This window comes from Ranitomeya variabilis, chromosome 1 (genome assembly GCF_051348905.1).
Source record: "Ranitomeya variabilis isolate aRanVar5 chromosome 1, aRanVar5.hap1, whole genome shotgun sequence".
NCBI lineage: Eukaryota > Metazoa > Chordata > Amphibia > Anura > Dendrobatidae > Ranitomeya > Ranitomeya variabilis.
This window is the reverse complement of record NC_135232.1, coordinates 710,730,216-710,991,993: the sequence shown is the minus strand read 5'-3', so window position 1 is coordinate 710,991,993 and position 261,778 is coordinate 710,730,216. Positions and strand designations below refer to the sequence as shown.

The window sequence follows — 261,778 nt, the reverse complement described above, 5'->3', positions numbered from 1 at the left end:
ATACAATATAATGCACCCTCCATACAATATAATGCACCATCTATGATCCTCCATACAATATAATGCACCTTCCATGGTCCTCCATTCAATATAATGCACCTTCCATGGTCCTACATTCAATATAATGCACCTTCCATGGTCCTCCATACAATATAATGCACCATCCATACAATATAATGCACCATCAATGGTCCTCCATACAATATAATGCACCCTCCATGGTCCTCCATACAATATAATGCACCCTCCATACAATATAATGCACCATCCATGGTCCTCCATACAATATAATGCACCCTCCATGGTCCTCCATACAATATAATGCACATTCCATGGTCCTCCATACAATATAATGCACCATCCATGGTCCTCCATACAATATAATGCACCTTCCATGGTCCTCCATTCAATGTAATGCACCTTCCATGGTCCTCCATACAATATAATGCACCATCCATGGTCCTCCATACAATATAATGCACCATCCATGGTCCTCCAAACTATATAATGCACCCTCCATGGTCCTCCATACAATATAATGCACCATCCATAGTCCTCCATTCAATATAATGCACCATCCATAGTCCTCCATTCAATATAATTCACCTTCCATGGTCTTCCATACAATATAACGCACCCTCCATAGTTCTCAATACAATATAATGCACCCTCCATACAATATAATGCACCATCAATGGTCCTCCATACAATATAATGCACCATCCATAGTCCTCCATTCAATATAATGCACCATCAATGGTCCTCCATACAATATAATGCACCATCCATGGTCCTCCAAACAATATAATGCACCCTCCATGGTCCTCCATACAATATAATGCACCCTCCATACAATATAATGCACCATCCATGGTCCTCCATACAATATAATGCACCCTCCATGGCCCTCCATACAATATAATGCACCCTCCATACAAAATAATGCACCATCTATGATCCTTCATACAATATAATGCTCCTTCCATGGTCCTCCATTCAATATAATGCACCTTCCATGGTCCTCCATTCAATATAATGCACCTTCCATGGTCCTCCATTCAATATAATGCACCATCCATGGTCCTCCATACAATATAATGCACCATCCATAGTCCTCCATTCAATATAATGCACCTTCCATGGTCCTCCATTCAATATAATGCACCTTCCATGGTCCTCCATACAATATAATGCACCCTCCATGGTCCTCCATACAATATAATGCACCCTCCATACAATATAATGCACCATCTATGATCCTCCATACAATATAATGCACCTTCCATGGTCCTCCATTCAATATAATGCACCTTCCATGGTCCTACATTCAATATAATGCACCTTCCATGGTCCTCCATACAATATAATGCACCCTCCATACAATATAATGCACCATCTATGATCTTCCATACAATATAATGCACCTTCCATGGTCCTCCATACAATATAATGCACCATCCATGGTCCTCCATACAATATAATGCACCATCTATGATCCTCCATACAATATAATGCACCTTCCATGGTCCTCCATACAATATAATGCACCATCCATGGTCCTCCATACAATATAATGCACCTTCCATGGTCCTCCATTCAATATAATGCACCTTCCATGGTCCTCCATACAATATAATGCACCCTCCATACAATATAATGCACCATCTATGATCTTCCATACAATATAATGCACCTTCCATGGTCCTCCATACAATATAATGCACCATCCATGGTCCTCCATACAATATAATGCACCATCTATGATATTCCATACAATATAATGCACCCTCCATGGTCCTCCATACAATATAATGCACCCTCCATACAATATAATGCACCATCTATGATCTTCCATACAATATAATGCACCATCTATGATCCTCCATACAATATAATGCACCGTCCATAGTCCTCCATTCAATATAATGCACCATCAATGGTCCTCCATACAATATAATGCACCATCAATGGTCCTCCATACAATATAATGCACCATCCATGGTCCTCCAAACAATATAATGCACCCTCCATGGTCCTCCATACAATATAATGCACCCTCCATACAATATAATGCACCATCCATAGTCCTCCATACAATATAATGCACCCTCCATGGCCCTCCATACAATATAATGCACCCTCCATACAAAATAATGCACCATCTATGATCCTTCATACAATATAATGCTCCTTCCATGGTCCTCCATTCAATATAATGCACCTTCCATGGTCCTCCATTCAATATAATGCACCTTCCATGGTCCTCCATTCAATATAATGCACCTTCCATGGTCCTCCATTCAATATAATGCACCATCCATGGTCCTCCATACAATATAATGCACCATCCATAGTCCTCCATTCAATATAATGCACCTTCCATGGTCCTCCATTCAATATAATGCACCTTCCATGGTCCTCCATACAATATAATGCACCCTCCATGGTCCTCCATACAATATAATGCACCCTCCATACAATATAATGCACCATCTATGATCCTCCATACAATATAATGCACCTTCCATGGTCCTCCATTCAATATAATGCACCTTCCATGGTCCTACATTCAATATAATGCACCTTCCATGGTCCTCCATACAATATAATGCACCCTCCATACAATATAATGCACCATCTATGATCTTCCATACAATATAATGCACCTTCCATGGTCCTCCATACAATATAATGCACCATCCATGGTCCTCCATACAATATAATGCACCATCTATGATCCTCCATACAATATAATGCACCTTCCATGGTCCTCCATACAATATAATGCACCATCCATGGTCCTCCATACAATATAATGCACCTTCCATGGTCCTCCATTCAATATAATGCACCTTCCATGGTCCTCCATACAATATAATGCACCCTCCATACAATATAATGCACCATCTATGATCTTCCATACAATATAATGCACCTTCCATGGTCCTCCATACAATATAATGCACCATCCATGGTCCTCCATACAATATAATGCACCATCTATGATATTCCATACAATATAATGCACCCTCCATGGTCCTCCATACAATATAATGCACCCTCCATACAATATAATGCACCATCTATGATCTTCCATACAATATAATGCACCATCTATGATCCTCCATACAATATAATGCACCGTCCATAGTCCTCCATTCAATATAATGCACCATCAATGGTCCTCCATACAATATAATGCACCATCAATGGTCCTCCATACAATATAATGCACCATCCATGGTCCTCCAAACAATATAATGCACCCTCCATGGTCCTCCATACAATATAATGCACCCTCCATACAATATAATGCACCATCCATGGTCCTCCATACAATATAATGCACCCTCCATGGCCCTCCATACAATATAATGCACCCTCCATACAAAATAATGCACCATCTATGATCCTTCATACAATATAATGCTCCTTCCATGGTCCTCCATTCAATATAATGCACCTTCCATGGTCCTCCATTCAATATAATGCACCTTCCATGGTCCTCCATTCAATATAATGCACCTTCCATGGTCCTCCATTCAATATAATGCACCATCCATGGTCCTCCATACAATATAATGCACCATCCATAGTCCTCCATTCAATATAATGCACCTTCCATGGTCCTCCATTCAATATAATGCACCTTCCATGGTCCTCCATACAATATAATGCACCCTCCATGGTCCTCCATACAATATAATGCACCCTCCATACAATATAATGCACCATCTATGATCCTCCATACAATATAATGCACCTTCCATGGTCCTCCATTCAATATAATGCACCTTCCATGGTCCTACATTCAATATAATGCACCTTCCATGGTCCTCCATACAATATAATGCACCCTCCATACAATATAATGCACCATCTATGATCTTCCATACAATATAATGCACCTTCCATGGTCCTCCATACAATATAATGCACCATCCATGGTCCTCCATACAATATAATGCACCATCTATGATCCTCCATACAATATAATGCACCTTCCATGGTCCTCCATACAATATAATGCACCATCCATGGTCCTCCATACAATATAATGCACCTTCCATGGTCCTCCATTCAATATAATGCACCTTCCATGGTCCTCCATACAATATAATGCACCCTTCATACAATATAATGCACCATCTATGATCTTCCATACAATATAATGCACCTTCCATGGTCCTCCATACAATATAATGCACCATCCATGGTCCTCCATACAATATAATGCACCATCTATGATATTCCATACAATATAATGCACCCTCCATGGTCCTCCATACAATATAATGCACCCTCCATACAATATAATGCACCATCTATGATCTTCCATACAATATAATGCACCATCTATGATCCTCCATACAATATAATGCACCATCAATGGTCCTCCATACAATATAATGCACCTTCCATGGTCCTCCATACAATATAATGCACCTTCCATGGTCCTCCATACAATATAATGCACCATCTATGATCCTCCATACAATATAATGCACCGTCCATGGTCCTCCATACAATATAATTCACCATCCATGGTCTTCCATACAATATAATGCACCATCCATAGTCCTAACACTTCTGTGTCTTGCTCAGTGGTGGTCGGGCTCAGCCTCCTCACCTCAGCCATGTCTCTGAGCACTGAACTCCTAGCACTTCTGTTTCTTTCTCAGTGGTGGTCGGGCTCAGCCTCCTCACCTCGGCCATGTCTCTGAGCAGCTCTGGAATATGACGGCACTATAGGATAATGTTTTTTGGTCGCTTTACGTCTTAGGCCCCTTTCACACTTCCGTCTTTCACCTCCCGTCACAATCCGTCATTTTTTGAGAATGCAGGATCCGGCATTTTCTCATAGACTTGTATTAGTGACGGATTGTGACGGACGGCCATCCGTTTCATCGGTCTTTCACTGGATCCTGCATAAAAAAAAACGGTCCGTCGGGCAGAGAAAACATTCAGAGGAACGTTTTTTCTGCACATCGGAAAATCGGTCAGCGACGCATCCTGCCCGTCACTGGCTACAATGGAAGCCTATGGGCGCAGGATGCGTCGCTGACTGTGAAAAGCAGGAATCCAGCGACGGGTCCCGTCTTTTCAAACTGAGCATGCGTGGAAGAATTTCCCATCAGGGAAATTCTCGCTCGCTCTCTTTCTGTTTTTACTATTGATGCTGCCTATGCAGCATCAATAGTAACAAGACATAATGTGAAAAATAATAAAAAAAAAAAAATCGCAATATTCTCACCTACCGGCGTCTCGCGCAGCGTCACCGATGCTCCCGGCAGCTAGCATTCCTAGTAATACATTGCGAAATCTCGCGACTTCTCGCAATGTATTACTAGGAATGCTAGCTGCCGGGAGCATCGCTGCGCGGGACGCCGGTAGGTGAGAATACTGCGATTTTTATTTTTTTTTTAACCTGGCTTGTGTTGTGTATGCGTTTTCGCAGCGTAAAACCACTGCGAACACACATACACAACAGGTGCACATAGCATCGACGGGTCCATCAGAAAGACGGGCCCAGTGCACACATTTTCCACAATCTGCACAGGATCCGTCATTTCAACGTCTTGACGGATCCTGTGCAGATTTGGAAGACGGAAGTGTGAAAGAAGCCTTATTCTTCCCGTATCAATTGCAGGAAATTTTCCTTTTTGTTTTTTCTCAGCACATTTTTTGCTTCTTTCTTATTACTTGCATCAAAACTTTTGCTGTTCTGTGATGGCCCCAATATCTGACACTCAGGAGCTGCATCCTCTGTAAGACTTGGAACAATCTGTGACTTTTCAGAGTCGAGTAGTCTCTTTTTTGGCCATTTTACCTGAGGAAAACAAGCTCCTAATAATTCTGCACCCTGAGTCCTCACCCGCCTCACTACACAAATCACCTGATCTGCTTCATCTAATAAACATTCAGATTTATACAACTCGGAAATGAAAAGTCTGCAGAAAAATGATCACATGGCGAAATATCATGGTCAAAAATTATATGGTGAAAATACTCACAGATTGCATACAGATACAAGTGTCTAAAACAAAACGTCCAAGTTGTCTATGGCAACCAATCACAGCACAGCTTTAATTTCATATTCTGCTCTGGAAAAATATAAGCTGCACTGTGATTGGTTGCTATGGGCAACAAGGTCTGTGTTTTGAATGAAGGCCTGTGTTTTAAATGAAGACCATTTTTACCTCATTTTTTTTTATTTAACAGATGCCATATGAGCGTCAATATAAAATTCTACATGCAAAACACTGCATTTGTGCTGTTTCTGGCTTATTTTTGTTCTCTAGATATGGCAGTTTGTGCTGTTTTTCTCCCGCTAACCTCTTTTTTAGTTATCGTAGTCTGTATTATTTGGTGGTGGTGGTGGGGGGGTTTACATTAAAAATGATGTATGTGAATTGCATCGCTTGTATAAAAAAAAATAAAAAACATACCGGTACTAAAAAGCATTGTTTAAAAAAAAAAACGTACTAGAGAACCTAAGAAATATAAAATGGCAATAAAATACATGTGAAAAGGGTTATGTGTAAGTATCGGCCATAGATAAATCACAGACCAGGACCTGAGGCGATGGCCCCGGCATACGCCATAGACATGTACATAATGTAAATAATAATGTCGCCATCTACTATGGTTTCAGCCGAGTTACCAGCGAAGGCGGGAAAAACACAGACGTGAACAGATGGAAACCATTTTATTATTGGCCACTGTTGGCCCTTATTTATTATCTTGCTAATCCATAATCGCAGCTGCTGGAAGGCGAGGAGCGAACTTGCAGAACAGGATTTATGGCAAATTGTAAAGTCCCGACATAATACAGATCTCCTGTAACGTCTTGCTGTGCTCTGATATACAGCGACAATGCGCTGCACCGTAACACATATATATATTGCGCTGCAGTCAAGCGTAACCACCACCATCCATTGTTCTGGTGACATTTTTATGAAATATGCATAATACATGGCGTCTCCCAGCGTTAAATTATTATGTAGTATACTCTGTAATCCGTAGGTCAGTAAAGGAAATGTTACAAACCCAAATTAAACGAGAGATGTTTGGCTGGGGCTTACCACACTCTCTGATAAGAAAACACATGCATGCTCAGGAAGACTGAGTGTGCATGTGTATGAAGAAGTCAATAATGATAGCAGTCAGCCAAATGCTCCATTACCTAAGGTGTAAAGGCATGCCAGCATAGCATATTTCCATTCACTCACATGAAGCAGGGATCTTGAAGCTTAAAAAATAATCATTACGCTTTATTGACACAAGATTTGACAAACCCTTTGATATCAAGAAGCAATATTTGCCGCAAGAAATCCGAACTACAATGGGATTGTTTAATCTAATGGCCCTGCCCGATTAACATGCCCAGCAAAGTACACAGGAGGGTTCAGCCTGGTGGAAATTGAAGCTTGTGTGTTAGAATGCAGGAGAGACGCTGTGTCGTATTAATGGTGTCTGATCAGACCATTCTGAAGATTAATGTGCCTGTCATGTTCACTTAGATTCAGTCTCACTTTCACCGTGAAAATTCCAGTGTTGGATACTTCCATCATGTTTACATTTGTCATAGACTTTGCATGATGTTACACAGGATAAGTGAGATGCCTGGTAAATCAACCAAAACTAATAGACATTCAAAATAATATACTATAATACTGCTCCCTATGTACAAGAATAGAACTACTATAACACTGCTCCTTATGTACAAGAATATAACTGCTATAATACTGACCTCTATGTATAAGAATACAACTACTATAATACTGCCCCTATGTACAAGAATATAACTACTATAATACTGCTCCTATGTACAAGAATAAAACTACTATAATACTGCCCTTATGTACAATATTATAACTACTATAATACTGCCCTTATGTACAAGAATATAACTACTATAATACTGCCCCTATGTACAAGAATATAACTACTATAGTACTGTCCCCTATATACAAGAATATAACTACTATAATACTGCTCCTATGTACAAGAATAAAACTGCTATAATACTGCCCCTATGTACAAGATTATAACTACTACTAGATGGTAGCCCGATTCTAACGCATCGGGTATTCTAGAATATGTATGTAGGTTATTTATGAAGATTTTAGAATAATAAATTGAATACACAGGATTCGGCCAACAGCGACCAATTAGCGAAGCGTGGTTCAAATCCCGCGCCAATTCGCGGCCGGACTGCGCCAGTCGCTGATTGTTCGCGGCCGACCACGTAGTATATAGCACAGCCACATAGTATATAACAGCCCACATAGTAAATAGCACAGCGACGTAGTACATAGCACAGCCACGTAGTATATTGCACAGCCACGTAGTATATACCACAGCCACATAGTATATAGCACAGCCCACGGAGTATATAGCACAGCCACATAGTATATAACACAGCCCACGGAGTATATAGCACAGCCCACGGAGTGTATAACAGCCCACATAGCATATAACACAGCCACGTAGTTTATAACAGCCCACGTAGCATATAACACAGCTCACGTAGTATAGAACAGCCCACGCACGCGGTATATAATACAGCCCACGTAGTGTATAACACAGCCCACGTAGGGTATAACACAGCCCACGTAGTATATAACAGCCCACGTAGTGTATAACACAGCCCACGTAGTATATAGCACAGCCCACATAGTATATAGCACAGCCCACATAGTATATAACAGCCCATGTAGTGTATAACACAGCCACGTAGTATATAGTACAGCCCACGTAGTGTATAGCACAGCCACATAGTATATTGCACAGCCACGTAGTATATTGCACAGCCCACGTAGTATATTGCACAGCCCACATAGTATATTGCACAGCCCACGTAGTATATTGCACAGCCCACGTAGTATATTGCACAGCCCACGTAGTATATTGCACAGCCCACGTAGTATATTGCACAACCCACGTAGTATATAGCAAAGTGGGCATCATATCCCTGTTAAAAAAAAAACAATTAAAATAACAAATAGTCATCAGATCGCAATGCATGGAGCGGTCACCGGAATGTCGTGAGGAGCGGGAAAGGCCTGTTCTGGATCTGAGGGGCCGACGGACGGTGAGTATATAACTATTTTTTATTTTTTTTATTATTTTTAACATTAGATCTTTTTACTATTGATGCTGCATAGGCAGCATCAATAGTAAAAAGTTGGTCACACAGGGTTAATAGCAGCGTTAACGGAGTGCGTTACACCGCGGCATAACACGGTCCGTTAACGCTGCCATTAACCCTGTGTGAGTGGTGACTGGAGGGGAGTATGGAGCGGGCGCCGGGCACTGACTGTGGGGAGTAAGGAGCGGCCATTTTGCCGCCGGACTGTGCCCGTCGCTGATTGGTCGTGGCTGTTTTGCCGTGACCAATCAGTGACTTGGGATTTCTGTTACAGACAGACAGAAAGACAGACAGAAAGACAGACAGACAGAAAGACGGAAGTGACCCTTAGACAATTATATAGTAGATAATACTGCCCCTATGTACAAGAATATAACTACTATAATACTGCTCCTATGTACAAGAATATAACTACTATAATACTGTCCCCTATATACAAGAATATAACTACTATAATACTGCCCCTATATACAAGAATGTAACTACTATAATACTGCCCTTATGTACAAGAATATAACTACTATAATACTACCCCTATGTACAAGAATATAACTACTATAATACTGCCCCTATGTACAAGAATATAACTACTATAATACTGCTCCTATGTACAAGAATAAAACTACTATAATACTGCATCTACTGTATGTACAAGAATATAACTACTATAATACTGCTCCTATGTTCAAGAATGTAACTACTATAATACTGCTATGTACTAGAATGTAACTACTATAATACTGCCCCTATGTACAAGAATATAACTACTATAATACTTCTCCTATGTACAAGAATATAACTACTATAATACTTCTCCTATGTACAAGAATATAACTACTGCCAGAGTCCGTGCAGGACGATTGGCTTTTGCCACAGAACACCAGGATTGGCAAATTCGCCACTGGCACCCAGTGCTCTTCACAGATGAAAGCAGGTTCACACTGAGCACATGTGACAGACGTGACAGAGTCTGGAGACGCAGTGGAGAGCGATCTGCTGCCTGCAACATTCTTCAGCATGACCAGTTTGGCAGTGGGTCAGTAATGGTGTGGGGTGGCTTTTCTTTGGAGGGCCACTTTTTATGATCCCAAGTGGCTGAGGATCACAAATAGATCAGCAAGTGATTAAACTAAGGACGAGCTCTAGGGAGATGGTAACTGGACTGATCGCAAATCTGAACCTATCCAAAACAACTAGAGGTAGCCGGTGAACGTGCCTAAAAAATTCTTAGACGTCTCGAGCCAGCCTGAGGAACTAGCTACCCCTAAAGAGAAAGAAAGACCTCGCTTGCCTCCAGAGAAATAATCCCCAAAGATATAGAAGCCCCCAACAAATATTAACGGTGAAGTAAGAAGAAGGCACATACATAGGGATGAAATCAGATTCAGCAAAAGAGGCCCACTAGTACTAGAAAGCAGAAAATAGAGCAGGGGTCTATGCGATCAATAAAAAACCCTTACAAAATATCCATCCTGAGATTTCAAGAACCCACACACCAACTAACGGTGTGTGGGGAGAAACTCAGCCCACTAGAGCAACCAGCAAGCGAGGGAATTACATTTTAGCAAGCTGGAACAGAAAACATGATAAACACTGCTGATCAAAAAATGAGCAAACAAAACTTAGCTTATCCTGGATGGACTGGGAGCAAGGTAGTCAGAAGGAATCTGAGTAGCACTGATTACATCGACAGCCGGACACAAGTGGAAGTAAAACAGAGCTATATAGGAACCTCCCAGAGGATAACGAACCAGCTGATAGCCAGAGACCAGCAGGATAACAAACAAAGCCACCAGGGGGAGCCCAAAGCAAAAGTCACACCATACCACCAGTGACCACAAGAGGGAGCCCGAAAACAGAGTTCACAACAGTACCCCCCCCCCTTAAGGAGGGGTCACCGAACCCTCATGAAAAACCCCAGGGTGATCAGGATGAGCCACATGGAAGGCACGAACCAAATCGGCCGCATGAACATCAGAGGCGACAACCCAAGAATTATCCTCCTGACCATAGCCCTTCCACTTGACCAAATACTGGAGCCTCCGTCTAGAAACACGAGAATCCAAGATCTTCTCCACCACGTATTCCAATTCTCCCTCAACCAGCACCGGGGCAGGAGGCTCAACCGGAGGAACCACAGGTACCACATACCTCCGCAACAACGAGCGATGGAACACATTATGAATAGCAAATGATGCGGGGAGGTCCAGACGGAATGACACAGGGCCAAGGACTTCCAGAATCTTATAAGGACCGATAAACCGAGGCTTGAACTTAGGAGAGGAGACCTTCATAGGAACGAAGCGAGAAGACAACCACACCAAGTCCCCAACGCGTAGTCGGGGACCCACACAGCGACGGCGGTTGGCAAAGAGCTGAGCCTTCTCTTGTGACAACTTCAAATTGTCCACTGTTATGATCCCAAGTGGCGGAGGATCACAAATAGATCAGCAAGTGATTAAACTAAGGACGAGCTCTAGGGCGATGGTAACTGGACTGATCGCAAATCTGAACCTATCCAAAACAACTAGAGGTAGCCGGTGAACGTGCCTAAAAAATTCTTAGACGTCTCGAGCCAGCCTGAGGAACTAGCTACCCCTAAAGAGAAAGAAAGACCTCGCTTGCCTCCAGAGAAATTATCCCCAAAGATATAGAAGCCCCCAACAAATATTAACGGTGAAGTAAGAAGAAGGCACATACATAGGGATGAAATCAGATTCAGCAAAAGAGGCCCACTAGTACTAGAAAGCAGAAAATAGAGCAGGGGTCTATGCGATCAATAAAAAACCCTTACAAAATATCCATCCTGAGATTTCAAGAACCCACACACCAACTAACGGTGTGTGGGGAGAAACTCAGCCCACTAGAGCAACCAGCAAGCGAGGGAATTACATTTTAGCAAGCTGGAACAGAAAACATGATAAACACTGCTGATCAAAAAATGAGCAAACAAAACTTAGCTTATCCTGGATGGACTGGGAGCAAGGTAGTCAGAAGGAATCTGAGTAGCACTGATTACATCGACAGCCGGCCACAAGTGGAAGTAAAACAGAGCTATATAGGAACCTCCCAGAGGATAACGAACCAGCTGATAGCCAGAGACCAGCAGGTTAACAAACAAAGCCACCAGGGGGAGCCCAAAGCAAAAGTCACACCATACCACCAGTGACCACAAGAGGGAGCCCGAAAACAGAGTTCACAACAGGCCACACAGCCCTCCATGTGCTCGCCAGAGGTAGCCTGACTGCCATTAGGTACCGAGATGAGATCCTCAGACTCCTTGTGAAACCAAATGCTGGTGCGATTGGCCCTGGGTTCCTCCTAATGCAGGACAATGCCAGACCTCATGTGGCTGGAGTGTGTCAGCAGTTCCTGCAAGATGAAGGCATTGAAGCTATGGACTGGCCAGCCCGTTCCCCAGACCTGAATCCGATTGAACACATCTGGAACATCATGTCTCGTACCATCCACCAACATCAAGTTGCACCACAGACTGTCCAGGAGTTGGCGGATGCTTTAGTCCAGGTCTGGGAGGAGATCCCTCAGGAAACTATCCGCTGCCTCATCAGGAGCATGCCCAGGCATTGTAGGGAGGTCATACAGGCACGTGGAGGCCACACACACTACTGAGCATCATTTCCTTGTCTTGAGGCATTCCACTGAAGTTGGATCAGTCTGTAACTTCATTTTCCACTTTGATTTTGAGCATCATTCCAACTCCTGACCTCCGTTGGATATTAGTTGTGATTTACGTTGATCATTTTTAGGTTTTATTGTTCTCAATACATTCCACTATGTAATGAATAAAGATTTACAACTGGAATATTTCATTCAGTGATATCTAGGATGTGGGATTTTAGTGTTCCCTTTATTTTTTGAGCAGCTTATAATACTGCTATGTGCAAGTATATAACTACTATACTACTGCATCTATGTACAAGAATATAACTACTATAATACTGCTCCTATGTACAAGAATATAACCACTGTGATACTGTTTGTGGAAATAGAAAAATATCCAGCGTGTTGAATAAAATTTAGAAGTCTTTATTGAAGAATTAAAAAGTCTCACCAGTGTACATGGGCAGAAAAAAATGTGCAAATCTAGCATACGCGTTTTGGAATTTAATCCTTTTTCACTGCAATGAATAAGGATTAAATTCTGAAATGCGTATGCTAGAAGTGCACATTTTTTCTGCCCATGTGAACTACAGGATGGTAGTGGGGCAGTTTACTTCCTCCAGCCCAGACTTTCAAGTGGTCTATGGCCACTGATCCCATTTAAAATCCTACAGCAAAGGGTTGGGTGTGTCAGTGTTGGTTTGCAAGCTGCAGAGCAGCAGATGAAGTCAACACAGAGCCAAGGGAAGCGAATGCCTGGCACCCCCCCAGCATGACACGGTGGTACAGTCGCCCACAGCAACAGGTCTCGGATGCGGACTGTTTTGACCCCCCCATCTGCGATCCGGAGGATACCGTTTACTTTTCTTTTTTTAACTCAAATAGGTTTTTATTAAGTACAAAATTACAAGCATTTGACATCAATACAGGTATTTTCGATTTTCCCCAACAACCCCAGCATTACCAACCCCCCCCCCCCCTTCCCCAATTAGACTGCCCACGCTCTTCCCCTAACATATCGTGTAACGGTATATACATTAGCATTATATAATGTCTTCTGTTATGTCAATATAGACCATTATCCCCACAGGAACCCCCCCCGCCCCAGGCCTATCTTCACTTATCCACCTCCTAACCCAATTCCAGCCAAGGTGTCCACAGTTTGTCATACAAGACCATTTTCCCTTTTTTCTGGTTTCCAGGGTGATAACATGCTTCACAAATTTAATGTATTCTCCTCTCGAAGGTGGCCCCTGTGTAAGATAAAAATGAATGGCCTCCTACCAAGTATATTCAAGGTCTCCACAATTAAAGTGAAAAAAACTAAATAAAAACTTAATTCAAGACAATAATTCAGATGTTAAATCTCATTAATTAGTGTAAAAAGGAGAGAAAAAAATCCCAGCAAAACTCAAAAGTGCATCAGTGTCACAATACTGTATAAGCCGCTAAACCTCCGTGTGGTATTCAAAGTGCATTGTGCATAGTGCAAAAATTAATAATGGAGATCAATACCTTAAGGCTCCACCAGGTCCTAAAGACGCGCACACCCCTGTCTGTCATTAGGCCTGCCACACTGCAACCCAGGCCTATGGACAAGATGGAGAAAATCCTGAGGCAGCTGGTCCTCACACAGCAACAACAGCAACAGACAAATAACCTGTTGCTGCAGCAGATTGCGACCCTGCGTGAGGCCCCTCCATCACCGACCCCTGAACGTCAGGAGGCCAGGGATAAGGTCCATTCTGCTTTGAGGAAGCTGAGTCCAAAAGACGACGTGGAAGCTTTACTCATCGTCTATGAGTGCACCGCCGAGCGGGAGAATCTGCCAATGTCCAAGTGGACCGAAGTGGTGGTTCCTGAGGGGTGACGCGTTAAAAGCCTACTTTGACTTCAGTCGGGAGGATGTCCAGGACTATGAGAAGCTAAAAGGTGAGATACTTGCCCGACTGGGGGTTAATATCTATGTGAGAGCCCAACAGGTGTTTTCATGCACTTTTGTGGAGGCCCAGCCCACCAGGTCTCAGGTTTATGACTTACTGCACCTAGTGAAAAGGTGGCTCCAACCTGAGACCTTGACTCTGGCCCAGGTGGTGGTTGACCGGCTGGTGAGAGCTCTGTCAGCAGCCATGCAGCGTTGGGTGGGGCAAGGGGACCCAGGCACTCTAGACCAAGTGGTTGGCCTGATTGAGCAGTACACAGCCACAGGACTTTACATGGGACTCTGTTTCATTGCGGCTGTCATGCCGGACCCTGCCAGCCCAGGAGCTGGGGAAAGGGTTGCGTTCCCTTGCTGGGGACAGTCAGCCCCGAGTCCATACTGAGGGGGTACCCTGGTGTGAAAATGGCAGGAGACCAGTTTCCCCTAAAACGGTCTCAAAGACTAACTGTACCTCCATTATCAGGTGCTGGTGATGCCAAGGGCCTGGACGTGTGGCTGCCAACTGCCTCCTGACAGCTGAACTTATGGACTGCGGGTTTATGCGCAGTCTCGATGCATTCTCAGTCAGTCTGCACCGCAACTGCAGGCACTGCATGCAGCAAACCCCAACTGTGCCAGGTACTCGTCAACGGGTACCAGACGGAGGCTCTCTTGGACTCAGGGAGCTTAGTGTCTCTGGACCATGGTTCACTAGTTGCCTGGGACAACCCCAATGGGCGGAAAATGGGGGTTGTATGTATATATGGGGACCTCCGAGAATACCCGACAGCGGAGGTTGTTTTTTTCCACTCTGTGTGGAGAGACAAAGGTGAAGACCAAAGCTTATGGGACTGTGTTGCGAAGAGACTTGCTCCTGTTTTGAAGATGAACATGAAGATCCCGAGTCAGGAAAACCTGCAGTAAGGGTTGCCAACCTAGGGACAGAGTGTAACCCCGATAGGTTTTCCCTAGAGGTAATGGCAGATCCCAGAGCTGGAAGTGTCCCCTGGTATGTTTGGGACAGTTGAGCTACATGATCTCACTCTGGCCCAGGCATGAGAAATGGTGGTAGAAATATATGGCGTGCCTCAGCAACCGGGTGCAGAGGCGTTTTTTCCCCGCATGGCTGTCCACCAGGATTTATTATATAGGGTTGATAAAATCTGGGACGAAGTTGTGGAACAGCTGCTGGTAACTTAGTCATACCATTGGGCAGTGCTAGAGATGGCACACACACATTTGCTGGGATGACACTCAGGGGTAAAGAAAACCCAAGAATGTATACTGCAGCGGGTCTTTTGGCCTGGGATTTACGCTAAGGTGCAGAGGTATTGTGAGTAAGTGTCATCTTACCACACCCACTGCAAATTTCCGGAGTCCATTGGTGCCTCTACCCATTATAGAGGTACCATTTGAGCGAATTGCGATGGATCTAGTGAGGCCTACAGTATAAATCCGCCCGTGGCAATCAACATATTATGGTCATAGTGGACTATGCCACATCCCTCCTCCCTCTCACAGATATAAGTTCCTTACAATGCGGATGACGCTGCCGCTCTATATAACACCACAATAGCTGTAGCTTTGGAGTCTGCTGCCCCACTTACACATACCAAAGCTCGCAAAATCAACAGACAGCCCTGGCACACCAGCCTGACCAAAGAACTGAGGCTAGCTTCCAGGGCTGCTGAGCGCAGATGGAAAAGATCCCACTCCAACGAGCACTTCATCGCATTCAAACAGTCCCTCACTACTCTCAAGAGCACACACGCCACAGCTAAACAAACCTACTTCTCATCTCTCATATCCTCCCTGTCTCACAACCCTAAACAGTTATTCAACACCTTCAATTCTCTCCTCCGTCCCCCAGCACCTCCTCCCTCCCCACTTATCTCAGCTGAAGACTTTGCCTCATTTTTCGAGCAGGAGATTGATAACATCAGAGACAGTTTTGGTCAACAACCCCCAGAGCCCTTCCTCCCGACTTCCCAGCCCTCCACCTCCAAAACCAACTACAGAAGATCAACTCTCCACTCTACTCTCAAGATCGCATCTCACCACCTGTGCACTTGACCCGCTCCCATCCCACTTCATCCCAAACCTCACCACAGTCTTCATCCCAACCCTAACCTATCTCTTCAACCCATCACTAACAACTGGTGTTTTCCCCTCAAGCTTTAAACATGCCTCCATCACACCTATCCTCAAAAAGCCTTCTCTTGACCCATCCTCTGTATCTAGCTATCGCCCTATATCACTTCTCCCCTATGCCTCCAAACTACTGGAACAACATGTCTACCTTGAACTGTCCACCCATCTCTCTTCTTGCTCCCTCTTTGACCGCTTACAATCTGGCTTCCGGTCACACCACTGCACTGAAACTGCCCTAACTAAGGTCACCAATGACCTCTTAACCACCAAGAGCAAGCGACACTACTCTGTCCTCCTCCTCCTCGACCTGTCGGCTGCCTTTGACACAGTGGACCATTCCCTATTATTACAGACCCTCTCATCCCTTGGCATCACAGACTTGGCCCTATCCTGGATCTCATCATACCTAACAGACCGGACATTCAGCGTCTCCCACTCACACACCACCTCCTCACCTCGCCCCCTATCTGTCGGAGTCCCACAAGGTTCAGTCCTAGGGCCCCTGCTCTTCTCCATTTACACCTTTGGCCTGGGACAGCTCATAGAACCTCATGGCTTTCAGTATCACCTCTATGCTGATGACACACAGATCTACATCTCTGGACCAGATATCACCTCCCTACTAACCAGAATCCCTCAATGTCTGTCCACTATTTCATCCTTCTCCGCTAGATTTCTGAAACTTAACATGGACAAAACAGAATTCATAATCTTTCCCCCATCTCACGCTACCCCCCCAACGAACCTATCCATTACAGTAAATGGCTGCCCACTCTCCCCAGTCCCACAAGCTCGCTGCCTCGGGGTAATCCCTGATCTCTCCTTCAAACCACATATCCAAGCCTTTTCCACTTCCTGCCAACTTCAACTCAAAAATATTTCACGAATCCGTACATTCCTCAACCAAGAATCTGCAAAAACCCTATTCCATGCCCTCATCATCTCTCGCCTTGACTACTGCAACCTCCTGCTCTGTGGCCCCCCCTCTAACACTCTCGCACCCCTCCAATCTATTCTAAACTCTGCTGCCCGACTAATCCACCTGTCCCCCCGCTATTCCCCGGCCTCTCCCCTCTTTCAATCCCCTCACTGGCTCCCCATTGCCCAGAGACTCCAGTACAAAACCCTAACCATGACGTACAAAGTCATCCACAACTAGTGTTGAGCGATACCGTCCGATACTTGAAAGTATCGGTATCGGAAAGTATCGGCCGATACCGGCAAAGTATCGGATCTAATCCGATACCGATACCCGATACCAATACAAGTCAATGGGACTCAAGTATCGGACGGTATCCCTGATGGTTCCCAGGGTCTGAAGGAGAGGAAACTCTCCTTCAGGCCCTGGGATCCATATTAATGTGTAAAAGAAAGAATTAAAATAAAAAATATTGCTATACTCACCTCTCCGACGCAGCCTGGACCTCACCGAGGGAACCGGCAACGTTCTTTGCTTAAAATGCGCGCGTTTACTTCCTTCCGCGACGCGACCAATCACAGCAAGCCGTGACGTAATTTTCAGGTCCTGAATGCCTAGTTCTAGGCATTCAGGATTTTAAAATTACATTCCGGCTTGTGATTGGTCGCGTCGCGGTCACATGGGCGACGCGACCAATCACAAGCCGTGACGTTACGGGAGGCAGGAAACGCGCGCATTTTAAAATTACGTCACGGCTTGTGATTGGTTGCGTGCCGCCCATGTGACCGCGACGCGACCAATCACAGCAAGCCGTGACGTAATTTTCAGGTCCTGAATGCAGAATTAGGCATTCAGGACCTGAAATTACGTCACGGCTTACTGTGATTGGTCGCGTCGCGGTCACATGGGCGGCACGCAACCAATCACAAGCCGTGACGTAATTTTAAAATGCGCGCGTTTCCTGCCTCCCGTGACGTCACGGCTTGTGATTGGTCGCGTCGCCCATGTGACCGCGACGCGACCAATCACAAGCCGGAACGTAATTTTAAAATCCTGAATGCCTAGAATTAGGCATTCAGGACCTGAAAATTACGTCACGGCTTGCTGTGATTGGTCGCGTCGCGGCCACATGGGCGGCACGCGACCAATCACAAGCCGTGACGTCACGGAAGGAAGTAAACGCGCGCATTTTAAGCAAAGAACGCTGCCGGTTCCCTCGGTGAGGTCCAGGCTGCGTCGGAGAGGTGAGTATAGCAATATTTTTTATTTTAATTCTTTCTTTTACACATTAATGTTGTTTCGATACCGATACCCGATACCACAAAAGTATCGGATCTCGGTATCGGAATTCCGATACCCGCAAGTATCGGCCGATACCCGATACTTGCGGTATCGGAATGCTCAACACTATCCACAACCTGTCTCCTCCATACATCTGTGACCTCGTCTCCTGGTACTTACCTACACGCAACCTCCGATCCTCACAAGATCTCCTTCTCGACTCCCCTCTTATCTCCTCTTCCCACAATCGTATACAAGATTTCTCTCACATATCACCCCTACTATGGAACCCTCTACCACAACACATCAGACTCTCGCCTGCCATCGAAACCTTCAAAAAGAGCCTGAAGACCCACCTCTTCCGACAAGCCTACAACCTGCAGTAACTACCGATCGACCAAACTGTGCATGACCAGCTGTGACAATTCTGCAAGAGAAAGGATTAGTGGACCCTCTGGACCGTGACGACGATCCCTCCACGGACGAGCTGACCAGATGGACCGCCCCCTATACAGGGAGTGTTAGGGGCAGGCCCGTGAAGGACTATTGCCACGGAAGCTGGAGGACCAAGACAGACACGGAGACAAAAATGGAAACGGGGAACCAGAGGAAACGGAGGAGACACCAGAGTGGAGAGAGGGGCAGAGACTAAAGGTACCTTCACACTGAACATCTTAACAACGATAACGATAGCGATCCGTGACGTTGCAGCGTCCTGGATAGCGATATTGTTGTGTTTGACACGCAGCAGCGATCAGGATCCTGCTGTGACATCGTTGGTCGGAGCTAGAAGGCCAGCACCTTATTTCGTTGCTGGATCACCCGCTGACATCGCTGAGTCGGCGTGTGTGAAGCCGATGCAGCGATGTCTTCACTGGTAACCAGGGTAAACATCGGGTTACTAAGCGCAGGGCCGCGCTTAGTAACCCGATATTTACCCTGGTTACCATTGTAAATGTAAAAAAAACCAAACACTACATACTTACATTCCGGTGTCTGTCGCGTCCCCCGGCGTCCGCTTCCCTGCACTGTGTCAGCGCCGGCCGGCCGTAAAGCAGAGCACAGCGGTGACGTCACCGCTCTGCTTTACGGCCAGTGCTTACACAGTGCAGGGAAGCGGACGCCGGGGAACGCGACAAACACCGGAATGTAAGTATGTAGTGTTTTTTTTTTTTTACATTTACAATGGTAACCAGGGTAAACATCGCGTTACTAATCGCGGCCCTGCACTTAGTAACCCGATGTTTACCCTGGTTACCCGGGGACTTCGGCATCGTTGGTCGCTGGAGAGCTGTCTGTGTGACAGCTCTCCAGCGACCACACAACGACTTACCAACGATCACGGCCAGGTCGTATCGCTGGTCATGATCGTTGGTAAATCGTTTAGTGTAACGGTACCCTAAGTACTGCAGAGACGCAGAGACTGCGGAGGCACTGATAGGCGGAGACACAGAGCTGAAAGGATACTGAGAGCGCAGAGGCACGTGAAGACAGAGACCCTGGACTGCAGAGAAAAAGGGGCTGCAGGATCCCGAGAGGGCTGCGGTACGAAGCTGCAAGGATACAGAAACTGCGGAGCCACGGAAGGAGTGAGACTCAGGGCTGCAGAGGTGCCGGGACCGCAGGGTGAAGAGGAGATACGGCACTGCAGAAAACACAGGAACGGAAGCTGGAAGAAATCAAAAACGAAGCGAGATAAATCAAAACAGAACACTAGACAAGCGTTGGGCCAAGAGCATTCGCAGAACCAAATGATCACCAGGCAAGGAAGGAAGGACGGAACCTGACTAATATACCTGTACTATGCAGCACTTCCGGGTGAGAGTCCTCCAGGGTGAGAGAGAGGAAGCAGACAGCGCTGGCAGGTGAGTTTAGTAGTGCGCACGCGCAGAGCAGAACCTGGGATGCGCGTGCGCCCGACGGACAGCAGAGGGCGGCGGCGAGCGCTGAGAGGAAGACGCAGCAGAGGAGACGCGCCGGGACGCCGAGGACAGGTAAGTATGACAGGGCGCGGAGTGCGGACACGACAGCGACGTGACACCAGCTCTATCCTCGCCTACTGTATTCTCACCCATCCCTTGTAGATTGTGAGCCTTCGCGGGTAGGATCCTCTCTCCTCCTGTACCAGTTATTATGACTTGTATTGTTTAAGATTATTGTACTTGTTTTTATTATGTATACCCCTCCTTACATGTAAAGCGCCATGGAATAAATGGCGCTATAACAATAAATGGAGCGCCCCCACACCGCCGCAGGGCCGAGGGGTACCCGGAGCCGGGCCTCTAGGTCTCAGTCCTGGGGTTGTCACGGTGGCTAGACCCGGTCCGTGGCCCTGTCTGTCAGTGGGGGACGTCCGGTGCAATAAGTGATGTTGTAGCGGTGCAGTTGTGGGGTGCAGGTCGCGGTAAATAACGAGGACACCAGGTTGCAGTCTCTTTACCTCTTTACTGAAGCTCTCTGGGTCCTCAGTCCGGAATACGGCTCACCAGGCTGCGCAAGTCCGGCCGGTCCAATGGCACTTCCAGAGCTCTCCTTGCAGGTGGAAATCGGTGCCTTCCTTCTAGCGCTATGTGTTGCAGTCCTTCCCTGCTGTGCTTACGGAAAGTACCCCACAACTGTTGTGTCTGTTTCTCGTGTTCCCTCACAACAACTTAATTCGCAATGATCTTCCTCGTCCCTCCAGATACTATGGTAGGAACGCACCCGTATGACGGGGAGGCTCGGAGATCTTCCGGGACTCTATCTGCGCCCCTCTCCTGTTGGTACCCCCCTTTGCCTTCCTGGGTGATGCGTGAGACAGTCCGCCTCAAGCTAACTGCCCTGCCGTAGGTCTGAGGTATGGCTTGAAACTCTTTACCTCCTCGGCGTTCCGGCCACCGGTAGTGCGCCTCAGTAAGGTGTTGCCTCTTTCAGCACAACCCTCACTGGTATCTCCTTTCGCTTGATTTCGTTTCTCACTCAGCACAATCTATCTCGCTTCTTAGTCCTTCCTTGGGCACCGCCGCTATGCTGAGCAGGCACGGTCCCTTTACGTTCTTTCCATGCCAAGCCTCTGCCAGGATCCCACCCCTGGCAGAGACCCTACAGTCTCTCCCTTCACAACACCCTCTGCCACCAGGTGTTGCTCCGTTCAATCCCGTCAGCGTTCTCTCTAACTTCCTGCCTGACCCCCAGTTTACCCACTATGGTGGGGAGTGGCCTAATGAATAGCACCCTTAGCTCCCCCCGGAGGCCCAGCTGTGAAATGTATTGGTGACTGTGATACCTGCTCAGAGAACTCCTTCCGTGCCATCGAACGCAGCATGGCCCCCCTTAGTGGCTGAACCATGCTACTGCAACGACCAGGACTCTGGGGCGCTGCACTCCCCCCTGGTTAAACACAGTACTCCGGGACTGGGAAGAAAAACAACAATACAGGTTAGCAAAAAGACATACAATTTTGTTGAGTGCAAATAACAATAAGTATACTTCCAATAAGTATACTTAAGTAGGCTTCCCTTTATGGGAGGTGAGGACACTTGTAACGTTACAAACATAATTAACCTTATAATTTACAGAGTATAAATAACTTCTGTTACCCAACCGGGTATTCTATTTAGTGCAATTTTTGAAATAATAACTTAACATTGCCTTTAAGAAACTCACACTCTTAGTCTATCAAAGGCCTTCCTATAATCACATTATAAGGCATTTCAACTTTACATTCTCCTTCTTGTGAACCTGCAGGACCGCCTGTCCCTACGGCACCAGACCTACTGCCTCTCCTTTCTTCTACAGGACCGCCCTGTTCAGCCAGGGCCTACTGCCTTTCGCTACTATACACAGTATAGACATAACATTCCTTTCGGTTGAAGAACTCTGAGCCAGCTCTACTCGGCCCCTTTAAGGACTCACTCTCTAACCCCTACGGGTTCACTCTCTGTCCTTAGCAATAAAGTAACTTTTCAATGGGGATGCAGGGTTTACCTTCTATCCTCACCCTCATTATTACTTCTCTTACTTTCAACTATGCAGACCTCTACTTCTACCCCTACGGGCTCTCTGCATCTTTCCTGTCTTCAAAACATTATTCAAATTTCACATTTTAACAAATTCAACACATATAACTTAGCATGTAAAACAGTTACATTTTCTTTTCAAGGCATCATTACCACATTACTGTTCTGTAACAGTATCGCTTTCAAGTACAATTCTTCACATCCCCTTTAAGAGGGGACCAGGTCTCTCTGAGGTAGCTCGTCTTCTCAGCCTACCAGTCTCATGCATAGTTCCGGTCCGGTATCTTCACAAAGTGTCTTTAACTAGGACCAGTAGGAACGGTTTCTTCGCAAAGTGTCTTTTGACTAAAACCAGTAGGGAGCACCTTTAAGAAAGTGCAAACTATTTACAAGGGAAAGTTTGAATCATGCGCAGTTCATGATTTCTGCAGTTCTCTTTTTTAAAACTGTATAAACTTCAGGAAAACAACAGTGACCCCGGATCAACAAAGGGGTCACCTTTAACCCTAGACGGGTTTAGCAGCAAACAGGAACAGTTAAAGGAATGAACAGTTAACTATTTACATTTTCATGGTATCGAGGTTTATTCTCCTTCCGGTGGCTTTGGTTCCTGGACCCCGGTCACTACAGCGCCAGTGGCCTCGGTTCGAACATGCAGATGGACTCGACTGGCCAACTCCGGGGCTGCCACTAGGCGTACCGTCGCGATAGTGACAAGTTCAGGCGCTCCCGGGACCAGATCTGGGGCTGCAGGTGCCGCAGGCCCAGACATACACCGCCGAACATTTCGTGCATACCACCCGAGTGGGTTCAAGTGGCGGCTGTAGGTCACTGGATCCCCCTTTTGTAACGGTTCTCCACTTCGGCCACAACAGGGAGCCCTCACGTTACAGTGCGCAACGAAAACATCAGTATCCAGTCCCGGCTCGTGTATGAGGCCCCACCCCCTTTTTACATGGTAGGCCAACACAGTGCCCCGCCTTACCGCGTCTCTGTCATCCCATGCCGGGGGGGGTTGTTGTACTTTCGTTGGGCCCATCGACTCAGCTCCTTTCCGTCCTTTCCACTGCAGAATCAAGCACTGTCTATATTGTTCCCATGTAAGCACCGCAAGAGTGGACCCGTTCTCCCGGGATCCATCTGCTCTAAACCAGGGGGTGTCCCACCGAAGAACTACTCCATCTAAGCTCACATCCACAGGCTCCCCCACTCCAGTCGACAGCGGTGGCACCATCCTCCCCAGGTCATCGGGGGATAGCACCATTAGCCCTGCCGAGATAAGTCGCTCCCTACTGCGATAGAGGTGGGTCATGGAAGTGGGCTCGCGGAGGGGAGCAGGGACGTCGGCCATACCTGCGCCTAATATGGTTCCATCGGTGTCGCTCCGGTCCGTTAACAAGGACGCTGGAATTTGCTGCAGCCCGAACCGGGGCTCCTCCAATGGGATGCTCGGATTCGGCCCCGCTGGCCATGGTTCCCCCTCCTCTAACTCCGAGGTCGGGATTGGTGGACGTAGCTCTGCTGTCGGGTCCGCGGCCTTCCGGTCCATCTCCGGTGAAGAAAGGCAGGCCTGAACCGCTTCTTCCTCGCTCAGGCACTCGCCGTTCATCATCGCCGCCTGATAGTCGCTGGCAGTGCATGCACCTAACTCCGCCATTTCTCCGAGGTCGGGCTTCTCCGTCGCCAGCTTCCCGCCGTTGCATCTCAGGGGGTTGTCTTCTGTTTTGGGGCAGGTCATCTCTTTGCAGCCAGAAGTGCAGGGGGCGGTAGCCATTTCTCGCGCCACACTGGGAGTCTCCGCCCATAACACACCCTCCTTCTCCTGGGGTGTAGCAATGGCGGCGCCTTTTGGCGGGAACTTCTGGCGGCCAATGGCGCAGCACAATCTTGCAATAAAGTACAGTAAATCACAGTCTCTAGGCACACATGACCTGATTCTTCAGGCTTAAGTAGATCCTGTTCGTGACGCCAAGTTGGAGCGCCCCCACACCGCCGCAGGGCCGAGGGGTACCCGGAGCCGGGCCTCTAGGTCTCAGTCCTGGGGTTGTCACGGTGGCTAGACCCGGTCCGTGGCCCTGTCTGTCAGTGGGGGACGTCCGGTGCAATAAGTGATGTTGTAGCGGTGCAGTTGTGGGGTGCAGGTCGCGGTAAATAACGAGGACACCAGGTTGCAGTCTCTTTACCTCTTTACTGAAGCTCTCTGGGTCCTCAGTCCGGAATACGGCTCACCAGGCTGCGCAAGTCCGGCCGGTCCAATGGCACTTCCAGAGCTCTCCTTGCAGGTGGAAATCGGTGCCTTCCTTCTAGCGCTATGTGTTGCAGTCCTTCCCTGCTGTGCTTACGGAAAGTACCCCACAACTGTTGTGTCTGTTTCTCGTGTTCCCTCACAACAACTTAATTCGCAATGATCTTCCTCGTCCCTCCAGATACTATGGTAGGAACGCACCCGTATGACGGGGAGGCTCGGAGATCTTCCGGGACTCTATCTGCGCCCCTCTCCTGTTGGTACCCCCCTTTGCCTTCCTGGGTGATGCGTGAGACAGTCCGCCTCAAGCTAACTGCCCTGCCGTAGGTCTGAGGTATGGCTTGAAACTCTTTACCTCCTCGGCGTTCCGGCCACCGGTAGTGCGCCTCAGTAAGGTGTTGCCTCTTTCAGCACAACCCTCACTGGTATCTCCTTTCGCTTGATTTCGTTTCTCACTCAGCACAATCTATCTCGCTTCTTAGTCCTTCCTTGGGCACCGCCGCTATGCTGAGCAGGCACGGTCCCTTTACGTTCTTTCCATGCCAAGCCTCTGCCAGGATCCCACCCCTGGCAGAGACCCTACAGTCTCTCCCTTCACAACACCCTCTGCCACCAGGTGTTGCTCCGTTCAATCCCGTCAGCGTTCTCTCTAACTTCCTGCCTGACCCCCAGTTTACCCACTATGGTGGGGAGTGGCCTAATGAATAGCACCCTTAGCTCCCCCCGGAGGCCCAGCTGTGAAATGTATTGGTGACTGTGATACCTGCTCAGAGAACTCCTTCCGTGCCATCGAACGCAGCATGGCCCCCCTTAGTGGCTGAACCATGCTACTGCAACGACCAGGACTCTGGGGCGCTGCATAAATAATAAATAATAATATGCCACCCGTTACCCAGAGGCGATATCACTTTGTCACACCTCAGCAAAACTTATCACCCGTGAGCTGTTTGCAATGTTTCGTCTCCTTGTGCTACCAAAGGAGATCCTTACAAATCAGGGGACTTCATTTGTGTCCAAGGTTACAAGGAGCTAGGTAAGCTGTTCCGGATTAAACACCTGTGCACAACGGTGTACCACCCACAGATCAATAGGTTGGTGGAGAAATTTAATAAGATCTTCAAATTTATGCTGAGAAAAGTGGTCTCCAAGGACAGGAGGAATTGGGACATTTTACTGCCCTATTTGATGTTCGCTGTGCGCGAGGTACCACAGGCTTCTCCTCCTTTGAGCTATTGTATGGCAGGCATCCTAGGGGGGTTGCTGGGCGTGACCATGGAGATGTGGGAACAGGAGCCAACTCCGCATCGGAGTGTAATCGAGCCCATGGCAAGTATGCAGGACCGGATTGCGGCAGTCATGCCCATAGTAAAAGAGCATCTAATGGATGCCCAGGCAGCGCAGAGTCACAAGTATAACAAAAGAGCCATGGTCAAGTCCTTTAAAGAAGGGGATCTGGTGTTAGTGCTAGTGCCCAAAGCAGAGAGTAAACTCATGGCCAAGTGGAAAGGGCCACATGAGATACCGGAAATGTGGGGGAAGTGAATTACATAGTGTACCAACCTGGAAAGAGAAAACTGACACAACTGTATCATGTGAACCTGATAAAGCCTGGAAGGACAGTGAATATTTGGTTACGGAGACGACTCCCGTCGTACCATTAGAGAGCCCTCTGTCACCGGCCAAGGATGCGGCCGGGGGTGAGGTTAAGATAAATTATACTGTCACAAAACAGCAGCGATAAGAGGCTCGGGTTCTGGTGCAACAGAATATGGACGTATTCTCAGAACTGTCGGGTCGGACCTTGGTGAATGGCGATCCAGTATGACATTGTCACCGAGCCCCAGGTAAGGGTACAGATGAAACCATACTGAGTGCCAGAAGCCCGTATGCAAGCCATCGCGGCCTAAGTGAAGCAAATGTTCTAGTTAGGAGTCATCAAGGAATCCCGGAGTGAGTGGCCTAGCCCCATTATACAGCTTCCGAAGCCAGACGGGTCATTATGATTCCGTAATGACTTCAGAAAATTAAATGAGTTGTCAAAGTTTGACCTTTATCAAAATCCCCGGGTGGACAAGCTAATTGAGAGAATGGGGGAGGTCCAGTACTTCACCACGCTCGATCTGACCAAGGGTTACTGGCAGGTACCACAGAATCGGCAAAAGAAAAGACTGTCTTTATAACGCCAGAGGGTCTCTATCACTATATCGTCTTGCCTTTTGGATTACATGGGGCTCCGGCCACATTCCAGAGGCTTATGGACATAGTGCTAGAGCCTCATCAGAAGTACGCATCGTCATATCTAGATGATATCATAATCTTTAGTACCGACTGGCATACAAACCTGTCCCAGGTACAAGCAGTGCTGGATTCGCTCAGAATCGCGGGGTTAACAGCGAACCCAAGAAACTGTATGATAGGACTCACTGAAGCCCGGAACATAGGATACATGACTGACTGCAGGGTTATCAAACCCCAAATAAATAAGATTGTGGCCATCCAATACTGGCCCAAGCCTTTAAGTACAAAACAGGTGAGGGCCTTCCTCGGAATCATTGGGTACTACCGCCGGTTTATACCCAATTTTGCTGAGAGATCAGCACCCCTACCCAATCTGTTAATGGGTAATAAGTCGGTTATGATCCGGTGGAATCCTCAAGTGGAGGAAGCATTTCAGTCCCTGAAGTCGTCGTTGTGTGGATAGCTGGTCATCATCAGCCCCGACTTCAGGAAAACCTTTATCGTTCAAACAGATGCATCAGAGATAGGCCTAGGAGTGGTACTGTCGCAAGAGGTGAACGGGGATGAACATCCAGTCACCAACTTGAACAGGAAATTTACCCCACCAGAGAAAAAATTATAGTGTAGTGGAGAAGGAGTGCTTGGAGATTAAGTGGGAATTGGAGTCCCTAAGCTACTATTTGCTTGGGCGTTAGTTTCGTTTGATAACGGACCATTAATCCCTCGTCTGGATGAGCAATGCAAAGGAGAGGATTGCTCGGGTTACGAGATGGTTCCTGTCAGTGGTTTTTCAGTCTAACATCGGGCGGTGAAGTCACAGAGAAATGCGGATGCCCTGTCACAGGAACCATGTATGGTGACAAATGTTGAACCCCACAAGAGAGGGGGATATGTGAGGCAGTGAAGGGAATTATTTGCGAGGGTCGGTATGTATCCCCCAGGATGCGCATAGAATCATATTGAGGACGTTGGAGTCCATTGCGGTCAAAGATATAGCTGTGGTTGCAGTGCAGAATAAAAGTAAGTGTAGACTTGGACAAGCTATTTGGCAAGGCAGATTTAAGAAAACCCGGCATTGGCTTTTATTTTCGGGGTGAACTACAGGATGGTAGTGGTGCGGTTCACTCCCTCCAGCCGGGTCTTACAAGTGGCCCATGGCCACAGCTCTCATTTAAAGGGACACTGTCACCCCCTCCAGCCGTTATAAACTAAAAGAGCCACCTTGTGCAGCAGTAATGCTGCAGTCTAACAAGGTGACTCTTTTAGTTTTTGTTGCTGATATTCCCACAATAAAGGTATTTATAATTTTGCTCAAATACCTATCTTTGTACCTGGAGGCAGGTCTGAAGCCTCCTCTTTGAAGCGCCCAACTGCCGTCAGTCATCTCTTCTGGGGCGATTGTCGCCGCCCCCTCAGCGCTGTTTTCGTCCTAAATCCGGTGCCTGCGCTCTGCTCTTCTGCCTGGAGCAGGCGCATAGAGCATTAGCCGTCCTAGCTCTGATGCCGGGTTCCGGTCTGCACCTGTGTGGGCAGTGCTGCCACCCTGTTACTGAATCCCCGCCCCGCACTGTGTTATGCATTATGCACAGTGCGGGGCGGGGATTCAGTAACAGGGTGGCCGCACTGCCCCCACAGGCGCAGACCGGTACCCGGCATCAGAGCTAGGACGGCCAATGCTCTATGCGCCTGCTCCAGGCAGAAGAGCAGAGCGCAGGAGCCGGATTTCGGACGAAAACAGCGCTGAGGGGGCGGCGACAATCGCCCCAGAATAGATGACTGACGGCAGTTGGGCGCTTCAAAGAGGAGGCTTCAGACCTGCCTCCAGGTACAAAGATAGGTATTTGAGCAAAATTATAAATACCTTTATTGTGGGAATATCAGCAACAAAAACTAAAAGAGTCACCTTGTTAGACTGCAGCATTACTGCTGCACAACGTGGCTCTTTTAGTTTATAACGGCTGGAGGGGGTGACAGTGTCCCTTTAAGACCCTGCAGCAAAGGGTTGGGTGTGTCAGTATTGGTTTGCAAGCAGCAAAGCAAGTGGCTCTGCAACATCTGGCTCTTGTGTGAAGTCAACACAGGGTGCAGTCACCCACGGCAATTGGCCTCAGATACAGACTGTTTTGACGCCCCGGCTGCATACCAGAGGATACCGTTTACTTTTCGTTTGTGAGTTTTGAACAATAAAGACATTTGAGTTGAACTTTACTGGGTCACTGCCTCATTACCGCATGGTGTGAACACCACCCCACTACAAAGAATATAACTATAAAACTACCCCCTATGTGCAAGAATATAACTACTATAATACTGCTACTATGTACAAGAATATAACTACTAGAATACTGCCCCTATGTACATGAATATAACTACTATAATACTGCCCCTATGTACAAGAATATAACTACTATAATACTACCCCTATGTACAAGAATATAACTACTTTCATACTGCCCCTATGTACAAGAATATAACTACTATAATACTGCCCCCTATATACAAGAATATAACTACTATAATACTGCCCCTATGTACAAGCATATAACTACTATAATACTGCCCCCTATGTACAAGAATATAACTACTATAATACTGCCCCTATGTACAAAAATATAACTACTATAGTACTGCCCCCTATGTACAAGAATATAACTACTATAATACTGCCCCCTATGTCCAAGAATATAACTACTATAATACTGCCCCTATGTACAAGAATATAACTACTATAATACTGCCCCCTATATACAAGAATATAACTACTATAATACTGCCCCTATGTACAAGCATATAACTACTATAATACTGCCCCCTATGTACAAGAATATAACTACTATAATACTGCCCCTATGTACAAAAATATAACTACTATAGTACTGCCCCCTATGTACAAGAATATAACTACTATAATACTGCCCCCTATATACAAGAATATAACTACTATAATACTGCCCCTATGTACAAGCATATAACTACTATAATACTGCCCCTATGTACAAAAATATAACTACTATAGTACTGCCCCCTATGTACAAGAATATAACTACTATAATACTGCCCCCATGTCCAAGAATATAACTACTATAATACTGCTCCTATGTACAAGAATATAACTACTACAATACTGAGAGGGAGCGGATAAAGATCACGGACAGTGATCGTATTGAGTTTGCGGAAATCTAGGCAACGGCATAACCCCCGTCTTTCTTCATTACAAAAAAGAACCTCGCGGCAGCGGGGGATTAGGATAGTCTGATATGACCTTTAGCCAGGCTTTTCGTGATGTAGTTCTTCATGGCCTGTCCCTTTGGACTAGAGATATTATAGAGTCTGCTTTTAGGCAGCTTGGCACCAGGGACAAGATTTATGGCACAATCATAAGGACGATGGGGTGGGAGTTCTTGGCACCTCTGCTCCGAGAATACAGCCACAAAAGTCGACAGGTAACTCAGCACAGACTGTGTATCCACCCTAGAAAACCGGGTACCCCAGGAGTGTTCTTGACAATACACAATCCATTTTACTACCTCCTGAGTCTGCCAATCTATCACAGGATTGTGCAGAGTGAGCCAAGGAAGTCCCAGTATCACAGGTCAGGGCAGACCCTCTAGCACATTACAGTCTAACACCTCAGAGTGCATAGCCCCCACCTGAAGCCATAAGTCCTTGACGAGCTGAGTAAAATTCACATGTCTCAACAGGGCGGAGCCGATGGCAATTATGGGTACGAGTCTGGCCAGAGTATGTGGGATAAGGTATCGGATTTGGACGAACTTAGCGTCGATCAAATTAAACCCCACCCCACTGTCCACAAATGCCGACACGTGCACCTTAAACCCACCCAGATGGATTACAGCTGGTAGGCAAAATTGTGTCCTACCCACGGAGGTGATGAGGACACCTTGGTTGCTAACCTCCCCCAACCCTAGTTTTCCTGGCAGTTGTTCACTATGTGATCGTGAGGGACGCCCGCCCATGAAATTACCCTTTTTACCACAATAGAAACACACTCCCCCATACACCGAACAACAGGCAGTTTACCAGAGTGAGGCACCACTCCCTCCTGCATGAGTTCCTCAGTAGGCTCAGTACTGACCTCCCTTGACCTCGGACCTCCCTCACACAGAGATGACTCCCTATGTCTCTGGCGAAGACGGCGATCAACCCGGATCTCCAGAGACATGTCTGCCTACAGGGAGACTAGAGTCTCATACAGTTAGCCCCTCACAGAACAGGCTACAGAGTGCAGAGTCATTCCACTTAGTGTCCGTGGCCCACCTCCAAAACTCAAGAGCAATATTCACCGGCCGGTCTCCGTGCTGAAGTTGGTGCAGTGTGTACTCAGCTAAGGAGATGCGATCGGGGTTATCATATTTAAGGCCCAGTGCCAGAAAAAATTCCTCCACCGACTGAAGTAACTGAGAGTCAGAAAATGCCCATGCTTGGGGGTCCCCCTAGAGGAGCGAGATTACTATCCCCAAATGTTGCTCCTCTGTACCTGAGGAAACTAGACGTAACCTAAAGTACAGTTTACAGGCCTCCCAGAACACAGCAAACTTGTCACGCCCCCCAGAGAACCTGTCAGGGAAAGCGATCTTAAGCTCCACTTGTTGCATAGTTTGGTCGCAGAAGAAACTTGTGAGAGTAGATTATATGGGGTAATTCAACTTTTATCTTCACAGAACATGAGGTATATGCATCAGCTTCTTAGTACAGCATAACAGGAAGTCTGAAGGACTTTTTACCAGATAGAAAGTGAAACCAAAGTACAAGTATATGCATTACATTCAATTAAGTATATAACAGTAACAATATCACCATCTACTGTCAGAAAAGTGTAAACTCCTCCCACACACAAATAAGTCTGTATCTCTTACGTATCTGCAAACACCGCTATGGTTTGCCTGGGAGATGAGTCCCACACCAGAAGTATTAGGCTGCTGCGAAACCACCATGTGTAAATCTGCCAACTCCAGACTGAGCTGCCGCAGTTGCCCTTTCAGAGCAGTGATTGGATCCATAATGGATCAAAGAAAATGGTTATGGTCAGAGCTAATGTCACAACATAGTTGTCTGGTGACCCAGGACCAGGGGCTCCTTCCTGTCCCTAACACTAGATGGGCGCCCTAGCTCCCCCTATTCCGCGGGATACTTGTGAAGGTGAAGATGCCAGTGCCTCCACCCTTGCTTTATCTTCTGAGTCATCCCTCCATCTATTCTCTTCCCCCACCCATGGAAGAGGGGCGATACTGTGCACCGTAGTACACCAACACGACAAACAAGGCAACACAAACAAGGGTTAAAAGAAAACTCCAGGAATACAAAATATTCACTCACATATAACAGAGGAATGCACTGGGGCATGGAGGTAGGGGAATAAACCAAAATAGAGAAGTATAGGGAATTACCACACATACAGACCAAAAAACAGCAACAGATAACTCCTCCTACTCTCTTTCTCATATGAACTCCTCTCCCTCCGGACGCCGTAGAGCAAATGCTAGCTCTGACAAGGATTTTCAACAGAGCCCAGATTATAAAGAGGAAAGGAGTGGCTAACCAAGTTCAGCTGTGAGCTCAGAGATTTTCAACATGGCCGATTGACCCCTTTTCTGACAGAAGGAATAAACACCATAAAAATTAAGAAGTGCTTTTTCTCAGCGCCAATGTAGGAGCAATCAGACACTGCGGTCTTCTAGCTCCACACTGTCACGGTAACCCGGTGACAGATATAGTACAAAACTCACCAAACATATAATTGTATCTGTGACACCCATGTACAGTAGGTGTTACCTACTTTGGCAGTGTACCAGTGTGACAGTTATTTCCTCAAATGGAAACACCACACCTGTGGGAGAAAGTATAAGCACCAGGATGTGAACATACCAAATTGACTTATGTGATAATGGGGAATGTCTTGGCATATTAGGGCACTGTAGAATTGGCACGTGGCACTACTCCTGCCATTGGAAGGCAAAACTAACAAAAAGACTGAACTTGTGGTATCATGCCCTACTCTGTTTGCAGTATGTATATTGTATAACTTTCTCAAAACTGTACAGCGCGATATTTTTTAATTTGCATCCCTCCTCCCCACCCCACCTTGGGAACTCGCCAAATTTGTATGAAAGTGTACACTGACAGTAAAAAACAAACAAAAAAACTTTACAGGACTTGGATAATAGTGCCACACACAAATAGCTATATAAGTAGAACATGCATTCAGATATCATACTAGAAAATAAATGTAAACGCCCAATTCATTTAGACTGCAGTGTAGACTTTAAAATTAATTTAGACCTTAGATTAGACTTAAAAATTAACTTAGACCTCAGACCAACCAGACCAGACCCCAACATTAATTTATTCTTAAGCCTAGACCCTAACAGTAATTTAGACCCCCAGATCAGACCCTAAAGTAAATCCAGACTTCACCATTAATTTAGACCTCCGACCAGGATCTTAAATTGATTTAGATTGTGGACTGGACCCTAAAATTAATTTCTAACTCTAATTAGAATTCAAAATGAATTTAGACCCCAGAAAAAAACAAACTAGGCGCCAAAATTAATTTATATTCCAGAATAGACTGTAAAGTTAGCGTAGAGCCCAGACAAACAAGACTGGACCCCAAAATTAATTTGGTCTTCAGGTTAGACAAAAATTATTATAAACCCAAGATCAGAACCTTAAATTAACTCAAACACCAAAAACAATTCAGACCCCATATCAGCCACGTAAATAAATTTAGTCTCTAGATCAGTCTTCAAGAATGCAACGCACCACTACTTTCCAATATCCTGTTTGCCAGGAGGTGTGCTCTGAAATACTGAGATTTTGGGCCAGTGGCATGGTTGAAAAGTGCAGGGTCACTGAAACTGCCTGGATAACAGCAATCTGACAAGCTTCAGAGCAGAACTTAAAAGCTCTATAATAAACAGCTTGAAAGCGCTGCACTGCTTGCCTGGGAAAACAACCTAAACAACCTTATGCTGATGAAACAACCCTTTAATTACCATAATCAGATCCTAAACTAGACCTTCAGATCACAGATCACACTCTTAAATTCGTCCTAAATTAGACCACTAATCAGATCCAGGGGCACAACTACTGAGATACCAGAAGTCATGATCACGACTGGGCCCATGCAGGTTTGGGGGCGAGTTGATGTTAGCACAAACTTCAACTGGATGTGCACCCTCGACCCGTTGGGTCCGTGCATGGTAATACAGGCTGCCGGCCAATCAGAGGCCAGGAGCATAACACCGGGGCGCATGGCAGCGTAATTCGTTCTTGTCGCCTGCACGCTGAAGTCAGCTGCCGGTTTGAGAAGAACACACCTCGAGGCGGCAGAGAGGATGGGAGGTGAGTATAATTGTTTACATTTTTTTTTATACATTAACAGCGGCAAAATGGGGGTACATATACCAGGATGGGGACCCCGGATAGGGGATATATTACCAGGATGGGGGATATATACCAGGGTGGGTCCCAGGACAAGGGACATATATACCAGGATGGGGGATATATACCAGGATGGGGCCCAAAATAAGGGATATATTACCATTATGAGGGATATACAGCTCTGGCAAAAATTAAGAGACCACTGCAAAATGTTCAGTTTGTCTGATTTTTCTCTTTATAGGTATATTTTTTACTAAAATGTAAATTGTTCTTTTATTCTATAAACTTCTGACAACATGTCTCCGAATTTTCGAGCAATAATTTTTTTTTTTTTTTTCTGAAAAGGAGAAATCGTCCAAATTAAAAATAAAAAGCAGTGCTTTCAGACATCAAATAATGCAAAGAAAACAAGTTCATAATCATTTAGAAACAACAATACTAACATTTTAACTCGGGAACAGTTCAGAAATCAATATTTTGTGGAATAACCATGATTTTTAGTCACAGCTTTCATGCGTCTTGGCATGCTTTCCACCAGTCTTTCACACTGTTTCTGCAGCAAAAATTTAGGAAAGTTCTTTGTTTGATGGCTTGTGACTATCCATCATCCTCTTCTTGATTACATTCCAGAGGTTTTCAATGGGGTTCAGGTCTGGAGATTGGGCTGCCCATGACAGGGTTTTGATGTGGTGGTCTCTTAATTTTTGCCAAACCTGTATATATATTGTAGCGTTTAACCCACTACAGGTCTTGGGGAACACTCGCTTGGCAGCGGATTAACGTACTCAGGCACGGTACCTCACACAAATCTGTCCATATGGTTTATTTAAACTCTGCATAAACTAGATAGGGTACAGTCCGTTTCATTACAGCCACGAAACATTAGGACATCAGACAGTTCATGTAGCAGATAGGCTTCTCTGCCGTATATTATAATCCCCTTGTCCGGGGTTACCTCTCAGGAGTTCCACTCCTCACGCTGACTTCACATCAGTCCCAGGTCCTCAACACAGACCGTCCAGGTCTACGGTCTCTAAGTGTCTCCAGGACGACTCCACTCCCAGGAGCCTCCAACACTGACCGTCCAGGACCTTGCACAGGAACAAACGGATCCATACACAGGAACCTCACAGGACCATGTGATCCATACCCTGGTCACATTATCTACCTGTAACCACTCCCCTGGGTGGGAGTGTGGGTGTGTGTGGCTAGTTTGACCCTCCCATCTCTCATAACTAGCCCTGCCAATCTCCCATTAGAACTACACAATTACTTGTGGGACTACAGGTCCCAGAACACAACATAACTTTAGACTGACAGCGCAGAGTGTCCTCCTCTGCGACACACATATCGGCCATTTATAATTCTGCCGGACTTTCTCTCACCACCACAGTTATAAATCCAAGTGCATCCTGCAGCGCACACACAGCGCCCCCTGGCTGTAACATTGGTCACTGCACCACAATATTTCTGAGATGTGATATTGAAATCATCAGTGGTGTAAGGTTTAAGGGTTGCAGTCCTACCTGAGCCGGGAGACTTTGGGGGGAGGACACCAAAAGGTCCCTTTGCATCAACTAAAAAGATTATTACTATTAAAGACCTCTTAGGCTAAGTTCACATTAAGGTCTCTGTGCGCAGCGTATCATCTGCATGCGCAAACGCATGCCAAAATGCATGCAAACACATGGTTATGCTGCATTTTTTATCTGCATCAGCTTACGCATGATGCAAAAAAACCCGCTGTGCATGCGTTAGTATGAGTTTTGCATGCGTTTGCGTTTTTTCAGCGCATGTGTTCGAAGTTTCAAAGAATTTTGTTATGCGGCAAATGCTGTTCCAGGAGAATTTCCTTGACAAAAGCCACCCCCAATGGGTGTGTCTCATGACGATTCTGTATATATAGACCCTACACAGGTGAAATCCTCACCTTTTGCCGCTGTATCCAGCTACCAGATGGATCTTGGCATGGAGAGCTTCTATCATAATCTGGATTTGGAATTAAAATTGGCTTTTGCCTTTGCTGTCGCTTGCAAAGAAGAAGAGCAAGATGGAGAAGACGTCGTCGTCGCTACTGGCAACACCCCATCGTTGAAGTCCGAGAGAGCCGTGGAGCCTACCACTCGTTGTATATCGAGCTACGTGAAAACCCTGAGAAGTTTTTCGAATACACGAGAATGTCTGAACAGAGATTCGATGAATTGCTGCAATGTGTGCAAGGATCCATCACCAGGCGGGACACGCAACTACGTATAGCAATTCTTGCTGAGGAACGTCTGTTGGTGACCCTGAGGTACATAACTTTGAAAAATAAACACGTTGTTTGTATTATTGTTAGAAAAGCCATGTACTGATTCTTTTTTCCCAGTTTTCTGTTCGTCAGATTCCTGACTATAGGAGAGACTAGGGTTGAGCGACTTTTATTTTTATAGGATCGGGTCGGGTTTCACGAAACCTGACTTTCTTAAAAGTCGGGTCGAGTGAAATCAGCCGATCCTTTAAAAAAGTCGGGGTCGGGGTCGGCCGAAACACGAAACCCAATGCAGTGCAATGGGATACTATGGTTCCCAGGGTCTGAAGGAGAGGAAACTCTCCTTCAGGCCCTGGGATCCATATTTAAGTGTAAAATAAAGAATCAAGATAAAAAATATTGATATACTCACCCTCGGACGCACCCTGGTACTAACTGGCAGCCTTCCTTCCTAAGAATGAGCGCGTGAATGACCTGTGGTGACGTCACGGCTTGTGATTGGTCGCGTGAGCGGTCACATGGGCGTCCGCGACCAATCACAAGCCGTGACGTCATCTAAGGCCCTTCACGCGCTCATTCTTAGGAAGGAAGGCTGCCGGAAAGAAGCCGAGGATGAGTATATTCCTATTAGGTATATACTCACCCTCGGACGCGCCCTGCTTCTTTCCGGCAGCCTTCCTTCTTAAGAATGAGCGCGTGAAGGGCCTTAGATGACGTCACGGCTTGTGATTGGTCGCGTGAGCGATCACATGGGTGGCCGCGACCAATCACAAGCCGTGACGTCATCTAAGGCCCTTCACGCGCTCATTCTTAAGAAGGAAGGCTGCCGGAAAGAAGCAGGGCGCGTCCGAGGGTGAGTATATACCTAATACGAATATACTCACCCTTGGCTTCTTTCCGGCAGCCTTCCTTCCTAAGATTCAGAAGATCGCTGACCTCATGGCCGACCCCACACAGGGGTTGGGTCGGGTTTCATGAAACCCGACTTTGCCAAAAGTCGGCGACTTCTGAAAATGGCCGACCCGTTTCGCTCAACCCTAGGAGAGACCTTAAGTTCTCTGCATTTCCAATTCCGGATTGGAGTGTCCACCCTTTTTGGGATTGTTAGAGAAACATGCCGTGCTTTATGTGATGTTCTGCGTGCAGAATTCCTCCCCCAACCCACAACTGAACTCTGTCTGAAAAATGCAGAAAAATGCAGTGAAATTTGTAATTTTCCTAACTGTGTGAGGGCTGTGGATGGCAAACATATTCGGATTCTGAAACCTGCTGGAAGTGGATCCAAGTATTTCAATTACAAAAATACTTTTAGATTGTTCTCATGGCGATTGCAGATGCTGATTGTCGATTTGTCGCCGTTGACGTAGGGACATTTGGATGAGGAAATGGTTCACAGACTTTCAAAAACTCTGACATGGGACAAAGTTTGTATGGTAATAATTTTATTTTCCACAGCCACAACCTCTTCTGAACACTGAAGGACCGCCAATGCCACTTGTTGTAGTTGGGGATGAGGCATTTCAAATGTGTGCCAACCTCATAAAACCGTACTCGAGTCGGGACTTGAATCACACCAAAAGGGTTTTCAACTACCGACTGACAAGGGAACGAAGAAGTGTGGAGTGTGCCTTTGGTTTGCTGGCATCAAAATGGCGCGTTTTGGGAACACCAATCAATCTAAAAACTGAGACAATTGATGATGTGGTCAAAGCATGTGTTGTTATACACAATTACATCCTGGCAAAAGAACGACTACAATTAGAACTTGAAGAACCTGTTGATACCACTTTGCAGGATTACTGTGATCACCCTCTGAGGACTACAGTGGAAGTTGCCCACATAAGGGACAAGTTTGCTGCTTACTTTGTTTCGGATATTGGATATCTGGCATGGCAACACAATATGGTTTAATACACTTTAAGTAAATGTTATATGTTTGCTGACTTTATTACATACGTTTGCTGATTTTACTACTAATAAAATACCTCCAGTTAAAAACCCGTTACAAACTTGACTCAACAATACAATACACTCATACAGGTGCATCTCACTAAATTAGAATATCATCAAAAAGTTGATTTATTTCAGTTGTTCAATACAAAAAGTGAAACTCATATATTATATAGAGTCATTACAAAGAGTGATGTATATCAAGTGTTTATTTCTGTTAATGTTGATGCTTATGGCTTACAGCCAATGAAAACCCAAAAGTCATTATCTAAGAAAATTAGAATACTTTATAACACCAGCATGAAAAAAAGTGAATTTAAAATCCGAAATGTTGGCCTACTGAAATGTATATTCAGTAAATACACTCAATACTTCGTCGGGGCTCCTTTGGCATCAATTACTGCATCAGTGTGGCGTGGCATAGATGTGATCAGCCTGTGGCACTGCTGAGGTGTTATGGAAGCCCAGGTTGCTTTGATAGCAGCCTTCAGTTCATCTGCATCGTGGGGTTTGGTGTCTCTCATCTTCCTCTTTACAAGGTTAAGGTCAGGCGAGTTTGCTGGCCAATCAAGCACAGTGATACTGTTGTTTTTAAACCAGGTATTGGTACTTTTGGCAGTGTAGACAGGTGCCAAGTCCTGCAGGAGAATGAAATTTCCATCTCCAAAAAGCTTATCTGCAGAGGGAAGCATGAAGTGCTCTAAAATTTCCTGTTAGACGGCTGTGCTGCCTTTGGTCTTGATAAAGCACAGTGTACCTATACCAGCAGATGATATAGCTCCCCAAACCATCACTGATTGTGGATACTTCACAATAGACCTCAAGCAGTTTGGATTGTCTGTCTCTCCATTCTTCCTCCAGACTCTGGGATTTTGATTTCCAAGGTCTAGTGTGAAGTTTCCACAATCAGTGATGGTTTGGGGAGCCATGTCATCTGCTGGTGTAGGTTCACTGTGTTTTATCAAGACCAAAGTCAGCGCAGCCGTCTACCAGGACATTTTAGAGCACTTAATGCTTCCCTCTGCCGACAAGCTTTTTGGAGATGGAAATGTCATTCTCCAGCAGGACTTGGTACCTGTCCACACTGCCAAAAGTACCAATACCTGGCTTACAAACAACAGTATCACTGTGCTTGATTGGCCAGCAAACTCACCTGACCTTAACCCCATAGAGAATCTATGGGGTATTGTCAAGAGGAAGATGAGAGACACCAAACCCAACAATGCAGATGAGCTGAAGGCTGCTATCAAAGCAACCTGGGCTTCCATAACACGTCAGCAGTGCCACAGACTGATTGCCTCCATGCCACGCCACATTGATGCAGTAATTGATGCAAAAGGATCCCCAACCAAGTATTCAGTGCATTTACTGAACATACATTTCAGTAGGCCAACATTTTGGATTTTAAAATCATTTTTCGAGCTGGTGTTATAAAGTATTCTAATTTACTAAGATAATGACTTTTGGGTTTTCATTGGTTGTAAGCCATAATCATCAACATTAACAGAAAAAAACACTTGAATAACATCACTATGTTTGTAATGACTCTATAATATACGAGTTTCTCTTTTTGCATTGAAGAACAGAAATAAATTTAATTTTTGATCATATTCTAACTTTGTGAGATGCACCTGTATGTGTGTTTTTGTATAAAGGGACAAAGAAAACAGGGATTGTACAAACAAAATAAAATTTTTATTTAACAACAAACAAACAATGGGTTTTATGTTCGGGGTCTGAATGACGATGATATATTGTGGACCTTGGGGGTGTTGAGCTGAGATGATTGGATAACATTTGATGATGAAGGGGTTACAGGGGAAGGGCAATTAATTGAAGGATTGGCTACTGGATGGGACTGGACACATTGGGAGTAGATGACACATTAGAAGTTGAACTGTAGGAAGGGATAAACAAATTAAAAGGGAGACAACCAAGGAAGTTAGTGACATAATAGACAACAGAGACACATTGGGAGGTGGGGTGGAGGTGGTAGGACCATTTTTGGCTGGCATTTTTTGCTCCTGGTCTTACGGTATGGCGCCAAGTTAATAGTTGGCGTCCTTCTGAGTTTCTTTGTTTTGGCCGCTGTAGCAGCGCGTGGTGCTGGACTGTGCAGCCTGGTGGATGCTGCTTGCTGCAGGGGTGCTGCACTCTGGAGCATGGTGAATGCTGCTTGCAGCAGGGCTGCTGCAGTCTGAAGAATGGTGTAGCTGTGAACTGGGGCAACAGACCAGTGATGCTGTGCTTGTTGATGCTGGTAAAACCCGGCCTGCAGCTGATAGCTTCGGGACTGATGCTGCTGTAATGCCTGGCTGTAAGCAGCCTGGCAGGCCTGCATGACGTTCAGCTGGAGTTCAGGTGTAAGGTTTTCCGACACGCCCCGCTATATAGCTGAAAAAAAAAGTCTCACCTGTCTCTGAAGGTCAGCTTCCAGGCGGTCAAGGAGTCTGCGGACATCCTGGAAAAGTGTCTTCACCTGAGTGAACCCACTGTCCAGTCTATTTCCAATCACCTTCATCCCATCCTGGAAGACCGAGCTTAAGTGAATAAACTCAGGCATGACTGACCTCTCCCAGGCCCTCAGCCGCTGACAAGACGTCCCAACAAAAGCAGTGGCAGAGGGCTGGGCAGGGGGAAACCTGATGGATCGGCTGCCTGTTCACCAGCCTGTGAAGCCTGCCCGGTTGCTCCATCGCTGGTGGATGATTGGGATGGTGCCAGTTCATTGGCTGGTCAATGAGAGGCCGCTCCAACAGAAGAAGATCCAGGTTCTACAGTGCTGCTCCAGGTTCTGTGTCGAAAATAAAAGAAAAACATTACTAAAATGTTTTTTAAAGTTTATATAATAGTCAGACAACTGAAAAGATACTCACGTTCGCTGAGCAAGCGCAGGCCTCAGAAAAGACAGCATACGATTGTATTTATACTTCGAAATCTTTGGAGCAGAACCACTTTTAACCCTAATCTCCTCTCTCATATCCTTGAAGCGATCCTTCATTGAATGCCAACGAACTTTTACTCTCTTCACTGTGAAGGGGTAAGAAAAAAAAATTAATTGTAAAAAAACACAACAACATTTACAGCAAAACAGAGACCACATTGCAATACTTATGAAAATCATTTCTGACTTTTGGCCTTGCATGGTCCCAGTCTTCCAACAGCGATCTGGCCACTTCTTCCTAGAGTCTTCGGATCAATACTTAGTCGGAATTATTACGACTACGGTGGTCCCACAACGCTACAAGCTCTTGAACCAGTGGAATGAGTAGGTCGTTGTCAATAACATGTTGACCTTCCTCATGTTGTTGCACCTATAGATCAAATAAAAAAAGAAAAAAAAATTAAGTACTACAGTTTTAAATATACAAAACTGAAAAAAAAGTCTGATAATGAAAAGAATAGTTACACCCTGCCTTTCCTCCTCACGAATTTGAAACCCACGACCCTGGGAAGATTCATTTCCACTCAACTGCTCCTGCTCTTCCACACTAGAAGATTCCTGTAAAGAAAATACATGATTTACCACATGTGTAGTATTGCCAATCAATACATACCAATCAGTATATCAAATATGATTAAATAATCAATGTCATGTCCAGCCTAGAAAGCAGTCAGGTCTTCACTGGAGGACATGTTTGAAGAGCAGGCAGCAGTCAAGTGAAACACTACAGAAAAGAACAGATAAGAAAAATGTAACTTGTTTAAAAGAGACAAATGCTATGTAGTTTTAAAATAAATAAATAAAATTTGAAGGCCAACGCAACGTAGTTTAAAAAAAAAAAAATAATAAAAATTTGAAGGCCAATACTTACATTACAGGCAGCAGTCCAACAGCACAGCAGGCAGCACAGCACCAGAACAGCAGCACAACACGGGGACAGCAGCACCGCAGAGGAATAGCAGCTCAACACGGGGACAGCAGAACCACACCGGAAAAGAAGCTCAAAACGGGACAGCAGCACCGCACAAGCAGCTCAACACGGGACAGCAGCACCGCACCAGAAAAGCAGCTCAATACGGGACAGCAACACCACACCGGAAAAGAAGCTCAACACGGGGACAGCAACACCGCAATGGAAAAGCAGATCAACACAGGGACACCGCACCGGAAAAACAGCTCAATACGAGACAGCAACACTGCACCGGAAAAGAAGCTCAACATGGGTACAGCAGCACCACACCGGAAAAGAAGCTCAATGCGGGACAGCAACACCGCACCGGAAAAGCAGCTCAATGCGGGACTGCAACACTGCACCGGAAAAGAAGCTCAACATGGGGACAGCATCACCACACCGGAAAAGAAGCTCAACACGGGACAGCAACACGGCACCGGAAAAGCAGCTCAATGCGGGACAGCAACACTGCACCGGAAAAGAAGCTCAATACGGGACAGCAACACCGCACCGGAAAAGAAGCTCAACATGGGGACAGCAGCACCACACCGGAAAAGAAGCTGAACACGGGACAGCAACACGGCACCGGAAAAGCAGCTCAATGCGGGACAGCAACACTGCACCGGAAAAGAAACTCAACATGGGGACAGCAGCACCACACCAGAAAAGAAGCTCAACTGTTATGATCTGGTGGCCTAAGAGCAGCATGAGACGTACTCTGGAGAAGGTGGTACCTGTACTGACCGCAGACCCTGAACCTAACACCGCAACTAGAAGTAGCCGTGGAATGTACCTAGCGCTCCCTAGACATCTCGACACAGCCGGAGGACTAATTACTCCTAGAGATAGAAAAGGGAAAACTATCTTGCCTCAGAGAAAATTCCCAAAGGATAGGTAGCCCCCCACAAATATTGACTGTGAGAGGAGAGGGAAAAAACATACACAGACTGAAATCAGAATTTAGCAAAGGAGGCCACTTCTAGCTAAATAGAAAGGATAGGACAGAGTACTATGCGGTCAGCATTAAAACACTAGAAAATATCCACCACAGAAAATACAGAATCTCCACAGCTAACTAAAGATATGGAGGGTATATCTGCATCTCCAGAGATACCAGCTTGGATAAAAAAATCCTTATACAGACCAAGCTGGACAAGACAAAACATAGAAAAGAACTGAACAATAAGACCACAGCATGTGGACAGCAAAATCAAGGCCAGAACTTATCTTTGTTGAAAAGAACTGCAAAGCAGAAGAGACCAGGCAGGGATGTGAATCCTCCAGGAACAATGGACAACTGGCACTGACTAAAGGGTGAAGCAAGACTAAATAGCCCAGTCCAAATTTCAAAAAGTGAACACACCTGATAAATGCTGTGATTCAGAAACAGCAGCACTACCACTTACAGCCACCGGAGGGAGCCCAAGAGCAGAATTCACAACAGTACCCCCCCCCTTGAGGAGGGGTCACCGAACCCTCACCAGAGCCCCCAGGCCGATCCAGACGAGCCAAATGAAAGGCACGAACCAAATCATCAGCATGAACATCGGAGGCAACAACCCAAGAATTATCCTCCTGGCCATAACCCTTCCATTTGACAAGATACTGAAGCCTCCGCCTTGAAAAACGAGAATCCAAAATCTTCTCAACCACATACTCCAACTCCCCATCAATCAACATCGGGGCAGGAGGATCAACAGAGGGAACAACGGGCACCACATATTTCCGCAACAAAGATCTATGAAAACCATTATGAATGGAAAAAGAGGCTGGAAGGGCCAAACGAAAAGACACTGGATTGATAATCTCAGAAATCCTATAAGGGCCAATAAACCGAGGCTTAAACTTAGGGGAAGAAACCTTCATAGGGACACGACGGGAAGACAACCAGACCAAATCCCCAACCCGAAGCCGGGAACCAACACAACGACGACGGTTAGCAAAACGCTGAGCCCCCTCCTGAGACAACACTAAATTGTCAACAACATGAGCCCAAATTTGCTGCAACCTGTCAACCACAGAGTCCACCCCAGGACAATCAGAAGGCTCAACCTGCCCTGAAGAAAAACGAGGATGAAAACCAGAGTTACAAAAGAAGGGTGAAACCAAGGTAGCAGAACTAGCCCGATTATTAAGGGCAAACTCGGCCAATGGCAAGAAAGCCACCCAATCATCCTGATCAGCAGACACAAAGCATCTCAAATAAGTTTCCAAAGTCTGATTAGTTCGCTCGGTTTGGCCATTTGTCTGAGGATGAAATGCGGAAGAAAAAGACAAATCAATGCCCAGCCTAGCACAAAAGGCCCGCCAAAACATAGAAACAAACGGGGAACCTCGGACACAATGTTCTCGGGAATGCCATGCAAACGAACCACATGCTGAAAAAACAACGGAACCAAATCAGAAGAGGAAGGCAACTTAGGCAATGGTACCAAATGAACCATCTTAGAAAACCGGTCACAAACCACCCAGATAACTGACATCCTCTGGGAAACCGGAAGATCCGAAATAAAATCCATAGAAATATGCTTCCAAGGCCTCTCAGGGACCGGCAAAGGCAAAAGCAACCCACTAGCGCGGGAACAGCAAGGCTTGGCCCGCGCACAAGTCCCACAGGACTGCACAAAAGAACGCACATCCCGTGACAAAGAAGGCCACCAAAAGGACCTACCAACCAAATCTCTGGTACCAAAAATCCCAGGATGACCGGCCAACACAGAACAATGAACCTCCGAAATCACTTTACTAGTCCATCTGTCAGGAACAAACAATTTCCCCACTGGACAGCGGTCAGGTTTATCAGCCTGAAATTTCTGAAGAACCCGTCGTAAATCAGGGGAGATGGCAGAAAGAATCACCCCTTCCTTCAGAATACCGACCGGCTCAAGGACCCCAGGAGAATCAGGCAAAAAGCTCCTAGAGAGGGCATCAGCCTTAACATTCTTAGAACCCGGAAGATACGTGACCACAAAATCAAAACGGGAGAAAAACAGGGACCATCGGGCCTGTCTAGGATTCAGCCGTTTGGCAGACTCGAGGTAAATCAGATTCTTATGATTGGTCAAGACCACAATACGGTGCTTGGCCCCCTCAAGCCAATGTCGCCACTCCTCAAATGCCCACTTCATAGCCAACAACTCACGATTGCCGACATCATAATTGCGTTCCGCAGGCGAAAACTTTCGAGAAAAGAAGGCACACGGTTTCATCAAGGAACCATCAGAATTCCTCTGAGACAAAACGGCCCCTGCCCCAATCTCAGAAGCGTCAACCTCAACCTGAAAAGGAAGCGAAACATCCGGCTGACGCAACACAGGGGCAGAAGTAAATCGGCGTTTAAGCTCCTGAAAGGCAGAAACAGCTGCAGAGGACCAATTCGTAACATCAGCGCCTTTCTTCATCAAATCGGTCAGGGGTTTAACCACACTGGAGAAGTTGGCAATGAAACGGCGATAAAAATTAGCAAAGCCCAAAAATTTCTGAAGGCTCTTCACGGATGTGGGCTGGATCCAATCATGAATGGCCTGAACCTTAACCGGATCCATTTCTATAGATGAGGGAGAAAAAATGAAGCCCAAAAAAGAAATCTTCTGTACTCCAAAGAGGCACTTAGACCCCTTCACAAACAAGGCATTATCACGAAGGATCTGAAATACCATCCTGACTTGTTTCACATGAGACTCCCAATCATCTGAAAAAATCAAAATATCATCCAAATATACAATCATGAATTTATCAAAATAATTCCGAAATATATCATGCATGAAGGACTGAAACACAGATGTGTCATGATTCCCAATGGCAGGGAAACATCAGAACACAAAAATAACGGACGAGCTCTGGGTGATGGAATCTCGAGCTGACCGTGAGCTAAATCTACCACACAACTAATAGTAGCCAGGGAGCATACCTACGACTTCCTAAATGCCACGCACCAGCCGGAGGACTAACTACGCCTGGTAGAGGAAGGAACAGACCTGGCTTACCTCTAGGGAAATACCCCAAAAGATGATAGCAGCCTCCCACATGTAATAACGGTGAGTTAAGAGGAAAAGACATACACAGTATGAAAGTAGATTTAGCAAAGAGAGGTCCACTTACTAGATAGCAGAAGGATACAAAAGAGGACTTCACGGTCAACTGAAAACCCTTTCAAAAAACCATCCTGAAATTACTTTAAGACTCCTGTGTCAACTCATGACACAGGAGTGGCAATTTCAGCCCGCAAGAGCTTCCAGCTACAGAGAATAACAAAAACTGCAAACTGGACAAAAGATACAAAACAAAAGGACAAAGTCCACTTAGCTGATCAGCAGACTAGTAGCAGGAACATGCAACCGAAGGCTCTGGTTACAATGATGACCGGCAAGGAAATGACTGGAGAGCAAGGCTAAATAGGAAACTCCCAAACACTGATGGGAGCAGGTGAACTGAGACAGCAAAACACACACAAGTCACCAGTACCACCAGCAACCACCAGGGGAGCCCAAAAAGCGGATTCACAACAGTACCCCCCCCTTAAGGAGGGGGCACCGAACCCTCACGAGAACCGCCAGGGCGATCAGGATGAGCCCTATGAAAGGCACGAACCAAATCCGAGGCATGAACATCAGAGGCAGTTACCCAAGAATTATCTTCCTGACCATAGCCCTTCCATTTAACCAGATATTGAAGTCTCCGTCTGGAAATACGGGAATCCAAGATCTTCTCTACAACGTACTCCAATTCACCCTCCACCAGCACAGGAGCAGGAGGTTCAGTAGAAGGAACCACCGGTACCTCATATCTCCGCAACAACGACCGATGGAATACATTATGGATAGCGAAAGATGCCGGGAGGTCCAAACGAAAGGACACAGGGTTAAGTATCTCCAAAATCCTATAAGGACCGATGAACCGAGGCTTAAACTTAGGAGAAGAAACCCTCATAGGGACAAAACGGGAAGACAACCACACCAAGTCCCCAACACGAAGGTGAGGACCAACACGACGACGGCGGTTAGCAAACTGCTGAGTCCTCTCCTGGGACAACTTCAAATTGTCCACCACTTGTCCCCAAATCTGATGCAACCGTCCACCACCACATCCACTCCAGGACAATCCGAAGATTCCACCTGACCAGATGAAAAACGAGGATGAAACCCTGAATTGCAAAAGAAAGGAGAAACCAAAGTGGCAGAACTAGCCCGATTATTAAGAGCAAATTCTGCCAACGGCAAAAAGGCAACCCAGTCATCCTGATCCGCAGACACAAAACACCTCAAATAAGTCTCCAAGGTTTGATTAGTTCGCTCCGTCTGGCCATTAGTCTGAGGATGGAATGCAGACGAAAAAGACAAATCAATGCCCAACCTGGCACAGAATGCCCGCCAAAATCTAGACACGAACTGGGTTCCCCTGTCAGAAACGATGTTTTCCGGAATACCATGCAAGCGAACCACATTTTGAAAAAATAGAGGGACCAACTCAGATGAGGAAGGCAACTTAGGCAATGGTACCAAATGAACCATTTTAGAAAAACGGTCACACACCACCCAAATGACAGACATCTTCTGAGAAACAGGGAGATCAGAAATAAAGTCCATAGAGATGTGCGTCCAAGGCCTCTTCGGAACAGGCAAGGGCAACAATAACCCACTAGCCCTAGAACAACAAGGCTTGGCCCGAGCACACACATCACAAGACTGCACAAAAACACGCACATCCCGAGACAGGGAAAGCCACCAGAAGGATCTAGCCACCAAATCTCTGGTACCAAAAATTCCAGGATGACCTGCCAGCGAAGAAGAATGAACTTCCGAGATGACTCTACTGGTCCAATCATCAGGAACAAACAGTCTACCAGGCGGACAACGATCAGGTCTATCCGCCTGAAACTCCTGCAAAGCACGTCGCAGATCTGGGGAGACAGCAGACAAAACCACCCCATCCTTAAGGACACCAGCAGGTTCAGAATCCCCAGGAGAATCAGGCTCAAAACTCCTAGAAAGAGCATCTGCCTTAACATTTTTAGAACCCGGTAAGTATGAAACCACAAAATTAAACCGAGAAAAAAACAACGACCATCGTGCCTGTCTAGGATTCAGGCGCCTGGCAGACTCTAGATAAATCAGATTCTTGTGATCCGTCAAAACCACCACCTGATGTTTGGCACCCTCAAGCCAATGACGCCACTCCTCAAATGCCCACTTCATGGCCAAAAGCTCCCGATTACCAACATCATAGTTTCGCTCGGCGGCCGAAAATTTTCGAGAAAAGAACGCACAAGGTCTCATCACTGAGCAGTCGGAACTTTTCTGCGACAAAACCGCCCCCGCTCCGATCTCGGAAGCATCGACCTCAACCTGAAAGGGAAGAGAAACATCAGGCTGGCGCAACACAGGGGCAGACAAAAAGCGGCGCTTAAGCTCCCGAAAGGCCTCCACAGCAGCAGGGGACCAATTGGCAACATCAGCACCCTTTTTGGTCAAATCCGTCAGAGGTTTAACAACGCCAGAAAAACCAGTTATAAATCGACGATAAAAATTAGCAAAGCCCAAGAATTTCTGAAGACTCTTAAGAGAAGTAGGCTGCGTCCAGTCACAAATAGCCCGAACCTTGACAGGGTCCATCTCAATAGAAGAAGGGGAAAAAATGTACCCCAAAAAGGAAATCTTTTGAACCCCAAAAACACACTTTGAACCCTTTACACACAAAGAATTCTCCCGCAAAACCTGAAAAACCCTCCTGACCTGTTGAACATGAGACTCCCAGTCATCAGAAAAAATCAAAATATCATCCAAATACACAATCATAAATTTATCCAAATATTCACGGAAAATATCATGCATTAAGGACTGAAAGACTGAAGGTGCATTAGAAAGGCCGAAAGGCATTACTAAATACTCAAAATGGCCCTCAGGCGTATTAAATGCGGTTTTCCACTCATCCCCCTGCTTAATTCGCACCAAATTATACGCCCCACGAAGATCAATCTTAGAGAACCACTTAGCCCCCCTTATGCGAGCAAACAAATCAGTCAGCAAAGGCAACGGATACTGATATTTGACTGTAATTTTATTTAGGAGTCGATAATCAATACAAGGCCTCAGAGAGCCATCCTTTTTAGATACAAAGAAAAAACCAGCTCCTAAAGGAGATGAAGAAGGACGAATGTGTCCCTTTTCCAGGGACTCCTTAATATACTCTCGCATAGCAGCATGTTCAGGTACAGATAAGTTAAACAAACGACCCTTTGGAAATTTACTGCCAGGAATCAGATCTATGGCGCAATCACAATCTCTGTGGGGAGGGAGTGAACCAATTTTTGGCTCCTCAAAAATATCACGATAATCAGACAAAAATGCCGGAATCTCAGAGGGAATAGATGACGAAATGGAAACCAAAGGTATGTCCCCATGAGCCCCCCGACATCCCCAGCTTAACACAGACATTGTTTTCCAGTCAAGCACTGGGTTATGAGATTGTAACCATGGTAATCCAAGCACCAAAACATCATGCAAATTGTACAACACAAGGAAGCGAATCACCTCCTGATGGTCTGGAGTCATACGCATAGTCACTTGCGTCCAGAATTGTGGTTTATTACAAGCCAAAGGCGTAGAATCAATACCCTTCAGAGGTATAGGGACTTCCAGAGGCTCTAAATCAAACCCACAGCGCCTGGCAAAGGACTAATCCATAAGACTCAGAGCGGCGCCAGAGTCCACATAGGCATCCACGGTAATAACTGATAATGAACAAATCAAGGTTACAGACACAATAAATTTAGACTGTAAAGTGCCAATTGAAATAGACTTGTCAGCCTTCCTTGTACGTTTAGAGCATGCTGATATAACATGAGCAGAATCACCACAATAGAAGCATAACCCATTTTTACGCCTATAATTCTGCCGCTCGCTTCTGGACAGAATTCTGTCACATTGCATTTTCTCTGGCGTCTCTTCAGAAGATACCGCCAAATGGTGCACGGGTTTGCGCTCCCGCAAACGCCGATCAATCTGAATAGCCATTGTCATGGACTCATTCAGACCTGTGGGCGCAGGGAACCCGACCATAACATCTTTAACGGCATCAGAAAGGCCCTCTCTGAAATTTGCCGCTAGGGCGCACTCATTCCACTGAGTAAGCACAGACCATCTACGAAATTTTTGGCAGTATATCTCAGCTTCATCTTGCCCTTGAGATAGGGCTATCAAAGCTTTTTCAGCTTGAATCTCCAAATTAGGTTCCTCATAAAGCAACCCTAAAGCCAGAAAAAACGCATCCACATTGAGCAACGCAGGATCCCCTGGTGTCAATGAAAATGCCCAATTTTGAGGGTCACCTCGCAGCAAAGAGATTACAATCTTAACCTGCTGGACAGGATCTCCAGAGGAGTGAGGTCTGAGAGAAAGGAACAATTTACAATTATATTTGAAATTCAGGAACCGAGATCTATCTCCGGAAAACACCTCTGGTGTAGGAATTTTAGGTTCAGACATCGGAGTATGTATAACAAAATCTTGTAAATTTTGAACCTTGGTAGCAAGATTATTTAAACCTACAGCCAAACTCTGAGGGTCCATCTTTAAACAGGTGAGATCAGAGCCATTCAAGGATTAGAAGGAGAGAAAGGCAAAGGCTGTAATTAGAGCTGAAATACAACTGATCCAACTATGGAGCAAGCATAGGGGGAAAAAAAAAAAAATCTACAGACTTCTTTTTTTCTCTCCTTTCTTCTGCCAATAACTTTAACATAGGCCGGTCATACTGTCATGATTCCCAATGGCAGGGAAACATCAGAACACAAAAATAACGGACGAGCTCTGGGTGATGGAATCTCGAGCTGACCGTGAGCTAAATCTACCACACAACTAATAGTAGCCAGGGAGCATACCTACGACTTCCTAAATGCCACGCGCCAGCCGGAGGACTAACTACGCCTGGTAGAGGAAGGAACAGACCTGGCTTACCTCTAGGGAAATACCCCAAAAGATGATAGCAGCCCCCCACATGTAATAACGGTGAGTTAAGAGGAAAAGACATACACAGTATGAAAGTAGATTTAGCAAAGAGAGGTCCACTTACTAGATAGCAGAAGGATACAAAAGAGGACTTCACGGTCAACTGAAAACCCTTTCAAAAAACCATCCTGAAATTACTTTAAGACTCCTGTGTCAACTCATGACACAGGAGTGGCAATTTCAGCCCGCAAGAGCTTCCAGCTACAGAGAATAACAAAAACTGCAAACTGGACAAAAGATACAAAACAAAAGGACAAACTCCACTTAGCTGATCAGCAGACTAGTAGCAGGAACATGCAACCGAAGGCTCTGGTTACAATGATGACCGGCAAGGAAATGACTGGAGAGCAAGGCTAAATAGGAAACTCCCAAACACTGATGGGAGCAGGTGAACTGAGACAGCAAAACACACACAAGTCACCAGTACCACCAGCAACCACCAGGGGAGCCCAAAAAGCGGATTCACAACACAGATGGAGCATTAGAGAGTCCGAATGGCATCACAAGTAGTGTTGAGCATTCCGATACCGCAAGTATCGGGTATCGGAATTCCGATACCGAGATCCGATACTTTTGTGGTATCGGGTATCGGTATCGAAACAACATTAATGTAAAAATGTGTAAAAGAGAGAATTAAAATAAAAAATATTGCTATACTCACCTCTCCGACGCAGCCTGCACCTTACCGAGGGAAGCGCCAGCGTTCTTTGTTTAAAATTCGCGCTTTTCTTTCCTTTACGTGAAGTCCCGGCTTGTGATTGGTTGCGTCGCAGTCACATGGGCGACGCAACCAATCACAGCAAGCCGTGACGTAATTTCAGGTCCTTAAGGATTTTAAAATTACGTCCCGGCTTTGTGATTGGTTGCGTCGCAGTCACATGGGCGACGCAACCAATCACAGCAAGCCGTGACGTAATTTCAGGCCCTTAAGAATTTTAAAATTACGTCCCGGCTTTGTGATTGGTTGCGTCGCAGTCACATGGGCGACGCAACCAATCACAAGCCGTGACGTCACGGGAGGCTGGACACGCGCGCATTTTAAAATGCGCGCTTGTCCAGCCTCCCGTGACGTCCCGGCTTGTGATTGGTTGCGTCGCGGTCAACCAATCACAAGCCGGGAGGCTGGACAAGCGCGCATTTTAAAATGCACGCGTGTCCAGCCTCCCGGCTTGTGATTGGTTGACCGCGACGCAACCAATCACAAGCCGGGACGTCACGGGAGGCTGGACAAGCGTGCATTTTAAAATGCGCGCGTGTCCAGCCTCCCGTGACGTCACGGCTTGTGATTGGTTGCGTCGCCCATGTGACTGCGACGCAACCAATCACAAAGCCGGGACGTAATTTTAAAATCCTTAAGGGCCTGAAATTACGTCACGGCTTGCTGTGATTGGTTGCGTCGCCCATGTGACTGCGACGCAACCAATCACAAAGCCGGGACGTAATTTTAAAATCCTTAAGGACCTGAAATTACGTCACGGCTTGCTGTGATTGGTTGCGTCGCCCATGTGACTGCGACGCAACCAATCACAAAGCCGGGACTTCACGTAAGGAAAGAAAAGCGCGAATTTTAAGCAAACAACGCTGCCGGTTCCCTCGGAGAGGTGAGTATAGCAATATTTTTTATTTTAATTCTTTCTTTTACACATTAATATGGTTCCCAGGGCCTGAAGGAGAGTTTCCTCTCCTTCAGACCCTGGGAACCATCAGGAATACCGTCCGATACTTGAGTCCTATTGACTTGTATTGGTATCGGGTATCGGTATCGGATTGGATCCGATACTTTGCCGGTATCGGCCGATACTTTCCTATACCGATACTTTCAAGTATCGGACGGTATCGCTCAACACTAATCACAAGGTATTCAAAATGGCCTTCGGGCGTATTAAACGCAGTTTTCCATTTGTCACCCTGCTTAATACGAACCAGATTATATGCCCCTCGAAGTTCAATCTTAGTAAACCAACTAACCCCCTTAATCCTAGCAAACAGATCAGAAAGCAAAGGCAAAGGGTATTGGAATTTGACCATGATCTTATTCAAGAGGCGATAATCAATACAGGGTCTCAAGGAGCCATCTTTTTTGGCAACAAAAGAAAAACCTGCTCCCAATGGTGAAGAAGATGGCCAAATATGCCCCTTCTCCAAGGACTCCTTAACATAGCTCCGCATGGCGGTATGTTCTGGCACAGACAGGTTGAAAAGTCGGCCCTTAGGGAACTTACAGCCTGGAATCAAGTCAATAGCACAATCACAGTCCCTATGAGGTGGAAGGGAACTGGACTTGGGCTCATTGAATACATCCTGGAAATCTGACAAAAACTCAGGAATTTCAGAAGAGGGGGAGGAGGCAATTGACATCACAGGAACGTCACCATGAACCCCCTGACAACCCCAACTAGTCACAGACATAGATTTCCAATCTAATACCGGATTATGCACCTGTAACCATGGGAAACCCAGCACAATAGCATCATGCAAATTATGCAACACCAGAAAACGACAATCTTCCAGATGGGCTGGCGCCATGCACATGGTCAGCTGTGTCCAAAACTGAGGTTTATTTTTATCCAACGGTGTAGCATCAATGCCCCTCAAAGGAATAGGACTCTGCAAAGGCTGCAAGGGGAACCCACAACGTCTGGCAAATTCTAAGTCCATTAAATTTAGAGCGGCGCCTGAATCCACAAATGCCATGACAGAAAATGACGATAATGAGCAGATCAGGGTCACAGATAACAGAAATTTAGGTTGTACAGTACTGATGGTAACAGAACTAGCGATTCTCTTGGTACGCTTAGGGCAATCAGAAATAACATGAGCAGAATCGCCGCAGTAAAAACACAACCTATTCTGACGTCTGAATCCTTGTCGTTCAGCTCTAGACACAATCCTATCACACAGCATAGGCTCAGGACTCCGCTCGGAAGACAATGCCATAGTGTGCACAACTCTGCGCTCGCGCAAGCGCCGATCAATCTGAATGGCCAGAGACATAGAATCACTCAGACCAGCAGGCGTGGGGAACCCAACCATAACATCTTTAACGGATTCAGAAAGACCCTTTCTGAAGATTGCCGCCAAGGCATCCTCATTCCATTTAGTCAGTACAGACCATTTTCTAAACTTCTGGCAATATGATTCTGCCGCTTCTTGACCCTGAGACAGGGCCAACAAGGTCTTCTCAGCATGATCCACTGAATTAGGTTCATCATACAATAACCCAAGCGCCTGAAAAAAGGTGTCTACATTAAGCAACGCCGGATTCCCAGGTTCCAGGGCAAATGCCCAATCCTGGGGGTCACCACGCAGCAGAGAAATAATAATTTTAACCTGCTGGATGGGATCACCAGAGGACCGGGTTTCAGAGCAAAAAACAGTTTACAGTTATTTTTAAAGCTCAGAAATTTGGACCTATCCCCAAAAAACAAATCAGGAGTTGGAATTCTAGGCTCTAAAACTGGAGTCTGAACGATATAATCGGAAATACCCTGTACTCTAGCAGCAAGTTGATCCACACGAGAAGCCAATCCCTGTACATCCATACCAGCGCCGAACTCCTGAGCCACCCAGAGGCAAAGAGGGAAGAGAAAAAAAAAACACAACAGACTACAGAAAAAAAAATGGCTCAGCACTTTCCTTCCCTTCTTCTGAGATGCGGTTAACTCATTGTTGGCCAGTTGTACTGTTATGATCTGGTGGCCTAAGAGCAGCATGAGACGTACTCTGGAGAAGGTGGTACCTGTACTGACCGCAGACCCTGAACCTAACACCGCAACTAGAAGTAGCCGTGGAATGTACCTAGCGCTCCCTAGCCATCTCGACACAGCCGGAGGACTAATTACCCCTAGAGATAGAAAAGGGAAAACTATCTTGCCTCAGAGAAAATTCCCAAAGGATAGGCAGCCCCCCACAAATATTGACTGTGAGAGGAGAGGGAAAAAACATACACAGACTGAAATCAGAATTTAGCAAAGGAGGCCACTTCTAGCTAAATAGAAAGGATAGGACAGAGTACTATGCGGTCAGTATTAAAACACTAGAAAATATCCACCACAGAAAATACAGAATCTCCACAGCTAACTAAAGATATGGAGGGTATATCTGCATCTCCAGAGATACCAGCTTGGATAAAAAAATCCTTATACAGACCAAGCTGGACAAGACAAAACATAGAAAAGAACTGAACAATAAGACCACAGCATGTGGACAGCAAAATCAAGGCCAGAACTTATCTTTGTTGAAAAGAACTGCAAAGCAGAAGAGACCAGGCAGGGATGTGAATCCTCCAGGAACAATGGACAACTGGCACTGACTAAAGGGTGAAGCAAGACTAAATAGCCCAGTCCAAATTGCAAAAAGTGAACACACCTAATAAATGCTGTGATTCAGAGACAGCAGCGCTACCACTTACAACCACCGGAGGGAGCCCAAGAGCAGAATTCACAACACTCAACACGGGACAGCAACACCGCACCAGAAAAGCAGCTCAACACGGGGACAGCAACACCGCATCGGAAAAGCAGCTCAACACGGGGACAGCAACACCACACCGGAAAAGCAGCTCAATACGGGACAGCAACACTGCACTGGAAAAGAAGCTCAACATGGGGACAGCAGCACCACACTGGAAAAGAAGCTAGACATGGGACAGCAACACCGCACCAGAAAAGCAGCTCAACACGGGGACAGCAACACCGCATCGGAAAAACAGCTCAACACGGGGACAGCAACACCGCACTGGAAAAGCAGCTCAACATGGGGACAGCAGCACCGCACCGGAAAAGCAGCTCAAGACGGGGACAGCAACACCGCACCGGAAAAGCAGCTTAATACGGGACAGCAGCACCACACCGGAAAAGAAGCTCAACACGGGACAGCAACACCACACCGGAAAAGCAGCTCAACATGGGGACAGCAGCACCGCACCGGAAAAGCAGCTCAAGACGGGGACAGCAACACCGCACCGGAAAAGCAGCTTAATACGGGACAGCAGCACCACACCGGAAAAGAAGCTCAACACGGGACAGCAACACCACACCGGAAAAGCAGCTCAACATGGGGACAGCAGCACCGCACCGGAAAAGCAGCTCAACACGGGGACAGCAACACCGCACCGGAAAAGCAGCTCAATACGGAACAGCAACACTGCACTGGAAAAGAAGCTCAACATGGGGACAGCAGCGCCACACCGGAAAAGAACCTCAACACGGGACAGCAACACCGCACCGGAAAAGCAGCTCAACATGGGGACAGCAGCACCGCACCGGAAAAGCAGCTCAACACGGGGACAGCAACACCGCACCGGAAAAGCAGCTTAATACGGGACAGCAGCACCACACCGGAAAAGAAGCTCAACACGGGACAGCAACACCGCACCGGAAAAGCAGCTCAACATGGGGACAGCAGCACCGCACCGGAAAAGCAGCTCAACACGGGGACAGCAACACCGCACCGGAAAAGCAGCTCAATACGGGACAGCAACACTGCACTGGAAAAGAAGCTCAACATGGGGACAGCAGCACCACACCGGAAAAGAAGCTCAACACGGGACAGCAACACCGCACCGGAAAAGCAGCTCAACACGGGGACAGCAACACCGCATCGGAAAAGCAGCTCAACACGGGGACAGCAACACCGCACTGGAAAAGCAGCTCAACATGGGGACAGCAGCACCGCACCGGAAAAGCAGCTCAAGACGGGGACAGCAACACCGCACCGGAAAAGCAGCTTAATACGGGACAGCAGCACCACACCGGAAAAGAAGCTCAACACGGGACAGCAACACCGCACCGGAAAAGCAGCTCAACATGGGGACAGCAGCACCGCACCGGAAAAGCAGCTCAACACGGGGACAGCAACACCGCACCGGAAAAGCAGCTCAATACGGGACAGCAACACTGCACTGGAAAAGAAGCTCAACATGACGACAGCAGCACCACACCGGAAAAGAAGCTCAACACGGGACAGCAACACCACACCGGAAAAGCAGCTCAATATGGGACAGCAACACTGCACCGGAAAAGCAGCTCAACACGGGGACAGCAACACCGCATCGGAAAAGCAGCTCAACACGGGGACAGCAACACTGCACCGGAAAAGCAGCTCAACATGGGGACAGCAGCACCGCATCAGAAAAGAAGCTCAACATGGGACAGCAACACCGCACCGGAAAAGCAGCTCAATAGGTGGGATTTGTACCCAGAACCCCGGCGTACAGTGCTAACCACTGAGCCACCCTGCTGAGCTGAGGTGTTTCTCCTGTGCCAGCCTCTGACTTGTAGTGTTCCCCGATGATGTAACTTGAAGGCTGTTTTCTCCAGCATAAAATCTCCCAACAGGGTCCGCAGCTATTCCAGGTCTTTAATAGAAAGTGTCTCCTTATAAAGACTCCAAGGCCGGCTGCGATTGCACACCATTCATCCTCTATATTAACAGGCCTGGTGCTCCTAAACTATCTTTATAAAAGAGGTTCTTCAGCAGCTGCAGTGCGCTTTACACCAGGGGTGGACAGAGACAGAAGTTGGCCCTCATAAAAGAAGAGTATGTGGGCCCTTTGGAGTCTAAGGGCAGGTACAGACGAGCGTAGATTCTCTCATCCGAGAGAGTGGGGTAAATCAAACTCTCATCAGAGTGTGAGCACAGTGTCATCCGATTCTCTTGGATGTGAAGAAGATATAGACAAAAAAGTCTCCATCTTCTCCATTGTGTCAGTCCATGGAAATCGGACTGCACTCAGATGTCATCCAAGTGCAGTCCTATTTTGTCCACGCACTCATTGACTTGCATGGTCCAGTGTGATCCAAATATCAGATCAAACTCAGGCACGCAGTGATTCTTTTGCTCGGACATGCGCACGGCCCCATAGGATAATATCGGTCTGAGTGCGATACGATGTTTTGTCGGATAGACGCTTGGAGCAAAGATACGCCCGTCTGCACGGGCCTTAATGGTTCTATATGCCTCATTTCATGTGCTGCTTTGACAGTAGCAGTGGCCCTCTTACCTCTTGGGCCCCTGTTTGGCTGCACAGGTTGCACCAACAGTATGTCCGCCCCTGCATTATACCATTCTGAGTACATGGCTATTATTACATGGGGAAGTTGTGTGACTGTAAGGCTAAGTGCACACGTTGCAGAATTGCCGCGGAAATTTCCGCGGAAATTCTGCGCCTCCTGCCGTGGGTATATCGCATGCAGAATTAGCATGCATATACCCGCAGAAAACTAGCGTTTTGCAAGCATAATTAGCTTGCAGAATGCTAGAGTTTTCCAAGCGATCTGTAACATCGCTTGGAAAACTGATTGACAGGTTGGTCACACTTGTCAAACATAGTGTTTGACAAGTGTGACCAACTTTTTACTATAGATGCTGCCTATGCAGCATCAATAGTAAAAGATAGAATGTTTAAAAATAACAAAAAAAATAAAAAAAATGGTTATACTCACCTGCAGACCTCAGCGGCGTCCGTTCCTATAGATGGTGCGCGTGTGCAGGACCTTCGATGACGTCGCGGCTTGTGATTGGTCGCGTGAGCGGTCACATGAGCGGTCTCGCGACCAATCACAAGACCGTGACGTCATCGCAGGTCCTTCACCGCCCAGCAGCTATAGGAACCGAAGCGGCAGCGTGCACCGGAGAGGCGGGAAGACTGCGGGGGCCATCGAAGGTGAGTATATCACTATTTTTTATTTTAATTTTTTTTTTTACCAATTATACGGTGCCCAGTCCATGGAGGAGAGTCTCCTCTCCTCCACCCTGGGCACCAACCGCACATGATCTGCTTACTTCCCGCATGGTGTGCACAGCCCCGTGCGGGAAGTAAGCAGATCAATGCACTCCTATGTGTGCAGAATCGCCGCGATTCCGCAAATTTAATGAACATGCTGCGTTTTTTTCTGGAATGCGATTCCGCTCAGGAAAAAAATGCAGCATGTGCACAAAAAATGTGGATTGCATTCTATTACATAGGATGCTTAATGTTAGCCTTTTTTTCGCGGTTTTATAGCGTTTTTATAGCGAAAAAACGCGAAAAATATGCTACGTGTGCACACAGCCTAATGCAAATGATAAGTCAGCAGGGCTGTATATAGGGAAGGTGAAAGGGTCAATCGCCCATTGTTCTTCACCACCCAGGGGTCCGATACTTTTTAGTTTTCACCATGGTTCAAGCTCTGGTGTCTCATTATGCATTGTTGTGGGCATGTATATAAGGGTCCATTTACACAGATCTACTGGTGGCACGATACCACCACCAACAGGTAAGCCTTTACCGATCGGCCATCATTTAGATCTCTAGTAGTTCGCTCAGTGCACATAGGCTGCCATTGTTCTCAGGGTGCGAGTCCTGTTTACACAGGATGATGCACCACCAAGAACGATGAGCTTTTATGCTGCACAAAAGATCATTCCACCCAATGAACAAGCGTTTTGCTTGTTCATCAGAATCACTGGCAGCCTGTTTCCATGGCAGGATAATTGTGAAACAAGCATTTTTATCAACACTCATTCACGATTATCTTACTGTATATCATACAGAGAAGCTTCTGCTACACCTCTTTGATTTTGCTTACCTACAACATGCTCATTCCCGGATTTCATCAAGGGCTTTCGCCTGGGTTAAGTTTCATGCAGCTTGACTCCCCCATAAACATGCATGCTGGGATTGCAGAGCTTGCATGTGTTCTCAGTGAGGCCTAGAGATAATGTAGTAGGTTTATCTGCAGTCCTAGGTAGAATCACTGCTAATGTATCACAATTAATACCCTATAACGAGTATATTTTCTCTAGAAATGCATGTATATAAATAAACTAAAAAAGTGTTAAAATGCTTTATACGTGAATATTTTTTTTTTTTAATCTGTTTGCAAACAATTCAGCAGCCACTTATTCTTTCACCAAAGGCAGTAAACTGGCTGAGCGTCTGCGAGGAAATGTCTGAACCTAATTATTTACCACTGGAAGGTTAAACTGTAACTTCTGTAAATTGCAGCATTAAAATGTATAGGGATCAACGTCCAATAGAAATTACTGTACCCACTGCGGGAGACGAGAGGAAAAACTGGTAAGGCGGGGCTACCCATGTGCATAGCAAAGGTTAAATTGGTTGTCAAAGATTAGACTACGGATCTTAGGTCAGATCTTCGATCTCGGATTAGCGGGGATCCCACAATTTATAATGTGACCTCTGCAATCTGACCATAAGATCCTCTTTAGTATTGCAAAATTAGAAAAACATGGAAGCTTTCTTCCACAAAAAAACGCCACTCTTGTCCATGAACTGGTATTGCAGCTGTGACTGTATTGCAATACCAGTCTCAGCCATGAACAAATGGGGCGCTGTTTCCAGTATGTATGGGCTTATATGTTGCACAAAGCCGGTATTGTATTTGCGAACCCATTGATGGCCTCCAGCCAAGGAATATGACTTAGCAAGGTAAGAAAACAATAAACACGCACAGGGAAGTGGTTACCGGAGCAGCTCTGCCATTTATTACAGATGACATCTTATTGTGCCTGCGTAGCTACATCATTATATTTGCTTTTTGGAAAGATATGTGACATTCAGCATGCCCACCATGTCAACTCATATAGGGGCTGTCATCCAGCTTTTCCAGCAACCTGAGTAACACATCTACTCTTTTAGGAAATCTCATTTCAGGATCTCTTGCAACATAATAGATCTAGCCAGGAACAAGATATGAGGAGTCGGTCAATACTTATGGGTATATCAATGACATCCAGTGTCGTGAAGCTTGTGGGGCACAATGCAAAATCTCCACCAGAACCCCCGATTCTAAGGCTGGGTTCACATTTGCATATGTGTGCGCAGCATATACCTGCTTGCCGATCCACATGCGTATATATATTTAACATTGTGTATGCAGAGAAATGCGTTAGCATGCATTTGCATGCGGGTGCGTACGCATGCATCGTTTCGCGGTGTGCGGTGAACGCAACATGTTGCACTTTTTGAGGCGTCAATTTAGCACAGACGTACGCATGTGGATGAGTGCGTCAAAACAACCCATTACTGTCTATGAGAACGCCTTGGTACGCAAGGACATGCATACATGTCCAGGAAATGAGGTCACCACCTGCAAAATCCCTGATGTATAAAAGGGGGTCTGGAGACAGGTAGTCCATTACTCTCAAGACTCTGGATGGAAGCACAAGACTCTGGATATAAGTATAGAAGCTTTGAAAATATATGTCTGTCTCTCACTGCCAGGGCCGGACTGGGTCTAAAATTCTGAAGTTACACAGGCCCACTTGTCACATGGTGACTGTATAATATCTTTGTACACTTGTAGGCAGGGCCGGTTTTAGGCAAAGTGGGGCCCTAGGCAAAGTTTAAAATGTGACCCCAAATGCTAACATATTGCACATCACACAAAAGCATTTCGGTTGTATTTACATGCGCTGAGTTCAGGCCGCTAAATGAGTTTGATCGACAATACTGAAGTTGTTTAACGCTTGTTTCCCGGCCTCTTTCCACCAGCTGAGGAATAATGATGGGACAGAACGATCACTAATAGATCACTAACAGATCACCATACAGTATCATGTTATCAGCAGCACCTCTACAGTTTACGCTGGCGATGTGCTGCTGAGAACAAGGATTTTTGTTCCAGCAAAAACAATCTGAATATGCAGCATTTTACTTGTTTAGTAAAATACACCCCATAGTCCTCCATATATTATAATGTGCACCACAGTCCTCCATATAGTATAATACACTGCTCAGTCCTCCATATAGCATAATACACTCCTCATAGTGCTCCATGTAGTATAATACACTTCCTATAGTCCTCCATATATTAAAATACACTGCTCAGTCCTCCACATAGTATAATACACTCCTCATAGTGCTCCATATAGTATAATGCCCCGCCATAGTCATCCATGTAGTACAATTCACTTCCCCTAGTATAATGCACCCCATAGTTCTTCATATAGTATAACGTATTCCCTATAGTCCTCGATACAGTATAATGCATCCCCATATAGTATAATGCAGCCACCACCCCACAGAGTATAATGCAGCCACCCCACAGAGTATGTAACCCCCCATAGAAAATAATGCAGCCCCCCTCATAGTTTAATGCAGCCCCCTCAGAGTATGATGCAATCACCCCTCATAGAATATAAATATAATACAGCCCCCCATAGAATATAATGTAGCCCCGAATAGAATAGAATACAGCCCACCTCCCCATAGAATATAATGCAGCCCCATCAAAGAGTATGATGCAATCATCCCTCATAAAATCTAATACAGCCCCCCATAGAATATAATACAGCCCACCTCCCCATAATATATAATGTAGCCCCCCATAGAATATAATGCAGCCCCCCATAGTATATAACACAGCCTACCCCATAGAATATAATATACCCCCACAATAGTATATAACACAGCCACATAGTATATAACACGGCCTCCTCATAGACTATAGTATACCCCCCATAGTATATAGCAAAGCCCGCATAGTATATAGCACAACCCACATAGTATATAGCAAAGCCCACATAGTATATAGCACAACCCGCATAGTATATAGCACAACCCGCATAGTATATAGCACAGCCTGCATAGTATATAGCACAGCCTGCATAATATAGCACGGCCCACGTAGTATACAGCACAGCCCACAGAGTAGTATACAGCACAGCCCACGTAGTAGTATACAGCACAGCCCACAGGGTAGTATACAGCACACACAGCCCACACAGTAGTATACAGCACACACAGTAGTATACAGCCCACACAGTAGTATACAGCACACACAGCCCACACAGTAGTATACAGCCCACACAGTAGTATACAGCACACAGAACCCACACAGTAGTATACAGCCCACACAGTAGTATACAGCACACACAGCCCACGCAGTAGTATACAGCCCACACAGCCCACACAGTAGTATACAGCACACACAGTAGTATACAGCATACAGCCCACGTAGTAGTATACAGCCCACACAGTAGGATACAGCACACACAGCCCACGTAGTAGTATACAGCCCACACAGCCCACGTAGTAGTATACAGCCCACATAGTAGTATACAGCCCACAGTAGTATACAGCCCACACAGTAGTATACAGCCCACACAGGCCACGTAGTAGTATACAGCCCACACAGTAGTATACAGCCCACACAGCCCACGTAGTAGTATATAGCCCACACAGTAGTATACAGCCCACACAGCCCAAGTAGTAGTATACAGCCATCACAGTAGTATACAGCACACAGCCCACGTAGTAGTATGCAGCCCACACAGTAGTATACAGCCCACACAGTAGTATACAGCCATCACAGTAGTATACAGCCCACACAACCCACGTAGTAGTATACAGCCCTCACAGTAGTATACAGCCCACATAGCCCACGTAGTAGTATACAGCCCTCACAGTAGTATACAGCCCACATAGCCCACGTAGTAGTATACAGCCCTCACAGTAGTATACAGCCCACACAGCCCACGTAGTAGTATACTATAGTATACAGCACAGCCCCCCTTCCCCCCCGAGAATGGCCCCACAGTCCAGTTTAAAAAAAAAACACACTTCTCACCTCTCCTCTTGCCCGCGTTGCTCCCTGCTCCAGTCTTGGTGGCTGCCGCTTCACTGCCCGGCACACAGCAGGTGCGCGTTGATATGATGTCATCGCGCACCCGCCGTGTCAGCGTGAGGCAGAGCGGGGAATGATGGGAGAGGGAGCGTCGTTAGACGCTCTTTCCTCCATCATTGCATTCAACTGTACCGGCGTCTATCGCCGGTATAGTTGAATGCGGCGGGGGGGCGAGTCGGCGCTGGCGCCGCTGACAACGGCACAGTGTGCAGCGGCCCACTACTGGCACCAGCCCTTCTGGCGTTTGCCAGAACTGCCCTATGGCCAGTCCGGCCCTGCCACCAAGGACGACATCTGCAATGAGTATATATGGGTCTCCACGAACATACTGATAGGGAATGTAGATTGTGAGCCCCGATGGGGACAGTGATGATGTCTGTGGAAATAAAAGTGAGTAAAATAAATAAACTTCCTGCACAAGAAAGCGATCATGTACAGGAAGAGGTAACATGCAGCTCCGCTTCAGCTTCTACTTGTAAAATGTGATGTTTATAACCTAGCACACCTCAAAAACCAGTAACTGCAAGTTATGCTGGGACTTCTAGTTCCACAATGACCAGCACTAATGGTAGAAAACTGGTAATTCCTGCAGAGCCCTGAAGTTATACCCTGCAGTAGCAGAAGTGACAGTGTGCAGCTATGTGCCAGGTGGGCTGCAGGGTGGCACCCCCTGTAACACCACTATTGGTGGATGGGGTTTGCAGCCACAGCCCCAGCCCAGTAATCACACTGTGGGTGGAGGCAGCACAGGGGAAGTTAGAGGCTCCATAGCTATAAAGTACAGCCTCCAGCCCTCTCCCTGCTCTCCGGACCCCCACACTGCACAGCAGACATGGCTAAGCCCCTGACTGACCAGGAGAAGAGGAGGCAGATCAGCATCAGGGGGATTGTCGGGGTGGAAAATGTCTCCGAGCTGAAGAAAGGCTTCAACAGACATTTACACTTCACCCTGGTCAAAGACAGAAATGTCTCCACCACCAGAGACTACTACTTCGCTCTGGCCCACACTGTTCGGGACCACCTGGTGGGCAGGTGGATCAGGACCCAGCAGTACTACTATGAGAAGGACCCCAAGGTACTGGCCTCCTTGCAATCCTGTGTCCTGGGGGCAGCTGTGTGCTCGCTGCACTAATAACACTTGGGGGTCTTGTGGTCTCTGCTGGAGGAAATGTTTGTTGTTACATTGAGGTAACGCTCCCTGTTATTGACATCCCTGTGCTCTCCTGCTATTAACCCTTTCTGACAGGAAGTAAGTCCTGAGACTCCATTATCCAGAGGCAATCATGCAAGCAGTTTTGTTAACTGCCCCTATACAGTACCTGCCTCCAATGTGCTCTATACCACAGACTGGGATTGTGTGCTATAGGAGAGATCTGGATATGTTGTGCGGATTAGGATTGGGCACTATAGGGCATATCCGGATATGTAGTACGGATTAGGATTGGCCACTGTAGGGGATATCTGGATGTGTTGTGTGGATTAGGATTGGGCGCTGTAGGGATATCTGGATATGTTGTGTGGATTAGGATTGGGCGCTGTAGGGATATCTGGATATGTTGTACAGATTAGGATTGGGCGCTGTAGGGATATCTGGATATGTTGTACGGATTAGGATTGGCCACTGTAGGGGATATCTGGATATGTTGTACGGATTAGGATTGGCCACTGTAGGGGATATCTGGATATGTTGTACGGATTAGGATTGGGGGCTGTAGGGGATATCTGGATATGTTGTACGGATTAGGATTGGGCGCTGTAGGGGATACCTGGATATGTTGTACAGATTAGGATTGGGCGCTGTAGGGATATCTGGATATGTGGGGCGGATTAGGATTGGGCGCTGTAGGGGATACCTGGATATGTTGTACAGATTAGGATTGGGCGCTGTAGGGATACCTGGATATGTTGTGTGGATTAGGATTGGGCGCTGTAGGGGATATCTGGATATGTTGTACGGATTAGGATTGGGCACTATAGGGGATATCTGGATATGTTGTACGGATTAGGATTGGGCGCTGTAGGGGATATCTGGATATGTTGTGCGGATTAGGATTGGGCACTATAGGGGATATCTGGATATGTGGGGCGGATTAGGATTGGGCGCTGTAGGGGATACCTGGATATGTTGTACAGATTAGGATTGGGCGCTGTAGGGATATCTGGATATGTTGTACGGATTAGGATTGGGCGCTGTAGGGGATATCTGGATATGTTGTGCACTACAGGCCCTGCAGTTATAGATGACATTTCTCGTGCCTGCTGTCATCTGTTATGGGTGTAGTTGCTGAAAGTTTCTCCATTATTAACTTGTTAAACCAAGGTCCTGTAATCAGGATGTGGGGAAATTAATAGGTTTAGGACTGGCAGACACAGAGACCCCGTGCAAGCACAATGTGAGGGTCCTTTGCACCCTAGAGTTCATCATAATGCATAATTCTATCTGCTTTGGAGGTAGACATGGCCCCTGTGCAGCCGTGTAGGTTGCACTAATGATATTTCTGCCCCTGAGACTTTAGTGCAATTTTGTAACTGGCTGTGAAGGCATGCTGGTAGTTGTAGTTTTGCAATAGATGGAGATATACAGTGTGACGCATTGCATAGAACAATATTTGCAGGATTATTCCTTTATAGCTGGGTCTGTAGGGGATACTGTGCTGGGCCCAGGTTCTTACAAGTCCGACTACTGTTTAAGCCAACTCTAGCATAAAATCCTACAGTGAATGCAGGAATTAGTTCTTTTGGAAAGATTGACATTTCTCCATCTTATAAAAAAAAAAAAAATAAAAAAAAAAAAAATAGAATTTTCACAGACTGTGGGGCATTGTGATTGTCCGTACACTGGGGCATGATCTGTGGACCTCGAGGGTGAGCTGCTTTCCAAGCAAGTTCCTCAGGAGATAGGCTAAACATATTCTCCATATGAGGTTAGTACTGCTCTCTTGCTTGAGGGGTTAAACCTCTTGCGTCACCATAAAACCTTCTCCATCTCTTGCATTCCTGTGTTGTTGGACAACCTTCCATGGTGACACAGTAGGTAAGATTTTGTAATCCCAGCATTGACCTTCACTGTTAAACTTTGCTGACTTTGCTCTCTGACTAGTCAGCCAGCCTGCAAGCTGGGATAGTGGGGGGGAAATGATCACTATATGATTATGGGGTACTACCCTTGAGAATGAAGAATTGTGTAATGCTGCTTACTACGTACGGTATTTCCTCTGCACCGCGGTGTCCCCACCACCCAATAAAAGTGACTGGTGCCAGCCGCAGCTCCCTGCACCGTCGGGTGGTCAGGGTGCCAAAGTCCAGTGACATCCTAGAAGAGGACAAAGCTCTAAATTATCCTTTTGAAGCCGGAAAATCGGGGGTCCCGATACTCAGCACTGATACCTTTTAGCAAACTATACCCCTCTGTATCCATCACACAACCACTGGAAGTAAAGATTCAAAAGATCTTAGATAAGAGAGAGTAAAACTTCATGGAAATTGTACTGTAAAATTAATTGTTTTCAGAAACCATAATTAAAGGAGTTTCTCCCTTCAAAAACAGGCAAAAAAAATGCTTGGATGTCTAAAAAGCTTTGCAACTCGGTGCCTTTTTTATTTATTTATTTATTTTTTATGTGCACACGTAGGGAATGGGGTGCTGAATTTTCTACACAAAATCCGCATCTCCTGGCAGAATCCGCATCTCCTGGCAGAAGCCGCAGCTGCGGATTTGCCGCAGTTTTTATGCAGATTTTGTGCTGATTTGCCATGGAATTGATGCGGGTTTTCTGCGTCTTTTTCCCACTGCGGATTTCTATCATGGAGGGGTGCAGAAATGCTGCTGATCCGCACAAAAGTGACATGCACTTCTCTTAAATCCGCAGCATTTCCGCACTCACTTTTCTGCACGGCTTTTTTTTTTTTTTTTTTTTTTTTTTTACCCATTGATTTACATTGTACTGTAAATCAGTGCGGATCTGCAGCGTTTCTGCGTGGAAAAATCTGCACTAAATCCGCATCGTGTGCACATAGCCTAAGCATCCCACTACAGAATGGGGGGTGGGAAAAAAAAAGATATAGATGTAGATTTATATTTATTTATTTTTTTTCTTCACTATTGTTAGACTGCAGTGGTAGACCTTAATCGATCAGTTCCGTTTGCAAGATCTCTTGTGGATCAAAGTTCTGCACCCCTGTACTGCCGCAGAGGCTAGCACCTTTACTCTGGTGTGAAGTTGGTGACTTCTAGCAGCAGGTCCTGGATTAACCACAGCGTTCCTATGATACTTTTCATTCCAGACATTTGCCCTGCAGTCAGACTGCTGCAGAGAAATGAATCGGCCTTGAGATTGTCTGCAACTTGCTAATAACACTAATTACCATAGTCACTTCATTTCTTCCTTGTGATAACTGACTGACCATGTGGTATAAGGGACTTGCCCATTGGGGTCGTCACCATATTTCCATATATTTGGAACGTCCTAGATGTATGTAATGTGGTGTAGAACCCCCCGCAGACTATGTCCTGGACGCCGTAGTGTTAATTCCTGACCACCTTTGTTAATGTCTTGCAGAGAACATACTACCTGTCCCTGGAATTCTACATGGGCCGGACCCTGCAGAACACCATGATTAACCTGGGGCTGCAGAACGCTTGTGATGAAGCCATCTATCAGGTAACGCGTAGACTCTGGTCATGTACGATCTTTTGTCCTATTTCAGATTGGCAGTGGGGGGAGGTTCCTGCTGCAGCCAGTTGTCTAAGGCCTCTTTCACACTTCCGTCGGAATGTGAACATCGCAATGCGTCATTCTGTGGGGGGAAAATAACGCATCCTGCAAAGTTGCCCGCAGGATGCGTTTTTTTCACATAGACTTGTATTACCAACGCATCGTGATGTATGGACACACGTTCCATACGTCGTGCGCTGGATGCGTCAGTATTTGGCGGCCCAAAAAAACGTTCAATGTAATGTTTTTTCGTCCATCGAAACTGCCATTTCTGACCACGCATGCGCTGCCGGAACTCCGCCCCAGAACTCACAATGGGCAGCGGATGCGTCTGAAAACTGCATTCACTGCCCACGCTGTGCACTATTGTGCCCAACGTCCGTCGGGCTGACGGTTTGCGTCGGCTCCGTACTGACGGAAATGTGAAAGAGGCCTTACAATCCTCTAAGTGAGGAAGAAAGATGGGCAGGGGCTGTTTGGCTGAGCTCCTGAGACAGAGATTTCTTATAAAATTTATCTGGTTTTAATTGTAATATTTGAAGAAATACAGAAAGGGGAAAAAAAGCTGGTGAGCAGAGAATGTGGTGGCTTGGTGTTTGGTTGTGTCTTTTTTTTTTTTTTTTTTTTCTTTCTTTCTTTCTTTTGTCCTGTATTATGGCATAATATGGGGTGGAAAAGGAGTATAGGTGGTCTCTAAACCTTATTTCTCCAGCTTGGGGTGGATCAGACACAACCCTCTACTGAAGTGTATGGGAAAGACAGAGAAAACTGCAGAAAAGCTTAATTGAAGGGGTGGAGAATGCGGTGGTTCTAATATGTGATGGTCCCGGAGGATCTACCATAAAAAACCCTTTTAATGTGGAGCTTCCCTGTGAAGAGCTTGCTGACCAGTCCTGAGGACCCATAGCATGACCCCTATAAATGAGGTCCTGATATCAGGGAAAACATGGACGGTAAACTGAGCCTTTTAAATTTTTTTTTTTTTTTTTTTAATGCAGATACAGAAAGCAAAACTATTCTATTTGAATATTGAGGTCCGCCTCCCCCCCCCCCCCCCCCCCCTTGTACATGTTCATTAGCACTGGATTATAACCTAATGTGACATTGGTCTGTGAGACGCAGGACGCGAGCAGAGTAGAAACGAAATCATTAGACGGCCCCCAATAGATCAGACCCCACTAAACCGGGACTGGACCGATTGCTGGAGCCAAAACCTCCAACTTCTTGAGGCTCAGACCAGCTCCTGACATCTCCCAAGAAACTGTCCTTCTGTCTGTGATCTTCTGGCATCAGGCCCCTCAGTAGTGCATTGGTTGGAGGGTCCTCAGCGCTCGCTTGTCTTTCCTACCAAAGTCTATCCATGAAATCCCACTTTCCCTACGTCTGATCCATTCTGTCTTCTTGCTCTTGGGCTCTTCTTGCTGCAGTGTTCTGTAATGTCTTTCTGGGAATGGGATTCTCGTCCTCTGCTCTGACCTGGGGACAATGATGGGACGGAGCAGTGTAAGTGCTATTATCCGATGTTTCCTGAAGATGCGTTAATCTGAATATGTTCCCATAATGTTCCACTGCCGTGCTGTAAGTGTAGGAAAATCTAGTAGGGCATTAATCTCGGTTGTCAGTCTAAAGTTAACATTTTAAATATATTGTGCACAAAGGGAAAGTTGCAGAGAATTAAATATTTTCCTTTGGATGTTTGGGGGATTCCTTGTCTCCCATCTAGTTCCATATGTAGCGAGTCAGGGCCATGAAGGGGTTATCTGTTAATCATTTTGCAAATGGTCATCCCCTGTGATCTGTTTGGCTACCTGCCAAAAAGTGTGCTCTTCTCCTGCAGCGCCCCCACAGGTGAAGTGAGTTAAGGCCCCGTCTCACACAGCGACGCTGCAGCGATACAGACAACGATGCTGATCGCTGCAGCGTCGCTGTGTGGTCGCTGGGGAGCTGTCACACAGACAGCTCTCTCCAGCGACCAACGATCAGGGGAACGACTTCGGCATCGTTGAAACTGTTTTCAACGATGCCGAAGTCCCCCTGCAGCACCCGGGTAACCAGGGTAAACATCGGGTTACTAAGCGCAGGGCCGCGCTTAGTAACCCGATGTTTACCCTGGTTACCAGCGTAAATGTAAAAAAAAAACAAACACTACATACTCACCATCTGTTGCCCGTCAGGTCCCTTGGCGTCTGCTTCCTGCTCTCACTGAGCCGCCGTACAGTGAGAGGCTGAGCAGAGCGCAGCGGTGACGTCACTGCTGTGCTGCGCTCTCACTTTGCGGCGCTCAGTCTGAGCAGGAAGCAGACGCCAAGGGACCTGACGGACATCAGAAGGTGAGTATGTAGTGTTTGTTTTTTTTTTACATTTACGCTGGTAACCAGGGTAAACATCGGGTTACTAAGCGCGGCCCTGCGCTTAGTAACCCGATGTTTACCCTGGTTACCAGTGAAGACATCGTTGGATCGGTGTCACACACACCGATTCAGCGATGTCAGCGGGACCTCAACGACCAAAAAAAGGTCCAGGCCATTCTGACACGACCAGCGATCTCGCAGCAGGGGCCTGATCGCTGGTACGTGTCACACATAGCGAGATCGCTACTGAGGTCGCTGTTGCGTCACAAAACTTGTGACTCAGCAGCGATCTCGCTAGCGATCTCGCTATGTGAGACGGGGCCTTTACAGTCCTCATTGACATGTATGTGTAATGCACTGCTATGATGTTGGGTACTCCAGAGACGGGTGCTTCCCCCCCCCCCCCCCCCCCCCTTCCAAAATGAGGGACTTTCTTTTTTTTTTTTAATGGGTTGTCACAGGATCATATTTTCAGGAGCGCATTATGCCCCTGATACCTAACAATTGGCACTGGCAGCATGAGCCACTGGCCAGAACCATGCACTCCATCCTGCAAGGTCCAACTTCACCTCTACAGCCTCAGTTACAAAGTGATGGTGATCTAGCCCGCTTCAGAGGAGCACTTGCTAGCTCTACAGCAAATGGATTACCTAGGAGACCGGCCACTGCTGACTGACAGAGGTGGCAGGTAACTTAAACAACAAGCCATATACTATGCATCTTTACCACTGGAATTAAAAACCACTGTCGGAACAAAGAATTTGTAATTGACGTCACGTGTTTTTTTTTTTTTTTGTCTCCCCTTTTTGATCTTCAAACTCCATTAATAGACCAGGTATGTTGTGCCCTTAATGATTTTCTTGAATCTTGTCATTCTGTAGCTTGGACTGGATATTGAAGAACTGGAGGAGATGGAGGAGGACGCTGGGCTTGGTAATGGTGGTCTTGGACGTCTTGCAGGTCAGTCTGCGGGGACAGTGGAAATGGCTGAGATTTTTTACAACAATTAAGGCTAATTCCTGTGGTTTATTCATCTGTCATGAAACCTCCTGAAATTAAGTATTTATACTCGTGTGTAACAGTCTTCAGGACGACCTGGGGCATTGACATTAAGACCGCCAAGACGACACGGGGAATACATTGTTTGTTCTGCTGTTCCACTTGGTGATCTATTAACTGGAGCAGCTCCACTGAACTTGGAATGGGGGTAGTAGTCCTGGCTTCACCAAATCTCACTACTACATAATCCCCTCTCTAGGTGGCCATGCTTCTAGGGCAGAAGACCTCCATAATGCGTATTAATGAGCCCTAATGTAACGAGTGCATTCACCCCATACAGTCCTTACGGTTATAAGATTATATTGCCTGGCCCTGCTGATACAGGAGAAGTCTTGCCCCCATTAAGTTTTAGGGGCATATTTGGTTCTTCCAAGTGATATATTTCTCTTTTCCAGCTTGTTTCCTGGACTCCATGGCCACCTTGGGTCTCGCTGCCTACGGATATGGCATCCGCTATGAGTATGGCATTTTTAACCAGAAGATCAGAGATGGTTGGCAGGTGCGCAATTTCTATTACTGCAGTCTCCATAATATTCTTCCATGTCAGAAAGCTGGAGCTTTCAGAAACTAATTTCATATTCTTGTCTTTCTTTCCTAAAATCCCAATTGGATCTGGGTTTCCATAGACTGCACCAATGTGCCCAGTGGGCTAGAGGGGCTTGTGACCTGGGTGTCCCAGGATAACACCAAAATTGGGAGAATATCTACCTGTTTGATATTTTCTAGTTAGTTGGTGACCACCACCCAGAGGGGCATTGGGGCACTGCCTGAGGACTTTGGCCAAAAGTATCCCTTGACCTGGAGGCATTTAATGTTTAGGTTACACTTTGGGAAGAGTCAGACAGCCATATAAATCGGATGGGGATTGCATTGTAATGCTGACTTGCTGGAGGCTCTCCTTGCCATCCTTACTAAGGTGTGACTGCATGTATTTCTATGCAGCTATGCTGCTCCCTTCCGGAGAGTTGCCAGCCAGTGCGAGCATTGCAATCCCTGTCCGATACATATGGCCATCTGACTCTTCCCTTAAAAGCATAGTGTTATCTCAGGTCTGTTAGTCATGAGCCCCTCACCCGCTTCCATAGCACTATTAATGCCTAACACTTCTGCATGTGGTTTGTGCCAGGCTATAATTGCAATCCCTCGTATGTGACCGGACCCACCACTATAGTCCCATCTCTCCACTATTGTCTCGTTTTTAGATTTCAGGAAATATTTGGTAAAGGGTCATTGAGAAACTCAGGTTTTGGAAGAAAAACAAAAGTTGTTGCCCAAGGCCAGGTCCCTTAGTTAACGTATCTTTACCCACACTTCCTGTGTAATGTGCTAATCGTGCTGGCCTGGACTATACATGGCAGGGAAGATGATTGCATACAAGCTGTCCTAGAACTGCGAGGCCTGTATAAGCTCATTGGTATAACATGAGGTTACTAGGACCTCCAAAATCTGTAATCCTGGCCACTCTCAAGTCTTTAATAGCACTGGTCTCCAATGGGGCAGAGCTGGATGCTTATGGCCCGGTAGGGATGTAACGCCAATACTTGGGAATCCATATGGTCTTGTCTCATATATCGCCCATCTTGTGCAGGTTGAGGAAGCAGATGACTGGCTGAGACATGGAAATCCTTGGGAGAAGGCCCGGCCGGAGTACATGCTGCCTGTTCACTTCTATGGGCGAGTGGAGAACACAAAGACAGGCGTCCGTTGGGTGGACACCCAGGTGAGGTTGGAGATCATGCTAGAACTCCATATCTGGTTCCTCTGCCCATTGTTAGTCTAATATTCACCTTTTTCCGTTATAGGTGGTTCTGGCGATGCCATACGACACTCCGGTGCCCGGGTATATGAATAACACGGTCAATACTATGAGGCTTTGGTCTGCCAGAGCGCCAAATGACTTTAACCTCAGAGACTGTGAGTGTGCGGGGCTGTCGGGCACTGATGACCATAAGTTGACTCTCGCCACCATTGGGCTGTTGGTTTGTTAGATGCAGGACAATGCTATGTACTGGTAGAGGGAGGAACCTCTGCACCACAAAAGAAAACGAGACTGTAGGTCTTGCTGCAGTGTAAATTTTATTTTGATGCAGTAAGGAGTCAAACAGATGTAGTCCAACATTTTGGCCTGGAGCGGCCTCTGTCAGGGACATCTGTTGCAGGTGCTGGTAGGCAATAATGTAAATCCTAAGATCTTTCATGTCAAGGAGGATGTCTGTGGGGCAGGAATAGGGAAATGATGCAAGCAGGGTGGGAGCCATCTTCGGTGGTGCTGAAGTTTCTTCCTTTTGCACAATTCTTTTAAAAGGACAGTGTGCCGGTGTTTCTCTTTCCAATACTTACATAGTAAGTACATATGTACTGGGCCCTCTCATCTGCAGATGCACAAAATATTTCCTGAAGAAAGTTTTGCTTTTGTGTAGATAATTGTCCAAATCCACCATCCAATCTTGGCCACCATCAAATTTCTGTATGTGATCCGCCATATACATTATACCTAGGTTGGATGGGATGATAGCCATCTAATATGTGTGGGGGGGGGGGGTTTAAGACATCACAAATGGAAGTAACAATGAAAATGGATATGTGGAGCTAAAAACAAACAAAAACCCAAAAACCTGGATCTGCCAATGGTGCCAGATTGCACAGCTCCATGCACTGTGTAGTGGCCATTCCTGGGTATTGCACCTTCACTGAGTGCATGTGTGTTTCTTTAAGAAGTTGCGTTAATTCCAGATATGGTAATCTTCATGGACCGCAGTTCTTGGACTTGCTTCCTCTGAGGTTGCCGTATTATTACAATAGGCAGGAAGTGGTTGATTACAAAGGCTCATCAGCAATTCCTGCCTATCCCCTGTTCTTTCTGTAAGATATACTGTATATTGGTAAATCCATGTCTTGTGCCACCATCTCCTTAGAGTGGCCATATATCTGCTTCTGTATTCCTTTACAGTTAATGTTGGTGACTATATCCAGGCTGTCCTAGACCGGAACCTGGCTGAGAACATCTCCCGCGTCCTGTATCCAAACGATAATGTGAGTCCTGGCTCCTCCACTAAATACTCAGCATATACAAAAGGGATGTAATGCTCTGAAGATGACACTAGAGGGCAGTATTGGATCTTCACTTTTTTTTCAGCAGTCTAGTACGGTTTTTGGCTTTAAAATTTAAATGTAAATTTTCCCAGAATTCGATGTTACTTTCATCTTCTCATCTTTGCTCAGTTCTTCGAGGGGAAGGAGCTGCGCCTTAAGCAGGAGTACTTTGTGGTGGCAGCTTCCCTACAAGACATCATCCGTCGATTCAAGGCCTCTAGATTCGGGTGCAGGGACTCTGTGAGGACTGGCTTTGATACTTTTCCGGAGAAGGTAGGTGTCTGATTTTATTATGATTTCCTCCTTTTTTTATGAATCTGGAATTTTTCTTCCAAGTATATACAATGTGACAACTTCTATTCTTTCCTTTCTTCTCTCCAGGTTGCCATACAGCTGAATGACACTCACCCTGCACTGGGGATCCCAGAGCTGATGAGGATCTTCCTAGATATAGAAAAACTTCCCTGGGAAAAGGTAATGACAATGTCCAGATCTGACCTGGCCCCCTGCACTTTTCAGAATACATTTCTGGGGACGTGGAAGTGCCAAAACAAGCGGCAAGCTCTGTTCTCCTTAGTCTCACTCCTGGGGATAGATATCTGTGTTTTTATAGGGTTTTTATTTTTTTTTATTTTTTTTTTTACTTTAAGGCATGGGAAATCACCAAGAACACTTATGCTTACACAAACCACACCGTATTGCCTGAAGCTCTGGAGCGCTGGCCGGTGGATCTCGTGGAGAAGTTGCTTCCGAGACATCTGCAGATCATCTACGAGATAAACCAGAGGCATTTGGATGTAAGTCCGCAGTGTTCTTCTTCCAATACGTTTTGTATGCAGAATTCTCTGAATGTTGCATTATTCCATAATCTGTAAAGTCTGTGGTGGGGAGGGCATCGTGCAATGAGGGGCCATGTACTGTGCGGGGACACTAATGGGCTTCACTCGGAGGTGGGTGCATGTGAAGGACTGGAACAGGCAGGAGGAGTTGCTTGGCATAAGATAATCCTTTCCTTTCACAATTGGGGAAGTATTTTTATTTTTACATAAAAATATTTAATATAATTAAAAAAAAAGGTTCCGAAGTGCGCACACTTTTTGCTGAGCTCTTGCAGCGGAAACTCTATAAATTCATCAGTGAGGGGGGTGCAATTAACAAAAACTGGCTTTGCGCATGCCAGTCTTATGACGAGCTCGCTGCAATCTGTGCGGAATTCTGCAATTGGGATCTCCAGAAACATTAAAAAAAAAAAACCTGAAGGAAATGTCATAAATTGCCCAATTTTGTGTATTTCCTACTCTTCCTCCAGAGAATTTCCGCCCTGTACCCAGGAGATGTTGACCGTATGAGAAGAATGTCTCTGATTGAAGAAGATGGAATCAAAAGGATTAACATGGCTCACTTGTGTATTGTCGGATCCCATGCGGTGAACGGGGTGGCCAGAATCCACTCGGAGATTGTGAAGAATGACGTGTAAGTTACCTGACCCATCCACTGATGGCAAACCTCTCGGCCCGCTGCTCTGGGCCATAACTTTACCAAAGGGGTTAAAATGGCTTCAGTGCTGAACGACACAGTTCGATCTTGGGGTGCCCCTCTGATCTCTCTGCCCGGCCGTTGGGACCAGCTGTGATTGCTTGAGACTACCATAATTTTTCTTTACAGATTAGTTTTGTTTTTTTCCCTGCAGCTCCCCCGCAGTGGAAATAAAGCATTGCACATCCCATTGAAATGAATGGGCTTTCTATGAAATGCACGGTTGTGGCGAGTCCTCCAATAATCAGATGTTTATGATGGGTCAGACCCCTGGGTTAAGCTGCTCATTCTTCTCTAGGTTTAAAGACTTTAGTGAAATCGAACCAGAAAAGTTCCAGAACAAGACAAACGGGATCACTCCCAGGCGCTGGCTCCTCCTGTGTAATCCGGGACTTGCAGAACTCATAGCAGAGGTGAATATTAAATCTAAAGTTCTGATGGAGGCTGCCACACGGGCACAATGAAAACTGTCACAGGGGCCCCTCCACCCACCATGGGGCCACTTATAGTGCTGGTGTCTTCTTGCATTGCACCAGGCCCCGAGCGCGTCTGCACCAATGGAAGCTATTGCAGAACTACAATTCCCATCAGGTCAGAAGTGTATCCTGGAGGGTTAACCCTTGCATCCTTCTATTTCAGAAAATAGGAGAAGACTACGTGAAGGACCTGAGCCAGCTGAGCAAACTGAACAAGTATGTGGATGATAACATTTTCATCAGGGACGTCTCCAAAGTGAAGGAGGTGCGTGACCGTTATGTACAGTAGGATTGTGTTCGGGTTTTAGAAGGAATATCCCCAATTTATGTAACTGGTCCTCAGTTCTGTGCAGAATGTCTGTATTTATCTCTGTAGCTCTGACGTAAAGCCCCATATTCCCTGCCTAGACCTAACCTGCTATAGAGGCACAGATTAACAAATTGACTGTGTTGGACCTAAAATATTACATAGAGTGATGTATAAATATATAACTTTATTATATTTTGGAGAACTATTAAATTTTACAATTCTCACGCTGGCTACTAGGCAAAATACTACACTACTACTTCCTGTATGTTTTAAAATTGCAAGATTTGTTTAAAAAAAAAAAAAAAAAAAAATCTAATATAACGCTGGGAGCGTCACTCTGTCCGAAGCCTTTATAGACTGAGCAGGCGCGACGCTCCTAGCGTTAGATTATAGCCAGTGCCAGAAAAAAAAAATGGCACCGGAAAGCGCGGACTGCCTGGAGCAGGGGGACATTTATGATCCGTGGGGACACCGTGGACATGATTGCGCCCTGATGATGCTGTGGCAGTTCATGCCACAGCAATCTGTTACTTACGCCACCTGATTCCTTTCCGCCGCCATTTTCTTGGACCTCCTGCTGCCGGGATCGGCGCCTGCGCAGTCCGCGCTTTCCGGCGCCATTTTCTTGGATACCTCAGTGTGTCTTCAAGAAAATGGCACCGGAAAGCGCGGACTGCGCAGGCGCCGATTCCGGCAGCAGGAGTACAAATAAAATGGCGTCGGAAAGGAATCAGGTAGCGTGTGCACAGCCGCCCGCACTCAGCACTGCCACGCACAGCCGCCCGCACTCAGCACTGCCACGCACAGCCGCCCGCACTCAGCACTGCCACGCACAGCCGCCCGCACTCAGCACTGCCACGCACAGCCGCCCGCACTCAGCACTGCCACGCACAGCCGCCCGCACTCAGCACTGCCACGCACAGCCGCCCGCACTCAGCACTGCCACGCACAGCCGCCCGCACTCAGCACTGCCACGCACAGCCGCCCGCACTCAGCACTGCCACGCACAGCCGCCCGCACTCAGCACTGCCACGCACAGCCGCCCGCACTCAGCACTGCCACGCACAGCCGCCCGCACTCAGCACTGCCGCACTCGGGCAGTAGAGCCGGAGAGAGAAAGATGAGAGCAACATATGGCAGAATGGAAACCGGAACAGGCAGAATGGGTGCATCACATTACAACAGAATGGGGGCACAGGATGGGAGCAGCACATGACAGAATGGGGGCGCAGGATGGGAGCAGCACACGACAGAATGGGGGCGCAGCACATGACAGAATTATTGCGCACGATGGGAACAGCACATGACAGAATGGGGGCACACACATGACAGAATGGGGGCACAGGATGGGAGCAGCACATGACAGAATGGGGATGCCGGATGGAGCAGCACATGACAGGATGGGGATGAAGGATGGAGCAGCACATGACAGGATGGGGGCGCAGGATGTAGCAGCACATGACAGGATGGGAGAGCAAGATGGGAGCAGCACATACCAGGTTGGAGACCATATACCAATATAAATGCTCGCCACCCGGGCGTAGAACGGGTTCAATAGCTAGTGTGTATATATATACTTTTGTATCAATTTCTCATTCTGCTTTAGGAGAACAAGATAAAGTTTATCCAATATCTTGAGAAGGCATACAAAATAAAACTGAACCCGTCCTCCATGTTTGATGTGCAAGTAAAGCGAATCCACGAGTATAAGAGGCAACTGCTGAACTGTCTCCATATCATCACCATGTACAACAGTGAGTGTTCTCATTCCCACTCCTCCAGTTGTGCATATTTGAGGTTTAGCGGATTAGTAATAAACTAATTGCAGCAATGAGAAAAGCACAGGTCTTCACTTTCCCTATAGCAACCCCGCAGGTAGACCAAAGTATTACAGTTGTCAGAGAAATCAATGCATGATCTGTGTAGTGCACCCACAGGCCAGGTTCTGCAGAGAAAGATGCTGTAATAGATGAACCCCAAACCAAGCACACCCTTTCACTTGTAATTTACTAATACAGTATTTTAAAATCTTATAGAAACCAGTGACCCACTGTCCCTGCATCCTTGGAGGACACATCACAACCTGTACACAACCCATTTATTTAAATGCGATCTGCTCAATATTCACTTTTTTTTTTTCCACTTAAGGGTCCCTCAAAGGGGAGACCCCCTTAATAGACACACCTCTTAGTTGTGTCCTGGGTGCAATCATGGCTGTAGATTTCAGTCGTCCTTCTTTCTGTAATGGCGGGTTATAAATCTAGATTTCTCCTTCGCTCACAATCTGAGATTTCAGGTGCCGAGGAGGGAACATCTGTTTAGTGGGTCGACTGTCACCTCTGTCCCGGCCCCCCTCTATGGGGAAGGCTCATTAGGTGTCTGATTATCCCCACCTGTGTACAAGATGATTTATGGGGGGTGCTGGGGAAATGAGGTACGAGGTGTATGTAATTGCTCACATCTATCTCGGGTGATAAATCCGTTCTGGAGCTGTAAAATGATATGGCAAGTAATTGTTTCTCTGTGGGGCAGACGGGGGTCTCTATACTTGCTCCGACTGTGGGCAGGAAGGCTTTAAAGAGTGTTAACCCACAAAACAGTATACGCTAAGCACATAGACTTACAGGTAATATGGCTCCTGAACTTTTTTTTTTTTTTTTTTACTGCAGATCTTCAAGTATTTCAGTTTACTTAAGTTATAAGTATCTTTTTCTTCTTTAAGGAATAAGAGCAAATCCCACAAAGGAATTTGTGCCAAGGACTGTCATTATTGGAGGAAAGGTATAATTTTGTCGGTCTTCTCTAATTGTAGTCCTAAAATGTATAATTTATAATGTTACTTGGAGCTGGGACAAATCTATGGCTTATATTGACCATTTTCTGTTCAGGAAGGCTCTGCTTTTTTAATACGGACTTCCTGCAGCCACCACTAGGGGAGCTTTCTGTATGCACTGAGCTCCCTCTAGTGGTGGCTGCACATAGCCATTTTATCACATCAGTGGCATTAAACCCCACTATAAAATGTTTATTAAACCTCTGTCCTCAACTGCAGCCGCATGAACTCGGGGACAGGGGTGCAGATGTCACCTGTGCAAAGTTATAAAATAGTACTGCATGTCCTTTTCCATAATTTTATATTTTTTTCTTTAAAGGCTGCTCCTGGCTATTACATGGCAAAAAATATCATAAAACTCATCACCGCCGTGGGGGAGATCGTGAACAATGACCCCATGATAGGGAACAAGCTGAAAGTCATTTACTTGGAGAACTACAGAGTGTCCCTTGCGGAGAAAGGTCAGTCCCGCATTGTATGGATACACGGAATATTCTGTACGTAGCAGGGTTCAGAAGTCTTAAAAGATTGTACAATAAGACCCCAATCAAGACACACGTCTATCATGTCAGTCTTGATGAGTGCGAGGCTGCTGATTCACTAAGACGCACGCCACTTAATAGATCAGACAAAGCATGAAGTGGCGCGCTACTCCCTGTGCCTCACTGCAATCTTACTCCAGTCAGAGACTGGAGTAAAATTTTGTGACTTAGTGAACACTGCAGCGCATCATGAATTTGACTAGCTGGGATCACCACACCTCGCTGCACGGCTCTTCTTGTTTTGTCAGAGCTGGGCAAAACTGGCGTGAAAACACTGTGCAGAAAAAGTTAAAGGTTTTTGTAAGTGAATTCCAAACTAGTGATGGGCGAACCCCTGGATATTCAGGTTCGGCTGAACAGTTAAAGAACACGTTTGGTTCAGGTACCTGGAACCCATTCCCATGAATGGCTGGGCCCGAACATCCAGTGTTTGCTGCGCGGTCATGTGCATTACAGCGTGGCAAAAACCGCTTCTGATTGGCAGCAAGATCATTACTGCCGGTCAAAGCTGTGGCTCCCAAGCTGTGAGATGATGACAAGCGTTTTATCTATGGTCACAGGCATCAGCTGATGGGACTACTGCTCCCATCAGCTTGCTGCCATTAATAAAAGCAAGAGCATGTGGCGGCTGATGGGAGCCTGCACTATAAATCGGCATGGGGGTCCCCTTCACTTTTTTTTTATTTTTAAATCAACCAGCCAACCTAAAGCAGACAATTGGGGGTTAAGGGGGCATGGATGTCCCCTCCCACACCTCAGCCTAAAAATCGCAGGCACTTTGCCTGGCTCTTCACACTTGCCCTGTAGCGGTGGCAAGTGGGGTTGTCGCCTTATTTCTGGTGTAATCAAGCCAACGGATTAGTAACTATCTAGATGTTGTTTTACAATATAACACAGCAAGTATAAAGTCTTTTCTTTAAAATTAAAAAAAGGATTAAACAGGTGAGTATAATGCCCATTCCATTGAAGTCATTGTCTCCTGTAAAAAAAAAAAAAAAAAAAAAAATCCTGTCTGTCCGATGTTCTGTCTTGCGCCGTAATCCATGTCTGGGATAAAGGGTTTTCAACTTGTCTTGTGCCAAGATGCTCAAGTTCAAAGACTAGCGGTGACGTCACTGAGGATGCATTCCCAGCTGCGCCCCATAACTGTGGCTACCTCTTTGAGATCGCCACTAGCACAGTGAGTCACTGCAGTTCAGGGCCCACAGCCTGAGTTGCGGAAACCCGATTTAGGTCACCGACACTAAGCTCGCAGCAGCTCATTCTCCAGTGGGTTTTCAGCCTGGACGGTCGCATCTTGGCACCATCCAGGTTAAACTATTAATCCCAGACATGGATAACTGTTGGACAGTGTCTGACAGGTGAGGGATCTGGTTGTATTTATTTTTGTTTCTTTTACAGGAGATTATGGTTTCAATGATTGGTGGCAAGATAATTACCGCCCATTTCATTAAAACCAATCAGAGCCGCCAGCGTTCCTCATGTTGTCATGCAGATGACAGTGCGAGTAACATCCGGTGTTTGGTGTGCCGCACCTGAACAGTAACAGACTTTCTGATGAAGTCCATGCCCAAGCAGTAGGTGTTCATTATTGACCCCGAACTTTACTGGTCGGGTTCGCCCATCTCTAGTCCAAGCCCCTGACATCAGAACATGCTTATTGGGAGTACAGATGATGGCAGTGATGGGTCGGCTCAGCGCCTGGACCTCACTAACTCTAGGGAGAAGCTTCTGCAGGAGGTTGTCCTGTTTCAGCAGAATACTCCGGAGGAGATTGGAGCTGACACATCACTGCCACCATCTGTAGTCCAAATGAATGTTATGATAACAGTGCAGCTGATGGCAGGGGGATTTGAAGCCATTTACATGCAATTTCCCACTAAAGGGATTTGCAAACTTCCATGACTATCCATGCTGGACAAAGTTTGCAAATCTTGGCATTTTTGTTGGTAGTCATTCCAGCCACAGACTTGTCAGAACAGATATCCACAGCGGGCACTGAGGCTTCTGGAACAGGTAACATGAAATTCATGCTGAATGGCGCCCTGACCATTGGGACCATGGATGGCGCCAACGTGGAGATGGCAGAAGAGGCCGGAGAAGAGAACTTGTTCATATTTGGCATGAGAGTGGAGGATGTGGCTGAAATGGACAAGAAGGGGTAAGACCTGTGACCATGGGCAATGTGTGCAGCAATGGCTGAAGGCTCAGCCTGACTTTACCCTCTCCTTACTATGCTCACAGGTACAACGCTCAGGAGTACTACCATAGACTTCCAGAACTGAAGCAGGTCATGGACCAAATACAAAGTGGCTTCTTCTCTCCATCCAAGCCAGACCTCTTTAAAGATCTGGTGGACATGCTCTTCTACCATGACAGGTTAGTATGCCCTAATCAAACGTTCATGGCATGCAAAAGACCAAGCTTGGTCCCCAGCCCCCAGATTTTTATTTTTATTTTTTTTCTTCAGACTAACACCACTTGCATCTCCTAAATTCTTATTTTCCATCTTTGCCAGATTTAAAGTGTTTGCCGACTATGAAGCCTATGTCAAGTGCCAGGAGCGGGTCAGCGCTCTCTACAAGGTAGGCTGAGCACTACTCACTAGTATTCTAAAGGGAATGTCCAATATTTAGTTTCTAATCCAAATATCTCATGATTAAATGTATTTAGATCTTAGTTTGGATTTTTACATTTCTCATAGTTCCATTTTCTACATAACCCTATATTCTATAATTCTCAGAGCCAACACTAGAGGGACCATAAAATCCAGTGATAAAACCAGATGCCATTGGCTCCCCCTAGTGGAGGCTGCAGAAATCATGGCTTTACTGTAAATTTTTCTAGTGTTAAAATGTATGTAATTTTTTTTTTTTCTTTTATGTGCAGAATTCAAAAGAGTGGACCAAGGTGGTTATCAAGAATATTGCCGCTTCTGGCAAATTCTCCAGTGACCGGACCATTAGGGAATATGCCAAAGATATCTGGGGCGTAGAGCCGTCTGATTTGAAAATTCCTCCCCCCAATGAACCCAGAGAAGCCCTTGAGGACCTAAAGCCAACAAATCTAAAGGCATAATGAGTGCAGCCTGGAGATGTGAAGCTGGCACTCATCTCAGATCCCTATAGTCCTCCATTTTCGGTGTCGGCAGACCACCGACCTGGCTCACCGACACAGATCCTGGACTTTTTCATGCTTTATATGCTCTTGCTTTGCATTAGGTTGTTGCACTGGGCTGGTGCAGAGCAAGATTTGGTTTTCTACAAAGGGGTTGGTCCTTCTCGGATCTTCAGGATCCAGTCTTGGCTATTTAGGGACTGGTTGGAATCTCATGTAGTTGCTTTATGGCCAAATGTATGGTTATGACTACGGTCCCATCATTAAAGGAATTTATATGGAGCCTTCATCCTCTTTTGTTACATGGGGTGGGGGGAGAATGTTCTCGAATAGGTTTGCCACTTTCTGCTGGTGCCCACTATCTAAAAGATGGAGTGGTTCCAGTGAGGGAGACCCTGCCTTATTATCCAGTGATCCCCATTTTCCTAGAGGTCAAGGAAGAGCGACTGGGCAATAAGTCAGGGAATCTTTAATAGTACCATAGTCTACAAAAGCCCCCTCATCCATGGAGGCACCACCTTTAGCCGCTGCTTTTTGTGCATACATAGAAACGTAAGTAAGCCCCCCAAACTGTTGGGTCCCAAAGACCCACCCGATCTAATGCAAAAAAAACTACAACTCCAGTCCAAACTGGTATAATGCTACCCCCTGATGAGATATGGATCTGGGCATAAGTGGCCCTTGCTTGTCTGTGCCACCAACCCTTTATGCTAGTCGTCCACAAGCAATGGTGCTGTAGAGGGGGCTTACTAATCCAGCAGCCAAACACGTCACCTCAGTGCTGTGTACCCAGCACAATGGGTGCACAACCAAGGGCTTGCGGTCCACATGTTGCCCCCATCGCCATCATATGCAACCTCCCTCGGATCAGATGTGCTTCTGTTTAGTGGCTGACAAGAAAAATTGTGCACGGAGCATTCAGATTTCAGACCCAAATATTGATAGGTCGATGTCTGATCTTTGGTATTAAAGGGAATTCAGAAAGTGGAGAGGGCTCTTATTTCTGGAAGCTGCATTGTAGAAAGGGTTAAAATTTACTTTCCATAGGCCATATGGTCCCAAAGATACAATTAAAATATTTACTTGGTTCCCCCCCCCATGAAAACACCACGAGAGGGAATCTGCCCTTCAGGGACAAAAAACCTACAGCCCTAAAAGGGCAGCACCCCTTCCACACAGTTGGTTTCCTGTCCCTGATGTCCTTCAGATATGAGATATACCTGTGTCCCCCTCCCCCCCTTCCCTTCTTACCTGTGCTGCAGGCTTTTACTCCCCCACCCCCTTAACAATATCCTTACCTCCAATTCTCTTGTGGCGCTATCATGGGAGACCGAATAAAAAGTCTGTTACTTACTGGTAACGGTATTTTTCAGAGCCCATGACAGCACCCTTGGCATCACATGTAGGTGTGCACTTCATCCTCCTGTAAGTATTCAGGAGTGTGAAGGTATTCGTTATTAGGGTATTGTAAATTTGTGCCATTAACCATGCAGGTCCTCTCGGGCTCTGTAATTCGACTGACACATGGGAGATGTGCCTCCCTTCTATGTCGGTAGGCTTCCTGTCCCTGAAGGGTGGATCTCCTCTCTTGTGGTGCTGCCATGGGCTCCAAAATATTAGTTGCTGGTAAGTAACTAAGACCTTTGTGACTCTTTATTTGCTCAGTCTGAACTATTTCGACAACCCTTTAAACATGGGACTGATCCCCCACTGATCTCGATGTCTGCATTATGGACACATGTCATGCGTACAGACAAGCGCACTATTCGCTCTACTCATTGCCCGATCACTGAATAGCCTGGTTAAAAAGCTTCCTAAGAAGTCTGCCTTGATCTTTGTGCCTAACTACAACTCCCAGCATCCCTGCCGTGATTAGTGCTCAGGGTACAGGATTCATAATATGGAGAGAACTCTGGTCATGTTTCTTTATTTTCCTACTAACTTATGATACATCAAGAAACCAGGGAAGAAAGTAATACAATATTTTACGCAGATGTCCCGCGGTGCTGGATGATGGCCGCTTCACATGGTGTTCAGGAAATCCCTGGGGAAGAAGTGACAGAATTATTCACAATGGACAAGGGACTTCAAGGATGAATTTAAGAAACTGGGCCCAATTCACAGTTGGATGCCCCAATACCCAGACCCCCTAAAGCCAGAACTGGAGGGAGTGGCCAGGATTAGAAATGGCACCATCCTCTGTTCATGTCTGGTATTGCAGCTCAGATCTATATATGTGATTATAACCGAGCTGCAATACCACATACAAATGCTTGTTTTTTTTTTATAATCCAGTACAACCCCTTTTAAGGGAGGGTAAGTAGCTCACTAGTTTGTTTTGACCCAATCGCGCCCCCCCCCCCCCCCAAAATGTAGGTGGGGTTAAGATGGCACATTGTGCCCCAAGTATAGGGTGACTGGCAGCAGCAGAAAGCTGGAGTCCCTAATAATGACAACAAGGCTACCCTTTAAAGTTTGAGACTATTTTTTATATCCATTAAGGGTGAGGCCCAATCTCGGCACTTACCACAGAGTCTTTCCCAGTTTGGGGTCTTTATAAATAAACTTGTGTTTGTACCCGAACTCCGGAGGGTACAAGACCAACTTCACGTGTCTGGGATGACGAGAGTTCACAGCAATCTCATGGAGCTGGAAAACAAAGAAGGAAAATCTCCATGAAGAGAAAATAATGTGAATTACTAATGATTGTGAAAAAAAAAAAAAGCCCCCCACACACACTTTCAGCCGGCTGTGTGTGCTGTTACAGCCGAGTAGCAGACAGGACCAGTTTAGTCAATGACCCAAGAACTTAACGACTAATATCAATACCGATCCTTTAGTCGTTAGTGTTCAGGGGTCACATTATTGCTTATAAAGCCCAATTTCAGACAAGCCCTTTAATTAGGAGACCTCTATATGGGCAAAAGGTTCCCCCCAATGGATAGGTTGGCATGGTGGGGTGCCCAGTAAGCTATGTTCTTCCTTCTGGCCCATCCTGACTTACCTCTTTCCCCATTGATGAGGGTACCACATGGTCATCCTCTGCGTGCAGGATCAGGATGGGGCTGCTCAGCATTTTCATACTGCAGGGGAAACAGATTTTTGTGTGTGATCAGCCCAATAATTATTTTCTGGACAAGAAACCCCAATGCTTAGTAATATCCCAGCATAGTTATTGTGTTACTACTTCGTGCACTAAAAAATAGCGCCACTCTAGGCTTCAGGTTGTGCCAGGTAATGCAACATGAAGTCCATTGTGCTGAGCTGCAATACCAGACATGGCCTAAAGATTAAGGCTGTGTGCACACGTTGCAGATTTTTTGCGTTTTTTTTTCGCTATAAAAACGTGAAAAAAACGCATACATTATGCATCCCATCATTTAGAATGCATTCTGCAATTTTTGTGCACATGATGTCTTTTTTTCCGCGAAAAAAACGCAGCATGTTCATAAATTTTGCGGATTTCCCACTATATTATTGCATTGGGAACCTCCGGAAAAATCCGCAAAAAAACACACCAAAAACACGGTAACACTCAAAAAACGCATGCGGATTTCTTCCTGAGAGGGACAGGAAGAAAAGAAACACAGCGCCAGATTCAGGAGAACAGAAAAAAAAAATGATCAAGGCAAGCAACAGGTCCTGTTTAAACGTAACCTAATTCTTACTGTACAATGAACTGCAGTATGAATGTGTGGGATCTCTGATCCCGGTACAGACCAGCTACACAAGCATCCCACTCTGGAGGTCTGCTCCAGTCCGTATGTTACTTAGGCAGCCTAGTCATTTGATGAGGGAAGATGTAATACGTCATCTCCCCTGCGGAGGCAGTGCTAAATTCTACCCAAATTACAATAAAACACTTGGAGGTCCCTTTTTTGTAAATATATCATTTCATATAGGACTGTTATAATGGATGTTGAGAGTACTTACTTCTCATCACTCGGAAACACAATATTATCCAGCGCCATAGTGTCCAGAAAAAAATACTCAAATCCTGGGAAAATGTGATAAATCTGTAAGGAGAGGATGAGAAAACCAAGTTTACATTTTTTTTTCATAGAAGCCTATGGAGCGCAGCAGAGAGACTGGACGATGAGGGCTCGATGGCGACTTTGGGTCCTCGTTCTGTGACCACAGTCAATTTCTGAGAGTTGAGTCACCAAGAAGTCCTCGTCTCTGGGATTTCACAGCCCCCATCCATCAGACTACACTCACCTTCCCAAAGGGGTGGAAGGCACCAGCGTCTCTGATGTTGGTGTACGGGGCCTCCAGTATCACAGCGTCGGCCGGACTACCTGCAGGAGCAAGAAAGAAGTCATGTAACCCTCAGGACAGATTTTCATCCTTTGGATGATGGGTTCTCATTCTATGACTGCAAGCAGTGGTCTTGAAAAGCAAACTATAACTCACCTTTTTCTTGCAATTTTCTGGCTGCATTTGTGGCAATGCTATAATTATAGAAGACAAAAAACAATTACTATCTGATCCTGTGCAAGCTGGGTGACCACATATAAGTCCACGACACCGAAAACTACACCCAGTACCAAGCCCCTCCGGGAGGATAGAACACCGAGGAACAAGAAACCTAGAAGTTTGGGGCTTTTATTTGGGAACAATGGCGGTCCTCATTCTTGTGGGCAGCTAGTTGTGTAACGCCCCTTTCTAAGTCACTTACCCAGTACCTAGTGAATGTCCCCAGAGACACACGGGGTTTCCTCGGCTCCGAGCCTTCACCCACTCGTACAAGAAGACCGAGTCGTCGGTCACCCCCTCCTCACTGGGCTGGCCGGTGGAGTCAGCGAAGCCTGTAAAATCAGAACGTGTGATAATAAACATGCAATATGTCACAGAGGGTTAATCTCTAGTAAAACTGGACGAACCTCTGTAGTCCAGAGACAAGACGTGGAAGCCGGCTCTGCTGAGGACCTGAAAGAGATTCCGCAAGTGGTCAGCAGGGGGCGTCCGCAGAGCATGGACATATTGCTGCCAACGCTATGGGCACGCTTGGTCTAGACTCTAGAGCATGGTTATAGGTGGCCAGCTAGACCACCTATAATGGCAGCCAGAATGCCCCCATAAACAGTACTGACCGATGTCTATTAACATTGCTGCTATTAGTGAGAGCGATACCATCAGCCGTACAAGCCTCTGATAATGAAGGTAGCTGTGCTGGCCCGAGATTCTGGAGGCATCAGGCTGCACATATGGGGTATCCGCCCCTCTATAAGAAACTATCCGCAGGAAAATCCTCTTAAGAGGGGACACACCTTCAGGAGCTGGACTCTGTGATCTACGGCCCTGGAGGAAGAGGAAAAGGACAATGAGGTGATCAGTGCAAGTGACAGATGGATATAGGTGGTACACAATCTCTCAGGGGGCTCACTGATTGTAGGCAGTATGGACAACTAATCTAGAATGCTGCTATGAACAGCATCGGGCCGGCGTCTAATAACACTGCAACTAACAGTGCCAGCGATACCATCAGCTGTACAAGTCTGACTTCCCCCATTATCAGTGTCAGACTATGTCTCCATAAACCATAATAGCCAGTTTGCCCCCATTATCAATGTCAGGCCGGCGTCACACTCAGCGTAAGACAATACGGTCCGTTTTTTACGGCCGTAATACGGAGAAATGTTCCCAAAATAGTGGTCCGTATGTCATCCGTAGGCAGGGTGTGTCAGCTTATTTTGCGCATGGCCTCCTCCGTATGTAATCCGTATGGCATCCGTACTGCGAGATTTTCTCGCATGCTTGCAAAACCGACATCTAATGGATTTATGTGCTCAAATGTTCAGTAAAACATTATATATATATATATATATATATATATATATACATACACACGCGCGCGCGCGCGCGCACACACACACACACACACACACACACACACACACGCGCGCTAGATTGTGGCCCGATTCTAATGCATCTGATATTCTAGAATATGCATGTCCCCGTAGTATATGGACAATGATGATTCCAGAATTCGAGGCAGACTGTGCCCGTCGCTGATTGGTCGAGGCAACCTTTATGACATCATCGTCGCCATGGCAAACATTGACATCTACGTCGATACTGTGCCCGTCGCTGATTGGTCGAGGCGACCTTTATGACATCATCGTCGCCATGCTGTGCCCATCGCTGATTGGTTGAGGCCTGGCGGCCTCGACCAATCAGAGACGCGGGATTTCCAGGACAGACAGAAAAAAAAATAAAAAATATATATATATATATATATATATATATATATATATATATATATATATATATATATATATATATATATATATATATATACACACACACACACACACACACACACACACACACACACACACACTAGACTGTGGCCCGATTCTAACGCATCGGGTATTCTAGAATATGCATGTCCCCGTAGTATATGGACAATGATGATTCCAGAATTCGCAGCAGACTGTGCCCGTCGCTGATTGGTCGAGGCAACCTTTATGACATCATCGTCGCCATGGCAACCATTATGACATCTACGTCGATACTGTGCCCGTCGCTGATTGGTCGAGGCGAATTCGCGGCGGCCTCGACCAATCAGAGACGCGGGATTTCTACGTCGATACTGTGCCCGTCTGTGATTGGTCGAGGCCCAAGAGCTGTGCTAAAGCACTGCTCGTGGCTGTAAAAACCCCGGGTGCTGAAAGGAAAGCTGGGTGATCTGTACTTACATTGAGTCGCGGTAAGGCGCCCTCTGGTGGATGAACTCATATGAACTCGAGCGTGGGAACTTTTCCAAGGCTGCAGATCATGAGAACATCCACCAGAGGGCGCCTCACCGCAACTCAATGTAAGTACAGATCACCCAGCTTTCCTTTCAGCACCCGGGGTTTTTACAGCCACGAGCAGTGCTTTAGCGCAGCTCCTGGCTGTAAAATGATTTAACCCCTTCAGATGGATTTACTTTGTGGGACCTGACCGTTCATCAGACGGTATGTATATTGTTGGTTTATTATTTTGCCAAGCGAGGGTCTTCCGGGTGGATTGAGAGAACAATAAAATACTAAAACAACCTGTTTGTTTATTTCATTAAAATACTTTTTAATAACGTGTGTGTGTGTGTTTTTTAATCCTTTCAGACAATTGGATTAATAATGGATAGGTGACATAATTGACGCCTCTCCATTATTAATCTGGCTTAATGTCACCTTACAATAGCAAGGTGACATTAACCCTTCATTACCCCATATCCCACGGCTACACGGGAGTGGGAAGAGAGTGGCCAAGTGCCAGAATAGGCGCATCTTCCAGATGTGCCTTTTCTGGGGTGGCTGGGGGCAGATGTTTGTAGCCAGGGGGGGCCAATAACCATGGACCCTCTCCTGGCTATTAAAATCTGCCCTCAGTCACTGGCTTTACCACTCTGGCGGAGAAAATTGCGCGGGAGCCCACGCCAATTTTTTCCGCGATTTAACCCTTTATTTTACAAGCTACAGTGCCCAAATTTTGCACATACACACTACTAACATTAGTAGTGTGGAATATGCAAAAAAAATGGGGATATGAGATGGTTTACTGTATGTAAACCATGTCTCATATCCTGTCGGGTTGGGGAAGGAGAAATGAAGAGCCGGCAATTGAATTACCGGCTTTTCACTAACACCGCTGCGTATTTCTCGCAAGTCACACTGCTGGTCCGTGTGGAATCCGTATTTTTCTCGCCCCCATAGACTTTCATTGGCGTATTTTTTGCACAATACGCTGACAAACGCAGCATGCTGCGATTTTGTACGGCCGTAGAAAGGCGTATATTACGGATGCGTTATATACGGCTGATAGGACCTGACCCATTGGGAATAATTGGGCCGTTTGTTAGGCGTGTTTTACGGACGTATTTTATGCGCTCTTACGTCCGTAAAACCCGCTAGTGTGACGGCAGCCTCAGGGATACAGGGGCTTCTCACAAAATTAGAATATCTTCAAAAAGTTAATTTAATACAAAAAGTTAAACTGATATTATATAGAGTCATTACAGACAGAGTGGTCTATTTCAAGTCTTAATTTCTGTTAATGTTGATGATTATGGCTTACAGTCAATGTAAACCCAAAATTCATTACCTCAGTAAATTAGGTAATTATCAAAACACCTGTAAAGGCTTCCTAAGTGTTTATAAAGGTCCCTTAGTCTGTTTCAGTAGCTCCACAATCATGGGGAAGACTGCTGACTTGTCAGATGTCCAGAAGGCAGGGGTGTACCTAGCCTCTCTGCTGCCTGAGGCGAACTTCAGAACAAGGATCATTAATGGCAGTGGCAGGCCTGGCACAAACATACAGATACACAGTGATGGCTGGAGAGCTGTGGTCTTGTAGGCAGACACAGTCCAGCTTCCTTTTAGCACAGGAGGCAGCACTGATTGGGAACCTATTATCTCTGGCACACGCCTACAAAACTCTGGGCAGCTCCAATGTGGCCGCTGCATGACACTGACCAGTCAGACATGTCCACCATGCAGCACCGTCCACACACCACATGCAACGACCTGCAGTCTGAGCATCAACAAGCCGCAACTGCACTAACCTGGTAAGATGGTGCGTCTTCCCCAACAGACCATGCCTCCTTCTCCCAAAACGCTTAGCCAAACACAATCATCCTGCACCAGGGGCGTACATAGAAATCATGGGGCCCCACAGCAGAAATTCTAATTGCCCCCTCCCTCAAAAAAAAGAATATTTGGCTGGGTCACATAATATCTCACGTCTTTGCTGCCGTTACAAAGTAATTTTCCTCCTATGGAAGCCCCTAGATTCCTCTTTTATTGCCCCCATAAAGTGTGATGCCAACAAAAGTGTCCCACAAACACTGTGCTCTCCCCACAGTGAATTGCTTCACAGGACCCTCTATACACACACAGCATGATGACCCTACTGTACCCCCCCATCAACTATTCCGGCACAGTTTGATTCCCAACTGTGATCCCCACACAGCCCTCCATGTAGTATAATGGCCCACATACAATATAATAGCCCCTACATCTCTTCACACTGTATAATGGCCCCCAACACAGCCCTCAAATCGCCCTCCGTGAAGTATAAAGGTTTCCTCATAGCCCTCATTATTAAACCACAGAAAAAAACTCAAAAAGCAACTTACTATGGCCATCTAATACTATGCACAAGCTGGGTGCAGAGAACGTCCCAAGATGGAGATTCGGGCAGTGCCCTCATAGCCCTCCAAGTATTATCATGCCCCCACAGAGCCCTACAAATATAATGGTTTCCATGTAGTATAATTGGCTCCATATTTTATAATGCACCCAAATAGCCCTCCATATAGTATAATGCACCACCAGAGAAAATGCACCCTAAAATTCTCCATACACTGCGTGCAGAATTATTAGGCAAGTTGTATTTTAGAGGATTATTTTTATTATTGATCAACAACTATGTTCTCAATCAACCCAAAAGACTCATAATTATCAAAGCTTAATATTTTTGGAAGCTGGAGTGTTTTTTTTTTTTTTAAGATTTGGCTATCTTAGGAGGATTACTGTGCAGAATTATTAGGCAACTTAATGAAAAACAAATATATTCCCATCTCACTTGTTTATTTTCACCAGGTAAACCAATATAACTGCACAAAATTTAGAAATAAACATTTCTGAGATGCAAAAAATTAGTGACCAATATAGCCACCTTTCTTTATGATGACACTCAACAACCTTCCATCCATAGATTCTGGTGAACAAGGGGGCCATGTCATTATTTTTTCTTCTTTGAGACCTTTACTGGCCAGCCACGCTGTGGAGTAGTTGGAGGCATGTGATGGAGCATTGCCCTGCATGAAAATAATGTTTTTCTTGAACGATACCGACTTCTTCCTGTACCACTGCTTGAAGAAGTTGTCTTCCAGAAACTGGCAGTAGGTCTGGGAGTTAAGCTTCATCCTCAACCTGAAAAGGTCCCACAAGTACATCTTTGATGATACCAGCCCATACCAGTACCCCACCTCCACCTTGCTGGCGTCTGAGTCGGAGTGGAGCTCTCTGCCCTTTACTGATCCAGCCTCTGGCCCATCTTTCTGGCCCATCCAGAGTCACTCTCATTTCATCAGTTCATAAAACCTTTGAAAAGTCAGTCTTAAGATATTTCTTGGCCAAGTCTTGACGTTTTATCGTATGTTTCTTGTTCAAAGGTGGTCGTTTTTCAGCCTTCCTTACCTTGGCCATGACCCCGAGTATCGCACACCTTGTGCTTTTAGTTACTCCAATAACGTTGCAGCTTTGAAATATGGCAAAACTGGTGGCAAATTGCATCTTGGCAGCTTCACGCTTGATATTTCCCAATTCATGTGCAGTTATTTAGGGCCTTTTTTTGTCCAACACGCTTCTTGCAACCCTGTTGGCTATTTGCCATGAAACGCTTGATTGTTCGGTGATCACGCTTCAAAAGTGTCCTGTCAAATCTCTCTTCTGACCCATTTTGCCAAAGTAAAGGAAGTTGCCTAATAATTAAGCACACCTAATATAGGGTTTTGATGTCATTAGACAACAGTGCACCCCTCGTCATTACAGAGATGCACATCACCTGATTTACTTAATTGGTAGTTGGCTCTCAAGCCTGAACAGCTTGGAGTAGGACAACATGTATAAAAAGTATCATGTGATCAAAATACAACTTGCCTAATAATTCTGCACACAGTGTACAGCACCCCTCATATACAACGCAGCACCCCCACATACAGCACAGCACTCCCATATACAGCACCTCCCATGTAGAGCACAGCACCCCCATATACAGAACCCACCATATACAGCGCAGCACCCCCCATATACAGCACCCTATACAATACAGCACGTGACCCCCATATACAGCACAGGACCCCTCATATACAGCACCCAACCATATACACCACAGCACCCCCCATATACAGCACCTGGGGTCGGATGAACACAGACACAGTCACTTGATGCAGAGACGTAGAATGACTTACAGATGGACCAATCATTTACACTCCCTAGCTGGAGGGGGCAGATGCAGAGGAGGCAGAGTCAATTGCTGCTGTATTGAAACTGAAAGTGCAACCAGGCAGCCTGCTCCCTCGCAAGTCCCGACCACAACTTGCTCTTCTGACTCACTGACAACACACGGACGTACTGACGCCTGAGGCAAAGTGTTCAACTGGCCTCATTATAGGTGCGCCCCTGCCAGAAGGCAGTCATTGACACACTCCACAAGTAGAGTAAGGGTACGTGTTCACAATCAGGAAACGCTGCGTGTTTGACGCTGCGTGGGGCCGCAGCGTCAAACACGCAGCGTCCAGATGTTCCAGCATAGTGGAGGGGATTTTATGAAATCTCATCTCCACTATGCGTGGAAACACGCATCCGTCGGCCCTGCGACTCCGGACATGCTGCGCATCTTTTAAGATCGCGGCATGTCCGTGTTCCTTGCGGCGACGCTGCGCCGCCGCAAGGAATAACACAGGGCCCTATGCAAGGGGTGCGATGATGCCGGATGTGTGCAATGAACACATCCGGCATCATGGCATCACAGAAGGGGGCGGGGCTTAGCGCTGAGCGGGTTTGCCGCTCCGACGATACAGCCGGCCATCCTGATCGTGGACACATACCCTAAGCCATGAAAGGTCATTGCTAAAGAAGCTGGCTGTTCACAGAGTGATGTATTCAAGCATATAACCCCTTAAAGGGAATCTGTCACCCCAAAAATTGTATATGAGCTAAGTCCGCCGGCACCAGGGGCTTATCTACAGTATTCTGTAATGCTGTAGATAAGCCCCCGATGTAACCTGAAAGATAAGAAAAACAGGTTATATTATACTCACCCAGGGGTCCGGGCCGATGGGCGTCGTGGTCTGGGTCCGGCGCCTCCCATCTTCTTACGATGACGTCCTCTTCTGGTCTTCACGCCGCAACTGCGGCACAGGCGTACTTTGTCTGACCTGTTAAGGGCAGAGCAAAGTACTGCAGTGCGCAGGCGCCGGGCTTCTCTGACCTTTCCCGGTGATCGTATGAAGATGAGAGGCGCTGGACCCGGGTGAGTATAATATAACCTGTTTTTCTTATCTTTCAGGTTACATCTGGGGCTTATCTACAGCATTACAGAATGCATTACAGAATGCTGTAGATAAGCCCCTGATGCCGGTGGCCGCAGCTCATATACGATTTTTGGGGTGACAGATTCCCTTTTACGACCAGGGGTATTTTCGTTTTTGCATTTTTGGTTTTTGCTCCCTTCCTTCCCAGAGCCATAACTTCTTTATTTTTTGGTCAAAATGGCCATGTGAGGGCTTGTTTTTTGTGGGACGAGTTGTACAACATAACTGGTTTTAACATATTGTGTACTGGGAAATGGGTAAACAATTCCAAGTGCAGGGAATTTGCAAAACAAAAGTGCAATTCCACAGTTTTTTTTTTTTTTTTTTTACCATGTTCACTAAATGCTAAAACTGACCTGCCATTGTGATTCTCCAGGTTATTACGAGTTCACAGACACCAAACATGTATAGGTTCTTTTTTATTTAAGTGGTGCAAAAAAAAAATCCAAACTTTTGGTTAATGAAGAAAAACAAAGTCGCCGTTTTCCAAGACCTGTAGCGTCTGAATTTTTCATCATTTGGGGCTGGGTGAGGGCTTATTTTTTGCTCACCGAACTGCCATTTTTATTGATACCATTTTCGTGTAGATACGATCTTTTGATCGCCCGTTCGGGGACCAAAAAAAGTAATTCTGGCATTACATTGTTTAGAGATCAGGTTAATCCTTTCCTTATATTGATAGATCGGGCAGTTCTGAACATAGCAATACAAAATATGTGTATGTTTAATTTTTTATTATTGTTTTATTTTGAATGGGGTGAATTGGGGGTGATTTGAACTTTTATAAAAAAAAAATATTTTAATATTTGTAAAAACTTTTTTTTTTTACTTTTTGCATGCTTCAATAGTTTCCATAAGAGACTAGAAGCTGCAGTTGTCTGATCGGCTCTGCTACATACAGGTGATGATCAGATCGCCTGTGTGTAGCAGAAATGCTCACTTGCTATGAACACTGACCACCGGGCGGCGCTCATAGCAATCCGGCTACGACAACCATAGAAGTCTGCTGGAGACCTCTGGTTGTCATGCCAACCCATTGGTGACCCATGATCACGTGACAGGGTCATTGATGGGCCAGAGTTCCGGCGCACTTACCGGAAGCACCAGTTAAATGCCGTTGTCAGAGATTGACACCCGCGATTCCACTTGCGGCTATTAGAGGCACATGTCAGCTGTTCAAAACAGCTAACGTGTGCCAGGGAAGATGTGGGCTCAGCGCCAGAGCCTACATCAAAGGGAGGGATTCCAACTTGGGCGTACTATTACGCCCAACAATGGAAAGAGGTTAAAGGAAAGTTGAGTGGAAGGAAAAAGGTGCACAAGCAACCGGGATAACAATCCTTTCAAGGCTGCAGTTCAGAGAAGGCCATTCAAAACTTTGTGAGATATTCACAAGGAGTGGACTGCTGCTGGAGTCATTGCTTCAAGAGCCACCACACACAGATGTATCCAGGACATGGGCTACAAGTGTCGTATTCCTTGTGTCAAGCTGCTCATGATCAATAGACAACGCCAGAAGCGTCTTACCTGAGCCAAGGAGAAGAAGAACTGGACTGTTGCTCAGTGGTCCAAGGTGTTATTTTCAGATGAAAGTAAATTTTGCATTTCTTTTGGAAATCAAGGTCCCAGAGTCTGGAGAAAGAGTGGAGAGGCCACAATCCAAGCTGCTTGAGGTCTAGTGTGAAGTTTCCACAATCAGTGATGGTTTGGGGAGCCATGTCATCTGCTGGTGTAGGTCCACTGTGTTTTATCAAGACCAAAGTCAGCGCAGCCGAAAAGGAAATTTTAGAGCACTTCATGCTTCCCTCTGCTGACAAGCTTTTTGGAGATGGAAATGTCATTCTCCAGCCGGACTTGGCACCTGTCCACACTGCCAAAAGTACCAATACCTGGTGTACAAACAACAGTATCACTGTGCTTGATTGGCCAGCAAACTCGCCTGACCTTAACCCCATAGAGAATCTATGGGGTATTGTCAAGAGGAAGATGAGAGACATCAGACCCAACAATGCAGACGAGCTGAAGGCTGCTATCAAAGCAACCTGGGCTTCCATAACACCTCAGCAGTGCCACACGCAAATCGCCTCCATGCCACGCCACATTGATTCAGTAATTGATGCAAAAGGAGCCCCGACCAAGTATTGAGTGCATTTACTGAACATACATTTCAGTAGGCCAACATTTCGGATTTTAAAATCATATTTTCAAGCTGGTGCTATAAAGTATTTTAATTTACTGAGATAGTGACTTTAGGGTTTTCATTGGCTGTAAGCCATAATCATCAACATTAATAGAAATAAACACGTGAAATACGTCACTCTGTTTATAATGACTCTACATAATATATGAGTTTCACTTTTTGTATTGAAGAACTGAAATAAATTAACTTTTTGAGGATATTCTAATTTTGTGAGAAGCACCAGTGTATAATCATTATCAGTGTCAGACTATAACCCCATTAACAGTAATAGCCAGATTGCCCCCATTATCAGTGTCTAGCTATATATCCCCATAAACAGTGCCAGCTTGTATATCCCAAGCCTGATTACATACCCATAATCATCAGCACACAATAACAGTCTAATAGCTAATTAGAGTCACTTAGCACAATATAAGGAGTGAGCCGCCTCGGGCCTCCATCATCACTTGTTTGACAGACTAGATGGAGTCAGCGCTTCCTTGATGGGACATTATATAATTTTTTGGAGGACTGTAATCAAGTTCCCCTTATAGACAAGTCTGTAATCACCTGGTTCCTCCATTACCATGGAGATAAATGATGACCGGATTGTCATCGGCGAGCGATCTTTCATACCAGCGCTGGTCCTTGTCTTTGGCCTCCTCTCCCCTGCTGGCAGGCAGCGTGTGCCTACAAGAGGTGATGGCAATGATTAATGGGGAGGCTCTGTGCAGAGAGCAGACGTTGCTCCCCGCTCGACGCATTATTGAATTGTAACCGTCTGATTAATTTTTATTTCATAGGCAACTTTGTAATCTATCTGAGCGCTGCAGATAAATAATAGATAGATAGATAATAGATGGATAGATAGAGAATAGATAGATGATAGATAGAGATAGATAATAGATGGATAGCTAATAGATAGATAATAGATAGATAGAGAGGGATAGATAATAGATAGATAATATATAGATAGATTATTGATGATAGATAGAAAGATAGATATATAGATAATAGATACATAGATGATATATAGATGATAGATGGATAGATAGATAATAGATGATAGATAGAGATAGATAGATAGATGATAGATACATAGATAGATGATATATAGATGATAGATGGATAGATAGAGATAGATAGATAATAGATAGATAGAGATAGAGAGATAGATAATAGATGATAGATAGAGATAGATAGATAGATAATAGATGATAGATAGAGATAGATAGATAGATAGATAGAGTCCGACCATCAAGCTGTGGTTACTCACCAGATTCCCAGGGTGACTCCTTCCTCTGATGTCAGATAGAAGTTTACCGTGTGATTCACGACTTCTCCTGGGTTCTTCAAGTCGACAAATAGCGGAATTTTTACTATGGAGACAATATTGGTAAAATGAGACCCAAGGTGCAGCGTCCGCTGGGTCCTGACTGATGACAGAACCTGCCAGTGCAGGTGTGAACAGGGCCGTACCTCTGACCCTGCGGCTGCTCTGCCCCGTGCTGTGTGCAGACTACAGACAGCAAGGATCCAGCTCCACAAGCATAAAATTATTCCTTATTGATACAGATTATAAATTCTAAATAAATCCATATCGGCTTAGAAAAAAACAAGCCAACACAGCGTTTCTGTACCCCATCACTGCAGAGGAGCTGAAGGCTCCATCACCAAACTACAGGTACAGATCTGGGTACTTACCCATGTTTAAGTAAACCACCTTGCCCAAAAGTGCGGGGAAGAGTCTAATGATAAACGGGACACATATATAAATGGCGATGAGCGTTATCACACACGACTTCATGAAGGACAACACACGGGAAGACCGCCTGGAAAATAAGTGCATGCATTATAATAATAGCACATCATGGCTGCCGCCAGAAATGCACAGAAGTCACCGCCCGGGCTAGGTGCTATGCCGTCCTCCATGCTGTACACTGCAGCTCTGCTGCCCGGTTTGGTGGTTGTATGCTAGCACAGGCTCAGCAGGAAGGACGTACATGGACTACTCATGTATTAAGTGATTGGAAAGAAATTATGCCACAATAGAAGAATAAAATGACGAGGCTGAAGTTGGTTTCTTATTGGTCAGTTTCCTATTCAGCAATTTTCTCTTTTCTGTTTTTTATAGGTTTAACAACAAAAAATAAGCCTCACAATAATAACATACAATGCAGTGAGGTTCCCTGATGTGAATACACTTAACAGCTACAAAAATTATAAAACTGGCACAAAAATGGGCATCAAAGTGGGCACCGAAGGGTGTTAATCAAAGGGTTAAATGCCTTTGGGCCACTGATGTCACAGTGCAGACATACACTGTGTTCCAAATTATTATGCAAATTGGATTTAAGTGTCATAAAGATTTAATTGTTTTGTTTTTCAAATAAACTCGTGGATGGTATTGTGTCTCGGGGCTCAATGGATCACTGAAATCAATCTTAAACACATGTGATAATTGGTTTTCCAGGTGATTCTAATTAAAGGAAAACTACTTAAAAATGATGTTCCATATTATTAAGCAGGTCACAGTTTTCAAGTAACATGGGAAAGAAAAAGGATCTCTCTGCTGCTGAAAAGCATCAAATAGTGCAATGCCTCGGTGAAGGGATGAAAACATTTGAAATTTTCCAAAAACATAAGCGTGATCATCGTACTGTTAAGAGATTTGTGGCTGTATCTGAGCACAAATGTGTTTGTGCTGATAAAGGCATAATGAGGAAGATTTCTGCCAGGCAAGTTCATCGGATTAAGAGAGCAGCTGGTAAAAAGCCATTACAAAGCAGCAAACAGATATTTGAAGCTGCTGGTGCCTCTGGAGTCCCTCAAACCTCAAGGTGTAGGATCCTTAAAAGGCTTCCTGTGGTGCATAAACCTACTATTCGGCCACCCTTAAACAGTGTTCACAAGCAGAAATGGTTGTATTAAGCCCACACATACATGAAGACTAATTTCCAAACAGTCTTGTTTACTGATAAGTGTTGAGCAACCCTGGATGGTCCAGATGGATGGAGTAGTGGATGGCCACCATGTCCCAACAAGGCTGCAACGTCAGCAAGGAGGTGGAGGAGTCATGTTTTGGTCCGGAATCATGGGAAACAGCTGGTAAGGCCCTTTAAGGTTCCTGAAGGTGTGAAAATGACCTCTGCAAAGTATATAGAGTTTCTGACTGACAACTTTCCTCCATGGTATAAAAAGCAGAAACGTGCCTTCAGGAGCAAAATCATCTTCATGCTGACAATGCCCCATCTCATGCTGCAAAGAATACCTCTGAGTCATTGGCTGCTATGGGCATAAAAGGAGATAAACTCATGGTGTGGCCACCATCTTCCCCTGACCTCAACCCTATAGAGAACCTTTGGAGTATCATCAAACAAAAGATCTATGAGGGTGGGAGGCAGTTCACATCAATACAGCAGCTCTGGGAGGCTATTCTGACTTCATGCAAAGAAATACAAGCAGAAACTCTCCAAAAACTCACAAGTTCAATGGATGCAAGAATTGTGAAGGTGACATCAAAGAAGGGTTCCTATGTTACCATGTAACTTGGCCGGTTAGGATGTTTTGGAGTTAAATAGCTTTTTTGTTCAGTGAATGTGACCTCCTAATGCTGCTAATTCCACAAATGAGCATTTTCAGTTCTTTAAAACATATCAAATGTTTAGAAATTCTACTGTGCCTAATAATTTGGAACAGTGCATTTTACGTTTTTATTCATTTTGGAGATTATACTGTTATCATTGGGAGGTTTTTCCAATAAAATTCGATGTATAATCTAACGGGTGATGACTTTTATTAGACTGACTGTCATTTGCACTGACAATTTAGGAAAATCTGATAAAAATGTAATTTGCATAATAATTTGGAACATAGTGTATAGAACAGGGCGCCCCACATCACAACCAGGTCTCTCCAGCCTGGCCCAAATGCGTTCTGGGCATCAGAATTGGCATCAAAGTGGGCAGACAGCCCAATTTCACAGATTTTAATAAGTAACTGATGTTGTTAAGGGGTTAAATGACTTTGGGCCACTGATCTCACACTAAGAATACACAGATATCATTTAACCCCTTAAAAACATCAGCTACTTATTCAAATGGCTTTTGATGCAGGCCACCACTAAGTAACTGATGTTTTTAAGGGGTTAAATGACATCTGTGTATTCTTAGTGTGAGATCAGTGGCCCAAAGTCATTTAACCCCTTAACAACATCAGTTACTTATTAAAATCTGTGAAATTGGGCTGTCTGCCAACTTTGATGCCAATTCTGATGCCCAGAACCCATCTGGACCAGGTTAGAGGGACCTGGGTTTGATGAAGGCTTCACTATCTGTGTATTCATAGGGTGAGATCAGTGGCCCAAAGTCATTTAACCCTTTGATAAACACCCTTCGGTGCCCACTTTGAGGCCCATTTTTGTGCCAGTTTTATAGTTTTTGTAGCTGTTGTTAAGTGTATTCACATCAGGGAATCTCACTGCATTGTATGTTATTATCGTGATGCTTATTATTTGTTGTTAACCCTATAAAAAAAAAACCAGAAAAGAAAATATTGCCGAATAAGAAACCAACTTCAGCCTCGTAATAAAATGTGACCTTAAAAGCTGGAGGAACTGAAATAGAACATGTGACAGTCCGGTGACATCAGGGCCCCGTGTCGCAATATAGCTCGTGCAGTTTAGCCATTTTTTATACATCTGACCTCATCTCATCACTATTTGGTTTGGCACCAACCTTAGATAAATTCTCCAGGAATTGTAATACTAGCAATTGCCCTATATAACATTTTGGACAATCCCATTCATCCTCCTGGCTGAGAACAGATTGGGTGTAGGGAACGGAGAGGGCACTTATTACACTAGGGGTCTACTTACCTGGATCTAGAGGGGATGGCTGGGGAAAGGGTTTCACTAATAATCGCCCTGAATCTTTCCATATAGTAGCGGAGCTGAACATCGATCATTTTGCAGCCTCCATTTACACACATGCTGTTAGTGCCCCCTGGTGGTGGCTGTCAGCAGCCAGAATTTTTATATCATTTGACAGTACTTGTTCGCAGGGAATCATTTATGGAAAAAAAAGGAACACTAATCACATCATTACCATAGACCACACAGGATGTACCCATATAGCAGTGTTATTTATAAGTACTATATAGCGGCATTAGTTATGGGTACTGTATGGTAACAACATTTATAAGTACTATATGAAAACATAACTTATGTGTAATAATGGCAGTATGATCTATGTACATACTGGCAGTGTCATATATGAGTACTGTATAGTGGCATTAGTTATTTGTACAGTAGAGTAGCATTTTTATGAGTGGTTTGTGTGGCATTAGTTAAGAGTACTGTTTGGCGGCATAAGGTATGTGTACATTATGGCAGTGAAATCTATGCACATCGTATGGTGACATTATTGGTACATTATGGCAGCATAATCTATGTACACCGTATTGTCATCTTATTTGTACATTATGGCAATGTCATTTATGAGCACTGTATAGTGGCATTAGTAATGCATACAGGAAGGAAAGGTTATCTATAAACACTGTATGGTGGCATTACTGATATGTACAGTATGGCAGTTAAATCTATAGTATGTACACTTTATAGTGACATTTTACAGTATATTAATGTAATTAGTACTGTTTGGCATTAGTACTGTATGGCAGAGTTATTTATAAGTACTATATGATGGCATTAGTTAAGAGTACTGTATGGCAGTGATATTTGTATGGAGGCCTAAGTTGTGTACATAATGGCAGTATAATCTATGCACACTATGATGATATTATGACAGTGTAATTTATGAGCACTGTATATGGTGGTATTAATTAGGTATGTTGTATAGCACTGTTATTTATTAACTGTATGGGGACATTAATTAGGTATACGGTATAGCACTGTTATTTAATAGCCCTGTACAGTGACATAAATTAGGTATACTGTACAGCACTGTTATTTATTAGCACTGTTTGGTGACATTAATTAGGTATACTGTATAGCACTGTTATTAACACTGTATGGTGACATTAATTAGGTATACTGTATAGCACTTTTTTTATTAGCACTGTATGGTGACATTAATTAGGTATACTGTATAGCACTGTATGGTGACATTAATTAGGTATACTGTATAGCACTGTTATTAGCACTGTATGGTGACATTAATTAGGTATACTGTATAGCACTGTATGGTGACATTAATTAGGTATACTGTATAGCACTGTTATTAGCACTGTATAGTGACATTAATTATGTATACTGTATAGCAATGTTATTAGCACTGTATGGTGACATTAATTAGGTATACTGTATAGCACTGTATGGTGACATTAATTAGGTATACTGTATAGCACTGTATGGTGACATTAATTAGGTATACTGTATAGCACTGTTATTTATTAGCACTGTATGGTGACATTATGTATACTGTATAGCAATGTTATTAGCACTGTATGGTGACATTAATTAGGTATACTGTATAGCACTGTATGGTGACATTAATTAGGTATACTGTATAGCACTGTATGGTGACATTAATTAGGTATACTGTATAGCACTGTTATTTATTAGCACTGTATGGTGACATTAATGTATACTGTATAGCAATGTTATTAGCACTGTATGGTGACATTAATTAGGTATACTGTATAGCACTGTATGGTGACATTAATTAGGTATACTGTATAGCACTGTATGGTGACATTAATTAGGTATACTGTATAGCACTGTATGGTGACATTAATTAGGTATACTGTATAGCACTATTATTTATTAGCACTGTATGGTGACATTAATTAGGTATACTGTATAGCAATGTTATTAGCACTGTATGGTGACATTAGGTATACTGTATAGCACTTTATGGTGCCATTAATTAGGTATACTGTATAGCAATGTTATTTGTGAGCACTACATGGTGACATTATTGATGTGTGCAGTATGGCAGTTTATTCTACATACATGGTGACATTATCCATGCATTATATAATAACACCAAGGGCACTGACTGTATATTATACATGCGTTCTTCTATGTGTGTCGTCTCATTAGTCCCCTAAGTTGACAATACCCTGTGTCCCCACCGCTGATTTTTGCTTTTTTCTGTGTCTCTCATGCAGACAGCACAGATCATTGCCCAGAACAAAGTACAAGGCTGATAATGATTACATGCACATGAATAAGGATAGGAAAAGTCACTCACCGGGGCTTAGGAGTTCTGCTGTGAGGCTTAGACATTTTGGGGCTTTCAGCCTTCACTTGGGGTCCGGAGCCCCCTTTTTGGGCCGCGTCTCTTCTTTTCATTCTTCTTTGGTCGGTCTGGGATTTCTTTGTGTCAGGGGACCGATGAGCAAATAGTCACTAGGTCAAAGGAGACCAGAACACTTCACTTCCTCTGCATTTATGGTTTTCAGAATTAGATCTTACAAGGACCGAACAGCCGGGATATTCTGCTGAGCTCACGCTTCTCTATGAGGAAGTCGCCTGGAAAGCAATTGCATAATTTAAGGTCTTCCTTCTCCAGTGTTAAAAATTCTGGATTATCAAATAATCCGGATTATCAGATAGCAATAGAAAAACATGTACGGTTTACCTGGCAGGGTGGAGAAACTTTAGGGAGACATAAAATATTGATTGTAGCAGATTTCATTTGTTCAACATTTTCAAAATCTCTGCTTACTGTCAGTGAATGGAAACATACTACAGCTCGTTTCCTACTTCTGCAATGCTGAAATTTATTACAGAGCATCAGTCAAGGCAATGACATCCACAGCACAAATCCTTCTCCTACCCAGGACTCCAGGCTTTTGCCTGCACTGATACACTGTAACAAACTGCGCAGGTAAGGTCAGGTTTTCAGCCCTGGGATGCAATCTGTTCACTAACAGCAAGCAGAAATCTTATGGTGTAAAAGATGATTAATAATAATGTTACAAGAAATAACAAGAGATACTTTATTTATTTTTTTTAAATTGTGACCCCCAGCAACCTAACAATTATCGCCTATGTGGTGGTGGGTGATCATTTTTGTAGACGGGAGACCCCTTTAATAACTGCATGTCGTTTTTTTGCCGTTCCTGTCAGACACCCCTACGTCGGCCTCTTCCTGGCCTGATATGGCTGACAACAGAGAACAAAATATTACATTCACCTGCACTGCAAATGGAGAGGAAAACAGATATAATACATGGACAAGGTTGTGTAAATGTTTCAGCGCTCAGAATCCCCAGTACACCGTTACTATAGAAACCGAATACTGGCATTTCTTTGATTAAATCTGATGTCCGCCGGAGGATGAGAGGAGTAGTTGTGAGCGGAATGTAAAACATTCTTAGAATTCCCCTTTATCCATCAAACATGAACATAATACAGGATAGAGACGCTGGCTCTGTTCACAAGAGCGTCATGGCTCCCACTTATAACAGGTACTGGGGTCCATTTGGGTTTCGGACAGGTGTGAACTGAGCCTATGGGCGTCATTATAGAAGGCCATCACCCAGCTCTCCCAGAGGTCTGAATGATTTCAGAGATTGTACAAGACTTGTATAATTGATGACCTTTCCATAGGCTAGGACATTGTTAAATTGGTGGGGGCCTAGTCTGGCATTCGAGACCCCCACTGTTCAGCAGAAACCAGAGAGGCATGGCTCGGTGCAGGGCCGGACTGGCCATTTGGCAATTCTGGCAAATGCCAGAAGGGCCTGTCTGGTTGTGGGCTGCCTTGCTGCTGCATTGTTAACAAAATCTGTGTTATCAGGACACCCATACTGTTAAGAGTTGTGACGGAGCACAAAGTCGCTGACTCCTTTACTTACCCAGCAGGCCACGGGTATCATGAGACATATTGGTCTTGTAGTAAATCTTGTTTTCCCTCTATCCAGGGTAATATTAGTAATATATCCCATCTGGTGCTTGGTGACGAGGACAGCATGGGCCTGTGTGATTTCAAATGCCAGGGCTGAATTTCAGCCCCAGTCCGTACCTGGCTCGGTGTATCATGTAGTGGTGGCTGCTCCTGGTACTGCAGCTCAGATTGCATTCACTTCAATAGGAGCTGAGCTGCAGTACGGAGAACGGCCACTACACTGTACACGGAGCTGAGCTGCAGTACTGAGAATGGCCACTACACTGTACACAGAGCTGAGCTGCAGCACTGAGAATGGCCACTACACTGTGCATAGAGCTGAGCTGCAGCGCTGAGAACGGCCACTACACTGTGCACAGAGCTGAGCTGCAGTACTGAGAACGGCCACTACACTGTGCATAGAGCTGAGCTGCAGTACTGAGAAAGGCCACTACACTACACGGAGCTGAGCTGCAGTACTGAGAACGGCCACTACACTGTGCATAGAGCTGAGCTGCAGTACTGAGAATGGCCACTACACTGTACACGGAGCTGAGCTGCAGTACTGAGAATGGCCACTACACTGTGCACGGAGCTGAGCTGCAGTACTGAGAATGGCCACTACACTGTACACGGAGCTGAGCTGCAGTACTGAGAACGGCCACTACACTGTACACGGAGCTGAGCTGCAGTACTGAGAACGGCCACTACACTGTACACGGAGCTGAGCTGCAGTACTGAGAATGGCCACTACACTGTACACGGAGCTGAGCTGCAGCGCTGAGAATGGCCACTACACTGTGCACGGAGCTGAGCTGCAGTACTGAGAATGGCCACTACACTGTGCACGGAGCTGAGCTGCAGCACTGAGAACGGCCACTACACTGTACACGGAGCTGAGCTGCAGTACTGAGAATGGCCACTACACTGTGCACTGAGCTGAGCTGCAGTACTGAGAATGGCCACTACACTACACGGAGCTGAGCTGCAGTACTGAGAATGGCCACTACACTACACGGAGCTGAGCTGCAGTACTGAGAACGGCCACTACACTGCACAGAGCTGAGCTGCAGTACTGAGAATGGCCACTACACTGTACACGGAGCTGAGCTGCAGTACTGAGAATGGCCACTACACTGCACGGAGCTGAGCTGAGCTGCAGTACTGAGAACGGCCACTACACTGTGCACGGAGCTGAGCTGCAGTACTGAGAACGGCCACTACACTGTGCACGGAGCTGAGCTGCAGTACAGACTATGGCCACTACACTGTACACGGAGCTGAGCTGCAGTACTGAGAACGGCCACTACACTGTGCACGGAGCTGAGCTGCAGTACTGAGAATGGCCACTACACTGTACACGGAGCTGAGCTGCAGTACTGAGAATGGCCACTACACTACACGGAGCTGAGCTGCAGTACTGAGAATGGCCACTTAGTGTTGAGCATTCCGATGCTGCAAGTATCGGGTATCGGCCGATACTTGCTGTATCGGAATTCCGATACCGAGATCCGATATTTTTGTGATATCGGGTATCGGTATCGAAACAACATTAATGTAAAAATGTGTAAAAGAGAGAATTAAAATAAAAAATATTGCTATACTCACCTCTCCGACGCAGCCTGCACCTTACCGAGGGAAGCGGCAGCGTTCTTTGTTTAAAATTCGCGCTTTTCTTTCCTTTACGTGAGTCCCGGCTTGTGATTGGTTGCGTGCCGCCCATGTGACCGGGACGCAACCAATCACAGCAAGCCGTGACGTAATTTCAGGTCCTTAAGGATTTTAAAATTACATCCCGGCTTTGTGATTGGTTGCGTCGCAGTCACATGGGAGACGCAACCAATCACAAGCCGTGACGTCACGGGAGGCTGGACACGCGCGCATTTTAAAATGGGCGCGTGTCCAGCCTCCCGTGACGTCCCGGCTTGTGATTGGTTGCGCCGCGATCAACCAATCACAAGCCGGGAGGCTGGACACACGCGCATTTTAAATGTGATTGGTTGCGCCGCGGTCAACCAATCACAAGCCGGGACGTCACGGGAGGCTGGACACGCGCCCATTTTAAAAAGCGCGCGTGTCCAGCCTCCCGTGACGTCACGGCTTGTGATTGGTTAATGGCGGCCATGTTGCCGGGACGCGGACCAATCACAGCAAGCCGTGACGTAATTTCGTCACGGCTTGCTGTGATTGGTCCGCGTCCCGGCAACATGGCCGCCCTGACCAATCACAAGCTGGGACTTCACGTAACCAAGTAAAAGCGCGAATTTTAAACAAACAACGCTGCCGGTTCCCTCGCTGAGGTCCAGGCTGCGTCGGAGGGTGAGTATAGCGATATTTTTTATTTTAGTTCTTTCTTTTACACATTTATATGGATCCCAGGGCCTGAAGGAGAGTTTCCTCTCCTTCAGACCCTGGGAACCATCAGGAATACCGTCCGATACTTGAGTCCCATTGACTTGTATTGGTATCGGGTATCGGTATCGGATTGGATCCGATACTTTGCTGGTATCGGCCGATACTTTCAAGTATCGGACGGTATCGCTCAACACTATGGCCACTACATTACACGGAGCTGAGCTGCAGTACTGAGAACGGCCACTACACTGTACACGGAGCTGAGCTGCAGTACTGAGAACGGCCACTACACTGTGCACAGAGCTGAGCTGCAGTACTGAGAATGGCCACTACACTGTGCACGGAGCCGAGCTGCAGTACTGAGAATGGCCACACAGAGCTGAGCTGCAGTATATAGGACAGCCTCTACACAGTGCATGGACCTCAGCTGTACTATTGAGAACGGCCACTACATGGTGCTGTAATATCAAAATATCAAAGACTTCCAAACAGAAAACATGTTTGTACAGATTATTATTATTACTATTTATATAGCACCATTGATTCCATGGTGCTGTACATGGAGCACCCATATTATATATATATATATATACAGTACAGACCAAAAGTTTGGACACACCTCAAATATTTTTCTGTATTTTCATGACTATGAAAATTGTACATTCACACTGAAGGCATCAAAACTATGAATTAACACGTGGAATTATATACTTAACAAAAAAGTGTGAAACAACTGAAATTATCTCTTATATTTTAGGTTCTTCAAAGTAGCCACCTTTTGCTTTGATGACTGCTTGCACACTCTTGGCATTCTCTTGATGAGCTTCAAGAGGTAGTCACCGGAAAATATATAAGTCATGAAAACACACACACGCACGCACACACACACACACACACTCTTCCAAATTATTATGCAAATGATATTTTCCTCGGATTTTCCTAAATGGTCAGTGCAATTGACAGTCAGTCTAATAAAAGTCATCACCCGTTAGAGAATACATCGAATTTTATTGAAGAAACCTCCCAATGATAACAGTATAATCTCCAAAATGAAGAAAAACTCAAAATGCACTGGTCCTAATTATTAGGCACAGTAGAATTTCTAAACATTTGATCTGTTTTAACCCCTTCACCCCAAAGCCTGTTTTCACCTAAGTGACAGGGCCAATTTTTACAATTCTGACCACTGTCACTTTATGAGGTCATAACTCTAAAACGCTTCAACGGATCCTGGTGATTCTGACATTGTTTTCTCGTGACATATTGTACTTCATGATAGTGGTAAAACTTCTTCGATATGACTTGCATTTATTTGTGAAAAAAAAAAAAATTTGTCGAAAATTATGAAAATTTTGCAATTTTCAAACTTTTAGTTTTTATGCCCTTAAATTAGAGAGTTATATCTCATAATATAGTTAATAAACAACATTTACCACATGTCTGCTTTACATCAGCACAATTTTGGAAACATAATTTTTTTGTTAGGGAGTTATAAGGGTTAAAAGTTGACCAGTGATTTCTCATTTTTGCAACAAAATTTGCAAAACCATTTTTTTTACGGACCACCTCACACTTGAAGTGACTTTGAGGGGTCTATATGACAGAAAATGCCCAAAAGTGACACCATTCTAAAAACTGCACCCCTCAAGGTACTCAAAACCATATTCAAAAAGTTTATTAACCCTTCAGGTGCTTCACAGGAATTTTTGGAATGTTAAAAAAAAAATTGAACATTCAACTTTTTTTTCACAAAATTTTTACTTCAGATCCAATTTGTTTTATTTTACCAAGGGTAACAGGAGAAATTGGACCAAAAAAGTCGTTGTACAATTTGTCCTGAGTACGCTGATACCCCACATGTTGGGGTAAACCATTGATTGGGCACATGGCAGAGCTCGGAAGGGAAGGAGCGCCATTTGACTTTTCAATGCAAGATTTGCTGGAATTGAGATCGGAACCCATGTCGCAATTGGAGTGCCCCTGATGTGCCTAAACAGTGGAAACCCCCACAAGTGACACCATTTTGGAAAGTAGACCCTCTAAGGAACTAATCTAGATGTGCGGTGAGCACTTTGAACCTCCAAGTGCTTCACAGAAGTTTATAATGTAGAGCCGTAAAAAAAAAATCATATTAATTTTCACAAAAAATGATCTTTTTGCCCCAAATTTTTTATTTTCCCAAGGGTAACAGGATAAATTGGACCGCAAAATTTGTTGTGCAATTTGTCCTGAGTATGCTGATATTTCATATATGGGGATAAACCACTGTTTGGGCGCATGGCAGAGCTCAGAAGGGAAGGAGCGCCATTTGACTTTTCAATGCAAAATTGGCTGGAATTGAGATCGGAACCCATGTCGTGTTTGGAGAGCCCCTGACGTGCCTAAACAGTGGAAACCCCCACAAGTGACACCATTTTGGAAAGAAGACCCCCTAAGGAACTTATCTAGATGTGTGGTGAGCACTTTTAACCCCCAATTGTTTCACTAAAGTTTAGAATGTAGCGCTGTGAAAATTAAAAAATCATTTTTTCTTTCCACAAAATGATGTTTCAGCCCGCAATTTTTTTTTCCCAAGGGTAACAGGAGAAATTGGACCACAAAAGTTATTGTCCAATTTGTCCTGAGTACGCTGATACCCCATACATTGGGCGGAACCACTGTTTGGGCGCACGGCAGAGCTCGGAAGGGAAGGAGCGCCGTTTGAAATGCAGACTTAGATGGATTGGTCTGCAGGTGTCATGTTGCATTTGCAGAGCCCCTGATGTACCTAAACAGTAGAAACCCCCCACAAGTGACCCCATATTGGAAACTAGACCCCCCAGGGAACTTATCTAGATGTGTTGTGAGAACTTTGAACCAACTAGTGTTTCACTACAGTTTATCACGCAGAGCCGCGAAAATAAAAAATATTTTTTTTTCCACAAAAATGATATTTTAGCCTCCACGTTTTTATTTTCCCAAGGGTAACAGGAGAAATTGGACAACAAAAGTTATTTTCCATTTTGTCCTGAGTACGCTGATACCCCATACATTGGGGGGAACCACTGTTTGGGCGCACGGCAGAGCTCGGAAGGGAAGGAGCGCCGTTTGAATTGCAGACTTAAATGGATTGGTCTGCAGGCGTCATGTTGCATTTGCAAAGCCCCTGATGTACTCAAACAGTAGAAACCCCCCACAAGTGACCCCATATTGGAAACTAGACCCCCCCAGGGAACCTATCTAGATGTGTTGTGAGAACTTTGAACCAACAAGTGTTTCACTACAGTTTATCTCGCAGAGCCGCGAAAATAAAAAAAATTTTTTTTCCACGAAAATGATATTTTAGCCCCCACGTTTTTATTTTCCCAAGGGTAACAGGACAAATTGGACCCCAAAAGTTGTTGTCCAACTTGTCCTGAGAACGCTGATACCCCATATGTTGGGGGGAACCACTGTTTGGGCGCACAGGAGAACTCGGAAGGGAAGGAGCACTGTTTTAGTTTTTCAAAGCAGAATTGGCTGGAATTGAGATCGGACGCCATGTCGCGTTTGGAGAGCCCCTGATGTGCCTAAACAGTGAAAACTCCCCAATTCTAACTGAAACCCTAACCCCAACCCTAACCCCAGCCCTAACCCTAGCCCTAACCCCAACCCTAGCCCTAACCCTACTTTCACACTAGCGTTTATTTGCATACGTCGCAATGCGTAGTTTTGGCGAAAAAACGCATCCTGCAAAGTCATCTGCAGGATGCGTTTTTTCCCCATAGACTAACATTAGCGACGCATTGTGACGTATTGACACACGTCGCAACCGTCGTGCGACGATTGCGTCGTGTTGTGGCGGACCGCCGGCAGCAAAAAACGTTACATGTAACTTTTTTTGTGCCGACGGTCCACCATTTCCGACCGCGCATGCGCGGCTGGAACTCCGCCCCCACCTCCCCGCACCTCACAATGGGGCAGCGGATGCGTGGAAAAACAGCATCCGCTGCCCCCGTTGTGCGGCGCTTGCACAGTATGCGTCGGTATGTCGGGCCGACGCAGCGCGACAGCCCCGTACCGACGCTAGTATGAAAGTAGCCTAACAGGAAAATGGAAATAAATATATTTTTTAAAATTTTATTATTTTTCCCTAACTAAGGGGGTGATGAAGGGGGATTTGATTTACTTTTATAGCGTTTTTTAGCTGATTTTTATGGTTGGCAGCCGTCACACACTAAAAGACGCTTTTTATTGCAAAAAATAGTTTTTGCATCACCACATTTTGAGAGCTATAATTTTTCCATATTTTGGTCCACAGAGTCATGTGAGATCTTGTTTTTTGCGGGACGAGTTGCCGTTTTTATTGGTACCATTTTTGGGCACATGACATTTTTTGATCGCTTTTTATTCCGATTTTTGGGAGGCGGAATGAACAAAAACCAGCAATTCCTGAAATTCTTTTAGGGGGGGCGTTTATACCGTTCCGCGTTTGGTAAAAAGGATAAAGCAGTTTTATTCTTCAGGTCAGTGCGATTACAGCGATACCTCATTTATGTAATTTTTTTATGTTTTGGCGCTTTTACACAATAAAAACTATTTTATATAAAAAAAATTATTGTTTTTGCATCGCTTTATTCTGAGAGCTATAACTTTTTTATTTTTCTGCTGATGATGCTGTATGGCAGCTTTTTTTTTTGTGGGACAAGATGACGTTTTCAGCGGTATCATGGTTATTTATATCCGTCTTTTTGATCGCGTGTTATTCCACTTTTTGTTTGGCGGTATGAGAATAAAGCGTTGTTTTTTGCCTCGTTTTTTTTTTTTTACGGTGTTCACTGAAGGGGTTAACTAGCGATATAGTTTTATAGGTGGGGTCGTTACGGACGCGGCGATACCAAATATGTGTACTTTTAGGCTATGTCTCCACGTTCAGGATGGCCGGCGGTATCGCCGCAGCGGCGAAGCCGCTCGGCGCTAAGCCCCGCCCCCTTTCTGGGACGCGATCATGCCGGATGTGTTAACTCTTCACATCCGGGATGATCGCTCTCTCCCATAGGGCCCTGTGATATGCCTTGCGGGGACGCTGCGTCCCCGCAAGGTGTACGGACATGCTGCGATCTGAAAAGACGCGCAGCATGTCCGGAGTCGCAGGCCCGCCGCGTGCGGGTTTCCACGCATAGTTGAGGGGATTTTATGAAATCCCGTCTCCACTATGCTGGAACATCTGGACGCTGCGTCAAACGTCAAACAAGCAGCGTTTCCTGACCGTGGAAACATACCCTAATTGTGTGATTTTTTTTTAATTTAGATAAAGAAATGTATTCATGGGAATATTTTTTTTTTTTCTTTATTTAGGAATTCTTTTTTTCTTTTTTTTTTTTTTACACATGTGGAAATTTTTTTTTTTACTTTTTTACTTTGTCCCAGGGGGGGACATCACAGATCGGTGATCTGACAGTGTGCACAGCACTCTGTCAGATCATCGATCTGACAGGCACATTGCAGAGGCTTGCCGGCGCGTGCTATGAGGAATTCTCATCTCATGACCCGGAAGGAGTCCCGCGGCCATCTTGGATCCGGGGACTCCTTCCAGGTCACCGGAGCAGCGCGATCTCATCGCGCTGCTCCGGTGGGAGAGCGCAGGGAGCCCCCGTCCCTGCGCGATCCCCCTCTATGCCGCTGTCACTATTGACAGCGGCATCAGAGGGGTTAAATGCCCGCGATCGGCGATAGCGCCGATCGTGGGCATTGCTGCGGGGTGTCAGCTGTCATATACAGCTGACACCCGCACCCGATCACCGCGGCGCTCAGCGTGAGACCGCGGTGATCGGGGCGCCGTACTAGTACTGCGGCTGGCACTAATGCAGTGCCGACAGCGCAGAACTAGTACGGCGCATGTCGGGAAGGGGTTAAAGAACTGAAAATGCTCATTTGTGGAATTTGCAGCATTAGGAGGTCACATTCACTGAACAAAAAAGCTATTTAACTCCAAAACATCCTAACGGGCCAAGTTACATGGTAACATAGGACCCTTCTTTGATATCACCTTCACAATTCTTGCATCCATTGACCTTGTGAGTTTTTGGAGAGTTTCTGCTTGTATTTCTTTGCATGAAGTCAGAATAGCCTCCCAGAGCTGCTTTTTTGATGTGAACTGCCTCCCACACTCCTAGATCTTTTGCTTGATGATACTCCAAGGGTTCTCTATAGGGTTGAGGTCAGGGGAAGATGGTGGCCACACCATGAGTTTATCTCCTTTTATGCCCATAGCAGCCAATGACTAAGAGGTATTCTTTGCAGCATGAGATGGTGTATTGTCATGCATGAAGATGATTTTGCTCCTGAAGGCACGTTTCTGCTTTTTATACCATGGAAGAAAGTTGTCAGTCAGAAACTCTATATACTTTGTAGAGGTAATTTTCACACCTTCAGGAACCTTAAAGGGCCCTACCAGCTGTTTCTCCATGATTCCGGCTTAAAACATGACTCCTCCACCTCCTTGCTGACGTCGCAGCCTTGTTGGGACATGGTGGCCATCCACCAACCATCCACTACTCCATCCATCTGGACCATCCAGGGTTGCTCGACACTCATCAGTAAACAAGACTGTTTGAAAATTATTCTTCATGTATGCCTGGGCCCACTGCAACCGTTTCTGCTTGTGAACACTGTTTAGGGGTTGCCGAATAGTAAGTTTATGCACCACAGCAAGCCTTTGAAGGATCCTACACCTTGAGGTTCGAGGGACTCCAGAGGCACCAGCAGCTTCAAATATCTGTTTGCTGCTTTGTAATGGTATTTTGGCAGCTGCTCTCTTAATCCAATTAATTTGTCTGGCAGAAACCTTCCTCACTATGCCTTTATCTGCATGAACTCTGTGCTCTGTTTCAGTCACAAATCTCTTCACAGTATGATGATCACTCTTACGTTTTCGTGAAATATGTAATGTTTTCATACCTTGTCCAAGGCATTGCACTATTTCATGCTTTTCTGCAGCAGAGAGATCCTTTTTATTTCCCATATTGCTTGAAACCTGAGGCCTGCTTAATAATGCGGAACATCATATTTAAGTAGCTTTCCTTCAATTAGAATCACCTGGAAAACTAATTATCATATGTGTTTAAGATTGATTTCAGTGATCCATTGAGACACAATGCCATCCACGAGTTTATTTGAAAAACAAAACAAATCTTTATGACACTTAAATCCAGTTTGCATAATAATTTGGAACATGTATACATACATATACATTATATATATATATATATATATATTGTTGCTCCTGGGATCTGTTGTAGCCATTCTTCCAACTTAGGGGTCACTGCTCCACGTACCTCTAGCACCACTGGAATCACTGTTGCCTTCGCCTTCTACATCTTCTCCAGTTCTCCTTTGAGGCCCTGGTATTTCTCCAGCTTCTCATATTCCTTCTTTCTGATGTTGCGGTCACTTGGCACTGCCGCATCTAATATCATTGCTGCCTTCTGATCCTTGTCTACTATCACAATGTCTGGTTGGTTAACCTACACCTGCTTATCCATCTGGATCTTGAAGTCCCAGAGGATTTTATCCCTTTCATTCTCCAACACTTTTTCTGGGATCTGCCACCTGGACTTAGCCCAGATTAGCAGATCACAGACATGGCACAAAACTACAGTCATTTCAAATGACAGCTTTCTGGCTTTAAGAAACACTAAAAGAAATCAAGAAGAAAAAATGTTGTAGTCAGTAATGGTTACTTTTTTAGAACAAGCAGAGGAAAAAAAATTATGGACTCACTCAAATATGTGGGAAAAAATTATGGAATCACCCTCTAAATTTTAATTCCCAAAAATAACACCTGCATCAAATTAGATCTGCTCATTAGTCTGCATCTAAAAAGGAGTGATCACACCTTGGAGAGCTGTTACACTAAGTGGACTGGCGTGAATCATGGCTCCAGCACCAGAGATGTCAATTGAAACAAAGGAGAGGATTATCAAACTCTTAGAAGAGGGTAAATCATCACGCAATGGTGCAAAAGATGTTGGTTGTTCACAGTCAGCTGTGTCTAAAATCTGGACCAAATACAAACAACATGAGAAGGTTGTTAAAGGCAAACATACTGGTAGACCAAGAAAGACATCAAAGCGTCAAGACCGGAAACTTAAAAGCAATATGTCTCCAAAACAGGAAATGCACAACAAAACAAATGAGGAACGAATGGCTGGAAAGTGAAGAAGTGAAGTCAACGTCTGTGACCAAACTGTAAGAAACCGCCTAAAGGAAATGGAATTTACATACAGAAAAGCTAAACAAAAGCCATCATTAACACCTAAACAGAAAAAAACAAGGTTACAATGGGCTAAGGAAAAGCAATTGTGGACGGTAGATGACTGGATGAAAGTCATATTCAGGGATGAATGGTGAATCTGCATTGGGAAAGGTGATGATGCAGGAACTTTTGTTTGGTGCCGTTCCAATGAGATTTATAAAGATGACTGCCTGAAGAGAACATGCAAATTTCCACAGTAATTGATGATATGGGGCTGCATGTCAGGTAAAGGCACTGGGGAGATGTCTATCATTACATCTTCAATAAATGCAAAAGTTTATGTTGAGATTTTGGACACTTTTCTTATCCCATCAATTGAAAGGATGTTTGGGGATGATAAAATCATTTTTCAAGATGATAATGCATCCTGCCATAGAGCAAAAACTGTGAAAACATTTCTTGAAAAAACACACATAAGGTCAATGTCATGGCCTGAAAATAGTCCGGATCTCAATCCAATTGAAAATCTTTGGTGGAAGTTGAAGAAAATGGTCCATGACAAGACTCCAACCTGCAAAGCTGATCTGGCAACAGCAATCAGAGAAAGTTGGAGCCAGATTGATGAAGAGTACTGTTTGACACTCATTAAGTCCATGCCTCAGAGACTGCAAGCTGTTATAAAAGCCAGAGGTGGTGCAACAAAATACTAGTGATGTTTTGGAGTGTTTTTTGTTTGTTTGTTTTTCATGATTCCATAATTTTTTCCCACATAAAAATAATTGAGTGAGTCCATAATTTTTTCCCTATGTTTGGTTAAAAAAGTAACCATTACTGACTACCACATTTTTTGTTCTTGATTTCTTTTAGTGTTTCTTAAAGCCAGAAAGTTGCCATTTGAAATTACTTTAGTTTTGTGCCATGTCTGTGATCTGCTTTTTTCCTACAAAATTAAACAACTGTATGAACATCCTCCAAGGCCGGTGATTCCATAATTTTGCCAGGGGTTGTACAATTCCCGCTACTTGGTTGTGGCCTTCGGTATACGCTATTCCTGCTTGCATTTTGCATCCTGCCACTATGTGTTGGATGGTTTGTTTCTGGGGTTTCTTTGCATAGTCTGCACCTTGGGTCTTGTCTTGTGTGGTAGATTCCTGCTTCTATGGATCTGGTACTTAGTGCTTGCTCTTGTGCCGCTATGATTAGTGCTTCTGTGCTGTCTCGGAATCCCGCTTTCTCCGGCCATTGGTAGGATTTCTCCATGTCAGCCACCTCCATTATCGGTCGATGGTACATCCCATGCAGCGGCTTGTCTTGCCATGGTGCTTCATGTTCCTGTTCTTCCTTCCAGATCTGTTGTTGCTGCCTTAGGCTTTATATTAGCATCTCATCTTTTGGTGCCATTTTCCTGATGTATTCCTGGATACTCCTTGTTTCATCTGTGATGGTGGCTTGGATGTTTATCAGGCCTCGACCACCCTCCTTTCTGTTGGTATACAATCTTTGAGTGTTACCTCCATATAATGTGGAGCTTTTATGTCTTCACACCTGCAGCTTCCATCTCTTTTGGCCAGCATACTATGCCAGCAGGGTGTCTGATAACTGGCAGGGCATATGTATTGATGGTGCGGATTTTATTCTTCCCATTGAGCTGGCTCTTCAGGACCTGCTAGCAATTCCACTCCATCAGTCTTGACTACCTTGCCTCTCTTTATTACCAACCGGCCGCGCTTCTCCAGTCCGAAGAACATCCCGATGTCTTTGCTGTAGATCCTTGTCAGGTGGATCAGTGAATTGATGTCTCATTCGTTTTTCGCAAACAGCTTGAATATCATCCAAGTAGAGGAGGTGGCTGATGGTGCTTCCACTCTTGCACTTGTATCCATATCCAGACTCTGTAATTATCTGACTGAGGGGGTTCAAGCCTATGCAGAACAGCGAGAGAGAGAGACCGGTTTTAATCACAGCAGGAGCCTGTTGTTTCTCTATTTTAGGACAATTGTCCATATTTCTTCTGGGTGTGAATTCCTGTTTTTACATTTTTATATTGATTTTTATTGTTCCATCATTGTTCTGCTATCTCAATATCACCTGATCCTAATAAAACATCTCTTTACTCATTATTGTTTTTTCCTTTCTTTCTTCCCCATGTATTTTCACCAACTGTCCCTTTAGCAAACACAGTCCAGTCCCTTGGGTTCTACTATGTACAATATTGGTAGCATTTTACTTGCTTATTACCCAAAGACACTTTTTCTTTGTTCCCTTGTCTTATGTTCTTATCTGCCCACATAATTGTAGACTGTCAGTCCATATCATATTTGGTTAGGTTCCCAGCAACTAGGATCGCCTTGTTGCGGCTGCTGGGCATACATGTATTGGCCAATTTATGCACAAAGAATTCTAATTTTTTCTGTTTTTCTAGAGCAGTAATGCAATTCATATTTCAGATATTTCATGTTTGCATGCTATAGTGCTACAGAATGCAGCTTTATGTATTATTATTACACGGTGCTGAGCTGTAGTACTGAGAACGGCCACAAATCAATGCATTGATATTAACCAAAGTCCTGGCCAATCCCTTCAAATCTGCCAACTAGACAGATGTGGCATTCAGGAATCCAGGTTGGGTGTGATTTCTATCAGTATTGGTGCTATTGATTTCATTCCAAAGTACCCGCCACTACGTCTCCATCTAGTGCTGCCCTCTGGGTTTCATGCCAGGTATTGCACAGTAGGGGTCCATCCATAGGTGACATCTGCACCAAATTGTGTGAACCTACACAACCCAATAGCCTATGCAATCTTCGATAGTAAGGGGTAGGACAACACCCAGGAAGCGTCCAGTTGTATAGGAATGATGGGAGATTGCAGACCAATTCTCTACAGTCTCGGCAGCAGTTGGGGGGAGGGGGGCTTGGAGTAAAACCGCTGGTTCATACGAGGTTAGACTATGAGCAGACAGCTGTTAATCGGGTTTTGCAGCCGCCTATAGTTCTCCCCATTCAGCGAGGATACAATTTTAGGATGAGTGTCCATCAGAATAAATATCTGCATTAGAGGGACGTGTAACAGGATTATTCTCCAGTATAAGTCCTGTGCCGCAGACTGATCTTTTCTCTGCTTCTTAGTGAATTACAATGAGGTTTTGTTCCGCGGTAATACAGAGGATTAGGCAGCGGATACGTCCGTCCTCCATGTTCTCCGGGCTTGTTACATCAGCAGCAGTTTAATGGAAGATGGATGTTCCTATTAGCGGATGCAGAAGTTGCAGACACATCTGGGCTCTGGTGGCCGAGCGTGGGGGCATAGAGTGGGCCAGTGTCTGGGGTCCCCCCAACTCTGCCCAGGTGCAACATGCACTGTACACTATATGTATGGCGGATATGCCCCCTGCATGTATGGCGCGGGCTCAGGAGCCGTGTTATACAGCCTAAGGCGATATGCACACACACACTTATTTCAGGAGGCCTTCAGAGCGGGTCTATTCCACAAATGCCTGGAAAAAAGAATTGCTAAAAAACGCTCATAAGACGCTTCATTTCTACTCTAAAGCCACTTTGCTGTTCACATGTTCAGTCATTTAAGCATTTTTTTCTGCTTATGGGTAAGTTCACACTAGGCGTTTTTCATTCTGCAGCAAAACCTGATCTCTTGGCAGGAAAGAAACTGCAGAAAAAAAACACAACTTTTTCTTACGTTTTTTTTTTGTTGCTGCGGTTTTTGACATGGTAGATTTGCCCAGTGTGCATGCTGATAAAGTTTAGCGTTGAAAAAAAGTCAGTCAATAAAAATCAGGTTTTGGCACAAAAAAACGCAGCAAAATCTGATGCTTGTGTTTTTTCATCACCCATTCATTTCAATGGGTGAAAAACGCTGAAAGAATTACATGCTCCATTGTGCAAAAAAATTAGAAAGCACGAAATACTGATTACAGAAAAACCAATGTCTGTGCAGGAGATTTCTGAAATCTCTTAAGGTACCATCACACTCAGCGACGCTGCGGCGATATAGACAACGAGCCGACCTAAACTAGATCTCTGCAGCGTCGCTGTTTAGGTCGCTGTAGAGACGTCAAACACAGCAACTCCAGAACGATGCAGGAGCGATCCAGTGACGTAACGGCGACTCACTTCTCGCTCTCGCTGGTTGTTAGCTCCATGTCAAACAGCCAGAGTGTACCGACTGGCTAGAAGGAGACGCTGCGACGCCCCCTATGCTCGTTGCTGGCGTCGTTGCTTTTGATGTCAAACATGACGATACACGCCGACCTGGCGACGAAATAAAGTTCTGGACTTCTAGCTCCGACCAGCGATATCACAGCGGGATCCAGATCGCTGCTGCGTGTCAAACACAACGAGATCGCTATCCAGGACGCTGCAACGTCACGGATTGTTGTCGTTCTCTTTGCAAAGTTGCTGAGTGTGACGGTACCTTTAGGCTTTGCTGGAACCGTAAAACGCAGCTGAAAATTTGCATTAAAAAACGCATTAAAAAAATGCCTAGTGCGAACTTAGCCTTAGGTTTTGAAAAACACCTGTTGGAAAAAATAAAAATAAATTCATGTCCCTTCTATCAGGCTTCCGCCCCAAACTAGGTGTTGTCCAATCAAAAGCCTGCAAAAAAAAAAGTTTCAAGAAATGAAAAACTCCAAAAAGGAGGAGCGTTTTCTGAAGCTTTTCACACTAGAAAAGTTGTAGTTTTTGACCATTGTATAAAACCCCCCCAAAACCTCTGTGTGCACACATTCAAAGGCTATGATCACACTACGGTTTCTTTCAGGCATTTTTCTGCTCCACTACAAAAAGGCGTTAAAAAAACAGTCAAAATAATCTGTCTATTCATTACTGCTCACTCTTCGAAAGTTCTGTTTTTTAGTATCTTTTAAATGCTTCAGACTTTTACAAAAAATGGTTAAAATAAGTAACGTCCATTCTCCGCTAGGATGCCGCTCCATACTTTACAAATCAAATCAATGGGAGGGCTTAGGCTATGTGCACACGTTGCGGATTTGCCTGCGGATCCACAGCGGATTTGACTGGAAACGTATGGAAAACCAATTCCGCAGTGCGCATATTGCGGAAAATACCGCACGGAAACACTGCGTTGTATTTTCTGCAGCATGTCAATTCTTTGTGCGGATTCCGCAGCGGTTTACACCTGCTCCTCAATAGGAATCCGCAGGTGTAAAACCGCAGGTGAAATCCACACAAAAAACGTGGTAAATCCGGGATATATCCACAGGTAAAACACAGTGCGTGTTACCAGCAGATTTTTCAAATACGGTGCGGAAAAATCCGCACACGAATCCGCAACGTGTGCACATAGCCTAAGAGGGCCATAAGACGCCCGAATATCTGTTGGAGATTTTAGTAAGTGATACAGGTGTGGGGGAGAAAACATGGTCTGTGCCCCCCCCCCCAGTGAAGGAGCGCCCTCCCATGACTGTATGTGCACGTGGCAGATTTTTCAGCATTTTTTACCCATGTGACCGAACTTGATATCTAAGCGATTTCCTGATCTATCAGAGCACAGGACCTACACTACTCTCTGTGATAAGTCCACCATGTACAAAGCTGCTTTTGTCAGCGGCAGGGCTGACATGGTGAGAGTTGGCAGATTTGCAGGGCCGGATAATTCCAGACGTAATGATGTGATAGGAGAATGCTGGAGACATCATGTGCTCATAATCTGCTAGTGACCTTGATTTTAGCCGGCGTCCGGTCTGTCAGATAGTTTGTTGGAAAAATCCACAACTGACAGCAGAAACCCATGGGGAGAGGGCAGTTACAGAACTGGTACATGGACCTTTTGGGCTTTGTCGGGTACAAGGACCCAAGTGCAACTGAAACCCTTGCATGACATAAATTGACCTGCTGGACCTGAGCTGTCACATGTGCCACCATGGCTTCTCCTAGAGCTACCAGATAAATTAACAATTGTCCGTATGCCATCCGTGTGCCCTGTAAGGCCGGTTTCACACGTCAGTGGCTCCGGTACGTGAGGTGACAGTTTCCTCACGTACCGGAGACACTGACACACGTAGACACATAAAAATCAATGCATCTGTTCAGATGTCATTGATTTTTTGCGGACCGTGTCTCCGTGTGCCAAACACGGAGACATGTCAGTGTTCGTGGGAGCGCACGTTTTACACGGACCCAATAGAGTCAATGGGTCCGCGTAAAACACGGACCTCACACGGACATTCTCCGTCTGGGGTCCGTGTGCGTGCAGGAGACAGCGCTACAGTAAGCGCTGTCCCCCCCACATGGTGCTGAAGCCGGTATTCATATCTTCCCTGTAGCAGCGTTTGCTATAGAGAAAATATGAAGAATAGTGTTAAAAATAAAGATCCATGTGTCCGCCGCCCCCCCACCCCCTGTGCGCCCCCCCGCTGGTCAGAAAATACTTACCCACTCCCTCGCTCCTTCCTGGTCTGGCCGCGCCTCCTACTGTATGCGGTCACGTGGGGCCGATCATTTACAATCATGAATAGTCGGCTCCGCCCCTATGGGAGGTGGAACCACATATTCATGACTGTAAATGATCGGCCCCACGTGACCGCATGCAGGAGAAGCCGCGGCCAGACCAGGAAGGAGCGACAGCCGACGGGGGACCCGGGTAAGTATTTTCTGACCAGCGGGGGGGGCGCACAGGGGGTGGGGGGGCGGCGGACACATAGATCTTTATTTTAAACACTATTCTTCATATTTTCTCTGCAGCAAACGCTACTGCAGAGAGGATATGAATCGCAGCTTCAGCACCATGCAGAGTGGGTACCACACGCTCCGTGTGGTACCCACTCGCCATACGGGCGGCACACATGTGCCGCAAGTATGGCCTCCGTGAGTTCCCAGGCACACGGACACGGATAACTCCGGTACCGATTTATTCCGGTACCGGAATTATCTGGACGTGTGGGACAGCCCTTAGATGCCTGTTGTTCACGTACGTGTTCTCCCATGGCATCTGTTAGACGCCGGTGAGACCACCAAGTATTCCCAGACGATTAAAGAAAATGCCGGCGGTAATTTTCCTGATGCAGTGTCACCGTCGGGTTTGTTGTCATTCTTGCAGTGGCCGCGCCGCCTCCGTCCTTCTCTATACTGTGAAATGTAAAGGTTGGGGCAATTTCCAAACCCTGAAGTAGTTTAAAGAAGTGACATAAGAGGGAATATGTGCACAATGTCATCTCATATTGCTGGGCACCAAGCTCACTTTATGGGGGGCTTTTTCCAGAATTTGCATAAGGCCGGTTTCACACGTCAGTGGCTCCGGTACGTGAGGTGACAGTTTCCTCACGTACCGGAGACACTGACACACGTAGACCCATAAAAATCAATGCATCTGTGCAGATGTCATTGATTTTTTGCTGACCGTGTCTCCGTGTGCCAAACACGGAGACATGTCAGTGTTCGTGGGAGCGCACGTTTTACACGGACCCAATAGAGTCAATGGGTCGGCGGACGGCGGACACATGGATCTTTATTTTAAACACTATTCTTCATATTTTCTCTACAGCAAACGTTGCTGCAGGGATGATATGAATCGCAGCTTCAGCACCATGCAGAGTGGGTACCACACGCTCTGTGTGGTACCCACTCGCCATACGGGCGGCACACGTGTGCCGCACGTATGGCCTCCGTGAGTTCCCAGGCACACGGACACGGATAACTCCGGTACCGATTTATTCCGGTACCGGAATTATCTGGACGTGTGGGACAGCCCTGAAACAGACGTTGTGGGAACATACCCTAATGGGCAGGAGAACCTTAGTGTTTCATCAGATTTGCGTAAAAGAACATGGATGAAACACTGATGGTAACAACGGACCCAAGGTCCAAAAACGGGTGAAAATTGGATCCATGATGAAAAAGTTAGAGAAACTAACGCAAAAAAAAAAACCAAAACACACGATCGTTTGAATGCAGCGTTATGCTTCTGCCAACTAAATTTGACTCTGCATTTTACCCTCATATAAGGGCACATGCTTGAGTGTATATAGCAGTGTTCCCCAACTCCGGTCCTCAAGAGCCACCAACAGGTCGTGTTTTCAGGATTTCCTTAGTATTGCCCAGGTGAAAATTGCAGAACCAGCACAGGCAATAATTCCATCACCTGTGAAATATTAAGGAAATCCTGAAAACATGACTTGGCTCTTGAGGACCGGAGTTGGGGAACACTGGTCTATATCATTGCAATGCAGACTACAGGTAGCGGCATTGATGCCGATTACAGAGCGGTTGTATCCAAACCTAGGTCCTTGAGGCTCCTCTGCAACATAGAAGTCACATGTAAATGGCGATTTAATTGGCATGGGCAATTCAGGTACACTGTAGTCCCACCCGGGCCTACCCCCAATTCCAGCAGAATCATACATAGTGTAAACCAGTGTTTCCCAAACTCCAGTCCTTACGGACCCCACGGGTCATGTTCCCAGGATTTCCTTAGTATTGCACAGGTGGTGGAAGTTTCATCAAGCCCTCAGGAATTCTCTCACCTGTGCAACACTATGGAAATCATGAAAACATGACCTGTGGGGTCTGTGAGGACTGGAGTTTGGGAAACACTGATGTAAACCATGTTCCTATTCATCCTGGGACATGGAACATTTGTTGGAACGGTTTCTGAAGAATCGGACAGTCCTGGCAAATTCGGGGCAGTTGGCATGTATGGAGGTGGACCTGGTATAGGTTTTGCATAGTGGCTCAGGACTTTGATTACACCTCTGGTCACAATATCCAGGGGTGCAGCATCTGCAGGTATACCTAGATCCTGATGCCTAGAAAGGCTCAAAGACCCCTCTGCAACATCAAGTGTTAACAGTGCCATTTGTGGTGTTTGCTTCACGTTTTGCATTGGGTTCAGGGGCTTCCAGTTTCACCATTTCCTTCTCTGCAGTTTCTCTCCTCTACTTCACCTGTTGTCCATAATTTGAGGTAGAGCAGTAGGTAGATATTGGTAAGCATTTTTTAATAGTGCAATATATGACTCCATGTAATTTGGAAATGTGCGCTGAGCTAGCAGGCAGCATGGCTTCCTATACAATGAGACACAACACCTTCCATTCCTTGGTGCTGCAATGCCATTCCCCTGTTCTGCCTATGCCAATACCCCAGAAGTGGCCATATGTTGTACATCAATAGACGTACAAGTGTCTTGTAGACATGAAGCTCAGAGCTGCGCTGTTATCACAGCCCCTCCTTCCTTATTGTTCTTGGGCATCCATATGTCTCTGTAATAATGGGCTCAGAGTCTCCTGGATGATTCATCATCGTGGTGGCATCACAAGCTGTCCTATAGCGCTGGGATTATCCAGTGAAAGTACAAATGTCCCCATTACTAATCAGGGGACTGGAATTCATCGCTCAATGCCTGGAAGCTGCTGCAAAAGTAAAAAATATTTTTGAGGGATAAACTGATGCACTGATGCCAATGTTAATCACTCAGTAACAGTGTTTCTTCATGGGTACGGTCATACAATGCCCATGTTTTTGTATAAAAATATTAATGAACCCTCAGCAGACACATATCTGTCATGTACTAGCCATACGCTGACCACAAGGCAACCTCCACTTGCTGCAGATGGACTTTGACAGCTTTATGCTACCGAGTTTTCCTGTGGATTTCACCCATTGCAATAGAAAAGATGAAATCTTCTGCTAATCACCATCAAAATCTCCATGTGACACCTACAGATGTGCTCATGCATTTTGGAAAAGATTTGCTGTGCATCCAGAGAGGAAACTTTGTACCTATAAACAAACCCTTTAAGTGTGGTCTCATGAGTGACAACAACCGCAGTCCACAAACTTCTTTCAACCAAACAATGAGCTGAATTCCAGCTCTCAATGTCAGGCAGCTGCTGATAAAGCAGATTATATTTTCTTTGATGCCACTAATAATCACTTAACAAGGCCGGTTTCACACTTTAGATTGCTTTATTAAAACTTTTTTTCTTCTTCAGTGTTCTGAACCCATTTTTGGTCCGTATGTCAGGTTTTAAAATCCTTGTAGCATCTGTTGTTCACATATGAAGGGAAAAAAAAGTCCTTAGTTTTTCCTACTCTCTAAACAGGAAAACAGCACAAGGACCAGTTTGTATCGGAGAGTTTCATCTGCAACACATTAGTAGAAAAGATCTGTTTCTTTTTTTTTTTTTTTGGAGGGGGGGGGGGGTAGATTACAGACAATTCACAAAATAAAAAAAATAAAAAAAAAGTACACCCGTATAGGTAAACTGTAATGGGTCCATGATCTATCCGTAGGTAACACATACCATGAAAGTGATGTGTGAGTTCAGAGTATTGATGTGAGTGGAGCATCACACACCAGGACATGTGAAGTAGATGAATTTTTGCTGATGGGTTTCAGCAGAAAAAGAATCCCAAAATATGAGAAATCTAATAAATTGCATATAAATGAGTCACATGGAGAAGACTCACAGGATTTGTTTCCCGCCACCTATTGTTTCCTCGCTTTAGCTGCTGTGATTTGTCTCCAGCGGGCAGACGAGGGGCCGCTGTACAGCTGGTGTTAACCATTGCATGCCCAATATAGGGACAGATGGGCACTAAACAGTCTGGCCGCATAGGCAGTGAGCACGACTATGCATTGCGTTCTCTCTATGGCGAAGCACTCACTTTTTTTTTCTCCACCTCTTTTTATGACCAGGGTTGGATTTGGCCAAAAAAAAATCAAAAAAACTTTGTGGACTTGGTTATGGGGCCCAGGTTTAGATGAAGAGGGTATGACTGTTGGGCCCCACAATCATTACTCAAGGTAATCCAGTCTGACAATGCTAAAGCTGGGAGCAATGTCTGCTATGACTATGATGGATGTCACACTGAAGTAGATGCAACCACAAAGACAGACATTGCCGTCTCCAATAATTTTTGTTTCCATTCGATGACAATATAGGGAAAATATGCCACAGCCTATAGCATGGAGATTCCTTATAACATTAAGTGTCCATTTTCTTGGGTGGAAAAAAAGACACAATAGAAAGACAAACCATCTAGTTCCACAAGACAGTGCCCAAGTAATAGGAGAACCCCTTTTATTCCCATAGGAGAACCCCCTTTATTCCCATAGAACCCCCTTTATTCCCATAGGAGAACCCCTTTATTCCCATAGGAGAACCCCCTTTATTCCCATAGGAGAACCCCCTTTATTCCCATAGGAGAACCCCCTTTATTCCCATTGGAGAACCCCTTTATTCCCATAGGGGAATCCCTTTATTCCCATAGAACCTCTTTATTCCCATAGGAGAACCCCCTTTATTCCCATTGGAGAACCCCTTTATTCCCATAGAACCTCTTTATTCCCATCGGAGAACCCCTTTATTTCCATAGGAGAACCCCCTTTATTCCCATCAGAGATCCCCTTTAGTCCCATAGGAGAACCCCTTTATTCCCATCAGAGAACCCCTTTATTCCCATCAGAGAACCCCTATATTCCAATAGGAGAACCTACTTTATTTCCACAAGAGAACCCACTTTATTTCCACAGGAGAACCCCTTTATTCCCATCGGAGAACACCTTTATTCCCATCGGAGAACCCCCTTTACAGGGATATTAAGCAAACACAGGTAATTCACAGCGTAAGGCTACTTTCACACTAGCGTTAACTGCAATCCGTCACAATGCGTCGTTTTGCAGAAAAAACGCATCCTGCAAAAGTGCTTGCAGGATGCGTTTCTCTCCATAGACTAACATTAGCTACGCATTGCGACGGATTGCCACACGTCGCACCCGTCGTGAGACGGTTGCGCCGTGTTGTGGCGGACCGTCGGGAGCAAAAAACGTTACATGTAAAGTTTTTTGCTCCCGACGGTCCGCTTTTTCCGACCGTGCAATGCGCAGCCGGAACTCCGCCCCCACCTCCCCGCACCTCACAATGGGGCAGCGGATGCGCTGGAAAAATGCATCCGCCGCCCCCGTTGTGCGGCGGAGATAACGCTAGCGTCGGTGACCTCGGCCCGATGCACTGCGACGGGCCGAGCCCGACGCTAGTGTGAAAGTAGCCTAATTCTTCACCGACCTAACAATTTCCATTCTTTGCCATTTTCAAGACCACTGCTTGCTGCCAATTAATAGGAAACAACCACAGGCTGAAAATCCTCTACAAATCTAAGGCCGGGTACACATGGTCAGTATTTTACCTCAGTATTTGTAAGCTAAACCCAGGAGTGGGTGATAATACAGAAGTGGTGCATATGTTTCTATTATACTTTCCTCTAATTGTTCCACTCCTGGTTTTGGCTTATAAATACTGACCACATACTGAGCGTGTGACCGTGGCCTCACAGTGCAGGTACAATGTGTCACTCTGGGCTCAGGATATGCAGCCTGGACGCAGTAACTTCAGCTGTCAGCCATAGAGCTGTCTGTTCCTCCATCTGTAGGTCATTCCCTCCGGACTATGAAGGCACAGGGGAATGCCAGTTGTGGGTTACGCCATAGGCCAGTGTGACCTGTGTCTGTGGACTTAGCACGGAAGTCAGTGAGACAATCATAAATAATCTTCTCTTTGTTATTATCTTATTGTTACATATTTCTGTTTCGCTTCCTGAGCTGCAGTAACCCCTGTGCACCTCCAGAGGGCGTGTGATCCATGCTGCTGCCCCAGTGCATATCTGACGCCTATCATCGTCACATCCCATCCCCCTCCTCCTTCTGTACCAAACCATTCAAACCTCCCAGTAACAGAGCAGAGGGAGCTGGCATCTCCTGCACCCCTCACCACTCCTGCCAGCCAGGAAACCCCCACAATGAGAACCCTGCCGACACAGTGACTATTGGGGTAGGTAACGGTCTGGGCTTAGGGAGGGAGCTGGGAGCATCCTGTATAGTGAGCAGACTCCATAGTCCGGATGGCTCCTGCTAGATTCTTCCTCTGTGGGGGTCACACTGAGTGTTTCCTGGTATGCCAGCCAATTCCCATGGATTGTGCCTTATGTCTGTCCTTGCTGCAATTGGTAAGTGGGCACAGCATGGCATGAGGGATTGCCGGGCAAAATGGCAAGTAAGTGACTGCTAGTGAATGCATGTCTCTTGGCGCTCAGGGCATCCGTGGCTGCACTCTATAGGGTGCTCGGCGCTCAGGGCATCCGGTGCTGCACTCTATAGGGTGCTCGGCGCTCAGGGCATCCGGTGCTGCACTCTATAGGGTTCTTGGCGCTCAGGGCATCCAGTGCTGCACTCTATAGGGTGCTCGGCATGCAGGGCATCGGTGCTTGGTGCTCAGGGCATCCGTTGCTGCACTCTATAGGGGCTCGGCGCTCAGGGCATCCGTGGCTGCACTCTATAGGGTGCTTGGCACGCAGGGCATCTGTGGCTGCACTCTATAGGGTGCTTGGCACGCAGGGCATCCGGTGCTGCACTCTATAGGGTGCTCGGCGCGCAGGGCATCCGTCCCTGCACTCTATGGGGTGCTTGGCGCTCAGGGCATCCGTGGCTGCACTCTATAGGGTGCTCGGCGCGCAGTGCATCGGTGCTTGGCGCTCAGGGCATCCGGTGCTGCACTCTATAAGGTGCTTGGTGCTCAGGGCATCCGTCGCTGCACTCTATAGGGTGCTCGGCACGCAAGGCATCCGTCGCTGCACTCTATAGGGGCTCGGCGAGCAGGGCATCCGTCGCTGCACTCTATAGGGGGCTCGGCGAGCAGGGCATCCGTCGCTGCACTCTATAGGGGGCTCGGCGTGCAGGGCATCCAGTGCTGCACTCTATAAGGTGCTCGGTGCACAGGGCATCCAGTGCTGCACTCTATAGGGTGCTCGGCGTGCAGGGCATCCGTCCCTGCACTCTATGGGGTGCTTGGCGCTCAGGGAATCCGTGGCTGCACTCTATAGGGTGCTCGGCACGCAGGGCATCCGTCGCTGCACTCTATAGGGTGCTCGGCGAGCAGGGCATCCGTCGCTGCACTCTATAGGGGGCTCGGCGTGCAGGGCATCCAGTGCTGCACTCTATAAGGTGCACAGGGCATCCAGTGCTGCACTCTATAGGGTGCTCGGCGTGCAGGGCATTCGGTGCTGCACTTTATGGGGTGCTCGGCGCGCAGGGCATCCGTTACTGCACTCTATGGGGTGCTTGGCACTGACCTGTTTAATGCTCCATGTGGGTCACTGATGTGCTTCTTGATTGCAATCTTCAGGATGGGTCATGTAGGTGACATGCTCTCCTTTGTGTCTTGGATGGGGGGGGGGGACTCTTACCTTGTAGGTGTTTGCAATCAGCGCTGATGAGATTGGATGCACATCCATCCGGATCTCATTGAGCTTTTAGCAGAAATTCATTTAACTCTGTTTCTGGCAAAGCTGGGTGACAGCAGATAATGGGGCTTTCTGCCGCCCCTGCACCTATTGTAGTTATGCCCCTGCTGCGGTGCCATTGGGTGGTCAGGAAAATCTGGCTGTCAGCCTCTCGGAAGCTTCCATTTGTGGTGACTCCACTTCTCCAGATCCATCAATGTATGCAGAGCGGAGGGGAGTGTGCATTTCTCTACGATCTGATTGATATATATTTCAGAAGTCTGTAAAATGTGCTACGATCTGCAATGTTGTGCCTACTGATTGCCACCCAACTTTTCCAAAGAACAGATATAGTGAAGAAATGGCTGAAGCAAAATTTGTGGCTTGTAAGAAAACACTGAATACCTGTGTGCGGCCTGGTTGAGGGACAGCACTGACTGAATGCTTGGGGTAGTTCTGGGTCTGAACACGCAGCCGGAGCCTGTCATGTGCCTGCTGACAGCTACTGCCTGGGGAGAAACAGCCGTCACCCAGGCAGGAGGTGTTTGTACTTGGGTTGGATGAGTCTGGTTGCCCAGGCTTGTGCATGATGAGATTCTTTGTATTTGTAAATCATAGCTGATGCAGAACTACAACTCCCAGCCTAACCTAAATGTTGTAAGTAGTGGCTATCCCTTTAACAGACCCATCCAGTCCATATGCCACATGGGCGCCCATTTATTTTAGCAGCTGTGTACAAGTGTCTCTGGAGCAGGACTCTCCATGATCAGCTGATCTGTATGAAGCTGACCTGCAATACCATGCACAACCTATGGACAGGTGTGGCGCAGTTTCTACAATGTGCAGACAAACCCTCTAACATCACATTGTGCAGGACGCCGATGCTTCATCGTGGCATAAAGAGTTTGGGTTCTTGCAACCTGCATGTCACAGATGTGATCTTTGGATGCACCATTTCCATGGCTGAATTCGCCATGTAGCCCCAGTCTTATGAGTATATAAAGGATGAAACGCATGCTTGCTTTCGGCTAGAAACAGCGCCACCCTTTGTCTGCAGGCTGGATCTGTTATTGCGGCACATAAGAGTATGTTCACACATTATGTTTTTTTCCAAGTTGTGGTAGTAAAATGCTTACAAAACTTGCCTTTTTTTTTTTGCAACGTTTTTCACTTATTTGAAAAGTATTTTTGGAAAACTCATGCCCACTGGTTTGTTGTGTGTGTCGTTTTTTTTTTTTTTTTTTTATAAAGATTTTGTGTAACTATGCGTTCTCTCCTTATCGGCATTCATGGAGAGCCTGAAAAACATAAAAATTGCCCTCGAAAAACGCTGTCAAATCTGCACCAAAAATTCATAAACTGGAAAACCACAACAAAAATGTCCTAATCAGCGCAGATTACTATTGTGTATTTTGGTGCGGACACCAGCAGACAAAGCGCAGCATTTCTGCACCGGGCAACATGAACTCATTGTGTCGTATTCAAACACAAGACGCAGCCTGAAGATACTGGCCCCAATTCATCATTTGCAGGGATTTTTAAGTATGCTTGTGTGTTTTGTCTTTGTTTTTGTGTTGGTGTAGTTTGTGCCACATTCATCAGAATGGGCTTACAGTGTTTGATGACTTTGTGCAGATTCAAAGTTTTTTTTTTCGATTAAGGCTAAGTTCACACTAGGTGTTTGCTTCGTTTTTTTTTTAATGCTCTTTGTAAATCCTAAATCTCAGCTGCATTTTACTTTTAAAATCCGACATCGGATCGCTAATGCACGGACTGCCCGCGGGTCTACCAACCCGAGCGTGACAACTTCATATATTTCTACGAAGCAGGTGGGGAAAGCACAAAATTTAAACTTGGTGCAAATAATAAAAAAAGCCCCTGATGGTGAATTTGCACACTGTCCAAATGTATGTTATTTAAAGGGCTTTTCCAGTTTCTTAGGTAAACTCCTATTTCTCCCAGCAGCAGTTTGGTTAAAAACCCCCAAATAGCGCTTTACTCAGGGCTGTGGAGTTGGTAAGCCAAACCTCTATTACAGGGTCCAGCGCTGAGTCTGTGATTGTAAGCAATGCTCACGTTCCGGCGATAGAGCTGCAGCCAATAACTGAGCTCAGCAACTCTGCCCGGTTTGATTATTGCGAGCCGCTGAGCTTCGTGATTAGCTGTAGCGCTATTGACATGACTTCAGCTTTACAGACAATAATGGACAATGGGAGCCACAGCAGACACTAATCTCTGGACCAGGGGAGAGTGAATAAAGCTTTTTTTTAAAAAAACAAACTGCAGTCAGGTGACATGGGTCATAAATCATCTTACAAAATCAATTCTTTTAATCAGAATTAGGTTGTTTAAGATGAATGAGACGACTACAGAACTTTTTGCAGCAAAACTTTTTGGGAATACACAACATGTGAACATACCCTTAGCGTGGCTCTGGTCTGTAAGACAGCAGCCGTGCTTGTATAATGCTACACAAGCCCTTTTTATATAGTGCATTCCCCTTTAAGACCCCAGTGTTTGCTGCTGGATTCCCTTTGACACGTTTGTTGCTATCTCATTCTATTTGGGTAACATGTAGCAAACAGTAAGCTGAGCTCCTGACAATTGTAGGCTTTGGTGGCGTGCGTATAATTAAGGGCTGTGAAGCACTGGTCTGCCCGCCTGGGGCTGGGTGTGTAATGTTGAGGTTGTGGCTCTCTCCGGAGCATTGCTCAGTTACTAGGGCAGCTGCCGCGTGCCTTCATAGTCCCTGGTGACCTGTAGTGAGCACGACTCGTGCGACGCTGTCATGGGCACAGTGCTTGGCATTGCTACCTGTACGTCCTGCAGCCATAACGCTGACTTCAGACCTCGTTCTGAATGCAAGTGCCCAGATCTGTTTTCCGGAAAGCTGATTGACAACCTATGGTAAATTTCCTGTAAAGGTTGTCAGACTTCCGAATGGTATATTATGCCGTCAAATTCGGTGATAATTTACATGTTGCATCTTATTTGCTTTACAGGAGTATCGGGACAGCAGAGTGACAGGAGTCATAACGGCGGCCATATTGGTTGCATCCACAAGCCTACTGATGTCCCTCATTCCATAGCGCCCCCTATGCTTTTTGTGTGGTATGTTTGATGCACACCATCTATCTGGCGACAGTCCATTTTGCACTTGGTGGGCCGTCATATTGCACCACGTGACCCCAGGCCTCAGTTATCCAAACTGCCTTCAAGTCCTATTTCATATGGTCCTAGTTTGGCCCTTATTCTAGGATCCATGGCACAGTTCACATGAATAATATTTTTACACGCACAGTCTGTCATGTGGCCAAGGCTTAACGTCAAGCCAAATGTGTCTGAGAAACTCTCGGAGCTCTATGCACAGTGTAAACAATATTCGCTTCCTCCTTCACAGGGAATGTGGATCCGGCCTAGCTGTAAAACTGAACCCTTTGTTGTCCATAGCAACCAATCAGAGCGCTGCTTTCATTTCTTAAACTCTTCTGAAAAAATATAAGCGATGTCCTGATTGGTTGCTATGGGCAATGTTGATAAATGAGGCCTACTTCTCCTGTTAATGCAGTGCTTGATTTATCCCAAGCTTTGATGAACGATGGCTTTTTTTATACACTGTGTAGTATATAAAGCCTCATATGACTCCGGTACCATATGGGTAATGGCCAGTAAAAGACACTTGTGCTTGAGGCTTTCAGGGCTTTTCACATGTGTTGTAATGACGGCCATATTGGTTGCTTTGCACATTGTCCAATAACAGATATAATACATCTTGGGGTTGGATATTATAATATGCCGCTCCCTGATAGTCTGTTTCCCATATGGGGGAATATAATGCACAGACGTGTCACCAGTCCAAATCTAATACTTTCTCCAGGTTAATCCTTGACTATCCTTTTAAGCGTAGTGATTTTGTCATTTACAATCATGTATGTTATAATAACTCCCTCTGGTAAATTCATTCTAGTCTATAATATATAGTTTTTTTTGACCAGTGGTCTTTAACCTGTATAACATCCAGTGCACCCTGACAGCAGCTTGCTGGGATTTGTAGTTCCACATGACCATAATAGATTCAGTCAGACAATTAGACTGCAAGCTCCTCTGCGGTACAGACTGATAATGTAACATTCACTGTAATATACCGGGGCCTTATAACTAACGGGATTGCAGTAAGCCAATTTGGAGAGCATAATGAAGTCTGAGGAGCCGTGTTGCCTAGGGGTCACCGGTGTAATCTGGGTTATGTGAAAAGGGCAGAAGTGAATTAGTCACACTCGGATTGCCAAGATTTTATCCTGAGGCAACATTTTGGAGTTCTTAAATGTGCCGATTTTGGGTCGGTTCTGCATCTTGGGGTATGTGTCGACAAGAAATCATCTTTTATGGAGTTTTTAAGTCTCTTTCCATTTTTGTCTTGTAGTGTTTGTAGCTGTTTTTGCACCAAATTCTTCAAAATCGTGCATGTGGCTCATGAGTTTTGAGCAAAATTAAAAAAGGGTTTGTCTTGAACTGTCAGTGACGTTTTGGCACAAACAAAATTGCACATTTGGTCAAAATGCTACCAAACCCTGCTTACTTAAAAAAAACAACAACACAGTGACCCCTGGGGCAGTGAAGTTGTGCTAAACTTTGTAAAAAGTCTTGCACAAAGAATCGGTCAAACATCTGGAATTGCTAAACTCCATATACACAGCGGAAAACATAAAAAAAACAACAGGTGAGCACATATAAAACAGACTTCAAAAAAGGTGCAAATAGGAAACTAAATTGAGTGCAAAAAAAAAGCACAAAAAACGGTGCAAAGGGAATGAATTACAGTCTTTTTGCTCAGTTTTTGGAGCAGAGACAAAGGAGATTCCATTTTTTTTGGAGGATTTTAGAAAGCTTCTGCTCTCAAAACCCAGCAAAAAGAAAAGCAACAAAATGTGCCCATACCGTTTGTGGGAGCCAAGTACGGGGCGATTCAGAATTGTAAAAATTGCAGTGATTTTGCATACTGCAGCATGCAACTTTCAGCGTTTTTTCACCTATAGAAAGCAATGAGTAAGCGCAAAACCTGATTTCTGTACTTATACATTGCTTTTGGTGCAAAATTATTTTTTTTTTTGGGGGGGGGTGCAGCACTAAACTTTAACAGCTTGCATAAGAGGCAGCAAAGACTCAGCAAAAAATGCAGCGTGTGGACATAACCTAAGGCCGCGTGCCCACGATCCGGAACTAGCAGTGCTTTGGATGCAGCGTATGTTCCCTGTGTCCAAAGTGCTGCCTTCTATTGAATGCAGGTAAATCCGCATGTGATCACTGAACCGTGCGGATTCACCGCATTCAATATATTTGATTGATGCAGTCTTGAAAGACGAGCTGCATATCAGTCTCCTCAGCCGTCTGTGGACACATAGTGGACATGGGATTTCTAGACATCCCATCCACTATGCTGTAATATCTGGACTCTGCGGGTTTGATGCTGCACAAGTACCCAGCGTCCAACCCGCAGCGTTTACTGACCATGTGCACATACCCTAAGGGTTATTCCCCAAATCATAAGTTATACAATATCCAAAGTTTACGTAATGAGTAAGTTATCGCTGGGGGTCTGACCACTAGCACACTTACCAAGCCTGAGAACAGGGCCCTTGAACCAGGGAAATGGGCTCTAGAGAACCTTGTCTTCCACCCTTTCACTGACTTTGGGACTGCTGGGCAAATCTATGCACAGCGCCAAAGCCATTTCCAGCAATGTCCTAAAGTTTGCTCTGGGTCTCAGGAGCTTTGGCAATCTTTGAGTTGGAACAGCTTGGACTATACTGGTACATTGTAACAAAAGCTCTGCACAGTAGACAGATTTGTGCTACTTATCAGTTAACCCTACACAGACTTGTCTAGATTGGATTAATTTGTAGCAAACCCATTTCATCAGTACAAGTATACTGAGAATAACAATATTTCCAGCTACTGACGAAGCAGAGATATTTAAAATGGTTATGATAAAAAATTCTAGGGATACTAAAAAGATCCAAAGGATTGTCTAGACTGGATACATTTAAAGAGGAGCCCCTGTGAAATGTATTTTGTAAGGAGGAGGTTTTCAGCCACTGGAGGTAAACAAGAATGGGGTTTCATGAGCTCTGCTTGCTGTCATTGAATGGGAACAAAGTACATGTGAACGTTGTATAGTTTTTATTCATGTGCATTATCATTTTGACGGACGAAACTGCTGCTGAACGTGACTGATATGGAGGGATATGAAAGTGATTATCCCAGCGGATGCACTACAATGAGGTGCTGACAATGGCGGGGCTGCTGAATACCTCCTGATTATTTCTGATCCTTACATTGTCTGTAAACTTAACAACAGCAGCAACAATCGCTGCTTCTTCTATCACATATTCACAACGAGCCTTGATCATTATCCTCCGGCAGGCAGCACCCAGGTAATTGCCATTTAATATGGTACATCTCATTCATGACGGCGCCTATTGTATGGCTACATGATCATTAAGGCTTCCGCTCCTGACTGGCGTGCTTCGGGGCTGCATGTTTCTACATGTTTTCCTGCTGACCACAGATCAGGTGTGGTATTGCACCTTGGCCAATTCTCTTTAGTGCAGCTGGACTGCAATACCAGACATGACCTTTGGACAGGTGTGGCACTGTTTCTGTGCAAAAAAAAAAAGTGTGTTTTTTTTTTTTTTTTTTTTTTTTGTTATCCTGGACAAACCTTCTCATAAAAATCAGGCGTATGAGCTTAGACTAAGAAGGCTGAGGACGGGATTTGGTCTGAAGAGGTAGATGCTTGGATTTTATTTTTTGTTCCCGTGACGGAGACAGGAATCCCGCTGCTGTGTTCTCTCACTCATGACTATATAGGGATTCTGACACTGATGGATTGGCTGGGTTGTGCTGCTGCCGCCACGCTTGTATGCTCCTAATACACGCCATGCATGCTCCTGCAGCTTGTGGCAGCCATGGTTTACTCTGGAGGGACGTGTCGCATGTCCGGCTCCGAGGGTGACCTGCAGGCGTCTTTGGACACATAGTGGACGTGGGATTTCTTGAATTCCCATTCTCTGTGCTGTAACATCTGGATGCTGCACAAGTACTCAACATCTAGCCTGCAGTAATTACTAATCATCTGCACATTCCCTTAGTTAAGCAAAAAGGTTTGTAAGACCCTGGTTCAGATGTCACAATAGTATTCCGTGGCCACGACACCAGAGCCCTGCGAACCTCCGACAACCGGCTGCCATTCCTGGTGATTTTTATGGTGCGCAAGCCCCATGACATCATTATGTTGTGACGCATGCATGACATTGCTCCGGTCATACCAGCAGGTATGAGAACCCTGTTCGGAGGCCACGGAATACCGACATACATCGCTGCTGGATCGGGGTCCTGTGATAATCGGAGTTACATAGTGAGTTCATGTGTAGTATCAACACCATAGGCTTAGAATGGAGCAGCGGGGGGGGGCACGGGTTACTCCATGCAAATCTCTGTGATCTGGGAGCCATGGTTGTCCCACCAATCTAGCAATTCTAATGACCAAATAGATTAATGCACCCAGTTCTGACCTCTGGTCTGGTGCTCAGTTCCAGCAGGATGTAACTTCTGTGGTCAGTATCCTTTGCCCACTATCTCCTGCTATCTCTCGCTTACTAGTCCTTGTGGCATCATTACGTGCCGGGCTAAGGAAGCAACAGAGGATTAGACCAGAGGTCAGAGCTGGGTCCCACAAATCATCATCTTGACCGTAGGGCTTTAAGGAATCCTTAATACAGGAGTCTCTTAATACAGATGTATTTATCTCTGCCATGAACAAGAATGGTGCTTTCTGGAGAAGAAGCAGCCGCCTCTTTTCGATGCCGCCATGATTACTGGTGTATCTGTGATTGACGGCTCGCTCGCTAACCTGAGCCGATTCACACGACTTGACGTCTCCCAGGAGCGATCTTCTTATTGTTGTATGTGACAATATTTTCCTTTTATTGACACTTTCAATCTAATCCATAATTAGATTTTTTTTTTCCCTTGAAACCCTTAAATCTGACTAATTGCTGTGTCTGGAAGCTTCCGCCTCTGCGCAGGTTGCAATTATTTACTATAAATATTCAGATGACGATTATTTCTTTTTTTTTAATCCGCAATTCATATTCTTGAGGGTTTTAAATATTCACAAGATCGTGGTCTAATTCACTGCTATTAGCATTCATCCACAGCTGTTTTGCTGTTTGGGCCTCGGCTGCCAGGGGGGTAAATCTCTTACAATACTTGGCTTTGTTGGGAAAATGCTCTGGATAATTCAGCTATAAATGTGGACGCTAATTTAATGTTTGGCGGGGCAGGAGGGAGGATCTGCACTACCTTAAGTAACTGTAAGGATGAGGGCATTGTTAGTGTTAACTGTCATTTTATTCATAAAATCTGAAGAAAATCATGGTCTTGCTGACCCCATCCCCCACCAAAAGAGCATAATGTTTTTGGGGCATATACAAGTCTAATACAGTTAGGTCCATATATATTTGGACAGAGACAACATTTTTCTCATTTTGGTTATAGACATTACCACAATGAATTTTAAACAAAACAATTCAGATGCAGTTGAAGTTCAGACTTTCAGCTTTCATTTGAGGGTATCCACATTAAAATTGGGTGAAGGGTTTAGGAGTTTCAGCTCCTTAACATGTGCCACCCTGTTTTTAAAGAGACCAAAAGTAATTAGACAATTGACTCCAAGGCTATTTCATGGACAGGTGTGGGCAATCCCTTCATTATGTCATTCTCAATTAAGCAGATAAAAGGCCTGAAGTTGATTTGAGGTGTGGTGCTGCATTTGGAAGGTTTTGCTGTGAAGTAAACATGCGGTCAAAGGAGCTCTCCATGCAGGTGAAACAAGCCATCCTTAAGCTGCGAAAACAGAAAAAACCCATCCGAGAAATTGCTACAATATTAGGAGTGGCAAACTCTACAGTTTGGTACATCCTGAGAAAGAAAGAAATCACCGGTGAACTCATCAATGCAGAAAGGCCTGGGCACCCACGGAAGACAACAGTGGTGGATGATCGCAGAATAATCTCCATGGTGAAGAGAAACCCCTTCACAACAGCCAACCAAGTGACCAACACTCTCCAGGAGGTCGGCGTATCAATATCCAAATCTACCATAAAGAGAAGACTGCATGAAAGTAAATACAGAGGGTTCACTGCACGGTGCAAGCCACTCATAAGAATCAAGAATAAAAAGGCTAGACTGGACTTTGCTAAAAAACATCTAAAAAAGCCAGCACAGTTCTGGAAGAACATTCTTTGGACAGATGAAACCAAGATCAACCTCTACCACAATGATGGAAAGAGAAAAGTATGACGAAGGCGTGGTATAGCTCATGATCCAAAGCATAACACATCATCTGTAAAACATGGCGGAGGCAGTGTGATGGCTTGGGCATGCATGGCTGCCAGTGGCACTGGGTCACTAGTGTTTATTGATGATGTGACACAGGACAGAAGCAGCCGAATGAATTCTGAGGTATTCAGAGCCATACTGTATGCTCAGATGCAGCCAAACTGATTGGTCGTCGTTTCATATTACAGATGGACAATGACCCAAAACATAAAGCCAAAGCAACCCAGGAGTTTATTAAAGCAAAGAAGTGGAATATTCTTGAATGGCCAAGTCGGTCACCTGATCTCAACCCAATTGAGCATGCATTTCACTTGTTAAAGACTAAACTTCAGACAGAAAGGCCCACAAACAAACAGCAACTGAAAACCACCGCAGTGAAGGCCTGGCAGAGCATCAAAAAGGAGGAAACACAGCGTCTGGTGATGTCCATGAGTTCAAGACTTCAGGCAGTCATTGCCAACAAAGGGTTTTCAACCATGTACTAAAAATGAACATTTTATTTAAAATTATTGAATCTGTCCAATTACTTTTGGTCCCTTTAAAAACAGGGTGGCACATGTTACGGAGCTGAAACTCCTAAACCCTTCATCCAATTTTAATGTGGATACCCTCAAATGGAAGCTGAAAGTCTGAACTTCAACTGCATCTCAATTGTTTTGTTTAAAATTCATTGTGGTAATGTCTATAACCAAAATTAGAAAAATGTTGTCTCTGTCCAAATATATATGGGCCTAACTGTATGTCTAGAGACTGTCCAGAGTCTCCTGCTCTGTAACTTGCCATTATCTTTTTCTGTGGATGGTTCTACTTCAGCATTCTGCCAGCACTACAGGTGCTGAAACTTCCTTTCCCTCACTTTCCAGTATGTACTATACAATGGCTCGTCTGTCCTGAACTGAAAGTCTGCCTCTGTTATGGTTGTATGCACTTTGACGGAGAGGAAAACAAGAGTGCGAGGTTGGCAAGGGGACCTCCCGCTGCTCCCTGTAGGGCTTGGCAAGGGGGGCTGCCGCTGCTCCCTGTAGGGATTGGCAAGGGGGCCCGCTGCTGCTTCCCGTAGGGGTTGGCAAGGGGGCCCACCGCCTCTTCCCATAGGGATTGGCAAGGGGGCCCGCCGCTGCTTCCTGTAGGGGTTTGCAAAGGGTCCTGCTGCTGCTTCCTGTAGGGGTTGGCAAGAGGGCCCGCCAATGCTTCCATAGAGGTTGGCAAGGGGGCCCGCCGATACTTCCTGTAGGGGTTGGCAAGGGGGCTCGCTGCCGCTTCCTGTAGGGGTTGGCAAGAGGGCCCGCCGCTGCTTCCTGTAGGGGTTGGCAAGGGGGCTCACCGCTGCTTCCTGTAGGGGTTGGCAAGGGGGCTCGCCGCTGCTTCCTGTAGGGGTTGGCAAGGGGGCTCGCCGCTGCTTCCTGTAGGGGTTGGCAAGGGGGCCCGCCGATGCTTCCTGTAGGGGTTGGCAAGGGGGCCCACCGATGCTTCCTGCAGGGGTTGGCAAGGGGGCCCGCCGATGCTTCCTGTAGGGGTTGGCAAGGGGGCCCACCGATGCTTCCTGCAGGGGTTGGCAAGGGGACCCGCCACTGCATCCTGTAGGGGATGCCAAGGGGGCCTGCCGCTGCTTCCTTATGGGGTTGGCAAGGGGTCATTGTTTGGTTTCTTTATGGTAATGCACAGGGGCTTATGGGTGCATAGTACTAAGCTTCAAAGACTTTGATGCTGCCATATAGTCTTTATACATATGATTTTTTTTCCTTAAATAAGCACTCTTCTTCCTCCTCCGACTCCGACTCCGACTCCGACTCCGAAAATGTGTATCCTCTTAATATATTACAATTATTATACAGCACTGTGTACTTACAATTGCTCATTTTCCCTTCTGCCCAGCTAATTCTTCTTTTTTTCCATTAGGTCTGACATCACATGATTAATAACTGACGAGCTAAATCATTCTAAGCTCTATGTAGAAACAGGAGGTTTTCCCTGTATGAGTCACCAGTCACTGCAAAAGTCAATGGCAGGGGGCAGCTGGGTCAGGAAGTGAAGAGGGAGGGGAATGATAAATGCAGGGACAAGAGACTTCCTGTTTCTACATAGAGCAGAGAAAAGAGTTAGCTTGGTAGAAAGACAAAATGAGCAATTGTAGTTACACAGTGCTGTATAATATGATGGCTGCAATATATTAAGAGGATATAATCTTTGATGGGAGTAGGAGGAGCGCTTCTTTGAAATCTTCTTCTGTATGTTCCAACCATTGTCACTTTCTTGTGGTTTTAAGGGGCATTACTTTCCTGGGGTATAATCGCCCCCGCTATTGTGCAGGAGACCTTACACAAGTAGCTGGATTTGCTGTAGATCTTGGCCTGTTCCCCTCCGCTCTCATGTCCCATAATAATAAACTTTTGTTACAGGTGTTTTCTGGGATTAAGCACTGATGCTCTGGCCATTGCTGACTGATTAGCGGGGGACATCATTCTGCATGTCACAAAGACCCTGCGATCACCACAAGGTTTCCACCCACCTGCATGTGCCTGTAGTTGGCAGGGACCTCCTCATATCAGCAGACCCCTGTAATGTCTTCATTTATATTCCGTTGGCGTCCGTCATTGCTGAACCCTCCTGTTGGTTTCTAATTTCTGCAAATGTCATTTATGCAAAGATATGCGTCTCCATAAATGTTTGATGCTGCCGGGCTTGTTTGTGGCTCGGGACATTTGCTGTCATGTGCCTCTAATTGATCTGGAGCGTAAAATGTGCCAATATGGATGGCAGAGATGTGTTAGGGTGGGGGGGGAGCACAGCAGAGTCACGATCGGTGCATGGGAGAGCCGGTTCATTCTGGAGATTAGTCCTGTAATCCAGAAAATGTGTTCTGGAAGAATATTGGGGAAGACATTGCTCCTGTCAGCTTCTCGCAGTACAATACAGATGAGCATAGCCTGGACTGTCTGCAGCGTCGGATGTTACTATAGTAGAGAATAAGAAGGATGTATGCGGTATATGAATGTGACCCAGCCCATAAGAATGACCCATGATTGTCTTGCAGATAGCAGGAAAGCTGAGTGTCATGGGGCATACCTTAAAAGGGTACAAAAAATGCCCTTAATTTAGGGGGCACACCTCTGTACAGAAGTAAGGTGCAGTTAAAAATGATTAGGGTCATTGAAGGGGCATGGAGAACTGAATTTGGCTACACTCTGTTATACAATAAAACCCCCTTCTCTGTGTCACTGCTGCAGCGCACCTCTTCTGCTCTGTCCCCGCGGTGGCGCCGCCTCTTCTGCTTTGTGTCGCTGCTGCGGCGGCCCCTCTTCTGCTTTGTGTCGCTGCTGCGGCGGCCCCTCTTCTGCTCTGGGTCGCTGCTGCGGCGGCCCCTCTTCTGCTCTGGGTCGCTGCTGCGGCGGCCCCTCTTCTGCTCTGGGTCGCTGCTGCGGCGGCGCCCCTTCTGCCCCTGCACTGTCACGGCACCCCTTCTGCCCTGTGTCGCTGCAGTTGCGGCTCTTCTGTTGGGTTTTCTCCTGCTCATTATGAACTTGCTGCTATGAATGACTATGGTAGACTTAGCCCCATTTCAAATTTTATCATGAGCCTCTATGGTTACTTTTTACTCTCCTACAGGTCAATAACAATTGTGCTTGCTGTTGGGGTAAATTCACACATAGCATATTTGCTGATTTTATTTTATTTTTATTTTTTTTGCTGTAGCAAAATCCATAGTGTTACATTTAAAAAATATAATTCCGTGTTTGGCTCTGATTTAACATTTGCAATGGAAAGGGATGACCGTCCTGCTTCCTGCAAAGTGGAAAGATGGCATGTCGATGAGATTTGTTGAAATCTTGTTTATTCCTGCGCTCATGTCCACTTAGAAAATCCATGTAAAATGTGAGGGCTATTTTTATCATGATGACTTAAAAGATTTCCATTTTTTTTTTTTTTTTTCTTAATTTTTCTTGCTGCAAACAATCCAGGTCTTAATATCTAATCTCACGTCATCACCACTTCTCGATTCGTTACACACAGTCCCTTGTATTGTTTTGCTCAGGACTTTTTCTGTTCCTGTGACCAAACCACATGATCCCGCATGCTCCTTCCCCCTGGGGCTGTAGATACAACCAGGCTGCTGTGTACGGCTCATTATCCTCGTCTACAATGGTTTTGCTTAAAGGGGCTCTCCATATTTATGTCTCTGATGCTCAATTATTGTATAGTGAAACTTTCTGCAAAATTTAATGGGATGCAATGTTGCCTGTTTGTGGCTTTATTCACTTCCCTTTGAGCTTTGAGTCTGGGCATTTGCAGTGGCACAAGGTGCAGCGACAAAAGCTGCTTCTGCGCCTGCATCAGATGTTGCAAGTTATGCACCTGTGCAGTGCGCTGGTTGTGCTTCTTGCACATGCCCAGAAACCCCAAATCAGTTGAAAAGTTATAGGGCTATTCCATCAAGTTCAACTAGTAAGATCAATATGGCTTCTAATGACTTAAGACATCAATCAAGACACAATGGCCATGATTACAGTTTGACCTGCATAATTATAGACTTTAGTTCTGTGAATAGCCAATGAGTGAATGTAGTTACACTACCGTTCCAAAGTTTAGGGACACTTAGAAATTTCCTTATTTTTGAAAGAAAAGCACAGTTTTTTCCAATGAAGCTAACATTAAATGATTCAGAAATACACTCTATACATTGTTAATGTCGTAAATGACTATTCTAGCTGCAAACTTCTGGTTTGTAATGCAATATCTTCATAGGTGCTTTCTTATGGTACTCTGTGTTTGCTAACTGTGTAAGAAGGCTAATGGATGGTTAGAATACCTTTGAAAACCCTTGTGCAAGTATGTTAGCACAGCTGAAAACAGTTTGGCTGATTAGAGAGCCTATAAACCTGACCTTCCTTTGAGCTAGTTAAGAATCTGGAGCATTACATTTGTTGGTTCCATTAAACTCTCAAAATGGCCTGAAAAAAAGAACTTTCATGTGAAACTCGACAGTCTATTCTTGTTTTTAGAAATGAAGGCTATTCCATGCGAGAAATTGCCAAGAAACTGAAGATTTCCTACAACGGTGTGTACTACTCCCTTCAGAGGAGAGCACAAACAGGCTATAACCAAAGTAGAGAGAGAAGTGGGAGGCCCCGCTGCACAACTGAGCAACAAGACAAGTACAGTAGAGTCTGTAGTTTGAGAAATCGACGCCTCACAGGTCAACTGGCAGCTTCATTAAATAGTACACGCAAAATGCCAGTGTCAACGTCTACAGTGAAGAGGCGACTCTGGGATGCTGGCCTTCAGGGAAGAGTGGCAAAGAAAAAGCCATACCTGAGACTGGCTAATAAAAGGAAAAGATTAATATGGGCAAAAGACATTGGACAAGAAGATTGGAAAAAAGTGTTATGCACAGACAAATCAAAGTTTGAGGTGTTTGGATCACACAGAAGAACCTCTGTGAGACGCAGAACAACTGAAAAGATGCTGGAACAGTGCCTGATGCCATCTGTCAAGCATGGTGGAGGTAATGTGATGGTCTGGGGTTCCTTGGTGCTGGTAAAGTGGGAGATTTGTACAAGGTAAAAGGGATATTGAATAAGGAAGGCAATCACTCCATTTTGCAACGCCATGCCATACCCTGTGGTCAGCGCTTGATTGGAGCCAATTTCATCCTACAACAGGACAATGACCCAATGCACACCTCCAAATTATGCAAGAACTATTTAGGGAAGAAGCAGGCAGCTGGTATTCTATCTGTAATGGAGTGGCCAGCGCAGTCACCAGATCTCAACACCATTGAGCTGTTGTGGGAGCAGCTTGACCGTATGGTACACAACAAGTGCCCATCAAGCCAAACCAACTTGTGGGAGGGGCTTCTGGAAGCATGGGGTGAAATTTCTCCAGATTACCTCAGCAAATTAACTGCTAGAATGCCAAAGGTCTGCAATGCTGTAATTGCTTTCGTCAAAGAATGCTCACTGTGCAGCAAAGTTTGCAGGAGAAAATTAATATTTCAAATAAAAATATTTTTTTTCCCTTCCCCATGACAGCACCGGTACATGAGAGATGGCCCTGCCCCCAAGAACAGGAAACCTGCATAGGAGATAAAAGATGGGGGCGGCACCTCTCTCCTCAGTTTGGTTTCCTGTTCTTGCGGGGAACCTGCGGTGCTGCATGGGGAGAGGTCTCCCTTGCTTTGCCGGTCTCTGACCGAGGTCCGCGGTGGGAGCAGCGGTGGCGGCGTGTGCGCGTCGCCTCCATACCTGGAGCTGCAGATGCGTCTTTCCCACTGGGGACTCCCCGGCGTCCGCTCCTGGCCGGAGGCTGGGCCGAGGGAGAAAAGTGAGCGTACCCATCACGACGCTGGCGCCGACTGAATGGGGGAACTTCCGGGATTGAACCGGAAGTGACGCTACACGCTGAAGAAGCGGTGTGCTGACACTCCCCGGGGGGGAGAAAGTTCAGAGACGCACACACCGCTTCCTGCCCGCCATATTTAAAAGTGCAAGGCGGCAAGCAGGCGCTGGGAACAGTCTCCTGCAGGATGGCAGATCTGAAGGAATCGACGATCCCAGCTGAAATCCCACAGCCTGTCGTGGTACTAAGGGTCCGGTGGGTGAGTGCCTTTGTAAGGCAAAAAACATGTCAGTGACACTGTGTTTTTTGTATATATGCAGGGAAAAAAAGTCACCTCTAAACAAAAGCATAAAGTATGTGCACTCTGTGATAGAAGCCTCCCCAAAACGTATGAAAAGCGTATGTGCCGCTCATGCATAGAAAAAACTGTGTCTGAAGAGTCTTCATCTTTGCTTCAGAATATAAAAGATATTGTTAGAAGCGAAGTACAAAGCACTGTAAAGGAGCAGTTAAAACATCATGGATTGCAGAGCTCCGTAAACCCATTCCCTACGTCTGCCCAGGCATCTGACGTAGAATCCGAGGGTGAACTGGGTGACCTTCCGCCCGACGAGGGTTCGGACCTGGACTCTTCAGCTGAAGAGTGTGGCCGGCCTTATGTGTTATCAGAAGATGTGGGGAAGTTGCTAAAACTGGTCAGGTCCACCCTGGGGGTTGAGACGCCAAAAGAGAAGCAAACAGTTCAGGACTCTATGTTCAGTAATTTGGAGGATAAGAAACGAAAAGTTTTCCCGTTTCATGATAACATTCTAAATCTCATTAAAAAAGAATGGAAAAAACCGAATAAAAAGATTTCAGTTCCCCAGGCCTTAAAACGTAAATATCCCTTTAGTGAGGAAATTTGCGAGAAATGGGAAAAGGCGCCTAAGTTGGACGCGGCTATCGCAAGTACCTCCAGGGGCATAGCACTTCCCTTCGAGGACATGGGGGCCCTAAAAGACCCCCTAGATAAAAAGGCGGATGCCTTTCTAAAATCAACCTGGGAGGCCTCAACTTGGGCGTTTAAACCTGGAGTAGCGGCTACTTGTACTGCCCGTGCCATGGTTAAATGGCTGGAGGAACTTAGCGACCAAATAAAAAACAAATGTCCAAGAGACAGACTTCTAGAAGTCATCCCTCCACTTCAAAATGCAGCGGGATTCCTGGCGGACGCTGCCATTGATTCTGTGCGGTTTGCTGCCCGGGCTAGTGCCCTTTCAAATTCAGGAAGAAGGGCGTTATGGTTAAAGAACTGGAATGCTGATTTCCAATCCAAAGTGAAGCTCTGTGCAGTCCCCTGTGAGGGTCAATATCTATTCGGCAGCGCTTTAGATGAGATTTTAGAAAAAGCGGCGGACAAGAAAAAACACTTCCCTCCACCTCCCTTCTTTAGACGACGTTGGTATGACAATCGTCGGTCCTTTCGAGGATCAGGTAGGGGCCGAGGCCGCCCAACGGATAGAACCACACGGGGGAAACCCTGGGGTGAGAAAAGAGAAAGAGGTTTTCTTTTCAATAAACCCCCAAAACCAGATCCTAAACAATGACGCCATATTCCAGGTGGGAGGAAGGTTACGATTTTTTGTCCATCAGTGGGTAACCTTACAGCCGTCCCAATGGATAATCAACTTGTTATCAGACGGTCTACGGTTAAATTTCATCTCCCTTCCTCCCCACCGAATAAAAGTTACTCGTGTGGCCAAAAAGAACCAGTTAGTTCTCGAAAAAGAAGTTCGTCTTCTTCTAGACAAAAAAGTCCTGGTAAGAGTACCTTCACAGGAAATAGGAAGGGGATTTTACAGCACCCTTTTCCTCACTCCAAAACCGGATGGATCTTTAAGAACTATTTTCAATCTAAAAGAATTAAACAAATTCATCCGAGTAGAAAAATTCAAAATGGAGACTCTGAGAACTGCGGTAAAACTGCTGTATCCAGGATGTTATATGGCAGTGATAGACCTTACCGATGCCTATTATCATGTGCCAATCAGCAGAGAGCATCAACAATTCCTGAGGTTGGTTGTGCAGCTGGGGCAGGTCTACACCCATCTACAATACCAATGTCTCCCCTTTGGGGTATCGGTAGCTCCTCGTATTTTTACAAAAATAATTTCGGAAGTAGCATCCTTCGTAAGGAGAGAAAACATTCTGCTAGTGCCCTATTTAGACGATTTCCTCTTGATAGCAGACAATCAAGAAGATTGCATAAAAGCAGTTACGACAGTACGAGAGCTACTAACCAAACTAGGGTGGATAATAAACTTAAAAAAATCAAGATTGATTCCGGCCCAGATACAGGAGTTCCTGGGGATCCAATTAAATTCAATCAAACAGATCTGTATCCTTCCAGACAGGAAAATCGAGGTCATAAAACAAAGAATAACACAAATACAGGTGGCCCAATACGTCTCGGTGAGGGAAGCCATGTCTCTCCTAGGCATGCTTACCGCAACAATTCCGGCGGTCCAATGGGCACAACTTCATTCAAGAGACCTACAGTGGGAGATCCTGTCAGAACAAACAAGAATACCCTACAATCTAAACCGAAAAATCGTATTGTCACAACATGTCCGGGACTCTCTAAGCTGGTGGCTAGATTCCGGGAATCTAAAAAAAGGGGTCCCATGGTCAATCCAGAATCCGGTGGTACTGACCACGGATGCGAGCCCGTTAGGTTGGGGAGCACACCTATCAGATCGGATCCTACAGGGTCTATGGGATCCACAGATGCAATCAGCCTCCTCAAACCTGAGGGAATTGACAGCAGTAAGGCAAGCAATTCTTCAATCAGAAGAAGACCTCAAAGGAAAACATTTAGTAGTATTGTCCGACAACAGCACAACGGTGTCGTATATAAATCGACAGGGAGGAACCAGATCAAGTTCCCTAATGGAAGAAGCAGGAAGATTATTTCTTTGGGCCGAAAACCACCTTTTATCCCTCACAAGTACACACTTAAAGGGGTCGGAAAACTTTGTCGCAGATTTTCTGAGTCGTCACGTCCTGCACCAGGGCGAGTGGTCGCTAAATCAAAGAATATTTGGAGAAATCTGTGCAGTCTGGGGGCTTCCTCAAGTGGATCTTTTTTCCACAAGGCAGAATCGAAAAGTAAAAAGGTTCTACTCTCTAAACCCGAAAGAGAACCCGGAAGGAGTAGATGCGTTACTACACCAATGGAAATTCCAACTAGCCTATGCGTTTCCCCCGATCCCATTGATCCCTACAGTCCTGAAGAAGATCCGAGAAGAGAAATCACGCATAATCTTAATCGCACCCTTCTGGCCAAAGAGAGCTTGGTTCACTTGGCTCAGACGTATGTCCATCTCGGACCCGTGGATACTTCCAGAGGTCCCAGACCTTCTGCACCAGGGTCCGGTGACACATCCTCAGGTTCACAGCCTACACCTCACTGCTTGGAACTTGAGAGGGGACTTCTGCTAGCAAAGGGGTTCTCGGATCCGTTAATTACTACTCTACTGTCCAGTAGAAAAAAAGTCACAACTGATAAATACCAAAAGGTATGGGGAAAATTTTTAGAATTCTCAGGCCGAGGGATAACTGATACCGTTCAGAAGGTCCCTATATCTGAAATCCTAGAGTTTCTCCAAAAGGGTCTGGAGAGGGGATTATCTACCAGCACTCTAAAAGTGCAAGTTTCGGCGCTTAGCGCCTTGTTTGACCAAAAATTGGCTGATCACCCCTGGGTGTGTAGGTTCATTCGGGCCTCCTTTACAGCCAGACCATTCAAACCTCGTCCAAAGGTCGCTCCCTGGGATTTAAATTTAGTTTTAAACGCCTTGACCTCCTCTCCCTTCGAGCCTCTTTCCTCCATATCGGAAAAAGCACTAACTCTAAAAACAGTTCTCCTGATTGCCCTTACCTCAGCCAGACGCATTAGTGAGCCTCAGGCTATATCTATTGACCCTCCGTATACTGAAATTCTGGAGGATAGGGTAATTATAAAATCTGATCCGGCCTTCTTACCTAAGGTCAACTCGAAATTTCACAGGGACTAGGAGATAATCTTGCCTTCATTCTGTACCAATCCAAAATCCCAGGGAGAAGAAACCTTCCATTGCTTGGACGTCAGACGTTGCCTTCTTCAATATATAGAAGTGACAAAACCATGGCGACAGTCTTCAGCCCTTTTTGTCTCCTTTCAGGGGGCAAACAGGGGAAAAAAGGCCACAAAATCGACTATTGCACGTTGGCTCCGTATGGCTATATCACTTTCCTATTCCTCTTCGGGACAGGTCCCTCCACCTGGTGTTACGGCCCACTCTACGAGGGCTATTTCCACATCTTGGGCAGAGAGGGCAAATGCATCGATAGAGCAAATCTGTAATGCAGCAGTATGGTCTTCTCCCTCTACTTTCTTCCGCCATTATAGATTGAATCTGGGGCTATCAGATCTTGCCTTTGGTAGGAAAGTACTATCTGCTGTTGTCCCACCCTAGAGGTTCTTTCTATTTCTTCCTCTCATGTACCGGTGCTGTCATGGGGAAGGGAAAAAATGATAATTACTTACGGGTAATTTGATTTTCCAGATCCATGACAGCACCGCTCTAGTTCCCGCCCTATCTTGGTGATGGTGTGTGATTCACAAAAAAAAAAAAAAATCTTAAAAAAAAAAAAAAAAATCTTAAAAAAAAAAAAAAAAAAAAGAGACACAAATGAAAGATGGGGTAATAACCACTTAACATAACAATAGATAAATAGTCTTAGAGTTAAATATAATTTTTTATATGCCTAAAACTAACATAGCGGTTACCTTACATTCTCTGTAAACAAACTGAGGAGAGAGGTGCCGCCCCCATCTTTTATCTCCTATGCAGGTTTCCTGTTCTTGGGGGCGGGACCATCTCTCATGTACCGGTGCTGTCATGGATCTGGAAAATCAAATTACCCGTAAGTAATTATCATTTTTCTAACCTTGTAAATGTCTGGACTAGATTTTCAATTCATTTGGCAGCTCCTTTGATTACTAAAAGTATGAGTTTTCATGGAAAACACAAAATTGTCTGGGTGACCCTAAACTTTTGAACGGTAGTTTATGTATAAATGCTAATTTTTAAAGGCGTATTGTCCCAGATTAGAAAAACACACATGGCTACTTTCTTCTAGCCATGATGTGGTTTGTGTTGAGTATTGGATCTCTGTGCCAATGAAGTTAGTGACCGATCTGCAATATCGTACATATCCTGTGAACAGTGGTGGTGCTGTTTTTGGAACAAACTAGCCATGTTTTAATTATCCTGTATAATCCCTTTAATTTACTGATATTTAGCCCCCCGTTGAGATCTTTTTGGGTTATCTGGAATTTACCAACAAATATTTCTTGTTTTGATTTGCAATTTGGTTAATAACTGTTACATTAAGAGTACTAAGGACCCGGATAGAAAAACAAAGTCGTTACTTTTGTATTTGCTGGTGACAGACTCTGCTATTTCAGGACAATGACTTAATCGTGGTGGCTAATTACATTGTGCGCGCTGGCAGCCGCTCAAGTCTCGCTCTGCGATGTGAAAGCGTGATTGAATCGTAGTGGGGCTTTTTTTTTTTAATTTTTTTTTTATTTTTAATTAGATTAACCCTATAAATTCCATGAGCCTGACCTTCCAAAAAAACAACTTTCATAAGAAATGTTTTTTATTTATTTTTAATGTGAAGTGTAGAACGATATTATAACCAGGGGCAAGGGGAATCTGAACTGCAGAAAAGTAAAGTCTTGGAAAGTTGGGTAATAGCTGACCCCAGTGTTTTAATATAAAGGTATTGTGTGGATTGTGTGCAGATTATCGTGTGTGTTTAAGGTTAGGATTTTCCTGATCACAAAGCGGGGGTTAAAGATTATGTAGGCTGTCAGATCTGTCTTGGTGCAACGCACAGGATTTACGGTAAGTAAGGCTGGATTTACGTGCGAAGAAATCCAATAATCACAATTGTGCAAGGCTCAATTCTACAATGAGATGGATCATATTGGGAGACCAGTTATTGGTGACTGCAGTGAACAATATTAGGACTGTTCTGATCCTCATTCATCCGTATAGTTAAGTAGTTTTTCTCACGGTCATGTTGAGACAATCCCTTTAAGGCCGAGGTCACACCTGCAAGTGCCATGCGAGAAACTCACGCATCAATACCTGGCACTATAACCAAAAACAGAAGAAAAGAGTAGCATGCATAAAAAAGGATCTCCACAAAATTAGATCAAGATATAACAAATTTTTATTAAACCACACATAAGGACACTACATAAAGCCATTAAAAACAATTAAAATTGCAACACATAGCAAAGTAAAGATGAAACCAGACCTATGATAGGGTCAAGCCGCAGTGTCACCCCACACAAACTACCAAAACCGATCCAGATACGGGAAGTTTAGGGCTACAATACTACCCCACATAGGAAACCCCAGTAGCTAAAGATTTACCAGACAAGTGGAGCGTCCTATACTACCTGGCATACATGAACCAGGCTTCCCAGGTAGCGTTCCTGTAAGATGTATCAGGACTAATAAAAGATGGCAATGATGGGGGTAGCACCGAGTGCAAATGCCCACCGCGTGTCGCCAGTAAACTGGCTTCTTCAGGGGCAGTGACAGCAGTGTCCAAGGTGCATGGTTAAATACCTTAATGATGATGTGCAAAATAGATGCAGCCGGAGACCAGGGAAGTCCGGGAAAGCCACATGTGTGGAGAAGCCGGAAGTGACTGATGATGCCGGCGGCTGCGCAGTACGGGGACAGAGCTGAGGTCCCCACTCCGGAGCGCCCGCCCAGATGCAAGCGTGCACGCGCCAAACCAACGCCCGCGCAGTGCAGCCACGGCGGGCGTCACACAGACTGAGGACACCAAGCCAGACATCCCCCAAAGCACCAGCGCCTGCGCAGTATAAGGCAGAAGGTCCAGCTCCCCCGTTCCAAGGTGTCCGCCCAGGGTCCAGCGCGCACACGCAGATGCGCGAAGTGGGCCGGGGGCGGGCTCCACAGGAACAGGGAGCACCATGTCAGAACAACAACGGCATGTGGATAGATCACGTATGAGCAAGGGGACACAAATAGGAGGTGGCATTGAAGGCAGTGAAAGGGTATATTACTAGGCAGCAAGTCGCCACCACCAATGCATCTAGGGGCAGAACAACAATGCCACAAGGTATATAAAGGACAAAAAGGGGGTGTATCAGTACAGAGGCAAAATAACACAATTTTAACACAATTTTAAATCCCAAAGAGACTTTATGCACAAAAATAATAATAAGTAAGTATATATGCATAGTGGGCACCACAAGAAAGTGTTAATATACTATAACACTAGAGAATGGTATTAAGTTCACTTGTAAAGAAAACCATGGTTTTCCAGGGATAGAAGCTAGTTCATCCGTATTAAATGACCCGGAATAGAAGGAAAGAAGGAATATCCACAAAGAAATGGCATACAAGGGAAAAAAAAAAAAAGGGGGGGGAGGGGGAAAAGGGAAAAAAAAGTCCCATAAATAACAAATCTGTAAGATTCAGCACTGTTGTTATGCCATCAATATACGTATGTTCTAGAGTTGTTTATAATAACCAGTGAAGAGTAACTCCTCATTCAGTCCATGTGGAGTAAGGGTATTTAGATTGTGAATCCACTTGGACTCACATCTTTGCAGTCTCCTGACCACATCGCCACCTCGGATATTTTGTGATACCCGGCACTGCCGCTGGCACTCAGGACAGGAGCGTGCGGCTGCATGTTTTTCTATGTAGCTGAACGCTCCGGTCCTGAGTGCCGGCGGAAGTGCCGGGTATTGATGCGCGAGTTTCTCACATGGCACACGCAAGTGTGACCCCGACCTAAGGCCAAAATCCACATAGAAAATGTATAACTAAAGAAAAGTCTTGTAAAAAGCTGAAATAAAAAAAAAGAAACAAACATCTGGACTTTTCGTCTTTATTCAAAAAATTGTAAGTTTCTGTCAATTGAAAAGTTCAGTAGCTTTATAATCTTCTTGATACATTGTAGCAAACTGGAGAGGTTTGTGCTGGGGATGTACAGCTATGTGAAAGTATTTGCCCCCTTCCTGATTTCCTATTTTTTTACCATGTTTGACACTCTTAATTGTTTCAGATCAGCAAATAAATGTAAATATTCGACAAAGATAATACAAGTAAACACGAAATGCAGTTTATAAATGAAGTTCTTTATTATTAAGGAAAAAAGAAATCCAAACCTACAGGTCCCTGTGTGAAAAAGTGATTGCCCCCTAAACCTAATAACGGGTCCGACCGCCCTTAGCAGCAACAACTGCAGTCAAGCGTCTGCGATAACTGGCAATGAGTCTTTTACGACGCTCTGGAGGAATTTTGGCCACTCATCTTTGCAGAATTGTTGTAATTTAGCCACATTGGAGGTTTCAGAGCATGAACCACCTTTTTAACCTCTTTCTGACCTCGGACGGGATAGTACGTCCGAGTTCAGATCCCCCTCTTTGATGCAGGGCTCTGGCGGTGAGCCCACATCAAAGCCGCGACATGTCAGCTGTTTTGAACAGCTGACATGTGCCCGCAATAGCGGCGGGTGAAATCGCGATTCACCCGCCGCTATTAACTAGTTAAATGCCGCTGTCAAACGCTGACAGCAGCATTTAACCGGCGCATCCGGCCGGAAATGAGCACATCGCTGACCCCCGTCACATGATCGGGGGTCAGCGATGCATCAGAATGGTAACCATAGAGGTCCTTGAGACCTCTATGGTTATTGATCCCGGCTAGCTGTGAGCGCCACCCTGTGGTCGGCGCTCATAGCAAGCCTGTTATTAAAGGGCCACTGTCACCCCCCTCCAGCCGTTATAAACTAAAAGAGCCACCTTGTGCAGCAGTAATGCTGCATTCTAACAAGGTGGCTCTTTTAGTTTTTGGTTCAAGTATTCCCAAAATAAAGCGTTTTGAAACTTATCCAAAATACCTGTCTTTATCCAGGGAGGCGGGTCTGAACCCCCCTCTTTGAAGCGCCCAATTGCCGTCAGTCATCTCTTCTGGGGCGCTGGTCGCCGCCCCCTCAGCGATGTTTACCTCTGAAATCCGGCGCCTGCGCTGTGCTTTTCTGCCTGGGGCAGGCGCATTGAGCTCAGATGCCGGGTTCCGGACTGCGCCTGTGCCGTGCCTAGGAATCCCAGCCCCGCACTGTGCATAATGCATAACACACTGCGGGGTGGGGATTCAGTAGCAGGGTGGCCACACTGCCCGCACAGGCGCAGTCTGCAAGCCTGGCTGGGACTTCAGACGGCCAGAGCTTAAACACAGCGCAGGCGCCGGTTTTGAAGCGAAAAAAGCGGGGAGGGGGCGGCGCCGAAAGCCCCTTAAGATTTGAGTGACGGCAGAGTAGCGGTTCAAGCTGGGGAGTGAGGACCCGCCTCCCTGGATAAAGACAGGTATTTTGGATAAGTTTCAAAATGCTTTATTTTGGAAATACTTGAACCAAAAACTAAAAGAGCCACCTTGTTAGAATGCAGCATTACTGCTGCACAAGGTGGCTCTTTTAGTTTATAACGGCTGGAGGGGGTGACAGTGGCCCTTTAAGCTACATAGCAGCGATCTGATGATTGTTGCTATGTAGCAGAGGTAATTGAGTTGTGCCAGCTTCTAGCAGAGGCTATTGAAGCATGGCAAAAGTGTAGAAAAAAAAAGTGAAAAAATATAAAAGTTTAAATCCCCCCATTCAAAATAAATCAATAAAAAAAATCAAACCTACATATATTTGGTATCGCCGCGTTCAGAATCGCCCGATCATCAATAAAAAAAAAAAGCATTAACCTGATCGCTAAACGGCGTAGCGAGAAAAAAATTCGAAACGCCAGAATAACTTTTTTTGTTGCCCGCGACATTGCATTAAAATGCAATAACGGGCGATCAAAAGAACATATCTGCACCAAAATGCTATAATTAAAAACGCCAGCTCAGCGCGCAAAAAATAAGCCCTCACCTGACCCCAGATCATGAAAAATGTAGACGGTACGGGTATCGGAAAATGGCACAAATTTTTATTTATTTTTTTTTTTTTTTTAAAGTTTGGAATTTTTGTTCACCACTTAGATAAAAGAGAACCTAGTCATGTTTGGTGTCTATGAACTTGTAATGACCTGGAGAATCATAATACCAGATCAGTTTTAGCATTTAGTGAACCTAGTAAAGCCAAACAAAAAACAAGTGTGGGATTGCACTTTTTTTACAATTTCACCGCATTTGGAATTTTTTTCCCGTTTTCTAGCACATGACATGCTAAAACCAATGATGTCGTTCAAAAGTGCAACTTGTCCTGCAAAAAATAAGCCCTCACATGGCCATATTAACGGAAAAATAAAAAAGTTATGGCTCTGGGAAGAAGAGGAGCAAAAAACAAACATGGAAAAATGGAAAATCCCAAGGTCATGAAGGGGTTAAGGTCATGCCACAGCATCTCAATCAGATTAAGGTCAGAACATTGACCATACCACTTCAAAATCTGTGTGTTTTGGATCATTGTCCTGCTGCATAACCCAAGTGTGCTTCAGTTTGAGGTCACAAATAGATGGCCGGACATTCTCCTTCAGGAATTTTTTGGCAGACAACAGAATTCATGCTTCTATTTACCACTCCAAGTCCTGAAACAGCAAAACAGCCCCAGACCATCACACTACTACCACCACCATATTTTACTGTTGGTATGATGTTCCTTTTCTGAAATGCTGTTATATGTCTACACCAGATGTACTGAGACATACACTTTCCAAAAAGTTCAACTTGTATCTCATCGGTCTATAGAGTATTCTCACAAGTCTTGGGGATCATCAAGATGTTTTCTAGCAAAACTGAGATAAGCATTTATGTTCTTATTGCTCTTGCTCACCAGTGGTTTTTGTCTTGGACCTCTGCCATGTAGGTCATTTTTGCCCAGTCTTTCTTATGGTGGAGTCATGAATTGGCAGATGAGGCCTGCAATTCTTTGGATGTTGTTGTGAGGCCTTTTGTGTCCTCTTGGACAAGTCGTTTCTGCGCTCTGGCGGTAATTTTGGTCTGCCGGCCACTCCTGGGAAGATTCAACATTGTTCCATGTTTTCACCATTTGTGGATAATGGTTCTCCTGAGTCCTAAAGCTTTAGGATTGGCTTTATTCATTTGTTTCAGAATACCTTTGGATCGGGGCATGACGTCTAGCTTTTGAGGATCTTTAGGTCTACATCACTTTGTCAGGCAGGTCCTCTATAAGTGATTTTTTTGATTGAGAACAGGTGTGTCAGTAACAGGCCTGCATGACATCTTAACTTCAGCTTCCTAAAGATGTGATAAACCAGTTAATTTATGTTTTGTTTTGGGGTTTTTTAGGAGGGGAGTCGGGACATTCACTTTTTTACACCGGGCCATGTAGGTTTGGATTTCTTTTTCCCTTAATAATAAAGACCTTCATTTATAAACTGCATTTTGTTTACTTGTGTCATCTTTGTCTAATATTTACATTTGTTTGGTGATCTGAAACATTTAAGTGTGACAAACATGTAAAAGAATAGGAAATCAGGAAGAGGGCAGACACTTTTTTGCACAACTGTATATGGCTGAAAAGTCTTAAGATTCGCAGTGTTTTATGTAGACTGGTTTCCAGCCTCTAGATGTAAAGTAGTTTTTCATTGATAGCAAGCAGAGATCTTTAAAAAGGCAGATTAATGCATCAGCTAAAGAATATTCAAAGTTGTTAGCTCGATTCCAAAATATTCTATACGATTGGAAGCATCTTGAGAACTTCCCTCTTGTGGGTTTATTTATGGTTTGCGATGACCTCGCAGCTGTAATAATATACCGTTATTACGTGTCCGTATCTGCACATGTTCCTTCTAAATGGAAATACCCAACTTCTGTGTTGCAGGAAATACTGGTGGCTATGGGATGGAGCAGGACCAGTATGAAGCTCGTCTTAAGGAGCTGTTTGATAGTTTTGACGCCACGGGCACAGGGTCTTTGGGACAGGAAGAGCTGACGGATCTCTGTCATATGCTGCAGTTGGAGGAAGTGGCCCCCTCGTTGCAGCAAGTTCTTCTTCTGGACAACCCACTCAGCCGGGTAAGGAATCGCATGATGCGATAGTAATGAACATTCTTGAAAAATGGGGGAGGGTAAAGGATGGAGGAGCTGTCAGACAAGGGGTGAGTTACAGGGCATGTTATCTGGTGACGTTTGGTGGTATATCAGCGGGCACGGTGCGCCAGCTATGTCTGGAATCTAGTTTATTGCAACCATGTAATACTGTCATTGCACAAGAAGGGCGCCATAACATAGCAGAATGCAGTGTTCAGCACCCCATCCCAAACTTTGTGCCTCCACAACTGCTGTCCTTACAAAATTGGTGGTTGAGGTTAAGCAGATGGCGGTAGTGTTGAGACTGGCACTACTAAGAGGTCACGATTTTTGCCATGGGTAACAAAGAATCGGTCATCTTGAAATAACTTATAGCAAATTTATATTGGGGTCAGTCCTGTTTTAGGGGTAATTGATTCCAGCACTGTCAAAGAAACACTCCTGGATTTTTACTTTAAATTATGGAGTAAAAGCATACTGTCACAGGGTTACCAGGACAGAGAGGAGCCAGAAGACCACAGCCTCTGATTTCTCCTGCTCCTGCACTGATTAGAAGAACTTCAGCTTCATATTAAATGGTGCAGGGTTCTTTTAGCAGTGCAGGGGTTAATTTGCCATGTTGAGAGCTTCAGGAGCTGGGGCTCTAAGCTGTGCCCTGTTAGCCACTCCCATATCCTATATAATCTGGGTCCAGACTGACACTCGATGTCAGAGTTAGCTTATAATGCATGGCTGGGAGGATAGTTGTTGGTGGTTTTAAGAGTAGGCGTTTGGTGGATTTATCAGTGAATGTTGCTTAGTTTTTCTAAGTGAGCTGATTCCCTTCTCCTACTTTAGTTTTTTTTCCCCCATCCTCCACTCTTTACCTTTTTGTTATATGTGTGAGTATATTTGTATTATGGTATTTTTCGTTACCACTGTTTGTATTGCCTTGTTAGTGGATTACGGTCCGCTACTACTCCCCTCTTACCTGGGTGGGGGAAGGGTACAGACTGAGGGTGGATTCAAGAGCTAAGGCATCTTCATCTTCAGAAATAACCCGGGAAACAGGGAGAGCTAGGGCGTCCCAAGCTTTGGAGACAGGGAAGGAGCCCCTGGGCCCGGGTCACCCGACAACAGAGTCGTGACACATACACAAGATTATGGCAAACAAGAGGCGGGGAAAAAAGATCGATACTGTGTAAAATAGAACTTCTGCGTTTTTTATCCATTAAAAACAGGAATATCCATGGTTAAAAATACAAAGCGATTGTAGCACATTTCTGGCATCACTACCCTTAGTTATAGAATATACCAATGACTAAGGGCAGTGATGCCAGAAACGCATTACAATCACTTTGTATTTTTAACTATGGATATCCCTGTTTTAACGGATAAAAGTCTTATTCTACACAGTAGTGATCCTTTCCCCTCCTCTTTTTTCCCTATCTATACTGCTGGTCAGCGGTTGGATCTTGGTTCTGAGGATATAAACAGCGACAAGGTTTATCACAATTTTTTTTTTTTTTTTGCAAGATTGTCACCTGTGCATGGATATCGAGGCACAGCCAAAGAGGTTTGATGTTCCTGAGACTCAATCTCCACCCCCTCCAAAAAAAAAGCATCCAAAGTAGTGGACGCCAGGCGCAACACCGTGTTTCTGTGTTCCTTTTAAAAGGGATTGTCCTCCTCTTTGAGTGCGTTTTTAAAAACAACACACATGAAAACCACAATCAGATCAGAAAGACAGATAAGGGAAGAGTCAGATGGTTCAGAAGATGTTTGCATTGCAATGCTCGGACTGGCCGGCAGCTCTTCCCACCTGAGCGTGACAGCATATATTTCTATGCAGCACTCACTCTCGGGTAGGGGGAGCCGATGGCCAGTCCAAGCATTGTGTTGAGATCTACATCCGAGTTATACGGACGTCTGATTCTTGCCTAAGGGTTACAAGCAAGTAAGAACGAGATTACTGGAGGATTCTCAGTTAACTCCTTCGGTAGCCACCAATAGACAGTGCAATACAGAGGCTATAGAAGCCAAACAGTGCAACATTTTTAATGAAACCGTTTTGCCAAAATGAATTGTAGTTAGATTTTTATATGTTGCACACCATGTTTGGTCTTTATGGTGGGCACACAGTGTGTATATCCAGTAGAGTAGCCCCCTAGGGCTCCGTTGTGCCTCCCGATAAATGTTTGACCTTGCATGAGGCCAGCCGTCTGATAGACCATTCAAGTAGGAAGAAGGCAGCTAGCCCTCTTGCCTTGTGGCCAGCTTAAAGGGAACCTGTCACCCCGTTTTTTCCGTATGGAGATCGCGGCGGCCATTTTCCTGAAGCAGAGATGCGAACTCTGCTTCAGGAAAATGGCCGCCGCGATCTCCATCTGCGCACACGCGGCATCCCGCGGCCATTTTCCTGAAGCCGCGGCCAGCAGAGCGCCGCTTCTGCGCACGCGCGGCCAAAGGAAGTTGGCCGCCCCCACCGATCACCAATGAAATAGCGCACATCGCGCTCTTTTCACTCCCCTGTGCAGTGGATTCGGGACCTTGGACATGCGCACACCACTACGCCACCAACGGAAAACTAAGCAAGATCTGGGGGAAGACACCACGCCCATCTGACCAGACCAGCCTGATTGACAGGCGAAAACGACTACTTTGGTAACGTATTTCGGCAGCATAGGTGGGGAATCGGGGTCCACAAAATACACTATTGCAATGCACAGCTCAGGCCCTATTTAACAGTATTTTTATCTCATACGGAAAAAAACGGCGTGACAGGTTCCCTTTAAGGTGCCACGGGACAATCTCAGGGTTATGTGAGGTGAAGGTTCTCCTTGTGGAGAGCTCCAAGTTGGCCTGAAGCTGTGTGTGGACACGGAGTCTTTTTGCTGTGTTTTTCGAGCAGAAACTCTGTTTTTGAAAACTTTTGCGATTTGGAGAGTTTATGATCCAAAAACTCCTCGGAAAACCCTTAGGAGTGTAGTTTTTGATGCTCTTTTTTGGGGGGCAGACAGCTTCTGTTGTTCAGCTGTGTATGACCCTTTAAAAGCATTGAAGTGATAAGCCCTCCATCAGATCCCATAAAGCTCTGTCCTAATTGTGGGGAACAGGAAGGGGCTCTGTGTAAATGGAAGCAGGACTGAAGGGAATGACATTGTCACACTGGAGATGAGGGGCTGGGATTGGATGCAGAGCTGTAGCCTTCATCTTGAGTAGATGCTGCTCCTCTTCCTCCCCCCTGTTCCCTGTGTCCTCATTGTGTTCAGTCATCATGCATATTCATGAGATGTCATGACAAATGCTTGTGGTCTGCTTCCTGGAGGGTGACATGTCTGGAAACAAAGACATGAGATTGTAGACTCAATCTCCAGACGGGGTGAGTATTTTGATTTGCTCTTGTCTGGATTGTAATTTTAGTTGCAGGCAAAGAAGCATTTAAAAAAAAAAAAAAAAAAGTAAATTTTTCGGTGCTACTGTCTCCTTAAATCAGGAAGAAAAAAATATTCTCACTTTCTTTTTATTTATTTTTTCCCTGTATATTTTTCGTTTTAATGGTTTTGTACATGGAAGGGTCGGGGAGATGTCTAATGAGGTGCTCAGGGCTGACTGCGATTCAAGGAGGTCTTTTTGCAGCCGGCAGCCTCTTGAAGGTTTTGAGATTGTGAGGACTTGTGGGGATGATGATTCTCGCCCGTAGTCTGGCCTGCTCGGGATTAAATGACTAAAAAGAAGCTGCAAAAAAAAAACGGTGGCGGCGTGAAAAGACATCTTAGTCTGTATACAGGCGGACACTACAGGGTTTGTATCCATCTGGTGGCACCGGTCCATGCACCAGACGCCAGCCTGGCATCAAAAGGGTAAAAAAAGGTTGTTGATGGAATATTTTTGTAAAGTCAATACTGGTCAATTCAGTATAAAACGCCACGAAGATGACGGGCATCACCGTTCTAGACCTGGTCGGATCCCAATAACTACAACAGGAGAACCGTCCACCATCTCATCAGGATTAAGCTAGGTGATGAGTGGGGGATCGCTAAAGGTACCTTCACACGAAGCGACGCTGCAGCGATAGCGACAACGATGCCGATCGCTGCAGCGTCGCTGTTTGATCGCTGGGGAGCTGTCACACAGACCGCTCTCCAGCGACCAACGATGCCGAGGCCCCCGGGTAACCAGGGTAAACATCGGGTTGCTAAGCGCAGGGCCGCGCTTAGTAACCCGATGTTTACCCTGGTTACCAGCGTAAAAGTAAAAAAAACAAACAGTACATACTCACCTGCGCGTCCCCCGGCGTCCGCTTCCTGACACTGACTGAGCTCCGGCCCTAACAGCACAGCGGTGACGTCACCGCTGTGCTTTCACTTTCACTTTAGGGCCGGCGCTCAGTAAGTGTCAGGAAGCAGACGCTGGGGGACGCGCAGGTGAGTATGTACTGTTTGTTTTTTTTACTTTTACGCTGGTAACCAGGGTAAACATCGGGTTACTAAGCGCGGCCCTGCGCTTGGTAACCCGATGTTTACCCTGGTTACCAGTGTAAAACATCGCTGGTATCGTTGCTTTTGCTTTCAAACACAACGATACACGGCGATCGGACGACCAAATAAAGTTCTGGACTTTATTCAGCGACCAGCGACATCACAGCAGGATCCTGATCGCTGCTTCGTGTCAAACGAAACGATATCGCTAGCGAGGACGCTGCAACGTCACGGATCGCTAGCGATGTCGTTTCGTGTGAAGGTACCTTAAGGCATCACTATTCACACCCCCTATATCTACAGCTACTGGTCCGTTTTAAGCACAGGCTTTTTTTGTTTGGCAACCATTTATCTCGATGTACAAGGCTCGGTCATTAGTCCAGTCTTCATATGACCGGATGATCGAATAATTAATTGTTTAAATCAGGATTGTGTTGCATGATTTATAAGAATTGGCTGATCAGGAAACCACTGTACACGAGAAGTCCGAGTCTCAGGAAACCCTAGTGGCCTGTGTGAAAATTGCAAGAGAATTAATTTTGTTTAATAAAAATCACGATCTAAAAAAATTTTTATGTAACACAAAAAAACCTGATTTCAACAGTAGGTCATTTTTTGACCACACATTCTCTTTTAAAGTGCTTGACTTGCAGGAAAAGTAGTCTTTCCAGTTGCAGTTCTCCTGCAGACCGCTGCACGTTTTCTGTCTTAATTTCTTGCACAATCTGTTCTCTTCCATCTCAGCCTCAAAACTTTATGGTTGTAATTGTCAAGGTTTCTTCCTCCAAGGTCATTCGCTCACTTTTTTATCTCAGCCAGCTCCAGCCAAAATGTATTATTTGCATTACTTAAAGAAGTCCTCCTCCTTTCTTCTCTCCCCCCTCCTTTCTTCTCTCCCCCCTCCTTTCTTCTCTCCCCCCTCCTTTCTTCTCTCCCCCCTCCTTTCTTCTCTCCCTCCTCCTTTCTTCTCTCCCCCCTCCTTTCTTCTCTCCCCCCTCCTTTCTTCTCTCCCCCCTCCTTTCTTCTCTCCCCCCTCCTTTCTTCTCTCCCCCCTCCTTTCTTCTCTCCCCCCTCCTTTCTTCTCTCCCCCCTCCTTTCTTCTCTCCCCCCTCCTTTCTTCTCTCCCCCTCCTTTCTTCTCTCCCCCTCCTTTCTTCTCTCCCCCCTCCTTTCTTCTCTCCCCCCTCCTTTCTTCTCTCCCCCCTCCTTTCTTCTCTCCCCCCTCCTTTCTTCTCTCCCCCCTCCTTTCTTCTCTCCCCCCTCCTTTCTTCTCTCCCCCCTCCTTTCTTCTCTCCCCCTCCTTCATTCCTTCTTCGTCTTTTTCCTTGTCCTTCGCTTTCTCTTTTCTATTAGATCTATGACATCACATAATTACAAACTGACGTGCTGAATCCTTCTAAGCTCTATGTAGTAACAGGAAGTCATTCTTTCCTGCATGAGTCACGAGTTCCTGCAAAAGTCCCTGGCAGAGGGAGGAGGGAGCAGCTGGGTCAGGAAGTGAAGAGGGGAAGGATTTCTGCAAGGACAAGAGACTTCCTGTTTCTACATAAAGCAGAGAAAAGAGAAGAATTATCTGGGTAGAAAGGCAAAATGAGCAATTGTAATTACACAGTGCTGTATAATATGATGACTGCAATATGTTAAGAGGATACAAACTTTGATGGCTGTGCTTTTTTAAAGGTAATTTATCAGGGTTTTGCTTCCCCAGTCTGAGAGCAGCATGATGTAGACCCTGATTCCAGCGATGTGTCACTTACTGGACTGCTTGCTGCAGTTATGATTAAAAACGCTTTTTCTCTGCTGCATATTGAGCAGTTTTGTGAATGTTGAGCTGTGTATAAACCCGCCCACAGCACTAATTGGCCGCTTTCTGTGTACACTGTGCATAGTCAGAAAGCAGCGGATCTGTGTTAGGCTAGTTTCACACTAGCGTTTTGGAGGGCTGCGGACTTCCTCCGCCTCTCAGCTCCGCCTACGTCCGCATGCGGCCTGCGTACCTATCTTTAACATTAGGTACGCAGGTCATGCAGATGCCTCCGCATGCGACTTTTTGACGATGCGGAGACCCGCGTCGAACGCAGCTGGTTGGAATTTTTTTCTTCTGCATCGTCAAAACGACGCATGCGGAGGCATCCGCATACATCCGCATGACCTGCGTACCTAATGTTAAAGATAGGTACGCAGACCGCATGCAGATGTAGGTGGAGCTGAGTGGCGGAGGTGCGGCCGTGGGCGGGGCTTCGCGGAGGAAGTCCGCAGCTCAGCAAAACGCTAGTGTGAAACTAGCCTTAGGGGCGGGGTTGGAGTTCATAGCAGCAGGTTTACTAGTCCGCTAGTCATAATCTCCTGTTGATTTTAAAATGGTCATTTTATCAGAACTATAGCAAGCAGCCCAGTAAGTGACACATTGCTGGAATCAGGGTCTCTCCCCCTACATTATGATGCTCTCCGATTAAGTGGCAGATTCCCTTTTACGGGGGGATTCCAGTCTGAAAAAGAAAAAGCCTATCTCTGGATGGGGATAATTGTTTGATCGCTGTGGGACTTGCCTGGTTCCTCTGGTTCTCCTCTGTCCGCAGGACCACAGCCAGGAGACATTTATTGGAGCGGCTACGCACTCGTCCCAGTACAACGCTCATTATCTACTATTTAATTGTCCCAATGTCCCTCGCAGTCGGTCCAATTGCTGCTTATATTTTGTGGCCCTTTTGAGAGATTGTATCTGTTTTTTATTTATTTTTATTTTTAAATTTTTTAATTTTATTGGTAAAAATGTTTGGCTTTCTCCCCTCCTGCCTCCTCTTGTGAACGGTTATTAGTTAGCGATTAGCAAAAAAAGAAACAAATGGTGGGTCACGCTAATTTGCGGTAATTTCCTGTTCGGATTCTGTTGCTCCGCACAGTTGCATCTTGAATTAAGCTGATTAGATTGCGGGGCTAATTTATGACCGCCACCACTTTTATCAGGCTCTTGCCATGTAGTATAATCCCTTTGGGTTGTATCTGATCTGGTCACGGTGAAATTGCCTCAGGACTCGGGAGCCGGCACCATCTGTCTTGCCATGCAGCTGTGTGGCTTGGAGGACGGGCGCAGATTACACCAGAACAATGGCCAGACATTCCTGCATCACCAGCTCCTTTTTTACTTCAATTTTTTTAGAAAAATAAAAATCTACCCATCCTGCAATTAAGAAAAAAGTGTTTTTAATTTTATAATTATAATTTTTTTTTTTCTGCATTCAGAAAGTTTTGTCATTGAGGTTCGACCACCATTCCCTGATGGGCTTGGGTAAATGCCTAGCAGCTTCTCCTACCGCCGGGATTGACCCTGGATCGCTAGCCTTTTTTGGAACGTGGGGAGTCGGGACACTGTAAATTTCAGAAACTCTGGTCTGCCTCCGGTCTGCCCCACCGATCGTGACATTATAGTTACCAGCTATGGTGGTCCCCAGGTTAGCCTGGCCTGTGGGACTCTTGAGCCATGGTGGGGGTTATCTGTGTGGCCCTGGGGGCACTTCTTAGGAAGGGGCTCTCTGCAGGGGTCCCCTTCAGGATTGCACTCTAAGGGTCTCTTGGAGGGGGGGGAAATAGTGACTTGCTACACCCCTGAAAGGGCCTCTAGGGTGGCAATGTGAATCTGCGGGACCTCTTGGGGGTGGGACCTCTTGGATGGGTGGGATCGTATGAAACATGGGGTGGGCACCTTGGGTAAGGGGTGGGTGGGTAGACTCTGTGATTCTGAGAGGCTTTGAGGGGACACAATGTGGCTTTGGGGGGTATTCTGCACCCTGGGGCCTTTTTGGCAGGAGGAGCTCTTTCAGGGGGGCACTTTGCAGTTTTGGGGGGCTTCTTGAGGAATGGGCACTCTGCTGCCCTAGGGGCCCTTACATGGGGCACTCTGACTCTTGGGTAGGTGGGATTGTGCGACCCTTGGGTAAGGGGGGCTCTGTGGCTCTAGGAAGCTTTGACTGGGCACTCTGTGATTTTGAGAGGGTGGAGCACTGCTGAAAGGCGAGCTTTATGGAAGATGACCCTGTTACCGCAGACTTGCTTACAAGAAGCCATTCCATTTTTAAGCCTTTTTTGCTGTCTAATGACAAACTAGTGACTTGAATTGATATTTAAAATAACTATAACTTTATGTATACAGCCCCTTTGCTGATGGGTCATGCTGCGGAAACCATGGATGCATAGTTTTGCAATGTGCAACAGTTTTTTTTTTTTTTTTCTCCTGCCTTAACACTGAGCCATTATTGCCCAGGGATTCTGGTTTGGAGCGAGGCATGGGGCGCACCGCACCTTGTGCCCCAGTAATAGGTGGACTGATGTCATTGTGTGCAGCGTGCCGTGCCTTCTTGGTGACTGTTACTGTTGTGCATCACAGGGAAGACCCCAGAGATTTGGGTTGTTTCCAGCTCTCAGGTGGGAAATTGACATAATCTATCTTGTCGTTCTTTCCATAGATTCACTTTGACCAGTTTAAAGAAGCCCTTATCGATGCCTTATCCAGTACACTGTCCAGTAAGGAAAACTGCCCTGAACCAGGTACATGATCTGTTTCCACTGCAACCTTTTTTTTTTTTTTTTTTAATCTTAACATTAAAGGGTGTATGTATTTTTTCAACTTCTTTTTTGTGCTTTATTGCATCCAAAATAGTAAAAAAAAAAAATGAAACTACTTTACAATGATTTGTGTGATACCCCAATGTATCTCGTATTGTCTGCAGGGGAAGTGGAGTAAATCATGGCTGCATGATCTGACTACATACATGACATGTTCTGTAGCATGAACCCTCGGGGGGGAAATCGTGCAGAGGACACCACTATGATTTCTACATCTCTATGTGGGCACAGGTTATCCTGGTGGGAAATTGCCCATCTGATGAGCTTTTTCCAATTTTCTGTAAAAAAAAACAAACAAAAACAAAAAAACAAAACACATTCTTCATCTTATTAATGTTACTTGCGTTGTATTTCCTCACTATTGAAAGTCTACTTGCTGTCACTGAATGGAAACACTTTAGCTTACCTCTATAGGCAATAAATCTGTCCTGATCTTGTTTAAGGGTTATTAGTGTTTCATCCTCGCTTGCTTCCGCGGCTCGTTACAGTGGATCGGAGTCCTCATGACTTATGTACCTATTCCCTACATCTGAACGGGACTTGCAGAATTACAAGTGGCAAAAATGTTGCTTCGGGGCTCTCCTGAGATCATGGCTCGTTACAGTGTATCAAGGCTCTTGTGGGATTGTGACTTGTGACTGTGTATCCAGGCTCTTGTGGGATTGTGGCTTGTGACTGCGCATCTTGGATCTCGTGGGATCATGACTTGTGACTGTGTATCGAGGCTCTTGTGGGATCGTGACTTGTGACTGTGTATCGTGGGTCTTGTGGAATCGTGGCTTGACACTGTATAGAGGCTCTTGTGGGATCGTGACTTGTGACTGTGTATCGTGGATCTTGTGGAATTGTGACGTGACTGTGTATCGAGGCTCTTGTGGGATTGTGACATGTGACTGTGTATCGAGGCTCTTGTGGGATCGTGACTTGTGACTATCGTGGATCTCGTGGGATCGTGACACGTGACTGTGTGCCTCTTGGATCTCGTGGGATCGTGACTGTGTATCGAGGCTCTTGTGGGATTATGACTTGTGACTGTATCATGGATCTCCTGGGATTTTGACATGTGACTGTGTATCGAGGCTCTTGTGGGTTCGTGACATGTGACTGTGTATCGAGGCTCTTGTGGGATCGTGACTTGTGACTGTGTATCGAGGCTGTTCTGGGATCGTGACTGTGTGTCATGGATCTCGTGGGATCGTGGCCTGTGACTGTGTATTTAGGCTCTTGTGGGATCGTGACTTGTGACTGTGTATCGAGGCTGTTCTGGGATCGTGACTGTGTGTCATGAATCTCGTGGGATCGTGGCCTGTGACTGTGTATCGAGGCTCTTGTGGGATTGTGGCTTGTGACTGTGCATCTTGGATCTCGTGGGATCATGACTTGTGACTGTGTATCGAGGCTCTTGTGGGATCGTGGCTTGTGACTGTATCGTGGGATCGTGGCTTGACACTGTATAGAGGCTCTTGTGGGATCGTGACTTGTGACTATCGTGGATCTCGTGGGATCGTGACTGTGTATCAAGGCTCTTGTGGGATTATGACTTGTGACTGTATCATGGATCTCGTGGGATTGTGACATGTGACTGTGTATCGAGGCTCTTGTGGGATCGTGACTTGTGACTGTGTATCGAGGCTCTTGTGGGATCGTGACATGTGACTGTGTATCAAGGCTCTTGTGGGATTGTGACTTGTGACTGTGTATCGAGGCTCTTGTGGGATCGTGACATGTGACTGTGTATCGAGGCTCTTGTGGGATCGTGACATGTGACTGTGTATTGAGGCTCTTGTGGGATCTTGACTTGTGACTGTGTATCGAGGCTCTTGTGGGATTGTGACTGTGTATCGTGGATCTTGTGGGATCGTGGCTTGTGACTATTGTGGGATCGTGGCTTGACACTGTATAGAGGCTCTTGTGGGATCGTGACTTGTGACTGTATCATGGATCTCGTGGGATTGTGACATGTGACTGTGTATCGTGGATCTCGTGGGATCGTGACATGTGACTGTGTATCGAGGCTCTTGTGGGTTTGTGACTTGTGACTATCGTGGATCTCGTGGGATCGTGACTTGTAACTGTATCGAGGCTCTCGTGGGATTGACTGTGTATCGTGGATCTCGTGGGATCGTGACGTGACTGTGTATCGATGCTCTTGTGAGATCATGGCTCGTTTACAGTGTGTCCAGGCTTTTGTAGGATCGTGAATTGTGACTTCAGTACTCAGTAAGTTCATGGCTCGTTAGTCTATCAGGGCTATTATGCATTCATAGCATATTGCATTGTCCTTGTGAGGTCTGAGCTTGTTACAAATAATCAGGGCTCTCAATAGGTCATTGCTCGTTGTATATGGTCTCTCATGACTTCATGAATTGTTACCAAGTATCGGGCTCATATGAGGTCATGACTCCTTACACTGTATTAGGGCTATCGTGACTTCAGCATTCTTTTAAAATCAAGACTTGTTGCAGTGTATCAGGGTGCTTGTGGGGCCATGACTTATTGCTTTGTATCTTTGTCCTCCTGTGAGGTCTGGGCTTGTTGCGTTGTATGGGTGTCCTCTTGTGAGGTCCGGGCTTGTTGCATTGTATCTGTGTCCTTTTGTGAGGTCCGAGCTTGTTGCGTTATATGGGTGTCCTCTTGTGAGGTCCGGGCTTGTTGCGTTATATGGGTATCCTCTTGTGAGGTCCGGGCTTGTTGCGTTATATGGGTGTCCTCTTGTGAGGTCTGGGCTTGTTGCGTTATATGGGTGTCCTCTTGTGAGGTCCGGGCTTGTTGCGTTATATGGGTGTCCTCTTGTGAGGTCCGGGCTTGTTGCGTTATATGGGTGTCCTCTTGTGAGGTCCGGGCTTGTTGCGTTATATGGGTGTCCTCTTGTGAGGTCCGGGCTTGTTGCGTTATATGGGTGTCCTCTTGTGAGGTCTGGGCTTGTTGCGTTATATGGGTGTCCTCTTGTGAGGTCCGGGCTTGTTGCGTTATATGGGTGTCCTCTTGTGAGGTCTGGGCTTGTTGCGTTGTATCGGTGTCCCCTTGTGAGGTCTGAGTTTGTTGCGTTGTATCTTTGTCATCATGAGGTCCGAGCTTGTTACTTTGTATGGGTGTCCTCTTGTGAGTTCAGAGCTTATTTCGTTGTATCTGTGTCATCATGAGGTCCGAGCTTGTTACGTTGTATCATTGTCCTCTGAGATTTCCGGGCTTGTTACGTTTGTATGGGTGTCCTCTTTTGAGTTCCGGGCTTGTTGCGTTGTATCTTGTCTTTTGTGAGCTGTCTTCTGATTACATTGTATCAGGGCTCTCCCTGTAACGCCTCCTGCATTGGTGTCAGCAGGACAGGATCAGATTGTTGTTTTTTTTTTTTTATGTGATGTCTTCTCCTCTATACAGTGTAGCGCCATTCTCCACCACACCCCAAGTGTTTTTCACCCCGTTGCTGTGTTTGTGGCTATATGCGGCCAATGTTTTGTTGGTCGCTTCACCGTCCAGCGCTGTTTGTTGGCTAATTATTGACTTTGCAGTCAGACGTGCGATGTTTGCTTGCTCCTCTGTGGAGCACCTGAATCTGCTTGGCGTGCACTGGTTGCTTGGTGACGGTGACTCCTCAGCTGTCACATCGCGCCAGCGATCACACAGGGTTTTGTTCTCAGAAATTAATTGCACGGATTTAATCTTGCGGCTGCTGGATGGTCGGGGAGTTATGAGGAAGGACCAGGCGTCTGCATTGTGCCACAGGAGTCAGTATTGTGCTGTTAATTGTTTGGATCGTTTTGGAGGAGCCCAAATTTTATAAAGCGATCGGCAGCACTGTAAACGTTTCCCTTCAATGACAGCAAGAAGAGAGGATGAATGTGCTAAGCTGCGATAGACTTTACCAAAGGAGGCGCAGATGTGCGATCTCCATAGTGCTGCACAAGAGGGTGAATTCATGGGTAGAGGTCCTCCATAATGTGTCCATCAGGAGGCCAGAAGTGGGCATGGGGGTGCAAACTCCCAACATTCTCCAGGGAGATGTCTGCTATTGAACCATGCTGGGCATTGTAGTTTCTCAACAGGCCGTGGGGCTGCAAGGAAGAGTGTGACTTGCACTATGAAGGGTGGCTTAGTGACGGCAACTGATCAGTGTTACTAGTCATGGGTGACTTAAACATCCCCACTGATACCCTTCAGTCAACAGCCTTCAAACTTCTTCCCTTAATTCATCTTTTGGACGTACTCAGTGGTCCTCCGCGGTCCTCCGCAGCCACCCACACAGACGGACATACACTAGGCCTAGTTTTCACTCGTCTCTGCTCCCTATCTAACTTCACAACCTCCCCTCTCCCTCTATCCGACCACCATCTGCTCATCTTCTCATCCCTGTCCTCCTCAACGGTCACCCATGTCCAGCAACATGTGCACCCCCACAGAAACCTCGCACACATATACTCCCACACGCTCTCTGACTCTATCCTACCACTGGCATCCATGTCCTCACTCCACGACACAGACAGTGGTACTGCTTTCTACAATGCCACTCTCGCATCAGCTATTGACACGTTTGCCCCTCTCGTTCATGGCTGAGTGCAATGTATCAATAGACAACCCTGGCACAATAACATCACTAAAAAGCTCCGGCAAGTGTCCAGGGTTGCAGAGCGGCATTGAAAGAAAACACATTCACAAGGCGACTTCACTGCATTCTAACAGGCAACACTCGCTTTTAAATCTGCTCTCACCTCTGCTAAACAGGCCTACTTCACAACCCTCGTATCGTCCTTATCCTACAACCCCAAACAGTTATTCAAAACCTTTAACTCTCTCCTCCGCCCCCCACTGCCCCCACACTTTAAAAATAAGGTCAACTAAACAAGGCAAGTCTTCACTGTTCAACCACCACAACCCCTTTGTATACCAGACCAGTGCCCAAACCCAATAACCTCCCTATCCAACATCACTGAAGGGGGGCTTAATTGTCTTCTCTCCAAATCGCACCTCACCACCTGGGCACTCAACCCCATCCCATCTCACCTCCTCCCCAACCTCACCGCCACTCTTATCCCATCCCTAACCCACCTCTTCAACTTATCACTAACTTCTGGCACCTTCCCTTCTGCTTTCAAACATGCCACAATCACGCCTATCCTTTAAAAAGCCAACCCTCGATCCAACTGCTATGTCTAGCTATTACCCAATATTACTGCTCTCATTCACTTCCAAACTCCTGAAGCAGCACGTCCAAGCTGAACTTTCCTCCCACCTCTCATCTAACTTGCTCTTTGACAATCTACAATCTGGTTTGCGCCCCATCACTCAACTGAGACAGCCCTGACCAAAATTACTAATGACCTACTTACAGCCAAAGCTAACGGACAATACTCTGTACTCCTCCTTCTAGACCTGTCCTCTGCTTTCGACACAGTTGACCACTGCCTCAACCACAGATCCTCTCCTCCTTTGGCATCAAAGAACTTGCCTCTCCTGGATCTCCTCATACCTTTCCAACTGCACATTCAGCGTCTTCAACTCCCACACTACCTTTTCATCCCACCCTCTCTCTGTTGGAGTCCCCCAAGGCTCTTTTCTAGGACCCCTACTCTTCTTAATCTATACACTTGGCCTGGGACAACTCGTAAAGTCCCATGGATTCCAGTACCACCTTTATGCTGATGACACTCAGATCTATCTTTTTGGCCCAGACGTCACCTCTCTGCTGTCCAGAATCCCAGAGTGTCTATCAGCCATATCCTCCTTCTTCTCCTCTCGCTTCCTTAAACTCAATTTGGACAATTCTGAACTCCTCATCTTTCCTCCATCTCATAGATCTTCCTTACCTTACCCATCTATCGCAATAAACGACATCACGCTTTCCCCTGTACTGGAAGTCTGTTGCCTCGGAGTAACCCTTGACTCTGCCCTGTCCTTCAAATTGCACATCCAAACTCTTTACACCTACTGTTGCCTCCAGCACAAAAATATCTCCAAAATCCATCCTTTCCTCAACCGTCAATCTACTAAATTGCTTGTGTATGCCCTCATCATCTCCCGCCTTGACTACTGCAACATCCTTTTCTGTAGCCTCCCTGCTAACACCCGTGCACCTCTCCAGTCCATCCTTAACTCTGCTGCCCGACTAATTCATCTCTCTCCTCGCTACTTTTCCGCTTCCCCCTCTGCAAAACTCTTCACGGACTCCCATTCCCTTAGCGTATCCAGTTCAAATTAGTAATACTGACCTACAAAGCCATCCATAACCTGTCTCCTCCATATATATCTGAACTAATCTCCCGATATCTTCCCTCACGTAATCTCTGGTCCTCCCAAGACCTCCTCTCCTCCACACTTATTCGCGCCTCACCCAACTGCCTCCAAGACTTCTCCCGAATATCCTCCATCCTCTGGAATTCTTTTTTCCCAACATGTCCGACTATCAGCCACATTTGGATGCTTCAGATGGAACCTGAAAACCCACCTCTTCAGGAAAGCCTACAGCCTGCACTGACCCCGCTGCCTCCTCACCACCACCAAAGCTACCGCCTCACTAAGACCAGAGCTCCTGCAACCTTTAAAGGGAACCTATCACCCCGTTTTTTTCGGTATGAGATAAAAATACTGTTAAATAGGGCCTGAGCTGTGCATTACAATAGTGTAGTTTGTGGACCCCGATTCCCCACCTATGCTGCCGAAATACGTTACCAAAGTAGTAATTTTCGCCTGTCAATCAGGCTGGTCAGGTCGGATGGGCGTGGCTTCTTCCCCCAGATATTGCGTAGTTTTCCGTTGGTGGCGTAGTGGTGTGCGCATGTCCAAGGTCCCCAATCCTGCACGGGGGGGTGAAAATAGCAGCGATGTCCGTTATTCCATTGGTGGTCGGTGGGCGCGGCCATCTTCCTTTGGCCGCGCGTGCGCAGAAGCGGCGCTCTGCTGGCCGCGGCTTCAGGAAAATGGCCGCCGCGATCTCCATCTGCGCACGCGCGGCATCCCGCGGCCATTTTCCTGAAGCCGCGGCCAGCAGAGCGCCGCTTCTGCGCACGCGCGGCCAAAGGAAGATGGCCGCGCCCACCGACCACCAATGGAATAACGGACATCGCTGCTATTTTCACCCCCCCGTGCAGGATTGGGGACCTTGGACATGCGCACACCACTACGCCACCAACGGAAAACTACGCAATATCTGGGGGAAGAAGCCACGCCCATCCGACCTGACCAGCCTGATTGACAGGCGAAAATTACTACTTTGGTAACGTATTTCGGCAGCATAGGTGGGGAATCGGGGTCCACAAACTACACTATTGTAATGCACAGCTCAGGCCATATTTAACAGTATTTTTATCTCATACCGAAAAAAACGGGGTGATAGGTTCCCTTTAACCTATTGTCCTCTTCCCCACCATCCTGTAGAATGTAAGCCCGCAAGGGCAGGGTCCTCTCCCCTCTGTATCAGGCTGCCGTCACACTATCAGTATTTGGTCAGTATTTTACATCAGTATTTGTAAGCCAAAATCAGGAGTGTGTGATAATACAGAAGTGGTGCATATGTTTCTATTATACTTTTCCTCTAATCGTTCCACTCCTGGTTTTTGCTTACAAATACTGATGTAAAATACTGACCAAATACTGCTAGTGTGACGGCAGCCTCAATCTGTAATTGTTAGTTTGCTTACTGTAAGCAAACTACTGTACTGTAAGTGATATCTGTAATTTGTATGTAACCCATTCTCATGTACAGCACCATGGACTCAATAGTGCTATATAAATAATAATAAAAATAATAACTTTTGGGGGGTTTATAGATCGTTCTCCCTTCTGTCATCCCACCTAGACTCTACTCTAGTGATGTACACCAAGGTTCCTTAAAGGGGTTGTCTTGGCCATTTAATTTTTGTTTTTAAAAGGATCAAGGGAGTCATAAACCAAAAAGAATTAAAAAGCACAATTCTACATCACACCAGTTTTTCATCGGGCCACTTGTATTCCTCCACGGGTCCACTCCGGTGTCTACTTGCTGGTCCCTCTTGAGACACAAAAAATGTTGCCAAGGCAATCGGCGGTGGAGGTGGGACCCTAATGTGACCAGTGATTGGCTGAGCTGGCAACTTCCATCTCCTGTGTATTCAGGTGGACTCTGGAGCAGCAGAGTGTTGATGAAGGGGAGCACTGCCACTCCGAGCCTTTTTAAAGCCAAAAATTATTTGCCCAGGCAAACATTCCCTATTAGTATTATTATTATTTATACATGATGTATCTTTTTTTTTTTTTTTCCCTAAGTCACAGGCTTCATAGCCATCTTTAGACTTTCTTCTTCACCCGTGGCGTACTCTATAACGAGTGAGGGTTTGCCTAACCCCTGGTTCTTAAAGGGGCCAAACTAGTCCCTATGTATGAGAAGACCAAAGATCTGTGATAGTTGGTGACCCCTTTAGAGAATACACATTGGGGTCCCATAATGTCAGGATATGCTCTCTCTTTCCCACCCCTTCCCCAAACACACTGTGCCTCTTTTACTTCATTTTTTTGAAGGACCATCTCCCAGGCACATAGGGTCTGTTGGGAATCTGGATATAATGGGCAAATGGCAAAAAAAAAAAATCCAGTTGGCGCAATACATAAAACAAACAAAAAAAACCTGTTACCAGAGCGTTTCCTTAAAGGAAAGGACCAGACTAAAGGCTTTGTGCACATGTTGCAGGTTTTTTTTTCTGTGCTTATTTGTTGCAAAACTTGAAGGCTTTCCCCATACCAGCAAAGTGCATGGGATTCCTAAAGTCGCATACACACTTTGCTTTTTTTTGGTGCAGATTTAAATCTGCAGCATGTCAGTTCTTGCAGTATTTTTTCACATATATTAATTAGTGAAAAATCTGCACCAAAAATTCATGTAAGAAACGCAGCCAAAAATGTGCCTACTTTACCCAGTGTGTTTCTGGCCAAGAGCTGCAGAAATTCCAGCTGCAAATACTTACCGTGTGCACATGCCCTTAGATTCCCCACTATACAGTGCAGTCTGTGGGAACCTAATGAGGATGCGATCATGATGGATGATCAGCTTATCCCCCTCCCCCACTCTCCTCCACCCTCCTACTTCTTACATTAGTCTTACTTTTGAAGTGACGGGGTCATTTCGACCCGAGGAGAAGGGAATAGATGGATTCAGAGAACTGAGCTGAAGGGGCCAGATTCGGCACAATAGGCGGCCCCATTACTGCAGGACTCTGGGGGTTCTTACAAGGCTGAGACTAATCACAGGGTCCCAATTATACCCTGGGAGCGCCTCCTTCAGCGCCCGTACAATGGCGCAGGTCTGGTTCTCACTTCATCGCTTGGGTGGTGTGTGAAGGGGCCGGAAGGCAGCTGCGAGCGCTATACGGGGGGCTAGAATGACTTTTCTGCATGAAAGTGCAAATCCCCTTCAGCTGCGCTCTCTAAATTTGTTTAAATTTCAGCCTTGGTATATAATCTAGAGGTTCTTAAAGGGGAAGGTAGAATTCTGTCCTTAAAGGGGATTTTACATTTGAATTGCAATTTATGTATTCCAATTGCCAAATCTCTTCTTGCTGATGTTTTCATCCAACAAGCCTAGATAGACTGAAAACTTTCTGCAAGCTTTTCACAGCTGTGCATTTGTTACACAGGCATCCAGTAGCTAAACAGTCTGTACTCCAGGCCCATACATTCATATATTGTGGCAACCTCGGGCCGGGAAGGAGCTTTGGTACAGTAGACCCACTGATCCGTTCATGGTTATAAGAGTTGGCCGCACATGTTCACTACTTTTTCATTCCCAATACCTCAAGTAATCATGTTTATGGGTCATCCCCTTTAAATAGGACCCCTGACTTGCCATAAATATGTAATATTTTTACCTGGTGTAATTGTCGCTGTTCTCTTGAATCCGGCGATGTCTTTCTTTTCTTCCTGCTCCTCTCCGCTCCTGAGATACGGCCGCCTCTTCCCTGTTTATAAATCTAGTCCTTGTTTTTTTTTCCAAGTGGGAGTGGTCCTTAAGTTGACACCCACAGAAGCTTGGGGGCCACGCCCACTTGGCCAACATGACTAGATTTTATATATACAAGTTAGATGGTCCGTATCTCGGGAACGCAGAGGCGCAGGAATAAAAGAAAAAAATCCCCGGATTTAGGAGAACAGCGCCGCTTACATCGGGTGAAAACAAATACATTTATGGCAGGTGACAGGTTCTCTTTACGTTTTCCAGCTTTCACATATATGTTGAGCGTCAATTGTTAACCATTTTCACAGACTCGGACTGAATAAATTGTGTACACTCGCTGAGAGTTTGCTACCGTTGCATCTTGTCTCGTTAAACACATCCTGACTTTGTTTTACATGCACCAATTCATTATAAAAAGTAAATAAAAAAATCAGCCAGCAGTCCAGACTTTTTGACTAGCGGACTGGGCGCAACTGTAATGAAACTTCAGCCCTAAAAAGTGTGAGACTGCGGCTTTTCAGCAGCTGGATTATTACTAACTGATCAGAAATGAAAATCTCAAAGGTAAATTTGAAAAGTTTCAGAACTTTTTTTCACGAAGCCCTATTTAACCCCTAAATGCCTGGACACCTTGGATCACTCGCCCGTGGTCTTGACTTTCGGGACCGCGATGCTTTTGCGGAGGATGTTTTCTCTGTCGTTCGTTTCTGATTTCCATTCCCCCAAATGATTAAATGTCGGGTAATGTCTCATTTTTTGCAATTAGTCTTCGGAGGCTTCAGACGCGCCATTAGTGACAGAATTTTTAAAAACCCCAGTGACTGCTCCACTTTAATCATTCCGTCTCATTCTGAACGCTTAGGACATAACTTTGCTAAATTAGCTGCTTGGAATGTGAAACCAGAATATTTTTTTTTTCCATCGTTACAAGAGTGTAATTATACGCTCCTCAGCATTGAAATTACAAGAGCGAGAAGAAAAGGTGATGGAATTATGGAAATCACAGGGTGGAGACATGTTACTGATCTGCATATGACAAAAAAAATGGAAACGACATTTGAGAAGCTCTTTCCACTGTGATCAGCCTGCTTCCCCTTAACCTGCTCCCTTGGCTGCAGGGTCACCAGACTTGTCTCCCATCAAGCACATTGGGGACTTTATTGGTCGGTGATTACGCAGGAGCTGCCAGCAGAGGATCTTGATGATTTCTCCAAGTGCAATCAGCAGCATAACTTTCCTCAAATGACCCTTAATGACCTCAGGTACAGCAGCTGAGGCCAGAGGTGCCGGGATTTCTGCACGAGGCTCACACTCCGGACTAAATAATCCAGATGTTTCTGATTTTAATTCCCATTTTTTCATCATTTGCAGATCCGTAACCTCTATCCATCCTGTGACTTTTCCATCTCGCAGTGATAATATCAATGGTGAGGAGTGTATAATACCGCCATCCATTTCGCCTTCTTCACACTCTTAGTAGCGCACACCGGTGCCCCGGCCGGATCTTCAGCGGCATCTGTTCCCGCCATGATAGGTAGCCGTGATTAAATTTGTCCCTCGCTAATAAATGAAGGAGATTAATTTAAGACTGAGGGACGGAGGTTGCGGGGTTTGACCCTGCAGTAACGGCGCAGAATACAAGATTACGGTAAGGAGGGGCGTTTAGAAAATGGGTGAGATTTAATTTTGTGTTGGTCTGCGAGGGTCCTGTAATTACTAATTAGGTTTTGGGCACAGCTGCACCTTTTTTTTTAATAATTTTTCACTGGTAACTGTGACCGTTACTGGAGGAGTCTCGATGTCTAAAATAGTGTTGCCATATTACAGATTTTTGATGCTTTGTAGAACGTATTGTGTGCGGGAGGAAGGCAAATGACCCCCACAGAAAAGGAACCTGAAGCTTCTGGGCTCCGATGCCAATGATCCCACCTATTGTGCACCATTTCTTAAACTGGCATCTTATGTACTGTAGTAGCGGGAGAATTGGGTACAGGCGGGACCCAGTGCACCCTTTGTCCCCCCCATGGACTGACTATATATAGGCTGTGTTATAGTCTATGGGGCTGTTCAGGGGTCCGTTGGAAGACGTGCCCATTATAGTCTATGGGGCTGTTCAGGGGTCCGTTGGAAGACGTGCCCATTATAGTCTATGGGGCTGTTCAGGGGTCCGTTGGCACACGTGCCCATTATAGTCTATGGGGCTGTTCAGGGGTCCGTTGGAACACGTGCCCATTATAGTCTATGGGGCTGTTCAGAGGTCCGTTATTTTTAGAATTAATTTTAGGCGGAGATTTTGTCCACAAAAAAAAAATCAAGATTATGTTTTTGAAGGTTGCAAGTCTAAGAAACTCTGCCAAATCTTGGATGCCATACTAGTTGCATGCTAATATTGGTTTTTCACTAAAAGTGAAGCTTAAAGGGGTTGTTAACTGCTCGGACAACTCCTGTTTCTATACTCCCATATGTTAAAAGAAAAACAGCCTGTTCTGTTCTCCGATGCCTTTGGAGTGACATCTGTGCCAGGTCTCGAATCGGCGGCCGTGAATGGATCCCTTCACTCGTCTCTTTTGGGCGAAACTACTATTCAGACAAAGTGAGAGAGTTGCAGTTCTACCTTTACCCGGATGTCCGGTTTGGTAGTGACCAACTCCTTTTAAGAAATAATAATAATAATAATAATAATAATAATAATACAAATAATTAGAAAGTAAATAAAGCAAATAATATAAAAAGTAAATAATAAACACACACTATAATAATTTTAAAAAGTAAAATACAATATATAGCATTTTATTTAGTGTTTTTAATTATTTATATTATTATTTTATTTTATTTTGCATTTTTTTATGTATTACTTTTTTAATTACTAATTGCATTTTTTTTTGTTATTGTTTTTATTCTTTTTTTTATTTTATTTTTTTGTGTGTGTTCCTGGCAGGCCATGAAAGCATATATTATTATTTTTACAATCCACCAGAAAATTGCAATAATTAGAATATTAAATTCCTATTTACTGACCCAGACGTCGTTTATCTATGGGCTGCCATTATGCAGTTAGAAGGCAGGACGCTGATGTCTCGCACAGAGATCAGAGCAGTCTCTGCTGCTGATGAATTTACAGGGGCAATGTGTTTTTATTTTGGTGGAATAAAAAGTTAGTTCTCCTGGCTGGATATTAAATAATGTATCCACAGAGCCTCCAGATAATACACTTCAAGCCCCGCACTCACTATTAAAGGAATAGATCGGCAGGAAGATGTATCATAAGGTGTTTTGAAGTATTCGGCTCAAAGGCCTCTTGCCATTGATGCGACGGCTGAAGATGTTTTTGCAATTTTTTTTTTTCTATTTTGTCTGATCACAATCAACACTTCTTTCCTTCCCACTCCTGCACCCGCTCTCTTCATCCAAGATCTTATTAATTTCATGTCGTCCAGACATTTCTTTTGTCCTTGAACCACACGAAGGAATATAAATTAATGGGAGCAAATCTAATGATGTTATTAAAAAAACACCTCAGTGTTGAACACAAGGGGATCCCGACCACCCAGGTTTATATTGTGCTGCCTGTAAGATTCCCTTTGTGAGTCTGTATAATAAACCTGCCCTGTACAAATGGTGGGGATTATTCACAATACACTAAATAGGGTAAAGAAAACCCCAGTGCTGGGACTTTTTCGCCACTATTATGCAATACTTCCAAAGTTTTATTGGTGCTTAGGGGAAATGATGGGGAAAGTAGTGATAGAAGGTTTACCACCGAATGGGAGTATGTGGTTTAATAAAAGTTTATGGTTCGGGTGGCTTTAAAGTAGATTTTTTTTTTTTTTTCATGTGTTGATCCCGAAGGGGCTAAATTGATGACTCCTTCCTACTCGCTCATCCATCCTTAATGTAGTCTTGTAGATCCTGGCAACAATGTCTTCCCTTGGTTGAGGTTGGCCAAACTACTTGACCTTAAATACTCCTCTTCTGGCCTTTCGATGTAAATATCATTATTGGAATATTTTGCACCAACATGTCACCGAGAGGAAGTTGCACAGAGCAGTAAAGTGCCTGTGAAAATACTTTACAAAGATCTTGAAAAGATGCCTGTATACATATGATAGCTGGTGGCCAAATAATTATTCCACTGCCATTATTCCGCCATGACTACCACCTAAAATCTATGGGAATGGCTAAGCCATAGGTGGTCAAGCTGTCCCTCATGGTTGCAATTGGCCTAATGGATTTGGCATTACTCCTTGAGGCTAGACTCACCAGATGTTGGGCTTTATCTGTTGGCAGCAGTTTCCAAATTTATAGCAGATGACCTCTAGCTGACTTATAAAAGTTGCACTTTGATGGAAATTAATAAAAATATCCTTGTAGCCAGCATGAGGTCTCTAAAACTGGACCAATCCTTGGCCTTTTATCAAGTCCAGCTTTTAACATAAAGTAGGAAAGTTGAGTAGGCGATGGAAGGTGTTGGCAATGGTTAGTAATTTGACCAATTTTTGGCCTTGAGTTATTGGCTATTCAGAAGTTTCCAAAGGCTGGTCTAACCTCACAAACCATTACTGACATCATCTCTAGGTTAAATAGGCTTTACTACCATGAATTATAAACTCCAGAGTGCCCAACTACTCCTTGCCAATTCATGGTAAAGTCTAGTTGACTAATTGAAGATGCAAATTAAGGTCTGCGGAGGTGGATTTGTCCTTAAATTTTACGACCAGGAACTATAAAGTCCTGAATCCCCAACAGATAAAGCCTAGTAGACCTGTGGAAAAAAAAATGTTGATAAAGGTCCCTGAGGTTAGACTAGTTCTTGGCATTCAGGGTTTTGCTACCATGATTTGGAAGCTCGTGAAGCCAAATCTGCTCTTGACCTATGGTAGTTGCAATATTTGTTAGTATATTATATATACCCTTGATGGGTGCAGATTCTGTCATGTATAGGTCCCATACATAAAAGAAACAGACTACTAAGTGTCTTGAGAACTTGGTGTAGTGATGACAATCAACAAAATTTACATGTACATCGTCAATGGTGGAGTGTAGTAACATGTCTAGACTTCTATGCTAGGATTGTTGGTAACTGTTGGTCATGTATATAAGCTTGCGGATCCTGCTGGTACAACAGAGGAGCTTCCTGAAGGTTGACTGCTTAGCTACCTTCAGAAAGTTACGTTTTGTACTCTAGTTTTAATTAAACCTGATCCTTTTGAAGGGATTTCTTTTCATTATCTAACATTTCCTTTCCCAAAAACTCTTATCACAAGAGGCCAGTGGCGCTTCCATCGATCTCGTTGCAGAGAATTAAACTACTTTATTTTGATTTTTGACACCAGATTGCTCCCCCGAAGCCCAGCCTAAATACATCAAAGATGGCAAGCGGTACGGCCGCCGCTCTGTGCCTGAGCTTCAAGACTCGCTGGAAGAGTTTGATGAAGAGACCATAATTGAACCTGAAGATGAAGGGACGAGGTCCTCGCAGGTCAGCTCCAGGAACTGTGAAGAGGTAAGAAGATAAATTAATTTCATGGCTTTAGGGGGACATTATTTTTCATTGCCACCTGGTAGGTGACTGATGGCAGCTTAAGAGAATCCAGAGCAAGTATCTTTGGTGGATTATCTTCATTTTCAGTCGGTATGGTTAAAAAACCTAATTGATTGTGTCTTGGATATCTCATCATTATGTGCAGATATAGGGTCAGGATGGATGGGCTATATAAATCTGATTGAATTAAATCCTAACCTTGAGTGGCTGTGTCTGAGCAGATTTATGGGTCGTTTGTACAACTATCGTGGTTAGTGCTTAGTTATGTTTGGGTTGTATGGTGGCTTGGTGGTAGGCTCCAGACAGGGCTCCACTTTTCATTACCTGGGATGAAGATGGTTTGCAGCATAATCCTCTATCTCAATCCCCTTGTCAAGGCAGAGTGGCTTGTTGGGGCAGTGGAAGCCTTCCCATAGCTGTGCCCTCGGTTACATAGTTATTAAGGTTGAAGGAAGACTTTAAGTCCATCTAGTTCAACCCATAGCCTAACATGCCCTAACATGCCCTAACATGTTGATCCGGGGGAAGGCAAAAAAACCCCATGTGGTAAGAGTAAGCTCCACCATGGGGAAAAAAATTCCTTCCCGACCCCACATACGGCAAAAGTTAGTGGAACTTAGCTTAAATCAGACCTGAGCATCATTCGCGTGGAGTCTGTAACTTCCTGCTATGTTCATATTGATACTTTGGCTTTAATTGCACATTCCCATAAGGGAGCATTTAGAATTTAAAGTGCTTCCCTACCATGCTCATTGAGACCACTGCACTCCATTTCTTTATTTCAGAGCACCATTTCCCCATGAACAGTTGACCAGGATTTAGATATTAATGATGTATCCATGGGATAGGTCTGGGGCGGACATATCATTGGTACAACCTGTGCAGTCGCTCGGTAGCCCAAGAAGTAAGGGGGCCTATTTCTACCTTCAAACTAGGAGGATTTGTGCATTATGAGGAACTATTGGGCTTCAAAGAGCCCATACACTGTTCTTGCACAAGGGCCCTCTTCTGTCTATGTCCGCTAGAGGGATTTGTCATCAATATCTAATCGTTGGGCTCCAACATGCGGCACCCCCACAATCGGCTGTTAGCAGCCTGAAGTAAACAGTATACAGAGTCATAACTGCAGAGTGCTGTATGTTGTGTTGTTGCAGCTTAGATAACATTCATTTCAATGGGAGCTGAGCTGCAGTACCCAAGAATGGCCACTATCCATTGATCGGAGCTGCTCCATACACTGTCAACTTCTTGTGGTCGCAGCGCAAGATTTCCCCTGATTGATGGGATATCATTGGTATTTTAGTACTGGACAGTCCCTATAAACTGGATTCAGACCACTTTTATTAAATAAAATAAAACTGTAGCAGATTCGACGGGATCCGTGTGCCCTTCTTCAATGCAATATAATCTATAGTACTATACAGGTCCTTCTCAAAAAATTAGCATATAGTGTTAAATTTCATTATTTACCATAATGTAATGATTACAATTAAACTTTCATATATTATAGATTCATTATCCACCAACTGAAATTTGTCAGGTCTTTTATTGTTTTAATACTGATGATTTTGGCATACAACTCCTGATAACCCAAAAAACCTGTCTCAATAAATTAGCATATCAAGAAAAGGTCCTCTAAACGACCTATTACCCTAATCTTCTGAATCAACTAATTAACTCTAAACACATGCAAAAGATACCTGAGGCTTTTAAAAACTCCCTGCCTGGTTCATTACTCAAAACCCCCATCATGGGTAAGACTAGCGACCTGACAGATGTCAAGAAGGCCATCATTGACACCCTCAAGCAAGAGGGTAAGACCCAAAAAGAAATTTCTCAACAAATAGGCTGTTCCCAGAGTGCTGTATCAAGGCACCTCAATGGTAAGTCTGTTGGAAGGAAACAATGTGGCAGAAAACGCTGTACAACGAGAAGAGGTGACCGGACCCTGAGGAAGATTGTGGAGAAGGACCGATTCCAGACCTTGGGGAACCTGAGGAAGCAGTGGACTGAGTCTGGTGTGGAAACATCCAGAGCCACCGTGCACAGGCGTGTGCAGGAAATGGGCTACAGGTGCCGCATTCCCCAGGTAAAGCCACTTTTGAACCATAAACAGCGGCAGAAGCGCCTGACCTGGGCTACAGAGAAGCAGCACTGGACTGTTGCTAAGTGGTCCCAAGTACTTTTTTCTGATGAAAGCAAATTTTGCATGTCATTCGGAAATCAAGGTGCCAGAGTCTGGAGGAAGACTGGGGAGAAGGAAATGCCAAAATGCCTGAAGTCCAGTGTCAAGTACCCACAGTCAGTGATGGTGTGGGGTGCCATGTCAGCTGCTGGTGTTGGTCCACTGTGTTTCATCAAGGGCAGGGTCAATGCAGCTAGCTATCAGGAGATTTTGGAGCACTTCATGCTTCCATCGGCTGAAATGCTTTATGGAGATGAAAATTTCATTTTTCAGCACGACCTGGCACCTGCTCACAGTGCCAAAACCACTGGTAAATGGTTTACTGACCATGGTATTACTGTGCTCAATTGGCCTGCCAACTCTCCTGACCTGAACCCCATAGAGAATCTGTGGGATATTGTGAAGAGAAAGTTGAGAGACGCAAGACCCAACACTCTGGATGAGCTTAAGGCCGCTATTGAAGCATCCTGGGCCTCCATAACATCTCAGCAGTGTCACAGGCTGATTGCCTCCATGCCACGCCGCATTGAAGCAGTCATTTCTGCCAAAGGATTCCCGACCAAGTATTGAGTGCATAACTGAACATTATTATTTGATTGTTTTTTTGTTTGTTATTAAAAAACACTTTTATTTGATTGGACGGGTGAAATATGCTAATTTATTGAGACAGGTTTTTTGGGTTATCAGGAGTTGTATGCCAAAATCATCAGTATTAAAACAATAAAAGACCTGACAAATTTCAGTTGGTGGATAATGAATCTATAATATATGAAAGTTTAATTGTAATCATTACATTATGGTAAATAATGAAAATTAACACTATATGCTAATTTTTTGAGAAGGACCTGTACTTCACTCTTGTCAGAGTAGTGGTGCCCGAGTAGGGGTCCAGTCCGTAAATATATTCAGGGGGTTGAGCAATAGAATTGTGACCGTTTTATTTAAGCAATCAAATTGCAATATATTTGATGTTTTGGTCCCAAATTCTCGACCTTCATCAGAATGTAGCGGATTGCACTAGATGAAGTGGTTCAGGAGGAGGAGCGCAAAGGAGAAGCACCTCTGCATGTGGGGCTATGGTCCTCTGGATTCTGATGAAGGTCCTGAATTTAGGTCCGAATCGTCAAATGTATGTTGCATTTGGATTGCTTTAATAAAGCGGTCACCCTTCTCTGGAGGGGGGTGCGTTCGCTGATTTCTAATGTGCTTTTTGCCGAAGTGGAACTAGATCCAACTATATACCTGCTAAATCGTACCCCTTAAGGGATGGGGGAAAAGGGAAGTAAAACTGTTATTAGGCCATGTTCACACAGTGCGTTTTTTACCGCGGCGGTTTTGCCGCTGCGGTTCCGCAGCTGTTTTCCATGCAGGGTACAGTACACTGTACCCTATGGAAAACAGGACACACTGTGCACATGGTCCGGAAATTTAAAAAAAAAGCCGTGCTGAATAGCTCCCGGAAAAAAGAAGGAGCATGTCAATTCTTCTTCCTGAACCGCAGCGGTTCTGCACCCATAGACCTCCATTGTGAGGTCAAAATCGCAGTAAAACCCGCAGATCAAAAATATATCTGCGGGTTTTACTGCGGTTTGTTGTGCAGAACCGCTGCAGCCGGAAGTGCGGGGAAGCCGGCGGAAGTGCGGGGCCGGAAGTGTGTGGGCGGAGAGACATGGAGGCATACCGGCGCATGGGGATCGTGTCGGCCGTTTGATTGATTTGGTATGTGTGTCTGTGTGTGTGTGTGTGTGTGTATGTGTATGTGTGTGTGTATGCGTGTGTGTGTGCGTGTCCCCATGCGACGCTAGTGCCACCATTGTGCTAAGTCGCCGTATGGACTACTACTCCCATCCGGTATTAGGATGGGAGAGTTGTCCCTGTGTCCGGCGACTTAGCACAATGGTAAAGTTACACAAAACACACACAATACACATACATGACACACAGTACAGTACATACAACACATAACACAGTATATACTCACCAACAGCACACTTGTAGGCGAAGCCCTCGATCCTCCAGGAAAAAAAATCACAAAATAATAAACCAAATCCATACTCCCTGTCCGCAGAATCCATAAAACGAGTGTCCCACGCCGATCGGCTGCTCTCCGGCGATACACTGCCAGGAGCGAAGCTCCTAGCAGTGTGTCGCGTACTGTTCCGGAGTTCAATGGCTCCGGCGTCTCGGTTAACAGCAGTACAGCTGCGTTGAACTTTCCCACGCAGCACTGCCGTTAAGCGAGAGTGCCGGGGTCAATGACCGCCGGTAAACTCGCTCGCGCATGCGCAGTGACACACCGACAGGAACTATGGCTCCTGTCAGTGTGTTGCTGCATCCGTGGAGAGCAGACATATCTCTGGATGTGTCTGTTCTCCATGGAAAATCTTCGTGGGATACGTGGCACTTAAATACGTGGCACTTAAATACGTGACACGTGTCACTTATACGTGATACGTGTCACTTAAATACATGATACGTGTCACTTAAATACGTGGCACGTGGCACTTAAATACGTGGCACTGAAATACGTGATACGTGGCACGTGGCACTTAAATACGTGGCACGTGGCACTGAAATATGTGGCACGTGGCACTTAAATACGTGGCACGTGGCACTGAAATACGTGGCACGTGGCACTGAAATACGTGGCACGTGGCACTTAAATATGTGGCACGTGGCACTGAAATACGTGGCACGTGGCACTGAAATACGTGGCACGTGGCACTTAAATATGTGGCACGTGGCACTTAAATACGTGGCACGTGGCACTGAGATACGTGGCATGTGGCACTTAAATACGTGGCACGTGGCACTGAAATACGTGGCACGTGGCACTGAAATACGTGGCACTTAAATATGTGGCACGTGGCACTTAAATATGTGGCACGTGGCACTGAAATACGTGGCACGTGGCACTGAAATACGTGGCACTTAGGCTATGTTCACATTTGCGTTGTGCGCCGCAGCGTCGGCGCCGCAACACACAACGCAAAGTAAAACGCAGCAAAACGCATGCACAACGCTGCGTTTTGCGCCGCATGCGTCCTTTTTTTGATTGATTTTGGACGCAGCAAAAATGCAACTTGCTGCGTCCTCTGCGCCCGAATGCGTGCGCTGCAGTGACGCATGCGGCGCAAAACGCGGAGCGCTGTCATTCAAAACACGTCCACTCATTTTGGTGTTTAGTCCCAAAATGGAGGATGGAAGAAGAAAAGGGTTGGCCAAGGAAATGACATCATTTCTTTTTTTTTTTTCCCCCACTGCAGTTAAAGCTTTATTTGTGTCAAACACAGACAATTTGCAGAGAAAACTGCATACAAAACGCACAAAAAACCGCACCAAAAACCGCACCAAAAAACGCACCAAAAACGCACCAAAAACGCACCAAAAAACGCACCAAAAAACGCACCTGCGTTTTCTGCAGAGACCTGCAGATTCAGTCAGGAAAAAAAAAGGATGGAAATCCTGAACGTGTGAACATAGCCTTACACCTACTTAGGCTGGTTTCACACTTGCGTTGGGCAGAGCTGCGGAGGGCTGCGTAGTTCCTCCGTTAAGCCCCTCCCACTGCTGCACCTCTTCCATTCAGCTCCGCCTACGTCGGCAAGCATCCTGCGAACCTATCTTTAACATTGGGTGCGCAGGCCATGCGAATGTATGCGGATGCCTCCGCATGCGTCGTTTTTACGCTGCAAAGAACTGCTTCGAATGCAACATGTTGCATTTTGTTGTGGTCGGCGCAGCGTCAAAAAGACACATGCGGAGGCATCCGCATACATCCACGTGGCCTGCGTACCCAATGTTAAAGATAGGTACGCAGGACGCTTGCCGATGTAGGCGGAGCTGAATGGAAGAGGTGCGGCAGTGGGCGGGGCTTAACTGAGGAACTACGCAGCCCTCCGCAGCTCTGCCCAATGCAAGTGTGAAACCAGCCTTACTGTGGCAATATGTCTGATCGCCCTTAATTGGAGGCAGGTTTCTCCGCCACATTTCCTCCATCTACTTTACAGAATTAACGATATCAGACAGATGGAATATATGACCGTCCGTGATCCTAAATGCAAGGGTAGAGTACTTTGATTCGGTCTGGGCTCCTTGGGACTACTTCTGGGTGCAGAGACCGGAATAGATCAGTATTCGAGCCTTGACCTCCCCTCCCCCTGGTTCTTGCTCTCTCCCCTTCCCTTCCCAATGGCGTGTGTCTTGTCTATTTGTCTGTACATATTAAGGTAACATTCTTGATATATTGTTTTAAGTCTATCCGGTGTGTTGGAAGAGCTATAGATTCTCACCCATCTTTTCTGTTTTGGATTGTAAAGGATGCTTTTGGCTTTTCTTTGTCAATAACTGATGTATCATTAATAAAAATCTACAGTTAAAAAACAAAAACAAACGGTCACCCTTCTGCAATGCGCAGATGCCGGAGCTGCCTTCACATTGCATGCACTCTTCTGCCATTTTTCATTGGAGCGCTGGCTATAAATTCTGTGTGTGGTCCATATTCTGGCCTGAAGGAGCCATTAGATTGATCATTACTACTTTTGTTAATTTACAGAATTGTGAACAGTTTGAGAATATTTTCATGGAGTTAGACAGACCGTTTAAACTAAAAAAAAAATAAAATAAAAATGCTGGGTAAATGGTTTCCTAGAAATAATGTGCGATGGGATGTTTGGTTGTCAACGCATTCCTGGTGCTGAAGAAAAAAATGTTGGCGCCGCTGTATAAGCAATAAAAATATAATTTTCTATCTCAATATAGCATGCAGCAGGGGTTCATAGAAGTCAGTATAAAGCAGATGTGGAGCCCGCTGTGATCAGGTGAACACTCCATCTCCAGAGGACTTGGGGCTTTTTAACAATGAGGAGCAGATACACAGGTGGTGCCCGGTGTGGGATGTGAATGCTGATCAGCGTCTCCTCACGGCGTGATACGCTCAATTTGGGTTCCAGGGGTTTATAGATCATGTTTTTTTCTTCTTGGAGATGCGCTACGTGCCTGGTACAGCTGCTTCTTACAATATGGTTAATGAGGTCTTCCCTCCCTGTCCTCGGAGTGCAGATCACGCTGTACTATGGCAGCGCTTGCCGTCACCAGAAGGTTCATAAGATGCCGGCAGTTTCCCTAATGATGCACTCGGGTCTTAATAACCTTAATACTCCTGAAGTAAATTGCATTGTGACAGGTGTTATTTAATATCTCCATGTTTTGCTTCGTGAATCATTTCCCGGTGATTAATAACTCCTACATTCATCTACATTCTCGCTCATTAGTGTTTTTAGCTTCTGGAAGATGGAGAGATGAGGAAATGTCCCAATAGTTGGAGATCTGTAGGGTATGGACACAGAGTAAGGTTTGCTGTGTGTTCTCTGTGTATTCTGGGGGGAGTCTGTGTATGCCGGGTCTTGCCGGGTGTCCTCTGTGTATGCCGGGTCTTGCCGGGTGTCCTCTGTGTATGCCGGGTCTTGCCGGGTGTCCTCTGTGTATGCCGGGTGTCCTCTGTGTATGCCGGGTGTCCTCTGTGTATGCCGGGTGTCCTCTGTGTATGCCGGGTGTCCACTGTGTATGCCGGGTGTCCACTGTGTATGCCGGGTGTCCTCTGTGTATGCCGGGTGTCCTCTGTGTATGCCGGGTGTCCTCTGTGTATGCCGGGTGTCCTCTGTGTATGCCGGGTGTCCTCTGTGTATGCCGGGTGTCCTCTGTGTATGCCGGGTGTCCTCTGTGTATGTCGGGTGTCCTCTGTGTATGCCGGGTCTTGCCGGGTGTCCTCTGTGTATGCCGGGTGTCCTCTGTGTATGCCGGGTGTCCTCTGTGTATGCCGGGTGTCCTCTGTGTATGCCGGGTGTCCTCTGTGTATGCCGGGTGTCCTCTTTGTATGCCGGGTGTCCTCTGTGTATGTCGGGTGTCCTCTGTGTATGCCGGGTCTTGCCGGGTGTCCTCTGTGTATGCCGGGTGTCCTCTGTGTATGTCGGGTGTCCTCTGTGTATGCCGGGTCTTGCCGGGTGTCCTCTGTGTATGCCGGGTGTCCTCTGTGTATGCCGGGTGTCCTCTGTGTATGCCGGGTGTCCTCTGTGTATGCCGGCTCTTGCGGGGTGTCCTCTGTGTATGCCGGGTTTTGCCGGGTGTCCTCTGTGTATGCCGGGTGTCCTCTGTGTATGCCGGGTGTCCTCTGTGTATGCCGGTTCTTGCGGGGTGTCCTCTGTGTATGCGGGTGTCCTCTGTGTATGCCGGGTTTTGCGGGGTGTCCTCTGTGTATGCCGGGTGTCCTCTGTGTATGCCGGGTGTCCTCTGTGTATGCCGGGTGTCCTCTGTGTATGCCGGGTGTCCTCTGTGTATGCCGGGTGTCCTCTGTGTATGCCGGGTGTCCTCTGTGTATGCCGGCTCTTGCGGGGTGTCCTCTGTGTATGCCGGTGTCCTCTGTGTATGCCGGGTTTTGCCGGGTGTCCTCTGTGCATGCCGGGTGTCCTCTGTGTATGCCGGGTGTCCTCTGTGTATGCCGGGTGTCCTCTGTGTATGCCGGCTCTTGCGGGGTGTCCTCTGTGTATGCCGGTGTCCTCTGTGTATGCCGGGTTTTGCCGGGTGTCCTCTGTGTATGCCGGGTGTCCTCTGTGTATGCCGGGTGTCCTCTGTGTATGCCGGGTGTCCTCTGTGTATGCCGGGTGTCCTCTGTGTATGCCGGCTCTTGCCGGGTGTCCTCTGTGTATGCCGGTGTCCTCTGTGTATGCCGGGTTTTGCCGGGTGTCCTCTGTGTATGCCGGGTGTCCTCTGTGTATGCCGGGTGTCCTCTGTGTATGCCGGGTGTCCTCTGTGTATGCCGGCTCTTGCGGGGTGTCCTCTGTGTATGCCGGTGTCCTCTGTGTATGCCGGGTTTTGCCGGGTGTCCTCTGTGTATGCCGGGTGTCCTCTGTGTATGCCGGGTTTTGCCGGGTGTCCTCTGTGTATGCCGGGTGTCCTCTGTGTATGCCGGGTGTCCTCTGTGTATGCCGGCTCTTGCCGGGTGTCCTCTGTGTATGCCGGTGTCCTCTGTGTATGCCGGGTTTTGCCGGGTGTCCTCTGTGTATGCCGGGTGTCCTCTGTGTATGCCGGGTGTCCTCTGTGTATGCCGGGTGTCCTCTGTGTATGCCGGGTGTCCTCTGTGTATGCCGGCTCTTGCCGGGTGTCCTCTGTGTATGCCGGTGTCCTCTGTGTATGCCGGGTTTTGCCGGGTGTCCTCTGTGTATGCCGGGTGTCCTCTGTGTATGCCGGCTCTTGCGGGGTGTCCTCGGTATACGCCGGGGCTTGTAGGGTGTACTTGATTAAAGTACAATGATGGTTTTGAAGTCTAGAACACTGTGGTTTTAAAATTCAATAGTCTTTATTGTAAACTATTAAAATATAGAAGGTACAGAATACTATTTGTTGCTTTTCGAGTCAGTTTGACTTCATTGTTAATCGTATCAACACGAAGTGCATCAGCAATTATTATTCTGTACCTGCTACATTTTAATGGTTTACAATAAAGACTAATGAATTTTAAACCACCGTGTGCAGAACTTCAAAGCATTATTGGACTTTATCATGTACGTCTAGATGCTCACCAGCTTTGCCTGTGCATCTGCACCTATTACCTGCAGCCTGGATCACATGCACATCAAGCAGGGGGTGGGGCGTTCTCCGTGTACCCCAGGCCTTGTGGTGGGGGGTTCCCCGTGTACGCTGAGCCTTGTGGTGGGGTGTTCCCCGTGTACGCTGTGCCTTGTGGTGGGGCGTTCGCCATGTACGCCGGGCCTTGTGGTGGTGTGGTGGGGCCTTCCCCTTGTACACCGGGCCTTGTGGTGGGGTGTTTCCCATGTACGCTGGGCCTTGTGGTGGGGTGTTTTCCATGTACGCTGGGCCTTGTGGAGGGGCGTTCACCGTGTACGCCGGGCCTTGTGGAGAGGCGTTTCCAGTGTATGCCGGGCCTTGTGGTTGGGTGTTTCCCGTGTACACCAGGCCTTGTGGAGGGGCATTCTCAGTGTACGCTGGGCCTTGTAGTTGGGCGTTACCGGTGACCTGTCCAAGGAAGAACAACCAATGAAGTGGCTATAGGGCCATTGCCCACCTCTGACTCTCTATAAGTGAGGGTAGTAAAATCTAGCTCGTCTGACCCAATACCACAATTCCACCCCAAGTTTCTGAAAAAAAGTTCCTTCTGTGGATCGTGGTCAGTGGCTACACATCTTCATACAAAGCTCATCCATTGGGCATGTGATCTTTAGTACTGGACCATGGAGTAATGGGAGAAGGCGAACTGGCCTAATAAGTCATGCTTTGCATCACATGGACGACCAGGCACATTTGCGTGACTTACCTGGGAAGTCATAGTACCCGGATGTGCCGTGGGAAGAATAAAGCCATTTGAGGCCGTGTGGTGGAGCAATGTTCTGCAGGGAACCTGGAGTCCTGGTATCATGTAGATGTGACACAGGACATGTACCCACTACATGGCCGTGGGATTTCCTAATAGCAGGGCCTCTTCCAGGACCAGGAATGGTCAGAGAAGCATTTCCGAGATGAAAGTGATGGACTTATCCACATCAGTTGGTCAATGCTTCCACACACATTACACCATTGGCTGAGCCTGTCGATATCAGCTGGTTCTGCTGACATTAGTCTAAGGTGTATGGGGGGATGAAGGGGCTTTAGGGTATTATCCCAGATACTACAGGACACCTGCAGATTCCTCGTGGAGTCTGGGCCTCGATGGGTCAGCGTAATATATTATGCAAGTGATGAATTCCTCCCACACCTACATAAGCTGAACGTTTGTGTCTCGCTTGGAGCCCTTTGAAGTAAAACCACTTGTAAATCTCTTTGTTGTAGTGACAAGGAAAGCTCTTTGTCCTGGTGCACACCTCGCACCGGCCACAATGCTGGCTGCACTCCAGAATGTATACTTCAGAAGCTTGCGGGTGCTCTGCCTCCGCCGTCTGCTCCCCACTCATCGAGACCGGGTGGGTTTCGTGCAGGTCTGTTCTTCCCCAGCCATGAGTATCCGAGAATCCACCATATAATGGGCTCGTAACCCATGAGCGAGCTCTCACGAGGCCCGTGCCCCCCCCGATCATCACCTAATTGTATCATTCATCAAGAATGCATGGAGATAACTCTCCCTAGGTTACTACATCTCTGACACCAGTGGAAACTTTCTATAGCGCTGTTCTGAACTCCCCAAAATCCGCCATTGGGTCATCCACCACTTGTTTTCTACTTTTGCCATTATTGCAGCTCTATCAGATTTTGTGCTATTAAATTGGCATTTAAGGGGTTTATCGTGCAAACAAATTTGAAGACTAGAGATGAGTGACGGTTTAAAATTGGTTTTGGCCAAATTCAGCCATTCGATTCGGCCCAAATAAAATCTCTTATCAAAAGTATTTTTTTTATGCACTGAGGTCTCTCCAGACCCCAAAGTGTAATAACCGGAGGAGAGGGGTTACACAATAAACCCCTCACCCTGACCTGACTTCATACAGCACTGCAGCCCCCTGGTCCTAGGCCCAGTGGCACATGGGGGTTGGCACAAGTCATTGATGACCCAAGTGGGGGATTCAGGTGAGGGTCCCTCCAAAAGAATCAAGTGAAACGCCAACCTCCTGGATTTCTGCAAATCAAATCTTAATAATTTCAGATTTGCCCAGAATAAAATATTGTTTGAAAATTCGTAACAAAAATCAAAAGCTCCCTATTAAAAGATGAAAAAATGATCCATATAGAATTAAATGTTTATTTTTTTCAAATATATGAAGACCAAATATTGTACTCCTCTTTCACCATGGGGTTAATGTCACGGACATATATCTATGATGTACGGCCATTTTTTACTTTCTCCCCGCAGCTACACCACTCTTAAAGTAACCTTAGCCACTGAATTATTGCTCCTCTCACCTGCGATGGATGGAGCGTAAGCATGCGACTCACAAGTGAATAGTTATCCAGTTCCCCCGTGGGGATCCAGTCGCTGACTACATAATGAATGCGGTGGCGACCCGCTGTTTAATATTAATAGTTCGGCCAGCCTTATTTAATCAGCCAGACCGGCCGCGTGTTCATTATATCGTCCTGCACCCGTGGGGAAGATGCAAAGTAATAACCGGCTGAGCGCGGAGACGCTTGTTCCGGCCGTCAGCGCAACTTAATTGCTTCGCAGTTTTATTTAAGAAATTTACAATTCTGGTGGAGGGAGATTTATAGGAGACAGGTGATTAGTGACAAGTCAGGGTAGAAAGGAACATGGCTGCCGGCAGACGAGGTCAAGGGCTTCTTTTTATAGGCATGCAATCACTAGATGGGTCTTGTAGATATAAATTGTCTATTAATGTAGGGCTTAGGTCTAGTGAAGGCGGCAATTTCAGTGGGACTGGACACCGGCTTATGTTTTTTCCAGTGTGGGAAAGAAGGATCGGACATGTTGATTTCAGCATGCCCAATCCTTTCTTCTCATGGCCGATAAGCTGCCTTCAGATGTCTGGCGGCTTATTGTTCTTTCCCCATTAAAAATACCTGTATGCTGGGCCGAGTATGGCGGAATAGCTGCTTTGTACTGAAAGTGTATGGAAAGGTTTGTGTCACTGTGTTGTGGCTGTATTTTCTCATCCAAGTCTCTGGCACAAACCTAATTTTGTGACCCAAACTGACACTGCCTTGATAGAGATGAGAAAATCCACTTTCCTGGACATACGCTGACGCTGCGGCCATGTTTGCATCCTAGTGATGTCCGATCAATGTCCTTATATTCCTTGTATATTAATTGTTGCAATATTGCTTGTCAATTCCTTACTCCTTTTTTTTCTACCTCTGTTTACTGTCAATGAATGGAAACCTCCCGGTTCACACACAGTCCTAATCAATGGCGCCGGGTGTGCGGATTACTAGCAGGGAGAGTTTTGTTTCATTGTAACGGACCCTGCATCTTTTGTCACTAGGACATGGTGAGCGTTTCTATTCACTGACTGCCAGCAGAGATCTTGGAAATGGTGAAAAGCTGAAATGCAGGTCAAATCTGGCTTAAAACGTTTCCTTACAGCAATGGCCGTGTCGGATCACTTTGTAGCAGCGCATCTCGTCATGATGTTGCTGGGGTATGATCGTCTGCATTGTCCCCCGCAGGGATCGCCTTTCTTAAATCATCTGCTCTTATAATCCTTTGTTTGTCAGACACTATGAGAGCGCAGCCCTGGGAAGAAATAAATTAACTATGTCCAGGCAACAATCCATTGCTGCAACTCAACCACGGAGAATCCGTGACCTAATCCGCATGTGCACGCCGCTGATTCTTGGGCTTTAACCTCTCCGCATTAAAAAGGAGTGAAATCTGCTGTAAAAATCCACAACAGAATTCACTGCTGGTCCTGTAAACCAAGCAGAAGCGGATTAACAGGTGAAATCCGCAACATTCCCATCGGAGGTGTCAACAGCCGGGGTGATGGACTGTCAATTGTGTGTTACCCAGCCGTGTAGCAGACCCCTAAGGGGATCCACAATCGGGGGGATAACTAAGCACAACGTAGTGCCCACTGAAATCGCTGGCTGTCCATGGAATTGTATTTGCTCCAACTAATCAGCTTGTCCCATGTTTCCAACATTCCCAGTTCTTGATGAGAACAAAAGTCCGGTGTATGAAGCAGATGGCAGAGCGCAGGGAATAGCCGGGATATTAGACAACATGAGTTACAGATGCTCCTACAGGGTCCTGAGCTGCGAGGTGTAGCCCCCTGACCATCTGGAGGATCGCCTCCATGAGCGTGCACAATGGAGCCTTCCTTTCTTTTTCAGACCATGGCGTGTTAATAGGTGTGACCCTCTCCGCCCCACCATCCAGCTGCTGCACAAAGCAAAATCTCCATGAGACCCCCGCCTTTTACATTCTTGGAATCCTCCATCATTATTATTATTATTATTATTATTGCATAGTTTTGACCTATGGTGACCCCCTTGGTCAAGTAGAAGACCTAAAGTCAAGACTGCTCCAGTTTAGACGCTGGCATTTTAGGTAGAACTACAGACTCTGAGCTTGCGGGGGTTAATGTTGGGGGTTTCTGCTAATCTGACATCTGTATTTGTGTCTTTTTAATTTTCTCAAATGCTCCGCATGTGATTCCTTATCTCATTTAATCTTTCTTCCGTTTCAGCTTTGGAGAAGTGAAGAGGGTGAAGAGTATGAAGCGGAAGGTAAGTAAGGGGTTAACGGTGTTTACAAACATACAGACTAAAATGTTGCAACTCGCAGAAAAGAGGACAATTGGAAGAGTCATCCTAGCACATCATCGATGTAAGGACGGAAGCTGGGGGACAACATAAAGATTCAGATTCATTGTCCCAGTAGAGGACAACCCCTTTAAGGCACAAGCTCTGCCATTTGCACACCTGTCTTTTAGGTTTCTATTTATTTTAAAGGGGTTGTCTCAACATACTAAATGGTTAAACTTGCAGAGTGACTGTAAAATCCAGCATCTTTTACAATTTGCCTCTTATTAAAAATCCACTTTGTTCTTAAGAACTTTGTAATTTGATAGTTTACTGCTCTCGGCCTAGGTTACCGACTTCCTCTATAGTCTATCAGTGGGGGCCATTCACTTAGGCAAGGAGCGGTACCCTCCAAGCTCTTTGCTTCAGATTGCCTACAGAGGAGCTTATGGAAAATCGTCCGTGTTTCATCTAAAAACCTTTTTTTTTTTTTCGAATTTTCATTCGTGTCCGTTTTTTACATCTGTGTGAGATTCATTTTCATACAACTACATTAAATCATCAGTGTCTCAGTGTCCTGAGTTTATAATAGAAATCTATCCGTAAATATCGGTTGGTGGGATCTTATTTTTCTTTTTTTTTTGTTCTCCTTGGCCCTATAGAATTGAATGGGCGAGCCTGGGATGACCGCAGTGCATGCTGCGATTGTTGTGTAAGCACTGTCCTACGGCTGTGCAGAGCGCACTGTTGGCCTCCCGATCTGGCCAGCCCCATTCCCCCTATGCTCGTCTGATTCCACAGAGGCCAAGCGCTTTTGCTTCCATCTTGGCAGATCGGACAGTTTGCTGCCAGTCCAAACTGTCAATCATCAGCAGCGCACGCCACCCGGGAATCTGTATGTTGCGATAACTCCTTTTGAAGGAGACATAAGTGACACTTCCTATTGACTTTTCTGACCCCTGCTAAGCAGGAAGGAGCAGGGGCTTTCTCTAGGCTGCGCCATGACGGATTATTGCGAATGGACAGAGCTGGAGACAGTGGAGGCAAAGTGCTCCAGCTCTTTCCAGCTTCATTGTAGGGATCCGGGATCAGTCGTGAATGGAACCCTTCTGGTTCACCCTCCTCCCTATCATGGCCAACCCAACACCAGGTGCACGGATCAATAATGGGGAGCGCTCCGTAATAGACCTGGCGGACCACCACCCTTACAGTGGTCGACATTTCTGTCCACTGATTAGTAGCAGAGATCTGCAAAATGGTGCAAAATCGAAATTAAAGCAAAAGTGGATTCTAAATGTGGCTGTAAGCGTGTTGTCACTATGCAGCGGTGTGTTATAAAGTATCGGACGTTGCTGGGATATGATTGTCTGTGCAGGATCGGCTTTCATAAGTCGTTGGCTCCTGTAATCCCGCATTGTATCAGGGTCTTATTACGGGATTAGCATATGTTACAGGTTATTCAGGCGCCGTCATAGACTCCTGTGTCACATACGTGGCATTTATCACCCCACACTGTTCAGGGACCGTGAATAGAATACTAGAAGTGCAGTGAGGACTGACAATGAGGATCTGCCCCCAGACTTCTCGTCCTAATAGGAAGCCATTATAGTAGTCCTTGTATGCAATGTCTGAACAGCCCCCAAGTCTCCTGATTTGGAGGCAGCTACAAAAAGTGTTAAAAAAACTGTGCATCCCTTCATAGCCACCAGACTGGACACCTAAATGGCAACAGTCACTATCTTGATGATTTTAGATTGTTTAAAGAGCGCCACCTACAGGACAATGAGAGAACTGCATCTAAGCATATGGATAAATACAGAATAACGCAGTGATATCCAGTAGTCCAGAATAGACCTGTCTGAAGATCTGAAATCCTTGAGGACAGATAGATAGATTTCCTTTTAACCTGGCATCAATGGCTGGATTATCAAATATTCCTTATCAGATGGTTAGGAAAAAAAAAGTAAATGTGCTGTAATTGTAAAAGTGGAAAACATTTAGGAAGTTCTCCTGTAATAAGCAGCGGATAGTCTGACCATTAATGTATATAGGGGACCCCACAGTGCTGCCATTGTATTTGGTCCCAATGATCTCTACAGTCAGTTACTGATGGATGACCTGAAGATCTTCCCTTATCCTGGTGAGATCTCACGTTGCGTTTGTGGATATTTGCGTGTTTACTTTCCTCTGCTGTGACGCTTTAAGTAAATGACTAATTAGATAAGCGTTACCCCATCGGCAGGGCGCGCTGGAGAACAGCGGGACGTATATGGGGCTGATTACTATTCCAATGCGAGGTAATGGAGCAGTAAATGCTGGCGAGATATATAGAGTTTTTCTTCCATATTCCAGGAAATATCAGGGCAGGGAAGAATGAAATAGGAAATTACCTTTAATGCAGCTCCTGGACGGGGCGAAGCGACGTTTCGCCTATTGATCAAATGCTGATGTGTTTACCATCAGGGCAGCTTCGGTTTTGGAATCCAGACGACCTCAGTGCTTCCCAGACTGTTCTGTCCCCGGACCAGGACCTAGTGGAGGAGAAGCTGCAGCTAATATGTGAAGATCTTGGCATCACCCGAGATGGTCACCTGAACAGGAAGAAGCTTCTCTCCATCTGCGAACAGTACGGCTTCCAGAACCTGGACAAAGAGGTGAGTAATGCGTGTGTCATATGTGCACGGCAGTGACGTGAATGTGGAGTGCCCCTTTTTAATATTCTGAGACCCATAACAACGACCTGTCACTTGGAATAAATATGTAACATTTTTATCTGGTGTAAACGCCGCTATTCTCTTGAATCCGGCGCTGTTTTTGTTCTGTTTCTGCGCCTCTCCATTCCTGAGATATAGTCCGATCTTCTCTGTATATAAATCTAGTCTTGTTAGCCAAGTAGGCGTGGTCTACAACTGGTCTCTGTGGGTGTCTACTGAGAACCGCACCCACTTAGATAATTAGACTAGATTTATTAGATTTATATACGGGAAAGATGGGGCCATATCTCAGGAACGGAGAGGCGCAGGAGCAAAAGAAAAGAAATACAACGCTGGATTCAGGAGAACAGCGGCATTCACACCAGGTAAAGAAAAATTATATCTTTATAACAAGTGACCGTTCCTCTAAGAGGACACCAAAAAAATATGTGAACCCTGTAATTCTCATTGCCGGACATTTTTTATGAGTTTTATGAGTTTTGTTTACGGAAATCTATAGTGCTGAACAGTTCTGGAATCTCCAAAATGACAAAAATGATCCAAACTGATCATCATTCATTTAAAGGGTTAAGAAATCCATGTCACATGCTTGATTGGGGCATTGAGTGAAAGGGAGGAGTGTGATCCCTCATTTAAGCCCTTTGTCACTCAGCCAGAAGGAATGTCCATACATATCTTCCCTGCGTTAGGTTTCCACGTAATGATTCATTTCTCCTGTGGGGGTGCTGTAGGGTAAATTAACACTTCCTGCCTGCAGAGATTACAGCTGAGTGATCACTGATCACAGGATGTTTTTCTGCTGAGATCTTCAAAGTGTTTTCTGTAATCCCTACTAACACGAAACGGTTGTCCAAAGCAGAGAACCCCTTTAACAGAAGGTTTGAGGTTTACTATGGTGTTTTTCTATTATTTATGGTCCTTTAATCCCGCTTGATTCAATTGTTATTCAAGGACCATACGGAAGTACAAACATATGGCTGCTTTTAATCTAGAAACTGCGCCGCACATATCCTCTGGTTGTGTCTAGTATAGCAGCTCAGCTCCAGTTGAAGTGAATAGACCTGAGCTGCAATTCCTCTGTACCAGTGTGTGCAGGAGTTAAAAAAGGATATTTTTTTTTAAATAAGATCTGCCCCCTACTTTTTAAAATAAAGAATTGCATTATTTTTTTATTTACCGGTATTTATTTTGTTCAAACCGTTAACAATTGCTCCATAAAATGTTATATTTTTTTGCAGGTCTATTCTTGGTGGTTTAAAGGGGTTCTCTAATCATGTACCTAAAGGTTAATTACTATGCACTAAAATTTCTGCAATTTTCTATTTTTCTTTAATTCTTGTAAGACGTTTGCTTGTATCTGAATGGAAACTTTCATTTTGGCATCCCGAGTCTGATAAAGAAAGAAGACAAGTTTAGTATTTCATCCTACACAAACCCCAACTTTAAGCTATTGGCAGCACTCAGTTAGGAAGGACAGGTGTTTTTGTTTTACTCTGTCGCCTCATTGGGGGACACAGGACCATGGGTGTTATGCTGCTGTCCACTAGGAGGCGACACTATGCATAATCTGAAAAAGATTAACTGTGGCTCCTCCTGTGCAGTATACACCCCTGGACGGTATCAGCCTTCTCCAGTTTTTGCTTAGTGTCGCATAGGAGGCACACCTAAAAGATTTTTACTCTGTTTTTTTCCGATGGGATTACAGATGAAGAAAAGAGGGTCTCCTGTGAGACTCCCGGCATGGCTCCTTCCTCGGCCCCCTATTATGGGGTGCCCAGTTGAAGTAGAGATGGCTATTCCCCATGTTGCTCCTTCCTCAGTCCCTCGGGTGCTGGTTCGAAGTCGAGACTGGGTTGAGGTCGAGGCGAGGATAAAGGCCCCTGAAGGTGTGACAACAGCACCCTCCCTAATCCCCCTCTGGGGGTATTAGGTTGAGACACCTCAGGTAGGGCCTGTACAGGCAGCATTCTACAGCTCCCAGCAATGGGCCAGCATACTGCGCCTGCATCCAGGGACCCCAGCCCAGCTGCGGGCTCCTGTTGGGGCCGGGGGAAGTGCAGGCAGGCATGGCACATACAGACACAGGGCTCCCTGCGCCCCTGTCTCTGCGACAGCACCAGCTCTATACTGCCTCAGGGAGACCCCAACCGGGCTCCCCCTTCGGCTTATATCCCCACCGCCATCCTGCCTTTAAATCCGGAGGGGTCCGGTTCAGATCCGACCCCCTCCCGGACTTTCGCGCCGGCCTGGAGCCCTTCTGGGCCTCGTTCATCTAATTTAGGCCCCGGCTTCGGCCTAGCTGAAGCCTCCGCCTCCTCTCCGCCCCCCGGCCCACCCCCCGGATGACAAATATGACACTCTACAGTGTCATAAAGGGGGTGGATCGAGACAGAAAGGGCGCATTTTTACACAGCTTTGCCGCCTTTTTCCAGCTCTCCGCCCCCTTCTCCTCCTTCCTCTTTTTCTCAGCAGCCATTTTTCTGCTGCAAATTAACCCTGCATCTCCCGGTCTGCAGGACCAGGACCAGGCAGCCAGTCTCCGGGGGGCACAGGATTGTGGATCTTCGGCGCTGGACCTAGGGGCACACTGGTGGGGTAAGATCACAGCTGGGTTTTTTACTCAGCTGTGAATCCATATTACCTATAAGGCTCCCCTATAGGTTTCTCTAACCCTGTAAGGTCCTCTGCCGGCATCGGGGCACTATGCCGAGCTCAAGGTCCAAGAGAACCAGGCAGAACTGCTATTATGCATTCTGCACAGCCTGCGGGACCGCTCTCCCCAGTAGCAGCACGTACCCGCATTGTCAGAACTGTATACAAACTAATGTGTCAGAGCCCCAAGAAGCCCCTGCCAATGTCTCGGTGTCTTAATGCCACGTCGGAATGGGCTACTCAAATATCGCAATCTATGACGCAGTCTATAGATAACCTAACCTCCACATTGCTTCAGGCTCTGCAGGGTCATGCCCCGGCTATGACTGTTACCCAGCAAAGGGAGAGCTTGTCTCAGGAACAAGATGATCCTGGCACATTCATGTCTAGGTCAGGACGCAAGCGGACCCATAGATCAAGTCCATCTGCGTCATCCCATAGCACACGGTCATCCCCCTCTAGGGAGAGACACCGTAGCTCCAGGTCATCTAGACCGTCCCATTCCAGGGACAGACAATGCAGATCTCCGCAATCCCCGATCAGAGAAGGCCTCCTCCCCGGCCCACTCGGCAGGGGACGCCTCAGTGATACACAGGATTCGGAAGGCATCTGGGACTCTGACTCAGACAGAGAAACGGAGGAGTCCCAGATCCCAATCCCTCCTAGCAATACAGCGCTAGTTGAGGACATAATTTCTTCCATCCATCGGGTGCTGGACATTTCTGATCCGCCACCAGAGGTCCCAGAACATCAGATTTCCTTTGAAGGACCTCTGAAGCCGCATAAGGTTTTCTCTAACCACCCAGGGTTTAAGGCGATCCTTAAAAAGCAGCTCTCACAGCCTGAGAGAAAATTCGCTAATCACAAATATCTGGAGGCGAGGTACCCCTTCCCACAGAAGGACACCAAGGAATGGACAGATCCACCTGAAGTGGACCCCCCGGTCTCTAGGCTAGCAGCACAGACCCTCCTTTCACTGCCAGATAGCTCAACCCTCAGGGACGCAGCAGACCGGCAGGTAGAACGCATGGCTCGTTCAATTTTCGAGGCAGCAGGGGCATCCCTGGCTCCCGCGTTCACCTCAGTTTGGGCTGCCAAGGCCATTCTGGCCTGGGCAAAGAATTTACAAGCTCTCCAAGCATCCGCTCCTGAGCTGTCGGACCAAGCGGTTCAAATAGCAGTTGTAGCAAACTACATGCTCCATGCAGCTCTGGATTCAGCAAGGGGAGTAGCGGGGATAGCATCAAACGTCATCACGATTCAGCGTATCCTCTGGCTGTGGGAATGGAAAGCGGACGCAGCCACAAAGAAGTCCCTTACGCACCTCCCCTACCTCAGTGGGAGACTTTTCGGTGAACAGTTGGACACTATGATATCCAACGCCACCGGGGGTAAGAGTACTTCTCTTCCCCAACTGAAACCTAAACGCACTTACAAGAAGCGTAACCAAACTCGATTCCGATCCTTTCGGAATTCCTCCGGCTGGTCAGTCTCGCGTCCAGCACAAAATCGTAACCGTTCCCCACGCAGGGACAACTCACGATCGACGCAAAGGTCGGACAAGACCTGGCAATCAAAAGCAGGCCAGCCTAAGCCCAGAGGAGGAAAATCTCAGACTTTCTCCTCATCATGACTCACGGACTCCGGAAGACATCACACCAGTAGGCGGCCGACTTTTGCTCTTTCATCAAGTCTGGCTGCCTATTACAGAAGACAGGTGGGTCAGGGAACTAGTGTCTTCCGGATACAAAATAGACTTCACCTCCAACCCACCGGACTGATTCTTCCTCTCTGTCCCCCCAAAACTGCCAGCCAAGGATCGTGCCTACCACCAAGCGGTCTCCTCGCTTTTTCAAGCAGGAGTCATAGTACCGGTACCCACGTCCGACCGCTTCCGAGGGTTCTACTCCAATCTGTTCGTAGTTCCCAAGAAAGGAGGCAGCGTATGGCCCATACTAGACCTAAAACGGCTCAACAAATATGTAAGGGGCCGTCATTTCCGCATGGAGTCCCTTCGGTCCATCATTGCGTCCATGGAGAAGAGAGAATATCTCGCCTCCATAGACATACAAGACGCATACCTGCATATACCCATTGCACCTGCCCATCAGAGGTTTCTCCGGTTCCAATAGGCCAGGACCACTGCCAATTCGTGGCTCTCCCTTTCGGACTCTCCACGGCTCCCAGAGTGTTCACCAAAGTCATGGCAGCCACCATGGACGTCCTGCACTCCAGAGGCATAGTAGTCGTTCCATACCTGGACGATCTACTCATTAAGGCCCCCACCTTCAAGGACTGCGAGCTCAGCATCTCAATCACAAACGATACTCTGTCGCATGGGCTGGTTAATCAACCTACAAAAGTCATCACCAACCCCGAGTCAGTCCCTGACCTTCCTGGGAATGTTATTCAACACCTCCAGGGGTCTAGTGCTCCTTCCCAAGGACAAGGCACTGGCTCTCCGACTAGCAGTTTGCACCCTCGTCCGCAAACCCCCTCGATCTCTCCGGTTTGCCATGAGAGTCCTCGGCAAGATGGCAGCAGCAATAGAAGCGGTCCCATTTGCCCAGTTTCACCTCAGACCTCTCCAACTAGCCATTCTCAAGTCCTGGGACAGGAATCCCTTTTCTCTCGACAGGGAGTTCCAGCTAACGTCGTCAACCAGGAGGTCCTTGCACTGGTGGCTCAAGCCAACCTCGCTAGCAAAGGGGAAATCCTTTCTCACAGGTCAATGGAAGGTTCTGACCACTGACGCGAGCCTGACGGGTTGGGGTGCGGTGCACCTACACCACAGGGCACAGGGCAAGTGGTCCCCAGTGGAAGCGACCATGCCCATCAACTTACTGGCAGCCTCTCACATCAGAATACAGTCGGACAATGCTATGGCATATGTGAATCACCAAGGGGGGACCCGCAGTACCCAGGCGATGCGAGAAGTGTCACACATCCTCCGCTGGGCGGAGGACACAGGGTCGGTTCTTTCGGCGGTCCACATTCTGGGTGTGGACAACTGGGAAGCAGACTTCCTCAGCCAACAAGGAATAGACTCGGGAGAGTGGTCTCTCCATCCCGAAATTTTTCACCAGATCTGTCTCCGCTTGGGGACCCCGGATGTGGACCTAATGGCATCCCACTTCAATGCCAAGGTCTCCAACTTCATGGCCAGAACACACGATCCGCGGTCGCTCGGAGCAGACGCTCTGGTTCAGGACTGGACCCAGTTCCAGCTTCTGTATATTTTTCCACCTCTCCCCCTGATATCCAGAGTGGTGAGGAAGATCAAACAAGAGGGAGTTCCAACCATCCTAATTGCACCGGACTGGCCCAGACGCACATGGTACACCGACATCGTACAACTCACAGCAGACGCCCCCTGGCATCTCCCCGACCGCCACGATCTTCTATCACAAGGCCCGTTCTACTACCAGAACTCAGGGGCTCTCAATTTGACGGCGTGGCCCTTGAGACCTGGGTTCTAGCCCAGGCAGGGCTCTCGATGGATGTCATTGGAACCATGATCAGGGCACGGAAGCCAGCCTCTGCCAAGATTTATTACTGTACCTGGAAAGCTTTCTTTACCTGGTGCGAATCTCGTGGCCAGATCCCACTCCCTTATTCCCTACCAAAAGTACTTGGTTTTCTCCAATCGGGTCTGGAAGCCAGGCTGTCATTGGGCTCGCTTAAGAGCCAGGTGTCAGCCCTCTCAGTGCTTTTTCAAAGGCGCATTGCTACCAAGCCGCAAGTAAGGACTTTCCTTCAGGGGGTTTCCCGATTGGTTCCCCCCTACAGACGACCACTAGAAACGTGGGACCTCAACCTGGTCCTGACAGCATTGCAGGAACCACCCTTCGAACCCCTTAAGGAGGTCCCGCTCCACCTTCTTTCCCAGAAGGTGTTTTTTTCCTGGTGGCAATCACCTCGCTACGCAGGGTGTCTGAACTGACAGCACTCTCCTGCAGACGGCCCTTCCTGGCTTTTCACCAGGACAAGGTAGTTCTTCGTACGGTCCCATCCTTCCTTCCGAAGGTTGTGTCCAACTTCCACCTCAATGAGGAAATTTCACTACCATCCCTTTGTCCGGTTCCGGTTCATAGAGTGGAGAAGGCTCTGCATACGCTTGACCTTGTCAGGGCATTGCGTATATACGTGTCTAGGACTGCGTCCTTCCGGTGGTCTGATTCTCTTTTCCTCCTTCCGGAAGGCGGCCACAAGGGTCTGCCAGCTTCCAAAGCTACCCTTGCCAGGTGGATCAAATCCACCATACAAGAGGCCTACCGCCTTAAGAATTCTCCTCTTCCAGCCGGTATTCCGGCACACTCTACACAGGCGGTAGGGGCCTCCTGGGCCATTCGGCACCAGGCTTCGGCACAACAAGTGTGTAAGGCGGCCACTTGGACTAGCTTACACACGTTTACTAAACACTACAGGGTTCATACCCAGTCCTCAGCGGACGCGAGCCTGGGTAGATGTGTCCTGCAGGCGGCGGTGCCCTAAGTATAGGGGCCTGTCTGCACAATATTCGTCCATTGCTTCCCACCCAGGGACTGCTTTAGGACGTCCCATGGTCCTGTGTCCCCCAATGAGGCGACAGAGTAAAGGAGATTTTTGTGTACTCACCGTAAAATCTCTTTCTCTTAGCCTCTAATTGGGGGACACAGCTCCCACCCTGTTGCCCTTTCCAGGCCGTTGTAACTGTTGAGTTCTCATATTGTTTTCTTGAGCTCGTACATAGTTGCCTTCTTACAGGCATAATTATGTTATTCATGTTACGTTCCTCCTACTGCTTTTGCACAAAACTGGAGAAGGCTGATGCCGTCCAGGGGTGTATACTGCAGAGGAGGAGCCACAGTTAATCTTTTTCAGATTATGCATAGTGTAGCCTCCTAGTGGACAGCAGCATAACACCCATGGTCCTGTGTCCCCCAATTAGAGGCTAAGAGAAAGAGATTTTACGGTGAGTACACAAAAATCTCCTTTTTTAAGTTTTTACTTTCTTTGGCTAAAAAAATATTTAATAACAATTTAAAAAGTGTAAGTGTGTCTGTATACATTTTTTTAAAATTTTTATATTAGTTTTTTTCACAATAGTATTTTTTTTTTTAATTTGTTTCATTTTTTTTTTTTAATATATTTTTAAATATATATTTTCCTTCATTTTAGAATATTAATGATGCTTTATTTGCATAGGAATAGAGTAAAGTATAACTCGTTATATCGCCTCCTACAGGCTCTGGAGGATGCATTACAGAACTTAGACCAAGATGACACCATGAGTCTCCAGGACTTTTTCTATGAAGTCTGTAAAAATACCAAACCCCCAACTCCGTCCTCCTCCACCCCATATCGACAGCTGAAGAGACACCTCTCTCTGCAGGTAACCTGTGTATATACGGCGGACTTCTTGGCAAAATTTCGGAAAATATCTTAATTAATTGGCGCTTCACTAATCAGCGCACTTTCTACCAAAAGTACCCTGTTCAGATGAGGAATGCTGTTTCCTTACAGGATCCTATCCTTGTAATCCTATTTCATGGGTCACACTGACTATCGCTAGTCACAGATCTTATAGCCGTAATGTGTGGACAACGTAGTGTGGCGCAGCACCACTCCAGAGAGGAAGAGGCATAGAATAGATAGTGAGGTTCTTGGACACCTGCTCATGGGTGAGCGGGAAAGAGTGTGACAAGCAAATCTAGGACTACGGCTCCTGGGATATTGCCCCTTCTTCCCTGTATATAAATCTACTCTCCTTGGCCAAGGAGGTGTGGTCTTCCACTCTTGGGTGTGGGCGGCTCTTGATGACCACACTCACTTGACTATAGCGACTAGATTTTATATGAGAAAGAGGAGGCCACATCTCATGAATTGAAAAGAAAAACCATGCTGGACTTGGGAGATTAGCGGCATTTACACCAGGTAAAAAAAATACTATTTTATGGAAAATTAAAGGTCCCCTTAAATCCTTTTTGCTTTCCAGAGTAAAGTTGTGATCTCTCTTGCATGCATGCGTCACTGCACCTTTTCTCTGTTGGCGTCTTCACCATTGCTTCTTTGCCTACTATCACCACTTTCCTATTATAAGTGCTTTGCAGTCGTTGCCGTGATGATTGGGTTGTGGTCTTCTGCTGCACCATCCATGGTCCATCTTGAAATACAGTATTATGCCTGCCAGGTAGTTGTGTGGTCACCTGGTGGAAAATCTATGCAACGAGACGGATCAGTATGAACATGTACAAGACTTGATAAGACAATCTTAGACCTCCTGGTTTATTTCCTTCTCGAATTACTTAAACTTTTAACAAAAATAATTAATCACAATTTTGAAGTAAAATATTTGCCCAATGGGTTGACTCAAAACGTTTGACTTAAATATTTAGCCTTACGATGAGAGTGGGAGGAGGACGCTAACCCCATCTGCCATGACTGGGACAATCTGCTTCCGCTTATTCTCCAAACTTGACGATGGGATGGGTTATGGCTCTGTGGAGGACATCATCGACTTGTGGCATGAAGAAGGACTGGAAAATGGACCGACCATACTCAAGGTTAGCCATTTCATCTGCCTTGTTACCATCTTTTTCAGGGGCCCCTCTTTCAAGCCTAGGGCAGTTAGGTGCTGCTTTTCCCAATTGAAGTCATTGGCGCGTTGGCCACACTGCTTGCCCATCCTTTCCAGCTCTTAAGAACTATTGTTCACCCATTTTGTAAAATCCTGGCCATTGCTCATGGCTGTTTTTTTGTTTTCCTTCTTTCTTGCTCTTCAGGCTTTGGATTTTAATCTAGAAGGCAAGCTCAATCTGACAGAATTGACAATGACTCTGGAAAATGAGCTTCTGATCACTAAAAATGAGATCTACCAAGCGGCTCTCGTCAGCTTTCGCTCCGAGATCAGGCACTTATTGTAAGTTTGCATTTTTCTTTTTTGCTTCTTAAGTAGTTTAGCATCTAGGACACCATCTTCTACAACATTGATCTAGTTTTACAGGTTATCCAATAGCCCAGAGTGGGCCTCCAATCCTGTCATTGTTGGGAAGCCATGTAATAACTTGGTCCTCCAGGATGATCGCATCTGCCACATCTAAAAGGTCCATTTGAACAGGAGTTTCCTGAATTGAGAACCTTCTGTAGTCCCTGACTGCTCCTTTATGTTTTGGACCATTATGTGACCTATATCTATTAGAGGACTATAATTTGGGTCTACCCACGATGGCCAAAAGGAGACTCCAGAAGCTTTGACATGATTACTGTAGGCTTTTACTATTGACGAGCACCAGGTCTTTGGGCCTTTGTGCCTCTACTAAAATGTGTTGTGTTTTAAGACTGACAAATGTCTTCTCTCTATAGAGAACGTACTGACCAGGCGATGCGAGAAAAAGAAAAGCTCAGGATGGATTTGGAGAAAAATGAAAAACTAAAAAGTCTGATGGCATCAGAGGTGGACGACCATCATGCCGCCATTGAGCGCCACAATGAATACAACATTCGGTTGGTACTTTTTGTTTGGTGGTTTACACTTTTCGCTTTAGATTGAGCTACAGGAAAGGTCTCACCAAGAAGGTGAAAAGGAGCAATATATGTGTAGTGAGATATCTGCCTTCATGGCAGTCTACCGTCATCGGGGAGTATAGCCACTAATGAGCTGATCTCTGGAGGTCCTGCAACTAAACTTGATGGTTGCCAATGTCTGTGCGAAATCATCCAGAATAGCTCTTAACAGTAAGGAGACATTATGGCGCTGCTCTAATTTCTTGGTGTCTGAATATTCTAGAAAGCTGGACGAGGAGTACAAGGAGAGGACGGCGGCTCTGAAAATAGAGCTGAGAAAAGAGAGGGATCAGATATTGCAGCAAACCAACCGGCAACGCCTGGACCTGGAGCAAGAGCTCGATAAGATCAAATTGGAGGAGAATTACCTGCGGGATCGGCTTACCTTATCCATAAAGGTAGGGAGATTTTTGTTATTTGACTATACATTGGGAAATGGGGTCTTCTCCTATTGATTCCCGCCTCTGTCTCATAGGAGAGCAGCCGTATGGAAAATGAGTTGTTGGAGACATCTGAGAAGCTGGCGGACTGCGAGCTGCTGACAGCTAAGCTGCAGAAGACTCTGGACAATATACTGCTGGAAAAGGTTTGTGTAGCTGTGTGGATTGGTGTCTTTGTCTTGACTTTTCCATAGGATAGGACTTGTACTTTTTGGTAGTACTGGAATCTGATGACCTTGTGTACACATTTGCAGCTACCACCACAGTGGTGGCCGCTCCCTCTCCAGTGATGTTCATGGTAGTAATGGTAAGAGTTGAGAAAACACTGCTGCTAGTTTTGCTAGGAACTGCTCCATTAAACTGTATGGAAACTTCGTGGACTCCTATTTTCCCCATAATTGCACATCCCAGTGATGCAGACTAGAGATGCAATAAATGCCTTTGGGGTCTTCAGGAAGTCACCAATCCAGTGCCTCCTGCCTTCTTCCTAAATTAACAGTCTGGACCAGTGTCATGGTCACTCTGCTTTTCTGAACTGTGTGCTCTACCGTACTGCAAGTAAAGACAGCATTGCCTCTGTCTACCTCACATGCTGGCAGAGACACACGCTGCAGACCAGCGCTTCTTTCCTTGGAAACTAACCACCTCTGATGGCCTGCTGAGGTGACCGGTAATCTTGGCAACCAGCAGTAAACTATAGAGTTAAAAATCCCTACATTCTTGGTAATGGATAGGATTTTTAATCAAAGGTAAATTGTAAAGCTGCTTGTTTTTTCATGAACTTTGCATTCGTTTTCCCATTTATGGTCAGGAGACTGACACATTAAGGCGGGGCCAGATCTTTCTGTAAAGAACGGGGTTTTATCATTTTAAGTTTTTAGTTTTAAATGAGCACAAGAAAAGAAAAATAAATTCCTTACTTTTTTTTTCAGTTTGGGGATTTGGATCCGAGCTGCGTTGAGTTTTTTCGTCACGAGGAGAAGTTGATGCAAGTGCGGAATGAATATGAGCGGCAGCGCAGGGTGAGTACATGAATCAATAAGTGTCTACTGCTTCGCAGGAAAGGTCAGCATACAAATACTCATCCTGACCCATCATTCATCTCCCCCAGGAGCTGCAGGATCGTATTGATGAATTGCAGCTGGAGCTCGAAGATTATAAAGCTCAAGGTATTCGGGGCTTAAGAACATCACTGAAGACTTCATTATTTGATGAAATTGATAATAAAAATGCTGTGGACTACGACCAAGGTAAAAAAGGAAAAATTGGAACTCTGTTGACTTCCTTGTCATGGGTGTTTTTAATCTATGTGATGAAGACTAAAGATTAAACTGGGTGGAGATTAATCTTCATGATCTGCTGTGCCAACCTCCTGGCCATGCAAACAATTGTTAAATCAATAGTAAAATTTTACTTGTCATAGAATGTTATTTTTCTTAGGTTAGGTCCTGGATTATGGTTGACAATTATAATGTTTAATTAATTTAACCCATTGCGTTTTGACTTGCACCAGGTCAACCTATTTGAAGCCACCATATTGAAATAATATGGACGTACCCCAATGGTAATGTCCATTGTAACAGAACGAGATCTTTAAGTATTTGTTATGTCCAGTAATTGTCTACTTCATGCAGGTATCGGTTCTGAGGATTGTCCTCCACTAAACATGAGTATAGAAGCTGAGATGGCCATCGAGCAGCTGCGAGAGCAGCACCAAAGAGAAATCGAGCAGTTAAAAATGGAACTGGAATCTAAAGTAAGACTTGTTTCTCATTTGCTTACTAGTCTTCTCCAAAAAGTGTACTTAACAGAGGCCCTCTTGGTTTCCGATGTCTTAGGTAACGCACTATGAAGAAAATCTGAAGGAAGCAAAGTGCGTGTTTGAGAGGGAGCAAGATGTCCTCAAACAAAAACTGAACGAGGAGATTCACAAAGCGGAAGAGCAAACACGAGTCTATAAAAAGAGGGACCTAGAATTAGAAGCCGACATCTCAAGGCTGAAAGAGGAGCAGCGGAGAGCAGAATGCGAACATCGCAACCAAACAGACAAAATGGAGGCCGAATTTAGTAACCAGAAACTTCAGCTGATGGAGCAGAAAGCCGCCCTTCAATTGCAATTAGAAGAGGCGAAGGAAACCTATCATAAGGAGAAGGAGGAGCTGGTCCAAAAAGCGGAAGACCTGGAAAAGAAAACTGAAAACAAACTGGTGGAATTGGTGACCATGTATGAGGAGAAGAGGAGTAAAATGGAGCAGAGTTTTAATGACCAAATCTTGAGTTTTCAGGAAAAACATGATATGGAAAAACTGGAATTAAGAAGTCAATTGCTTGAAAAACAACATCTGGAAGTCCAGGAGGAAAGGTAAAGACTATGTTTTATTCTGTGTGCACGTGGCTTTTACAGGACTGCCATAATACATGGTTGACCTATGTCTGGTGTGTTTAGAGTGCTGGCCCTGTAGAGGAGGTTCTTGGGCAGGTGAATATTCATGTCTTCATCCACTTTAATGCAACAGTTACAATTTTCCTTTTTCTTTCTTCCTTACAATTAATATCATATTGTCATTTTTCTTAATTCTGCTGGTTTTTGCTTGCCAATGTTACAGCTTCTACCAAATTTCCAATTTTTGGAATCGTCCTTTTAATCATTTTATTAGTTGATTATTTTAAGTATTAAATTTGTATCCTTTTAAATAATCAATTCTTTTTAGAGATTTCAATTTTCAAGATCTATTTACACCTGTGATTGAAACAAGATCTTTGTTTTTCTTAAAAGATACCCTCTAAGGTTTGAGCAAAAAGACAAAAATGCTCAACTGTGAAATGTCGCCACGATGCTCTGACTTCTTTTCAGCAGTTGTCAGAAAGTGAAGTAGAGCAATGTACAGACTTCTAGAAGACCTTTTAGCTCATACACCTCTGGGTCGAGGAGCTTCTGCCCCTTCATCCCGAAATTGGTGGGGGTCCCATCATCTGGATCTCCATTGATCAAAACTTCTGATGTTTCTGAAGTTTTAATTTGCTTCCAAAATTGATCTCTTTTTTTAAAGCCTCAGTCCAGAATGCACACAGAAAGATAGAAACCTAAATAGTCTTACACAATTGTATTTTTATATCCTCTTTTATATTGAATCTTTTAGGAAAAATTTGGAAACTGAGTATAATAGAAGACTCTTAGAAAGCGAGGCTCAGTTCATAAGCAAAAATGAGTTAGAAGTGAAAATGTATGAGGGAGACTTGGTTGCTCTAAAAGAGAAGTTTAAAGCTGATCTTCAAGACCTAAATGACCAACATGCAAAAGAAAAATCTCAGTGGGCATTCGAAAAAGAAGAGCTCATCCAAGAGAGTGTAGTATTGCAGGAAAAACTTAAAGAGAAAATAGAAAAAGTTGAAAAAGAGAAAAATTCTGCTTGTTCTGAGCTTTCGCAGCAGAAAGATCTGTTTGAGAAGACTTACAAGAAACTGATCAATGGTTTACAGTCTGAAAAGGCTCAGTTGGAAAATGATCTTGAGAATCTGAAAATTGCTTCAAAACAAGTAGAAGCGGTTCTTAATAAAAAGATCCTTCAATTAGAAAATGATTTGCTGGAGGAGTTGACTGAACGAGATGAACAACTTCTTCAAGCAGAGACCAGCGTGAAGCATCTCCAATGCGAACTGGAAGATCTAGAGAAGAAGAAGAAACATGAGACTGAAGAAATTAGTTTCAAACTGTTAGAATCCGAAACTCTTTATAAAGAATTAAGTCTCGGGAATGAGAAAAAAAGGCATGAAATGCTTGAGGAAATCACAAAACTTCAGGGAACCATCGGTGAATTGAAAGAGGAAATTGGGTCTTTATCCAGAGTTGAAGCAGAATATAAGTCAGTTGCGAAAGAAAATTTGGACCTTAAGATTGTTGTTTCACAGCTCCAGGAGAGTTTGGTACTTCTCGAAGAGGAACGAAGCCAAAACAAGAGTCTGCAAGCTGTCCATGAGAAGACTGTGAAAGAGAATGTTAAGTTATTGTCTGATATTTCCAGTCTTCAAGAGAAACTGAAGAATGAGATCTGTAATGCTATGGTGGAGAAAAAAGATCAATATCTGACTCTGTTGGAGGAGAAAGTGAAGAACCAAGGTGATCAGTTGTGTGAAGCAGAGAAAAGTATACTAGTTTTGCAAGAAACCATACAAAAAGTGGAAAACAACAATGTGGTCGAGAAAGATCTTCTTAATACTAAACTGAGCAAGTCAAAGGTACTTTATAAGGAAATGTGTGATCAGACCGATTCTAAGAGGCAAGAAATGCTTGTAGAGATTGCTAGACTTCAAAGCACGATCAGTGACTTGCAGAATGAGATCACATCTTTGTCAAAAATCCAGTTGGAATATACATCAATGAAGAAAGAGAACCAAGAGTTGAAGAAACTTGTTTCTGACCTACAAGATGGTTCTGCTCTTCTAGATGAAGAAAGGCGCGCTCTCGTGAATTTGCAAAGAGTGCACCAGCACACCATCAAAGAGAACATTCATCTATTGGCAGAAATTGATAATCTTCAGGAGAAGCTGCGGATAACTGAAGCAAATAAACAAAATGGTGAAAAGTTAGATCATGGAGATGCCCAACATCTTCAAGAAACTGTAGAAAAACTAACAAGCATCCATAAATCTGAGAAGGATGAAGTTGACTTCAAACTTCTAGAATCTGAAAATCTATACAGAGAAATGTGTGGTAAATACGAAAAGGAGAGCAAAGAAATCACTAGACTGCAAGGTACAATCAAGGAATTGAAGAAAGAAATGGCAAATTTATCTAAGACTAAATTAGACTTGAAGATGATGGAGAAAGAAAAGGAAGAGTTGAAGATGCAACTTCAGAAATGTTTGGCAGTTCCTGAAGTTGATATGGATGTCTACAAGAGCCTACAAGCTGTTCATGAGCAAACAGTCAAAGAAAACGTCAAATTGTTATCCGAAATGTCTAGGCTGCAGAACAAACTTTTGTGGCTTGACAGCAAATACAACTGGAGGAAAGTGAAAAATCAGCCTGCTGAAACAGAGGCAAATTCATTCATGGAGCCTGAAGGAGAAGATCCTACAGTTCTGGACTTTCTGTCTTTTAGCCAGTGTAAGGAAACCCTAAATAATGTGAATATGAAACTTCAAAATAAAACTAAGGAACTTGAAGACATCACTAAGGTGTTGTGTAGGCTCGAACAGAGCTATAATGATACGAAAACTGAAAACGGTCATCTAAAGACACAGGCTGTTCTACTTCAAGAAAAGTTAAGTGGTTTATCTTTGGAGTATGACCAAGTGAAAAAAGCTATTAATCTTGAAGTAATTCTACTACCGGAGCTGGATGATGCACCCATATCCGCTCCTGGTCTTAAACTGCTCTTGGCCGTAGCTAGAAAGGAAAATTTGCAACTGAAAGAAAGCTTGACTGTTTTGGAGCTAAAGAATATGGATGCTATTGAAAACAACAAAGTTCTTTCCTCCGAAGTTTCATGGTTGCAGAAAGAAATCCTAAACATGGAGGAAATGGCGGAAGCTTCTTTAAAGCTTGAACAGTTGTATGATGAAGCCAAGAAAGAAAACAATGACCTAAAGTTACTGGTTCAATTGATGCAGCAGAAAATGTATAGTATTGAGAAAACTCCCATGTCTGTTACAGAAAAACTGGCCATTGACCTGAAAAGGGAAGAAAATTTGGAGCCGCCTTTTTGCTCTGATGAATATTATCCATCTGGTACAACTTTCTCAATACCTCTAGTAGAAAATGTTCACAACTCTGCTGAACAACAACCAATATGTCCTGACAAGCTTCCAAGAAGTCAAACACTGGATAGAAATGGTGGTAAGCCAGGATTGGTATCAACTGAACAATGTTGCCACGAGCCATCATTAGATCTTGGAGCGTTTGCAAAAGGTCTTCCAGAAATGAGTCCAAGACAGAAGCACTTGACTTGGAGCCATGAGCGGAAGACAATCAACTCTAACCTGCCAAACAAGGAGCATGAAATCCCGAATAGGCTTGAACCTTTGAGGTAATATACATGCCTACGACCCATCTGTTGATTTCGGCTAAGCGAAGAAACTCCTTCTCGGCTGCTTTCCCTGCTTCTAGAACTAACATTTCTTAAGAGGAACATAGCAATTTAACAAAAAAAGACCCTCTAACTTTTCTGTCATCTGGCATAACAAAGTCCTCCAGAAGAGCTCTCTCCTAACCCCTAATTACATAAATACTTTGCTTTATAATCTTCCTAATTGATTGCGCTAATTCTAATGCTGCTAATTAAACACAAAAATGAACTTTTCCTTTCTTGATCTTTCCAATCTGTAGAGATGTGGTGGGCAGCTGGTCACGTAAACTTGGAGTCTTCAGAAATCCAGTCTCCATATTAGACAACTCAGGTGCCAGTAGCCCACCACTACGGCAGAGATTTCTTTGCACTTTTTTTGCTTTAATATTGATTTCCTCATCTGGTAATGCTAAGCTTGCTTTTTTTTGGTTTCATGCATTGTCCTTTTTTTTTCTATTTTGATACTATTAGTAATGTTAGTTGACCTAGATATCCATAATAATGGGAACCTGTCCTAGTAGAAGTGTAGACAATCACCAATTTGTAGGGTAAATGTGTCAAAGATTTTGTCTTTAGCTACTCTACTGACCCCTTTACAATGATGGTGATCACCCCCGTCAAGCCTTTTAGCTTTTGTGGGTGTCTCCTTGAGCTACAGCTAAAGACTAATGGTTATATTTAAAAAAATGTCAAAAGCCCTATATCCAGAATGTCAATTTCCAACAAGGAGGACACTACTTGTATAGTAGTATATAACGTATATTAAAGTGATGGTTTCTACCTTTTGTAGACATGAGAATGAGAACCTACAGGAGGAGAACAGAACATTATTGAGCCAGATAACGTCATTGCAACAAGACGCCGAAGTCCATAACCAAAGAATTGCCGAGCTTATTGACAACTATGAAGATATGTGGTAAGTATATTTTCCAAAGCCTGCATTCTTGACTCCAGATGCTGGTGGACCATGATGGATACATTGAGCTGGTGTAGACTTATAGATGAAGGGCATTTAGGCTTTAGCTACACAGCAACTTTGGCCACGACACAGAGTTTTGTTCGGTGCAGCTGCTAAATTGCTGCTCAATTTAAGTGAATGGGGTCATATTGCGACCCCCCCAAGGGTACTGCAACAAGAAAATCAACAATGTCCAACCTTTTTTTTTTGTCAATTTGCTTGCTGCAGTACACTTGGGGTCCCGACGGCAACCTTATTAACTTGTATTGCAATGGTCAAAGACCTCCTAACTATCCCTTTCCTCCAAATTTTTTTCTCTAGGGTGAAGCATGAAACTGTGAAGAAAGAAAAACTTACTACGGAGAAGAAAGTTGATGTCTTAACAACTGAGGTCAGTTGCATATTTGTTGAACATGGTACCAAAAATAGTTTCTGTAGGAACTGTTATACCTTCTCCAGGCTTCTCTGGGCTATTGATATTTTATGTCATTAGGTCATGGAACTCCAGCGCAAAAATGAGAAAATGGCTTCAGAAAATGAAGAGTTATTCTCCAAAAATTCAAGGAACCAGGAGGACATTAAGAATCTGGCCTGCAAAATAACGCTGCTTCTCAAACAGAAAGACCCAGAGGAGTGGAAGCAAGAGATTGAAGGCTACAGGACCAAAGTAAATATATTTTTATTATTGATCTGGGTCAACTGCCCGTATAAATGCACCAGAAACATCATGCCAGTAGGCACCCCTGTCTTCCATACCCTCACATAGACCCACACAGATCATGATGTTTCCTTGGATTGCCAAGCCTACTTTATATTTGCTTGGTGCCATGCTGGCCCTTTTGATGTTAATTCATGTTTGACTCTTCTAGCTCTCTCTATAAGACATACGTCAGCTAAACTAAAGGGTTTGTCCGTTCAAAGAAGCATTTTATGTATTTCTTAGCATGACAGGGATCTTCTAAGAGTTTCACCTGCTCGAGACCCTCCCCCGTTGGTCAGAGGAAATAGAAACTCTTACTCTGGTGGACATGGTGCAACCATGAATGTCATAGTAACTTATAAAGGCCCAAACTATCCAGCATCCTTTGAGGGGTTTAAGGGATTTGGCAGAATTAGAAAAAATATGGTTTCCTGCTTCTTTAAACAGCGCCACACCCGTCCAAAGGTTGTCTGGTATTTCAGCTTGATCCTATCCACCTCACTGAACCTGAACGGCAATTCCAGACACAACCCATATACAGATTTGCATATTGTGTTGTTTTTTTGTTTTGTTTTTATAGGAAAGCAGCCATGTTTTTTTCTAATGGCAATCCTTAGCACTCAATAGAACTTCATTGGCCACGTTTTCCAGCAGTCACATCTCTGGAGAACAACTCAGTTTGTGGAGCTGCGTATTGCTTATTGCTGTGTGTAGGACTGTATGGAACTTGGTGCACTCAGGTATATGTGGTAACGCTTAGAGGTTTTTACTTTTTTTTTATTTTTTCAGGTGTCCGATGCAGAAAGAGAGTTGTCTGAGGTCAAAACGCACAATCGTTTTCTGGAGCAGGAGAACACTCGAATAAAGCAGGAAGTCGAGAAAAAGCAGGTGGGAGTCAAAGGTTTTCAGAGGAGATACAAAGGGCAACTCATAGTGAGATGTAAGAAGTTTTGACATGTGCAGATCTGGGTGCTGAGATCTCAACTGATTGCTGAAGGAAAGAGCGGAAGTGCTCAACTGAGTGCCATCAAACGTTATGCTGTGATTGGTTCCCCTAGGACAGACCAGGTCTTTACACAGCTCTCTGAGTCAGTACACAGCTAGCTGTATCCAGGGCCGGCGTTGGGGGCAGGCAAACTAGGCATTTGCCTAGGGCATCCACTTCTCCCAGGCCCCAAGCCAGTGGCATGCCGCTAAACGTACAGATTGGAACCCTACGTAGGCACCTCATTCATCTACACCAGAGTGCCTTTTTATGATTTTTCTACCATACGGAATGGGGAAATATTGACCTACTAGTTATCATTTCGTCCCCATCATTTTTTCTCAGTCGATGTAAAGAGGCTCAGAAATGAGCGCAGAACGACTTCAATATTGTCAATCACACTTGTTTAGTGGCCCGAATTCAGTGCATGTAAATACAACCAAAATGTTTCTGTGTGATGGTGCAATATTTGAGCATTTGGGGCCCACTTTAAACTTTTGTCCATGGCCCCACTTTGTCTAAAACCAGCCCTGACTCTATCATATGGGCACAGTGCACAGTCAACACTCTTCATCTTTGTGTTAGGCTGGTTTCACATTTGCGTCTTTGTGCGCAGCGTTTGATCCGCATACATCTGCATGCGTCATGGGTACATACAGTATATTTAACATGGTGTACGCATGGACATGCGTTTGCATGCTTTTGCGTACGCATGCGTCGTTTTGCGGTGTGCGGCGGGGTTCGGCGAATGCAACATGTTGCATTTTTGGAGGTGTCAAAAATCCATCATATATGCGCAAGCATGCACATGTGTATGAGTGCGTTAAAAAAGCACATTACTATCTATGGGAACACATGTGTACGCATGTCTTTGCGTACGCATTCGTTCGATGCGCTTGCATACTTCGGACTGCGCATGTCCAGGAATTTTCAAAATCCATTCAGAAAGAAAAAAAGAATATGCGGCACTCACCCAAAGATAGCAGTGGTGTTCGTGAACTTTATTGGAGAAACTGTGTGCAAAACATCCAATAAAGTTCACGAACACCACTGCTATCTTTGGGTGAGTGCCGCATATTCTTTTTTCTTTCTGAATGGATTTTGAACATTCCTGATATTCACATGCAGAGCAGCTAAAACCCTTAGCGTTCGTGACGCCTGATTAACAGCTGTCCATTTTCAGTCTTGTCTATTGGAAACTCGCATCGCTCTAGTGCCGTTCTACTTCTCACTTCTTATTGTGGTTGTCCAGGAATTGATTGAGACACGCCCTCCTGGAAATATAAAACGCATGCGCATAAAAAATGCAAACACAGGCAAAAAACGCGTACAAACGCATGCACACGCAGCATTTTTTGTGGCGTCATGTGTAAGATCATAAATAAATGTAAGCGGATAAAAACCGCTGTGTTTGCATGCGTTTGCGTATGCAGATGATACGCTGCGCACATAGACGCAAATGTGAACTTAGCCCTAGTGATTGATTTATACATTTCCAACAGGAGTAACAGAGGAACATCACTATGCACCTCAGTAGAGCAGCTGTAATGTGGAAGCCAGGTTGTCCACTTCTTCCGACCTTCACATCACTAGACATTACAAATCATTTAATTGTTTAAAAAAGTTTTAAAAATGTCAGAACGTACCCTATGATGTTACTGTAGGAGGTGTCATTGTGTGAGATGAGTGCTGGTGTCTGGGAGTTACTAAACTGACATTAATTATTGTTTTTCCACAGCTTTCCAAAAACTCCAAGGTCAGTGATCTGAGAAATGAGATCTCGCTCCTGACAAAGAAAACCGAAAAACTGCTGAAAGAGAAGGAAGCTCTGGGAGAAGAACTGAACAGATGTGTGGCCAAGGTACTGGGGGAGGGGGATGGCACCCGTAATATCCTCAAAATATTTTGTCAAATTCCTCCACAATTTGCTAATTATCCAGCAGAGAACTCAGTCTAAGGCTTTGTGTGCATGGAGTGATACTCCAGAACAAAACTCCCACATTTTTGATGAGTTTTGAGCTTTAGAGACTAACTGATGAATTTCTGCTCCAAAATTTCCTTTAAAAAAAAAAATAAATTTTTTTTTTGGCATAACAAGAAAGCTGGCTGACTATACAGTACATTATGTATGACCATAAAGGGGCCTGGCTTAGTTATGACATGGACCGTCTTATGGGCCGTGTCTCTGAATATATATGTATGTATGTGTGTGTATATATATATATATATATATATATATATATATATATATATATATATATATATATATATATATATATATATATATATATATATATATAAATACATACATATATATCACATATATATATATACATACTAGCTGTTTCCAGCCAGCTAACGCTCGGCATGCTCATTGCTATCTAATTAACGCTGCTGGTGATTAAAGTAAATAATGACAACATTCAATAGCGCTTGCGCAGGTGGTAATTTAACTTAAAATGAAGTTAATAACAATAATAATCATTAAAAATCTGAATAATACTAATAATACATCTTATTCACAGTGTAAAATCAAAAACAAACTGGATTCAGTAAGATGTGCGTTTTTTATTCATTCCAGCATCTAAACAAATTTCGTAACGAAACATAAATTAAGTAAAACTTTCTCTGTAAACACAATTAAATGTACAGTCATTTTCGTCATTTTCAAAGATCTTTCCTTAACTTCTACCAGGTACAATTTAATGTGTGGGGACGGGATTGTGTGTCATAATGTGGTGGGGGGGGGATTATGTGTGGTAATGTGGTGGGGGCGGGATTATGTGTGGTAATGTGGTGGGGGCGGGATTATGTGTGGTAATGTGGTGGGGGCGGGATTATGTGTGGTAATGTGGTGGGGGCGGGATTATGTGTGGTAATGTGGTGGGGGCGGGATTATGTGTGGTAATGTGGTGGTGGGCGGGATTATGTGTGGTAATGTGGTGGGGCGGGATTGTGTGTGGTAATGTGGTGGGGCGGGATTGTGTGTCATAATGTGGTGGTGGGGGATTATGTGTGGTAATGTGGTGGGGGCGGGATTATGTGTGGTAATGTGGTGAGGGGCGAGATTATGTGTGGTGATGTGGGGGATTGTGTGGTAATGTGGTGGGGGATTATGTGTGGTAATGTGGTGGGGGGGCGGGATTATGTGTGGTAATGTGGTGAGGGGCGAGATTATGTGTGGTGATGTGGGGGATTGTGTGGTAATGTGGTGGGGGATTATGTGTGGTAATGTGGGGGGGCGGGATTATGGGTGGTAATGTGGTGGAGGGGCGGGATTATGGGTGGTAATGTGGTGGGGGGGATTATGTGTGGTAATGTGGTGGGGGGGCGGGATTATGGGTGGTAATGTGGTGAGGGGCGAGATTATGTGTGGTGATGTGGTGGGGGCGGGATTGTGTGGTAATGTGGTGGGGGATTATGTGTGGTAATGTGGTGGGGGGGCGGGATTGTGTGGTAATGTGGTGAGGGGCGAGATTATGTGTGGTGATGTGGTGGGGGCGGGATTATGTGTGGTAATGTGGTGGGGGGGCGGGATTGTGTGGTAATGTGGTGAGGGGGCGGGATTATGCGTGGTGATGGGTTGGGGCGGGATTATGCGTGGTGATGTGGTGAGGGGGCGGGATTATGTGTGGTGGTGGGGGCGGGATTATGTGTGGTGGTGGGGGCGGGATTATGTGTGGTGGTGGGGGCGGGATTATGTGTGGTAATGTGGTGGGGGGCGGGATTATGCGTGGTGAGGGGGCGGGATTATGCGTGGTGATGGGTGGGGGCGGGATTATGTGTGATGTGGTGGGGCGGAGCTACTGTGCAGGGGGCGGGATTAGCGGGTGTGATGTGGGGGCGGGATTATGTGTGGTAATGTGGGGGGGCGGGATTATGCGTGGTAATGTGTGGGGGCGGGATTATGCGTGGTGATGGGTGGGGGCGGGATTATGCGTGGTGATGGGGTGGGGGCGGGATTATGTGGTGATGTGGGGGGGTGGGATTATGTGTGGTGGTGGGGTGGAGCTACTGTGCAGGGGGCGGGATTAGTGGGTGTGATGTGGGGGCGGGATTATGTGCGGTAATGTGGTGGGGGGGCGGGATTATGCGTGGTGATGTGGGGGGCAGGATTATGCGTGGTGATGTGGTGGCGGGATTATGTGGTGGGGCGGAGCTACTGTGCAGGGGCGGGATTAGCGAGTGTGATGTGGGGAGCGGGATTATGTGTGGTAATGTGGTGGGGGGCGGGATTATGGGTGGTAATGGGGTGGGAGGGCGGGATTATGGGTGGTAATGGGGTGGGAGGGCGGGATTATGGGTGGTAATGGGGTGGGAGGGCGGGATTATGGGTGGTAATGGGGTGGGAGGGCGGGATTATGGGTGGTAATGGGGTGGGAGGGCGGGATTATGGGTGGTAATGGGGTGGGAGGGCGGGATTATGGGTGGTAATGGGGTGGGAGGGCGGGATTATGGGTGGTAAAGGGGTGAGGGGGCGGGATTATGGGTGGTGATGAGGTGGGGGGCGTGATTATGGGTGGTGATGTTTTTATGGGTGGTGATGGGGTAGGGGGGCGGGATTATGGGTGGTGGGGGGGCGGGATTATGGGTGGTGATGATTTATGGGTGGTGATGGGTTGGGGGGTATTTGTGGGTGGTGAAGGGGTGGGTGGCGGGATTGTGGGTGGTGATGGGGGGGCGGGATTGTGGGCGGTGATGGGGTGCGGATTGTGTGTGGTAATGGGGTGGGGGGCGGGATTATGTGTGGTGGAGGGCGGAGCTACTTGCAAGGGGCGGGATTAGCGAGTAATCACGTTGCCTCATATATATATATATATATATATATATATATATATATATAGATATATAGAGATATAGAGATATAGAGATATATAGATATATAGATATATAGATATATAGATATATAGATAATTATAATGTATATAATAATATATAATAATTTTTTTTAAAGACTTAGTACAATACTGTTATGGCCATGAAAGCAAAATCAGAATTAGTTTTATCAGGTCAGCGCACCTCTCCTAAAAGAGAAATGCGATAACTTCTATACCATGAAACGACACAAAAATTAGCTCACATAAATATCAAGCCCTTGCACAGCTCCTTTATAAGAAAAAAGCAGTTATGATTTTCTTATTTTTTATTCTCTGCCATTAAAAAAAATAAATAAAAAATACAGGTTTGGTATCGAAACATGTTAGTGACCCAGAGAGTAATGACCAGACCGCTTTTAGCAATTTCCTGCCCTTGATTCGTGCTTTATTGGGCGTAATGTCATTTTTTTTTTTTTTTTTTCATCACTTAGTTTGTGGCACTTAAAGCTGATTTTATTCTCCCAGACTGATTTACCTGCCAGCCATTTTCGCATAGGCTTGAAAAGAAAAGATGTAGGCGGTGTGAGGCGGTGAGGGGAATCGTATACCAGGGTCATTATGTGCATATAGAAGCGTACTAATCCCGATGGATTGCATTGTGATTACAGCCACGGCTGTGGTTACAATTCAAATTAGAAAAGAGAGAGGATTTGGTCAAACTATTTGACCAAGACAGATTTAAGAAAACCTGACATGGGCTTTTATTTTTGGAGAGATCTGCAGGATGGTAGAGGGGCGGATCTCGCCCTCCACTGCGGGTCTCGGGAGTGGCCCATGTCCACGATTCCCATTTATTCGACCAGCTAAGGTTCAGGGGTGAGTATTGGGTTTGACATGCAGGAGAGCAGGAGATTGGTGCAGGTCTGTCTGTGTGAAACTAAACTAAGACCAGAGACTTGAGCAAGCCATTACCGCACCTACGGATTATATGGTGGTGCAGTTGTTCTTGGCAACAGACTGACACGGACGTTCCGGCTGCGAACCAGAGGATAAAGTTTTGCGCTTGTTTGTTAGTTGGGAAATAAAGTCGTATAAGTTGAACTTTCCTGGGCCAATGCTAGTGATCAGCGAACGTGCTCGGACAGGGTGTTATATGAGCATGCTCGGGTGCAAACAGAGTGACTTTGGCGAGACATGCAGCCGCATGGACTCGAACATTCTATTCAAGCAGGCCTAACTCACTCTGTTAGCACCAGAGCATGCTCTGATGACACCTTGTCCGAGCACGTTCGCTCACCACTAGTCACTGCCTTATTGCAGCACGGACACAGAAGCCCCTGCCTTACAGCACTGGTAAGCAAACAAGCAAACTAAACAAGCAGGGCCATATCTCTGGAACCGTATGGCGGATTAAAAGAAACAAAAACCTCAGGGAAGCAGCGGAAATAAAATACGAGCATAAACTGAGCAGTGATCTGGTGATGGGTGGGTAATGGAATTTCTCTGTGTACATCTTCTCCGCTCTGTAAGCCTCTCATTCTCCGTGTTTTCTCAGTCCTCCAAGGTTGGACTCCTGGAGAATAAATTAGCAAGTCTAAAGCAGGAACAGAAGATGTGGGAGCAGCAATCACTTTCTCTAAAATCTCAGGTCACCGCATCTCAGGAGAAGGTACAAGCTGTTTTTTTGTGGACTGCTCTGTTCTTAAGGAATCAGCGCCACTCTTGCACACTGGCTGTGTGTGGCACTGCAGCCAGATTTTTTTTTGGTGTGCATCCTCTTTAATTTACAATAACTTCTGCTCCTTTTTAGATTCATAGTTTGGAGGAAAATCTGCAGAGCGTCAGCCTCCAGATGGCTTGCATCAAGTCAGATCTCCGGGTCGCACAGCAGGAGAAAGAGTCATTAAAACAAGAAGTGATGTCATTACACAAACAGCTGCAGCACGCCAACTCCAAGGTGAGAGGTTTACTGCTCATGTCAGAGGCAACATTATTATTATTATAATTATTATTATTATTTTTATATTTTTCAATTTATGTATACATCTAATAGTGAGTTCAACTCTAGATCATAATACAAAGTGTAGCTAAGGATCAGTACAGGGTCAGTAATGTATGTACACAGTGACTGCACCAGCAGAATAGTGAGTGCAGCTCTGGGGTATAATACAGGATGTAACTTTGGATCAGTAATGTAATTTATGTACACAGTGACTGTACCAGCAGAACAGTGAGTGCAGCTCTGGGGTATAATACAGGATGTAACTCAGGATCAGTACAGGATCAGTAATGTAATGTATGTACACAGTGACTGCACCAGCAGAATAGTGAGTGCAGCTATGGAGTATAATACAGGAGGTAACTCCGGATCAGTAATGTAATGTATGTACACAGTGACTGCACCAGCAGAATAGTGAGTGCAGCTATGGAGTATAATACAAGATGTAACTCAGGATCAGTACAGGATCAGTAATGTAATGTATGTACACAGTGATTGTACCAGCAGAATAGTGAGTCCAGCTCTGGAGTATAATACAGGATGTAACTCAGGATCAGTACAGGATCAGTAATGTAATGTATGTACACAGTGACTGCACCAGCAGAATAGTGAGTGCAGCTCTGGAATATAATACAGGGTGTAACTCAGGAACAGTAATGTATGTACACAGTGACTGCACCAGCAGAATAGTGAGTGCAGCTCTGGAGTATAATACAGGATCAGTAATGTAATGTATGTACATAGTGACTACACCAGCAGAATAGTTGTAAAGTTGTGTTGAGGGATGAAAAGCTTTTTGAAATAGTTGAGAGTTGGTTGTTAATAACGATCATATGATAGGTTGTCTAATGTCTCCCACCTTTTTTGTGCTGGTTTATATAGAAGCAGGTTCTGGAGATGGCCGTGCAGTCCTCAGGGTTTCAGAACCAGCAGAAGAAGCAGTACTGGGATGATCTGGAGCGGCTGAAGGAGCAGGAGCAGCAGCTTCTAAGACAGGAGAATGAGCGACTGCAGAGAGATGTTCAGAATACAAAGAGCGATCTGACCCAATCCAGGGAAAAGGTACAATGTCGATGATCACTTGGCTGCTTGGGATCATTTCTTTCTACAAGAGCAGCACCGTCATTGCCTGAAATACTCTGTGCTGCTGTTGTCAACAATCCTTCCAGGATGAGCAATACATTCTTATGCTCGGATATCCCTTTGAGTTTATAATAATACATTTTGGTGATTATTTTGCTTGTGTCTTGCAGGTACGGCAGCTGGAGTCCAGCATAATATCCCTGAAACATCAGAGGCAGCAGAGCCAGTCCAACCTGGTGAAAGCCCTGGAGCAGGAGAAGTCCGGCCTGAGGCGGGAATGTGAGCAGCTCAAGAAAGATCTGCTAGCTGCAAACAGGAAGGTGGGTTGTGCCCCACGAATCGCGGGTTGTGTGCCTTTTTATGAAAAGGTTACCGACCCTAAAGTTATATCAAGATGGAGCTGAGTTGCAGTACATCACAAAACCTATGGACCAGGGAGGCGCTGTAGAGTCATTGATCTGGTTGTTATTTTTAATCCACAGATTAGTCAGCTAAGTGCCCTAGAACGGGATTTAGAAACAATCAAAGCCCAGAATGAAGTCTTACAAGCAAAACAGGGGACATATGATGATCCGTTTATGGACGTAAGTAGCAGAGCACTTGTGTAATTAATGGTTTTCTCTCCTTAAAGGGATATTCCACAGGATAAGCCTTAAAAGAATTAGTTGCGGGTCCCAGATTGAGTACCCACATTTCTCGTCTCCGCGGTGGACCCCCAGATACCTTCCTATTTATTGTGCCTGGGGCCAATGTGCTATGATCAGAGAAGTGGTGGCTCCTGCCATAAAAGTTCAGCAAATGTTCCTCTTCTGTTTTTCAAACTTCCCATGAAAAAGAAACCAAGGAAGCCGCACCGGGCACCCTTGTGCACCCTCACAGACTTATCTACGTCGGGTGCCAAGCCAATCACTTTTGTCTTTTCAATGATCCCACTTTGTCTGCACTATTGTTATTGTCAAGTTCTCCAGAGGTCTGAAGTTTGCTGGTCCCACCCTTGTGCACTCCTATTAATGCCACCCTTTTTCACTCCAACGACCCATCACACGTGACGTACCAATCGGCTCTGTTTCATCCACTGTTGCCAGTGGCTCTACGTTCTGACTGTGCGCTTCAGAGCTTGGTGGTCCGAAGATAGCTGATTACACCAATGCTGAGTTCCCCCTTGTGTATTCCAGCAGACCTGCCACACATTGGATGGCATTCTGATCACTTTTGTTTTTGCCATGACCCCAATTTTTTTTCGACAGTATTATTAAAGAAGCCCCACAGTGGCTGAAAGTTGTTTTTTTTTTTTGTTTTTTTTGCCGATTTTCACCATGTGCGCTCCCCCTTCTCCTGATGATTTCACCCGTGTGCCCTCCCCCTCCTGGTGATTTCACCTGTGTGTACTTCCCCCTCCTCCTGACTGTTTCACTTGTGTGCACTCATACTCCTCCTGACTGTTTCACTTGTGTGCACTGCCCCTCCTTCTGATGATTTCACCCTTGTGTACTGCCTCTCCTCCTGATGATTTCACCCGTGTGAAATTCCCCTCCTCCTGATGATTTCACTTGTGTGCACTCCACCTCCTCCTGATGATTTCACCCGTGCGCACTCCCCCTCCTCCTGATGATTTCACCCGTGTGCACTCCCCCTCCTCCTGATGATTTCACCCGTGTGCACACCCCCTCCTCCTGATGATTTTTATCCGTTTGCACTCCCCCCTCCTCCTGGTGATTTCACCTGTGTGTACTTCCCCCTCCTCCTGACTGTTTCACTTATGTGCACTCCTCCCCTCCTCCTATTTCACCTGTGTGCTCACCTCCCCTTCCTCCCCCTGCCAATTTCACCTATGTGCACTGTTACAGAACCATCACATGTCAAGTACTAGTCTGATTCTTTTAGTCCATAGAAGTGGTCTACTGATTGGCAACTGTTGACATTGCCTCTACTTTTTGCCCTCCCTTTATTTCACCCTTGTGCACTCCCACAGATCCATCATGTCTGGTACCAATGAGTTCACTTTTGATTGGTTACTATTACTAATGGCTCCCCGTCTGTCTGCACTGGCTTTGTATTTTAGGCCCCATTGATCTGGAGTCTTAATAATAATAATAATAATAATAATAATAACAATAATAATAATAATCTTTATTTATAGAGCGCCAACATATTGCGCAGCGCTTTACAGTTAAACCGTTTAAAACACAACAGTCATAGGTAACAACGTTAACAATACAGTAATAAAGCAAAATAAGACAAAATAAGACGACCCAGCTCGTGAGAGCTTACAATCTACAATGAGGTGGGGGAGATGCAAAGTACAGGTGTGTATTTACAATGATGTATTTACAATGATGGTCCAGCCATCTTCAGGGGGTGGGGGATAGATGGGGATAGTGAATGGGCTACACACACACAAACATAAAATGACTTTGATTAGGGAACGTGATAGGCCGCTCTGAACAAATGTGTTTTGAGTGAGCGCCTAAAACTATGCAAGTTGTGGATGGTCCTAATATCTTGGGGTAGAGCATTCCAGAGGATTGGCGCAGCGCGGGAGAAGTCTTGGAGTCGGGAGTGGGAGGTACGGATTAGTGCAGAGGTTAGTCGAAAGTCATTTGCAGAGCGCAGTGGTCGGCTAGGCCGATAGACAGAAATGAGGGAGGAGATGTATGGGGGTGCCGCACTGTGGAGAGCTTTGTGGGTGAGAACAAGTACTTTGAATTGTATCCTGTAATGGGCAGCCAGTGTAACGACTGGCGAAGAGCGGACACGTCCGAGTAACGATTAGCCAGATGGACGACCCTAGCTGCCGCATTAAGGATAGACTGGAGAGGGGAAAGTCGCGTGAGGGGGAGGCCAATTAATAGAGCATTGCAGTAGTCCAGGCGGGAGTGGATTAGGGCGACAGTGAGAGTTTTTGTTGTCTCCATGGTGGTCTTAAAAATGTTTGTATATTTTTTTGTCTGTTTTTCCTTTCAGTCAATTTGGACAAATATCATATTTCTCATATTTTCCCGTTTTCTTGTTCTGTCCTTTACCTCCCTCGTGTTTAGACCTCAGGAAATCTCAGAGAAGGGTGCAGTTCTGATTCTGAGATCTATGGTAACATTATCCGAGTGCTATAAATCCATCATTGCATGACCGTTTTATTATGGTGTCTCATCCATTCATGCTAGTGTGACCATAATGGAAATGTAACGTCTGGTGCGCATTGTGTCCGGAGCGACCCACCAAAGAACCAGGGCTTCCTCCAGTGGACCTGGTTATGATCCAGTAATGGTGCCTGGCCAAAGATGAGGTGCGGGAGAACATACCGCAGCCTGAGAAGGACGATAGCGTGCTGTACTCGCTTTTTGTGTAACTGTAGGGCGGGACAATGGCACAAGTTACTACTATGTCACATCCGAAGCTGAATTCTGCGAGCGTTACATTATTAGTCACACGGCTACTAGATGAACTGTAGTGTCCTACAAGGAGGCGGCATACTGCACTTTGTATGGACAATACTGGAGAGGACGGAACTACAATTCACTGCAGAACTGGCAAAAAAAACATTTTTTTTCTTAAAACCCTATTGGAAGAATATTTTTTCCTCTCTCTCTTTTTCTCATCTTTCTCTTTCTTTCACTTTCTCTCGTTTTTTTCTCTTTCACTCTCCCTGTTTCTTTCTCTCTGTATCTATTTCCTTCTATTTTTCTCTTTCTTTTGTTTTTTCTCGCGCTTTCCTTCTTGCTCCCTCGCGCTCTCTCCCTCGCGCTCTCTCTCTCCCTCGCGCTCTCTCCCTCGCGCGCTCTCTCTCTCTCCCTCGCGCGCTCTCTCTCTCTCCCTCGCGCGCTCTCTCTCTCTCCCTCGCGCGCTCTCTCTCTCTCCCTCGCGCGCTCTCTCTCTCTCTCCCTCGCGCGCTCTCTCTCTCTCCCTCGCGCGCTCTCTCTCTCTCCCTCGCGCGCTCTCTCCCCCTGAGCAGTTGATGTGACCTCTTTAGTCTCCACTTATCATACATTAATTACAGCTCATTAATGTTCCATACTGTTACAGCGTTTATTGCATGACGTGAGGAATGCTGTGCTCTTCATGTGACTTCTTGCACATGGTGTTTGACCATTCCAGAACTGCATGTCTGTACTGTGTGGTTTTGTGCAGCACATTACCATATACCGAATCATACATCACCTGGACATCCTTGCATAGGACTGCTAATGACCGTACACGGAGTATAATGGTGTGTAACAAGCAGGAGGCTTCCTTTCACAGATGCTGCACTCTTCCTCCAGTGCCGCCCATAGTCACTCTCCGCTTCAGCAACAAGCTTGTGCCGCCATACCACGAGAACAACACCTGCAGCTCCAGGTGGACCGACGAAGCCAGCAGCATCAGGCATCAGCCGATAACCGCAGCTCCGACAACAGCTCTCCACAGGTCAGTGCCATCACCCTCCCTGTCATCTGTCATATTACTTGTACATGTTACCATGCAGGTTACCCTTTCTCTGGTTATGCCGGCTCATATAAACCACAGCTCATTCCATCCTGGCCTGCATTCAAGTCAATGCAGCTACATTGGTGCATTGTTCTCATCTATGTCTGTGAAGTGCATCTCACCATGCAGTGAAAGTCGCTCTGGTACCCATCTCCCAAGCTTAAAGTAGTCATGTATGTCTTCGGATCATAGTTTATAGTAGAGATGTCCATACTGATTATAACAAGCTATCTGCCATTTTTACATAATGCTTCGCTCCAAACCAATTCAGTTTTAAAGGTAATTGTTTTGTCTAGATTAGATCATATGAATGGTGGCGCTGTTGCATTGTCATCTATTAAAAAAAGACTATTAAGTGCCACTGTGGTGAGAAAAGGTACTGCAGTTGTAAATGGAAAAAAAAAGTAGCCAGTTTTTAGGAAATATTCTCCCTGAAATGGCAGATTTCTTGTTGTACACATGTCTGTATATTGTGTTTTTAAACTTTTTGGTGATTCATCCATTTCTCTTTGTAACTTTTATTAGAAATTTTGTAAAAAGCCTATTCCCCTGGATGTGCAATATTTAGCCTGTCCTCTGTCCTTGTATAGAGGTCTCCTGATGGGGGTCTTTACACTGGTAGCATGTTAGGCTCTCGGACACCCCACCCAAAAATATAAGTTGATGAAATAATGGCTAACAAACCTCTCGCTGATCTGCTCTAGGCGGCCTCACATACATCCCTGTACTGGATTGCAGAATTGAGTCCTGCATTTGAGGACTTGAGCTCTCTTCTGCCCCCTAGCGTTCTGAAGCAGTATTGCTTTGCCCGTACACGTGCAGCACAGTCCCCATATAACTCTGCATGCCTCCATGAACTGCTAGCTGTATTTATGTTGCCCTGTGTTAGTAATAGATGTGTTGTTGTGTAAATTGTGTTTTAACCCTTAACAGTTTTATGAACATTTCTACCGATGATGTCAACTTCTAAAGATTTCCAGAGTTAGAATAATACGGCTATTTATTCCAAATAAAACCCCAAAAATGGTGCCACACCTGTGAACAGGTTGTGTGGGGTATTGCAGATCAATCTTCTTCGCTTCACTGGAACTTAGCTGCAATACCAGAGACAACCTGTAAATAGGGGTGGCACTGTTTTAGTATGAAAGCAGCCATGTTTAACTAATCCTGAAGAACTGCTTTGCTTCTTCTTGAATGGTTCCTCACCCTAAGGCCAGTTTCACATGTCTGGCATTAACGGCCCGAGTACAGACCCCATGTCTGGACTGGCCAGACCAGTAAACCCATTGCTGGTCTAGACTGTGAATTACCTGTGTAAAACCCATAGTAGACTTGTCTTTGCATGTAGGCTACACTAGTTGGCTTTAGGTGATGCTCCTCCGGGTGGTCTTTGATTGCACCCCAAGTTTCGCACCCCCCCCGAATATGCTTTTGGAATCTGGGTCTATGTCTAATGATGGAGCACATCGACACTGCGCAAGATTCAGCAATTGCTGCTTCCAGGAGGTTTCCCTATTTTCCAGGATTTTGGAGTTGGCTAATAACATGTAGGCATGTTGGGCTCCATGGCAGTGTTGGTGAACATAGTCTCTTAAGATTGGGAGCGGGTTAGACCCCTGTCCACAATAACTGCCCACATATGCCTGGACTCAGTGGAAGTTGACATCTACGGTTGACTCTTAGCCCCAAGCTTTGCACGTTCCATGTGCTGCTGTCCTCGAGGTCTCCTACATCACCAGGAATCCTCACGTGGTGAAGTAATTGCAATTTTTGTCTGTCGTAAGTGAAAACTGGGGTGAAAAGTACCATTGACCTTTCTCCCGTAGGCCTTGCTTCCGGAGCAACGAGCGCTGCATGCAGACACTTACAGACGGATTGGCCGCCTCTGAGAATGTCTTCTTCTAACGAGCACCTAACGTTAACCTACTCTAACACTCCACTGGCATAAGCTGAGAAAGACCTTGTTGAGGGCATGGCGCCCGGCTGCTTGGCTGTTCCTTCCTTACTTTTTTAACCTTTGCAGTATTAATATGCACCCTTCTCCTGCACAAAGCGATGGCGGTGGACCAATGGGCGTAAGAATGCATCTTGTCTGTTCGCTGAGGATCTCAAATGGGGACTTTGCACTTTCCGGTCTCCCAACTTCTGTCCTTATTAAGAACCTCAGTGATCGGAGAAGTCTATGTTCTCATGGCTCCCCACCCTCTCCCCCCCAAAACAAAAATTTCGATTAAGTGTCAAGTCATTGAAAAAAAGTGTTCATCAGTGTTTGGCGTCTGTATCAGCTGGCACTTGGCATTCTCAAGCACTGGCTGAATAGCATTTTTTGTGACTTGACAGATGGGGCTTAATTTACAGGTTTTGGTTTTTTTTGAGGAGAGGCGAGCTGGGGCTTTTGAGCTTCTTGTAATTACTAATGTAGTAATAATGTGTGTATAATACCTTATTTAAAAAAAAATTGGAATCATCAGTTTTGTGTAAAGTCTCATGTATTTATACTATTTATTAGATTTGCATTCTGTCCACTCGATATATTTATATTTTCTTCCTCCTTTTGCAACGTTTTGTTGACCTGAGAAATGACGTTTTATACGCAGCACGTTGCAGATTTATCAGCCTCTTTCTACTGGAAATTTGTCAAAATTTGTAAGATACTTTTGGATGAAGCCACAGATGTTTTGATGCTGGGAAATAAAATTCTTTTAATTACAGAAATGTTTTCTATTGTTATTATTGTTATTGTTGCTATGTTATCTTTATTAGGTTTATAAAGTGATGATTTTTATACAAAACTTCTGCTCATGGGGTCAGTCGTGAAGACACTCCTTCCAAGTGATAATGGATCCGGAGCATACACTCTAACAGTGAGAGATAATGGTGTTTAATGGAAAAATAGACCCAGAATTCCCTACCGTGTGAATGTTGCTGCCTTGTTGTGACTGAATGCCGCCACCCCACTACGACTGATGGATGCTGAGACTGAATGCTTGTGACATGCCATAATTGACTGGCATCATGACTGACATCTGCAAAAAATGTCTAAATGGTCTAAATGCTGCAGCTAAAACATTACAGAACAGAGTCACCACTTCTTCATGAAGGCCATGGTTGCCAATAACTGATCCTGACTGAATGCTGCCACCACATCATGGCTTAGGCTTTGTCTGTCACGGCAGGTCTTACTGATAACCACTGCTGCACCATCAGTCAGTAACGGTCTGACACCACTCACTTCTCCCTCGATGCCTCACCCATTGCCATTGGCCCACCTGACTGTGGCGCTTCTAGCTGCTACTTGACCAGTGTCTGACTGAGTGGCTGCCGACGCATCTGCCAGTTTCCCTGCCAATACCAAGTCGCGTCCAGGAATTGATGATGTGTCTACATGTTTGAGTGCTTCTAGTATGTTCCGGTCAAGCTGGTCTTCTGGACCCATGTTCTAGAATCATAGAATGGTAGAGTTGGAAGGGACCTCCTGGGTCATCTTGTCCAACTTTTTGCTCAAAGCAGGATTCACTAAATCATCCCAGACCGATGTCTGTCCAGCCTCTGTTTTGAAGACTTCCATTGAAGGAGAACTCGCCACCTCTCGTGGCAGCCTGTTCCACTCTCTGATATCCAAGCTCATGGAGATCATGTTAATCTGGCCAATGTTGGTATAGGGGGCAGTCTTCGCTGAGGGCCTCAACCACATCTCCATGCTGTGCCAAAAGATATTGATGCCTCCTTCGGTCCTGCTGAGTGTCCTTTCCAAACGAGTAACCTGTAGGGTGAATTGGAGGCCACATCGGCAGAGAGAAGATCCTCAGAAGACCCATCATATAGTGAAGAATCCTTCAAAAGCCAGGTCTATAGTGAAGTTTTCCAATCAATTTTTCATCTGAGACAATTTTGATCTGTAAGTGATCTTCAGTGATCGTAGACACAGGTGATCTACATGAAAGGATAGAAGATGACAGACAGGGCTCTTTAGGGTAAGGTCAGCGACTTTCTTACTTAGTTGTGCATTGATCCTTATAATGTTGTGTTTTTCCTAGACTGAACCGGAACTGCTGCTGAGAAAAATGGAGGTCCGAATGCTGGAAGTGGAACAGAAACTAAGAATTGTGAAGATGCTTCTGCAAGAAAAAGTGAACCAGCTGAAAGAACAAGTAAGACTTTACAATGGCGAGATGTACCTACGATACAAGCGGTCCATCTGGCTAGAGTGGTCCCAGTACATGTTTGGCGCTATCTTCTTTTCTATGGAGTGCTGAACGACCCTCTAAAAAAAAAACAAAAAAAAAAACTTCCTTCTTAGCAAACTATGTTGTAGGAAGTAGTGGCTGTAGGTAGTCGGCGCTAACTATGAAGGGGGTTTGGAGGTCTGAATCAGATACCCATTGCTTTTCTTACACTTTGTCCATGTCTTGTAGGTGATGAGAAACACAAGAGCAGATGCTCAGATTAAAGACTTGTATGTGGAGAACTCGCAGCTCCTGAAGGCTCTGGAGATGAGCAAGCAGAGACATCAGACCGCTGAGAAAAAGAACTACTTACTGGAGGAGAAGATCTCAGGACTGAGTAAAATAGTGAGAGACTTAACACCCACTGGTCTGGGTGGAGCACTCTCAACACAATGGAGGTCTTGACCAGAAGGTGTGGAGCTCAATCGCTGCTCCGGCAGCTTTTACAATTGAGAAGGACACCAAGCACTATTATGCTTCATAATGGGGTTGTCAGGCGATCCATCCTTAGCACACTGTACCCGTGTGACCCTGGAGGGCTTCTATATGTGTATGGCAGTTGCAATCCAACCATCTTGATAGATGGTCGGTTGCATATTTGCCACCACTCCTGAACTTTGGGCCAGAGTAGGACTTGGGTTTAAGAAAAATTTCTGGCTACTTTTGGGAGCCAAAAATGTCCCCAATTTTGATACCATTTTAATAATTGTCCACTCAATCTAGAAAGCTCTAGACCTCTCTAGGCACTCCAGTGTTTTGCTTCAGAGATGATGGACCTTCAACCATCTTCCTCTCCTCTAGTGTATGAATGCCCTGTCCTACCTCTGTGAGTCAGACCCCAGCTTACCACAACAAGTCTTCGTGAACCAAGATAGCCCTTAGGTCCTCGAACAGTTGACCTCTATTCCCGAGGATGCCCCTACCACATGTCCACAACCGTTTGCAGGCATAACAACCGATACCTGACTTTTCTTTTCTCGCCTAATCATGAATGTAGAAGTTCTCCTGCAACTTATAACATTTTAGGTTTTCTACCTCAAATGATCTGATTTATATGCCCTGGGTCCTGCTTACCCCTTCTCTGGCCATTCGACCTAAAATTGTAGGCCTAAATAAATTAAGTCTGGTTGCTAGGGAAGGACTACTTGACAACCACATCAGTATGGTGGTAGTTATACATCCTTTCCCTAGTAACCAGATGGTCAGACACAAGCACTGTTTATTTTAGAGCTGGACTTGCAGTGTTGGCCTCAGAGAAAGCTGAGCTCACTATCAGATTTTCCCCCAAAATATATTATACTCCTAAAACAAAAAAATGTGGTTCTCCATTAAAAAAAAAAAAAAAAAAAGTTAAATTATAAATGTACGTCACCCATCTGAAAGTTTTTATGCACTGTCGCCATTTCATAGCACTCTCACAATGGTGGGGGCTTACACAAATATGCCCCCCAAGAAGATATTTTGTAGGTGGGGCTTAAAAAAAAAAAAAAAGTCCCCTAAATGAGGCTTGAAATGTTGGGGGGTGTAGTCTTGTAGCCGGGGTACGCACTTATGGTCTGTAGCACTGCCTCGAATACCCATGGTTTACACATTTTATTTATTTCTCACTGCCAATCAAAGGGTGGATATTTTGTAATTATGTATGTATTACGGATTTACTGCCGCGTCCTTATGTCGGATTATGTGATCAGCTCTCGTAAATATTGAACACCGTGATAAATTTCTTCATGAAAAAAAAGTAAAAAAATAAATTTAAAAAATGGTATAATAAAACAAAGTTTACATCAAAATTCCTTTGCTTTTCAATTATGGCGCAGGATGATGACAGATTTTAGGAGAATCTGATAATTTCCATAGTCTGAAGATACAACAGAGAGACCCTCGACATTGCCATTTAAAGAATACCCCGTGATTCTCCTGACTCGTCTATTTTTAGTAATTATTTGTATTCCCCATTAATTAACAATTGGAAAAGCTTTGTTTCCCTGCACTTTGCTGGCCGCAAAATGAGTATACTGAGAATCTGTCAGTGAGCTCATTCCGAAGAAGCCATTGTAAGACTCGCCTATAATGGCCACATCAAAGTTGAGCTGAACTCTCATGTGATCATAAATCGGCTCAGAGAACGACTTCAAAAGATAAGTAAGGGTTACAAACTATCAGAACGAGCTCAATGATGGATTCACAGTTTACTCATTCTGAAGCCAGTAAAAGACCGTGCAAGACGAAGGCTACACAAGGCAAACACTGAAAATTATTCTTAATGAAACTCAAATGGGGAAAAAAATCTTTTAGCCCTTCATAAATGCATAAAAAAAAAATACAATAAAACTTTGTCTGCAAACTAAGTGCAATCTGCTAGTCCCTAAGGGATCTGTGTATTGCACAGACCTGGTTACATTTGATGTAGCTGATGGCATCACTAATGGTTGCTGGTGGCATCACTAATGGCTGCTGGTGGCATCACTAATGGCTGCTGGTGGCATCACTAATGGTGCTGATGACATCACTAATGGTTGATGGTGACCTCACTAATCGTTGCTGGTGGCATCACTAATGGCTGCTGGTGGCATCACTAATGGCTGCTGGTGGCATCACTAATGGCTGCTGGTGGCATCACTAATGGCTGCTGGTGGCATCACTAATGGCTGCTGGTGGCATCACTAATGGCTGCTGGTGGCATCACTAATGGCTGCTGGTGGCATCACTAACGGTTGCTGATGGCATCACTAACGGCTGCTGGTGGCATCACTAACGGCTGCTGGTGGCATCACTAATGGCTGCTGGTGGCATCACTAATGGCTGCTGGTGGCATCACTAATGGTTGCTGATGGCATCACTAATGGCTGCTGGTGGCATCACTAATGGCTGCTGGTGGCATCACTAATGGCTGCTGGTGGCATCACTAATGGTGCTGATGACATCACTAATGGTTGATGGTGACCTCACTAATCGTTGCTGGTGGCATCACTAATGGCTGCTGGTGGCATCACTAATGGCTGCTGGTGGCATCACTAACGGCTGCTGGTGGCATCACTAACGGTTGCTGATGGCATCACTAACGGCTGCTGGTGGCATCACTAACGGCTGCTGGTGGCATCACTAATGGCTGCTGGTGGCATCACTAATGGCTGCTGGTGGCATCACTAATGGCTGCTGGTGGCATCACTAACGGTTGCTGATGGCATCACTAACGGCTGCTGGTGGCATCACTAACGGCTGCTGGTGGCATCACTAATGGCTGCTGGTGGCATCACTAATGGTTGCTGATGGCATCACTAATGGTTGCTGATGGCATCACTAATGGCTGCTGGTGGCATCACTAATGGCTGCTGGTGGCATCACTAATGGCTGCTGGTGGCATCACTAATGGCTGCTGGTGGCATCACTAATGGCTGCTGGTGGCATCACTAATGGCTGCTGGTGGCATCACTAATGGCTGCTGGTGGCATCACTAATGGCTGCTGGTGGCATCACTAATGGTGCTGATGACATCACTAATGGTTGATGGTGACCTCACTAATCGTTGCTGGTGGCATCACTAATGGCTGCTGGTGGCATCACTAATGGCTGCTGGTGGCATCACTAACGGCTGCTGGTGGCATCACTAACGGTTGCTGATGGCATCACTAACGGCTGCTGGTGGCATCACTAACGGCTGCTGGTGGCATCACTAACGGCTGCTGGTGGCATCACTAATGGCTGCTGGTGGCATCACTAACGGCTGCTGGTGGCATCACTAACGGTTGCTGGTGGCATCACTAACGGCTGCTGGTGGCATCACTAACGGCTGCTGGTGGCATCACTAACGGCTGCTGGTGGCATCACTAATGGCTGCTGGTGGCATCACTAATGGTTGCTGATGGCATCACTAATGGTTGCTGGTGGCATCACTAATGGCTGCTGGTGGCATCACTAATGGCTGCTGGTGGCATCACTAATGGCTGCTGGTGGCATCACTAATGGCTGCTGGTGGCATCACTAATGGCTGCTGGTGGCATCACTAATGGCTGCTGGTGGCATCACTAATGGCTGCTGGTGGCATCACTAATGGCTGCTGGTGGCATCACTAACGGCTGCTGGTGGCATCACTAACGGCTGCTGGTGGCATCACTAATGGCTGCTGGTGGCATCACTAATGGTTGCTGATGGCATCACTAATGGCTGCTGGTGGCATCACTAATGGCTGCTGGTGGCATCACTAATGGCTGCTGGTGGCATCACTAATGGCTGCTGGTGGCATCACTAATGGCTGCTGGTGGCATCGCTAAAGGTTGCTGGTGGCATCGCTAAAGGTTGCTGGTGGCATCGCTAATGGTTGCTGGTGGCATCGCTAATTATATAGGTCACCAGTGTATATACACAATCAAAGATATAAAAAAAATACAGACTCAGAGAGATCAATTAAATATGAGGAGAACTTGAGTCATAATGTATCTCAAAATATAAATATTTTATTAAGGGTAGATATTTACCACATAGACTAAATACCAATACTTCTAATAGGATATGATAAAATAGTGTGATCCCCAAAAAATGAGTAACAGTCACAGAACAACATATTATGCTAAATAATTACGGTACATATACATGTAGAAAGCAGTGCACATAAGTAATGTAACTTAAACAGGTAGGACAATCAGTTAGTCACTTGTTTGTACCAAGACTAATCCGTTCCATCTATAACTATCACCATGTTTAGCGCTAGCATGCATTGCTAAAAACCATTACAATGTATCAGACATAAGTACCATAAGGTATGCATCAATAAATCAAGGGTTAATTACTAGTGATGAGAGAGTGTACTCGTTGCTCGGGTGACCGCCGAGTATTTTTTAGTGCTCAGAGTTTTAGGTAATGTGCACACATTGCGGAATGGGGTGCAGAATTTTCTGCACAAAATCCGCATCTCCTGGCAGAATCCGCAGGTGCAGATTTGCCGCGGATTTTGTGCGGTTTTTATGCGGAATTGATGCGGATTTTGTGCGGATTTTAACACTGTAATTATTTAGCATAATATGTTGTCCTGATCCACCCTGTGACTGGTACTCCTTTTTTTTGGGATCACACTATTTTATCATATCCTATTATATGTATTTGTATTTAGTCTATGTGGTAAATATCTACCCTTAATAAAATATTAATATCTTGAGATGCATTATGACTCAAGTTCTCCTCATATTTAATTGGCATCACTAATGGTTGCTGGTGGCATGACTATTGGTGGCCACTAGTAATGAGCGAACGTGCTCACCTTATCCGAACACGCTAATTATCACTGGTGGCCACAGATGATTCCGTGTCTCATACCTTCATTGCACTCACTGCTTGTCTGTGTCTTCTGTTCTGGCATTTGGTGTTGGTCTATAATCTGGACATAGCCTCTGACAGGCAGTTGTGAGCTATAAATCCAGAGAACTGATGACAAACATATTTATAGAATAACTTTTTTTTTAATGGTGTAGTATATTATTTGTCCTAAGGGGGCAGTGTTGTGGTGTTTATATGTATTCTCCATTGTATTACTGCCATATGTGAATAAGACTTCACTGCCCCCATGGGTTGTGCCTGGTATTGCAGCTCGTCACTAGTTCTGAGCTGCAATACCATGCATCCTGTGAAGAGAGGTGGCGCTATTTCTGGAGGCTCAATATCTTTTTACTATTAGACATTTTTTCCTATCTAGACCAATACATAATCTTTTTCCCATGTAACATAATGCCAGATAAAACCTCCTATAAACTTATTTTAGCTCTTGTGTGTCTACCACTCAAAGATGATAGATGTGCTTCTCCTTATATTATCTTTTTTCCCTGGGTGTGGGGGTGACATATTCTATGTTATCACTGTTTTCCATTATATATGTAATTCTATAACGTTATTATAACAACTGCTTAAGTCACTAAGGCGCAATTTCTTATTGCGGGGTCAGAGAAGGGGTTAACATAGAAATTTTTGTAAGGATTTAAACCGGAATTTCCTATTGATTTAACATCTTGATATCCAAATATACACGGCTCTATGTGGGGATAATTCATTATATACTCCCTATAATCCATGTGTATTGTAGTGATACTGGAAACACCGATCTCTTCATACGTAACCTCAACTGTGTAAACTAATTAATAGTAATTGTAGTTATATTCTTGTACATAGGGGCAGTATTATAGTAGTTATATTCTTGTACATAGGAGCAGTATTATAGTAGTTATATTCTTGTACATAGGAGCAGTATTATAGTAGTTATATTCTTGTACATAGGAGCAGTATTATAGTAGTTATATTCTTGTACATAGGAGCAGTATTACAGTAGTTATATTCTTGTACATAGGAGCAGTATTATAGTAGTTATATTCTTGTACATGGGGCAGTATTATAGTAGTTATATTCTTGTACATAGGAGCAGTATTATAGTAGTTATATTCTTGTACATAGGAGCAGTATTACAGTAGTTATATTCTTGTACATAGGAGCAGTATTATAGTAGTTATATTCTTGTACATAGGAGTAGTATTATAGTAGTTATATTCTTGTACATAGGAGCAGTATTACAGTAGTTATATTCTTGTACATAGGGGCAGTATTATAGTAGTTATATTCTTGTACATAGGAGCAGTATTACAGTAGTTATATTCTTGTACATAGGGGCAGTATTATAGTAGTTATATTCTTGTACACAGGAGCAGTATTATAGTAGTTATATTCTTGTATATAGAGGCAGTATTATAGTAGTTATATTCTTGTACATAGGAGGCAGTATTATGGTAGTTACATTCTTGAACATAGGGAGCATATTAGAGTAGTTATATTCTTGTACATAGTGGGCAGTATTATAATAGTTAGATTCTTATCCATAGGGGCAGTATTATAGTAGTTTTATTCTTGTACATAGGGGCAGTATTATAGTAGTTACAGTTAGGTCCATATATATTTGGACAGAGACAACATTTTTCTAATTTTGGTTATAGACATTACCACAATGATTTTTAACCCCTTCACCCCCGGAGCTTTTTCCGTTTTTCCGTTTTCGTTTTTCGCTCCCCTCCTTCCCAGAGCCATAACTTTTTTATTTTTCCGTCAATTTGGCCATGTGAGGGCTTATTTTTTGCGGGACAAGTTGTACTTTTGAACGACATCATTGGTTTTAGCATGTCGTGTACTAGAAAACGGGAAAAAAATTCCAAGTGCAGTGAAATTGCAAAAAAAGTGCAATCCCACACTTGTTTTTTGCTTGCCTATTTTGCTAGGTTCACTAAATGCTAAAACTGACCTGCCATTATGATTCTCCAGGTCACTACGAGTTCATAGACACCTAACATGACTAGGTTATTTTTCACCTAAGTGGTGAAAAAAAATTCCAAACTTTGCAAAAAACAAAACAAAACAAAATTGCGCCATTTTCCGATACTTGTAGCGTCTCCATTTTTCGTGATCTGGGGTCGGGTGAGGGCTTATTTTTTGCGTGCCGAGCTGGCGTTTTTAATGATAGCATTTTGGTGTAGATACGTTCTTTTGATCGCCCGTTATTGCATTTTAATGCAATGTCGTGGCGACCAAAAAAACGTAAATCTGGCGTTTCGAATTTTTTTCTCATTACGCCATTTAGCGATCAGGTTAATGCTTTTTTTTAATTGATAGATCGGGCGATTCTGAACGCGGCGATACCAAATATGTGTAGGTTTGTTTTTTTTTTTATTGATTTATTTTGATTGGGGCGAAAGGGGGGTGATTTAAACTTTTATGTTTTTTTTATTTTTTTCACATTTTTAAAAACTTTTTTTTTTTACTTTTGCCATGCTTCTATAGCCTCCATGGCTAGGCTATATGTATATATAGGCTATATATATGGCGAGGCTAGAAGCAGGCACAGCCCGATCGGCTCTGCTACATAACAGCGATCATCAGATCGCTGTTATGTAGCTAAAATGCAGGTGTGCTGTGAGCGCCGACCACAGGGGGGCGCTCACAGCCACCGGCAATCAGTAACCATAGAGGTCTCAAGGACCTCTATGGTTACAATGGAGGAGCATCGCCGACCCCCGATCATGTGACAGGGGTCGGCGATGCGCTCATATCCGGCCGCACGGCCGGATGCGGTAGTTAAATGCCGCTGTCTGCGTTTGACAGCGGCATTTAACTAGTTAATAGCGGCGGGTGATCGCGATTTCACCCGCCGCTATTGCGCGCACATGTCCGCTGTAAAAAACAGCTGACATGTCGCGACTTTGATGTGCGCTCACCGCCGGAGCGCACATCAAAGCGGGGGTCCCGACATGTGACGTACTATACCGTCACATGTCGGGAAGGGGTTAAACAAAATAATTCAGATGCAGTTGAAGTTCAGACTTTCAGCTTTCATTTGAGGGTATCCACATTAAAATTGGATGAAGATTTTAGGAGTTTCAGCTCCTTAACATGTGCCACCCTGTTTTTAAAGGGACCAAAAGTAATTGGACAGATTCAATAATTAAAAATAAAATGTTCATTTCTAGTACTTGGTTGAAAACCCTTTGTTGGCAATAACTGCCGGAAGTCTTGAACTCATGGACATCACCAGACGCTGTGTTTCCTCCTTTTTGATGCTCTGCCAGGCCTTCACTGCGGTGGTTTTCAGTTGCTGTTTGTTTGTGGGCCTTTCTGTCTGAAGTTTAGTCTTTAACAAGTGAAACGCATGCTCAATTGGGTTGAGATCAGGTGACTGACTTGGCCATTCAAGAATATTCCACTTCTTTGCTTTAACCCCTTAGTGACAGAGCCAATTTGGTACTTAATGACCGAGCCAATTTTTACAATTCTGACCAGTGTCACTTTAAGAGGTTATAACTCTGGAACGCTTTATCGGATCCCGCTGATTCTGAGATTGTTTTTTCGTGACATGTTGTACTTCAAGTTAGTGGTAACATTTCTTCGATATTACTTGCAATTATTTATGAAAAAAATGGAAATATGGCGAAAATTTTTAAAATTTTGCAATTTTCAAACTTTGTATTTTTATGCCCTTAAATCAGAGAGATATGTCACAAAAAATAGTTAATAAATAACATTTCTCACATGTCTACTTTACATCAGCACAATTTTGGAAACAATTTTTTTTTTTGTTAGGGAGTTATAAGGGTTAAAAGTTGACCAGCAATTTCTCATTTTTACAACACCATGTTTTTTTTAAGGACCACATCACCTTTGAAGTGATTTTGAGGGGTCTATATGATAGAAAATAACCAAGTGTGACACCATTCTAAAAACTGCACCCCTCAAGCTGCTCAAAACCACATTCAAGAAGTTTATTAACCCTTTACGTACTTCACAGGAACTAAAACAATGTGGAAGAAAAAAATGAACATTTAACTTTTTTTTGCAAACATTTTACTTCAGAACCATTTTTTTAAATTTTCACAAGTGTAAAAACAGAAATTTAACCACAAATTTTGTTGTGCAATTTTTCCTGAGTACGCCGATACCCCATATGTGGAGGTAAACCACTGTTTAGGCGCACCGCAGAGCTTGGAAGTGAAGGAGCACCGTTTGACTGTTTCAATGCAGAATTGGCTGGAATTGAGATCGGACGCCATGTCGCGTTTGGAGAGCCCCTAATGTGCCTAAACAGTGGAAACCCCCCACAAGTGACACCATTTTGGAAACTAGACCCCCCAAGGAACTTATCTAGATGTGTGGTGAGCACTTTGAACCCCCAAGTGCTTCACAGAAGTTTATAACGTAGAGCCGTGAAAATAAAAAATCGCATTTGTTTTCACAAAAATGATTTTTTTCGCCCACAAATTCTTATTTTCACAAGGGTAACAGGAGAAATTAGACCACAAAAGTTGTTGTGCAATTTCTCCTGAGTACGTCGATACCCCATATATGGGGGTAAACCACTGTTTGGGCGCACCGCAGAGCTTGGAAGAGAAGGAGTGTCGTTTTACTTTTTCAATGTAGAATTGGCTGGAATTGAGATCGGACGCCATGTCACGTTTGGAGAGCCGCTGATGTGCCTAAACAGTAGAGACCCCCCACATATGACACCATTTTGGAAACTAGACCCCTTAAGGAACTTATCTAGATGTGTGGTGAGCACTTTAAACCCCCAGGTGCTTCACAGAAGTTTATAACGTAGAGCCGTGAAAATAAAAAAATCGAATTTTTTCTACAAAAATGATCTTTTTGCCTCCAAATTTTTATTTTACCAAGGGTAACAGGAGAAAATGGACCCCAGAAGTTGTTGTACAATTTGTCTTGAGTACGCCGACACCCCATATGTGGGGGTAAACCACTGTTTGGGCGCATGGCTGAGCTCGGAAGCAAAGGAGCGCCATTTGACTTTTCAATGCAAAATTGACTGGAATTGAGATCGGACGCCATGTCGCGTTTGGAGAGCCCCTGATGTGCCTAAACAGTAGAAACCCCCAAAAGTGACCCCATTTTGGAAACTAGACCCCCCATGGAACTTATCTAGATGTGTAGTGAGAACTTAGAATGCCCAAGTGCATCACAGAAGTTTATAATGCAGGGTCATGAAAATAAAAAATATATATTTTTTAACAATAAAGATTTTTTAGCCCCCAAGTTTTTATTTTCACAAGGGTAACAAGAGAAATTGGACCCCAAAAGTTGTTGTCCAATTTGTCCTGAGTATGCTGGTACCCCATATGTGGGGGTAAACCACTGTTTGGGTGCACGGCAGAGCTCGGAAGGGAAGGAGCGCCATTTTGGAATGCAGACTTTGAAAGAATTGTCTGCGGGCGTTATGTTGCGTTTGCAGAGCCCTAATGTACCTAAACAGTAGAAACCCCCAACAAGTGACCCCATTTTGGAAAATAGACCCCCCAAGGAACTTATCTAGATATGTGGTGAGAACTTTGAATGCCCAAGTGCTTCACAGAAGTTTATAATGCAGAGTAGTGAAAATAAAAAATATTTTTTTTCCCACAAAAAAGATTTTTTTAGCCTCCAAATTTTTATTTTCACAAAGGTAACAAGAGAAATTGGATGCCAATATTTGTTCTCCAATTTGTCCTGAGTATTCTGGTACCCCATATGTGGGGGTAAACCACTGTTTTGGCACACGGCAGAGCTCGGAAGAGAAGGAGCGCCATTTTGGAATTCAGACTTTGATAGAATTGTCTGTGGGTGTTATGTTGCGTTTGCAGAGCCCCTGATGTACCTAAACAGTAGAAACCCCCACAAGTGACCAAGTTTTGGAAACTAGACCCCCTAAGGAACTTATCTAGATATGTGGTGAGAACTTTGAAAGCTCAAGTGCTTCACAGAAGTTTATAATGCAGAGTAGTGAAAATAAAAAAATATTTTTTTTTCCAACAAAAAAGATTTTTAGCCCCCAAGTTTTTATTTTCACAAGCGTAACAGGAGAAATTGGACCCCAAAAGTTGTTGTCCAATTTATCCCGAGTACGCTGATGCCCCATATGTGGGGGTAAACCACTGTTTGGGCGCACGGCAGAGCTCAGAAGGGAGGGAGTACCATTTGACTTTTTTAGCGCAAAATTGGCTGTCGTGTTTGGAGACCCCCTGATGTACCTAAACAGTGGAAACCCCCAAATTATGACTCCAACCCTAACTCCAACACACCCTTAACCCTAATCTCAACCCGATCCATAATCCTAATCACAACCCTAACGATAATCACAACCCTAACCCCAAAACAGCTCTAATCTCAACCCTAACCATAACCCTAATCAAAACCCTAAATCCAACACACCCCTAACCCTAATCCCAACCCTAACCCTAATCCCAAACGTAACACTAATCCAAACCCTAACCCTAATCCCAACTCTAACCCTAACTTTAGCCCCAACCCTAACTTTAGCCCCAACCCTAACCATAACTTTAGCCCCCGTCGTCACAAAAAAAGTTCAATGTAACCTTTTTTTTGTACGTCGCGTCCGCCATTTCCGCGCATGCGTGGCCGTAACTCTGCCCCCTCCTCCCCAGGACATAGACTGGGCAGCGGATGCGTTGAAAAACTGCATCCGCTGCCCACGTTGTGCACAATTTTCACAACGTGCGTCGGGCCGACGCATTGCGACCGCCCCGTACCGACGCAAGTGTGAAAGAAACCTAAGGCTACTTTCACACTAGCGTCGTACTCGGCCCATCGCAGTGTGTCGGGCCGACTTACAACGCTAGCGTCGGTACGCGCCGCACAACGGGTGCAGCGGATGCTGTTTTTTCAACGCATCCGCTGCCCCATTGTGAGGTGCGGGGAGGCGGGGGCGGAGTTCCGGCCACGCATGCGCGGTCGGAAATGGCGGACGCGTCGCACAAAAAAGTTACATGTAGTTTTTTTTGTCGACTGTCCGCCAAAGCACGACGCATCCGTCGCACGACGGATGCGACATGTGGCAATCCGTCGCAATGCGTCGCTAATGCAAGCCAATGGAGAAAAAACGCATCCTGCAAGCACTTTTGCAGGATGCGTTTTTTCTCCAACGACGCATTGCGACGGAAGCCAAAAAACGCTAGTGTGAAAGTAGCCTAACCCTAACCCTAAATTTAGCCCCAACTCTAACCCTAACCCTAACTCTAACCCTAACTCTAACCCTAACTCTAACCCTAACCCTAACCCTAATTTTAGCCCCAACTCGTCTTCTCCTGCCGGCCGGCAGATGGCAGCAGATGGCGGGCGCACTGCGCATGCGCCCGCCATGATGAAAAAGCCGGCTGGCAGGAGAAGACAGAAGAGGACCCAGGGACACCGGGTGAGTATGTTAGGGTCCCCGAATCCCCCTATTTCTCTGTCCTCTGATGTGCGATCACATCAGAGGACAGAGAAATAACTGATCGTTTTTTTTTTTTTTTGCGGTCGCCGGTAAACTGTTAATTACCGGCGATCGCAAAGCAGGGGTCGGTGCAAACCGACCCCGATCATGTTCTTTGGGGTCTCGGCTACCCCCGGCAGCCGAGACCCCAAAGATCTTCCGGGTGCCGGGCGGCGGGCGTACTGCGCGTGCGCCCGCCATTTTTTCCCGGAAAAAAGATGGCGGCGCCCATCGGAAGCCACGAGGAGCACCGGGGGAGGTAGGTAAGTATCGGGGGGCTATTGGGGGCCATCGGGGACCACATTTCTCTGTCCTCCGATGTGCGATCACATCGGAGGACAGAGAAATTAAACGGCAAATCGCGTTTTTTTTTTTTGTTGCGACCGCCGGTAAACGGTTAATTACCGGCGATCGCAACTCGGGGGTCGGTAAAAACCCCCCGAAACATGTTCTCTGGGGTCTCGGCTACCCTCGGCAACCGAGACCCCAGAGAAAATCCGACTCTGGGGGGCACTATTCACTTTTTCCACAGCGCCGTTAATTAACGGCGCTGTGGTTTAAGTACCCTTAGCGGCCGCCGTTAAAAGGCGTATCGGTGGTCGTTAAGGGGTTAATAAACTCCTGGGTTGCTTTGGCTTTATGTTTTGGGTCATTGTCCATCTGTAGTATGAAACGACGACCAATCAGTTTGGCTGTATTTGGCTGGATCTGAGCACACAGTATGGCTCTGAATACCTCAGAATTCATTCGGCTTCTTCTGTCCTGTGTCACATCATCCATAAACACTAGTGACCCAGTGCCACTGGCAGCCATGCATGCCCAAGCCATCACACTGTCTCCGCCGTGTTTTACAGATGATGTGGTATGCTTTGGATCATGAGCTGTATCACGCCTTTGCCATACTTTTCTCTTTCCATCATTCTGGTAGAGGTTGATCTTGGTTTCATCTGTCCAAAGAATGTTCTTCCAGAACTGTGCTGGCTTTTTTAGATGTTTTTTTAGCAAAGTCCAGTCTAGCCTTTTTATTCTTGATGCTTAGGAGTGGCTTGCACCGTGCAGTGAACCCTCTGTATTTACTTTCATGCAGTCTTCTCTTTATGATAGATTTGGATATTGATACGCCGACCTCCGGGAGAGTGTTGTTCACTTGGTTGGCTGTTGTGTAGGGGTTTCTCTTCACCATGGAGATTATTCTGCGATCATCCACCACTGTTGTCTTCCGTGGGCACTCAGGTCTTTTTGCATTGATGAGTTCACCAGTGCTTTCTTTCTTTCTCAGGATGTACCAAACTGTAGATTTTGCCACTCCTAATATTGTAGCAATTTCTCGGATGGGTTTTTTCCTGTTTTCGCAGCTTAAGGATGGCTTGTTTCACCTGCATGGAGAGCTCCTTTGACCGCATGTTTACTTCACAGCAAAACCTTCCAAATGCAAGCACCACACCTCAAATCAACTCCAGGCCTTTTATCTGCTTAATTGAGAATGACATAATGAAGGGATTGCCCACACCTGTCCATGAAATAGCCTTGGAGTCAATTGTCCAATTACTTTTGGTCCCTTTAAAAACAGGGTGGCACATGTTAAAGAGCTGAAACGCCTAAACCCTTCATCCAATTTTAATGTGGATACCCTCAAATGAAAGCTGAAAGTCTGAACTTCAACTGCATCTGAACTGTTTTGCTTAAAATTCATTGTGGTAATGTCTATAACCAAAATTAGAAAAATGTTGTCTCTGTCCAAATATATATGGACCTAACTGTATATTCTTGTACATAGGGGGCAGTATTATGGTAGTTATATTCTTGTACATAGGGAGCAGTATTATAGTAGTTATATTCTTGTACATGGGGCAGTATTATAGTAGTTTTATTCTTGTACATAGGAGCAGTATTATAGTAGTTATATTCTTGTACATAGGGGCAGTATTATAGTAGTTATATTCTTGTACATAGGGGGCAGTATTATGGTAGTTATATTCTTGTACATAGGGGCAGTATTATAGTAGTTATATTCTTGTACATAGGGGCAGTATTATAGTAGTTATATTCTTGTACATAGGGGGCAGTATTATGGTAGTTATATTCTTGTACATAGGGGCAGTATTATAGTAGAGTTATATTCTTGTACATAGGGGCAGTATTATAGCAGTTATATTCTTGTACATAGGGAGCAGTATTATAGTAGTTATATTCTTGTACATGGGAGCAGTATTATAGTAGTTATATTCTTAATCATAGGGGCTGTATTATAGTAGCTATAATCTTGTACATAGGAGCAGTATTATAGTAGTTATATTCTTCTACATAGGGAGCAGTATTATAGTAGTTATATTCTTGTATATAGGGGACAGTATTATAGTAGTTATATTCTTGTACATAGGAGCAGCATTATAGTAGTTATATTCTTGTATATAGGAGGCAGTATTATAGTAGTTATATTCTTGTACATAGGAGCAGTATTATAGTAGTTATATTCTTGTACATAGGAGCAGTATTATAGTAGTTATATTCTTGTACATAGGAGCAGTATTATAGTAGTTATATTCTTGTACATGGGGCAGTATTATAGTAGTTATATTCTTGTATATAGGAGGCAGTATTATAGTAGTTATATTCTTGTACATAGGAGCAGTATTATAGTAGTTATATTCTTGTATATAGGAGGCAGTATTATAGTCGTTATATTCTTGTACATAGGGGTCAGTATTATAGTAGTTATATTCTTGTACATAGGGGGCAGTATTATGGTAGTTATATTCTTGTACATAGGGGCAGTATTATAGTAGTTATATTCTTGTACATAGGGGCAGTATTATAGCAGTTATATTCTTGTACATAGGGAGCAGTATTATAGTAGTTATATTCTTGTACATGGGAGCAGTATTATAGTAGTTATATTCTTAATCATAGGGGCTGTATTATAGTAGCTATAATCTTGTACATAGGAGCAGTATTATAGTAGTTATATTCTTCTACATAGGGAGCAGTATTATAGTAGTTATATTCTTGTATATAGGGGACAGTATTATAGTAGTTATATTCTTGTACATAGGAGCAGCATTATAGTAGTTATATTCTTGTATATAGGAGGCAGTATTATAGTAGTTATATTCTTGTACATAGGAGCAGTATTATAGTAGTTATATTCTTGTACATAGGAGCAGTATTATAGTAGCTATATTCCTGTACATAGAAGCAGTGTTATAGTAGTTATATTCCTGTACATAGGCAGCAATATTCTAGTAATTCTTGACTATTTCCTAAGCAAAAATTGTATTTTGCATTTAATTAGTGAATAAGTGTAGTATTTAGTACTATATAGATTTGCTGTAATTCTTCACATAAAGGAGTTTAATAAAACAGAACATGAAAAGTGCCGCCGTCTATAGTAACTGTGTAATGTCAGGTATTGATTGCATCAGTTTTCAGTATTTCATCAGATTGAGTCAAACACATCTCAGCATCTATGAGCTGAACATTTTCCAGATGTCCGTGATCCCTCTCCTCACTGTCACTCCTCCACAATGTTTAGCATAGTCCATATGATTTGCAGGAGGCTGAATATTTGCAGCTGTAAATATCAGGACTACAGTCCGTTATGGAGGGTAAAAATAACCTGAAGTAAAGCGTTACATTTTCCTCTGGTGTCTGGGCAGTCTGCGCTCCGTCTGTTAACGAGGTCTGTTGCTCATGATTAATTTCAAGGTGTCATTCACTGCTCCAATCAAAGGTTCTGCTGCTTTCTGATCAATTTTGTGTTCTGATTTCCAAGATCTCTACCTGCTGTTAGTTACTGGAAATATTTTTTGCTTAGTGCCTAAATTCTCCCATACGTTATCTTTATAATGCTACATAATACCGACATTCAGTGCTCCATTTAATCTTTTATTCTGTACCTGAATCCTGCCATATAGTGCCCTAATGATAGAATCCATAGATACTAACATATTGCTTCATAATACTGACAACTAGTACCCATCTCTAAAACTGCCATTTGGTGCTCAAATAATACCGCTATACAGTGCCATAATAGTGCGATGCTTACATTTGTCTGAGTAGAATCCACAGATACTAACATGTTGCATCGTAATACTGACATCCTGTACACATCTAAAACTTCCATTGGGTGTTCAAATATTACTGCCATACAGTGCCTAAAAATTAATATTGCTTAATAATACTCCCGCAGAGTTGGGCACACTTCTTTGTGTAACGCAGCCCTGTACTAGACTAGTGGAGCTCTGGGGGTCCTGGTTTTTTTTGGGCCCTTAAGCATTTAACCAGTTTGCCATCACCTAACACTGGCACTGCATTTAGTACCATGGGCTTTTGTGAAATTTAGAACTTGTGCCAAAAGTGATTTCATTTTGTATAATGGACACTTACGGTAAATGCTTTCTCGGCAATTATTTGGTTTTCTCCTGTTGGTAATTTGGTTTCCTTGCTCTGTTTAATGTCACTGACCCATCTTTCAGTATTTAAACCCTCCTTAGTTTAATTATTCCTAATGGTTTAGTTTCCTGTAGGCCTTTTTCAAACTTAAGATGACGTTCTGTAAAAGTAATTTATTAAATTTAACTAAATTCAATTTTAATAAGTTCAATTTTAATAAGTTTATAAAGACCTATGTAGCCTATTGAACGAATCTTCCTATCACTATATGGCCATTAGTAAACCAGCCTCTTTGGACTGAACTGCTCAGAATACTTTTTCAAAATAATATTTACTTGCAGTCACCATTAGGAGAAATTCAGTACATAAAGATTCATACAGCCACCACTAGGGGGAGCTCACTACATACAGATTTATACAGCCACCAGTAGGGCTAGCTCACTACATACTGATTTATACAGCCACCACTAGAGGGAGTGCACTACATACAGGATTATACAGCCACCACTAGAGGGAGTTCACTACATACAGATTTATACAGCCACCACTAGGGAGAGCTCATTACAAAAACATTTATAAAGCCACCACTAGGGCTAGATCAATACTTACAGATTTATACAGCCACCACTAAAGGGAGCGCACGACATACAAATTTATACAGCCACGCAGGGGCGTAACAACCGCGTTCGTAGGGGTCGCAGCTGCGACCGGGCCCGGAGTGCTTAGGGGCCCGCCCAGTGGCGTATCCAGGGGTTTTCAGGGCCAGGGAGCGGGGGCTGTCTAATTATACTCACTTACTCCTGGCACGGTCCCTGCAGGTCCCTCCCTGGCTGCCCAGCGCCCAGCTTCTTCCTGTACTGAGCGGTCACATGGTACCGCTCATTACAGTAATGAATATGCGGCTCCACCTCCCATAGGGGTGGAGTCGCATATTCATTACTGTATTGAGCGGTAACGGTGACCGCTCAGTACAGGAAGCAGCAGCGCCGGCAAACCAGGGACTGCACCGCGCCAGGAGCAGGTGAGTATAACGGGGAGAGGGAGCGCTGTGCGATATTCACCTCTCCTCATTCCAGCCGCCGCTCCATCTTCTGCAGTGACGCTGAGGTCAGAGGGCGCGGTGACGTAGTTAGTGCGCGCCTCTGCCTCAGCGTCAGTGCGGAGGAGGCGGAAGATGGAGCGGCGGCTAGAACGAGGAGCAGGTGAATATTGAAAGTGTCGGGGGCCTGAGCGACGGAGAGGTATGTTTTTTTTTGTTTTTTTTTTCTTTAATCGCAGCAACAGCAAATGGGGCAAGTGTCTGTGTGGAGCATCTTATGGGGCCATAACATTTGTGCAGCATTATATGGGGCAAGTGTCTGTATAGAGCATCTTATGGGGCCATAACGTTTGTGCAGCATTATATGGGGCAAGTGTCTGTTTAGAGCATCTTATGGGGCCATAACGTTTGTGCAGCATTATATGGGGCAAGTGCCTGTATGGAGCATCTATGGGGCCCTAACGTTTGTGCAGCATTATATGGGGCAAGTGTCTGTATGGAGCATCTATGGGGCAAGTGCCTGTATGGAGCATCTTATGGGGCCGTATAATCAATGTTTGTGCAGCATTATATGGGGCCAGTGTCTGTATGGAGCATCTATGGGGCCCTAACGTTTGTGCAGCACTATATGGGGCAAGTGTCTGTATGGAACATCTATGGGGCCCTAACGTTTGTGCAGCACTATATGGGGCAAGTGTCTGTATGGAGCATCTATGGGGCCATGACATTTGTGCAGCACTATAATGGGGCAAGTGTCTGTATGGAGCATCTTATGGGGCCATAACATTTGTGCAGCACTATATGGGGCAAGTGTCTGTATGGAGCATCTTATGGGGCCATAACATTTGTGCAGCACTATATGGGGCAAGCATCTGTATAGAGCATCTTAGGCTACTTTCACACTAGCGTTAACTGCAATACGTCGCAAATGCGTCGTTTTGCCGAAAATACGCATCCAGCAAAAGTTCTTGCTGGATATGTTTTTTCGTCATAGACTAACATTAGCGACGCATTTGCAACGCATTGCCAAACGTTGCGTCCGTTTTGCGACGCTTGGGCGTGTGGTAGCGGACCGTCGGGAGAAAAAAACGTTACATGTAACGTTTTTTGCTCCCGACGGTCCGCTTTTTCCGACCGCGCATGCGCGGCCGGAACTCCGCCCCCACCTCCCCGCACTTCCCCGCACCTCACAATGGGGCAGCGGATGCGTGGGAAAAATGCATCCGCTGCCCCCGTTGTGCGGCGGAGACCACGCTAGCGTCGGGAACGTCGGCCCGACACACAGCGACGGGTTGTTCCCGACGCTAGTGTGAAAGTAGCCTTATCGGGCCATAATGTTTGTGCAGCACTATAACGGGGCAAGTGTCTGTATGGGGCCATAACGTTTGTGCAGCACTATATGGGGCAAATGTCTCTATGGAGCATCTTATGGGGCCATAATCAACGTTTCTGCAGCACTATATGGGCCAAATATCTTTATGGAGCATCTTATGGGGCCTTAACATTTGTGCAGCACTATATGGGGTAAGCGTCTGTATAGAGCATCTTATGGGGCCATAATGTTTGTGCCCCACTATATGGGGCAAATATCTTTATGGAGCATCTTATGGGGCCATACTCAACGTTTCTGCAGTACTATATTGGGCAAATGTGTCTACGGAGCATCTTATGGGGCCAGTATTAACCTTTATGCAGGAATATATGGGACTCCTGATTCAATATGGATATTCAAAAACACTTAACCTACTGATGTCTCAATTAATTGTATGCAGGACTCTGCTGTGCTGATTGTCATGGTGCTGAATGAGGGGAAGTTTGTGTGGGGTCAGGAGGGGTTTATAGTGTGGATGTAGCAGAGCCATGTGTGTATAAGGAGTACAGAGCGGAGCCGTGTATGTGTGTAGTGGAGCAATGTGTACGAGGTGTACGGAGCGGAGTCGGGTGTGTACGGAGGTGTACAAAGCTGAGCCGAGTGTGAAAGAGGTGAGCGGAGTTGTGTATGTATGGGGTGTATGGAGTGGAGCCGCTTGTGTACGTGGTGTGCGGAGCCACATGTGTACGGGGTGGACGGAGCAGAGCCGTGTGTGTATGGAGTGTACAGAGCGGAGCCGCGTGTGTATGCAGTGTACGGAGCGGAGCTGTGTGTGTGAGGTGTATGGAGCGGATCCGCGTGTGTATGAGGTGTATGGAGCAGATCCGCGGGTGTAAGGAGCAGAGCCGCGTGTGTACAAGGTGTACGGAGCAGAGCCGTGTGTGTACGGGGTTCACGGAGCGAAGCCGCGTGTGTACGGGCTGTAAATTTCCGAGTCGGGAAGAATGGTACACGGCTGTGGGCAGAGCCCAGCATGTGCACTGTGGGGGAGTATTGGGTGTACTCGCCAGCGTCAGAATGTGCAGTGCTTATGCTCCGGAGCCGACCAGTACACCCAATACACCCCCACACTGCACAGGTCCGGAAATGACGCACTGCTGCGTCATACCAGGAAGAAACAGCACACAGATTTCAAATGCCGGGAGTGCGCTTGGAATTAGAGCGAGGAAAGACCTGAACGCCCAGAGTCTGCACTTCCGAAGACATCACCATAATTAGTATAGGGACTTGTTCGTTATAAAATCATTTTTCTCAGCGATTACAGGGCAGTATTAGGTCAGACTATACAACAAAGCAACAAAACTATAGTGTGCGAAATGAATAGGGAAAATGTGAATTTCGGTGGGAAATATTTTGGCGCGGGGGGGCCCCATTTGAAAGTTCGCATCGGGGCCCCTCACTTTGTAGTGGCGTACTGCAGCCACGACTAGGGAAAGCTCCATTTTGAAAACCCGGAGCCGGGGAGGAAACTGACCAACCCCACTACATTCCTGTAGTCAGTTTAAAAAAATAAAAGCTCATGACAGGTTTTCCTAAATCTGCCTTGGACAAATAGCTTGCTCAAAGCCTACACTCACTTTTATTCTGCATTGCAATCACAGCTATGCCTGTGACTGCAATGCACTCCCATGGCCTCAATATGCTTGTGTGCACATCCTGGGGGACACATAGTGACCCTCGCATATAACACCGGTCACTGCCTCACACTACATACAGATTTATACAGCCACGACTAGGGGAAGCTCAGTACATAAAGATTTATTCAGTCACCACTGGAGGGAGCTCACTACATAGTTTTATATAGGCTCCACTAGGGGGAGCATATTGTTTAGAATCAGATGAATACAATTGGCACATGGGGGATCTCACTGTAAAAAGAGTTAGCTGGATATATAGATACTAGATGGTGGCCCGATTCTAACGCATCGGGTATTCTAGAATATGCATGTCCACGTAGTATATTGCGCAGCCCACGTACTATATTGCCCTGTGATGTAGTATATTGCCCAGTGACGTAGTACGTATATTGCCCAGCCACGTAGTATATTGCCCAGCGACATAGTATACAGCACAGAGCCACGTAGTATATTGCCCAGCCCACGTAATATATTGGCCAGCCCACGTAGTATATTGCCCAGCCACGTAGTATATTGCCCAGCCACGTAGTATATTGCCAAGTTACGTAGTATATTGCCCAGTGACGTACACAGCACAGAGCCACGTAGTATATTGGCCAGTCACATAGTATATTGCCCAGCTACGTATATTGCCCAGCCACGTATGTCACAGGTTAAAAAATAAAAAATAAACATATACTCACCTTCCGAGGGCCCCTTGTAGTTCTGTCGCCTGTGTGCGGTGCTGGCGGCAGCTTCCGGTCCCAGGGTGTGATGATGTCGCGGTCACATTACCGTGACGTCATGGCAGGTCCTTCTCGCACAGGCGTGCATGACCTGTGAAGACGTCGCGGTCACATGATCGTGACGTCATGGCAGGTCCTTCTCGCATGCCATCCTTGCCACCGGAACCTGCCGCTTGCATGGAGTGGTCATCGGAGCGTCGCGAGGAGCTGGAAAGGTGAGTATATAATGATTTATTTTTTTTTAAATTATTATTATTTTTAACATTAGATGTTTTTACTATTGACGCTGCATAGGCAGCATCAATAGTAAAAACTTGGTCACACAGGGTTAATAGCGGCGGATACGGAGTGAGTTACCCGCGGCATAACGCGGTCCGTTACCGCTGGCATTAACCCTGTGTGAGCGGTGACTGCGGGGAGTATGGAGCCGGCGCCGGGCACTGACTGCAGGGGAGTAGGGAGGGACTAATCGGACTGTGGCCGTCGCTGATTGGTCGCGGCAGCCATGACAGGCAGCTGGCGAGACCAATCAGCGACTTGGATTCCATGACAGACACAGGAAGCGACCAATGAATATCCAGGACAGACAGACAGACGGAAGTACCCCTTAGACAATTATATAGTAGATGCAGGGATTACTAGGCGGAGCTCACTACATGTATATTTATACAGACACCACTAGGGGAGCTCACTTCGATTTCTTTTACATTAATGATAGCAGAGGAGCTCATTCATGGTACAAAATCAGAGTGCGTTTTGGGCAGCAGATCTGTGTGAGGCAAAAATGATAATTTCTGAATGTAGTATAGAATAATTACTGCACAAGAGAACAATGACGATCATCAATAATATTGCCAACCCTAAATTTTTCTGCCTATAACACAACCATCAATATATGAACAGTTGGCAAACCTGGTCAACCATCACAAGGTAACGAAGGATAAAGGGCATGAACTCACAGTTGGTCGGACCCCCAGCGAAGATCTTGTTGGAGGCAGCATCACTTTTGGTAACTGAGAAGCTGGGAGCAATCTTCTGTAGGGCATGAATGAAACCGCGTTACCATGTATTGCCCCTCCAACTGAAGCAGAAGACGCTCCCATCAGTCCCTGCATGGCGGGTTACTCTCCACCTCGACACAATACTAGGGTACATGGCGATTACGGTAGCAACACCCTGGATTGCCAGTTTGGACCTGCTGACCACTGTGCAGATCAAGCAAGTCCTGCTGCTGGCCCCCAAAATGTACTTTACTTTCAAAGTATAGAATGGGAAAAGGGAACAAGGAAAGTCAGCTCACCGTTTAGTAGTGCACCGTGTTTTTAGATGGAATCATCCACACGGAGACATCCCAGTGTAGGACGCAGTCAGCAAGGCAAAAAAAGAAGGAAATGATCTCCAGCGATAAACAGCACAAATGCAGTGGTAAAAGTAAAAAAAAAGGTAGCTTTTAATTAGTCCATTAAAGCGATAGTCATTGTAGGTAACAAAGATAGTCCCCATGGGGCAAGCCGACGTGTTTCAGCAAGGAGCCTTCATCATGGTGTACAGAGTGGAATGGGAACAGGGCTCTAATATATCCGCTTTGGAGGTAAAACAGGTGGAAAAAGTTGACCCTGATCTTTGGGAAATATAACCCTAAGGGCTCATTTCCACATGCGAGAAACACGTCCGTATCTCGCATGTGGAAACCCAGCCCTGGCGCCGGCACTCCAGAGCGGAGCGTGCGGCCGCATAGGAACACATGGAGCTGCACAGC

At 45.4% G+C, this 261,778-nt stretch overlaps 3 protein-coding genes across 8 annotated transcripts; 2 read left to right on the top strand and 1 right to left on the bottom strand.

Moving 5' to 3' along the window:
* The first annotated feature begins 65,379 nt into the window (after positions 1–65,379).
* Positions 65,380–84,980, top strand: LOC143778351 (glycogen phosphorylase, liver form). The gene is made up of 20 exons (XM_077267376.1): positions 65,380–65,741; positions 69,226–69,327; positions 72,614–72,692; positions 73,187–73,290; positions 74,380–74,511; positions 74,594–74,705; positions 75,742–75,824; positions 76,014–76,157; positions 76,266–76,358; positions 76,535–76,681; positions 77,194–77,357; positions 77,719–77,833; positions 78,060–78,161; positions 79,813–79,960; positions 80,929–80,987; positions 81,359–81,500; positions 83,535–83,742; positions 83,826–83,960; positions 84,100–84,166; positions 84,471–84,980. Exons 1-20 carry the CDS (start codon positions 65,499–65,501, stop codon positions 84,657–84,659), a joined length of 2,568 nt encoding a protein of 855 aa, XP_077123491.1. The 5' UTR covers positions 65,380–65,498; the 3' UTR covers positions 84,660–84,980.
* A 1,629-nt stretch (positions 84,981–86,609) lies between these two features.
* On the bottom strand, positions 86,610–132,645 carry ABHD12B (abhydrolase domain containing 12B). Its single transcript, XM_077267375.1, has 14 exons — positions 132,490–132,645; positions 106,177–106,457; positions 100,667–100,794; positions 100,239–100,341; positions 99,533–99,652; positions 89,969–89,999; positions 89,582–89,627; positions 89,377–89,506; positions 89,112–89,149; positions 88,917–88,996; positions 88,632–88,714; positions 87,703–87,781; positions 87,226–87,347; positions 86,610–86,742 (listed from the first exon to the last, which is right to left on the bottom strand). The coding sequence occupies exons 2-14, from the start codon at positions 106,275–106,277 to the stop codon at positions 86,721–86,723; spliced, it is 1,083 nt and encodes a 360-aa protein (XP_077123490.1). The 5' UTR covers positions 106,278–106,457; positions 132,490–132,645; the 3' UTR covers positions 86,610–86,720.
* NIN (ninein) lies at positions 127,073–239,406 on the top strand. Of its 6 annotated transcripts, XR_013216485.1 has the most exons (31): positions 131,245–131,367; positions 160,294–160,487; positions 169,425–169,506; positions 184,834–185,003; positions 199,377–199,416; positions 201,895–202,085; positions 210,025–210,171; positions 211,175–211,342; positions 211,562–211,698; positions 212,142–212,282; positions 212,566–212,740; positions 212,818–212,928; positions 213,715–213,804; positions 213,894–214,032; positions 214,417–214,538; positions 214,621–215,144; positions 215,923–218,811; positions 219,641–219,766; positions 220,130–220,199; positions 220,302–220,475; positions 221,298–221,396; positions 223,232–223,354; positions 227,866–227,979; positions 228,121–228,267; positions 229,192–229,371; positions 229,563–229,712; positions 229,875–229,976; positions 232,431–232,479; positions 233,629–233,793; positions 237,891–238,004; positions 238,269–239,383. XR_013216485.1 is itself a non-coding variant. In XM_077267373.1 (30 exons), the coding sequence occupies exons 2-30, from the start codon at positions 160,314–160,316 to the stop codon at positions 238,482–238,484; spliced, it is 7,080 nt and encodes a 2,359-aa protein (XP_077123488.1). In that variant the 5' UTR covers positions 127,073–127,149; positions 160,294–160,313; the 3' UTR covers positions 238,485–239,406. The 6 variants fall into 6 exon arrangements, 4 of the variants coding, with proteins under 4 accessions (XP_077123488.1, XP_077123487.1, XP_077123486.1 ...); XM_077267373.1 differs by lacking the exons at positions 131,245–131,367; positions 232,431–232,479 and adding an exon at positions 127,073–127,149 and having other exon boundaries at positions 238,269–239,406; XM_077267372.1 differs by lacking the exons at positions 131,245–131,367; positions 232,431–232,479 and adding an exon at positions 131,059–131,192 and having other exon boundaries at positions 238,269–239,406.
* The last annotated feature ends 22,372 nt before the right edge of the window (positions 239,407–261,778 follow it).

Excerpts from the sequence above, each read along its gene's own strand:
- LOC143778351 (XM_077267376.1), top strand. The coding sequence starts at position 65,499 with ATGGCTAAGCCCCTGACTGACCAGGAGAAGAGGAGGCAGATCAGCATC. Across the intron at positions 69,328-72,613 it reads GTGATGAAGCCATCTATCAG|CTTGGACTGGATATTGAAGA; the intron begins GTAACGCGTAGA and ends GTCATTCTGTAG. Across the intron at positions 76,682-77,193 it reads TAAACCAGAGGCATTTGGAT|AGAATTTCCGCCCTGTACCC; the intron begins GTAAGTCCGCAG and ends CTCTTCCTCCAG.
- ABHD12B (XM_077267375.1), bottom strand. The coding sequence starts at position 106,277 with ATGAAAAGAAGAGACGCGGCCCAAAAAGGGGGCTCCGGACCCCAAGTG. Across the intron at positions 89,628-89,968 it reads ACAGAGTCCAGCTCCTGAAG|GTCCTCAGCAGAGCCGGCTT; the intron begins GTGTGTCCCCTC and ends AATCTCTTTCAG. Across the intron at positions 89,150-89,376 it reads GGACATTCACTAGGTACTGG|CATTGCCACAAATGCAGCCA; the intron begins GTAAGTGACTTA and ends CTATAATTATAG.
- NIN (XM_077267371.1), top strand. The coding sequence starts at position 131,316 with ATGCCAGCCAATTCCCATGGATTGTGCCTTATGTCTGTCCTTGCTGCA. Across the intron at positions 221,397-223,231 it reads AGGAAGTCGAGAAAAAGCAG|CTTTCCAAAAACTCCAAGGT; the intron begins GTGGGAGTCAAA and ends GTTTTTCCACAG. Across the intron at positions 229,977-233,628 it reads ATGATGATCCGTTTATGGAC|ATGCTGCACTCTTCCTCCAG; the intron begins GTAAGTAGCAGA and ends TTCCTTTCACAG.